This window comes from Hyla sarda, chromosome 4, assembly GCF_029499605.1.
Source record: "Hyla sarda isolate aHylSar1 chromosome 4, aHylSar1.hap1, whole genome shotgun sequence".
Lineage (NCBI taxonomy): Eukaryota > Metazoa > Chordata > Amphibia > Anura > Hylidae > Hyla > Hyla sarda.
In genome coordinates this window covers 127,054,404-127,298,196 of record NC_079192.1, presented here as the reverse complement: position 1 = coordinate 127,298,196, position 243,793 = coordinate 127,054,404, and the positions used below count along the sequence as shown (strand labels likewise).

The following is a 243,793-nucleotide window of genomic DNA, read 5'->3' as shown; positions in this document are numbered from 1 at the left end:
CCCATAAGACAGAGGAAAAGGACTTCCTTATACCAGTCCGAGACGGGGGCGAAGGATCTTTCCATCACCTGGGGATCACAGTCCTCGCTGCCATGAGAAGGAAATGAGCTTACTAAATCAGGAATAGGCAACTTTCAGCACTGCAGATGTTTTGGACTACATCTCCCATGATGCTCTTACAGCCAAAATGCTGCAAAAGCATGATGGGAAATGTAGTCCATAACATCAGCAGTGCCGAAGGTTGCCTATGCCTGTACTAGATACTGTTAGGATGGACAGGAGGAGGACCTTGAGATCGCTAGGATAGGATACACCAGAGATAGAAGCGATATGTAACACTACAACTGTCTAAAAGTTAAGAAGGTAAGGGCATGACCACCACACATGGGACATGGTACCCCCTGCACAGGTTTGGTATGGTCAGGTACATTCTATGAAGGGCAGCTGTTATGCCCCCTCCCGTAGACAGGAATGGTGGGGGCGTGATGTGATGTCATGAGGGGGGCATGGCGTTGCATCACGTCTCCAGTCCCGAAAACTTCTGGTTTCCGACCCTGGGATGCAGCTCCGCACGTAATGCGGGTGCTTCAGGGAGATCCCAGCGGCAGGCCCCCGCGATCAGACATCTTCTCCCCTATCCTTTGGATAGGGTATAAAATGTCTAAAGCTGGAATACCCCTTTAAACTTACTTTCCATTTTGTACTTTATTTTGGCAGTTATGGGATTAGAGAAGTGAGAATTCCTTAATTGTTTTCACTCAGTTTGTCCTTTTTAATAATTACACTATCTTGACAGACAATGTATTCGGTAATAAGTCATAATGGAAAGTACTGTATCCTCACCTCTTCAGCCAGGCTCTATACATACCAAAAGGTGTATAGCTAAAAATCCATTGGCTGACTACAGACTATTCTAAAATGTAGCCGCCAGCCTACCATCAGAGAAGCAATGTAACAGAAGAAATGTGCTGTGAACATTTAGGTACATTAGTCCTGGAAACATTTCTACCAAAATATTATCTGGATTTGCCAAGTTGGCAGAACTCTTAAAAATGAGGCAAAGCATAGAGGCAAAGATATGTGTCCATTGCAAAGACAAGCCAGAAAGTACGACAAGTTTTTAACACAACTTTATTGCTTCAACACAGGAGTGCTGCAATTCGAACAAGAAGCCATTTTTTACGGTTACAATAGGACATTAGTGCAGTATGTTTATTTTTAGCAGAATACTGTACCATATGCAACAAAGAACAATGAGATACAATGAACAGACAAGTGGTTATAACCATTCAAGGAGTTCAGAAACAGAAATCTCTAAGTCTTTTAAAGGTATACATCAGTTCAGTAAGCTTTCACACAGGAATTTCTTAAAATAAATGGCTTTAATGTGGAACAGGCAATCTCTCTATTGTCTGCCCCAGACCTAGTATACAATATATGAAAAAGTCCTACAATTATAGAAACATGTGGCAAAAGAGAGTCTAAATTACAGCTATATTCACCTGTTTAATCCCTGCCACAACATCCAGCACTATCTTTCTGGTCCTTCGCTGCAGTGATAAGGCACCCACATACCCATGTCAGCACTGCATCCAAACACTGGTTTCAGTGGTCTTATGCTGTATAACATTGAGGCCAGTGATTTGCTGCATTGTTGATGTGAGGATACGAGCACGTCATTGCTACAAATGTGTAAACAAAGATGGCTAGAAGGATCAGAGGTGGCGCTAGATACGGTGAAGATTAAATTGGTGCATATAGGTTATTTTATTATACAATCCCAGTTGTAAAATTTTAAAATAAGCTGGACAACCCCTTTAAACAACTTTATCCGTAAAGGTCCAGCTTAAGAAGAAACAAAGATGGAGTAATATCAAGATTCAAGACACAAAGTACCATGACTTTATGAAAATCATCACAGAATTATGGACTAAAACAAAACACGGCTGCCTTCTTCCAAAAGAACAAAGATCACACATCCAAAAGTTGTGTTTTGGTATTGCAGCAGAGCCACATTCAAAACCAGACACAAAGGACAGGTGCAGCGCTATTTTTGGCAGAAAACTGCCATGTTTTATAATTCTGTAGATCTCAAAAAAGTTCTATAGCTTTATGTTGACAAAGCGTAATTGTAAGGGTATGTTCAAATAAACAAAATTGATGTGGTTCTTCATGCAGAAACTGTGCCGTTTCCACTTCTAAAACCCTGCTCCCACTGACTTCATTGACATATCATTTGTCCACACAGGTAAAGGGGTACTCCGCCCCCTGATGGACATATCACTTGTCCACGCATTTAAAGGGGTACTTCACCCCTAGATGGACGTATCACTTGTCCACGCTGTTAAAGGGGTACTCCACCCCTAGACATCTTACCCCCTATCCAAAGAATAGAGGATAAGATGTCTGATCACGGGGGGGTCCCACTGCTGGGGACCCCCCGCAATCTCGGCTGCAGCACCCCAGACATCCAGTGCACAGAGTAAACTTCTCTTCTTGCCGGATGAACGGCGATGCGGGGCGGAGGCTTGCGATGTCACGTCCATGCCTCCTCAATGCAAGTCTATGGGAGGGGGCGTGACGGCTGTCATGCTCCCTCCCATAGACTTGCATTGAGGGGGCCTGGCCGTGACGTCACAAGCCTCTGGCGCTGCACCAGACGCTCTAAACGAACGTCGGGTGCAGCAGGGAGATCGCAGGGGACTCCTGCGATCAGACATCTTATCCCCTGTCCTTTCGATAGGGAATAAGATGTCTAGGGGCGGAGTAGTCCTTTAAACTGTGAAGCTAATAATGAAGTCAATGGGAGCTTTAGGGCTGGCCTTGCCATGCTGCTGGTAGGTTTTGCCACGTGACCCCACCCTTATTTTCTGCATGCAAATCTGCAGCAGAACAGTCTTCATTAACAATTTGGCTTATGCAGGTTGAATGTATATACATTACAATGCAAGATGGTGCTCTGTCCTCATTGTGTCAGACAGCTCAGTTTGTAGCCCTCTCTGACCTCTCCTGATGCCTAATCTAATATAAAAGATAAAATAAGATACAAATAAATCTACTGTACATCAAATGGGATTTGAGCTTACATTTGTATTCAGGACAGGTTAGAAAAGGGACTGAATCATCGGAGAGAAGTTTGATGGAATGTGCACAGAATTGCATCCAGCAGCTTGCATTGATGTTTATAGGTACATCTATACTGCAGAAGTCAAAGGGTAGCAACAAACTTCCAATTCTTTATTTGATAATGCACATGCATTGCAATAAAAATGGTTCCAAATATGTCCATAGCCTTTAAAACACATAACTATTGCTGCTGTCTCCAAGTCGATCGCTCTAATCAACCCTGAAACATTTCAATAGCTTCAACAAGTGTGAACAATAGTACTTCATGATGGGTATTTGGCCTCTAAATGTAACCCATAGATCTTTTAATTCCACAATATCTTCAGGATTTCTGCTTGCTGTCGGGGAATAAAACATTTGTAAGTAGCATAATTGTGATATACAATGAAGCTTTATTTGCACAATTCTGGACAACTTGCTGATAGAGAAAGACATTTTTGAAAAAGACATTTAAGAAAGATAAAATGTGGCTCCTCATTCTTTTTAAATTGACAGTAAGTATATGACTAAACCATATTTATGTTAAGATACAATAAAACATTAAGCCCATGGTTTGTGTTTTTTCTTCTATAGAAGGACATGGCTAAAAGAATCGCTTTCATTTTATTTTCTGATTAACATTGTGTCAAAAAATTACAATCAATGATATTAGGCTGATATTCTGGCACAAGTATACTTTCTTTTATACAGTGCTGGACATTATCTTATTACTAGAGTTTATATATATATATATATATATATATATATATATATATATATATATATGTAGCCTAAACTTAAAGAGGTACTCCAGAGATTTTTTTTTTAAGTAAACTGGTAACAGAAAGTTAAACATATTTGAAATTACTTCTATTTAAAAATCTTAATCCTTTCAGTACTTATCAGCTGCTGTATGCTCCAGAGGAAGTTGAGTTGTTCTATTCTGTCTGACCACAGTGCTCTCTGCTGACACCTCTGTCCATGCCAAGAACGGTCCAGAGCAGGAGCAAATCCCCATAACAAACCTATTCTGCGCTGAACAGTTCCTGACATGGACAGAGGTGTCAGCAGAGAGCACTGTGGTCAGACAGAAAATAAATTTAAAAAGAAAAGAACTTCCTGTGGCGCATACAGGAGGTGAAGGATTATGACTTTTAAATAGAATTAATACACAAATATGTTTTACTTTCTGGCATCAGTTGATTGTAAAAAAAATATTTTCCACCAGAGTACCCCTTCAAATAGTGGCAAGGAACTTTGTCACCCTACAAGGCATTGACTAAGTCCTAAAGCACTGGATGGATTGTTCCATATCAGATAGGATAAGAATTTCCCTTATATCTTTGAATTAATGTTTTTGTACATAAAAAGTATTTGTTAACAAACAATTGATGTTACAGGGGAAACGGGACAAAATGGAGGTGCAAGATGTATTCCCTTGTTTCTTAAATTGTATTCATCCTTTCAAATAAATAAGGAGGCCTATGTGTACGGTCACAGTAGGAGAGAAATGAGCACAGAAAACCCATGTAGCGCATAACTTACAGACTGCAACAAAACAACAATCATAAAGATGATCACAACATAAAGTGACAATTAACACCAAACACATCCACAAATAAATCTACAATGTGTACAAAGCCCAAGCGTACAGCATCTGTATATATAACACCCACTGATCACAAACATAGAGGATTAAAGCAGACACCAACTTCCTGTATTCAGCACAGTGGTAACACCGTTCAAACAGTATGGAGAAATACATTGGACAACTGTTTGTACATAAATGTTTATATGTATATATATATAATATAGATTTATTCATTTAAATTGTAACAGATTATTCTAAAAATAGCATTTTTCTCTTCACTTCTGATACAATAAACCTTTTTCCAACTCCAATTAGGGCTTCCGGTTTTATTAACAGTTTATATTATTACTTGCCTTTGTTAATTATTTGTTATTTATGTATTTTATATTTTTTTTATTTTTTATTTTTTACAATAAATTACCAGTAATATATATATATATATATATATATATATTTAACAATGTAACTAGAAAATTCAAGAAACTTTAAAATACGTTAGAAAAATGTACCTGTATACAACCTAATTTCAGTACATCAAAACCGGTAGCCATAATCTGTGGTCAAGTATAACAGCACAGGATGCATTCTAGTAAATCAGTCCATTATCTTGTATAGAGCTACAGACTTTTATTCTATTAATTACGGTTCCAGATTACACTCCACTTTTCCTTAAGTTTAAATAATTATTTTTACTAGCAATACTTGAGAAAATAGAAAATGATTTGTATTATTCTCTTTTGGCACCTAAACTTTTGTTTGATAAGTGGACTGTGAATCATACAAAAGAAACCGTTCTAGCTCAGTAGTGATTTTCAAGTATTTTTCAGGACTAAAATGCACCCTGTAAAGTCAAATCAATATACAAAATATAAAGCCATATCTGTTCTAGCTGCTTTTAGTATAAATCTCATAGTGCTCAAAATCTGGACACTTGGCAGTATATTCTACACACAATCTACCAAAATAGGTAGAATAAATTCAGCCATTGGATATAGGTCCTAACACATACATTCAAAAATAGTTTTGAGTTAACACCTCTCTGGCACAATCGGTCATACAACAAGAGCGTAGACTGCAAATGGTATATGACGTAAAAGCTCAGTTCAGACACTTTTTCAAATCAAAGCAATTAATCCTTTAAGGTATAGACCCCAAATGAATTGCAACATGAAAGTGTCGTATCGTTCTGTTGAGTGTTCCCAAGTAGAGACTCGGTGTTGTATTTAACATTACCACAATCCTTTAAAGAATGAAGTTTCTGAAAATGTTCTCAAAATTCAGTAGTTTTAAAACAGTTATCCATATCCACGTCAATCATCATGTATTACTCTTAGTTTTAAGTTATTCTTCAATGCTGGTGAGATATGGACGTAATATCGTAACCAGTATTGCTTGGACATATAAGTCAATATGTGGAGAACACTAATGAAAATAGATGCATATAAAAATAAATGTCAATAAATAAATGGATTATAATCATTCACTACAAAGGTATTTAAGAAGTCTTCTTCACAAAACATCTTCTCATGTACCCGCTTGGAAGTATGAGCATCCTGAAGGTGATGCCCAAATTGTAGATGAGTGGCTCCTCAGTATGGCAAAGTATTGTTTCACAATCATGTGATTTTTATAGGCGAGTTAAACTGCTGTCATAAAGTTTTTACAAATGTTAAAGCTGAGCAAAGGTCCAGACTGTTCACTGAAAGTAACTATGGTTAAAGAAGTTTCAGCTACATTAAATTGCAAACATTTGCAATATAGAGCAGATTCCATCCAAATGAAGATGTCGCTAGCAGTCCATATGTATGGAATTTAACATGTTCAGTTGAAGTCTGAACAAACCAGCACTGGTAAATCAGTGGTTGAAGGCTCATTTTTTCCCAGTATCTCAAAGCTAAAAGCCATCAGAATTTTACTCACAGTAAAAAAATAATTCTCTAGCAGCTTATAAATATATCAATCATTTCTCTATAGTAAAACAGCTAATGCTGATCTACAAGGGATACTGGCACTCAAGAACATCAAGAACAGTAAGATCTGTTCAAAATGCTGATCCAATGAAAAACAATTATTATTATGATATATATATTTTTTTAAGTCAGTTATTTTTTCATGGATTGGAAATTGTCTCTACTGTTTCCTCCATATTGGAACTAATAAATCCAATTAAAGCACTCTGTTTTTTGCCCATATAATTATTCTCACCACCAGTATTCCTGTAGTGTAATCTGTTTCATTCCAGCTCAGCTGCATTCATGCATTTATTACTGGAGCTGTGTCATGTAACTGCCAGTCTGACAACCACTGCATGCATCCATGTGTAGAAAGGATGTCAGTCTCTGTGAACCGGCTTCCTGTGAACTACATGATTATATCACCACTCATCTGATCCCTCGAGGCAGTTCAGACACAACCCCACCTTTCTTGTTCATCTCTATGACCCTTTTATAAGTAGACTGCTGCTGAAGATCCTATATCTGCCCTAAGAGACATGAAGTCAATAAAGTAATTAGCTGCAGAGTTATACAACTCCCCTAAATGCACTGCTTGCCTATTCTGTGTGCAGATTCTCCAGTGTGTCCTGTGTGATGTAGCCTAACACTGCTCTCCTGTGTAGAGCTGAAACCCCTTATAAGGAGACAGACTGCAGCTGTATCACAAATGACAATATATAGAGTGAAAATGTGTAAAGAAGATCAATGTCACTGATCTATCATTTACTGCACTTAGATATACCGGTATCTCAAAGCAGACCACGTATAGTAATGAGACTCCACTCCCTCTTCCTATGCAAAGTCAGAGGCATCATAAAAAATGTATGCTACTTTAGAAAACTATATCAATAGCAAAATAGGAATTAAGATGGCAGACAACCCATGCATGCTACATTAACTGAAATAGGTATAGACAAGGCATGCACAAGAATGACTACATAATTCTCCAATAATAGTCTGTGCTACATTACATGAGCAAAAAAAAAAAACAAAAAAAAAAACCTGGAGTGCTTCTTTAATCTTTTCTAAAGTGAGGTTTCCTGCCCATATATAGAAAGTTCTGTTAATAGTTGCTCATTTAGCGCTGACTGCTGAAGCATCTGATCATCAGAGTCCGTGTTACATGTGGTAGATGTTGTCTTCTTTGTAAGATCTTCACTTGGAAGCAAGTCTTCGCCTGGTGGTTCTGTTTCCAAATGAGCCTCATCTTCCACGCATGGCTGTGATGCTGCTGGCAGAAAACATGGAGGCAGTGGTGACAGACCCAATGAGTCATTATTTGGGGGATCTTCCGCTGGAGGTGAGGTATTACATATCTCCTGACTGCTGGCTGTGTCATCATTCTGTGTCTGCTGGGGCTGAAACATATCAAAATTCAATTTTTTTTCCTGTTCTTCAGTCAGCATCTTTTCATTAAAGGTGAAACGTGCTGAAAGGTCTATAGTGGTTGGAGATGAAGGTCCGGCACTTGACACAGTGCTGGATGGACCGCTGCTATCTGTTAATGACAATACAAGGTATTATTCATTAACTAAAACATTGACATATTAGAAAACCTGAAACTCATAACTGTATTATACTAATCATAAAAAGTTTACTATTTAAATGTGAAATGTACAGACACATGAACACATCAATTGTAGCAAAATAGGTTGTTAGGGAATAACCAGGCTTTACTGCTTTCCACAAAGAAATATAAAATATAATGACCACACCTGGGACATCCATAACACAAAATACAGAGTTCAAAACTACAGTATCCACAATGGAATTCTCTAGCTCACCAAAAAACTAAAAGCATAGCAATGTGCTAATTTTCCATTACTGCTACAAACACGCAATGTAAAGGAGTATACTAAACCAAGAAAACTTTGTATTATATGATTCAAGATATTATTAAACATGTTTGCCATTTTGTGCAAAAAAGTTTGCAGGGCTTGGTATCAGGGGTGCAAAATCTGGATGAGGACAGCTAACACTTCCACCTGTAATAACGTCAACGCACATCCGGCTGACAGTGTTCCCAGCCTCGAGCAGTAGCATATGGGAAAACAAGGTGTAGCGCTCGAATCTGAAAAAGCAGGAAACTTTTACTGCGACATGTTCAGTAACACACTGACAGGATACAAACACCAACGCATTTCAGATCAAACTTGATCCTTAAAGCGTTCCCGTCAGATCCAACAAAAAAATATATATTTGTAATATATATATATGTATCAGTACCTAATCCTGACCATGTACATTTCATTTTTTATGTGTCTATCACCTTTATTTTTTGTATCACACTATTAATTTAGCTCACTAGTCTGAATTCCTCTCAAAGGGAGGGGGCGTGGCCTCACTGTGCAGGTCTCCGCCCCTCCCTCAGTATTTTGTCTGCTCACATCTCCCCTAGCATTAGCAAAACTACAACTCCCAGCTTGTCCTCACTGACAGTAGCGGGACACAAGCTGACAGTGAGAGGATTTTTTCCTCCAGATGTGATCCCTGCACTCACAGCTGTCAATCAAGGAAGTGGGTCCATGACATAGCTGATGACGCATGGACACAGCAGGACTAGTATGTGTCCAAGCAGGCAGTTGTTTGACTGGCTTTTTTAGTATGAAATACTGAACATTTTCTAATGAAAGCAATTGCAAAACCTATTAAGTTTTGCATGCTTTACAACATATCAAAAGTTTTTGTATCTGACAGTGCCCATTTAATCATGGCTAATGACACACAATAAAACAAATATATATATATATATATATATATATATATAGTATCAAAAAGTCACGTGGAAGTGAAATCACAAATGCTTAAAATCAATGTGGAAAAAATACTCACAAAACATGGAAAACTGAACTGAGCACACTGTTACAATATTTATTATATATTTATTAAATAGGGAGTCATTTGGATCTTTGTTTTAGATACCCGAATATATATAATATGTGATTATGTTCAATATGCGCATAGGATTATATATAGGTTTTTCTGGTCTCTGTCTGTATATATTATAACAGTGTGCTCAATCCAGTTTTCCATGTTTTGTGAGTATTTTTTCCCACATTGCTTTTAAGCATTTTTGTGTTATCACTTGCACGTGAATTTTTGATACTATATATATATATATATATATATATATAAATATATATATATATAAATAAATATATATATATAGTGTTTGTTTTATTGTGTGTCATTAGCCATGATTACCTCGTCCAGGATAAAGGGAGTACAGGTACGCCCTTGTGTCCTAGTACTTAAGGACCGAGGGCTTACCTGTACGCCCTGGTCCCATTACTGGGATTTAAATAATTCTCACGGGCGGAGAACATTTCAAACCCGGAGGGTCCCGGTTGCTATAAGCAGCCAGGACCCACGGTTAATAGGTAGGCACCGACGATTGGACCAATGCCAGGCATTAACCCTTTAGACACCGCAATAAAAGTTGATAGTGGTGTCTAAAGTGTGGGGTTAACAGTGCCGGTAGCTCAGGGATGCTGATCGGGACATCCGCGGTGAAATCGTGTGTCCCGATAGGATGAGTGGATGGCGGGAGGGCCCTTACCTGCCTCCTTGCCGTCCAATCAGTCCTCTGCTGCTACCAGCCAGCCATGCAGCCTAGAGTAGCAGAGCACCAATAACACTGATCAATGCTATGCTATGGCATATCTGTATACAATCTTCAGATTGCATGGTATAGCCCCCTATGGGGAAAAAAAAAAAGTGTAAAAAAAATCATTAATAAAAGTGAATTAACCCCTTCCCTAATAAAAGTTTGAATCATCCCCCTTTTACCATTACCATTTAAAAAAAATAAAAAATAATGTAATAAAAAATAAGCAATTATATGTGGTACTGCCATGTGCATCAATGGCCGATTAAAATATAAGGTTAGTTAAACCACACAGTTGATGGCGTACATATAAAAAAAATACCAAAACGGTGCATTTTTGATCAGTTCATATACCATAAAAAAACTAATAAAGAGAGATCAAAAAGTCCCATGAAAATAAAAGTGGTACTGAAAAACTACAGATCACTGGCAAAAAAATATTGCCTCGTATGCGCAAAAATAAAAAAGTTATAGGGGTCAGAAGATGACAATTTTAAACATACTAATTTTGGTGCATGTAGTTATAATTTTTAAAGGTAGTAAAATAAAATCTAAATAAATTAGGTATCCTTGTGACTGTATGGACCTACAGAATAAAGATAAGGTGTCATTTTTACAGAAAATTGTACTGTGTAGAAATGGAAGCCCCCAAAAGTTACAAAATGGCTTTTTTTTCAATTTCCCCTTACAAATATATATTTTTTGGTTTTGCCGTAGATTTTGTTATTAAATGATTGATGTCATTACAAAGTACAACTGCTGATGCAAAAAACAAGTCCTAAAATGGGTCTGCAAATTTGAAAGCATTTTGAATTTTAGAAGGGGAGGAGGAAAAAACGAAAATGCAAAAATGAAAATTGGCCGGCTCAAAAGGATAAAGGATAAGAGGTCTGATCGCTGGGGTCCCGCCGCTCTGGACCCCTGCGATCTCGGCTGCGGCACCCCAGACATCCGGTGCACGGAGGACTAGCGATGCGAGGCGGAGGCTCGTGACATCGCGGCCGTGACCCGCTCGTGATATCATGGCCCTACCCCCTCAATGCAAGCCTATGAGAGGGGGCGTGACCGTCATGTCACGAGTGCAGGGGGGAGACAGCGGCAGGACCCCCGCAATCAGACATCTTATCCCCTATCCTTTGGGCGGAGTACCCCTTTTAAGGCTAAAATGGGCTTAGTTCTTAAGGTGTTAAGGATCAAGTTTGATCCGAAACACATTGGTGTTTGTATCCTGTCAGTGTGTTCCTGAACATGTTGCAATAAAAGTTTTCTGCTTTTTTCACATTCAAGCGCGATACCTTGTTTTCCTGGATATTAGGGGTGGGCTTACAGTGGTCCATCAGATTTAATTTATGGCAGAAAATAGCTAATTGGAGCTGGAATAGATTTCCAAGGAAATTTGACAGCCCTGTATCCAGGGCTGTGGAGTCGGAGTCAGAGTCGGATGAAATTTTTGGTACCTGGAGTCGGAGTCGGCAAACAATGCACCGACTCCGACTAAATTTAGATTGGAATAAAAAAAAAAAAAAAGCAAGTTTAAATGTCCCAATTCACAAAAAGTTATAATTAATGAATTCTCTACTATAAGAATAAAGATCAACGCATGCAGTGCCTCACGTAACCGCAAAACGAACACGTTAAGTGACTGTGAAGAAGGATGCTTTTCATGTGCTTTACTATTTGGCACACAACGCACAATTAGTAGCGGCAATACTTATACTTTCCATAGTGTTGAGTCCTGCTGTTACAGGGAACCCATGGGTAACCTAGCCTCTCACTGATAAGGGATTAAGGAAATATGTTTTTTGCAGGACTAGAGACACTTGCATAAGTGTAGGGAATGGAGGGTCAATAGTTCAAGACTGAAGCTGTAAACCATTGGAAAAACTGCTGCCATTCAGCTAAGGCTATAAAAACTTGTAAACTCGATTGTTAGCTTAAAGGGGTACTCTGCCCCTAGACATCAAGAGGAGCGGAGCCGTGATATAGTGATGCTCCGGCCCCTGTATCGCCCGTCATTACGCACAGAGCTAACTCGCTCTGTGCAGTAATGATAGCGCGGTGCCGCATCGGCGATTCCGGGGGTCCCCTTTGGAAAGGGGATAAGATGTCAGATCGCCGGGGTCCCGCTGCTGGGGAACCCCCGGGATCGCCGCTGCGGCACCGCGGGCTCATTACTGCACAGAGCGAGCGAGTAATGACGGGCGATACAGGGGCCGGAACATCGTTACATCACGGCTCCGCCCCTCATGATGTCACGGCCCGCCCCCTCAATACAAGTCTATGGGAAGGGGTGTGGGGGTCGTCACGCCCCCTGCCATAGACTTGCATTAAGGGGGTGGGCCGTGATGTCACGAGGGGCGGAGTCATGATGTAACGCTGCTCCATCCCCTGTATAGCCCATCATTACGCACAGAGCGAACTCTCTCTGTGTAGTAATGAAAGCGCGGTGCCGCAGTGGCGATCCCGGGGGTCCCCAGCAGCAGGACCCCGGCGATCTGACATCTTATCCCCTATCCTTTGGATAGGGGATAAGATGTCTAGGGGCGGAGTACCCCTTTAAACTTGACTATGGGATTCTACTAGGGAAATCATGTTTTATAATAAATGCCCCTTCCTGGATCCTCCCACTGCCCTATCTTCAGCAGCAGATCAGCACACAAACTGTTCAATACATTAGACTGTTGGCTTCCCAGCCAGTAGTCCTGTGGTAATGACATGTATGTTGCCTTTCTTTCCTTCAAGGAATGTATAAAATACATTCACATATTAATACAGAGGAGTCGGGGAGTTGGAGTTGGAAGCACAGAAAACTCCGGAGTCGGAGTTGGAACATTTATCTACCGACTCCACAGCCCTGCCTGTATCATGCTAAGAGATGCAGACATGGGATAGTATAAATATGAAATAAATTATACAGCCTACCTAATGGCTGTTTGCAAAGTTATAAAATTGTGTTTTCCTTGTCATAGAGGCGATTCTGGGTTGCAGAATGCATGCTTGACATTTAAGCTCTGAGCATGACAGAGCTGAGAATTCCCTTTAACCCCTTAATGACTCAGGACATATATTTAGGTCCTGTGCCGGCTCCCACGAAATAATGCGGGGTCACGTGGTGACCGCGCGTCATATCGGGTCGGTCCCGGCGGCTAAAGGTTGCCGGGACCCGTGGCTAATACCGGACATCACCGATCCCGGTGATGTCTGGTATTAACCCTTTAGACATGGAGATCAACTTTGATCGCTGCATCTAAAGTGAAAGTAAAAGCATCCCCAGCAACTCAGTTGGGCTGATCGCGGTGAAACTGCAGTGTCCCGATCAGCTGTACGGACACAGGGAAGGTCCCTACATGCCTCCTCGTTGTCCGATCGCCGAATGACTGCTCCGTGCCTGAGATCCAGGCAGGAGCAATCGAGGGCCGAAAACACTGATCAATGCTATTTTATGGTATAGCATTGATCAGTGCATGCAATCAATGTACTGCATGTTATAGTCCCCTATGGGGGCTATAACAGTGCAAAAAAAAAAATTTAAGATTTTTTTTTTTTTATGCATTCATTTTCTTGTTAACTTTCTAGAAGTAAGACAAAATCAAACCTAGATAAGTAGGATATCATTTTAATCTTCTGAACCTACAGAATAAAGTGAAGGTGTCATTTTTATCGATAAATGCACTGCGTAGAAACAAAAGCCCCCAGAAGTTACAAAATGGCTTTTTTTCTTCAATTTTGTCGCACAAATTTTTTTTGTGGTTTTGCCGTAGATTGTTGGTTAAAATGACTGATGTCATTACAAAGTAAAATTGGTGGCGCCAAAAAAAAAAAGCCATCATATGAGTTTGTAGGTCAAAATTGAAAGAGTTATGATTTTTAAAGGGTGAGGAGGAAAAAACTAAAGTGCAAAAATTGAAAAACCCTGAGTCCTTAAGGGGTTAAAGGCATGCAGACTGCCAAATATCCACCAAAAGAATTAAGAGGTAGATATAATACTAAAGTACTCAGTAAATAGATTAAAGACACTTGCCCAGATTTGCTTTATCTGTTAACTTCTTAGGCAGTTAAAACCAACTATAAATTAGCTTAAATTGTGCAAGAATATTGGCTCATGGTGTTGCATCTAAAGCAATATACTTTTGTCAAAGCCACACCTTCTTTTACATAAGCCGCACTCCATTGTCAGCCACAGCTTGAAAAATACATTGTTAAATAGTGTTCACAGCTTGTAGCCAATGTTTTGGTGCAAATTGTGCCTGAACTCAAATGTATTTTTATGTATTCATTATTATTATTCATTATTCTTGACAGTGAAGAATAATGAATATGCATAAGATGTACGGGCATAGTACGGCATACAGGATGGAGGCAGGGGAGTTTGGAAAGTCGACTTTCCACTTCCGTTGCGCACTAAACAGAATTACCATTCTAGCAATGGGGCCATATCTTCACAATGCAAGGACCAATTTTAGTTAAGTGATTCCTTATTTTATTCCTGTTCATCCGCAGTATAACCCAGTAAATTGGAAGCCTGTCAGTTTTCCTCTAGGTTGATTAAGAATGATAGAAATTAGAATTTGTTTTACTTTATATAAGCATTAAACGGGTACTCCGCCCCTAGACATCTTATCTCCTATCCAAAGGGGACCCCCACAATCTCTCCTGCAGCACCCCTGTCTTTCAGCTGCACACAGCAAGGATCGCTCTGTGGCAGATGACGGGTGGTGCAGGGGACGAAGTGTCCCCTAAATGCGAGTCTATGGGAGGGGGCGTGGCGGACGTCACGCCCCCTCCCATAGACTTGCATTCAGGAGGCAGAGCATGGCATCATGAGGGGGCAAAGCCGTGCAGCTGAATGACAGGGGTGCTGCAGGAGAGATCCCAGTGGCGGGACCACTGCTATCAGACATCTTATCCCCTATCCTTTGGATAGAAGATAAGATGTCTAGGGGCGGAGTACCCCTTTAATGTAGTTAAAAGGGCAGGAGGGGTTCATCGGTAACAGAGTCTTTTTAATATGTCTGCTTCAGCAGGGTTGTTTTAACAAAACAATGACCTAGATTTACCAAAAGATTGACTGCTTAAAGTGTACCTGTCATCAACAAAAACTTTATATAATGTAGAAAATACCATTATATGGGTTTAAAAATATGTATATTTTTGTCCCTGCAGCTATTGCCTGTATGTCTCTATGAGGAGTTCAAATACAGTAAGTGCAGGTGGACAAGCAGGGCTCCGCGCACCCAGGACAAGCAGGGCTCCGCGCACCCAGGACAAGCAGGGCTCCGCGCACCCAGGACAAGCAGGGCTCCGCGCACCCAGGACAAGCAGGGCTCCGCGCACCCAGGACAAGCAGGGCTCCGCGCACCCAGGACAAGCAGGGCTTCGCGCACCCAGGACAAGCAGGGCTCCGCACACCCAGGACAAGCAGGGCCCCGCACACTCAGGACAAGCAGGGCTCCGCACACTCAGGACAAGCAGGGCTCCGCACACTCAGGACAAGCAGGGCTCCGCACACTCAAGACAAGCAGGGCTCCGTACACTCAGGACAAGCAGGGCTCCGTACACCGATGACAAGCAGGGCTCCGTACACCGAGGACAAGCAGGGCTCTGTACACCGAGGACAAGCAGGGCTCTGTACACCGAGGACAAGCAGGGCTCTGTGCCCTGAAGACAAGCAGGGCTCTGTTCTAAATGATATAAAAAGTTTTTGTTGACAACAGGTACACTTTAAACTGAAAAAAGACAATATAAGGATGTGGCAAATTTATCACAGTGGCTTATGGAGTTTCAAAAATTTGGCATCGCCTTTGTCTAGGTTTAACACCTTAAGGACCAAGGACGTACCGGTACGTCCTTGGTCCTGCTCTTCTGATATAACGCGGGGTTACACAGTAACCCCGCGTCATATCACGGCGGGCCCGGCGTCATAGTGAAGCCGGGACCCGCCTCTAATAGCGCGCAGCGCCGATCGCGGCGCCGCGCGCTATTAACCCTTTAGCCGCGCGCTCAGAGCTGAGCCGCGCGGCTAAAAGTGAAAGTGAAAGTTCCCGACCAGCTCAGTCGAGCTGTTCGGGATAGCCGCGGCTTATCGCGGCATCCCGAACAGCTGACAGGACAGCGGGAGGGCCCCTTCCTGCCTCCTCGCTGTCCAATCGCCGAATGACTGCTCAGTGCCTGAGATCCAGACATGAGCAGTCATGCGGCAGAATCGTTGATCACTGGTTTCTTATGAGAAACCAGTGATCAGCATAGAAGATCAGTGTGTGCAGTGTTATAGGTCCCTATGGGAGCTATAACACTGCAAAAAAAAAGTGAATAAAGATCATTTAACTCCTCCCCTATTAAAAGTTTGAATCACCCCCCTTTTCCAATAAAAAAAAAAAAACAGTGTAAATAAAAATAAAAATAAACATATGTGGTATCACCGCGTGCGGAAATGTCCGAATTATAAAAATATATCATTAATTAAACCGCTCGGTCAATGGCGTGCGCGCAAAAAAATTCCAAAGTCCAAAATAGTGCATTTTTGGTCACTTTTTATATCATTTAAAAATGATCAATAAGTCCTATCAATGCAAAAATGGTACCGTTAAAAACTTCAGATCACGGCGCAAAAAATTAGCCATCATACCGCCCCATACACGGAAAAATAAAAAAGTTATAGGGGTCAGAAGATGACAATTTTAAACGTATTCATTTTCCTGCATGTAGTTATGATTTTTTCCAGAAGTCCGACAAAATCAAACCTATATAAGTAGGGTATCATTTTAATCGTATGGACCTACAGAATACATATCAGGTGTCATTTTTACCGAAAAATGTACTACGTAGAAACGGAAGCCCCCAAAAGTTACAAAACAGCGTTTTTTTTTCAATTTTGTCGCACAATGATTTTTTTTCCCGCTTCACCATAGATTTTTGGGCAAAATGAATCACGTCATTACAAAGTAGAATTGGTGGCGCAAAAAATAAGCCATCATATGGATTTTTAGGTGTAAATTTGAAAGAGTTATGATTTTTTAAAGGCAAGGAGCAAAAAACGAAAATGCAAAAACGGAAAAAACCCCGGTCCTTAAGGGGTTAATTTTAGACATGTTTAACTTTTATGCTAATGTCACATTGGCTTAAAAAAATATCTGACACATTTTGGTGCCACACCCCTTTATAGTAAAGCCATTGGTAAGCTATGTCCTCTTGCTAAGTGAAGCACAAAGAGTGTCTAAAACATATAAGAAATGTGTTCAAAATGGAGATTGTGACCCACTGTGCAAAATTTTGATGCAGTGTACATCAAAGCTGAGGAAAATACACATTGATAAATTTGCCCCAATATTGTAACAATATATTTTATTGGAACTGCCATTTAGATAAAAAAAATACAACCAGATTAGTCGAACAGCATTACTACAGTAGACCAAACAATGATAAAAATGTAATTAAATGTAATAGCGGGCATCAGTGTGATAGCTGATGTCGGCTATTAGAGGTGAGGTCCTGGTTGCTGATTGCTCCTGTACTTGACATAAATGTACATCATGGTGCACTAAGTACCAGGGCACCATAACTTACATTTACAACACGTGTCCTCTATTGGTTGAAAACAAAAAGGTGTGCATAGCTTCCGATAGTATTTCTAGAAGCATTACATATAGATTCAAACATCTAAATAATCTTTATACAGTAACATATACACAAAAAGAACTTACACCAAGGAGGCCGCTCTGAGCGGTGCCGTAAAGGAAGTGATGAAGAAGAGAGAATTCTGTGAGGCAGATAAACATCTCCTGCTGGATGGCGGTTCATGGAGTCACATCCCGCTGGTGGAACAAAGGAACAAATGGAAGAGATTACCCAACTGTGACAGAGATACTACTATAGGTAGATATTATTTAAAGGGGAACTCCGGAGGAAAGACATTTTTTTTAAATCAATTGGTGCCAGAAAGTTAAACAGATTTGTAAATTACTTCTATTTAAAAATCTAAATCCTTCCAGCACTTATCAGCTGCTATATGCTACAGAGGAAGTTTTACATTGGAGTACCCCTTTAAGGTCAAGATACCAGTCAAAGTGTTGACTATGTAAGACATCTTAGTTGACATCTGTGTTTTGCTGCTATCTGTATGTAAAAAAAATGTATGAATTTTGATGAACTTTTGCACATTATCATCAGTTCAGTGCTTAATGTAACCCTTTCTTGTTTTGCAGCTGCTGTTTCTCACTTTTGCTCACATAGCACCTTGCAAAGCCAGTACATCAGTAACCCTTTCTGCCCCGACATGCCATCTTTAGTAGTGTATTGTGTACATCATCCCCATCCCAGTTCAGCCTATCCGGTGCATGTTCACCAGAATTATGCCAAAGCATAGCAGAGAGGAGTAGGTGTCAAACTACAGGTATGCCTTAAAGGTGAAATCTAGGGTCCCCCTTACTGATGCTCATTTGACTCAACAAATGGGAAGGAGTTAACAGATAGTCTCCTCTTCTTAACTGTGGTTTACATAATTTCAACATGTTCAGTCTTCATGGTTACAGCAGCCATTCTTATAAAATGATATAGAGCAGCACGAGCCCCTCATACATGTCAATCAAACAACATAAGACTCACTGTGTAGCTTTGGCTACTTACTACCATACAGCGTAGCTACAGTAAGTGATTATAGCTGTGCCCTACTAGGGCATAGCTAAAAAACTGTCCCAACAGTTGAAGTGGTAGTAAGATTTAAACTGTAATTTTGCCTCAAGGCTGCTTTCAGAGAGCCATAGTACAGGTGGCTATTTGTGCACGTATTATGAGTGCAACACCCATACCTGTTGTTCATTAGAGCTGGAGTTAGTGCAACACAGGCTACTATAGTGCTCACACATATAGTACCTCACATACAGTCATGGCTGTAAATGTTGGCACCCCTGAATTTTTTTTTAATAGAAAATGAAGTATTTCTCACAGAAAAGGCTTGCAGTAACACATGTTTTGCTATATACAATATTATTCCCTTTAGTGTGCATTGGAACTAAACCAGTAAAGGGAGGAAAAAAAGCTAATTGGACATAATGTCACACCAAACTCCAAAAATGGTCTAGACAAAATTATTGGCACCCTTTCAAAATTGGGGAAAAATAAGATTGTTTCAAGCATGTGATGCTCCTTTAAACTAACCTGGGGCAAGCAACAGGTGTGGGCAATATAAAAAAAATCCCACCTGAAAGCAGATTAAAAGGAGAGAAGTTCACTTAGTCTTTGCATTGTGTGTCTGTGTGTTCCACACTCAGCATGGACAACAGAAAGAGGAGAAGAGAACTGTCTGAGGCCTTGAGAACCATAATTGTGGAAAAATATCAACAATCTCAAGGCTACAAATCAATCTCCAGAGATCTAGATTTGCCTTTGTCCACAGTGCGCAATATTATCAAGAAGTTTGCAACCCATGGCACTGTAGCGAATCTCCCTGGGCGTGGACGGAAGAGAAAAATTGATGAAAGGTGTCAACGCAGGATAGTCAGGATGGTGGATAAGCAGCCCCAAACAAGTTCCAAAGATATTCAAGCTGTCCTGAAGGCTCTGGGAGCATCAGTGTCAGCGCGAACAATACGTCGACATTTAAATGAAATGAAAGGCTATGGCACGGGACCAAAGAGGACTCCACTGCTCACAAAGAGACATAAAAAAGCAAGACTACATTTTGCCAAAATGAACTTGAGTAAGCCAAAATCCTTCTGGGAAAACGTCTTTTGGACAGATGAAACCAAGATAGAGCTTTTTGGTAAAGCACATCATTTTACCGTTTACTGAAAACGGAATGAGGCCTACAAAGAAAAGAACACAGTACCTACAGTGAAATATGGTAGAGGTTCAATGATGTTTTGGGGTTGTTTTGCTGCCTCTGGCACTGGGTGCCTTGAATATGTGCAAGGCATCATGAAATCTGAGGATTACCAATGGATTTTGGGTTGCACTGTACAGCCCAGTGTTAGAAAGCTGGATTTGCGTCCGAGATCTTGGGTCTTCCAGCAGAACAATGACCCCAAACATACTTCAAAAAGCACCCAGAAATGGACGGCAACCAATAGTTATGAAGTGGCCAGCAATGAGTCCAGATCTAAATCCCATTGAACACCTGTGGAGAGATCTTAAAATTGCTATTGGGAAAAGGCGCCGTTCCAATAAGAGAGACCTGGAGCAGTTTGCAAAGGAAAAGTGGTCCAACATTCCGGCTGAGAGGTGTAAGAAGCTTATTGATGGTTATAGGAAGTGACTGATTTCAGTTATTTTTTCCAAAGGGTGTGCAACCAAATATTAAGTTATGGGCGTGGATAATTTTGTCCAGCCCATTTTTGGAGTTTGGTGTGACACTATGTCCAATTAGCTTTTTTCCCTCCCATTTCTGGTTTAGCTCCAATATACACAAAGGGAATAAACATGTGTATAGCAAACATGTGTTACTGCAATCCATTTCTGTAAGAAATACTTCCTTTTCTAGAAAAATTTCAGGGGTGCCAACATTTACGGCCATGACTGTATATTATGGCTGTCTAAAAGCAGCCTAAGGCAGACACAGGTGTAACCGTGCAGAATTTATCTTTTGTGATCACTGATTGAGTGAAATGGACCTGATGAAGATAGTTGAGTGCTGTCTTTATTAGGCCCATAGAGTTCAATGTAATGCACATGGCTGTCAGCTACTCAATTCAAATGGGGGAGGGGTCGGGGAGGACCCCTGTTCTTGTGACTCATAGGGTTCCCAGCTAATGGACCAACACTGATAAGGTAGTAACTGTCATTGATAGGAAACCCTTGAAAATACAATATCGAATGCACTCACCTATAGGACACTGTGTAATTATATGAATATACTTAAAGGGGTTTCCCAACTCCCAGCTCAGTGTGCTTGAAAACATTAAAAAAAATACTTTCTCAAAAACGCTGCTGCTCTCGCAGAGCTGGTCTTGTTGCACAGCACTTGCTGTGTTTGAGGTCAGTGTGTGCATTGCCTGCTCATCCTATCAGCAGCTAAGGCTGGCAGTGAACCTGCTGACCCCAAAACACAGCAAGCACTGCCCAATGGGACTAGCTCCAGAGGAAAGGCATCGGGGGAAGCGTGGAAAGCAAATATGTGTTTTGTTTTTTAAGGTCTTCAAGCACACTGAGCCAATTTCAGAATGCTCATTGAAACCGGATATAAGTACAATAATAATTAATAAATGTAATATACCTGTTGATCCTCTTGAATGAGTCTCAGCAAACTTTTTACATATGCCTGTTAAGAACTCGCTGACTTGTTTAAGAGACAATGCGTTGTGAAGAGTCTCCAGTGGGTAGATGGTAGGAACCATGGAACATCCTTCAAATCCTGTAATAAAAACAAAACAACTATAAATGTTAACATATCTACATATTAATAAAATAGGACATAAAATCATTAGACTTCACACAATCAAAGACCTCTGCCAACTACAATTGTATATACTTTGTATGCAGAGTTTGGGCAGAACAATGCTAGGAAACCTAGGTATATTGCACACTGTCACATCCTCTTTTGCTTTTTGAACTAGAAGAAATACTCAGTGACTTCTAGCAAACAGGGCGTACATCATAATAGGGCTTGTAAATTATTTTAATCTTTCATAAGGCCATTGCTTTCTACTGTACAGCAAATGATACAACTAGGTACCCTATATCTTTCTTAATATCACATTCTCTCCACTACTCCTGTATAGATGAAACTCTTAAAGCACTTATTATAATCATGAAGGAATATGCTTGAATTCTACAGTGTGGATGGGAGAAAATGGAATTAGCAATGGTGGAACGTTCAAGGTTTACATTCTAATCTACCTGTTCCAATCTACCTGTTAATCTTTTTTTGTTATAAATAAGGAGTTATAAGAGGTAGTTCTCTACTCTTTGATAATGTGTCTATGTTGTTGGTAGTTTCTCAACAAAACTGTCATTGTAAAACCAACATACACAGATGACTTTTGAGGGCTTCTTTTATATTAGGAAATATTTTACCAGTTCTACAAATGTGAATGCATAGTAAAGATTTCAAAGGATAGGGGATAAGATGTCTGATCGCGGTGGTCCCGCCGCTGAGGACCCCACAATCTTACATTCGGCACCCACCGAAGCCACGCTATCCTCTCGACAACGCTGTTGTTACAGCTAAACATGTCGAGGGTGGCTGTACAGTTGTTATTTTAAACTGCACACCACAACAGTGTTTATATTGGTGTACTGCAGCACCATCTATTCTTTACCTATATGGGTAAGAGGCCCATGCTGTTATATTTGGTATGGTCGCATTACACTGTTGTGGTACTGATTTTAATACCACATTTGGGGATCATTATAATTTTTTAAGAGTATCAATAAAAGTTATATTTTAGGGGGTGATCTTGAAGAGGGGAGTTTAGTGACTCCGGGCTTTGGCCCTGGAGTTTGTAGTTTAGCCGCTGAAGACCTCCGCAATCTGTCATTCAGCACCCACCTTTGCAAGCTCTCTTCAGCACTGGAGGCTCAGAGTGTGCAGCGTGACGACCACGGGGCCGGGTTATGGTGACATCATGACTCCGCCCCCCGTATGAAGTCACACCCCACCCCCTCAATGCAAGTCTATGGGAGGGTGCATTGAGGGGGCAGGGCGTGGATAGGGGATAAGATGTATTAGGGCCGTAGTACTCCTTTAAGATTTTTCAAGTTTGAACAGACATACAGAGAAATAACAATAACCCCTTCCCTACCTCACTCTCCAAAACCCGCTCAACAGGAAAAGGAAAAAATCAATAGACAACCAATAATAAGTAGAAAGGCACATAATATAAACATACAACGAATCAGCCCTACTCTACTCCACCCAGTCCATAGGAAGGAGACTTTAAAAGAAGTCCTGTACCTGGAAACGGAAAAGTCCGCAGCTGAGAGATTCTCCCGCCCCCAACAGCAGTTCAGTTTTACTTAGAGAAAGGGTAAACAGCATACCTTATGACTGTGAGCCTTCCATGTGGTAACAGAGCCAGAACTGAGTAATAAGATTCATTGCCAAAGACTATTAGGACTTACACCTCAGGTTCAACTAGCTCCTCTCTACAACCAATAATAATAAGATACAGCATTTAAACATAAGAGGTAGCTGCATGTCATAGACCCTGCATATAGTATCACATTCCTCTTGCCAAAAAAAAAGCAGAGGACAATCCCAGTCAATATGCAGTAGAGTAGCATCAATTTGCCCACACCTAGGACACAAGGAATCAGAGTGCAAGTCAGGTCTATGCAGTAAGATCGGGGTTCTATAAACTCTATGGGGCAGGGCCACCCTCAGAAAGGGACAGCCTACCCCACTTAATTTAGACATTTAAAAAAGGCTGGCAGGCCATTAATCAGACAGGGTCCTGGTACCCCAGAATTTGTCTAACGTGGGGTCTAGAAAATTCCCCACATATCAGTACTGGGGCGTCATGAAAAAGCAGAGATAAAGATATGGTGCAGGACTGATCTATCAAAATAAGAGGTCAGTGAGACACTTCATAGCATACACAAACAAAGCAACCCTCCGGGTCAATTGAGGAGCTGCAGGGCATAAAAGGAATAGAATTATGAACTAAGAGGCTAACTCCCCTAGAATGAGAGGAGAACGTGGAGTAATAGAAGTGACCAACCCAAGCTCCGTGAACAAAGTGTTGTGACTAAGAAGGTGCAATTCTGTAAGGCACAGAATAGCAGGTTGGAACTGTCTCAGTTTCCTAGCCCATGGACATTCCAGACAATAACATAGCATTGAGACTATACATATCCCATAAGAGCAGGAAAGAAATGGAGGAGATCTGGGTGGTATACACAGGAACCACAGAAGTGCAAACTTAAGGAATTATTCTAGTGTTATAGAGTCGGGAAGTACCTGACAAAGAAAGCCAAAATAAAAAAACACATACAAAACATCCCGTCATTCTGGTGACCAATAGGGGAACTACCTCACTCAACAGGACGGGTCAACATGGTCCCGGTAGTAAAGAATTTTCATAAGAAATGTACGCAGGGGGCTATGCGAAGGAAGCAGAATGGGCACTCGGTGAGCCTGCTCCACAGCAAACAGCGAGGTAATAGTCTTTTTTACCAAAGATTTTGAGGATCCAGGGTGGTTGGCCCCTCGACTTTATCCAGAACGTCAACTATGCGTAAATTGTTCTGCCGAAGGCAGTTTTCAAGATAATCTTGTTTCAGCCCAACATCCTTCAACTTACATTGATGTTGCTGCACCTCTCTCTGTAGGGGTGTCATGATATCCTCCAAATCCACAATTCTCTCTTCCAGGGCAGAAGTACGCTTGGAAAGCTTAAGGTCCTTATGAAGAATGTTAAAGTCCTCACTAATGCCCCAACAACTGAATGGAAAGCCCAGGCTCACTGCTTTAAGAACATCAGATAATGTTGTCTCAGGAGAAGTCTCTTCAATGAAGATAGTAGCGAGGAGAGGGAAGCAGCAAGCTCTTGCAATCGAGGCCCATCCATCTCTTCAGAGGTGGAGAGCAAAGAGGGCAGGGAAGCAGCATTGGGCATGGACTCAGAACCACTCTCATAAGCAGGATCCACACCATTATTCCTTGCATATATGTTCAGTTTAGCCGCTATGTCCTTTTGGTAATCTGTGGACAACAAATCACCGGCTGTGACTATGCCCGATCCATTGGCTGGGAATCCTCATCGCTCTTCTTATCCAGCCCCATTAGTCCCTTTCCCCGCACTTGTTGGTCTGGGTACCTCTGCCACCCATGATAAGGAACAGAGAGATCTGCAAATGCACACTGCAAGAGGAGTATATGGAACAACATTCACTTTAAAAAGCACGCTGCAGGAGGAGTATACAGAACAATGGTGACTTATAGAATCATATGGTAGAAGTAGCAAGCAGAGCAATGGGCACTAGCAGGTGTACTCTGCAGCAGGGGTACTCAAGAGATATGTGCACTGTATATGGGTGCCTAAATGTAATGTGCACCACAACTCCCAGCCAGCCCCCCAAGGAGGAGCAGCACACTCATCCCCAGGAAGATGCAGCAGTCCAGCAGATAGGAGCCTTGGGAAGAGAGAGGAGAGCCAAGCACACAGGTCCATGTATCAGCTGTATCGGCAGAGAGAAAGCTAAAGCAGTATGACAACTCAGAGCCCCAGCCTGACAGCCTCTGATATACCAGCATGCAGGAAAAGGAGAGCATAGAGGCTGACTCACGTGGCATGCCCCGTGTGTTATAGCAGAGAGCAGGAGGAAGCCGGGGAGAGGAGAGTCTAGAGAATGCTCAGTACTGGGGACACAGCCAAGGACCGGAGGAGTGGTTGAGGACTGGAGAACAGCATCCCGAGAGAAGGTCAGATCTCACAGAGAGCTGCTCTACATGGCTCCAGGACAGGCAGGATGATGGGAAAGATGGCAGTGCTCCTTTCCTCTGGCACAGGTAGCTGCTAGGCAGAGAGGGCGATTCCCCAGGTAAATCCGATCAATATCAGTCCCAAAATTATTCTGAGTAGGCAGGGAGTCAAAAAAGCCCACTGAGTAGCTAGAAGCAGGCAGGATGGCAGAGCTGTGAGCAGGATAACATGCAGGAGTTGAGGAGGTAACTCCGGTACATCTGCTCAGGCTGTCATGCAGACCACTGCCTTATACACAGCACATTGATCTTTAACTTGCTGTATATTCAATATCCCACATTTTACAAGAATTAACTTTTTGACTCTTGAAGAGGCACTGTAGTGTAGAACTATTTATTCCCTATGCGTAGGATAGGGGATAAGTGCCTGAACAAGGGGGTTGGGGCCGGAGAGTTGGACCACTGGCAACCCCCGGAGTCTCCAGCCTGGCGCCCGGCTCTCCCCATAAACAAAGCTGTGTTGAATGCAGTACGAAGCATAGGTCTACATGCCTTTCCATTCATTTCTATAGGGCAGCCGGAAATACAGCTCCAACTCTTCCATAGAGATATATGAAGGGGCATGTTGACCACAAATTTGTGCGGGGGTCGACAGTCTCCTTTAACGGAGCTGAGATCGCTCCATGCATGGCACATGGCGAACTGGGAGCCGGGCAGGAAGTAACAGGGGCTCTCAGCGGTCGGATCTCCCACAATCAGATCCTTGTCTCCTATCCTTTGGATAGGGGATAAATTGTCCTAAACCACAGTACTCCTTTAAGTTCTACCATCAGTTGAGGAGCACTGTGAAGGGATGGGGCCATCTTTATCATGGCAAAACATCAGACAGTTAAGTACTTAGGGATACCTTTTGGCCCCTGTAAAGATGTATGATCATTTAAGATCAGTAAAATAAATGTCCACATTAAGAGAGGTTTACTGCTTAGTAAGGTTTGAAAGCCCCATAGTGAATAAATGGAGCATGGTGCACTCTGTTTATGCTGGGGCACATGTCACCTAAGTTCTTGTGATCGGTGAGAGTCCCAGCTGTTAGACCACAGATCTACTAGTTATTTCCTATCCTATGGATTGATTGTGGAATAACCTCTTTTAGTAATAGCCACTTTCAAACCTCTAGCCATGTTAGTGATTTAGGATTAACATGTACACCAGGAAAATGCATACTCCTACATATCAACAGAAATTCCAGTAGGTCAACAGAGGCCGAAATCTATAAAGTGCAAAAAGTTTACAATGGGATAACATACTAAAATCGACTACTTCAGAGAAAAGTATACAATAAAAATAAATGTATACTGTGTGATATACAATTTTTTTTCCCAATAAAGACCTTTTGGGTTACATACTCTACTGTATGCCTGTAAAACACTCTGCACAGCATACAGTATTATAAGGTAAAATCCCTTGGAAAAAAACATGAAGGATTTCTGAGGTGGAGAGGTGCACTACATGCTGGGCAGGAAAATTGCTCAGGCAACCAATGCACACCATCATCCTATTCTACTTATTTGGACTCTTGCACAGTACTCACTGGGCATCAGACAATTGCTTCAGCAACTGTCCTATCCAGCATGCAGCCTCTCTATTCCCAGTTTCAGATTGGGCAGGAGAGTACACCTTGATAACCACTTTCATTAATAATAATTTAGAGGGTTACGACGGTGGAATTTTTTTTTTTTTAAATCAACTGGTGCCAGAAAGTTAAACAGATTTGTAAATTACTTCTATTTTAGTACTTCCTTTCAGTACTTATCAGCTGCTGTATGCTATACAGGAAGTTATTTTCTTTTTTGAGTCTGAAAACAGTGTTCTCTGCTGAGGAACTGCCCAGAGCAGGAGAACTGTCAGGAACTGTCCAAAGCAGGAGAGGTTTGCTATGGGGATTTGCTCCTACTGTGGACAGTTCCTGACATGGACAGAGGTGTCAGCAGAGAGCACTGTGGTCAGACAAAAAATAAATTCCTCTGGAGCCTACAGCAGCTGATAAGTACTAGATGGATTACGATTTTTAAATAGAAGTCATTTACAAATCTTTTTAACTTTCTCGGTTGATTTATAAAAAAATTTTTTTTCCACCGGAGCAATAAGTATTTGAATTGTGTAAAGTCCCAATCAAAAGCCAATGGTTAGTGACAATATTTCTCAGAAAAGAGAGTTGTTAGATACTCTTTTAATCTTTGCTGATAGTTTAGTTTACAATAACACTAAAAGCTGATAAATTATTAATAAAATAAACCCAGGCTGGATTTGCTTGAATTATTTTTACTTTAGCAGGGTGTAAAACAGTTATATATTATGTATTGAACAGGCCTTTGGACACCATGGGGGACATTTATCATTGTAGGTGTAAGTGAACTATTTTTCTACACCATTTTTTGTGTGCTGGTAATGTGTAGGAGCACCAAATTTATTAAATGGTCGCAGAGCATTTGATAAATTTTGTGTAGGCCACATTTTCAGAAATTTTACTCTTCACATACACCAAAAAGCTAAGCTAAGTCTGGGCTGGTGTCGTTTTAGAGACTTTTCAGTGGCTTTGTGCCTTTTTTGCACCTTTTCACAAAAAGGCGCATTTCATAAAACCCTTCCATATCATGTGTATTGCCAAAATCAGTGGATTGCAATGCAAAATCAGCAGAAATGAGTAAACCAACAGGGGCAAAAAAGCGCAAATAAACCCTGCTAGCGCCTTTTTTTTGCGCCATTTCTAGACACAAAAACCAGTCTAAAGACAATGATAAATGTTGGCCCATAAGCATAAAGTGTGTCTGTAGTAGGTGTTCTTACGAACTGCAGAGGGCATCCATACAAAAAAAAATATTAAAAGGATTAAAAGAATGTAAAAGCTGTAAAATGCACCAAGGTGTAGTTTCCATATTAAAGGGGTACACTGGTGGAATTTTTTTTTTTACAATTAACTGGTGCCAGAAAGTTAAACAGATTTGTAAATTACTTCTATTAAAAAAATCTTAATCCTTTCTGTACTTATGAACTGCTTTATGCTCCATAGGAAGTTCATTTGTTTTTGAATTTCTTTTCAGTCTGAGCTGTGCTCTCTGCTGACACCTCTGTCCATGTCAGGAACTGTCTAGAGCAGGATAGGTTTGCTATGGGGATTTGCTCCTGCTCTGGAGAGTTCCTGACACGGACAGAGGTGTCGGCAGAGAGCACTGTAGTCAGACAGAAATTAACAACTCAACTTCCTCTGGAGTATACAGCAGCTGATAAGTACTGGAAAGGTTAATATTTTTTTTAAACAGAAGTAATTTTCAAATCTGTTTAACTTTCTGGCAAAAATATAATAATAATAATAATAATAATAAAAAAAAATAATAATAATAATTATATAAAATATTTTCCACCGGAGTACCCCTTTAAGCATTTCAACAAGATTGGTCAATGGTTGGAGTGGAAATGAGCAACACAAATTGACCAATGTTGTTTATATGTAACTTGCTACCAGTTTGTCTAAAAGTAGTTCCTAAAAATATGCTTAAAGGGTTTTTCTAAGAAAACAAAACTGGTGGCTAATGTTTAGGATAGTCCATGAATATCAGAATAAATCGTCTGCAAGAAGGGGCTAGGCTCGCTTGGGATAGTTCAGCTGCTTTTTCTTTGTCAATACTTCTGGATACCATACACTTTACCAATTCTAATCTTGGAAATCACCTTTTACACAATTCTCTTTTACGCAATTAGTTTAGGAGCAGTTTTGAATGTATTTTCTTTAGCTAAAAGTCGATCCAAAAAAAGGAGAAATAAGTCTGCCTCAGTCTTCGCTAAAGAATAAAGCAAATAAACGGCTTACTGTGATACTAAGGAGCATTTCCTACAACCGCGGGAAAAAAAAAACCTTGAGTTTCGTTGCACTCTTTTTTCCAGAGGTAGTGGTACGCAGCTATATACCTAATACCTAGTAACCACTACTGGTACGTATGAATTTAATGGATACAAATGGAGTTGGGCAATGGCATGATGTGAATGCAGTTGACACAGTGCCATTCTGTCATCTGAGGCAGAATGGAAGCTACAGATAGTAATAAAAAGCTATAGCTTCTTAAAAGGGCCTGTCATATAGTTTGCCTCATCTATTCAGAAAAAAAGAACTGTTTGGGTCTAGGCCAGTAAAGAAGAGGCTATTCATGTACAATTGATCTCTAATGAAATGAATGGGAGCTACAGAAGCTATGATTTTATATCAGACAGGAGGCCTCGCATTATATTGCATTTCCTTCTTTACTGCATATGCTTTGCAGCAAAAAGAGTAAAATGTTTTTTCATACATTTAAAGAAAAACTTTTAGATACACAGGTATGTGAAATATAGATCTCATATATATTCTTAAAGGGGTATTCCAGGCCAAAACTTTTTTTTATATATCAACTGGCTGCGGAATGTTAAACAGATTTGTAAATTACTTCTATTAAAAAATCTTAATCCTTCCAATAGTTATTAGCTTCTGAAGTTGAGTTGCTGTTTTCTGTCTAACTGCTTTCTGATGACTCACGTCCCAGGAGCTGTGCAGTTCCTTTGGGGATATTTTCCCATCATGCACAGCTCCCGGGACGTGACATCATCATTGAGCAGTTAGACAGAAAACTTCAGAAGCTAATAACTATTGGAAGGATTAATATTTTTTAATAGAAGTAATTTACATATCTGTTTAACTTTCCAGAGCCAGTTGATATATATATATAAAAAAAAAAGTTTTTGCCTGGAATACCCCTTTAATCTTATTTATACACATATATTCTCCTCTTATATAGTTTGTCTTATGTTTTTACTGTTTTATACTCCATACAATTCTTTTTCACACTCATCTTTTCCCCCTTTCACAAGGTTTTCCATTATATATATATATATATAACATCACACACATACATTTTCAATTATATATATATATATATATATATATATATATATACCCGTTCTTTCTCCTCTTATCCCTGTTACCACCGATATTTCCTCCTCTTCTGTGCTCCGTCTCACACCGCTAGCACCGCTATTGCTGTGATGCAGCAATCTTTTCCCCTTCCTTTCGTGTGTCACGTGACTTAGTTGGTCCCCACCCTTCTCTCACTTGCTCCGTCAGTCAGCGCTACCTCTAACTATTGGTCCTCTGTATTCTGACTAAAAAACTCTATTACATGGTTTTCTACTGCCCCCTAGTGTCCTTTTAAGGACACAGCAGTATATACTAGAATATATTTCTGTGTTTTAGCCTTCAGTGGAATATTTTTTTCCTCATAACTCCCTCACATAATGGAAGGGAAGTCCTTACCCTATATATATATATATATATATATATATATATATATATATATATATATATATATATATATACACTTCATGTATTGATATATTTTACTTAGTTATAATTTATATGAATTTATTCCATATATTGACTTAATTTATTCTAATACTATTTACATATTTAAATCTATACATTAATTTTTATTAATATACTTAAACATTCTATATAAATTATATTATATACATATTTACAATATCTGTTACATACAAAATGTTCAGTGAACAAACTAGGTCTTCAGATGCTAATTTTATTACTGGTGATCAAATCCAAGACCTGGTTGATCAATCAGTGGCCAGATTGGTCAAGTCGGCAGCATCATCAGCTATGGTCTCCATGCAGGAGATAATTGCCAAGTCGGTTGCCCAGACTATTACGCAATTTTCTTCCCAACAGGCGCATAAATCTCAGAGTCACTCCAAAAAGAGGCCATATAATAGAGACAACCCTATTTCTAAACATAATGTTTTGGGTCAAGACAATTTGAAAACGTGCCTCCATCATGCAGTCACCATTCAGATGCCCATATATTGCATCTCCGACCTTCTACCCATGAGGAGGAAATAGATATACGGGGTGAAAAAGCCTCAAAACTTTCTAAGCCTAACTCTTGATGAATTTTCTGCAGATGACTCTGATGAATACTCTGATTTCTCAGAAGTAGATGACCCTTCCTATAATCCAATGGAATCGAAAGGAAGTGATACCAATTTTGAAGAAACCAATGTTTCTGACTCGGCTGTCCTTGACAGCCTAGGGATGTGCTTCTTTGACCCATCCCATATACAAACACCCCAGGTCGGGTGAATGGGCCCCAAACCCTGAGGTTGAGAGATTAAAAAAAGGCCTTGATAGAAAGGCTAGAAATAAGATAAGGGCAGAATGCCCATGGCCTACGCTCTCCCTCAATGCCGCTCAGACACCAGAAGTGGACCCTGTTTTGTTGAAATACATACAAAAGCCTGGCAAAAACCCCAAAAAGGGTACTGACCACAGCTTCAAAGCCTGCCAAGACAAATGTTTAGACCTTTTAGGTCCACTGTCTAAAGGGTGGGCACACAGAGCCATGTGCCTATTCGGCAATGTTAACCAAGCTTTTTGTACAGAAAGACGTTGCTCCATACTCATGAAGCCTGACCCTCAGCTGACCCATTTGGCAACTTCTGAACCATCAACCCCAAATGAAGGGTTTTTGTTTGGAGAGAGTTTCATAAAGGAAATCTCTAAGTATGTTGGCTTATTAGATAAGGTTCAAACATCTTTAAAAAAGGTCTTTTCTAATAAGATTTTTGGACGGGCTGGGAAAAGCCAGGGTTGTTTTCCCAGCCGGGCCCCACAATAAAGAAACCAATATAGAGGCCCCCAACAACAACAGGACAGGATGCCCTTGGAGGGCAAGAGGTCAGAGAGGCACACCAAGATCCAGACCACCAGGTAAGTCAACTCATTTTTTTACACCTTTCAGTGGGAGGAAGACTCCTTCATTTTCCACTGAATTGGGAAATAATATCTTCTATTTTTTAATAGAAGTCATTTACAAATCTGTTTAACTTTCTGGCACCAGTTGATTAAAAAAAAAAAAAAAGTTTTCCATAGGAGTACCCCTTTAAACTCACCTGGGGCAATATTTAAATCACACTTGAAAGCAGATAAAAAGGAGGGAAGTTCACTCAGTCTTTGCATTGTGTGTCTGTGTGTAGCACACTACGAATGGACAGCAGAGAGAGGAGAAGAGAACTGTCTGAGGACTTGAGAACCAAAATTGTGGAAAAATATCAACAATCTCAAGGTTACAAGTCCATCTCCAGAGATCTAGATTTGCCTTTGTCCACAGTGCGCAACATTATCAAGAAGTTTGCAACCCATGGCACTGTAGGTAATCTCCCTGGGCGTGGACGGAAGAGAAAATTTGATGAAAGGTGTCAATGCAGGATAGCTTGGATGGGTGGATAAGCAGCCCCAAACAAGTTCCAAAGAAATTCAAGCTGTCCTGCAGGCTCAGGGAGCATCAGTGTCAGCGCGAACTGTCCGTCAACATTTAAATGAAATGAAAAGCTATTGCATGAGACCCAGGAGAACCCCGCTGCTGACACAGAGAAAGAAAAAATAAATTTGCCAAAATGAACTTGAGTAAGCCAAAATCCTTCTGGGAAAACGTCTTGTGGACAGAGGAGACCAAAAGAGCTTTTTAGTAAAGCACATCATTCTACTGTTTACTGAAAATGGAATGAGACCTAGAAAGAAAAGAACACAGTACCTACAGTGAAATATGGTGGAGGTTCAATGATGTTTTGGGGTTGTTTTTCTGCCTCTGGGTGCCTTAAATGTGTGCAAGGCATCATGAAATCTGAGGATTACCAATGGATTTTGGGTCGCACCATACAGCCCAGTGTCTGAAAGCTGGGTTTGCAGCAGGACAATGACCCCAAACATACTTCAAAAAGCACCCAGAAATGGATGACAACAAAGTTCCGGAGAGTTCTGAAGTGGCCATTATGTCCAATTTGCTTTTTTTTCCTTCCTTTTTTGGTTTAGTTTCAATACACACAAAGGGAATAAACGTGTATAGCAAAACGTGTTACTGCAATCCTTTTCTGTGAGAAATACTTCCATTTTCTAGAAAAATTTCAGGGGTGCCAACATTCACGCCATGACTGTATATATTTAATATTAACTTGTTTTTATGGTATTATTAACTTTAAACTTGCAATATAATGCAAGGTCTCCTGTCTGATATAAAATTGGAGATTTTCCTGTCCTTGGTGACAGAAAATATAGGTTTTATGAAAGACAGGAGGCGAGCCCATCCCTTATCCATCCAATCCATCCAATCTTATTTTTCTTTTTCAGCATACTAATTATTTTGGGATGTTATTCATCTTCGTCAGTTTCATCAGGATCAGAAGGTTTCCTATTCTTCGGTGACCTGTTCTTCTCTTCATTCACCTTCAGTTTGATGGAAATTCTCCTCATCGTTGCTACCAGTTTTTCCAGTTTAATATCTATTTAAGATGGTTTCCACAAAACACCAGCTTGTCAGTTTATGTCGATACTTTTATTCTTGTTATTGTTATTATGATATATTGTCATCTTGTTATACTACACAAAGAAAGAAGATTATAACAGTTATTCAGGACCTATTACCACCTGGGCTTCTCTCTCATTGGCTATTGTTATACACAGCATGTTTGGTTGTCACTATACCTGTATAACTATGTATCTAAAAGTTTTTCTTTCAATGTATGATTTTTTTTATTTTTATTATTTTTGCTGCTAAGCATGTGCAGTAAAGAAGGAAATTCAATATGATGCTTGCCTCCTGTCTATCATAAAATCTATATTTTCCATCACCAAGGATAGGAAAATCTTCAATTTTAACTGCACTTTTGGGAACTCAAAAGTGCAACCTGCTCTTTCATTGGCAAAAACTGACTAAGGCTGGGTTCACACTACGTTTTGTCCCATACGGGAGCGCATACGGCAGGGGGGAGCTAAAAGCTCGCGCTCCCGTATGTGACTGTATGCGCTCCCGTATGTCATTCATTTCAATGAGCCGACCGGAGTGAAACGTTCGGTCCGGTCGGCTCATTTTTGCGCCGTATGCGCTTTTACAACCGGACCTAAAACTGTGGTCAACCACGGTTTTAGGTCCGGTTGTAAAAGCGCATACGGCGCAAAAATGAGCCGACCGGACCGAACGTTTCACTCCGGTCGGCTCATTGAAATGAATGACATACGGGAGCGCATACGGTAACATACGGGAGCGCGAGCTTTTAGCTCCCCCCTGCCGTATGCGCTCCCGTATGGGACAAAACGTAGTGTGGACCCAGCCTAAGGCTGGGTTCACACTACGATTTGACCACACGGTCACCGGCATACCATGAATTTAGGTCTGGTTGCAAAACGGATACGGGGCAAAAAATGAGCCGACAGCAGTATGATAAATAAATGATATCGGGCCGGGTCCTATGATTCACCACGATTTGACCATACGGTCACCGGTGACCATATGGTCAAATCGTAGTGTGAACCCAGCCTAAAACTGGCACATTGTTCTCTATCAGTTGGACTCCCCAAACCACTTTTGTGAGGAAAAGCTATTTTAAAGGGGTTATCCACCATAAGGTGATTTTAGTATGTACCTGGCAGACAGTAATAGACATGCTTAGGAAGGATCTGTGCTTGTCTTGGGGCATGAGTCATGAGATTACCATAACACTGTGGCTAGCTGGCTAGCTTTTTGTGAACTTGTATTTCCTGTTTGACTTTTCATTTTCTGACTACAAATCCCATAATTCCATTTTCCTCCCTCCCACACATCAGCCACCCCACCCATTGAAACATAAATGAGCCGCATCCATTCAAAGACCTGTGGTTTTCAATCAGGGTGCCTACAGCTGTTGCATTAGTTGCAGATTGATCTCTCTCCCACCAAGAGATACCTCCACCCATTGAAGCAGACAGGCTCCCTGTCATCAGCTGACTAGTGAGTCAGGTCTCGGCCGCATTGCAACCTGGGAAAAATCTGAGACAACAGTCATTTTGTATGCTGGTAAAAATAAATATTTGGGTTAAAATCACTGAAGAATTGTGAGAAAACCGTCACACACAGGTACAGACACTATATTATGAACTACACTAATTTTACAGCCGCTGTAGCATAGTCAAATAAAAAAAAAATCCTGGAATACCCCTTTAAGTTTTTATTCTATAAACCTCCCATTATTAATAACAACCCATTTGTAAACTACCGAACTGATTTACTCTTAAATTTCACACCTGATTATCCAACTGGACACAACTTACTTTCTACAATAAACTGCAAGCTCTATAACCAACAAAGCACGACAGAACAGTGATTACTTTTTTTTTATATATATACAGGTTAAGAAAATATCATATATTATGCAAAACTATCGAGGAAATTAAGGTATGTTCATACACAACAGATTTGATGCAGAAAACTATTTGACTGAAAATCAGTTCCATGCATATGAATAGAGTTGCAAGAATATAAAAAGTTACAGAAATGTCTGTTTCAAATTTGTCATGTGTGACTTATATTACACCAAAAGTTTGTGCTACGCCCTGCTGCAGCATAGACTGGGACTGACCTCAATCCCATGAGCAATATCAAGAAGGAGAAGGTGTCCAGTGCGGATTCTTGGATAAAACTTCAGCTTTATTGTAAACCATTGGGCATGATAGGATATACCTGTGCAACGGACATCCCTGTGCTCCCTATCATGTCAGTTGGTTTACAATAAAGCTGAAGTTTTATCCAAGAGTCAGTGATGGACACCTTCTCTTTCGTGACTTATAATAATTTGAATACTGACAGTAAAAAATATGAAAGAATGATCAGATTCCACTAGTACTTCATTTAGAGTTATTTTTGGTTTGCATTTGTAGCTGTGTACATGTGTGAAATCACTACTATAAGCTTAGTTTACGTGACATCCAATGATAGTGGCCAATATAGTTGCAGTTGACCAGTACAACAAATAATCTGATGATTTACTTCTTGATTGGTCGCACTTGGACAACTGGTTGACTCTATTGGGGGCTCACTGTATTTTAGTTTACACTTGTATTTCACATTTATGTTGTTAAATGTAAAAGATATGCTAGTCTCAATATCTTATTAAAAACACACCAACCAAGCAAAACTTTCAAGTCCATACTTGGAACTTGAGAAGTATAAATTTGACTCAATGCAACACAAAAATGCACAATAAGCAAACCACTGAAAGAGAACACTGGGGTGATAAAGGCAAGTTAATGACCAGACAGACATTTATATGGTTGCTTTGTGGTAGGGGCATCTCAATATTTCTCAGCACACTTTGCATTCCATAAAGCAGGCAGAGGAACTGTCTCTGCCCCCATAGCTGAAAGCACAGCAGAAAGCGTGCAGTACCGTAGAGGCACTCCAAATCGTCCTGGCCCGATATCAGCCAGTTCTTGAAGAGACGAAGATGGTAGTAGCATTGGTGCAGGTGGTGGGCCATGGCCCCATCCAGACAGATGTTCCGAGACTGAGGGTAGTCAGAGGAAAAGCGACGCAGCAGCTGGGCGACCTCGTGGTCTTCCAGGCATTCTAGAGGAAAGTGGCCCACAACAAGCGACAAGGAAAAAGAGAAGCGTGAGGATGGCAAGATGGAAAGAAGGGTAAAAAAGAAAAGCAAAATAAAACACATGACGAGGTTTCTGGAAATGAGTAAAACCTTTAGATGGAGGATTCTTGCATTCCATGCTAACAAAAAAAAAAAATATTCATAACTAATGCCACTTATTGAGAGACCTACATTTAACTGGCCTTTTCTAGATATTGTGTGTCATGCATATTATATAGTAGGAAAGCAAAAGCTGTAAAGCAAATCTATTACATTCATAGCAGTAAATCATTATGTAACTATTAAGTAGTAGCTTCTCATTAGTTAACTATACCTATAGGCAGAGATGTGATCCAAATAATGTACACAACAATCTATAGAAGCAAATTTGCCTGTACTCATTTTCTATGTAAATGTAACAGAAAAAATATGACTACATTTTGTTTTGTTTCTTTTAATATAGCTTCATTCATACTTCAAAAGAAACATAAAAAAATGCTTTCAAGGTTTATTTAACTCAAGATCACAAAGTGTTACCGTATATAACCACAAACACTTATTTTATTAACATGAAGTTAAGAAGCTACAATAATTGTATGGATAAGGTATTCTGTGGTTTGCAATTAAGTGAAGCAGTTCGTAACTACATATCTGTAGTCAATGGCAGACACATACAACTGTATAGGCAGAAAGTTTTACGTCTGAAGCATATGATCAGTGGAATTCTTTCAATGTGTGTGTTAAATATTCAGTTACAACTTCATATGAACAGAACCTAAACTGTGGTATTTGGCTCATGGGTGTCAAAAAAATAAATAAATAAATAAAAAGTATGGCTGGATAAAAGTCCTATGCCATAAAAAATAACTCCAGCGCTGCTTTCCCCCTTGTTCTGCAAAGTTCACATGGAGAGACACTCACTGCACATGCTGGATGTTCGGGTTGCTGAGGCTACTGTCTAATGCAGTGAGTTCCTGAGCCCTATTATTTAAAAAGGGGCTCCTAAACGGAATGCCCTTGGATTTGCATGGCTTCCTCAGCAACATGCCCACCCACATGTGCAGGGTCTCCTCATGTTAAACTTTGCAGAATGGATGGGAAAGCAATGCTAGAGTAACTCTTTAAATTAATTCCCTAAAAAAATGCAAGCCATGCTCCATTAGCTTTGGTTTGCATATATACAATAATTAACTCAAATGACGGATTCTATGCTGCGGATTTTAATTATTTGTTTAGACAGATTTTTTTTCTAATATATTTGAACACACACAACATAAATTCAGCAGCTCATACGCTATGTGCCAACCTACCCTAACTGTGCAGTACATGGGTGTGTGAGTTTGCTGTGAAGCACAGCAATATTTTATATACAGTCATGGCCATAAATGTTGGCACCCCTGAAATTTTTCCAAAAATGAAGTATTTTTTTTACAGAAAAGGATTGCAGTAACACATGTTTTGCTATACATATGTTTATTTCCTTTGTGGGAACTGGAACTAAACAAAAAAAGGGAGGAAAAAAAGCAAATTGGACATAATGTCACACCAAACTCCAAAAATGGTCTGGACATAATTATTGGCACCCTTAACTTAATATTTGGTTGCACACCCTTTGGAAAAAATTACTGAAATCAGTCGCTTTGTATAACCATCAATAAGCTTCTTACACCTCTCAGACGGAATGTTGGACCACTCCTCCTTTGCAATCTGCTCCAGGTCTCTTATTGGAAGGGTGCCTTTTCCCAACTGTTGAAGATCTCTCCACAGGTGTTCAATGGGATTTAGGTCTGGACTCATTGCTGGCCACTTCAGAACTCTCCGGCGCTTTGTTGCCATCCATTTCTGTGTGCTTTTTGACGTATGTTTGGGGTCATTGTCCTGCTGGAAGACCCAAGATCTCGGACGCAAACCCAGCTTTCTGACACTAGGCTGTACAGTGCGACCCGAAATCCATTGGTAATCCTCAGATTTCATGATGCCTTGCACACATTCAAGGCAACAAGTGCCAGAGTCAGCTAAACAACCCCAAAACATAATTGAACCCCACCTTATTTCACTTTAGGTACTGTGTTCTTTTCTTTGCAGGCTTTATTCCGTTTTCGGTAAACAGTAGAATGATGTGCTTTACCAAAAAGCTCTATCTTGGTCTCATCTGTCCACAAGACGTTTTAGCATAAGGATTTTGGCTTTTTCATTTTGGCGAAATGTAGTCTTGCTTTTTTATGTCACTGTAGCTACAGTGCCATGGGTTGCAAACTTCTTGATAATGTTGCGCACTGTGGACAAAGACACATCTAGATCTCTGGAGATGGAATTGAGAACCAAAATTGTGGAAAAATATCAACAATCTCAAGGTTACAAGTCCTCAGACAGTTCTCTTCTCTTTCTGTTGTCCATGCTTAGTGTGGCACACACAGACACACAGTGCAAATACTAAGTGAACTTCTCCCATTTTAATCTGCTTTCAGGTGTGATTTTTATATTGCCAAACCTCTTACTTGCCCCAGGTGAGTTTAAAGGATCATCACATGCTTGAAACAATCTTATTTTTCCACAATTTTGAAAGGGTGCCAATCATTTTGTGCAGCCCCTTTTTGGAGTTTGGTGTGACATTATGTCTAATTTGCTTTTTTTCCTCCTTTTTTGATTTAGTTCCAATACACACAAAGGGAATAATTATGTGTATAGCAAAACATGTGTTACTGCAATCCTTTTCTGTGAGAAATACTAAATTTTCTTGAAAAACTTCAGGGGTGCCAACATTTATGGCCATGAGTGTACCTTAGGTTTCAAAACTGTCTCAAAACAGAATGGTATGAAACTATTTTTCTCTGAGCCAGTATAGATACAGGACCTTGGGTTCATGGGCAAAGACATACAAAGGTGTCAGCTATTTCCAAAAAATACAGAGTGCTCCTTCCCTGGTAAAGTGTGATACTGTAATATACTTCACAAATATTTACAAATCTCAAGTCAGCTCTAAAAGCAGTGCTAACTGTGCAGGCCATGTTTATTACTGTAAGACTCAAGTAAAAAAAAATTCATATCTATTCTAAATCTGGTCCTGTTTAAAATGTAAGGTCGCCAGTAAAATGTGTACCACATACTTCACATCAGAGGCAACCATTTGCAATAACCTATAAACTACTTTGAAGGAATATATGATCCCACTTCACTGGACCAGTAACCATTAGCGTTCTCATCAGCTTTGTTGAATAATGGTGGTTATACACTTTAGATTTATCCAAACATATTTAAATACATGCACGACTAGTTTGGACATGCATGCAGGTATATACAGATAAAGAATCCCCAATGTGGTAAACGATCCATCAGCAAAATTAATCAAATTTCCAGAAAAAACACGTTAGCGGATCGAAAATTACGGTAATTTTATTGATGCAAAAAAAGCATGAAAAATAGACAGCATGTTAAAATCAGAACAATAGTAAACAGATAATGTCTGCAGTGGACAAGAACTACAAGCGGTGGCTCAAAAATCGCATAGTACAATGGTATATTATATATATAGGAAGTCACGCTATGATCCCCACATAGGTCATATATCAAGACCAAAATGTAAATACAAGTGCTTGAAAAAAACTTACTAGAAAAAAAGTACGAAAAATTCTACCATAAATATGCAGGAACATATCCCCAGTGGGAGAGTAACATACGTAGCCACACGCTGAACCCAAAGTTTTGCTCACTGCTTCATCTGGGGCATGCACGCCCCGGATGAAGCAGTGAGCGAAACGTCGGGTTAAGCGAGTGGCTAGGTATGTTACCTTCCCACTGGGAATATATTCCTGCATATTTATGGTGGAATTTTTCGTACTTTTTTTACGAGTAATTTTGTTAAAGCACTTGTATTTACATTTTGGTCTTGATATATGACCTGTGTGGGGATCATAACATGACTTCCTATATATATAAAATATACCATTGTACTGTGCGATTTTTGAGCCACCGCTTGCAGTTCTTGTCCACTGCAGACATTATTTCTGTTTACTATTGTTCTGATTTTAACATGCTGTCTAGTTTTATGCCTTTTTTGCACTAAGAAAATAAAATATATTTTGATCCGCAGTTTTTTCTGGTAATTTCATGCATGTAGGTAGTTATCAATGAGGAGAAGGAAAGAAAGCATTGGACACGTGCTAACATGCCAGATCCTCTTTCCCTAAACTTCTGCCTTAGAAGGAGAGCCAAGGTACTATACATCATAATACATAGTCAGATAGTGTTAATTAATTTAATTGGCTTTCATCTAACTTGTATATCCACCTTAAAATCTGACCACTAAATTATTATCATTGGGGTCAGGTGATTAAATGATAACTCTACTGTACTGTTGGATCCCCAGATGAGGTCACACAGCAGCACTACAAAATATGCACAATGAAGAGGCTCTGTTTGCATCTCCCTTGTGACTCTCTGGTTTTGAGAATCCATCACTCCCCGGAGACGGTTATAATCTATGGCACAGACCACAGGAAAGTTTTTCAAAATAAAAAACTATATTTTAAAACAAGCATGTTATTTTCGTTCCTTGGACCTAAAGGGGTAATGCGGTGGAAAACAAATTTTTCAAATTAACTGGTGCAGGAAAGTTAACCAGATTTGTAAATTACCTCTATTTAAACAACTAAATCCTTTCCATCAGCTGCTGTATACTACAGAGGAAGTTGTATAGTTATTTTCTGTCTGACCACAGTGCTCTCTGCTGACACTGATGTCCATGTCAGGAACTGTCCAAAGTAGAAGCAAATCCCCACAGCAAACTTATCCTACTCTGGACAGTTCCTGAAAGGGACAGAGGTGTCAGCAGAGAGCACTGTGGTCAGACTGGAAAGAACTTCACAAAATTTCTCCGGAGCATACAGCAGCTGATAAGTACCGGAAGGATTACGATTTTAAATAGAAGTAATTTTAAAATCTGTTTAACTTTCTGGAACCAGTTGATTTGAAAACATTTGTTTTCCACTGGAGAACCCCTTTAAAACATCACAGTCATGTGAACAAACTTTTGACACATTACATGGATATGTCAAAATTTAGATCAGTTGGGTCTTCGTGCAGAGACCCCTTCCGATCGTTAGATGTAGCTTCATTCCCTGGATCAGCTCTCACTCCATCTCGTTGCAGGAGACTGGCTTCACAGACATATAATGGTGCCCATCCCCTGCCATTGCCCATTTGCCTCTTGACAAAGCCACTTGGTGGCGAAACGTTGAGGGGGGCAGTGTTATGGTTTTATCTGCTATGTACCCTAACAATCAGTAGTTCTGGGATACAAAAATACAATGTATCTCCTACGAATTAAAGAAAATGATGGAGCTAGTCGAGCCCAATAAGCCTTAATTCAGCCATTAGTTAGGAGCACATAGTGTTTTTAAATGTGTGATTTTTTCCTTCTTTTTTCACTATTATAATTTTGGACCCGCAAATTAAAGTCCTGTACATAGTAAATTTTTGGTTGGGACCCTCAGGGCCTTTATTGGATTGCCTTCGGCAATCTATCAGTGATTATTATCATCCCCTGCATTTAGCACCATGCTAAGGAGTGATGTGCGCTTTCGCATGTTTCTTCTGGCTCTATCTGACAATTGGAGGGGGTCTCAGCACTAAGACCCTGACCTATCTAAACTTTTAACATATCTGGGCAAAATGTCAAAAGTTTATTTAAATGACAGTAACACTTTAAACCTAATAAAACTTAATTCAAATATATGAAACATTCCCGTTAAATAAAATATCTAAAATAATTATACAGAGATACAATCTACCAATTGCTATTGACACACAAGTTAGTTAGGATTAAAAGACAAATATAAAGCACAAAATGAACTTCATAAAACGTGTGAAGCTAAAACGCTGAATTCAGCATTACACTCATACCCTAAAGTTTCAGATCAATGCTCAAAACGTGTATGGGAGTTACCCAAGTTAACAAACTTGCAGTATGTAATCCAATCCATGTCTTTCATTTCTACAAGAATGGAAACCAGTTACAATGGGGGAGATTCATCGACACGTGTGCAGAGGCAAAGTTGCCCAGTTGCCCATAGCAACCAATCAGCTTTCTTCTTACTTTTTTAACAAGGCCTCTGCAAAATGAAAGAAGCAAGCTGTTGCTATGGGCAACTTTGCCTCTGCACAGGTTTTGATAAATCTCCCCCATTGTTTTTGCAATTGCTCTACATAATTTCACTTACTGTAGATTGACTGTCCATTATTCATTGCAACAAGCAAGTATATTGGAATAATGGGTCAGACCGTGTTGAAGGTGTTCATCAAATTTGTCTATTTTTTACACACATTGGGGGAGATTTATCAAAACCTGTACAGAGGAAGAGGGGTGCAGTTCTCAATAGCAACCAATCAGATCGCTTTATTCATTTTCAAAAAGGTCTCTGAAAAATGAAAGAAGCAATCTGACTGGTTGCTATGGGCAACTGCTCAACTGTTACTTTCACAGGTTTTGATAAATATCCCTCATTGCCCTTCTTTTTTTAATTAATTCTTTTTTAAAGAAATTTGCAAAAAGTGCATCCCCAGTGATATATTTAAAATCCTATAACATACAAATTACAATTCAAGTGTCAAATCTTCAATTAAAATCATGAACGCACTTACTCTTAGGGAGCATCATTCACTTGCAAGCAACACACTCAATTTACTTTAGTGTATAGCAAAGAAAAACCTTGAGTCACTGCAGCCCCTTCACGTCTTCCCTACAACAGTCCAGCTTTGCAGTTTGAGAAGGGGGAGTCCAAAGGAAGGGTAGGAAAGAATTGAAAGAGTAAGGGTATGTTCACACTACGTATTTAGCGCGAAATTCTGCACACTGAATTGCACGTCGGAATTCCGTGGTGTGAACTCTCAACATTAATGTGAATAGAACTTCCGCGGACCTGTTTACACTGCAGAATTTCAGTGGCAGACAATTCCACTGCTGAAATTGATCCGCGCAAAGAAAGAAAATGTCAAGTCTGCGAGCACTGCATAGCCCTCAATGGTGACGGCGCAGAGCCGAAGTATTTTGGCGGCGGCAGCCAGATGGAATTTCCGCTCGCGGAATTCTGCGAGCGGATATTCCGTTCCAAATCTGTAGTCTGGACAGACCCTAAAGATGTCCATACACCTTCAATAGCTGTCGAATGAAAGTTTTCTTGGCTGAACATTTGGCAGCCAAGAACACACTATGTACCCAGTCTAATTTGGTTGTTTTGCTTGAAGAAGTAGTTAGTGTGTACCAATCAAAGAGGTAGGTATAAAGAGACTCCTGAAAACACATTTGCATAATCTTTCATGTTTTGTGTATGTACCAATAAGCCCACTTCAAAGGAGCACAAAAGGTATGTAGGTGGATACAGCTGAGCATGACTGGGTGTACTTCATTGACCCACGTTGGTATCATTCTAGTTACTATAGTTTCCATCCCACACACTTCCCTTCCACACAAATGTGACCTAACGTGACACAAGTCTCCTTGAGTCTATTTGTCTAAGCTTAACCGCATGTCTGTGACCAAAATAAATATTGTAAAATGTATTATCTATTACTCTACAGAGATTTTAAAAAAGACAACAACCATTAAAACGTTACTGTTTTTGGTTTTAACATTGTTTTAGAAGTTTCCCTTTCATTCAGCCAACACAAAATAAAGCAATGGCAGAATACAGGGTGTTATTGTACAGCTAAGGCACAGTTTCTGTGGGGTGGTAGTGTACCACAGTCACTAATTATGCAGCAAAACCATACATATTTTTACCACAGTTTTGCAATGTAGTTATGCCAAATATTGGGCAAAATACCATTGCACAAAGGAATATTAAGGAGCAGCAGCACTTCATAATTTGCTGCTACACCTTCTATAAGTTGTGGGGATGCAGCATTTAAACCTCCACAAGTCCATCAAGTTCAACCTAAAACCGTACTGTGTTGATCCAGTAGAAGGCAAAAAAAAAACAAAAAACCATGAGGCTGATGCCAATTGCCCCATGACAAAGGAAAAATTCCGTCCTGACCCCAATATGGCGATCAGAATAAATCCCTGGATCAATGTTCTATCCCTATAAAGCTAGTATCCATAACCTATAATATTATTACTCTCTAGAAAAACATGAACTTGTTTATTGAGTCAGACATCACAACATCATGTGGCAGAGAGCTCCGTAGTCTCACTGCTCTTAGAGTAAAGAATCTTTATCTGTGATGATGGTGAAGCCTTCTTTCCTCTAGATGTAGAGGATGCCACCTTGTCATGGTTACCAGCCTAGGTATAGAAAGATCACTAGAAAGATCTATGTACTGTCCATTTATATACATGTACACTGTGTTGAGATCGCCTCTAAGAAGTCTTTTCTCTAACCTCAAGCTTGATAACCTGTCTTGGTCCTGTAATCCTCCCATATAATCAATTATCCTTGTCGCCCTCCTCTGCACCCTCTCCAGTTTAGCCATGTCCTTTTTATATACAGGTGCCCAGAATTGGACACCATACTCCATATGTGGTCTGACTAATGATTTATACAGAGGAAAAACTATGTCCTTGTCGTGTGCCTCTATGCCTCTCTTGATACATCCCATGACTTCATTAGCCTTGGCAGCCGCTGCCTGGCACTGATCCCTAAAGTAGAGTTTACGGTCCACCTGTACCCCCTCGTCTTTTTCGGTAGAAGCACATAATTGTACATGTTGTTTAAACGGTCCAAGTGCATCACCTTACTTTTATCCACATTAAACTTAATTTGCCATGTTTATGCCCCAGCCTCCAGCTTCCCCAGATCCCTCTGTAATATTATGTTATAATCCTCTGGTGTAATCACCCTGCCCAGTTTGGTGTCATCTACAAATATGGAAATTCTACTCTGCAATCCCTCTAGAAGGTCATTAATAGACATATTGAAAAGAAGTGGACCAAGTACTGACCCCTGTGGTACCCAACTACTAACTATTACCCAACCAGAATAAGTTCCATTGATACTCACCCTCTGTTTCCTGTCACTGAGCCAGTTGCTAACCCATTTACATATATTCTCCCCTAGTCCCAGCATCCACAATTTTTTGTGCTACCCTTTTGTGTGGCACAGTATCAAATGCCTTAAAAGAGTCCAGATATATAACATCCAGAGCTTCACCCAGATCCAATCTATAACTGACCTCCTCATAGAAGCTGATCTGATTAGTCTGACAGGATCGATCCTGCATGAACTCATGTTGGTGCTGTGTCAGAAGGTTATTTTCATAAAGAGATTCCAGAATAGCCTCTCTCGGAAAACCCTCAAAAATCTTACCCACAACAGATGTTAAACTTACAGGTCTATAGTTCCTTTACTGTTATGGTTAGTCAAATTAATTTTCTCCTATTTCTAGCCTTTTTATTTCCATAGGGTATATGTCATTCACAATATTTATTTAGAATGTTCTTAAAAAAAAGTGTCCCATTTAGCTTGTGTACTTTTACTACTGAGGGCATGGTCCCAATCTATGTCACTGAAGTCCCCTCTTAGTTGCCAAAAATTGGCCTTCCTGTAGTTTAATGTTTTTGTAGCCCAACTTGTATACATCCTCTTATAGAATAAATGAAAACATATTATGTTGTGGGTCACTATTACCAAGATGACCTCCTAACTCTACCTCAGATACTTTGTCTGGCCTATTGGTAAGTATAAGGTCCAGAAGCTCCCCACTTCTTGTTGGGTCATTGTTTACCCCTTCAACTTGGCATTTATAAAATTTGGGATCTAACCAGAAATTACAGTGCCTTAATTTAAGATACCCTTCATAACTGATGTTTGCTATGCATTATACTATATCTTAGCAAATTCCACCCATAGTGTACTGAGACTGGTGGTCTTAAAAGGGTATTCTGGGCTTAACTAGCTTTTAACTATCCTGTCCATTATTAATAATTATGCTAGTTTTACATTTACTTGCTATACGGCTCTGCCGTGGATTGTCTACTTTTTCCTCTTTATATGGTCCCCCCAGGTTTAGAGTTTCCATTCAGGTCTTGATGACATTCGTCTCAAGCCTATTTCACAATCCATGGCGGCTCAAGGTGGCAGTTGGTGTCAGGGGGCTTGGCTATTTCTTGTATTTCCTCTCAAGCCAGCCACCTGATGACATTTGTGGTCCATCTGTACATCCTGACGTGACGGCATCCCGTGATCTCGGCAATCTGCAGAATGTGGGAACGCAGGCACAAAAAGATGTACAGATGGACTGCAAACGTCATAAGGGGGCTGGCTTGTGAGGAAATACAGTAAATAGCCAAGCCCCCTGACACCAGCTGACACCTCGAGCCGCAAAGGATTGTAAAATAGGCTTGAGACGAACATACAAGTATACCCAATTTATGTAGATTTAATTTTATTGTACTACTTTAAAAAAATATTAACTACATGCACCAAAATTAGTATGTTTAAACTTGACCCCTATAACATCTTTATTTTTCCGCATACGGGGCTATAGGAGGGCTCATTTTTTGAGCTGTAGACTGTAGTTTTTATCGGTACCATTTTAGTTTTGATGGGACTTTTTGATTGCTTTTTATAAATTCTTTTATGGTATATGAAGTGACCAAAAATGCACAATTTTGGACTTTGGTATATTTTACATGAACGACATCGACCGTGCGGTTTAGCTAACCTTATATTTTAATAGATCGGACATTTATGTACGCAGCAGTACAACATATGATTATTTTTATTTTATTATTTCATTTCAAAAAATGGAAATTGGGGGGGGGGGGGGGGGTTTCAAACTTTTATTAGAAAGGGGTTAATTCACTTTTTTTAATTTTTTTTAGCACAATTTTTTTTCCAGCTCCCATAGGGGGCTATAACATGCAATCTTTTGATATTGATAGCATAGCATTGATCAGTGTTATCGGTGCTCTGCTGCTCCAGCCTGCAGAGCTTGGCTGGGGACATCAGGGCACCGATCGGACAGCAAGGAGGCCGGTAAAGGCCCTCCCGCCATCCTCTCAGCTGATTGGGACATAGCGATTTCACCGCGATGGTCTCAATCAGCTCCGCTGAGCTGCAGGGATACTTTTACTTTCAACTTTGATCGCGGCGTCTAAAGGGTTAATGCCGGGCATCAGCCTGATTGACTGTGCCCGGCATTACCCCTGGGTCCTGGCTGCTTATAGCAGTCAGGACCCATGATATTTGAAGCATGTTACTGCCAATAGTTTTGAAATAAGATGTTCAAAAAGCTAAGATTATGTTCACTAACTTTAAACTATACTGTGTATTACACAGGAGGCATGGTTGTTTATTACATTTCATTTTAATTTGTTTTATCATATTCTTGATTTGTTTTTACATATTCTTATGATATGGCTCTAAACGTGAGAAAACTAGACCTCTATGGTGACTTCTGTTTACATGCGAGTGGCGGTGAAACTGCAGCAACTCTCTATAGGGAAAAATGTGTACATGAATCACAAAAAAATAAACATGCTCAGGAACCTTGTGATGACTGCATGCTACTTTTTTTAAATTCATATTGGAACACCGAGGTCACATACGATGATATTAATACAGCAACTTTACTAAAACTTGCCTGTTGCTAAATTTTGCTTTTAGAGGCTTAATGCAAGTATAGACAAATGATACGAAGGGCAAAACCATTAACAAAAGGTAAATTAAATTGGTATATTAGTAGCAGGGCTAGATTAAGGTTAAAATAGAGCGTACTGCACAAATGCGTAGTGCAAAAACACCATACATCTAAATGCAAAATGGCAATTTCTGTGCATGTACTGGACACAAATGTTCACTAGTTTCATTAAAGTTTTTTAAAAATTTTATTATTAGAAAAAATAAATCTGTCAGTATTTTTTAGTGCCAATTCAACCCAATATACATAACTGTAAGTGAACTAGAAAAGGTATAAGCAATATATACGTATTACCTTAAATATGATGCAGTTACTCCTTATAGTGAAATTGGATTATCTTAGGTCATAAAATTAGATTGTTAACCAGTAATGAAACACAAAATGCTAAAGGATGACCACGGAATTCACTTAATGCTAAAAACTGGGGAAATACCACAGTAATATGCTTAGCAAGATTTTCCTTAACTGTACCTTCTCTTAATTGGTAACCAACTTTTTACTGAGGGATTAGTTTACATGCTGTTCATAGACTTACATTGAGGGGGCGGGGCGTGACGTCACACATGGGCGGAGTCGTGACGTTAAGATACTCCGGCCCTGTGGTTGTCACGCTTCACACTAGGACCCAGCGCATCTAAGGCTGGGTTCACATATATACGGCATAGGTGAACTCAGCCTGGATCTCTATGCAAATAATGCCATAACTGATGACAACTGTGAACTGTCCAATTCAAATTAATGGGATCAGTTCTAGCATCAGTTTCCCTCTGGTGCACGCCGTAGGGAAACTATGCTGGATGCCTGATATATGTGAACCCATCCTTACTGATTAAGCTTCTGTAGTCTGCTTCTACTAGGGTGAATTCTGGACATGTGCAGGATTAGAGGTTACAGCACTACTGTGCCTGTATGGCAACCTGTTTTATCTAAAGCTCCTGTTATAGCTGGAACTCTGCCTTTTTTATTTTATTTTTTTACCGTTTAAGGACTCTGGGTTACCCTATGCCTCTTTAAACAATGCGTCAGTAATTTGCTGTAGCATTACATGTTCATGCCTGGTAGGACAAGGAAGTACAGAGGCTGGCAGATGACTCAGGAAGCATTGCAACCAAAGTGGCACAGGTTCAGTAAGGTATTTCCCATGTTATATCATTATGACTTTTTAATTTTTTTTTTATTTTTTTTAAGTGACCATGAAACCCCTTTAGAGGAGACAGACCCTAAAAAGTTATTTTAAAAGGACTGATCAAAAGCTGACCTATATTTAGGCAAGTTCCCAGCCTGGAATTCAGCTACGGCTATAAAAACTTGTAAACTCTGATTGTTAGCTTAAACTTCATGACTACATGACTATGGGATTCTACTAGAGAAATCATATTTTAAAATAAATGCCCCTTCCTGGATCCTCCCACTGCCCTATCTTCAGCAGCAGATCAGCACACAAAAAGGAGAAGGCAGCAGCTTCTGCCCAACTACCTCTCTCTGCTAGAAAAGTTTAGAAGAACTTGGTGGAACAGCTTCTTGGATTCAACTGCAAATGTTTATAAATACATTTGCATATTAATACAGAGGAGTCTGAGTCAGGGAGTCGGAAGTACAAAAAACTGCCCTGGTGCAAATCATCAATTTAGGCCTCAAATGTACATAGTGCGCTGTCACTCCTCAGCCTTTTTGTGTGCCCGCAGAGCATTTTACGCCCACATATGGGTATTTCGGTAAAAAAAAGTATGGGGCAACACCATGGTGCATGTTAGTGTAAATTTAAAAAAAAAATTTTACACTAACAGGTTGGGGGTAGCTCCCAACTTTACCTTTTCATACGGGGTAAAAGGAAAAAAAGCCCCCCATACTCCAGAGTATGGAAATATCCAATATGTGGCCCTAAACTGTTGCTCCGAAGTGAGAGAACACCATGCGCATTTGAGGCCTAAATTCGGGACTTGCATAGGGGTGGACTCAGATGCAAGTGTTACAATTGCCTCAGGTTCCAAAAATATTCTATGCCAGTGATTCCCAAACAGGGTGCCTCCAGCTGTTGCTAAACTCCCAGAATGCCTGGACAGTCAGTGGCTGTCCGGCAATGCTGGGGGGAGTTGTTTTTTAACAGCTGGAGGCTCTGTTTTGGAAACACTGCCGTACGATACGTTTTTCATTTTTATTGGGGGGAAAGGAGGGACAGTGTACGTGTGTGTATATGTAGTGTTTTACCCTTTATTTTGTGTAGTGTAGTATTTTAAGAGTACATTCATATGGACGGGGGTTTACGGTGAGTTTCCCACTAGGAGTCTGAGCTGTGGCGGAAAATTTGCCGCGGCTCAAACTTGAAGCAGGAAACTCACTGTAAACCCCCGCCTGTGTGAATGTACCCTGTACATTCACATGGGGGGGGGGGGAATCTCCAGCTGTTGCAAAACTACAACTCCCAGCATGCACTGACAGACCGTGCATGCTGGGAGTTGTAGTTTTGCAACAGCTGGAGGCACACTTGTTGAAAAACCTTGAGTTAGGTTCTGTTACCTAACTCTGTATTTTCCAACCAGTGTGCCTCCAGCTGTTGCAAAACTACAACTCCCAGCATGTACTGATCGCCAAAGGGAATGCTGGGAGTTGTAGTTATGCAACAGCTGGAGGCACACAACTACAACTCCCAGCATGCCGAGACAGACGTTTGCTGTTCGTACATGCTGGGAGTTGTAGTTACGCAACATTTGGAGGACCACAGTTTAGAGACCACAGCACAATGATCTCCAAACTGTGGTCCTCCAGATGTTGCAAAACTACAAATCCCAACATTACCAGACAGCAAAATGCTGTATGGGCATGCTGGGAGTTGTAGTTTTGCAAGATCTAGGGGCCACAGTTTGGAGACCACTGTATAGTGTTCTCTATACTGTAGCCCTCTAGATGTTGCAAAACTACAAATCCCAGCATGCCCACACAGAAGTTTGCAGTCTGGGCATGCTGGGATTTGTAGTTTTGCAACATCTGGAGGGCTACAGTTTAGAGACCACTCTATAGTGGTCTCCAAACTGTGTCCCTCCAAATGTTGCTAGGCAACAACTAACCACTCAGTTGCAGGATCGCCCGCCGCCGATCAACCCCCGCTCTGGGTAAGGGACCTCCGGCGCCACTTCCAGCACAGTTCCCCCACTCTGCCTGGACTACCGTGGGAAGGCAGAGCGGGGGAACCGAACTTTAACCCCCAGCCTCCAATATGCTATTGGTCGGTCGCTTCTGACCAACCAATAGCAGGGACAGGAGGGGCGGCACCCCTGACACCTCACTCCTATCCCTTCAGAGGGATTGGGGCTGTCTTGGACCACCCTGATCCCCCTTATTTTCCGTGTCACCCGCGACCTGTAAGATCCGGAATCCCCGAAGATTCAGACCGGCGATTGGGCATGCCAGTTACATGCTTTAGTAGAATAGAGTCTAACGTGATATAGGAGACTTTTCTTGAAGTCTTACAATTCTGATAGCTTTGAAAAATCTCTTAATCAAGTCTTAGTAAAGACCCAATCAGAAAGAGAATTATTGGGAGAAAAAGCACTTTAAAAGGTGCCAAAATTTTTTCCCAGCAATTGTTTTGACTAGCAGAGCCTGCTAGTCCCATTAGAACCTAGGACTGTTTCTACACCATGAAAAGAAAAAAAAATCACGTTTCACTGGATTAGATCTGTAGAGTTGCCAACAGATTGTCATTATGTACTCTAGTAAGACACTTCAGACTGAATACATCTACGATGGAGACATGACCTGGAAAATACTGGAGGTTGCCGAGTCCTAATTTTCCCCCCTCTTATTCTGTTTGCATTATTTTGCTTATTCCTTCATATGCTGCCTGAGGAGAATAGGGAATGTTCAGCCTTCCCCATTTTGAAAGAATCACAATTCATTATAAAATTATTGCACAACAGTCAGACTGTTTTAGGGTAGGGTTACACACAGCGCATCTACAGCATTTTTTGACAGTGCAGAATGCTCTGCCGGCAGTCACAGAGCGAATGCAGAGCAAGCTCCCTGCTGTGGCTGGGTAGCTTTGTGTGTTAGGCAGTTACGAGCGGACACACAGAACTACAGGGAGCTCGCTCTGCAGATGCTCGGTGACTGCCGGCAGCGCAGAGTGTGTGTCTGCTAATCAGGGTATTTACTAACTGATTCAGGCTTGGTTCACATTACTTTTAAGCAATATGGGACCGTATACGGTTGGGGGAACGAAAACCGGGTGCTCCCGTATGCCAGTCGTATCCGGCCCCTATGTAATGCATTTCAATGAGCTGACCAGAGTGAAACGCCGACTCCGGTCGGCTCATTTTTGACCCGTATGCGGTTTTCCCACCGGACCTAAAACCGCAGCGTCCGGTTTTCGCTCCCCTCAGCTGTATACGGTCCTGTATTGCTTAAAACGTAATGTGAACCCAGCCTCACTAAGATTGATACAATCTTTTTTCTTTTTACTTTAGTCCAAGCTGGGAAGAGGCAAGATATTAAACCTTCATGTGCTGTCTTTATACTCACAAGGAAATGTTTTGTAGGAGAATAAATTTAAGCAGGACCAAACAAAAGGACAATGCCACAAAACGTAAAAAGAAGAAAACAAGAAACACAGATGTAAAATTGTTAAAAATAAAAAAAACCTGAGAAAATAAAATATTGAAATTAATGCAATCTGAAAAGAAACCCTGAAAAAGAAGAAAAAAAAATTTAAAGTGACTAACTAGTCGGATTATCTAAAGCAACTAACATTTCTTAGATTTCCCTAAATAAAAGAAATAAGTTCTGGATGCTTTAGAAAAAAAATGCATGGTTTAGTTTTTGCTATTAATTTACATCTGGGCGTTCTTATAATACAATGAATAAACTATTAGCTAGGCAAGTTGTTGTCAAGGAATGTTTTCAAGTTTGTAAGGATTTACGGTATCTCCTTTTTCTTAAGCAAACTAAAGGAAAAACATTTTGTTACTTTCAAGCTTGAAGAGGTCATCCTATAATGAGACAACTAGGGCTGATGGATGTAACAGAGGGATTTCAATAGTTGAAAGCAGAGAGATGCTCACAAAGAACCATCCCTAAGGGGTCCCTGAGGTGGCATGAACTGATTGCTTGACATAACAATATCTTCCTGAGAAAGCCCAGGAAGTATAATGTCTCAAATATGTAGATTTACTTAAGACCGCAGTTTATTATGACCGCCTAAATATAAATCTACAAACATAACAACACCCCCGGAAGAAGCAAGTGATGCGAAACGCGTATCAGGTGGGTGTTCTCTTGGTCTGTACAGAGTTACTGATTCTGTAAAGTACTCTTTCTTTTTAGCATGAGGTTATTTTGTTCTCATATGTAATGCTCTTTATTAGGTGCGCTATAGATACTGGTATGATGCAAATGGGCTTTGGCTCTTGGGAAGTGCCTTTTATATAACACATTGACCCCAAGGGTGAAACTTGCATGGGTGTATGATTTGGCAATCTTCTATGTAATCTATGACTATTTCATAGTGTCAGTATACCATATGGTGTCTTAATACATGTATACAAATTAAAGGTATTCTTCAGAAATAGAAAAAAACAGAGCAAGGGTTTTCCAAAAACAGCCTCAGGGTATGTCCACACTATAGAGTGTGAACGGAATATCTGCTCGCAGAATTACGCGAGCGGAGATTCAGCCTGGCAGCCGGTGGTGGCGGTAGTGCCATTGATGGCTATGCAGTACTCGCGAACTTCCGCACAAAGAATTAACATGTTCTTTCTTTGCGCGGAACAATTTCAGCTGCGGAATTGTCCGCCGCTGAAATTCCGCAGTGTGAACGGGTCTTGCGGAGACCCATTTATGCTTATGTTAAATTCATACCGTGGAATTCCATGGGAATTCCGTAGTGGGAACATACTCTCAGGCTGTGTGGTATTAACACTAGGCTCCATTTACTCCAATGGAACGGAGCTGTAATAGCACACACAACCTAAAGACAAGTGTTGTGCTGTTTTTCTAATTCTGGATGACAAATTTAAGTTATATTGTTGCTCATCGTTTACATACCTTTTGCAATGAGCACTTTCTGTATTTTTTACTTTCTCATAAGCCTTTTTGCACATTGTTTTGGCAAGTATGGTATAATGAATTATTTTTATGTTTAATGAGATCTGTTATTTTAACACCTAATCATATTAATTTTGTAATATGATATTTTTATGTACCATCTCATCCTCTCACCTATTTTTTTTATGTGTTTGATACTATCCCATTTATATGTTTTTTTATGTGTATTACATTTAGTTTCTCCCGTGGTTTCTAAAGTTAAAACATTTATAATTTTGGAACTGACAGAACTATTAGACAAAAGACACATGTGCAGTCCATCGAGGTTTGTGCTGCTTGAAAACCCTTTTATAGTCATGTAAATCATCTTTTATATGTAACACTACATAGTATTTATCTCCTTTTAATGGTATAAAAGAAAAATATTTTAATATAATTCACACTGCAATTATTACTTTTATAAATATTATTTTAACAAATGTATTTCAGCGTTGCAAATTATACTAACTTGCTATACTAACAGCTTCCAAAGAGCAGTGGGTATTCAACACGCTATAAGCAAAAAATGTAAACTATTAGATCTACTAGTTTACTATAGTGCAAATATTTATGTTAGTTATAAAAGTTGCCCTAAGGAAACGTTCGCAAATGAGCTATGTTAAGAACAGATTTTTTTTATATACAGGGTATGTTTTTGTGTAACTTTTTTTTTGTTCATTTTTTTCCGTTATCGTTAAGCTAACTGTGAATTCAAATAATGGTACTGTACATGTAGGGGTATATTCAGATTTGATACATGCACTATGTTCCTGTATATTGCTACGTACCTGAAGGTAGCCACTAGTGATGCTCAGGTATGCATTAGTATAGATATATATACTGTTCTGCTGGAATGCCAATGTATACAACGTACATAGAGCATTTAACAAATGTGAATGTAGCCTAAAACCTCTAAAATAAAACAGAAACGAGAAAACAATCCAAAGCATTGTTTTGAATTTTACAATGGTGGTTTCCTTTATCATGAGCTATACTTGAGAATAGAGAAATTATTAGATTTAGTTAAAAATACTGAAACAGCTCACTACTGGACAAAAGTGGTAGATAAGCATGAGGAAATATGACACGACAAAAGAAAATTAATGTACTTGAAGAAAAAAATGATGAAAAAAGGAAAGGAAGAGTCCACATCACAATATCAACACGAACAAGACTTGCTGGATGGCAAACGGACAGAAAAAAAAAACGGAAAAATAAAAATGGGGTTAATAGTGTGAGGCAACACTTCAAATCAAGAAAGCAAACGTACCATTAGTCGGATGCTTTGCAAACGACACAGAAAATCGTTTAACAGCTGGCATAGACAACAGTTCTGAGGAAAAAAAAAACAACAAGCATCGGCATTAACATTCTGATCTTGGCCACTAAGACAGGCACATACATACACCAACAGGATCCTGGGACAACATACTGCAAGCATAACTTATGTTAAAGGCCAAACTTCATCCATATGCTTTGACATTTTACTGAAAGCCACATGCATAAGAAAAGCAAAAGTATTTAATGGGTAAGTTTATGAGGCTAGATTACGCTCAGAATAGTTGCCATGTGCCATAAACGAACAAAATATCCATAGTATGTACTTAGTACACAAAATTATAACCAACAAGTGAAGAAGAGGAGCAGGACTGAGGACCAATGGAAAGGAATAATGTTTCCAATACTTTGTTTATAGAGGATAGTTCACATTGGCCCTGATTTACTAATGTGAATTCAAACCGATATCGTCGTGTTGTGCTCCACAAATTGTCTGCGCCAGAATTTTTGTAGTGCAATTTACCAAAATAGACCTATTTACTATTGAATTCACACAAAATCTTGTTAATAAATGGCTGAAAATTCCCACCAAGAAAAAGCTGGTAAGAATATTCTGTTTATATTAAAGCGCAACTGTCATGAGGTTTGGGGCATATAATCTAACCACAGTCTGTGTATGATGTGCAGAATATGTATCCAGCCTTACTTGTATTGTTCTCATTCCAGCTGTTATTATCCCAAAAAACGGTTTTACTTGCAGCCACCAATAGGCGTGGATAGGCGTGGTCTGGGGTTCACCATGCCCCGCGCCCGCCACGCCTATACACCAGAGCTGGGACCATTGTGTAATTGACACAGGTCCAAGCGCATGCACCTCTTAGCTTTCTTATGTGAGCACCGTCCAACATTATTTTACAGCACTGTCTGAGACCTCCATGCGCCCGGCCAATACTAGAGACAGAGAGAGAACGAGCTCTCTGCCTCTTGTGAATGCAGAAGCACCCAGTGCTGTTATTCTAAAAAAGTATACAATATTATATATATATATATATATATATATATATGTATGTATAACAGTGTCAGTTCATCTCCTCTTCTTTCCTCTGTACAGGAGATGCACTGGGTGCTTTTGCACTCACTAAGAGGCAGAGTTTGTTCACTCTCTGCCTCTAGTATTGCCCAGGTACATGGAGGCGTCACTCTGTAAAGTAATGTCAGTCGGTGCTCACATAAGAAAGCTAAGGGGCACATGCGCTGGGAGCTGTGTGTCAATCACAAAGTGGTCCTAGTGCTGGTGTACAGGGGATAGGCGTTGGCGGCCATGGGGCATGGTGAACCCCAGGCCACGCCTATCCGACTGTCAGTGACTGCATGTAAAAACGTTGTTCGGGATAATAAAAGCTGGAATAAGAATGATACAAGCAAGGCTGGATACATATTCTACACATCATACACAGACTGTGGTTAGATAATATGCCCTAAACCTCATGACAGTTGCGCTTTAAAGGGGTACTTCGGTGGAAAACTTTTATTTTTTTTTAAATCAACTGGTGCCAGAAAGTTAAACAGATTTGTAAATTACTTCTATTAAAAAATCTTAATCCTTCCTGTACTTATTAGCTGCTGAATACTACAGTGGAAATTCTTTTCCGTTTGAAACACAGAGCTGTCTGCTGACATCATGAGCACAGTGCTCTCTGCTGACATCTCTGTCCATTTTAGGAACTGTCCAGAACAGCATATGTTTGCTATGGGGATTTCCTTTTACTCTGGACAGTTCCTAATATGGACAGAGATGTCAGCAGAGAGCACTGTGCTCATGATGTCAGCAGACAGCTCTGTGTTTCAAACGGAAAAGAATTTCCACTGTAGTATTCAGCAGCTAATAAGTACAGGAAGGATTAAGATTTTTTAATAGAAGTAATTTACAAATCTGTTTAACTTTCTGGTACCAGTTGATTAAAAAAAAAAAAAAAAAAAAAAAAAAAAAAAGTTTTCACCAGAGTACTCCTTTAACCCCTTCCCGACCTATGACATACCTGTACGTCATGGGTGGCAAGGTGTTCCCGACCCATGACATACAGGTACGTCATGGACATTACTGCCGCTACTCGCGGCACCCCGCAGCGCTCGGAAAGATGGTGGCTATCACTGATAGCCAGCCATCTTACCGTGCGACCACGGGGGGTTTCGTCCCCCACCCCCCCCAGCGATCGCTGCTATCAGCTGGTCAAATCTGACTAGCTGATAGCAGCGTTTCGCTATCAGAATACTTAGCAGCGCGGTGTGTGAGTCCCGATCATGGGGATCAGGACACACACCGCTCTGCTAAGTGTCCCTGACCCGTCCCCCGGTGTCACTTACCCGTCCGAGCGGTGTCCCGAGCGGTCCCGGCATCCTCCGTGCGGTCCCGGCGTCCTCCATGCGGTCCCGGCTGCGCTGCGTCCCGGAGGTGAGTTTCCGGCAGCAGTGCAGCATCTTCATTGGCAGCAGTGAGATCGCCGTAAAGCGATCTCACTGCTGCCTCTGAGAGTTTCAAAACTGCAACTCCCAGCATGCCCAGACAGCCTTTGGCTTTCTGGGCATGCTGGGAGTTGTAGTTTTGCAACATCTGGAGGTCCACAGTTTGGAGACCACTGTGTAATGGTCTCCAATCTGTGCTCTTCCAGATGTTGCAAAACTACAAATCTCAGCATGCTCAGTCTGTCCAGGCATGCTGGGAGTTGTAGTTCTCTAACATCTTGAAGAGCACAGATTGGAGACCATTATACAGTGGTCTCCAAACTGTGGACCTCCAGATGTTGCAAAACTACAACTCCCAGCATGCCCAGACTGCCCAAGCATGCTGGAAGTTGTAGTTCGGCAACATCTGATCCTTCAGATATTGCCGAACTACAACTTCCAGCATGCCTTGGCAGTCTGGGCATGCTGGGAGTTGTAGTTTTGCAACATTTGGAGGCACACTAGTTGGGAAACATTGTCCGTTTCCTACCTCAGTGCCTCCAGCTGTTGCAATTGTTGCAAAACTATAACTCCCAGCATGCACTGACAGACCATGCATGCTGGGAGTTGTAGTTTTGCAACAGCTGGAGGCACACTGGTTTGGAAACACTAAGTTTGGTTGCAAAACACTTGAAAGTTTATTACTTAACTTAGTGTTTCCAAACCAGTGTTCCTCCAGCTGTTGCAAAACTACAACTCCCAGCATGCACGGACAGCCAAAGGGCATGCTCGGAGTTTGCAACAGCTGGATGTTTGCCCCCTCCCCCCAATGTGAATGTACAGGGTGCACTCACATCGGCGGAGGTTTACAGTGAGTGCTGCAAGTTTGAGATGGCGCAAATTTTGCGCTGCAGCTCAAATTTCCAGCGGCAAACTGGCTGTGAACCTCTGCCCATGTGACTGTACCCTAAAAACACTACACTAACACTAACCTAAAATAAAAAGTAAAAAACACTACATATACACATACCCCTACACAGCCCCCCTCCCCCCAAAAAATGAAAAACGTCTGGTACGCTACTGTTTCCAAAACGGAGCCTCCAGCTGTTGCAAAATAATAACTCCCAGTATTGCCGGACAGCCATTGACTGTCCAGGCATGCTGGGAGTTTTGCAACAGCTGGAGGCACCCTGTTTGGGAATCACTGGCGTAGAATACCCCTATGTCCACCCCTATGCAAATCCCTAATTCAGGCCTCAAATGCGCATGGCGCTCTCTCACTTTGGAGCCCTGTCGTATTTCAGGGCAACAGTTTTGGGACACATATGGGGTATCGCCGTACTCGGGAGAAATTGCCTTACACATTTTGGGGGGCTTTTTCTTCTTTAACCCCTTATGAAAAGGTGAAGTTGGGGTCTACACCAGCATGTTAGTGTAAAAAAATAAATTTTTTACACTGACATGCTGGTGTTGCCCTATACTTTTCATTTTCACAAGAGGTAAAAGGGAAAAAAGACCCTCTAAATTTGTAATGCAATTTCTCCTGAGTACGGAGATACCCCATATGTGGGCACAAAGTGCTCTGGGGGCGCACAACAAGGCCCAGAAGGGAGAGTGCACCATGTACATTTGAGGCGATTGGCACAGGGGTGGCTGATTGTTACAGCAGTTCTGACAAACGCAAAACAATAAATATCCATATGTGACCCCATTTTGGAAACTACACCCCTCACGGAATGTAATAAGGGGTGCAGTGAGCATTTACACCCCACTGGTGTATGACAGATTTTTGGAACAGTGGTCTGTGAAAATGAAAAATAAAATTTTTGATTTGCACAGTCCACCGTTTCAAATATCTGTCAAACGCCAGTGGGGTGTAAATGCTCACTGCACCCCTTATTACATTCCATGAGGGGTATAGTTTCCAAAATGGGGTCACATGTGGGGGGGTCCACTGTTCTGGCACCATAGGGGCTTCCTAAATGGGACATGCCCCCCAAAAACCCTTTCAGAAAAACTCACTCTCCAAAATCCCATTGTCGCTCCTTCCCTTCTGAGCCCTCTACTGCGCCCACCGAACATTTTACATACGCATATGAGGTATTTCCTTACTCGAGAGAAATTGGGTTACAAATTTTAGGGTGATTTCTCTCCTTTTACCCCTTGTAAAAATTCAAAAATTGGATCTACAAGAAAATGCGAGTGTAAAAAATGAAGATTTAGAATTTTCTCCTTCACTTTGCTGCTATTCCTGTGAAACACCTAAAGGGTTAAAACACTTACTGAATGTCATTTTGAATACTTTGGGGGGTGCAGTTTTTATAATGGGGTCATTTATGGGGTATTTCTAATATGAAGATCCTTAAAATCCACTTCCAACCTGAACTGGGCCCTGAAAAATTACGATTTTGAAAATCTTGAGAAAAATTGGAAAATTGCTGCGGAACTTTGAAGCCCTCTGATGTCTTCCAAAAGTAAAAACTTGTCAATTTTTTAATGCAAACACAAAGTAGACATATTGTATATGTGAATCAATATGTAATTTATTTGGAATATCCATTTTCCTTTCAAGCAGAGACTTTCAAAGTTAGAAAAATGCTAAATTTTCAAAATTTTCATGAAATTTTTAGATTTTTTACCAAGAAAGGATACAAATATCAGTGAAATTTTACCGATAAAATAAAGTAGAATATGTCACGAAAAAACAATCTCGGAACCAGAATGATAAGTAAAAGCATTCCAAAGTTATTAATGTTTAAAGTGACAGTGGTCAGATTTTCAAAAAATGCCCAGGTCATGAAGGTGAAAATGGGCTGGGTCATGAAGGGGTTAAGCATTAAAGAGGTACTCTGGGGAACTAAATCCGTAGCCCATCCTTTCCCTCTCACCAAGCTATGTATTTGTCTAAATATCATTCATTAGCTGTGTACAGCAGTTTCCCTCTTTCAGCTGTCATTTACAGCAGGAAATTAGAGAAAATGTTAATTCTCAAATCCACCTAGTCTTGGTGTAAACCCCTCACTGAGATTAGCCTCCAACATTCAGGACAAAATCACCTAATTTCTGTTTGGTCTAGAGCTCTGGCTGTACACACCTCTCCTACCCCTCCCTGTTTGAGAGCTTATGAGCAGTGAGAGAAAAGCAGTGAAGATTCTTAGTCACAACTGAGCACATGGCTGCTGTTTTTCTGCTTAATATCTATTCACTGATGTCTGGTATTCAAAGCACAGCATGATTTATTGCTGGATGAAGGATCGTCTGAAAGAAAATACATGTACAGTGTGTGTGAGCTGCAGAGTAAGCATGTACACAGATAGTGAAAGCAGTTGGCTGGCAGCCATTACACAGAGCTGCACTGACTTCTGGAGTTGTAGTCTGTGCTACAAACAAGGAAAAAGTATTTAGGAGACACCAGGGGCCAAAGGAGCTTCCAAAACCACATAGATAACTACGGGGGACACAGAATCTGTATTGTGGTGGCTTTGGGGAATTTTTTTTCTTTACTTCCCTGGAGTACCCCTTTAATTTCTAAACACAATTTATATTGAACATTATTATAAAAAAAATATTTCTATCATGCGGTGTTCCCCCTTATCCTATGAACGCCTTTCTAAATGTTCTGTATTAGACATGTAGGCTAGTCTGCAGAAGATTCCTTACTGTGGTGAGCAGGCTGTGTCAGAATCTGCTGTGACTTTTCTGCTTGCGCAAGAAGGCAATTATTTTATTGACCATGTTTTTAGCTGCAGCTTGAGCTCTAACACGGCTCAGTAAACAGCAGGACACCTTGCTCATTTTATATACAAGATGCATTGTTCTTCACCATGTGTCACTTTTTGTTCAACTATATTTTTATTCCTTATTCAGTTATACAAGTATTCACAACTTACAATACTCAAGAATTAATATATCAGAGGTGCTCATATGTTAAACAACTTTGCAGAAGTAAAAAAAGGAAAACTACAACAGGTGATCTCAACAAGTCAGTTTGAGAAAAAATAAACTTAAATATCAGTGTTATCTAAAGTAACAACACATATACTGGAATGTACCCAGACTGTCTAAAAGTGCTGTATATACAAATAAGAAATATGGCCCTTCATGAGTGTAATGTTTTTTTTTTTTTTTTTTAATTAAACCTCATATATAAACTTAAGATATCAAAGGGAAAGTCACTTGGTGCAGTGCTGCTACACTACAACATCAAAGGGCATCAAAGCATAAGAAAATGCTGCCAAATAAACAATTTTTATAGAACACTTCTGCTTTACACTGTGTATGCCCGTATGCTACAGGGTAAGAAGGCTCGTGGGATAACCTCTTTAAGCTAATGGACTTTAAAACAAATAGCATGCTGGTTAATTTGTTCCTTGTTATTCCAAGGGAAATAGGTCCGGTGCATGGCTAGGAATTTTTTTTTTTATCTTAAAAGGGGTACTCCTCTGCTCTGGAGCCGGCGCAGGGAGCTCATGACGTCATAGCCCCGCCCCCTCAATGCAAGTCTATGGGAGGGGGCGTTTGTTCCAAACGTTGAGCAGCGGAGTACCCCTTTAAGCTTATCTCCTAGCTTTGCAAAGGACCATCACAGATCTGTATATGCACTACCATGGCCAGACATCGAAAGAGGCAGCATAAGCCACCTAAGATCTCCTTTCAACTATAGGGATCAAAGGGGTACTCCGGTGGAAATTTTTTTTTCAAATTAACTGGTGCCAGAAAGTTCAACAGATTTATAAATTACTTCTATCTAAAAATCTTAACTCTTCCAGTACTTATCAGCTGCTGAATGCTCCAGTGAAAGTTATTTTCTTTTTCAATTTCTTTCCAGTCTGACCACAGTGCTCTCTGCTGACACCTCTGTCTATGTCAGGAACTGTCCAGTGCAGGAGTAAATCCCCATAGCAAACCTCTCCTGCTCTGGACAGTTCCTGGCATGGACAGAGGTGTCAGAAGAGGGTACAGTGGTCAGACTGAAAAAGAAATTCAAAAGAAAAGAACTTCCTATGGAGCATACAGCCGCTGATAAGTACTGGAAGGGTTAAGATTTTTAAATAGAAGTAATTTACAAATCTGCTTAACTTTCTGGCGCCAGTAGCTTAAAAAAAAAAAAAAAAAAAAAAAAAAAAAAGGGGTACTCCACTGGAAAACATTTTTTTGTAAATCAGCTGAAAGTGCAAGTTTAACAGATTTGTTAATTACTTCTATTAAAAAATATTAATTCTTCCAGTACTTATTAGCTGCTGCATGTTCCACAGGACGTTTTTTTCTATTTGAATTTCCTTTCTGTCTGACCACAGTGCTCTCTGTTGACATCTCTGTCCATGCCAGGAACTGTTCAGAACAGGATATGTTTGCTATGGGGATTTGCTCCTGCACTGGACAGTTCCTAAAATGCACGGAGGTGTCAGCAGAGAGCACTGTGGTGAGACAGAAAGGACATTTAAAAAGAAAAGAACTTCCTGTGTAGCATACAGCAGTAATTTACAAATCTGTTAAACTTTCTGACACCAATTAGTTTAACCCCTTAAAGGGTAGCTCCCACCATCCTATTTTTTTTTTGCTAGCCCGTTTCCCCTCCCCCCCCCCCGCCGCTACGCACTAGCCCGTTCTCTCCTCCTCCCCCCTCGCCCCGCATACACCGTTCCCTCATTACACTTGCAGTTACTGCAGAGTCCAGCAGCGGGCGTGCAGGGACAGCGGCGGCAATGAGGCGGCGGCGATGTGCGGGAGGAGTGGCCTTCCAGCCAGTGGCCAGGGAGCCAATGCGCTCGCTCCCGCCTGTCTGATTGACAGACAGGAAGCGAGTGCAGCCTAACTGAAAAAGGACTGATTGCCACTCCAAAATCAGTCCTTTTTCAGTGGCCGGTTTTTAAATGTAAATTAAACCTTTTTAACTGAAAAAAAAAATAATAAAAGTATATTAGAGATATGTTGTAGTACATAAGTACTACAACATATAAAAAAATAAAGTTGGTGACAGTGCCCATTTAAGGACCCAGCCATTTTACACCTTAGGACCTGGCCATTTTTTAACATCTGACCACTGTCATTTTAAACATTAATAACTCTGGAATGCTTTTAGTTATCATTCTGATTCCGAGACAGTTTTTTCGTGACATATTCTACTTTAACATAGTGGTAAAATTTTGTGGTAACTTACATCCTTTCTTGGTGAAAAATCCCAAAATTTTATGAAAAATTTGAAAATTTTGCATTTTTCTAACTTTGAAGCTCTCTGCTTGTAAGGAAAATGGATATTCCCAATAATTTTTTTTAATTTACATATACAATATGTCCACTTTATGTTTGCGTCATAAAATTGACGTGTTTTTACTTTTGGAAGACACCAGAGGGCTTCAAAGTTCAGCATCAATTTTCCAGTTTTTCACAAAATTTCCAAACTCACTATTTTTCAGGGACCAGTTCAGGTTTGAAGTGGATTTGAAGGGTCTTCATATTAGAAATACCCCACAAATGACCCCATTATAAAAACTGCACCACCCAAAGTATTCAAAATGACATTCAGTCAGCGTTTTAACCCTTTAGGTGTTTCACAGGAATAGCAGCAAAGCGAAGGAGAAAATTCACAATCTTCTTTTTTTACACTCGCATGTTCTTGTAGACCCAATTTTTGAATTATTGCAAGGGAGAAAATTTTTACTTATATTTTTAGCCCAATTTCTCTCGAGTAAGCACATACCTCATATGTCTATGTAAAGTGTTCGGCGGGCGCAGTAGAGGGCTCAGAAGCGAAGGAACGACAAATGGATTTTGGAGAGTACGTTTTTCTGAAATGGTTTTTGGGGGGCATGTTGCATTTAGGAAGCCCCTATGGTGCCAGAACAGCAAAAAAAAAAAAAAAACACATGCCATACCATTTTGGAAACTAGACCCCTTGAGGAACGTAACAAGGAATAAAGTGAGCCTTAATACCCCACGGGTGTTTCATGACTTTTGCATATGTAAAAAAAAATAAAAAAAATGTCACTAAAATATATGTTTCCCCCAAATTTCACATTTTTGCAAGGGTTAATAGCAGAAAAAAAAAAAAAATTGTAACCCCATCTCTTCTGAGTATGGAGGTACCCTATAAGTTGACCTGAAGTGCGCTACGGGCGAACTACAATGCTCAGAAGAGAAGGAGTCATATTTGGCTTTTTGAGAGCAAATTTTGTTCGGGGGCATGTCGCATTTAGGAAGCCCCTATGGTGCCAGGACAGCAAAAAAAAAAAAACCCACATGGCATACCATTTTGGAAACTACACCCCTTGAGGAATGTAACAAGGGGTACAGTGAGCATTTACCCCCCACTGGTGTCTGTCAGATCTTTGGAACAGTGGGCTGTACAAAATTTTTAATTTGCACAGCCCACTGTTCCAAAGATCTGTCAGACACCAGTGGGGTGTAAATTCTCACTGCACCCCTCATTACATTCCGTGAGGGGTGTAGTTTCCGAAATGGGGTCACGTGTTTTTTTTTTTTTTTTTTGCGTTTGTCAAAACCGCTGTAACAATCAGCCACCCCTGTGCAAATGACCTCAAATGTACATGGTGCACTCTCCCATCTGGGCCTTGTTGTGCGCCCGCAGAGCACTTTGCGCCCACATATGGGGTATCTCCGTAGTCGGGAGAAATTGCATTACAAATTTTGGGAGGCTTTTTTCCCTTTTACCTCTTGTTAAAATGAAAAGTATAGGGCAACACCAGCATGTTAGTGTAAAAATTTTTAAATTTTTTTTTAAACTAACATGCTGGTGTGGACCCCAACTTCACCTTTTCATAAGGGGTCAAAGGAGAAAAAGCCCCCCAAAATTTGTTAGGCAATTTCTACCGAGTACGGCGATACCCCATATGTGCCCCTAAACTGTTGCCTTGAAATACAACAGGGCTCCGAAGTGAGAGTGCCATGCACATTTGAGGCCTGAATTAGGGATTTACATAGGGGTGGACATAGGGGTATTCTACGCCAGTGATTCCCAAACAGGGTGCCTCCAGCTGTTGCAAAACTCCCAGCATGCTTGGACAGTCAACGGCTGTCCGGCAATACTGGGAGTTGTTGTTTTGCAACAGCTGGAGGCTCCGTTTTGGAAACAGTGGCGTACCAGACGTTTTTCATTTTTATTGGGGAGGGGGGCTGTGTAGGGGTATGTGTATATGTAGTGTTTTTTACTTTTTATTTTATTTTGTGTTAGTGTAGTGTAGTGTTTTTAGGGTACAGTCACATAGGCGGGGATTACAGAGAGTTTCCCGCTGCGAGTTTGAGCTGCATCGCAAACTTGCAGCCTGATAATCACTGTAAGCCCCCTGCCCATGTGAATGTACCCTGTACATTCACAGGGGGGGCTCCAGCTGTTGCAAAACTACAACTCCCAGCATGCACAGTCTATCAGTGCATGCTGGTAGTTATAGTTTTGCAACAGCTGGAGGCACACGGGTCGGGAAACACTGAGTTAGGAAACAGACAATGTTTCCCAACCAGTGTGCCTCCAGTTGTTGCAAAACCACAACTCCCAAACATTCTCAGGCATGCTGGAAGTAGTAGTTCGGCAACATCTTTAGAGCCAGATGTTGCCGAACTACAACTCCCAGCATGCTTGGAGTTGTAGTTTTGCAACATCTGGAGGACTACAGTTTGCAGACCACTAATACAGTGGTTCCCAATCTGTGCCCTTCCAGATGTTGCAAAACTACAACTCCCAGTATGCCAAAACTGTCCAGGCATGCTGGGAGTTGTAGTTCTGCAACATCTGAAGGGCCAGATGTTACAGAACTACAATTTCCAGCATGCCTCGACAGTAAGGGCATGCTGAGGATGTGTAGTTTTGCAACATCTGGAAGGGCACAGTGGTCCCAAAACTGCGGATCTCCAGATGTTGCAAAACTGCAACTCTCAGCATCCCCGGACGCCAAGGGCTGTCTGGGCATGCTGGGAGTTGTAGTGTAAAGGGACCAGATGGAGCAGTCCAGATCGCTTTACGGCGGTCTGGACTGCTGCAGAGGTCCCGCGCCGCCGCTGAAGTTCCACTCACCTGTCGCCACCGCCAGGATCCGGGTCTTCAGGGAAGAGGTAAGTACCGGGGCCTGTCCCCCGCCGCGTCCTCCGGTCTTCCTCACGTTCTCTCCAGACTTCCAGGGGCCGGGCAGGGCGGGAGGAAGTAACCCCCCCCTGCGATTGGTCGGTTAGCTAACCGAGGAATCGCAGGGGATAGGAGGAGGTGGCAGGCTTGCCACCTCACTCCTATACTCCAGCATGGTCCTGGCTGTCTGTGACAACCGGGATCATGCAAAATTACCGGGCGGTCGGGTCCCAGAGACCCGATCAGCCTGGTAATGCCGCAGATCGCAGGGGTGATTTCCCTCGCGATTTGCGACAATCGCCCACATGGGGGGCAGACATGGCCCCCCTCTGCGTTTGCCCTGGAAGCCTGTTGAAGCATTTCAGCAGGCATCCGCTTCCGCTCTCTGCCCGGCGCGCGGCAGGGACCGGAAAACACCATGACGTACTCATACGTCGTGGGTCCTTAAGGGGTTAAAAACATTTTTTTTTCCAGTGGAATGCCCCTTTAAAGCATTATTTAGGCTCCACATGGGAACTGGAGATTGCAAAACGCTGAGAGAAATAGGTCAGAGACATCCAGCTTTCAGACTTCACCTGCTCCAATACAGCACATCTAAGTTAGAATTATAGTGGTCCATACAGCAAAAAATTATAGGCTGGTATGCACCAGTAAGGGAAAAAGATGGGAGCAGCAATATCAGGGCACCAAGTGAACGGCGGGAGGTAAGCACAGGTTTTTGTTTTATATGCCGACAGCCTGGGAATGATGCTTAAAAAAAGTTCTACAATAGTGTACTCCTTTAACCCCTTAAGGACGCAGCCCTTATTCACCTTAAGGACTGAGCCCTTTTTTGCAATTCTGATCACCGTCGCTTTACGAATTAATAACGCGAAAACGCTTTTACCGAATATTCGGATTCTGAGATTGTTTTTCGTGACATATTCTACTTTATTTTGGTGGTAAATTTCCGGCGTTACTTGCATCCTTTTTTGGTGAAAAATCACAAAATTTCATGAAAATTTAGAAAATGTTGCATTTTTCTAACTTTGAAGCTCTCTACTTGTAAGGAAAATGGATATTCCCAATAATTTTTTTAAATTCACAAATACAATATGTCCACTTTATGTTGGCATCATAAAATGGACATATTTTTGCTTTTTGAAAAAATTTGAGGGCTTCAAAGTAGAGCAGCAATTTTCAAAAATGTCATGAAAATTGCTAAATCTGAAGGGACAGATGTTACAGAACTACAACTCCCAGCATGCCTGGGCAGTCCAGGCATGCTGAGAGTTGTAGTTTGGCAATATCTGGAGGGCTAGCGTTTGGGCACCACTGTAACAGTGGTCTCCAAACTGTGACCCTCCAGATGTTGCAAAACTACAACTCCCAGCATGTCCAGACAGCCTTTGGCTGTCTGGGCATGCTGGGAGTTGCAATTTGGCCTTCCTAGTGGTTGCCACAGTAAAGATCACTTTACTTTCCCCCTCCCCCCCCTCCACCGTAGTTTCCCTACCTGAGCCAGGATCCAGCAGTTTCCAGCGAAGATCGGGGGGTCCCCAGGCATCTTCTCCTCCAGGTACCGGCCTCCATCTTCTGTCCATGTTCCCCACGACATCCGGGGTGGGCAGAACGGGGGGGTTGCCATGGCAACCCACTGTCCTGCTCTGCCATTGGTCAGAATCAGTTCTGACCAATGGCAGGGGATAGGAGGAGATCGCAGCACTGCGACCTCACTCCTAGCCCCCAGGATGATCGGGGCTGTCCCTTACAGCTCCGTTCATTGCTATTTTCCGGGTGATCGGGTCACCAGAGACCCGATCAGCCCGGAATAGCAGAAAATCGCATGTCTGAATAGACATGCAATTTTCTGCGATCGGCGACATGAGGGGAGGAGGTCTCAGGACCCCCCCTGTGCGATGTGCCGGGATGCCTGCTGAATGATTTCAGCAGGCATTCCGGTCCGGTCCCCAACCGGCTAGCGGCGGGGACCGAAATTCCCACGGGCGTATGCATACGCCCCACGTCCTTAAGGACTCTGGATGAAGGGCGTATGCATACGCCCAGCATCCTGAACAGGTTAATACAATTAGTAGTAGTAGTAGTAGTAGTAGTAGAAGGCCAAAACTGATTTAGGCACATACTAGCATGATTTAAACTGGACTATTCCTTCAGAATTTCGTGAGTGGGTTCTCATTACTTTATAATCTCATGTCTTGTGACACTTTTCTGATGCATACTTTCAAGTACCATCTTATGATCACAACTTTGGACCCAAACACAAACCAGAATTAAACCGTTTCTTGACTGCTGACTACTTAACATAGTTCCTTTTCCATTAGACAAATTGTATGCTTATCACATCCCATCTGGATTAAGCTTGACAAGTTTTAAAATGATTTCATGTAGTTTTGGTTGGGTCAGGGTCTACTGATATTTGTTATAGTATGGACAGATTCCAAGTGTTACTACTACATTTACAGATGCATTTGGAAGCTTTTAAAACCCTCTTACTTTTTTTTTTTTTTTTTTTTACATTTTGTTATGTAGCGGCCTTGTGCTTTAAAAAACAAAAAGGAAGGGTCCTGGTAGTCAGTTGAACTGCTCTAAAGAGACCTGAATTGGCTTCCACTGACAGTCGTCATTAAACCTGAGAGTATGAGAGGATCTGCAGAGAAAAATACCAAAAAAATACCCAAATCCAGGTGCGGCATCATACCCAAGAAGGATGGAGGCTGTAATCGCAAAGGTGCTTTAACTAAGTAATGTGTAAAGGGTCTGAATACTTACCGTATTTTTCATCGTATAAGACGCACTTTTTCTTCCCCAAAACTGGGGGGAAAAGTTGATGCGTCTTATACGGCGAATACACACACCTATCGCGGCGGTCCCTGCGGCCATCAACGGCCGGGACCCGCGGCTAATACAGGACATCACCGATCGCGGTGATGCCCTGTATTAACCCTTCAGATGCGGCGATCAAAGCTGAACGCCGCGTCTGAAGGGAAAGTGACACTATCCGGCTGCTCAGTTGGGCTGTTCGGGACCGCCGCGGTGAAATCGCGGCGTCCCGAACAGCTTACAGGACACCGGGAGGGACCTTACCTGCCTCCTCGGTGTCTGCTCTGTGCCGGGATCCCCTGCATGGCCGGCGCTCTCCTTCGACATCATCACGTCGTCGCGCACGCTGTCATCCAATAGGAGCGGCGTGCGTAGCGACGTGATGACGGCGACGGAGAACGTGGATCCCGGGGAAAAAGACGTCCGGAGCGTCGGGGACACCACAGGGACGCGGCGACAGCGAAGGAGCGACATCCAGGGCAGCGGTGATGGGTCCGGAGCGGCGGGGACACGTGAGTATTACCTCCTATCCAGTGCTCTTCAACCTGCGGACCTCCAGATGTTGTAAAACTACAACTCCCAGCATGCCCAGACAGCCGTTGGAAGTTGTAGTTTTGCAACATCTGGAGGTCCGCAGGTTGAAGATCACTGTTGGGTTCAGAATCTTTTTTTTTCTAGATTTTGCACCTTTAAAATTGGGTGCGTCTTATATGCCGGTGCGTCCTATAGGGCGAAAAATACGGTATGTCAAAGCAATACAGTAGAATCTCACAATAGAGGACACTCACGGGGAATAAAAATGTGTCCGCTATTGAGAAATGTTCCCTATTGGGAAAAAAGGCTAAAAAAATCTTCCTAAATGAACGAATACTAAAATTACCTTAAAAAAAAAAAAAAAAAAAAAACACACAATAAAAAGCAATATTACAGGAGAATCTCACAATGCCATAGCACAGGGGGTGGGGTTCAAGGAAAAATGATGTGGCACAGGGGGGTAATAAAGGGGGAGATGATTTGGCACAGGGAAGGAGGGAGGTGAAAGATGTAGCCGGCGGACGTACAGAAGTAGGAGACCACTGTTTACCCAGCAGTCTTCTGCATCTGTGTTGGGGCTGCTGCAGGGGGTTTCAGCGGGGACCATGTATTGGTGTATTGGCTGTACCCCCCCCCCCCCCCGGACGAAAGCCCTGTGTACAAGGTAGGCCCGGCACATGCGCCTGGTTGACAACTATTGGGAGTTTATTGTTACCTATTGTCCCCTATAGGGAGTGTTTTGTCCCCTAATGGGAGAGTTTTGTCCCCTTTTGTTCTCTATCAGGAGTGTTTTGTTCCCTATTGGGAGTGTTTTGTCCTCTATTGTACCCTATTGGATGTGTCCGCATCTGCTATTGGGAATTTCCCCTATACGGAGGATATAAATACATTTAGTCTAATGGGACTCTGCCGGGGAATTAAAACTGCCCGCTATTGGGTGGTGTCCCCTATTGGGAGGTGTCCTCTAAGGGAGATTTTCCTGTATATGTTAGTTTTCAAACAAGATTTCAAACATTCTGATGTCACATTTTTATTATGGGGTAGTGTGTGCAGAATGAAGGGGGAAAACCTTGGAAATTTTTTTTATTTTAGAACAAGGCCACAACATAACAAAAGGTGAAAGAAAAAGTGAAAGGGCCTGAAAACTTTCAGTGGAGAGTGAATCTGGGCTATTTATTCAATTCAATACCCTTTACAACTTCCTATACGTATGCTACTTCTGTTGCAAATCCCCAAATATTGGTCTGTGTGCAAAGATGTATCATGACGTGATGTATGTTTATATTTTTTGTATCTTCCAGACCCATTTATATTTTAAATTTGCCAATATTCTTATGTGTAAACAAAAATAATAAATATAACAAAAATGGAATGTACAAGATTTTTTTTACTTCTCAGTCACTCATATAGTAGGCATATGTTCTAATGGATAGCTTGTTTACTCCAAGAAAACCCTGGCAATACCACTGGTAACTGTTTTTAGCAGGACAGGTATTTATCAATCTCTATGTACACTATAATCTAAACACATATGACCGCGTAAAACTGTAGTAGAAACCCTGAAGAGTACTTGTAGCTGTACGAAGAAAACTAGAAAGTACATACAAACCAGAGTCATGCCAATATACAGAAGTTCTCATGTATTGTATGATTACATACATATCAACTCATTTATCCAAGTTATCCAAAGATCAAACAAATATCTATGGTAAAGAATAGCAAATTAAACTGGCAACTATCTATCTGTGCTTGTCACTTTACACAGCAATTCTGCTTAAAAGCTCTGGTTCGAATTTAAAGGGGTACTCCAGCCCTAATACATTTTATTTCCTATCCAAAGAATAGGGGATAAGATGTATGATCATAAGGGTCCCGCCGCTGGGAACCCCCGCAATCTGTCATTCCGCACTAACCTTTGTGAGCTCTCCGCAACGCTGGAGGCTCCGAGTGTAAAGTGTGACGACCACGGTGCCGGAGTATCGTGACGCCATGACTCTGCCCCCCGTGTGACGTCATGCCCTGCCCCCTCAATGCCCTGCCCCGTCAATGGGAGGGGGTTTGAGGGGGCAGAGTCATGACGTCACGATACTCCGGCCGCGTGGTCGTCACACTTCACACTCGGAGCCTCCGGCGCTGCGGAGAGCTCACAAAGGTGGGTGCGGAATGACAGATTGCAGGAGTCCCCATCAGCGAGACCCCCGCGATCATACATCTTATCCCCTATTCTTTGGATAGGGGATAAGATGTATTAGGTAGGTGCGGAAAGATTTATTAGGTGGGTGCGGAATGACAGGTTGCGGGGGTCCCCCCTTTAAATCAAGCTTGAAAAAAACACTTCAAAATCAGCACCATAAACAACAAGCAAATTACACACTAATTTTTGAGGTGGTTATTTAGAGCAGTTTTGTTTTTAAAAACATAACCTAAAAGAAAAACTGCTCTAATTTTAGCACCAATCACTACTGTGCAGACCTAAACAGGTACACAGTCGCAAGGCATGGTATACCCTATCCAAACGATAGGGGAAAACATGTCTGATCACGGGGGTCTGGGTGCTTGGGACCCCCTGCGAACTCTGCAGCAGCACCACAGTCATCCGAATTATGGAGTGAACTCTGCTCCATGCCGAATGACTGGTGAACATAGCCACTGCGCTGTGTACTAGCAGTCACGCCCCTCTCATAGACTGGAATGGAGGGGGCCTGGCATGACGTCCCGATCACAGAAGCCCCAGGCTTTTGTGACCGTAATGCCGCAACACCGGCCTGGGGATGGCGGAGGGTCCCTGCAGCCGGACCCCTGCGATCAGAACTGTTGTCCCCTATCCTTTGGTACCCTTTAACGCATTTGCACTTAATGGTGAAAATTAAAGGTTGTCTTTATTCCGTAGGTCAATAAGTTTACAAACATACCCAATTTAGGCTGGGTTCACATCACGTTTTGTCCCATACGGGACTGCATACGGCAGGGGGAGCTGAAAACTTGCGCTCCCGTATGTCTTCGTATGCGGTCCCGTATGTAATTCATTTCAATGAGCTGACCGGAGTGAAACGTGGACTCCGGCCGGCTCATTTTTGCCCCATATGCGGTTTTCCCACCGCACCTAAAATCGTGGTCGACTACAATTTTAGGTCCGGTGGAAAACCCTGCTTGCGCCTTTTTTGCGCCTTTTCTAGACACAAAAAACAGCCTAAAGACAATGATAAATGTCGGCCAATATATTAATAGTTTGGATAATTCCTCACAAGGAAATCCTTAATATTTTAATTTTTTTGCTTACATGTTTTCTATTTGGAAAATGGTAATAGACGGGTGATTTCAATTTGGATTAGGGCAGGGGCTTATTTATATTTTTTTAAACATTTTTTATGATTAAGGACATATTTTTAAAGTCCCCCTTACAGGCAATCTTGTAACTGCTAAGGCTGGGTTTCATCTCTGTTGCTCATCTATATTCTAGAAATGAGCAACAGAGATGAAAAAACAAGGTAACGGATCTCATTTATGTCAATGGGCTTTTTTTCATCTCCAATGTACTCTTCGTCCATTGCATTAAATTTACTTTATTTTTGAGCAGAGAAAAGACGTACATGCAGCATTTTTTATTCCATCATAAATAATGGATGTAGTAATTTAACATCGAAGTCTATGGGTGATGCAGATAACTCTGTTAGACTCCGTTATTTATTTCAGTAATGTCATCAGTTATTGCTACTGAGCATGCTCAGGAAAAAAAATAAAAACTGGTAAAAAATAACGGACATAAACGGATGTTTTCACAGATAATAACATATGTTAAGAAACCATTATTTTATAAGTTTTACAAAAGCAAAAAACTGACGAGAGGCTGGAAATGGGACCAAGAAAAAAAAAAAAAGGAGAAAAGTACTCACATCTACATCATAAATGTGCTGTGATGACACGTACATTATTTCATGTGATGCTACTGCCAATTACATGCAGGTAACAGAGTTATGTGATATTTCCACATTGCTTCCAACATGGGACACTAGAGAAAAGAGTGGTAAATGGAGTAATTTTTTTTCTAATTTTAGAAAGTTTTAGTCTATAGAAATTTTTTTTAACCTACCAAATTTTTTTTTATTTGTACATGTTGGTTATCGAATTGTGCCAATGGTGTTACTAACATGCAAACATGATGCCCATGTCAACACTAAATAACCGATTAACCTCATCTATCCACAGAGAAGCTAGATCATATTCCTAATAGGCTATACATGTTTGCCCAACCGCCCACTACTTAGTATTATATTGTAGTCATAAAGCTGGATGTAGTCAATCACACTCGTAGACATTTCAAACCTTTACAGCTTTTGGGTCTATAAAAGTGTAAATAACGGCTAAACTCACTAAAAAAAGAGCAAGCAGCTAGTGTATCACTACTCTATACCAGTCTCTAACCTTGATAGCACATACACAGATTATGGCCACGTGAGTCATAATCACTGGCAATGCTATTAAGAAACTTAAAAAAAAAACTTTTCAATCATCATTCTAATACATAGTAAAAACAGATTTTATTTAAAAGACTATTAAAGGGGTTATCCACCATAAGGAGATTTTAGTACTTACTTACCTGCCAGGCAGTAATGGACATGCTTAGGAAGGATCTGCGCTTGTCTTGGGGTAAATGGCTATGTTGTGAGATTACCATAAGGGTATGTTCACACTGGTTAAGGTGTGGGCGGAATGGTCGCTTAAAAAATCCGCTCAAAAAACACCTTTTTTTTCTATGCAGGGTGCCTACAGCTGTGGCAAAATGATCTCTCTCCACTCAGCGGTCGCTTCACCATTGAAGCAGAAGGACTCCCTGTCATCACCTGACTAGTGATATCACATCTCAACGCACTGCAACCTGGGTAAACCAGAGACCTGAGTAATTTATGTTAAATTTATTTATTTATTTATGCTGTTAAAAATAAATATTGGGATGAAAATCACAGAAGAATTGTGAGAAAACCGTCACACACAGATACACACACTATATAACAAAAATGTTTTTAATCCTGTAATACCCCTTTGAAGATAAATTTAATTACTGTGTATCAGTTACACAGCAGAACATAGTCAACTCAAGACCTAGCCTGAATGTAAACAACACTGAAACAGCCAGGGCTACTGTGCAAAATGTACATTCACTTTTAGCTATAGCATAAAAGGTTGTAAACAAGAAACATGCATATTTTTAAAAACTGATGAACACCATGTATGATATGTATGTTCTCCCCACATTTATGCCCTTTAGTGCAGAGTGCTCAGAATTCCAGAGAACACTATTAGATCATATGTCTTACATCATGGGCACAGCCCAATTCATTGTGTAGGTATGGTACAACAAAACAGGATGGTAACCTCCATTTGGAAGAGGACTGATGGGAAGGTATACATTATCGGCACTACAGATAAACCTCCCTGTTCATCTGGCATATCATCTCTATCTTCCCTAAAAAACCTCAACCAAATACATAAGGGCGTGTTCACATCGCATGTGCACCCAGAAAAAAAAAAAGGTAATTCAGAACTACATAGTGTATTTGCCCTTTATAAATACCATTAAAATGATAGAAAAATTATCAGAGGGCATTACGGTAAATATAATCACTATGCTAGGCTTGTGCATTGATACCAAAAATATAACCTTATTACTATTTTCAAATATTAGGCAGTTTCTATTTCTGAAAAGTGACTTCTAAGCTTTTTAACATTCATTGAGCAACGTCATTGTTATAACCAGGATACATGTGGTCCATAATCATGTAGATACATTCACTTTCAGTGCTGCTAAGAATGTCAGAGAGGGATATGAGAGAATGGTGAAATACAGAAAGTGCAATACATGTCACTGATCGTAAATGTAACCCAAAAATACAACAAACTAACAGATTTAGAGATGTGTTTTTTTTTTTTTCCTTTTTACCTGATGCAGAATATTTTCATTACTTTTCACTATGAGAAGTCTAGCAGGGTTGTAAACATATATCTAGGTATGCAAATCCATTATATTCAGTTGTGCAGGAAACAAATATAAAGAGTCTTTAGGAAAGCATGCATTGTCCACGAGTAGGAGGCAAAATAGTGTCACAAAACATGTTCTCCTCTGTAACAGAGATTGTTATAAAAGGTAAGAGTCTTTTTTTTTTTTTTTTTTTTTTAGCAGTGGGCCCATTACAATGTCCAGGTGCCTACTACTAATGTATTTGTGTAGACATAACCAACAACAAAAAGTCTTAAAATATGCAACATATAAGGATTAACTAAAAACAGTATTATAAGAGAAAATAAAAAACTACATCCGCAACAATTAAAGTCAAATATATATTTTCTTCATGGCGTTACTAAAGCTGTATATTGCTTAAACATTGCCCTGTTGACTTTTCTTATGTACTATTTATTTGCAATAATGTGCTAGTTGTCTACACTCCAATGCATGGGAATCTTTTTTGGATATTGTTTTAACAGTCAAATTCAGAACGAGGTATGGGTGCACTCACTGGCACCTAAACATGCACATCATCTTTTGAAAGGGAAAAACTGAAGAAATAGATAGCCAAAATTAAATCTGGGTAGCAAATGTAGTGTCCAAAACAACAGAGTTCCAAAATTAAAAGCAAGACGATTTTTGCACATAACTATCTATGTTGAACCCATCAACAATAGCAGTAAAATCCCACCTTAAGTCAGCATTATTACAGAGCACTTAATCATAGTGACATACGCCAGAATTTGATACATGCAACGTTCCCCCTTTCCAGGGCCGACAAACAGAGTTAGGATACAGAGTGCATCTGGTTTAGAATACACGTACCGTCTTTGTATGTCAGGCTGGCAGCGGCGCTGATTTTTTTGCGGTAGCTGCGTGCGTAGTCCTGCAGATTTGGAGCGCTGGAGGAGCCTCCCAGCACTGTGGTGCTGAACAGACCAGTGCACTGTGATCCTGGAAAGGTTGGGATTGTGGATTAGTATTCACACAGATCTAGGACATGCCATTAAATATCAGTCAACCTTGTTAATGGTAGTCATCTTCCCATATGTAGCAGATTTGAACTTTATCTGAAAATATTGAAACGCCATTGTTATACAATGATTTAGTACACATCCACTGGTAAATCACGACAAACACCAAGATCACAAAATACAAGAGCAGATATATGATACATATACAACTGAGAAAACAATATCCAAGTCTAATAAGACACTGAAAGAAGGGCCGAAAACACCTCAACGTTTCATGGAAAAGGGTTACTGTGTTTACTGTTTGTAGTAAATCCTATATAAGAAAATGTACATTATAAGATGTTTAATGTCTACAGGGAATTTCAACTCATAATCACATTTATTAAAGGCTATACAATTGTATTTCCTATTATTTTCTAGGTATTACATATGCTTTAAGGTAACTAGAGCACATACCATTGTTAGTTGTGTCAATAGCCATGATGACTTTTCTATATTTAAAGGGGTATTCCAGGCCAAAACTTTTTTTTAATATATCAACTGGCTCCGGAAAGTTAAACAGATTTGTAAATTACTTCTATTAAAAAATCTTAATCCTTCCAATAGTTATTAGCTTCTGAAGTTGAGTTGTTGTTTTCTGTCTAACTGCTTTCTTATGACTCACGTCCCGGGAGCTGTCCAGCTCCTATGGGGATATTCTCCCATCATGCACAGCTCCCGGGACGTGACATCATCATTGAGCAGTTAGACAGAAAACTTCAGAAGCTAATAACTATTGGAAGGATTAAGATTTTTTAATAGAAGTAATTTACAAATCTGTTTAACTTTCCGAAGCCAGTTGATATATATAAAAAAAGGTTTTGCCTGGAATACCCCTTTAACAACATCTATTTGTAACTTCTACTTCTAAAAGCATTTGCTTTGCTTCCAGAAAAAGTGTCAAGCATAGGCAGTCTCTGGTATTGCATCTTAATCATAGTCAAGTTAATGGAGTAGAACTACAATACCAGACAGAGCCTATGGACAGATCATGTCACATTGTTTCTGGAAGAAAAACAAGATTATGCTTTTCTAATCTTGAACAACCCTTTTGGAGTTCCTAAATGTGGTACAAGCCTTACCAAAGCTTTTCCAAACCTTCCCGTCAATGTAATTATAATATCAACTCTGCTACATCTGTATCATGGTTTAGCTGACGCAGTATTCTTATACATTTTAGGCATTTCTACAGGGTATCAGTAGATACAGCACTCGTGTATGCAGGCTGTTGTAATTAGGGCAATGTCTATGAGAGGAATCATGGAAACTTTAGTCCTTTACATCAGTAATCCTGCTCGCAGCAAGCCCTGGCAGCATTAAAACAAAGGTTTGGCAAAAAGCTTGGCAAGATAATGAAAATGAAAAATAACTTTATGTGGAATCACTTGGTGAACATCCAGACACATATAGGCAACTTTTTCTGTATTTTTTAATATGCTCAGTTAGCCTCTTTAATGATTGATGCTATATTTCTAAAATAGACTATCAATTTGTGATGGGTAAAGATATAAAACTGCTGAGACCTCCACAGATCCCTTCAGATTTTACCAGACTCCGTCCATGTAATGTGTCTGGTGTCACAAGAGTAAATGGGATTAAAGGGGTACTCTGGCGCTTAGACATCTTATCCCCTATCCAAAGGATAGGGGATAAGATGCCTGATCGCGGGGGTCCCGCCGCTGGGGACCCCCGTGATCTTGCACGCAGCACCCCAGTTAAAATCAGTCCCCAAAGCATGTTCACTCCGGGTCTGATTACTGGAAACCATGGGGACGGAGCATGGGGACATCACGCCTCCGCCCCCGTGTGATGTCATGCTCCGCCCCTCAATGAAAGCCTATGGGAGGGGGCGTATTTCCCAACCAGGGTGCTGTCTGCTAGTGCAAAACTATAACTCCCAGCATGCCCGGACAGCCGAAGGCTGTCCGGGCATGCTGGGAGTTGTAGTTTTGCAACAGCTAATGGCACCCTGGTTGGGAAATACTGTTTTACTTAAAGTGGTACTTAAAGGGGTACAGCTGTCACGCCCCCTCCCATAGGCTTGCATTGAGGGGCGGAGCGTGACGTCACACGGGGGCGGAGGCGTGACGTCGCACACCGCCGGCCCCGTGGTCGCCGGTTATCAGACACGGAGCGAACATGCTCCGGGGACTAATTTTAAACTGGGGTGCTGCGTGCAAGATCACGGGGGTCCCCAGCGGTAGGACCCCCGCGATCAGGCATCTTATCCACTATCATTTGGATAGGGGATAATATGTCTAAGCACCGGAGTACCCCTTTAAGCTACACCTAAGCTGCAGTGGAGGTGTGTTATGGGAGTTATGAGCTGTACCTACTTTTATTAGTTTTAAGGTTCTATTTTCTAACTGCATAGTTATAAATCACAATATGGCGCTTGCTTCCTGCTAAAATCGAAACTAGCTAGTGGCCTTGAAGGTACTGAAGCCTGAATGTACTGGTTTGCTGAGCAGGCAATAAAGTTCTTGACCAATGAGCTGAAAGCATTACCCGCTTATCAGTTATGATGTAACTGCTTACTTGCTTTGATAAAAGCTGCTGACTGCCTTAGCTGGGGGGGATTCTTCACTTGACTTTCTCTTTGTAAGGATCGCCCATACATTGATGTATGTAATAAACATATTACCTTGGCGATATCAGGAGTTGACTGATCTCTGGAGAAGAGTTTTCCTGTCAAGGTGTCTAAAGAAAAAGCTAAAAAGTTTGTGGCACTGAACTAAGCAATGTGGCCCCTTTATTCAGGGTGCCAGTGGGTGGACCTGCACCAATAAAATACAGATGGCATATTGAGCAACACATAATCAATCCTTATATGTACAGAACCCTTTTCTGGGTATAAATTGTGAGTAGTTTGGTGGGGATTTGTTGCAGATTTACATTGCAGATTTTTGGAAAAAATCTATGACTAAAAATCCACAAAATTGTGGACCTGATGTGGATTTTGACATCCCCAATGTAGGCAATGGAAAGTCAGTTTTCACAGAAATACTGTAGAAACTTTTTCTCATACACTTTGAGGATCCTAAAAATGCATGACTTTCAACACAGGAATTCTGCTGCATAAAATCTGCAGCATTCACACTACAGAAGAGGACAACAGGAATATTATGACAAGGAATGTTGATAAAATGACTGTAAACTGGGCCTACACAGTGAAATTAAAGGCATTATCCAGTGGAGAAAAACATGGCTTTCTTCCAAAAACAGTGCCACATCCGTTCACAGGTTATGTGTGGCACTGAAGCTCTGCCCAATTCCCTTAAATAAAATAAAATAAAAAAACACAATGCAAACAGATAATAGGAGATGAAAACTAGGTATGAACAGATTTAATTACAAAATTCACAGGAAAAAGTTAAGTATGGTATTTTGAATATGAAATGCGTTGAGTTTAAAAAACAAACAAAAAAAAACCCAGAAAGACAGAAAACACAGTGGATTCTGGTCATTTTCCGGTAAAGGATAAATATAACATTACAATAAGCGTACGATCATGATTCACTACTTGTCTACAATGTCAGACGCAGGACACATTCAATCAGCTAATACTGCCTAAAAGCATGTGCAAATGTACAAAATATGGAGATAAAAATGCCTACTTGGCCCTTGATTCTATCTACACACATTTAAACAAAAAGATTTAAAAAAAAATTGTGCAACAAACAAACCAACTCCAATAAAAAAAAATAAAAAAAAGCAATGAGGCCACACACATAATATAGCCAAGACAATATGATAAGCCACTGTTAATATTAATAAAATGGGGGACACTAGTAAACCTAGAAACAGAAAGTAACAATACTTCTATACCATTAGATTAAATGGAATGACATAATACTGATGATTACCAGAACGGGATACAGACTGTGGAAGAACAAACAGAAAATGCAAAGCTGCTTCATAGTAAGCAAAAATGCAGGCTTAGCAGCGAGCGGTTATTTCCACTTCACTTGGAGATTTAGTCAGGTTTTAACACATATTTCATATTAAAGGGGTTCTCCACTACTTTATCTGCAGGATTAGGGATAAATGTCTGATCGAGGGGGCAGACCTCTGGACCCCCCCCCCTGCGGTTTTCTCAACGGGGCCTGTGGTCTCCCTGTCTATGGAGCGGCATGTCGGCAAGCATTTCATACACTATGTATGGAAGTGGCGGAGATACACGAGCGTTGTATTTGCTTCATGCACAGGGAAAGACTGGTCCCCATTCTGGAGATCACAGAGAGGAGTCCCAGAGGTCGGATGCCCCCGTGATCAGACAATTTATCACTTATCCTGCAGATAGGGAATACGTTTTTAAGTAGTGGAGTAAGTCTTTAAGTTATGAAGGTATACAACCGGTAAGCTAAGAAACTAACCATAGGCAAAAGCAGTTTCTGTAACTCCTAACCAATTTAGTAAAGTATGTCAACTTTTTTTTTCTAGCATTTTCATTTTTTTTTTTTTTTTTATTATTTAATAGCTTTTAGTATTGCTTTAGGATGTATTTTTAGGAAATACTTACCCTGAATATGATGGTGCCATAAGAATAAAGGATATAATAACTAAACTGCTATAAAATGTGTTACAACCGTACTTCAATTTGTGAATCTGTCTGGAGTTGTAGAAGTTGTGACACTTTTTACTACAGTATAAGAATGTATCTATACACCAAAGATTGCTTTTAGCCAGTAAGTGAAGTGCTGTACAGGATCAAAAAGGATCAAGACATGGGCAAAAGCAAGGGTTAAAGGAGTACTCCAATGGAAAACATTATACATTTTTTTTTTAAATCAACTGGTACCAGAAAGTAAAACAGATTTGTAAATTACTTCTATTAAAAAATAGTTACTGTTCCAGTACTTATTAGCTGCTATATACTACAGAGGAAATTCTATTTCTTTTTTGTGTTGTCCACAGTGCTCTCTGCTGACACCTGATCAGAGCAGGAGAAAATCACCATAGAAAACTCATGCTGCTCTGGACAGTTCCTGACACGGACAGAGGTGTCAGCAGAGAGAACTGTGGACAAGACAAAAAAGAAATTCAAAAAGAAAAGAATTTCCTCTGTAACATACAGCTGCTAATAAGTACTGAAAGTATTAAGATTTTTAAATAGAAGTAATGTACAAATCTATTTAACTTTCTGGCACCAGTTCATTTAAAAAAAAAAATAAATAAAAAAAAAAAATAAAGTTTTCCACTGGAGTACCCCTTTAAAGGAAAACACCAGAAATCAAGTCAGTATAATGAAGTACAACACATATCTAGCCAAATAGGTATCTCAAGACTGAATCACTTTACGTCCTGATTTGAAAGATTTTTTTCATAACTACTACAACTACAAACTACAATTTCCAGCATAAAAGGCTGTCCGGGTAGAGCTGGAGGCACACCCTTTGGAATACACTGGTATATCATATACAACAAAACAAAGTAAAGAACTTACCAGGATGGTGGTGATGAACAAAACCTTAAATTCACGCATTAGAACATATTTCTTTCTGGAAGCGCCAATTTGAAGAACCCATTCCCTAATTTTCACTCCTTTTTTTAAAATAATTCCTGATATTGTAAATATGTAATTCTAACTCTTTAGACAAAATAAATCTCTATTACTAAGTTCTTTATAAGATATAGTTACTGCTTATATAATAGTACATGTGCTAAAATCAATCTTCAAGTAGTAAGAAACCTCATTCTTCCTACTGTAGACAAAAATACTGTCAGCAGAAGATTTATCAAGCTGTATTAGGCTATTTTCAACTGTGGTACTTCCGCAAGGCTTGCTGAATGGAATTGCGGAATTCCGGTGGAATATCTGTGTTCTCAGTACACAGAATTATGCTGAAATTTAAGCCCCATTGACTTCAATAGGATTCAATTTTGCAGAATGTGGAAAAATGAATTTCTGTCTGAATGGGACTGCGGAATCCCATTGAAACCAAAAGGCAGTAAATTTCAGCAGAATTCTGTAACAACCAATCACAGCGCAAATTTCATGTCTCATATTGATCTGTTAAAATAAAAGCTGAATTTTGATTGATTGGGCAATAAAGAGAGTCTTATGATAAGTTAGGCCCCTTTTACACTACATAATTACTCCGTTTTCGAAGTTCTGTCAGAAAATCGCAGTTACAAAATCCTATACGGCTGTTAGAAAATCCCATTATAGTCTATGGGATTTTTCTAATAGCCGTTTTAACCAGTTATAGCCAGTTATTTTGTGACGGAAGATGGTAACGGGAGAAATAGTTAATGAACAATTTCTCCCGTTACTATCTTTGGTCACAAAATAACAGCTGTTATTAATAACAGACTATAACGGGTTAAAACGGCTATTAGAAAAATCCCATAGATTATAATGGGATTTTCTAACGGCCGTATAGGATTTTATAACTGCCGTTTTACTGCCGATTTTCTGATGGAACTTCGAAAACGGAGCAATTATGTAGTGTGAAAGGGGCTTTAGAAATATCGCCCCACAGAGTTCTCAAAGAAATTAAGTTCAATGGCTGGCATTTATCATTGTGTTTACCCCTTTTTTTTCATCTATATTTGGCGCTATCTTGGCTTAAGTGTCCTTTTTTGGGCATTATTTGCGCCTTTTGGTTTACACATTTCTGCTGATTTTGAGTTGCAATCCACTGATTTTGGCAATACGCATGACATGGAAGGGTTTTATGAACTGCAACGTTTTGTGAAAAGGCGCAAAAAGCCGCAAAACCGCCAAAAACCTACACCAGCCCAGACTTAGCTTAGCTTTTGGTGTATGTGAAGAGAGAAATTTCAGAAAATGTGACCTGCACAAAATGTATCAAATGCTCTGCGACCATTTAATAAATCTGGTGCTCCTACACATCACCAGCATACAAAATAAAGGTGTAGAAAATGCCTCACTTACACTACAATGATAAATGCCCCCCAATATGTTTATATCCTCCCAACATACTAGTCATGACATATTACACAAATCTCGTCTTTGTCAGAGTGAATACTACTCTATATAATAAACTACTAAGAGATGATGATATTATTTATGACAACATGTAAAGTTGCAGGCGAACTACCCACAAGTTAGTGATAACATTAAAACTCAAGTCCAGTACTTAAACATTTTTATTCCACCTTATCTTCTTTTTTAGGACAAAAGAAAAGACAAAAAGTCAACATACCTAAACCACTCTGCTTCATGTCTGACGGCTGCCTGGCATATGAAGTGAAGAGACGGTACCCACCAGATTTAGAGGAGGTCTCTGACAGCACCTGTGGGTCAGAGATAATGATAGCAGAGGCTTTATACCAGATAGTTGTAACATTCACCTCAGAAAATACAACAGTGTTGCCAGGAACAGGTATACAACAAAAACAAGCAAGTTAACACCACAGCAAATGTGTTTTCAGAAGTAAACATTAGGAAAGGAAAACATATAAATATGGCATGGCATTAGGGATGAGAAGAATAAGCAGGCAAACAAGTTCTACACAAAGTGCAGGATAGACTGACCACAGCAGCGGGGATGATCTTGAGCTGAGGCGGTGAAGTCTGGAGTCTCAGTATTCAGAGGAATAACACAACTAAGGAATGTCTTAGTCTTCGCGCACTTTACATTAATAGTTAAACCGCATTAGCTTTGATGGAGATATCTAGGACAAATGGATCTTCTGTGTCTGCCATAAATAGCACCATGGGTTGTATGTAGTATTGCAGGTAAGTCAAATACATATAAAAGAGCATAAATTAGTGCTAGGCGGTATACCGGTTCATACCGAATACTGAAATTGTTGTCCTGCACAATATGAATTTTTCCCATACCGCAATACCGGTTGGGCCCCTCCGCGCCCCCCCCCCCCCCCCCCGAATGAATTCTGAGCCGCAGCACGCTGTCCCCACATCGGGGAACTAATCATATGTGACCGGCGGGCACTGTTCTGCTTCTTTCCCCCACCAATGTATTATCAGCCCAGCGCTGCGCTGTCCCCTACATCGGGGAACTAATCATATGTGACCCGCGGGCGCTGTTCTGCTTCTTTCCCCCACCAATGAATTATCAGCCTAGCGCAGCGCTGTTCCCCACATCGGGGAACTAATCATATGTCCCCTGTGAGCGCTGCTTTCCTTGTCCTCCTGTGAGTTGCGGGCTGCCGGCGCTGGAAGTCTGTACTGTACTACGTAATCCTTGTGCCTGGGCTGCAAAAATAAACAAAAACTTTTACTCACCTTCCTACGTTCTCCCGTTGCGCCGGTAAAAGCCTCACGCTGGCGATGGAAACGCCACTGAGCCGTCAGCCTATCAGCGATGCTGCAGCGATGTCCTGCCTCGGCCAGTGATAGGCTGAGCGCACTGTCATGTAAGGAGCCGGCCGGGTGATTAGTTCTCCGATGTGGGCGACAGCGCAGCATTGGGCTGATACACCGGGGGGGGGGGGGGAGGGGACGGTGTCTGGGTGGTTTAAGAAGCAGTGCCCACGGGTCACATGATGGGGGGGGGTGGGTGTTAGAGGAGCAGCGCCCACGTGTCACATGATTGGGGGGGGAGGGTAAATACCATTAAATACCGTGGAACTTACAAAAATACCATGATACACTTTTGGTCGTACCGCCCAGCTCTAGTATAAATTACAGTACCAACACAGCCCAGGGGCACACATGGTGTGATTTCTGGAAACAAAATATCTCTCTCATTCTAATTCCTGACAAACCATTTAAAGGGGTACTCCGCTGCTCAGTGTTTGGAACAAACTGTTCCGAATGCTGGAGCCGGCGAGCTTGTGACATTATAGCCCTGCCCCCTCAAAGTCATGCCCCACCCCCTCAATGCAGTCTATGGGAGGGGGCATGACAGCTGTCGCGCCCCCTCCCATAGACGTGTATTGAGGGGCGGGGCATGATGTCATGAAGGGGCGGGGCTATGAAGTCACAAGCTCCCTGCACTGGTTCCAGCATTCAAAACTGTTTTTTTTCCAAATGCTGAGCAGCGAAGTACCCCTTTAAGATTTGAATTATGGTGAATGTGTAGTACTGTAGTTCTACTATCATGATGGATATGTGCAAAAGTCCAAATTTAGAACAGTGTTTTTAAAAAACACACACACACAATAAAAGGCACTAAGTCTCTGTTATGCTCTTCCCAACACTGAAGTCACATAATATTATCAAAAAGAATATGAGCATATAAGGTTCAACTAAAGTGAAAATTTAACATAACAGTAAAACTAGTACAGGAGGACAAGGTGGAAAAGTCATGATAAAATATAATTTTGTAAGTCACACATTATAAACAGAATTGTAAATTACTTCTATTTAAAAATCTTAATCCTTCCAGTACTTATCAGCTGCTAAATTATCCTAAGGAAGTTCTTTTCTTTTTGAATTTCCTTTATGTCTGACCACAGTGCTCTCTGCTGACACCTCTGTCCATCTTAGGAACTGTCCAGAGTAGGAGAAAATCTCCATAGCAAACCTCTACTTTTCTGGACAGTTCCTGAGATGGACAGAGGTGTCATCAGAGAGCACTGTGGTCAGACAGAAAGGAAATTCAAAAAGAAAAGAACTTCCTGTGGATCATACAGCAGCGCATAAGTACTAGAAGGGTTAAGATTTTTTAATAGAAGTAATTTACAAATCTGTTTAACTTTCTGGCACCAGTTGATTTAAAAATAAAAATAAATGTTTTCCAGTGGAGTACCCCTTTATGGCCCCTCGGCACTCAGAATAAGAGAGCACCAAAGACCAGGAGCAGCATTACCAGAGGCAGTGGGGGAGTGCAGAAGGTATGTAGAGACTTGTATTTTTTCACAACGGACAGCCTAGGCATCTTTGTAAAAGTAAAAAAAAGAAAACCTCCTGCTGGAAATCCCCTTTGATCCTGCAAGATTGTGAAGATATATCTGTGTGAGCATATCCTTCAACTCAATGGATTAATGAATAATTCAATGGTGGATGACCAATAATCAGCTCAATATTTGGCAAAATCTTCTTTATACTAATCACTTTTACCTGTGAGGTAAAATTGTACATAAAAAGTAAATAAATAAATAAATAATAAAAAACATTTAATTCCCATCTTCTAATGACTTTGTGGGAGATTCATCAAGACCTGTGCAGAGGAAAAAACTGTCCAGTTGCCCATAGCAACCAATGATTGCTTTTATTTTTCAGAGGCATTTTCAAAAATGAAAGAAGCAATCTAGTTGCTATGGGTAACTGGTTGACTTTTCCTCTCCACAAATTTTTGATGAATCTCCCCCAATATTCTTCATTCCATGCCACTTCTGCAGGCACATCCAGGTGAATAAGGAAACAGAGATAAATTCTAAAAAAAAAAAATTACATTTTCATGTTTTTCTGGAGTTGTCATTTGGGCCATTTACAATCCTGTTCATGCTGAACTCATCCCATGTTTTTTCTTACAAAGTTGTGACCAGGAGTTGATTTACTACACCTTTAAAGTGAAACCGACAGCTTGTTTTAAAAAGAAGGGTTACTTACATTTATTGGTAAAATTCTTGCTGCGCTCCCTCCGTATATATCTTCTTTCCTATTGTGCAGCTCTGCTCAATGGAGGAGGGGAGACCCGGCTCGCAGAGCTCCCCTGCCTCCTTAATATTCCCTGCCCGGCCAGATTATGCAAATGACTGAGTGCTCTGCTCTCTGAGTTAAAAATCTTAATCCTCCCAGTATCCAGCATCAGTTACTGTATGCGCCAAAGAAAGTTGTGTAGTTCTTTCTAGTCTGACCACAGTGCTGACACCTCTGTCCATGTCAAGAACTGTCAAGAGTAGGAGCAATCCCCACAGCAAGCTTCTTCTCCGGACAGTTCCTGACACGGACAGAGGTGGCAGCAAAGAGCACTGTGGTCAGACTGGAAAGAACTACCCAACTTCCTCTGTAGTATACAGCAGCTGACAAATACTGGAAGGCTTAAGATTTTGAGGACTCTATTTACCCACTGTATTGTGGAAAACTACAATTTCGAAGAAGTCAAATATAATTAAATTTAGTAGTGGAAACATAAGAAGTCATTTCTTTTAAAAAGCAACATCTAAAATGTATGTTGTGCATTTAAGTAAGCTTCTATCCTTACTATCAATAATGTTATATATATATATATATATATATATATATATATATGCATTATTGTGAGTCAATAACTACAAACACTTGCAATACTGGCCCCATGGAGCAAGAGTAAATCCTTTAGTGTTTAAGAGTTAGAACGTTCTAAGGGGTAATTCAGCTAGGTTTTCATTTTATTCAAGTTCTGAATAAAATTCCTCTATTCCTTGTCCATGGTTTAAAACATAAAGGTGTACTGGTGTGTTAAACAACCTGCCTCTATTTGACTATGTCCACAGTGCTGCAGTGTAAGCTCCCCCTCCCTATAACTACTCAGCAATAGCTAGTAGGGATGTCCCAATACAGATATTGGTTTCAATATAAGGACCAACGCTGAACATTTGCACAGGTACTTGTACTTGGGAAAATTTCCCCAATACCTAATCTGATACCTGCCGGGATTTTGGACTTGTTGATTAAAAAGTGGCCGGCTTGGACCGCTGTCCAAGTCGCCCACTCTTTAATCTGCTCGCTAGCTGCAGGACACTTATCCCAGAACCCTCGGCCAGTTGGATCTCCTGATGCAGGTAGCAACTTCAGTCCTCAGGAGTGGCGCCTGACCTCTGCCCTGGCGCAGGAGGTGTGACATCATACACCTGCACCAGAGGAGAGGACAAAGGATCCCGTAGCAGTCTGACTCTCACCGATCAGCATGTTATCCCCTATCCTACAGATAGGCAGGTAATCTCTCTGTCCCACCCTCCACATACTAAAATAACACATACCTACAGATTCTCCTGTAGAGAATATATGCCAGAAGACTGGGAAAGCTGGGTGACAGGTAGTACACAGTGCCCTGTGGGAAGTCAAAAAGTTTAAATAAAATAATAAAAAGTGTTTTTTTTTTCTATATATATAAAAAAGCCCTTCCCCTAATGAAAACTGAGAACACCCCATTTTTCCCCCATTTAAAAAAAAAAAAAAAAAAAAACGTAACATGACATTTAATAAAAAGTATTGGTAAGTGGTATAGGCGAGTACTTAAAAATAAATAAATAAATATTATATATATATATATATATATATATATATATATATATATATATATATAGGTACTCGTATTTTGTCTTCAAAAAAAAAATGGTATCGGGACATCCTTAGTAGCTAGTATAACCCCTTCATTGCTGGTGCTGTTTCTTACAGTTTTCCTCACATTTTCCACACACCATCTATAATACGATACTGTGGAAATCATCACCCAGCACAATGCCTGCCAGTTTATTGCACTATATATTGGTAATGATACGTGTCAAGCAGGCTAGGCAACTAAAGATGGAAGTGCATGTGTGTGTACTACTGGCAAACAACTAAGCCCTGGAGTGGAGAGAATGCCAATTTGTTGTGCAGCATGGAGGGGATTCTCAGGGGCTCCATAACAGCAGTGGAGACCAAAAATTATTTTGTCACCATATCAAAGAGTTAATCTAACAAAACTAGGCAGGATTTTAAAACCCTTATGAACAAGAGGTATGATTTAAAACTGTCATGAGAGGGATACAAATGAAAGCAGACATAAATAAGCATTGTAAATCTCCCTAATAGATCTTGGCTAAAGTACATGTAAGGCAAGACAATAGGGGCAATGCAACCCTATTATAAATGGTAAAAATTACAATTAATAACAATAAAACCTTTATGGCAACTCATCAGATTTCACTTAGCAAGCTAAAGGCGAAATTGATAGCCTTACTGCATTGCATTGGCACCAGTCTGCATAAACCTTCTTGAGTTTTATTGATCCAAGAGTTAAAAAAATAAATAAATAAAAGTATTCATATCATTAGTGCACTCTGAAGCGCCTCTGACCTATAATAGTGTAACAAGACTCCTTCTCTATTACTATAATATGTATGAAACTTTGCATCATAAATAGAAGGGTAAAGGTGATGCACTGGGTATTCAAAATGTATTAAAAGGTATTTCTCCAATCTTTGACATGTATCTATCTATTCAAAACATTTCTGACAAGTCTTAGAGACATGTTAAACATTTTGATTGGTCAGGGTCTAAGTGCGCAAACCACGACCAATTGTTAGAAAAGGCGGCAAGAAAAGTGCAGCTAGGAGAGACAATGCCATAGACTTACATTGTTTTCTCAGAATGCTCTTCCCTCAGCTAGTGACAGTGGCCATTAAAAGATTATGTGCACAAGTTTTAACTTTAGTATTAAAGGGGTACTCCAGTGGAAAACAATTATTTTAAAATCAACTGGTGCCAGAAAGGTAAACAGATTTGTAAATTACTTCTATTTAAAAATCATAATCCTTCCAGTACTTATAAGTTCTTTTTGAATTTCTTTCCAGTCTGACCACAGTGCTCTCTGCTGACACCTCTGTCCATGTCAGGAACTGTCCAGAGAATAGGTTTGCTATGGGGATTTGCTCCTGCTCTGGACAGTTCCTAAAACGGACAGAGGTGTCAGCAGAGAGCACTGTGGTCAGACATAAAAGAACTTCCTCTGGAGCATACAGCAGCAAAGTAATTTACAAATCTGTTTAACCTTCTGGCACCAGTTGATTTAAAAAAAATTTTTTTCACTGGAGTACCCCTATCATAATCACTTACTAATGTAATGTCTGTAGCGGAGATACCTCTGCAAGCCAGTCTCACTTTACATGATTGTGCTTCTGGTGTTTATCACCTGCTTTCGTGACATCGGTGACTATTAACTCTGACTCTCTTTCCTTTTCCCTCTCTCTGTAGTAAGCATGCCACATATTACAAGACTGCAAAAGTAGAAGAAAAGATGCACTTGATGAACCTTGGAGGCGCCCCTGCATACATCACATGTGTACCTGCTGATTTTCTCTAATAAAAAAACATTGAATTGGACCAGTGAGTGCGACAGTGTATTTTTTCTTCTACTTTTGCAATATTATATTGCCTGACTTTATATGCATGTCAGCACCACAGGCGGACAAAACAGGTGTTCCACATACACATCCATGCCTGATTTATGCAAAGAGTAGTGATTACTTATCTTGAAGTGCCATACACCTACTTGATTTGTTGTGTCTCACATATTACAAGCCTCTTACATCCACTGCTCCCTGGCTCTTCTTCCTCCCTTCTTGTCTCTGGAGGGATCTTGTTTAACATGTTGGCCAGTAGATAATACAGTAAGAATGGGCAACAGAATAACAAAGCAGAAAGGAAGTATTTACAGCACTACCTTACCCCTTGTAATAAAAGAGCTTGCCCGCAGTTCTAAATAGAGGTAGGGTGAAGCGGAACTATGGGAAATGTAGTAGTTAACACTCATAATTCCACCCACACAAAGCCGAGGCAGCTGTACAGAGGTGGGCAAGATAATGGAAAAGAAAAATGGCTACTGGCATCATCTGATAAGCCTTCAGGCATATATACAGGTAATTTTCTGTAAATGTTTCCTGAATAGATAACAGCCGTAACCACAAAACTACTTGATTACTATTAACAATACTGCACATAAAAGGGGTTTTCCGGGATCTAAATCAATATATAAAAACATTCTGCTACATAGCAGATGCCTATGCACCTTTTCCAGAGGTGAGGCTAAAACCTATAGGAAATGTATCTCACCCAAGTAGGGGGGGGAGGGGGGGGGGGATTCCTGGCAGAAAAAACTGAGCTGAGCGGTCTGTTGCACAACAGACATCAGGGGATCATATTGATTGGGAGGGTTCTGTCTGGTGTTCCATCCACTGTTTTGCAAGATTTGAGCGGAAAAAAAACCCTTATCTGCAGCATTTTTCTCCACACATGTGAATGAGGCATTAAAAACATTCAATGCAGGGTTCAAAAAGGTGCTAAAGTAATAGTCTGTAGTTAAAGTAAGCCATCACTTCTTGAGCCATTGTCCTGCAGGGTCGACTGAAAGAAGACAAATTCGCTGACATGCTGGCAATGAGGCTACCTTTCCTTTCAGTGGGATGGTCACTCGCCACGACGTTGGAATCCTAGACTCTCCTAGACCTTATCTCAGAAAGGCAGGGTATCGAGCAGGAGATCGAGGTGGATCCCAGCAGTCGGACCCCCGCAATCAGACACTTATCCCCTATCCTGTGGATATAGGATAAGTTGTTTTTTTCGCCAGTCAACCCCTTTAAGTTTTAGTTGTGGTTAATGAGAGGTTGATAATTATTGAACTATAGGATAAAGTATATTTATGAAATAAACAGAGTGTACACATATTAGAATATATATTTCTAAAACGTTACTGTCTCTTATAACTGCACAATGTGTCATTTATACTTTTATAAATCTTTTTTTTTTTTTTATTCTGTAAAATTTACATACTAGAACCTGCACAGGAAAGCTACAGCTTAGCAAGAGTCCATAGTTACTATTTAAAACCTCTCTTCTTTAGAAAGTCCTGTTTTCCAAAGCTACGAACAATACCACAATACCAAAGTCCTTTCTTGGGCATGTTTCCTGTGCAACTGAAATGAACAGTATTGAAATGCGTTACTGCAATTCACAGGGCAGCTACATCACCACAGTGATGGGATGTTAGCTCACAGAACTTTTACATCTGATCAATCATATGATAAATTGTTTTGTACAAGTTGTTTTAAGGATTCATTACACCAAACCAATGTGTACAATATTTTCACTGTGCACTCCCATCTAAAACATAATAAAATGTTACTTAGCTTTTCAATGACTAGTTCACTAAAGATACTAAGTGCTGACATTGTACACATAGCTGCTCTTTTAAATAAGAATAAATCCCTCCAATATGGATTGCAAAGAAGAACATCAAAAAGGTAACAGTCAAATTATATTGACTGCAGACACATCTTAGGAGAGATGAATACTTGATGACAAACACAAATCAATACAGAACACACAAGATATTCTTTGCAATGCTGGAAAGAAAAAAAAAATCAAAGCTTATAGACTAATAGGGAACAAAGGAATCTCTATAAGCAGTAAATGCTTAGATTCCCTACCATTTTCTACATGTGCCGTACCACAGTGCACAATTAAACTAAATCACAAAGAAATAGCAAATATTGATATTTTAGGGTTTGTGTCAACCTATCCTGCCCTTTGGTTTAAATATAACCTTCCACAGGAACTAAAAGTAATTTGCAAATTTCTACCATGTTCACATTTTAAGTGATTTCTCTTTAGCTCTATACTGCAAACCATTTATCCCGTGTATAGTACAAAGCACCTATTACTACCTTCAGTTTATGCCTGAGATACTCAATTGAAACAAGCAAAAGAAAAAAAAAAGAGAATCCAGCAACTAAGAGAAAGTGGTAAATTCAGGAATACAGGTAGCGGGATTTGGGTGCTTGATGAACTAAATGTAAAAACAAAAAAGAACACCTGTCGCCATGATGTCAGGTTAGTGATGGACATGGCTCTGGACTGTAGAGTGATGGAACATGGGGAATGATAGGACTCTCCCGATCTTCTCCTCCGACGCCCTTTTTGGTACATGAACTCCAAATTCCCTGTGTTTTTGGTATTCATCACCTGAAATCAAATCCGGGGACAGGAAGGTTTCAGCCCAATTACAGCTGACTAAAGCAATATGAAGGTTAAGCTTCCCCACTACTGTAGGGTCACATTATAAGATCCATCACATTAGAAAGAAATAGCAACTAGTCTTATCACCAGTGGTATAGAAGTCATAAACACAATATATAGTCATTTCTGTAAATAACAGATACTATTCACACATCATAAGGTTAAAGAAACCGTCAAAACATACATTGTAATCTGAGCAATACTAACCCTCATGTTGAAGCACAAAAAGTATCCTTTCTAGGAAAGCAAATTGGCTTTAAAAGGATTTTGGACACAATTGTGAACTGCAAAGCCTTAACCCATGGCTAGGTCTATAATGTATGACATCCCTATTCCAGAGCTACCTAAAGGGGTATCCAAAACCTAACTCCAATTGAAATTATGGGTGCAACGTAGAATGCTTCAATATTAAAGGGGTACACCAGCATCTAACAACTTATGCCCTATCCACAGGAAAGGGGATAAGTGTCTGTGCATGGTGATCTCCAGAACGGTGCCCCAAAATATCCTTCCTGTAAGGTACAAAGCTCATTCTCCCACAGACAATGCATGGAGTACCAGAAAACCCAGCTCTTCAGGCAGGGAGAATATTTAAGGCACTGTTCTGGAGAATGCAGGGGAGGGGGGTACCAGAAGTCAGACCCCATGCGATCAAACATTTAGAATCTATTCTATGGATAGGCGAGATGTTAAATGCTGAAGTGCCCCTTTAACAGTTTTCAGCAGTTTCCCACATAATCATTCACCACTTACTGGTCCTAAAATGTGATATCAGCTCATTGCCTTGGGTTAAGACCTGTAGCTTTGCTTAGTTTCAGCCTAGTGGACAAGTATGCTCAGTTCCAGCACTACAAGTTTTAAAGTGATTTATTTGTCTATGGAACTGGGAAATGGGGGAGCCCAGAACTGGGAAATAAAGTGAGAGACTCGGTCATGAAGACAATGTGAAGTGCACAAGAGACTCACTCTTCAGTAGCTAGGGGAATAAAGAGGGAAAAGAATAGCCTGGATTAGATGTCAGCAATTTCTGATGGGAACTGAAGTCTGTTGAACACATTGGCCTGTGCTTGTTGCCGTGAGAAGGAGCACATAGGGAGCAACAGTGTGACAAAAAAGGTAACTGTAGGTATTTAGGATTACACACTGTTGCTTTGTGTGTAATAACCATGCAGCCTGCTTTTAAGTTATTTTGTCCCAAATCCTGAATACCCCTTTATCTACAGCTCTGATAAAGCTGTGCATACAAAAATGTACTCATAAGTCAACGAGGGAATGTGAGAAAAACTTTAACGTCAATGATGACAAAAATGTTAACAATGCAATCAGAAGACCCCGGCATGGGCACCCAGCCTTGTCTATAGCACTGCCTTACCATCTGTCCCTCCACCTGCATCCTGCCCAGTCTCTTATTTCCTCCAGTATTGGGCACTTTCTTAGTTTTGTCATTTTTCCTATTTATGCATACTTCTATTACTTTACTGTGAGGGTTCTGGGGATCATTTAAGTACTTGTTTGTCCCACCAGGTATAGATCTTTTCTTGCATCTTGCACAACAGCAATTGTCTTGAATCAGCACTATACACACAATGAGGGAGATTTATCAAAACCTGTGCAGAGGAAAAGTTGTCCACAGCAACCAATCAGATCACTTCTTTCATTTTTCACAGGCCTTCCTTAAAATGAAAGGAGCAATGTGATTGGTTGCCATGGGCAACTGAGGAAGTTTCCCTCTGCACAGGTTTTCATAAATCTCCCCCTATATTGTTTCATTCAAGCTACCGGTGGAGCTGGTTTATATTTGATCATTTTTATCTTAGGTGGGTGCCCACTCAATGGTGCGCATTTTATCCCCCTCTAGTAGCAGAGTTGCTCAACCAAGGTTTGGACTTTTCTAATTGTTTTTAATTGTTTGTCCTAGATGATATGTAATTATTTGTACAATAAAGATATCTTTATTGTACAAATAATTACATATCATCTAGGAAAAACAATTAAAAACAATTTTAAAAAGTCCAAACCTTGGTTGAGCAAGGTGATATTATCTCTTGTCATTTGCATGTGCTTATTACATATGAGGTGTTGCTTTTTTCTCTTTAAAAAAAAATTTAACCAAGCACAACAAAATAGTATAAAAAGCAAAATATTAAAATCCATAATTTTACTTTAAACTATCAAACATGTTTGATCCAATGTTTTCTCGCAATACATATATTCTGCACACAGCTGGAATGAAAGCTCTATCTCATACAGGCAGAGTAATTCCACATGTATTATTAATAGCTGGCTGAACAAATTCTGTTTGTGCTGCATAATAATTACTAACTCAACACAACAAAATTCACATTTCTGTCACATAAGCAACAGAACAGTCAGGGAAGGTATTCTTCTTATAACATACGATCAATACACCTCCTCTGAAGAATACTGGAGTCTTACACATTAAGAACAAATCAATAAATACGGAATAATCAGATGCCTACAAGAACAGTGTTCTCTCCTGCAAATACTATTTACAATATGTACGCATGTATACGAAGGATAGGCAGCAATCCAGAAGAGCCTTAATGAATAATGTAGACTTATTAGTCCAAATGTGCCACATTTCTGTGTACTTAGCTGAGGCATTTTTCAATCCACAGTATTGTGGATAGGAACGTGGCACATTTTCCACTGAATATCTTTTGGAGTGCTGCCTATTTTTGTATACATAGGTTTGGAGGAAGTGTGGCACCTAAGCCCTTTTTCTACTGTTTTTGTTAGGTGTAGCTCCTTTCATAAATTATACATGTAGACATATGTGTACACAGTTTTAACACAAAGCATGTACAACGAAGAAGAAAAAATTATTAGCATTTAGCAAAATAACTCATGGACAATGAAATAACTCCTAGACAAAAAAAAACTTAAAGACAATAAGAAATATACAGATAATGAAGATGCATGAGACCAGAGGTGAAATTACATTATTAGTAAACAGTCATGTCTACAATAGTATCTGCAAAAAAACAAATAGATAAATACTTAAAAACAACCCATCTGAGAAATGAATATATTGTACCTGTTCCATTTACAACATTGTCATAGCCTTTACTATAAAATGATGTCTGAGAACGGTTCCAGAAACAAGTTTTAAAGCAAAATTCATATTGAGACAATACATGGTTAGCCATATTTTATGAGGTTGCACAGCTACCACTGCAAAGTAAAAAAAAAAAAAAAGTGTGTGCCAAAGTCATTTTACTCAAAATCCCTTCAGGGGTGGGACAGCATAATTTCACACATATTTTGCACAACAGACACATATCTGCAACTTTTCTGCACCAAATTTGTAATGAAATGATGCACCTCTGTTTAGAAGCCTGGATGACTGTCTGTTATCAGGCTTACATTTTAAAGGGAATCTGTCAGCTCTATTTGCAGCTACGTAAGAGCTTCAGACACTGATGGATAGCTGATAGGGTATAAAACTAAACTGTACCATTCATGGAGCAGATGGTGGTCACCAAACTTATAAAATCATAATTTTATTTCTTAGCCAAGTGTCAAGGAAGTGGAGGTGATCTGCTTAAGGGTCACAGACTGGCACACCTCCTCATTTAGCCTCATGGTCTAATTCCTCCTTGATTGTAATAAGTGCCCTATAAATCAGTTAAAGGGGTACTCCGGTGGTCAACATGTTTTTCCATTTTTGACTTACCCTATTTGTTTTGTTTCATTTCTATTCTTGTTGTTTACCCTACTCTATTTCCGTTCTTTGTTGTCTTTTTATCCCCCACTTTGTTTTCCTATCTTTGCTTCTATTTCCTGCTTCTTGCTCTGCTGAAAACTACAAATCCCTGCATGCCACATGCCTTGCTGGTTTGGGGCGGCTCCTTTTTTTTTTTTTTGTTTGTTTGTTCCGCCGTTTACCCATCCTACTATTTTCCCGGGTCAGCCCCCTTATACACAGCACAGCCTTGGTTGGGATACACTCTCATACACACACACAAACGGGACTACAACTCCCAGCATGTCTCATTCAGGGTTCTTCAGTCTGTGGTATAACACCAGCATGCTACCTCTGTAGTCTCCTGGGGGTTGTAGTTCATCACACCTCTGTAGGGCATACACCAGTGTTTCCCAACCAGGGTGCCTCCAGGTGTTGCAAAACTACAACTTCCAGCATGCCCTGACAGCCTTTGGGCATGCTAGGAGTTGCAGTTTTGCAACAGCTGGAGGCACACTGGTTGGTAAACACTGGTGTAACATGATGTGTATGCTGAATAGGCTAGAACAGTGTTTCCCAACCAGTGTACCTCCAGCTGTTGCTAATCTACAACTCCCAGCAAGCCCAAAGTCTGTCAGAGCATGCTGGGAGTTGTAGTTTTGCAACAGCTGGAGGCACACTGGTTTGTAAACACTAGCATACACACACACACACACACACAACAGGGACTACAACTCCCAGCATGTGTCATTCAGGAGTCCCCCCCCCCCCCTCCCGCTTCACATATAGGGGGAGATTTATCAAAACCTGTGCAGAGGAAAACTTGCCCAGTTGCCCATAGCAACCAATCAGCTTGCTGCTTTCATTTTTATGAAGGCCTGTAAAAAATGAAAGAAGCAATCTGATTGGTTGCTATGGGCAACTGGGCAAGTTTTCCTCTGCACAGGTTTTGATAAATCTCCCCCATAGAGATCATTCCCAGTATGAGATTTATTCCCCTGCAGTCCATACATCCCCAGCCCGTGCACCTTCTCATCCTCCCCTTCAGATAACACTTCTCTTCTCTGTGCAGACCTACGTCCTTAGAATACAGAGCAGGGGGTAGGGGAGGTGAGGAGCTGTGTACTCAGCTGGATGAGATGAGGGGGCGTGGCTTATTCCTCTCATGCAGACAGAGAGAAAAAAAAAAAGCTGTGACATCTTGTCCACAACAGACTTAGAACTGTGGACAACAGGAAAAGAAAACCCTCAGAACTACAGAACTTCCTGCCCAACAAACAGGTAAGAAAAACACATACATGCTGCCAAAACATATAACACATGTATGCTGCAAAAAAAAAAAAAAAAAAAAAAACTTACAAAGAAGATGCCATATAGTCAAAAAAAAATTACCACCGGAGTACCCCTTTAAGGAGGGTCTGGGAGGTAAAGGTGAGTGAGAAATCATGCCAGGCTGTGGCACTTGAGCAGCTTGTCACCACCATCTTGCCACTTGGCTGAGAAATAAAGTGGCTAATCTATAATTTTCATAACCACTATTAGCTCCAGAAAAGGTACCATTTTTTAACCCTAACATCTATCCAATAGTGTCTGAAGCTCCTCTTGAAGGTCAGTCAGTGTCCCCAGTAATGAATATTGTCATGGAGGAGACAAAGGTCAAACTCAACACACAGACAGTGAAGATGTTAAATGGACACCAAACCTTTGAAAATAAATATATATAAAATATACATATATAAAATATACATATATATATATATATACACACACACACATACATATATGTGTGTGTGTAAATAGCAGATCAGCACTCCAGGAATAAGTGAAAAAAGAAGTGGATTAATTCAGCCCATGTCAGCAGCAATGTTTCAATTCATCAGTAGAATCTTTTCCAAAAAGATTCTACTGATGAATTGAAACTTTGCTGCTGACATGGGCTAAATAAATCCACTTGTTTTTCCTTGCTGGAGTGCTGCGCTGCTATTTACTTACTTAATGTGGTCGGGTTTGGATCGCTGGCGCCCATTGTTTCCTTGTTAGATTTCAAGCAGTGCTGCTATACGTTTTGTTTCTATATAAAGTTTATTACAGATTTACAGTTTTCCAGGCTCCTGGGAGAATAAGAAATCTGACTGGTTGTGCTATAAAATTAGAATTAATGAGTTATCAATTCATAGCTAGGCATATCTGGCATTCTGCAGGCTGGTAAAGCTGGGTAACAACCTTTGTGGGGCTATGATGGAAAACATGTTATATATAAAATATTCACAATGCTGCTCAAATACATTTTGTGTACCAGTCATATACTGGGTAAGGGGCAAAATAGTCGTGGTCACCACTGTAGCTCCAGTATCCATATTCAGGGTTCTGAGAAAACTGGGTGACAATTTGGTTTAACTATATGAGGCATGGAGCATTAATCATCACATAAAGCAGATTTGTCAGCAACTAAACAGGGGCAGACATGATTCCTTGGCACACTAACTTGATTTTCTTGAGTCTCTTAAACCTTTTCCATCTGCAAGATATAAGCCTTTTTTAACATGTAAATAAGACATACATGCCCAGCCATTAAACAGACCATCTCCCATTATTCACCATCGCCATACACACTGTCATCAAAGGGGAGTAGGGATATGCAAGCAGGCAAGGAGGTGGTAAAAAGGGGAGATGGGTTGGCTAACCCTGGGGTTTTGCTGTGCAGAGGAATGTCCCATGGCCACTTGAGCTTCATTTACATATTACCAAAAAGGCTAATAGCTCAGAGCTGGAGATCCGACAAGCCTTAAATGTTTTTTTTTTAGACGCAGGATAAGTGATAAATGTGTGATCACCGGAAGTCCAACCGCCAAGACCCCTACCAATCATGAGAAAGGTGGTCCCTGGGCCCCCTGTATAGATGAAGATTTGGAGACCACTGTCCTCATAATTGGTGGCTGTCCAAGTGATCGGACCCCCTTCCAAGCAAAATGGGAAAAAAAACAATCACGATTAAACCAGCAATGATCACATTGAGAAAAAATTAGCAAGTCAACCAATTGCTGATTAAAATATTTAAATCAAATATCCCCAATAATCCTATTTGTTTTCATTTCATAGTGAGTGGAGACTGAAGATGATGTCCCAGACAAAATTACAGTAAAACCTGTCATTGACACTTCGAAGCCAATGGTGTTTTTTAAGGGATTAAAGAAGCAGTCACTCTGTTGACCTAAACACAGATTAGGGTGACACGTAACAAATACGCTGCAAATTTCGTGCTGCAGATAATCTGAAACATGCAGCATATTTCACTACAGGTAGATGCACAGGGCTTCTCTGCCCCAGCCCTGTGTGCGCAATAAGGTTTAGAGGAAGGACCACGTGCCAGTCCCGTAGCGGGGCTTGGCCTGTGCGCCACAGTCCCATAGGGGGGCTTGGCATGTGCACCACAGTCACGTAGGAGGTCTGGGGAAATCTCAATATCAATACAAAAATACCATTTTCTACATTAAGATACCAGCTATTGCTGTAATGTATTCTTTCACAAACACAGTTAGCCATTTTTTACAGTACAAACATAAGTATCTAATAGTTGTTAAGAGTGTTACCTCCATTGACCCAGTTTTTCTATTTCTGATAAGGGGCGATTTCCTGTGAATGCTGATTGGCTCTGTCATCAGTATGGACCTGTCCACCTCATCTGTACTTTTAGCCTTGGACAAATCTTCTATACTCCCTTGATCTGTCTTTCTGTCTTCATTCTAGGACAAAGAGAAACACACAGCTCCTAATAATGGGCTTTGGTATCTTATTTAGGCAAATACCTTCATTACACAATGACATACACCAAACTCAAGGCCTACCTGTTGATCGAGAAGTAGGCCAAACACAACACTCTGGTCAATTGTCAAAACTGACTCTGGTCAATTATTAAAAAAAAAAAAAAAAAAATTATATATATATATATATATATATATACATACATATAATGGCTGTAATACTGGGGGCTTTAAGCAGTGGAACTTGCAAATTGTGATTTGGGGAAAATTTGCTGCTGTATCCAGAAGCAAGGATTCTTGTTGATCCTTGGACTTACTGCTCTACTACAGTAGTGAGCAATGATGCATACAGTAAAGTATGCATTGCTGCTCACTACATTCACTAGAACAGGTGTTTTCACATTCGGACCCTGCCAATGTACAGTGAGCAGTGATGTATACAGTACTGTATGCATGGCCCTGCTCCTGGATGAAATCTGCAGTGCAGAAATTGATGCTGATACACAGCATACCCGCAACAATCTGTGCAAAACACCTGCAAAGTCAAAACAAAAGCTAATAGAGATGAGCGAATTTTTGAAAAATTTGATTCGGCCGAATTTTCTGAAAAAACTTGGTTTGGTCCGAATTTATTCCCGGTGAATCGCTATTAAAATCTGCTATTTCTGGGCTACAGAGAGCCTCAATAGGGGTGTAAAACTCTTTGCCTTGTCGTAACATGCATAGGGAGTGTGCTGTGTTAGTGAAAGAACACTGTCATTCAGTATAACATGCAGATTACAAGCTTTGCTATTAGAAACACTGCCGCAGAGAGACCAGATGTGGCAGCAGGGTCGGGAGACCATATGGCGTCACAATTGAAGACATTAAAGATATTTTTTAATGTCATTTTTATTTAATTTCATCTTAATTTATTTTTAAATTCTTTTTTGAGGACCCATTCTGGTGAGCATCGAGCTGGCGGTCCGCCGCGAGGTGAGCTACCACCTGTTCCAGCTCCTGCCTCTCAGCGTGCCCTGACTGTGAAACTGCAGATGTTTCCTTTAATCAGTTATGGTTCATTGTTATTGCTCCAACTCGTTTCATTTGATTCTTGTGGTAATTCCACAGGTAATATATGACGACAACCATAGGGCCTCAGTCTTGAAAAGATTACATAGATTTTTTTTTTTATTTAAATTGAAGATTTTGAATAGATTCATAAGTTTAATGTCCCAGGTGCCCGAAGCGTTTACTTTGAACTAATACTGTATGACCACAAAACCCAATATAACAAGGAGTCACATGGTGGTACAATGACAGAGCCTAGAAGTAGCAGCAGCCCGGCGAGACCACAGGGCCTCAACATTGAAAAGATTAAAGATTAAAGATATTTTGTAAAATTTAAATTGAAGATTTTATATAGATTAAACTTTTAAAAGTTTAATTTAACGTGCCAACAGCATGAGAAGACCATATTGTGGCACAATAACACAGCCTGGAGGTGGCAGCAGCATGAGAAGTCCATAATGTGGCAGAATGACACAGCCTGGAATTGGCGGCAGCAAGAAGAGACCATATAATAGCAGAATGACCCAGCCTGGAGTTGGCAACAGCCTGACGAGACCATAGGGCCTCACAATTGAAAAGATTAAAGATTTTTTTTTAATCTTATTTAAATTGAAGATTTCAAATAGATGAACCTAAAAAGTTTCATTTTATGTGCCAGCAGCATGAGGAGACCACATGGCCACAGTGTGTCTGGGTCCTCTGCCTCGTCTTCCTCATTACCCTGTAGCTCCACAGCCTGCTCCTCCTCTCCTGTCAGATGACTATAAAAAAACACTAATTTCGCAAAACCTTGCCTGTGCTCCATTGTCCCCCTCCTCCTCCAGTTCAGCCCCCACAGGGCTCATGTGGCCTCGAGATTTAGCTGCCACATCTCCAGTGCCCTGACCAGCCATAGTCTCAAAGACGTGCTGTAGGAAATGAAGCAGTGGAATGACGCCGTTCATCCCCTAATGCTGGCGACTGACTCATAATTTGGCTTCCTCAGAGGGCCTGAACAAACGGCAGGTGTCACTGGTTGACATTGAAGTTACACAGGGGAGTCCCCCTATCCGCTTGGATCATCAAGAAATTGGTGATGGCTTTTCTCTGTTCGTATAGTCGGTCCAACATATGGAGGGTGGAATTCCAACGTGTGGAAACGTCACAGATCAAACTATGTTGGGGGGATGCCGTTCTGGCGCTGCAGCTCATGGAGGGTGTGCTTTGCGGTGTACGAGTGGCTGGAGTGCATGCAAAGTTTCCTGGCCATTGTTAGGATGTCTTGCAGATGGGGGGGAACACTTCAGGAACCGCTTGTCAACAAGGGTGCCATGCAGGATCAGAATAGTAGCTGAGGCAGGTAGGCAGAAGAAAACAGTCTCTTTTGTTAAAGTGTTGGCGTGCACAAGTATTGAGCATATATGCATTACATAAAACTTAACTTTTAATTCTTAGGATAAAATATATGGACCCAACAATGTTTTGAAATCTAACAAAAGGAAAGGTGTGCAGAAAACACCATGTGCCACCTACACCAAGTATTGATGTGGTGCAAAGACCTCTAAAAGGTGGAAGGGAACAACGTATTGTTCACTGTAGCAGGTGGGGGTAAAAACTTCGCCTGTAAGGCCCTACTCTCGCCCTATTAATTCCCTTTTCAGCAAGTGTTACTCGCCCTAAAAAGAGCGTCCCCACACAGGAACCTCTCCCTGGCCAAGAAGGGAATTAATAGTGCGAGAGTAGGGCCTTACAGGGGAAGTTGTTCCCTTCCACCTTTTAGAGGTCTTTGCATCGCATCAATACTTGGTGGTGTAGGTGGTACATAGCATTTTTTGCACACCTTTCCTTTTGTTAGATTACAAAAAAAATTGGGTCCATATATTTTATCCTAAGAAAAGTTACATTTTAGTTTATGTTTTGCAGTATCCATGGCAGCAGAATGAAAGAACCTGAAGGTGGTAGCATCAGCATGAGGAGACCATATGGCGGCACACTGACAGAGCCTAGAGGTGGCAGCAGCAGCATGAGGAGACCATATGGCAGCACAATGAGAGAGCCTGGAGGTGGCAGCATCAGCATGAGGAGACCATATGGCGGCACAATGATAGAGCCTGGAGGTGGCAGCATCAGCATGAGGAGACCATATGGCAGCACAAAGAAAGCCTGGAGGTAGACGCATCAGCATGAGGAGATCATATGGCAGCATAATGATAGAGCCTAGAGGTGGCAGCATCAGCATGAGGAGACCATATGGCGGTACACTGATAGAACCTGGAGGTTGCAGCATTAGCATGAGAAGACCATATGGCGGCACAATGACAGAGCATGGAGGTGGCAGCATCAGCATGAGGAAACCATATGGCGACAGAGTGACAGAGCCTGGAGATGGCAGCAGCAGCATGAGGGCCATGGTAACTGAGGGTTGAGTCTGAGGAACCCACCGACTGTTGACTGGGCTTGTCGGATGTCACTTGGGATGAAGTGAATGATCGAGTGAACCAATCAATCATGGCTGCTGCGTTGCTGGTCGAGACACAACTGCTAGCTGACACCGGAAGCTCAGACCTCCCGCTGCAACTCCTGCTACCACACGCCCCTACCCTGCTTCGACCTCTGCCTGCACCTGATGAATTTAGGCCTCTGCCACTCCTCTGTGCACATCCTGGCACGTCTCTGCCATACTTATACACCAGCTGAGTGCGTAAATGTTACACTTATGAGAGGAGGACAATGCACTCCACTACGCTTAAAAAACTGTATGAGACAAAAGAAATAAGTGTGTAGCTTTGTCTGGCCTTTCCCAGTAACTAGGCTCAAATTTGTTTAACAGGAAAAATTTAAAGGACACCATGTAGGTAAATATAAAGGACACCATGTACGTATAGTTTACACTTATGAGAGGAGGCGGACTAGACGCTCCTCTACAAACTGTATAAGGCTACAGAAACAAGTGAGGAGCTTTGGCTGGCGTTTCACAGTAAATAGGCCCAAATTAGTTTTACAGGAAAAAAAAACGTACACCACGTAGGTGTACATACTGTTTACACTTATGAGAGGTGGACAATATGCTCCGCTTAAAATTGTATTAGGCTACAAAAACAAGTGTGTAGCTTTGACTGGCCTATCACAGTAATTAGGCCCAAATTAGTTAAACAGGAAAATATATAAAGGACACCACGTAGGTGTACGTACAGTTTACACTTATGAGAGGGGGACTATGCACGCCACTACAAACTACATTAGGCTACAATAAAAAGTGTGTAGCTTTGGCTGCCTTTCAAAGTACCTTGGCCCAAATTAGTTTTACAGGAAAAAAAAAAACATACACCACCCAAAAAACTTTTTAACAAAAGTTGGTGAAGGGTAGATTAATAATCACAAGAGCTGGAAAATAGGATTATGCTGTATTTCAGTAAACTAGAATTTTCTGTATATTACCTATCTTTTAAAGAAAACTGACAGCTGGGTCAACCACAGGGTTATAGGGCGGGTGAACCAGATAAAAACAAGGTAAAACTTACCCAAATCCATGGTCCGGTTTGGGATATAGACCAGTTATTAACCGGCATTTCTAATATGTTAATAGCCAGCTGTGCACAATGGAGATGGGACCCAACATACCCAGCCTCATTGCCGGGTCCTGGCCCAATGTGCACAATTATGTCTCATTTTAATCCGGTTCACTATAACCCAGTGCATTAGGCTTAGTGCGGGGGAACCGGCTGTCAGGTTTGCTTTAACTTAAATAACAAGACAGTCTTACTTCTGATGATGCTGGCCGAAATCCAAATCCCAGGGGAGCATTTTCATCTTCCTCACAGCCCTTCACTCCTGGACTGAAATGAAGCTCAACGTGAAATCGTTCTTCTGAAGAGGGATCCTGGAAAAACAAATACAGGAAATGAATAGAATACATTAAAAGAGGACCTGGGGTCATTTCTAAAAACCCATGGCCCAGATTTGTCAAACTGTGTGAGAGAAAAAATAGAGAGATTTTCCCACAACAACCAATCACAGCTTAGCTTTCATTTTACCAGAGCTCATTAACTGAGTTGTGATTGGTTGCTATGGGAAAATCTCTGTTTTTTCTCTCACACAGTTTGATAAATCTTGGCCCATATGTAGTCATATGTATAGATTCTCTAGGGGAGGGGTGATCAGGTGTGTGCTTAGCCCCACTAAGGAATCTATACATACCACTACATAATGTTTTTAGAAATAATCACAGGTCCTCTTTAATTAAATCTAAGCAGTATTTAAACCCATACAGTGAAAACTTTGTTACAAATCTAAATTTAAATTGTCAATGTGCAGAATTAATAACTGAAGGTAAAATGTCAATATTTTTGGGAAGGATTTATCAAAACTATTTATCAAAAAGTATCATACAGAAACTTTCATTTTTCGCACAGCTCTGGAAAAATAAGAGCTGGAATCTGTTAACTTGTTATTGGAACTAAATCCTCTACATGTATATGAACAATTGGAACAAAAAACTGATAGTGATACAAACAGTTTTGAATTCAAATTTAAATGAGGTGCAATGTCCTATCTACACATTGTAAATATAATAAACACACGTATGAAGAAAAATTAGAGAGCAGATGGTTTTAATTCAACTTGAAGTAAATGTATCAGCAATTTTTTCTTGATTAGAGATAGACACTAAAAAAAATTATTTTTTCTAATCAGTTTCTATATTCTGTTAACTTAAATAAGTCTGTTATTTTGGGGTGAACCATCTTGCCTGAGCTGTTTTTATTAGCATTCAGAGATATGCTTTATAGCAGGACTCATTGACCTAGGCAACAATAGAGAGGAGATGTTCCACTGACATGAATGGTGTGTAGACAAAGATATGCAAGATCATAATCTTTACAATTTAAGGCAGAGAAGCCAAAATGGAAACCACATAACATTCATACAAAAAGAAAAGAGCATTCATATAGAACTGACCTAAGAACACCACCAACAAATTGTATACTGCAGCTGTATATCCAACACAGTATGCAAAAATTACTAGTATTTTTTAGCATCAAGCCTACCTTGTTGTTGTCTTCATACAACATAATGACAATTTGTGTCATGTAGTTTAGCTCTGAGACAGCACTTATATAGTCCATTGCTCTTTTCCACTGCTGATCTTTCGACTCCTAGAAGAAAAAAAAAACAATTTGGCTAGTAAGACCAATTACGTTTTGTATTTCAATAGCTGTATCCCTTTACAACCTGCCATAACTAACAATAAGAATACAGGTGGCCTGCCTTAAATGTTGAGATATCAAAACACGGTAGAAAATCTATTTGCTGCCAAGTACAAAAAAATGTGAAAGGTCCCATAATTTATAAACGTTAAAGAGACCTTTTTCTATGCCAGACTGGTTTAACACATATCTTCATATGATAGTGGTGTGGCTATCCAAAAATGTGCACAATGCATCCATGGACTTTAAAACATTAAAGTTAGTAGGAAAGATTTAATACTACAGGCACGCTATAAGAACGGTGTGCCAGTCTCTAGCCAACAGCAGTGAGCACTATAAGCAGGGACATGGTGTGGAGGTGTAAACAATGTTTGAGTGTACAGTTCTAATGGCAGTCTACCAACTTTAATGCACAGATATATAATAATGATAATAATAAAAATATAAATAATTATAACATTATGGCATGTCAGCTTATTGCCCTGGCATAAAATTTTTTTGAATCTTGCATTGCTGTATACAATTTCCTTGTATTATAGAGAGGTGTTTGCCACAACATGTTAAAGGGGTACTCCGGTGCTTACACATCTTATCCGCCCCTCAATGCAAGCCTACGGGAGGGGGCGTGATAGCTATCACGCCCCCTCCCGTAGGCTTGCATTGAGGGGCGGAGCGTGACGTCACACGCCGCCGACCCTGTGGTCGACCTTAATCAGACCCGGAGCGAACACGATCAGGGGACGGATTACTAACGGGGAGCCGCGTGCATGATCGCGGCCGTCCCAAACTGTGGGACTCCCGCGATCAGGCATCTTATCCCCTATCCTTTGGATAGGGGATAAGATGTGTAAGCACTGGAGTACCCCTTTAATAAAACTGAAATAAATAAATAAAAAACACAATTGCTATGCTATGCACTTACATCCAAGAGCCCTCCATAACGAAAAATGCTTAGCAAAGAGTGCACATGGCTTTCACTGGTGAAGTAAAGCCGCGTTCTCACATGACGCCCTGGAGAAAGGACTCCTCTTGAATAGCTAAACAAAGAATACAAAATTAAAACTGCAACGTGACCAAATACATTTTATAAACCACTGAAGCATTGTAGATTTCTATCAAGGTTATCCATAAGGAGATTTTTATGCTTACCGTAAAATCTCTTTCTCGAAGGATCCATTGGGGGACACAGACCATGGGTATATGCTGCTTTCTCTAGGAGGCTTGATACTATGGCAACAAAAAAAGGTTGGCTCCTCCCAGCAGGATATACCCGCCTCCAGGCACCTGAGCTAACCAGTTTTAGTCCCAGAGCAATAGAAGAAGACAGACAGGTCAAGAGAAAAACCAGAGCAACCAGAAAAAAAGGTAACATAACACACCCTCGGACAGATAACTGAAATAGGAACACCAGAAAAAAGGGGTGGGAGCTGTGTCCCCCAATGGATCCTTCGAGAAAGAGATTTTACGGTAAGCATAAAAATCTCCTTTTCTCTATCGGCTCCATTGGGGACACAGACCATGGGACGTACCAAAGCAGTCCCTTGGGTGGGCAAGGAAATCAGTCAGGTGGACGGCTGGACCACGGCCGTCTGCAACACCTTACGGTCCAGACTAGCATCAGCTGATGCAAAGGTTTGAATCTGGTAGATCCCATGCTCCCTGGGATGAGTAGGGGCCGGACAAAAGGACGGCAGGACTATGTCCCCATTGTCCGGCCCCTTCTCATCCCAGGGAGCATTTGCTCAACCACCTTAGGTAAAAAGGATGGATCTGGACGGAAAACAACTTGTCCTGGTGTACAACCAGGAAGGGAGAGCGGCAGGAGAGAGCTGCCAGCACTGACACCCTCCTAATAGAGGTAATAGCAATAAGGAAGCCACCTTCCAGGAAAGGAGGCGAAGAGGAATATCCCTAAGAGGTTCAAAAGGAGCACCTTGCAGGGCACCTAAGACTAAGTTAAAGTCCCAAGGGGAGAAGGGGACCGATAAGGAGGGCAGCGTGTGCCACTCCCTGAAGAAGGTCTGGACATGAGAATTGGATGCCAGAGGAAGTTGAAAAAGAATGGAGAGGGCCGAAACTTGATCCTTAAGGGAGCTGAGAGCCAACCCTTGTTCCAGCCCCGACTGCAAAAAGGAAAGGAGTTGGGGAAAGGAAAACACGACCGGAGAAAAAGGCTGAGATTCACACTAACGAAAAAAAAAACGCCAGGTACGGTGGTAAATCTTTGCAGAGGAGAGCTTGCGAGCCCTGAGCATGGTGCGAATCACTTGGGAAGAGAAACCTCGGGTCCTTAGAACCGCGGTCTCAACCGCCACGCCGTCAAAAGCAGAGACGGTAAATTGGGGTGGCACAGGGGACCTTGAGATAGGAGGTCTGGATGAGGGGGAAGGCACAGCGGTATGACGTTCAGGAGCCTGACCGTGTCTACGTACCACGCCCTTCGGGGACAGTCTGGGCCACGAGAATGGCGGGAACGCCCTTTGCTGATCGTTTCCTCAGGCCCCTGAGGAATGAGAGGAAACAGATAAGGTAGGGCAAAGCCCGACCAAGAGATCACCAGGGCATCCACGGCCAGAGCCAAGGGGTCCCAGGTCTTTACACAATAAGAGAAACTTTTTGGTTGTGGCGGGACACGTAGAGGTCCACGACTGGAGTGCCCCAGAGGTTGCAGATCTCTGCAAACACCTCCGGATGCAGGGACCACTCGCCTGGGTCGGCTGAGGATCGGCTGAGAAAGTCCACTTCCCAGTTGAGTACGCCCGGAATGAGAATCGCTGAGATGGCCGGAACTCTGAGTTCCGCCCAGAGGAGAATTTCCAAATGAAGCAAGCAAAGATAGAATTGCCCTAGTTCCAACATGTTGATGGGGATAAGGGATTCTGGGGGTGACCAAAGGCCCTGGACCGTCCGATCCTTAAAAACACCTCCCCAGCCCGACAGGCTGGCATCCGTCGTGACAACCTGCCAGATGAGGGGCAGGAAGGAGCGCCCCTGAAGAGGCAGGGGGAAAGAAACCACCACAAAAGGGACTGACAAGACTGACGAGATAGAACGATTTTGCGGTCTAGAGACAATGGAGACCTGTCCCACCGGGAGAAAATCGCCAGCTGAAGAGGTTGGTAATGAAACTAGGCGAATGGCACGTCCTTCACGGCCGCCACCATCCGACCCAGGACTTCCATGCAAAGGCGAATGGAAACTGGTGCAGGGTACCGAAGTAGTCGGACTCCTGACAAGAGGGTCAGCCGATTGTCCGGCGGGAGTCGAAAGCGGGCAGAGGCCGTGTCGAACTGGAGCCCCAGGAAAAACTAGAGACTGGGTAGGAGAGAGGTTGGACTTGTCTTGATTGACCATCCAACCGAAGAGAGACAAGACCTGGAGATTGAGACCAAGACTCTCCAGACTCTGAGCCCTGATAGGAGCTGTGATCAGGAGGTCACCCAAGTAAGGAATCACTGAGACACCTTTTGTCCGTAAAAGGGCTATCACAAGCACCAGGACCTTGGTAAGAACCCGCGGAGCAGTGGCCAGACCGAAGGGGAGAGCCACAAATTGAAAATGGCCTTCCGGAACTGCAAGCGGAGGTACCGCTGATGACCGGGAATATTGGAATGTGGAGTTAGGCATCCTTGATGTCCACCGAGGAAAGAAACTCCCCTTGATCCATGGACACCACCACCAAACTGAGAGGCTCCATTCGGAAATGGAGGAGTAGAAGATGCTGGTTGAGATGCTCGAGATCCAAGATTGGGTGAACAGAAACGCCCTTCTTGGGGCCCACAAAGAGGTTGGAGTAAAAACCTTGAAAACGTTCCACGGAAGGAACCGTGACAATTACTCCCTGGGAGAAAAGGGGTCCGGAGTGCGCCCCGAACTGCCTTAGTATCAAAAGTCCGAAAGGACCAGAAGGAAGAGTACTTCAGACGGGAAGTAGTGCTGCGAGCCTAATTCTGAGGTAACTATTCCCGCCGTCGCTTCTGAGATTATCTCAACTAGGCGCTTACCAATGAATTCACCGCATCCGGCATATCCGTGCGGTCCTCTGAGTCGGCCATATCCGTGAGAGCTGAAAACCTTGGGTGCCGGTCGGGCACGATGAAAGGAGACTTCTGGAGCCACGTCCGAAGTTCCTGGGTCCTTTAGAAGGAAGGTGTCTCTTATGGCCGAAACCAATGAGTTCACCACATCCGGCATATCCGTGCGGTCCTCTGAGTCGGAGGCCGAATCAGAAACCTCATCCACAAGTTCTCCAGGTGAATGGGAACAAGGTGAGGCAGCCCTAGAAGAGGTCAGGCACGATGAAAGAAACTTCTGGAGCCATGTCCGAAGTTCCTGGGTCCTCTAGATGGAAGGTGTCTCTTATGGCCGAAACCAATGAGTGCACCATGTCCGACATATCCGTGCGGTCCTCTGAATCAGAGGCCGAATCGGAATTTAATCCACAAGTTCTCCATGTGAGGCGGCCCTGAAAAGGGAGAGACTGACCTGGTACGCAGTCTGGAGAGCCAGAGCGGCGACCATAGAAGTGTCCTCTAGGGGAGCGACGGGTGTTGGGGTGACGCTTGTGAGGGGAGCGCCTGTGCCTGCCAGAAGAATCGCGGGAGGAGTCAGACGAAACACCCCTATGATGCTTGAGAGAGCGTCAGTATAGGGGGAGAGCGGGTCCCTCTGGAGAGCCGGTGTAGGGAGGACCTCCCCAAGTCAGTCACCACAGAACAGTAGACCTGAGACTGGATGGATGGCCAAACCCACAGGGTCTGAAGGGCATCCTGAGTAGAAATAACAGGGGGGTCTGGGGGAGCAGTGGTGCAGGCTGATTCAGCAGAACCAGACATGTACGAGTTACAGTCCTTACATGTGTAGTAAGTAATATAGTAAAATGAAAATGTCTCACCCAAGTCTGAGTCCCCTTGACATCCAAGCAGATGCTGCGAGGAGAACTCAGGTGAGCTGATAAAAAAAACTGGACCAATGACAAGAGGGGGGCGGCTAAACCACAGGGCGCTGCTGATTGGCCCTAAAAATCCCCTGCAGCGCGCGCTGATTAGACCATTTTCACGGTCAGAGAGCTCTGGCAGCCGGTGGGCGGAGCTAAACTGCACATTGCCGAAGCCGAATACATGCGGCCAGCGTATTGTATTGGCGCCCGCTCCCAAGCTCACATGCGATTCGCATATGCGAATAACGGGGGAAGGGAGTGGGTGAAGATATCGGCGGCAGTCTCTGCTGCCGAGGGAGAAGGCAGCGCTATACGTGGCCGGGCCGAAGACGCGCCCGCATAAAAAGTGAAAGTGCCGCCGCGGCTGAGAGTCGGCAGTCGCGCGGCACATGTATACAGTAAAACACACACAGTTATGCACCACTATCCCCAAGCCTAATAAAGCATCAAATAGAAGAAAGAAAAAGCCGGGATCTGTTGGCACGTGCCGTAATAATGTTCAGGAATCCAGTAAGGATCTAAGTTCTTTTTATTGCCAGATTTTAGACGCGTTTCGAGGTTACATCCTCTTTCTCAATAAAACATAGGCTTCTAACATCTTTTTCTAAAAACCACCTGTATGTTAAAGATGTTAGAAGCCTATGTTTTATTGAGAAAGAGGTTGTAACCTCGAAACGAGTCTAAAATCTGGCAATAAAAAAAATTTAGATCCTTACTGGATTCCTGAACATTATTACGGCACGCGCCAACAGATCCCGGCTTTTTCTTTCTTCTATCTGATGTCCTAGATCAGCAAGGGATACCCCTTCTGATTCCCGGGAGGCAGCTCCGTAAAAACACTGACAAGTGCTTCATGGCGGTTGTGTCTGGCACACAACCCCACAAGGTGAGCGGACAGCCACAGTGGTACTTATCCACATTTATTTTAATTAATGTTATGAACATACTACTCTTAGAGGAAGCTCTGCTCTCTCCCTTTTTTCATACCCAGCTTGCAAGCCTAACAAAGCAAGAGACCCCCTGCAGTGAAAAAGGGAGGGAACAAAGTCCCTCCAGCCCAAGCCCCCCAAGTCATAATATACCAGAGTGGGCCAAAAACTAGGGGTCTCCAGAGGTTGAAAGCCCGCTAGAAACAATAAAAAGGAGTGCCCCGTCCTCTAAAATGTGGCCCCAGTAATTGAAAACTCCAGGTAGAGGGGCTAAGGGGGGGGGGGGGTAAACATACTCACCTAGCACCATACTCACCTGAAGATGTCTTCATCCAAACTTATGGATGCCTGCATCACGTCATGCTGCTACAGACCAGGACGAGCAGGGAATATAGGGGGACCTGGACCCAACGGTACTACCCCCAAGTGCTGGCCGTTGGCGGGAAGGGTTAACGGTATTTGTATCTTATGCACCTTAGCCGCATATGGGGGAACAGGTAGCGCCATGCTCCTGAACCCCCACCTGAAAACAGTGAAAAATAAAATGAATGAAAGAAACTAAACAGTCCCTATCTATAAAACAAAATCCTAGGACACTAAGCTAAAACTGATTAGCTCAGGTGCCTGGAGGCAGGTATATCCTGCTGGGAGGAGCCGACCTTTTTTGTTGCCATAGTGTCAAGCCTCCTAGAGACAGCAGCATATACCCATAGCCTGTGTCCCCCAATGGAGCCGATAGAGAAAATAAATGTTCACCCGATACATGGAGTAAAGATCAGATCATGACAGATTGAACCAGGGACAGAAATGCATTAAGGATTATGATACATCATTGTAAAAATGTCTCCCGCACTCTGGAATGAATATTCCTAATGCATTACCCTATCTCTCTCCACTAAAATTTTTTAGAAGCAACCTAAAAGCCTAGCTCTTCCAAAAAGTGTAAAATGTAATAAAGGAATAACTGAACACCTAGAAAACAATGCATCAATTTTTTTTCCATGTTCAGCTCGTCTAATATCATACTGATATACCCTTTTTTGCCAGTTAAACAACAAACACACTAACCAAGAAACTAACACAAGCAGCCTTGATTCTATTCATGTATACTACAAAAACATATAATAAAAAAAAATGTATCCCAGCTTCCTTACAGTTAACAAATATTTCTTTTTTACATAGCACAGGCTATAAACAAACTGAAGTGGGTGGCAAAAAATAGATATGAATGAGATAATAAAGTACTAGACTTATATAAGATTTTTAAAGGGGTTGTCTGGAGAAAAGTGTTTTGTTTTGTTTTCTAAAAACATGGCTGGGTTGTCAGCGTAAACAAAAAAAAAAGCAAACTATGCTTTCCTTTCTTGGTTCCCATAGCCTCCGGTATAACAGCTTCTGGTCTCCAGAGAACTTCACTTCCTGGTGCTGGGGGCTAATATATCACTCTGCCTGTGACTGACAGCAATAGATACAATTCTCCTCCAAATAAAAGCAAGGTAAAATCATGTTTAATTAATGTTTAATTACCCACAATGCAATGCATTTCGCCGGAGTTCCGCTTCTGCCTGAAGAAGCGGAACTCCCGCGAAACGCGTTGCATTGTGGGTAATTAAACACCCTGAATTTTATCCTGGTCTCAGCTCTTGATTTTACCTTGCTTTTATTTGGAGGAGAATTGTATCTATTGTTGAGCATTGAAGCTTGGAGAGGCTGCAGAGACCTTTGGTCTCATCACCTTTCATCACGTCTATACATTGTTGTACTTGGATTGAGTACAACTACATCTGGTAAGCACAGCTCACATTGTGCGGTTATGCCCTTTATCTGACGATAATACACTACGGAGCGCATCCTTCTGTTTTTTTTGTCTTTATGTGACTGACAGCGGCCGTAGTGACTCCTAGCACCAAGAAGCTAAATTATATGGGAGCAGTGATACCGGAAGCTACAGGGACTGAGGCAGGTAAAGGTATAGGGGTTTTTATTTTTTAGTTTAAGCAGGCAGCCTGCCCATATCTAAAAAATATATATATATATTTATTTATTTTTTTGTCCAACCTTTGTGACGGTAGACTACCACTATAGGTTGCAAAGCACTTATACAACCATTCACAGAGAGTTGAAAAATGATATCATTATGATGTAACTCACAGTGGGTGAAGTTTATTTACAGACTCATCCTCATGAGTTCTCTGCAAGTCCAGCAAGATTTTGTTAATAAGCGGAAGACAATATCCAAATGCGATCTCCAGTTTTTCCTCTTTGTTGATCCCATATTCCTACAGAGAAAGAACAGAGCATGACTTAAATTGGCAAAATTAGTGTATTAAATATAAAGGAAACCGTTGTTCCAGTGTTTCAATAGGTGAGGACACTATGCAGAAGTTTGGACTCAAGTATTGAATATGTGGTGTGCTATAAATAGCCACATAACCCTTTTACAATACGTTTAATGTAATGTAGCATCTACACTTTTTTACTGTTAAGAGACAGACATTGAAATATGTTTTGTTTTTCTAATCTGTTTATTTTCTCAATGTCATTGTTCATTACATTTTTTGTACATTATTATAGGATCAGCCATCTGGCTTGACTTGTTTTGACAGCATTTAGAGTTATGCTTTACAGCAACCCCAAGTGGACATAGGAAACAATAGACTGAAGCTGCCCCATTGAGTGGAAAATATGTTTGGGAGTACTCTATCACCTTTGCTACATTTACAGCGCTGCGTTCCTTGATCACTGCATCTCCAGAAGCGGTGATTGGAACGGGATGAGTGATATCTATCAGCAGCCATCCTGGCATATCGCCCAGGGGGATCCTGAGACCCCCCCCTTGTCGTCGATCGCCGTGATTTGCCAATTACTTCTGACTGGTGAATCACAGCTTTTCTGGGCTGATCGGGGTCAAAGGCTGTTTGGGCATGCTGGGAGTTGTAGTTTTGCAACATCTGGAGGGCTACAGTTTGAAGACCACTGTATAGTGGTCTCCAAACTGTGCACTTCCAGATGCTGCAAAACTACAACTCCCAGCATGCCAAGACTGTCCAGGCATGCTGAGCATTGTAGTTCGGCAACATCTTCGGCATTCCGGGCATGCTGGAAGTTGTAGTTTTGCAATAACTGGAGGCACACTGGTTAGGAAACATCGTCTGTTTCCTAACTCAGTGTTTCCCAAACCGTGTGCCTCCAGCTATTGCAAAACCACAATTCCCACTATGCACTGACAGACCATGCATGCTGGGAGTTGTAGTTTTGCAACAGCTGGAGGTACATTGGTGCGGAAACACTGCAGCAGTCTGCTACCTAACTTAGTGATTCCCAACCAATGTGCCTCCAGCTGTTGCATAACTACAACTCCCAGCATGCACGATCTGTCAGCGCATTCTGGGAGTTGTAGTTTTGCAACAGTTGAAGGTTAGCGGCAGCCCCCCCCCCCCCATGTTTACGTTTGAGCTGCAGCAAATTTTCTGCCTCAACCCCTCACACTAGAATTGATAAAGATAATAAAATTGATGTATTTAGGGGCCATGGCAAGGATAATTATAGATGGTAGGAAATCGAGAGGTTTCAAGTTGTTTAGAGGAACAAGACAAAGTTGTCCCCTCTCTCCCCTGATATTTGCAATGGTCATGGACCCTTTGGCTAGTATTATTAGAGATGACACATTGATAATGGGATTTGGAGAAGGGAAGAGAGGGGACAAAATTACATTGTATGCAGATGATATTCTGATGTTCTTGGAGGACCCCAAAAGATCTTTATCAAGAGTAATGGAAATAATAAGTAGATATGGTAGTTTTCCTGGAATAATGAATAATTGGTCAAAGTCAGTCATTAGGCCGTTAGGAGAAGAAGATATAGGACAGACAATTGGAATAAAAGTGATTAAAAAAAAAGGAGAAAAGTTTAAATATTTGGGGATATACCTGTCAAAAGAGATAGGGAATTATCAGCAGATACATACCATAAAATTATGCAAATATATGGAGTGATTTAAACCTATCTAAAGCAGAACGAATAACTCTGATTAAATCAGTAATGTTGCCAAAGATCTTGTATTTATTTGGATCAGACCCTTCTTGGTGTGAGACTAAATTGTTCAGGAAAATTATCTCAATATTTAACTCATTAATTTGGGGCAGGAAAAGGGTAAGAATCAAGTTGGAGTACCTATGTCAGATTAAGGGTAAGGGTGGAATAGCGTTTCCGGATATATTTAGGTACTTTCTGGCGGGGCAGATTTATTTTTTGATTGAGTTGAAGAAATTTGCCTTTTTTGAATTCTTGCTGAGGAATTTTTGGATATTTTCCAATTGTTGGAGTCCGGGAAGTTGGAGGAGATGAAATGGAGGAAAATCATAATGGTTAAAAATCTGGTTAAAAGATGGGGGATGTTTAGGAAAGAGATGAATGTAAAAGGTGTATTGGATGTGGCACCGGTGTTGAGTAATAGAAATATATCAGAGATTAATAAATTGGAGAAAAGTAAATTGTTTAAAAATAAAGGTTGTGTTAGAATAAAAGATGTCTGGGAAAAAGGTAAATTCAAGGAATGGATAATATTGAAAGAAGAATTCAACTTAAAAGGAGGGCGGTTGGTTGGAATATAATAGTATAAGAGGAACCTTCATGGAGTTTATTAGTAAAGGGGGAAATATACAGGTGATGTATCCGGATATTTTGAATAAAATTATGAGTGGTAATATAACAAATAAACATTTCATATGTTTATACAGCTATAGCTAAGTTACATAAGAACAAATTAGTACATAGAAGCACCTAACAATGGCAAGAGGAGAATGGTGACATAGAAGAGGAAGGGTGGGACGTAATAATGAATAATATTAATTATGTATCACCCAATATGAATCAAAAGATAATACAATTTAATATTGTGTATAGACTTTATTATACGCCTTTTTATTTTTTAAGAGAAAATAGGATTAAGGAAGGATAGCAGATGTAATAGGTGTAAAAAAGAAAAAGCAGGACATTTACATATATTTTGGAGTTGTCCTGCGATTGTTGACTATTGGAAAGTAATATTTAGTAAAATTGGAGAAATAACAGGTGTAAATATGGAGTTTTCCCCTAGGATGGCAATTTTGGGAGATGATACGGGGTTATGCCCGTCTTTTGATTGTTAAAAATTGGATATCCCCTACTTGTTTCAGTAGCATCGAATGGTATAATAATATGCAGAGAATGGAAGGATAAATTATGGGGGGGGGAGTTGAGGAGAGAGAGTTATAGAAATTTTTTTTTTTTTTTTATTGATGTGAAGGGATGGGGATTTAGTGGGCTGCAGGGTTAAGATTATTGTTTAAAAGTATAAATATAGGGGAGGAATTAGGTAAAACTTTTGATGGAATGTCACTGGTTCTGGCCTCCTAACTCCCTGCCTCCTATGTTGATTATTGTTTGTAGGAAGGGGGGGAGGGTAATGGGGTAGGGCAGGGGTCTGCAACCTTTAAGACAAAAAGAGCCACTTAGACCAGTTTCCGAAGAAAAGAAAAAAAAACTGCGAGCCGCAAAACCCCCCTCCCCTCTGATGCCCTGGTTGGGATACACTGGCATACACACACAAAAGGGACTACAACTCCCAGCATGTGTCATTTAGGAGTCTTCAGTCTGTGGTTTAACACCAGCATGCTGCCTCTGTAGTCTACTGGGAGTTATAGTTCACCAACACCTCTATTGTATCTTAGTAGTCTCCTGGGAGTTGTAGTTCACCAACACCTCTATTGTATCTTAGTAGTCTCCTGGGAGTTGTAGTTCACCAACACGTCTATTGTATCTTAGTAGTCTCCTGGGTTGTTGTTGTTCACCAATACCTCTATTGTATCTTAGTAGTCTCCTGGGGGTTTTAGTTCACCAACATATCTATTGTATCTGAGTAGTCTCCTGGGAGTTGTAGTTTACCAACACCTCTATTGTATCTTAGTAGTCTCCTGGGAGTTGTAGTTCACCAACACGTCTATTGTATCTTAGTAGTTTCCTGGCAGTTGTTGTTCACCAATACCTCTATTGTATCTTAGTAGTCTCCTGGGGGTTTTAGTTCACCAACATATCTATTGTATCTGAGTAGTCTCCTGGGAGTTGTAGTTTACCAACACCTCTATTGTATCTTAGTAGTCTCCTGGGAGTTGTAGTTCACCAACACCTCTATTGTATCTTAGTATTCTCCTGGGAGTTGTAGTTCACCAACACCTATATTGTATCTTAGTAGTCTCCTGGGAGTTGTAGTTCACCAACACCTCTATTGTATCTTAGTATTTTCCTGGCAGTTGTAGTTCACCAACACCTCTATTGTATCTTAGTAGTCTCCTGGGGGTTTTAGTTCACCAACACCTCTATTGTATCTGAGTAGTCTCCTGGGATTTGTAGTTCACCAACACCTCTATTATATCAGTAATCTCCTGGAAGTTGCAGTTCATACACCAGTGTTTCCCAACCAGGGTGCCTCCAGATGTTGCAAAACTACTACTACCAGCATTCCCTGGTTGGGAAACACTGGCATACACACACATAAGAGGGACTACAACTCCCAGCATGTGTCATTCAGCAGTCCCCTTCACCCCATCATTCCCAGTATGATATTTATTCCCCTGCAGTCTTTACATCCCCAGCCTGTGTAATATGTCTCCTCACACATAGAAATCTTCCCCAGCCCCTGCAGTGCAGTATGTCTCCTCTCCCCTCACCCGCTCTGTGTTTCCCCTGTGCAAACATGAAACCTTCCCGTGAAAAATTAGGTCCTGTGTGTACAGAGCTAGGGGAGGGGAGGAGCTTTTCCCCCGTGAAAACATGAAACCTCCCTGTGAAAAATGAGGTCCTGTGTGTACAGAGAGGGGGGGGGGAGGAGCTGTGTCCGTCCCCACTCTCCCACTGTCTCCTTGTATTATGCAGAGCTGCGCTCCTCCCCGCTGTAGCTTCGGAAAACTTGCCCCTCCCTTTTTCACCTCACACCGGAGCCGCGGCGAAGGTGTAAAAGAGCCACATTGCCGACCCCTGGGGTAGGGGATACTGGTGTAAAGACGTAGTTGCATATGGACTATGTTTTTGAGATTTTTGTAAATTTGTAAATTAAATAAAGATAAAAAAAGTTCAGCTTTGAACTTAAAGCAATAAAAAAAAAAACAATCTGAAAAAAGAATGATCCTGCTCTTTCAACACATAAATTAACAATAAAAACATGGACACTAACCTGTGGGATTATGATATCTGCCAACCATTTGGAGAGTTTAAAGAGTTCATCAGTCCCTTCCAGGTTGAGTGAGCTGTTGTGTTGAACATCATACTTGACACAATCATATATATCAGGAATCTTGCTGATATCATAACGCCCATTTTTCATGCGAAAATCTCTCTCCAGCTTGGTCCATCGTTGTAACATCAACTCCAAAGTCTCACTATGATATAACTGTAGATCTAGGGACAATGAGGTAATACAAAAACATGATGTGGCTGACTGTCCTGCCAAATCTTACACACAAATCCAACAAAGCTCCAACTTTTATTTTATTTTTTAAACATGGAACACTTCATGAGTTCCACTTCTGACCCTGATGGATCTCTGCTCTCCCTCTCACTCTTCTTCGTGTAAAAGAAGATCTTAGAGGAGAACAGTTTAAGTGTAAATAAGCCCATGGCCAGATTAGGCTAGTCATCTGAATTTCAGGCTTATCTATGCCCCAGGGCTGCAATGCCTCTCTCTGCTGATACCTAAAGGAAATAAAAGTAGGTGGAGCTTCTCACAGGGCAATGGAAAGCAAAGTATAGGTAAACGAAACATACAAGGGTGACCGCTCACCTTTTTGGGTTGTGTAAACAGACACAACCGGTTTGTAGGTATAGTAATAGATGGTGCCGACTTCCAGGGATTGGCGTCAGCCCTTGCAAGCTGAGGAATACACAGGATATACCTGTATTTTCGGTGCAGTCCATCAAGCAAGGACTGTGGGTGGACTGTGCCGAAAATCCAGGTATTTTCTCCTTTCTGTGTATCCTGTCTCCCCACTGATGTCATGGTATCTCCGGTGTGTGATAGACACACGCTGCTCCTGTACATGCGCCATTCACAAGAAGGGTCTACAGGTTGATTGAAGTCTCACTGCACAAAAGTCACATGTACAGGAGCCATGTGTGTCAAACACACACACACACACACACACACACACAGGGGATGCTGTGACAACAGAGGAGAGAGAAGTTATGGCACCAGGCCATAGTTGAACCCAGGTCCCACCTCTTTGACTGTCCCTGACAGATGAAGTTTTTTATTTTTTTTTCCGTAGTAAAATAAAGCAAGGAAATCTTAAAGGAATGAAATGCTTGGAATATACAGCAGGAGAAATAAGAATTGAACATGTCCGCATTTTTCTCACTAATTATATTTCCAACGGTGCTATTGGCATGTACTTTTTCCCAGATGTTGATAACAACCCAAGTACCGTATTTATCGGGGTATACCACGCACCGGCCTATAACACGCACCCTCATTTTACCAAGGATATTTGGGTAAAAAAAGGTTTTTACCCAAATATCCATGGTAAAATGAGGGTGCGTGTGTGCGCGTGTATACCCCGATATACCCCCAGGAAAGGCAGGGGGAGAGAGGCCGTCGCTGCCCGCTTCTCTCCCCCTGCCTTTCCTGGGGTCTAGAGCCCTGCTGACGGCCCTTCTCACCCCCTTCTCACTCCGGCGTGCGTCCCCTGCGTCATTGCTATGCACGGCGCGGCGCACTGACGTCATGCGCTGCGCCGTGCAGCGCATAGCAACGACGCCGGGGACGCACGCCGGAGGCCTACAGCAGCGCGGACCCGACCCAGGTAATTATGCCACCGGGGATGGGGGGAGGCAACGGGGCAGCGGCGCCGGCAATGGGTGCCGCTGCCCCTTCTCTCCCCCTGGCTGTCGGCGCCGCTTCTCTCCCCCTGGGTATCGGCGCCGGCAATGGGGCGCCGGCACCGATTGTCAGGGGGACAGAACGGGCAGCGGCGCCGATAGCCAGGGGGAGAGAAGGGCCGGCAGCAGCGCTCTAGACCCCAGGAAAGGCAGGGGGAGAGAAGCGGGCAGCAATGTCCTCTCTCCCCCTGCCTTTCCTGGGGCTGTATCGGCGTATAACACGCACATGGACTTTAGGTTAAAAAAAAAACAACAACAAAAACAAAGAAACTCACAAATAAGTTATGTGTAATGACACAGGGAAAAAGTATTGAACACATGAAGGGAGGTGCAAAAAGACATGGAAAGCTAAGGCATGGAAAGCCAAGACATGTGCTGAAATCTGTCAGTAATAAAAAGCAATCCAACCCCTTGTCAGTGCAAATTAATATCAGCTGGTTCAGTCCCAACTGATGGCATACAAAAAGGTCTCATTGCCAAGGTGTCACACAAGACACATCTTATGATGTGTAAAAGCAGAGAGCTGTCTCAAGACCTTTGCAACCCAATTGTTGCAAAACATAACAATTGTGTAGGTTACGTGTGTTCATCTAAGCTTCTGAATGTTCCATTTAAAACAGTAAGGACCCTAATATAGGAAAGAAAAAGATCAGACAATCATTTCACCATAAATTTGCCTCGGCTAGGTGCTCCTTGCAAGATTTCTGACAGAGGATTAAAAAAAGAATAATCACAAAAGTTGGCCAAGAGCCAAGGACCATTTGTGGAGAGCTTCAAAAAGACCAGGAATTAACAGCTACTGTGGTCTCAAAGAAAAGTGTAAGTAATGCACCCAGCAGTCATGGCCTGTATGCACTCTCACCACACAAGACTCCATTGCTGAATAAAAATCATGTTGAAGCTTGTTTGAAGCTTGGTGCTTGTTTGAAGTTGGCTGTACAACATTTGGAAAATCCAGTGAAATACTGGGAGAATATAGTGTGGTCAGATGAGAGCAAAACGGAACAGTTGTGTTGCCATAATACACACCATGTTTGGAGGAGAAACTACACTGCATATCACCCTAAAATCACAGTATGACCAGTGAAGTATGGAGGTGGGAAAATCATGGTGTAGGGCTGCTTTTCAGCAAATTGTACTGGTAAATTTGACATAATTGAAGGTAGGATAAATGGGCAAATTTACCAAGACATTTGTGACAACAATCTGCTGCTATCTACCAGGATGATGAAGATAAAACAAGGGTGGACATTTCAGCAAGACAATGATCCCAAACACGCACCGAAGGAAACTTTCAAATGGTTTCAAAGAAAGAAAATAAAGCTGCTAGAATGGCCCAGCCAATCACTTGACTTAAATCCCATTGAAAATCTATGCAAAGAACTGAAGATCATGATTCATACAAGAGGCCCACAGAACCTTTAAAATTTGTTTGTGTAGAAGAATGGGCCAAAATCCCACCAGAGCAATGTATTCCACTAGTTTCTCCAAACAGGAGGTGTCTTAAAGCTGTAATTACCAACAAAAATGTTTGTACAAAGTATTAAATAAATATCAGTAAGTATGTTCAATACTTTTTCCTTGTGTCATATCACATTATTACACAACTTAATTTCTAAACTTATTTGTTATATATCGATTACTTGGGTGTTACCAACATCTGGTGAAAATTTCATGTCAACAGCATCTTTGGAAATAATATTTAGTGAGAAAAATGGTGGCGAGTTCAATAATTATTTCACTCCCTGTAGATGTTCATACCTTTTCACACTGGTTTACCAACTAATTTCATGTAACAGATGCACTTTAAGGGTAGGGTCACACTGGGAGGATACACAGTGTATTTGACGCAGCGAGAAATCTGCCGAGCAGCAGGAAATATGCTGTGTATGCCCTAGGAGCAGACACCGGGCTTTCCCTGCCGCAGCCCTGCATCTGCAATAAGGTTCGGGAGCAGGTTGCGCGTCACAGTTATGCCGGTGCGTGCAGCCGGCCTCCAAACCTTATTGCAGACACAGGGCTGTAGCAGGGAAAGCCTTTTCCGCTGCTCGGCAGACTTCTCTTAGTGTCAAATATGCAAGGTATCTGCCCAGTGAGACCCTACCTTAAAAAGTGTTTTCATATACAATATACTCAACAAATATTATTATTAAATAGACACTATAGCTTGTAACTCCCAGCCAAGAAACCTGGGAATTACTGACAAATAAAACTGGATATGTGCAGTGTACAATTATACAGCTCTTTATAGTATGGCAAAAACCCCAGCAGCTCACCTGCTGATTTAGGATCTTCCAAACGTTGATGGATCTGAGATGTCAGACTCTCAATGAGTGCAAATACCTCATCACATGTCTTCACGGGATTCTTTATGGACTCCATAGAATTAAGCAGAGAACTGCTATTTGTAGGGGCTAGCTATAGAAATTTAAATAGAAAAACCTAAGCATTTATGCACTTACAGGTACAGAGAAAATGTCTCTTGCCTCACATTTATTGCCTAAACTGAAATTGAGGCGGCTATATTCTAGAAACAGGGCGCACAATGAAATGAGATGTGGACTTGCTCTTTTAAGTACTTTCTGTAGCAGGTGTTGCTTAAAAGGGATTGTATGATATCCAAGAGACTGGGGCAGGGGTGCAACACCAGATACAGCCTATAGACAACAGTGCTAAATGATTACATCTTACCTAGTGGCTGTCAATATCCAGTATCTATGAAGTTCAACTGGTGAAAATCATGATGCTAACAAGATAAGGAAAGAGCTCTCAGCAGAACAACTCAATTCAGCATTCTATTTAATCACTGCCACAGTGGGCATAAAATAATGCATATGAAATAAATTTGTATCTAAATGTAGCTAGAGTATACTTTATTATTACTTTTATTATTATTTATATAGTGATAACACAGTCTGCACTATCTAATTCTTTGTGCCTTGCGATAAAGGAATACATTAGCAAAATGGCATACCAACGTAGAATGGGGCAAAAAAGTATTTGGTCAGACACCAGTTGTGCAAGTTCTCCCACTTAAAAAGATGAGAGGACTGTAATTTTCATCATAGGTATACTTCAACTGAGAGACATAGGTATACTTCAACATGAGAGACATAATAAGAAAAATCCATAAAATCACACTGTCTGATTTTTAAACAATTTATTTGCAAATTATGGTGGAAAATAAGTTTTTGGTCACCTACAAACAAGCAAGATTTCTGGCTCTCACAGACCTGTAACTTCTTCTTTAAGAGTCTCCTCTGTCCTCCACTCGTTACCTGTATTAATGGCACCTGTTTGAACTTGTTATCAGTATAAAAGACACCTGTCCACAACCTCAAACAGTCACACTCCAAACTCCCCTATGGCCAAGACCAAAGAGCTGTCTGTCAAAGGACACCAGAAACAAAAAATTGTAGACCTGCACAAGGCAGGGGAGACTGAATCTGCAATAGGCAAGTAGCTTGGTGTGAAGAAATCAATGGTTGGAGCAATTATTAGAGAATGGAACACATACAAGATCACTGATAATCTCCCTCGATCTGGGGCTCCACGCAAGATCTCACCCCGTGGTGTCAAAATGATCACAAGAACAGTGAGCAAAAATCCTAGAACCACACAGGGGGACCTAGTGAATGACCTGCAAAGCTGGGACCAAAGTAACAAAGGCTACCAACAGTAATACACTACACTGCCAGGGACTAAAATCATGCAATGCCAGACGTGTCCCCCTGCTTAAGCCAGTACATGTCCGGGCCTGTCTAAAGTTTGCTCGAGAGCATTTGTATGATCCAGAAGAGTATTGGGAGAATGTCATATGGTCAGATGAAACCAAAGTAGAACTTTTTGGTAAAAACTCAACTTGTTGTGTGTGGAGGAGAAAGAAGGCTGAGTTGCATGATGATGATGCTTTGGGGCTGTTTTTCTGCTAAGGGACCAGGACTGATCCTTGTAAAGGAAAGAATGAATGGGGCCATGTATGATGAGATTTTGAGTGAAAACCTCCTTCCATCAGCAAGGGCATTGAAGATGAAACATGGCTGGGTCTTTCATAATAATAATTTGCAAATAAATTCTTTAAAAATCAGACAATCTGATTTTATGGATTTTTTTCATAAATTCATCATTATGTCTCTCATAGTTGAGGTATACCTATGATGAAAATTACAGGTCTCTCTTTTTAAGTGGGAGAACTAGCACAATTAGTGGCTGACTAAATACTTTTTTGCCCCACTGTAAATAAATACTCAGAAAGGCAAGGTCTCCATTGGTTTCAGCTAGTAACTACATTTGGGTCATTTTTCAAGCATATCCAAGTTTTGGCTCAGACTCAAAAGTGAACAGATACGTCAGCACACATTTTTTTGCCAACATACTCATGCCTCAGAAAGCACAAATGTGATGTGAAAACACTCTTAGGGCTGGTTCACATCACGTTTTCCGTCATACGGGAGCGCATACGGCAGGGGGAAGCTAAAACCTCGCGATCCCTTATGCTTTCGTATGCGCTCCCGTATGTAATTCATTTCAATGAGCCGACCGCAGTGAAATGTTTGGTCCTGCGCTTTTACAACTGGACCTAAAACCGTGGTTGACCACGATTTCAGGTTCGGGGGAAAAGCGCATACGGAGCAAAAATGAGCCGACCGGACCGAACGTTTCACTCCAGCCGGCTCATTGAAATGAATTACATACGGGAGCACATAGAAAAGCATACGGGAGCGCGAGGTTTCAGCTCCCCCCTGCCGTATGTGCTTCCGTATGGGAGAAAACGTGATGTGAACCAGCCCTTAGACACACATACACTACTATGAGAAGACAATATGTATTTGGAGGGTAAGTACATGGGGAAAAAAACAACAACAGCATAAAAAGAAGATAAAATATGCTGGCGGTCCCTGGGTTGGATTTTAATCTTGAACCCCCAAAACTACCTTCTCATGGTCCTCCTCAGTGAAATCTGCATCCCTCTGCATGATCTCATGGAGACGCGCCTTCACTTTTTGTTGGCAGCTGCTTAAGGAATCACTGTCACTGTCTAGGAGTCCGTTCATGTTTGCGCTTTTCACCATTTGAACCAAAATGGGTGTAAGCTCACCTTCTAACGCCAGAAGACCCTATAAACAATTTTATTATGTCAGTAGGCCCACTTTCATTCAACGAACTGTATGTTCACAAAGAAATTGGTTCAGAGTATTGCACAGTAAGTAGTGACAAAAATAAAATGCCAAATAGAACACAGCAATAATAAAACCTTTCCATGAATTCTTACAGTCTAGACACCACACAGCCTGTCTTGAGAATAGAAATAAATTGTGAAACACTAATAATGTACAATTTACTATGAAATTACCTGGGAATTATTCATAATCTGAATATGAAGGACTTATTCATTTTCAAATTCTTGCTTTTGCTTGCAAATTTAACATGTACTTGGGTGTCAGGAGTAATATAACTTTTCTTATCGTCCTAGTTTTTTGGCCGCTAACCTATGCACGCTCCCGACGGGGGCGCAGCATAGATGAGCTAAGGGCGGAAGTTGTATTCCCCCCACCAGCAAGCATCAGTGACGTTGCGCCTGCTGGGGAAGTCTGCCTGGTAAGTGAGCACACTACCAGGCAGACAAAAATATATTTCTAAGGGGGTAAAAACATTTTTAAAGGCAGGGATGGGGTAAGGGATAGATGGGCAATAGGCAGGGATAGAATTATTATTTTTTTTACATGGTGGGAGCTACTGTTAAATATCTTCTCCACCTAATATCCAGAAAAACATGTCTGATATTAATCACCCTCTTCTGGCAATGTGCAATAAAGGGTCCAGCATTCTTACATCTTCATTCTATCTCTATTTTCCTGTGGCCCCCACTACAGCTCCTATAGATGATGTTACCCTGTTTTATCTCCTTCCTGAGCAGTATATCTCCAAAGTTATATATATCTAAGCTGATCTGCCGTTTAGTGGTCAAAGTAAATTTTTATCCTAAACTCCACACATGGCTAGGATATTCTGTTGTCACCCAATGCATGTAAGATCTACCATCACATAGGCCCTTCCTTCTCACTATAGAAGATACCTCTTTCAGCAATGAATATGTTTTTCAACAACACTATAATACATAGAGCATTGCAAACTTCTGAAATGTGAATGTATTCTTAGTAAGGACCCTCAAGTCGTATATCCAAGAAAACAGGCAAACAAAGACAGATGTACAAGATACATTGTTCAGGAATTATTTAAAGGGGTACTCCGGGTAACCAAAACGTATCCATTATCCACAGGAGAGGGGAATAAGTGTTTGATCAAAGGGGATCCAACCACTGGGGACTGCAATCTCTGAAACATGGCCTGGCTACTCATCCTCAGAAGTGCGAGTATGACAACCTGCTTAGCCAATCCTGTCGCAGGGGTCCTGAGCGGGCCGTCACTCCCACATGTCCCTGAGGACATGGGCCACTCTGCTCTAAAGATGGGTGCATAGCTGAGCCCTGTTGCAGAGATCCTGTAAAATTAATGCCTTTTCCCATTTGTCAAATAAAAAAATAAAATTTCAAAACATAAATAAACATAATTGATACCGCTGCATGCAGAAAGGTCAATACTATGAAAAAAAATAATATCAATTCCAGATGTGCCACTTTTTGATCAGCTTGCATCCTGAAAATATGGAATAAAAAGAAATTCCAAAAGTCCTAGTGTGATCATTATGGCTTAACATCAGGCGTTAATCTTAAACTCAAAACAGATTGTTGTTGTGAAGCTTTTTAGGTTCTTATCAAACAGGCTTATTACTTCACATAGTTCTAACTTGTGTCTAACTTTTTTCCAGATTTAGAACAAAGTCTATATTTCCCATTAGGGCCTTTGCCTAGGTCAGCAGTGTTGGGGGGCAGCACTTCAGTGCTTTAACTATAAATGCTTTTTATGTAGCTGCTACTATGCTGTGGCCTAAAGTATATAAAATCTATTGTGGCTGAATCCACATTGGTCAAGTCTGCAGAGAAATGTTATCTGCAGATTTGCGGTGGCAGTACACTCATTGGTTGGTTGTTGTGGTTTTGTAATTGATTTAACCACTTTCTGTGTTTAAGGGGGGATCCACAGTGAATCTGCAACATAGCATAACAAGCATGTATATCAGCATGTAACATATGGTTTTTGCTGCGTATTTGTGACAGAACTGCCTGAAAAAATTCCAAAGCACGTGGAATCAGGCGAGTGACTAAGGCAGCATGAGCTATAAATACAGCCCTGCTCTCTGACAGTTCTATTAGCTACTGACTCAGGTATGCCAGTCTCCAAAAGTAGTATAGGAGTGACCTTCTCACCCAGGCTCTTCAGTCACTCCTAAATACAGACCCAAACACCACAAAGACGCAGCATCACTTGTCACAAATAATAATGAAGAACTGCATTTAAAAACATCATAATAATAAAAAAAAATCTGTACAACTCTTTAGAATTCTACCTTGGCAAAAGCAGCAGCAGTCATTTGTACCCGTCCTTCATCAGATGCATATATCTTGAGGTCATGGCGGTAGGTACTGTGTAACCGTAGCAACCCGCAGCCTGGAAATCCTGCATAATCTCCTGTAACATATCACGAAAGTCAGAACTATGGCCAAGTGACCAAATAATAAACATAGACTTAAAGGGGTTGTCCCAAAAATATAAGACATCTACTACCCACAAGACAGATGATAAGATACCCATATACCCCTGCTATGTCCCCCATTCTTGTGATTCGTGGGGTCCCAGTAGTCAGACACCCACCCATTAGATATTTATCACCTGTCCTTGGGATAACACCTTGAAGAAAAATAGATTGTTCACATTGTTTGACAGAGTGAAGTGAAGAGCACCCCAACTTTATGCCAAAAGAACTTTTTAATATACTACAGGTTTCAATTTTCCACCGTTTTCAAAATGTTTATTGTCAATACATGAAAACAATTCTCCAGGACAGGCCTAGTGCTGCACTCAGATTGGTAACTCTGTAAATACATTACATAAATCTTGTCTTTATTCATAATTATAGTCCAAAGATACATTTATAATAATATAAGCTTTGCTAGTGGGTGAGCATGAAGACGTGATTATTGATCTTAGAACCAACCAACAAAATTATATGTAACTTCTATACATGCATGTTTAATCTGTGAATCTGAATTAAAAAGTTTACATATGCCTGCAGGAGATCCCGGGGATCCCAGAGGTCAGATCCCCTGATACTTATCCCCTATCCTGTGAATAGAGGATAAGAAATTATGTACAGAATTTCCCCTTTAATGATAGAGACCATATAGCTCAAGTGCAGGAACACTTATCCCCTATCCTTAAACTTAGGGAATAAGTGTCTGATCGTAGGTGGTCCAACTGCTGGGACCCCCCACAATTTCCTGAACAAAACCCCGGAAGTCCCCAGGATTGAGGCTTGTTAACCCTCGCACAAAGCGATCCTCCATGAATCTCTATGAGAGAGCTGGAAATACAGTGTTTGGGTATCTTCGGCGTGTCAGCCAACCCTTTGTGCAGGGGTCTACACGCTCTCTTCCTGGGGAGTGTGCAGAGGTGACATGCAGGAGATCGCGGAGGGACCTTTGGATAGGAGAGTAGTTTTCCTGCACTGGAGTACTCCTTTAAACTGTTGGTGAGTTGACCAACAGTTGCATTTGTATAGTACTGAATTAGTAAACATATTCATTATTATAGCTTTCTACTTAACAAGCAATGTTATATTCCATAGTTAACAAGCAAAGGAAAGGAAAGGAAAAATTCACAAAAATCACAAACATGTCAAAGGTCACTATAGTTGAAAGGATCAAAAATTCAGACTAAGTTTACATTGCCGTTCACCCCTTTTGAGGATTCCTTTAAAGAGATATCTTCTATGTTTTTTTGGCGTTTTAACTTTTGGCCACTAGGGGTCTCCCTAGGAGTTCCTTTTTTTGGGGATTTTGGACTCACGCCGGCCTGGCGGCTGAGTCCGAAATCTCATACTCAGCGCAGCTCCCGCCTGTCAATCAGACAGGTGGGAGCCAGCGCTGTGTGCGCATCCCTGCCAGGCGCGCTCCTGACTCTGCAGGCCAGCGTCGTCGTCAGACTCCTCTCGCTGACAAGGAGCGCCGATGCGTGCTGGCCCAGAGTCAGTTGAGCGCAGCTCTTCAAGAGAGAAGAATACAGGAAGAAGGGCAGAAGCGGCCCCGCAAGGCTTCAGATGACGTTGCGCCTGCTGGGCCCCGCCCACTTCCTCCCTTCTCAGACGCTCCTATCTCTGAGCTACCGAAGATTAACATAAAAAGGAATTTTTAGGTGGTTTAGAATTAAAATATACGCTAGGATAGAAAGAGTTAGAAACAGGGAAAGATGGGGAGGGGGATTAGGGAAAGTTTAGTTGATAATAGGTACTCTTTAAGGCTTCCATAATTTTTCACGGCAAGAATACCAAAGCAAGCAGTTCTGATTCTTACATCAAATCAAGGGAAACATTGTTGGAACCACAATGGACCCAAGTCTATAGGGTCCTTCATGTTTTATTTGGAGTCGTTGTATGCCTTTATTTTTATTTTTTTTTAAATAAATCAGCTAAGGACAATCCCTTATAAATCACAACCAAATAAATATTTTTTCATTGGGAGGTCAATAGTGTGTAAATGGTTTGCTAAAATATTATATTTCCTATAGCAACTGGACAGTTTTACACTTTTCTGAGGTTAACGTTGCATGTTTTTAAATGGGGATATGGCAAACAGGGAATGTTCTTTCTGACCCAAGCATGGATCACCGAAATGTATTATGAGGAGTTCTAACAAACTTTTGCTTTGTATTCTCCATAGTGTTAGAGAGTATTTATTTCTACAAGAATTTTATACATGGGAGCTGCAATTCTTCAGGATATAAATGTATACTGATCCAATATTTCCTATTGCATGCTTTCAATTGACTCACAGGACTTCTCAGCATTACCAATCCAATTTGATATGCAATAAAACAATCGAGTTAAGAGGGGAAAGGTAAATATCAGTAAACTACTTTATAAATTAGTTGTACACTGTTTAGTTTTTAGAAGGGATGTGCAAATCACATCGTCACTCATTTTTCTTACCAAAGTCTATAGGGGAACTACAGCCCAAAGCCTTGATGTTACCATTTACTAGAATGATAGGTTGAAAAAACATAAAGCACAAAAAGGATTACGAAAGGATGAACTTAAGTAACTAATGGATATTACTAATTTCACTAGGGCTACAGAAACATAATGAAAGGTATGCTAGAGAATAAACTATTAAACCTACAATGAAAGTTGCTGAATAAAGAAATGATAAAGATTTATAGTTATTAGTATGATGGAAGAAGAAGGAAAGTAAAGTTACAATAGAAAGGCTTGGGCACATGAGCACTTTTTAGGCTAGCAACCTTTCTGCAGTGCGATACTGTGATTACACTGGCCTAATATGGACATATTGTTGCATCTGTATTATGGCTGCTAGTCCCAGCCCGACTATAGGTCAGATGAGCCCCACTGACAGCTTGCATAAAAGACCAAGAGATAGAAAGAAACTGGCGGCTAAAACAATGTGTCCATAATATGCCAGTGTGAACCCAGCAAAAATGGTAAAACACTGAAGAGGTTTTTTATCAATACTATTTATATGTATGTATTAAGATATGATTAGATGGGTGTAGCTTGAATAAGATAAGATTTTCTAGCAGAGGCTTATAATAATTTATTTTTACTGAACACAAGTAATAAGACCAATATCTGAAGGGAACCTGTTCGGTTAAGTTAGGCTGACCTTGCTGTTTTCAGAGGTCTGTCTCTTATGCCAAAATTTACAGCAGATTACTGGGACTTACATTCAGAAGCACACAACACGCAGCCAGCGCTGCCAGAGAAGAGTCACAGTTAATCAATAGGTGTCCCTGCCCCTGTCCACTTACTCATGATTGACATATTTCTACAGCAGCAGCCCAGGACTATTTGTAAAGATGTTCACCCGTACTATAACCCAGTATATTAGGTTTAGTGTGGGTGAAAAGGGTATCAGACATGTCTGGTACATTACAATTAAAGTAGAATAAAACAGTATAAATAACACAGTCCCATCTGTAATAAGGCATTTTACATACCATGCCAGTGGGATATTTCATTTTTACACAGTGATATGCCTAATTTCACTAGGGTTACAGGGAGAAATAATGAAAGGTATACTAGATAATATATAAAGGTATACTAGAAAATAAACAATTAATTCTACAGTGACAAAATGCTGGAGCAAAATGGAAAAAAATTGAATTATGAGTAAGATGGAAGAAGAAGAAGAGGAAAGTAACGTTCCATATCAGCATTATTGAAAGACTGCTAAACAGTGCTGTAGTCTATGACAGGTTGGCTATGCCAATCTTCAAGTTTTGTAATTTATTTATTTCTCCAGTGTCAACAAAGTAAACCTGTCTAGAAGAAATGGTGCATGTGTACCAGTGAGCAATCTCACTGATCTCTCTTAAAGGGGTCATCCACCATAAGGTGATTTTAGTACTTACCTGCCAGATAGTAATGGACATGCTTAGGAAGGATCTGCACTTGTCTTGGGGCTAAAGGGCTATGTCATGAGATTACCATAACACTGTGGCTAGCTGTTTGTGAACTAATATTTCCTGTTTGACTTTTCTTTTTTTGACGACAAATCCCACAATTCCATCTTCCTCCCTCCCATACATCAGCCACCCCACCCATTGAAACATAAATGAGCTGCAGTGTGGTTTTCAATCAGGGTGCCTCCAGCTGTTGCATTAGTTGCAGATTGATCTCTCTCCCACCAAGCGATCACTCCACCCACTGGAGCAGACAGGCTCCCTGTCATCAGCTGACTAGTGAGTCAGGTCTCAGCCACATTGCAAGCTAGGAAAAATCTGAGACAGCAGTCATTTTGTATGCTGGTAAAATTACATATTGGAGTGAAAATCACAGAAGAATTGTGAGAAAACCATCACACAGAGGTACAGACACTATATTATGAACTACACTAACTTTACAGCCCCTGTAGCATAGTCAAATAAAAAAAATTCCTGGAATATCCCTTTAAGCTAGGTTTACATTTTTGTTCGCATCCAATCCGTTAAGGGTCCGTTCGGCTTTTTGTTTTCTTGAGCCGAACGAAGTCTGAAATGGGTTGGATGCAGACGGCTACTGCCAGGTCCTAACGGTCCCCATTCATCTCCACGGGGTCAGTCGGTGATCCGGTAATTTTACAGGAGTTTAACAGAGAAAAAAAAAATAGTGCTTGCACCATTTTTTTCTTGCCTAAACTTGACAGAACTGCTGACTGAGCTCCACACAATGGAACCTGACAGCAGTGTGAACGAGCCCTTAGAAAGTAATCTGGATAAGATATATCAGTCAATATCTACAAGTTGGCTTCTGCATAGTGAAGTGTACTGAATAAAGCCTAAAAAGTTCTAATGTATGCCCATTTCTGAATAGGATGAGAGGGAATAAAAAGAAGCAACTGAGAAAATGGTTAAGTATTGTACTTTTAAAAGAGGTATGACAATGAATTTCACTTTCTAAAATACATTGTTTGTTCTTGTTTCCTTCTTCCCTATTTCAGTGATATAAATATAATTTACATTACTGCTTTTTTTCTGTGGCTATAATGGTGGCTTCAACACAATGACGCTGAATGGACATGATGTGGTGTAAGGGCCACTCCTAGGACTGGTAATGTAACTGGATGTCCATGAGGAGTTTGTAAATTGAAGTTAACTTAACAAATCCAAAGCAAGCAGCAATGTAAAACAATATTTACGTCACTAATTGCGTTATGGGATCATGCAAAAGGTGTGAAAAATGTATATTAGAAAAAGTTATTCTGAATTTAGATCAACTTCACTTCACTTATTAAAGAACAAAAAAAAAAAATGTTCCCTTGAAAGGAAGGCTGTCAGCCGGTTCACCCACACTAAAACTGAGGTCCTGAGATATGTCCCCCAGAAGATCCTTTGCTGAATTCAGTGAATAATGTGCAGGGGGTGGGGCTTCGCCGGCTCAATTTACATATCCATTGTCTTCTTTAGGATGTGAAGTCACAGACAATGAATATGTAAATTGAGGCGGTAAAGCCCAGTCCCCTGCACGCCATTCACTGAATTCAGCAGAGGATCTTCTGGGGGACATATCTCTGGACCTAGTGGACATATTTGAGTAAGTGACCCCCCCCGGGAACTCCTGTTCCCACTTACTATAACCCAGTGTATTGGGTTTATTGTGGATGAACAGGCTGACAGTTTTTCTTTAAGTGATAAAACAGCATCAGGAAAAAGGCAGAATATGGAAGAGAAAAAGAACATACCTTGTCCTCCAGGATACATACACCTAAATGCCCGCCCAAGCTCTTCTGCTTGGACTCGGCCAGCTGGAGTAAGTTCACCACCCCATTTTAAAACTAGCAACAGGGAAGGGGAATCCTTGCGGGCTTCTGTGTAGACAAATAAGAGCCAATTCAGCTATGCAGCAAATACACACAACTTCTTGTTATAAAGCAGGAATACCCCTTTAATAAGTGTTTTTCTACTTTGGAAGTCCATAGGATCCAGCAATAGCCTAGGCAAGTACAGAAACCAAGAATACGAAAAAGGGGAATATATACTGAACAAATGCACTAACATAAAATCTGACAAATAATGGTCCTGATTTACTATTGTAAATTTAAGCTGTATTGTCAGGATTTGGGCCAGAATTTTTGCGCATTGCACAACAAATTGTGTGTGCGCCAGAATTTGCGCCACAAAATTTAAAGACCCGACCAACTCTCCATTTTACGCAGAAAACCCTTAAAAAAAAGGGGCGTGGCTGCCAAAAAGGGTGCATGTCCTCGAAATTTTCAAAAAATCCCAACATAGTTACTTAGGCTTCCAATGAAAACGTGGTGGATTTCAGCTGAGAAAAACCTGACAGATCAGAACATTTGTAAAAAAAAAAAATAGCAAAATGTAGGGAAAAGTGCAAAACGTAGGGAAACCTTAGTAAATACCATAGAAAAATACTTGTAGGGAATTAAAACCCACAAAGAAAACTACACCCCACTGTTGGTAAATCAGGGCCGATGTGTTTACAGTCTTACCTTCATCCTCACTGCATGTCTTTGGATGTCCATGAGGTAAATAAGTCAGCTGTACCTTTCTGTTAATGCCAGAAAAATGTCCATACCTAGAAAACAAAAATTAAATAAAGGGCATCCTGCGAAATAAATACAGCTTATATGACAAATAATTCTGTATAAGTCCTCTATATACGTAACCATGTATTGGTATTAAGGACAATTATTTGTTGTTGTTTAAATTTATACTTGGAGGTGTGTACACTCCATATGCAATGCACCTTGAACACTTCCTAGGCAGCTTTAAGGTGCACATGTGAGGCCATGCACCTATATCAGCCAACAGGTGGGGCTTGTAGTCTGCCTCCCTCCTCCCATTGTATGTGTGCCAGCCACACTGGAGGTTACCTGGGAGGAGGCTGTGAGTCGGACCTAATGCTTTTGTAATTGCCCACTGGCCCCTGGTTTTGCTTATCATGCACAGGTAGGTTAGCGTTAGGTCCCGCGCCACTTGAGAAACCTTGGTGTTGATGTGCGGGCTCTGGTGTGTCCTTCATATAAGAATATACTGGCTAATGTCTCAATTTTAACATCAGTGTTGAGGGACAGCCAATGTCATTGTATACATCTACCACAGTAGTGCACCCATATTCCTGTATTGTATTCTAATTGTTACACATCCACACCATCTATCTGGTGTAGGATCCTATTGTGGCACTTGTAGTCTGCTGCAGGCATCCTCCATTGTATGCATTTTTATGCTGGGGATCGCCCCTGAAAATTCACAATCTTCATTTTTTACACTCGCATGTTCTTGTAGACCCAATTTTTTAATTTTTACAAGGGGTAAAAGGAGAAAATTTATACTTATATTTGTAGCCCAATTTCTCTCGAGTAAGCACATACCTCAAATGTCTATGTAAAGTGTTCGGCGGGCGCAGTAGAGGGCTCAGAGCGAAGGAGCGACAAGGGGATTTTGGAGAGTACGTTTTTCTGAAATGGTTTTTGGGGGCATGTTGCATTTAGGAAGCCCCTATGGTGCCAGAACAGCAAAAAAAAAAAAAACACATGGCATACCATTTTGGAAACTAGACCCCTTGAGGAACGTAACAAGGAATAAAGTGAGCCTTAATACCCCACAAGGGTTTCATGACTTTTGCATATGTAAAAAAAATTTCACTACAATGTGTTTCCCCCCAAATTTCACATTTTTGCAAGGGTTAATAGCAGAAAACACCCCCCAAAATTTGTAACCCCATCTCTTCTGAGTATGGAGGTACCCCATAAGTTGACCTGAAGTGCACTACGGGTGAACTACAATGCTCAGAAGAGAAGGAGTCATATTTGGCTTTTTGAGAGCAAATTTTGCTCGGGGGGCATGTCGCATTTAGGAAGCCCCTATGGTGCCAGGACAGCAACATAACCCCATCATGGCAGACCATTTTGGAAACTAGACCCCTTGAGGAACGTAGCAAGGGGTACAGTGAGCATTTATACCCCACTGGTGTCTGTCAGATCTTTGGAACAGTGGGTGGACACAAAACTGTTCGTTTTGCAACAGCTGGAGGCTCCATTTTGGAAACAGTGGCGTACCAGACGTTTTTAAAATAAAATAAAAAGTAAAAAACACTACATATACACATACCCCCTGTATGTGTATATGTAGTGTTTTTTACTTTTTATTTTATTTTGTGTTAGTGTAGTGTAGTGTTTTAGGGTACAGTCACAAGGCCAGGGGATTACAGAGAGTTTCCCGCTGCGAGTTTGAGCTGCCGCGCAAAATTTGCTGCATCGCAAACTTGCAGCCTGATACTCACTGTAAGCCCCCTGCCCATGTGAATGTACCCTGTACATTCACAGGGGGGGAGGGGGGGGGAACCTCCAGCTGTTGCAAAACTACAACTCCCAGCATGCACAGTCTTTCAGTGCATGCTGGTAGTTATAGTTTTGCAACAGCTGGAGGCACACGGGTTGGGAAACAATGAGTTAGGAAACCCGTGTGCCTCCAGTTGTTGCAAAACCACTACTCCCAAACATTCTCAGGCATGCTGGAAGTAGTAGTTCGGCAACATCTTTAGAGCCAGATATTGCCGAACTACAACTCCCAGCATGCTTGGAGTTGTAGTTTTGCAACATCTGGAGGACTACAGTTTGCAGACCACTAATACAGTGGTTCCCAATCTGTGCCCTTCCAGATGTTGCAAAACTACAACTCCCAGTATGCCAAAACTGTCCAGGCATGTTGGGAGTTGTAGTTCTGCAACATCTGAAGGGCCAGATGTTACAGAACTACAACTCCCAGCATGCCTGGACAGTAAGGGCATGCTGAGGATGTGTAGTTTTGCAACATCTGGAAGGGGACAGTGGTCTCCAAACTGTGGACATCCAGATGTTGCAAAACTGCAACTCCCAGCATGCCCAGATGCCAAGGGCTGTCAGATGGAGCAGTCCAGATCGCTTTACGGCGGTCTGGACTGCTGCAAAGGTCCCTCAACGCCGCCGAAGATCAACTCACCTGTCGCTGCCGGGATCCGGGTGTTCAGGGATGAGGTAAGTACCGGGGCCGGGCCCCAACACTACCCCGTCCCCCGCTGCGTCCTCCGGTCTTCCTCCCGTTCTCTCCGGACTTCCATGGGCCGGGCAGGCGGGAGGAAGTAACCAGCATGGTCCTGGCTGTCTGTGACAACCGGGATCATGCAAAATTAACAGGCGGTCGGGTCCCAGAGACCTGATCAGCTCGGTATCCACGCAGATCGCAGGGGCGATTTCCCTCGCGATTTGCGATGATCGCCGAAATGGGGGGCCTACATGGCCCCCCTTGGCGTTTGCCCTGGATGCCTGCTGAACCTTTTTAATAGGCATCCGCTTCCGATCTCTGCCCGGCACGCGGCAGGGACCGGAAAACGCCAGGACGTCCGGTGACGTCCTGGGTCCTTAAAGGGTTAAACATGCAGGGAACAGTAAGTACCAGTAAGGGGAGCTATATGCAAACATGATTTATACACGCAACTAACAACTCACCAGATGGATGGAGATGTCCCCCTCCCTACCCTATCCTGTGGAACACTTGTTTAAGCTCAGAAAAATAATTTAAATATGTACTGTTTCAATATTATACATTTTAGCCTTGTTAACTGGCAGCTGTGCGACATAACTAGAGCCCTTTACTTCTTTTTTAAGCTGATAACTGTAAGGGTATGTTCTCACTGAGGAATTGGTGAGGAATTTTTTTTTTTCGTGGAATTCACGCAGATTTCCATGCGGAATATAGGAGGAAACAGTTTTTTTTTTGCTGGACGACAAGCACCAATTAGAATTTTTTTTTTTCAAATTCTGCGCAGAAACACATTTGGTACAAAACATTTTTTTACATTGGGGTCTATGAAGTGACAGAATTCCGCGTCCGATTTTCGCATGCAGTAATTCCTCAGTGTGGACTAAGGAGCGGAATTCAATTCAAATCAATGGGATTTGGCACTACTGAATGAATTGGAGAGGAATAAGCGAGCGAAATTACTCATGGAAATTCCTCTCCAATTCCTCAGTATATAAATCTTCCTATATATTTTCATATCTTTACTTTAGATAAGTGGTGGTGAGATTTCATGACTCTAAAGAAGAAGAAATAAATCATGTCAATAAATTCACATAAGCAACAGGGATGGGCCAGTTGGAAGAACTAGTGTGTTTTTGTTTGGTATTGACACATCCCTATCTTCAGAGCTGCAGAACGTGGAAGAAGATTTTTGGTGCAGCTAGTTTATCCAGTTCTTTTGACCTTTTCTATTTATTACATAGTACTTGAAGAAAATGATGAGCCAGCAGGGAAGAGCCTCACCTGAAATTTCTAGTACCAATCCTGCTGCCTCAAGGTTGTACCCTGCAGATCAAGAGCCTTCAAGTTGCTGCTAACGTAACTAAAAGGGGTTTAATACCTTTCTCAGTAGAAAGTGGTCAGTTTTTTTTGTGGTCATCAGTTTCTTAAAAGTCAATAAAATAGTGAGTGCCAGAAATCTGTATTATGGATACTAAGGGTACGTTTACACATGCATATTTTGCTGCAGATTTGCTGCAAATAATCTGAAGCAGAAAGTGTGAACGTACCCCAAAGGTGGAAAGTGCCATGTGATGCTGACCAACCAGAAGATGCAGACCTCATGAACAGCAGAGTATTTGGCCATGTTTCCCTTAATTCATGCATTTCGTGCATTATACAGAAACACTGCCCATATATTGATTACATTCCAAACAGTTAATGCCCCACACATGAATTTGTATCGGAGTGATGCTCACGGAGGAAAGAAAATCCTGTCCATCATCTGCAAGCAGTGCAAATGTAAGACAGTACAGCCACCTAGAGGTCTTGGACTCTGTATATAACTTACATTTCCAGGACAGTTTTTAGCTGCTCCAGTTTAGATTTCCTCTCCTCGATCTCACAATCATTATGGGTTCCAAGTTCTGCTAGCAGCAGTCTTGCTATATCAAGCACTTCCTGTTTGAAATAAATTAAAACAGTGTTTCAGAATTCATATTAATACCAGAGTTGTCAATATTATTCTGAAAATATTTTAGAAAAAATATTCTTGCTTTGTATGCAGATTACCATTACAAATGTTTCCATGCTTTAGTCCCATATAAAAAAAAAGGGATAATTCAAAACCAACAGGACATCTCAACTGACCATGCACCCTAATAAACAAAAGCCCCTGAAGTTTCCAGGTCCCCCATCTTAGAGTACTGCTATATGACCAGGTCCCCCATCTTAGAGTATTGCTACATGAATCAACAGTCACATGTGCTGTAGCGGGGTCTCAATCCAGCCTGACCACACATTATCAAAATTTCAACGGACACTGCCTATTTTATAAAGCGGCATATACAGTAAGGGTGCGTTCACACCATGGTTTGTCAATACGGGTACCAGATTCGGCTGGGGGGAGTAAAAACTGGGCGCTCCCGTACGGACCCAGCCCCTCTTCTCATTAATTTAAATGAACCACAGAGTATACTACGGTTTTAGGTCCGGTCACATAACTGGATAAAAGGGGCAAAAATTAACAGACCGGAGTCACTATCAGACTCCGGTCGGCTCATACAAATGAGGGTGATGCGGGCCGGGTCCGGCTATGGTATGGGAGCGCTCGATTTTCACTCGCCCCAGTCGGATCCGGTCCCCATATTGACAAATCGTGGTGTGAACGCACTTTCATTTAGATCACTGTGCAAGTGTACGGTATCAGAGGATCACCTTTCTAGCACAGAAAAGTTAAATATAGAAAAATAGATGTTTGTGGTTATGAAACAAAAAAGTATGTACAGCACCCAATAGACAGACCTGTAGGGACTCTAGGGAAGACAGCATTTTGAGATCTTATATAGACAGGGCTGTGTCTTTTCTAATCATATCCAACCCAATGAATTTACCATAGGGGACTCCAATCAAGGTGTAGAAACATCTCAGACATGATCAAGAGAAATAGGAGGCCCAGAGATAAATTTCAAGTCATAGGAAAGGGTCTGAATACTTATGTCCATGAGAAAAATTTTGGGGAAAAAACAAAAAGGTTCTGGAAACCTCTTGAATGCAATATAAATATTAGTGAGAGGCTTTGCCAAGTCTTCAGTACAGAGAAGAGATTCCAGGCCAGTCAAAGAGAGAAAATCTTCAAAGAGCCAGGTGGGAGGCAGGTGATACGTGTCATTTAGAGAGGAAATGGTGATAAATACTTGATTTACATTTCCCTGATTCTAATTCCTTTAACCCCTTAAGGACGCAGGACGTAAATGTACGTCCTGGTGAGGTGGTACTTAACGCACCAGGACGTACATTTACGTCCTGTGCATAACCGCGGGCATCGGAGCGATGCCCGTGTCATGCGCGGCTGATCCCGGCTGCTGATCGAAGCCAGGGACCCGCCGGCAATGGCCGACGCCCGCGATCTCGCGGGCGTCCGCCATTAACCCCTCAGGTGCCGGGATCAATACAGATCCCGGCATCTGCGGCAGTGCGCGATTTAAATGAACGATCGGATCGCCCGCAGCGCTGCTGCGGGGATCCGATCATTCAGAACGCCGGACGGAGGTCCCCTCTCCTTCCTCCGTCCGGCTCCCGGCGTCTCCTGCTCTGGTCTGTGATCGAGCAGACCAGAGCAGGAGATGACCGATAATACTGATCTGTTCTATGTCCTATACATAGAACAGATCAGTATTAGCAATCATGGTATTGCTATGAATAGTCCCCTATGGGGACTATTCAAGTGTAAAAAAAAATTTAAAAAAATGTAAAAGTAAAAGTAAAAAAAAGTAAAAAAAAAGTGAAAAATCCCCTCCCCCAATAAAAAAGTAAAACGTCTGTTTTTTCCTATTTTACCCCCAAAAAGCGTAAAAAACATTTTTTATAGACATATTTGGTATCGCCGCGTGCGTAAATGTCCGAACTATTAAAATAAAATGTTAATGATCCCGTACGGTGAACGACGTGAACGAAAAAAAAATAAAAGTCCAAAATTCCTACTTTTTTAATACATTTTATTTTAAAAAAAATTATAAAAAATGTATTAAACGTTTTTTATATGCAAATGTGGTATCAAAAAAAAGTACAGATCATGGCGCAAAAAATGAGCCCCCATACAGCCGCTTATACGGAAAAATAAAAAAGTTAGAGGTCATCAAAATAAAGGGATTATAAACGTACTAATTTGGTTAAAAAGTTTGTGATTTTTTTTAAGCGCAACAATAATATAAAAGTATATAATAATGGGTATCATTTTAATCGTATTGACCCTCAGAATAAAGAACACGTCATTTTTACCATAAATTGTACGGCGTGAAAACAAAACCTTCCAAAATTAGCAAAATTGCGTTTTTCGTTTTAATTTCCCCACAAAAATAGTGTTTTTTGGTTGTGCCATACATTTTATGATATAATGAGTGATGTCATTACAAAGGACAACTGGTCACGCAAAAAACAAGCCCTCATACTAGTCTGTGGATGAAAATATAAAAGAGTTATGATTTTTAGAAGGAGAGGAGGAAAAAATGAAAACGTAAAAATTAAATTGTCTGAGTCCTTAAGGCCAAAATGGGCTGAGTCCTTAAGGGGTTAATACTTAAAGGGGTACTCCGCCCATAGACAGCCTGCAGCACCCGGTGTTCGTTTAGAGATTCGGGTGCAGCACCGGATGCTTGTGACGTTAAGGCCACGCTCCCTCAATGCTATCCTTTGGATAGAGGATAAGATGTCTAGGGGCAGAGTAACCTTAGAAACACATTCATTCTAAGAGGAGTGTTAGGAGAGGAGAGGTGTCATCTAATTTCTTAAGAGCTGCAACCCATGCCAATGCCACAGTGCCTATTTGAAATAGGGGAGTATCTTTGGGCATCTTGTAATGAAAGATTACATTGGCAAGGCCTTCATGGGACCCCACCAGGGCCCCATAAAGAGCACTGCTAAAATCTGCATCCAGTTACGTGGAGGCATAGACAAGCTTTAAGGCCAGGAAATAACTATGGAGAAAGAGCATCAAGGCCAACACACTCCTAAGAAGCCTGGAGGGTAACTAGGCTAAATATTGGGTGTGTACACTTCCAATAAAAGAAAAGCAAAATAGCGTTGAGATGGCGAAAAAAGGAGAGACACATAGGGTTGGGGCAGTTGTAAAAAGAATAAAGGAAATTATGGAGACATATCATCTTGAAAACATTGATATGGCCTAAAAGGAAAAGCAAGGAACAGAATTTGAGTTTTGGGTGTATGAGGTAAACTGATCCCAAGAGACAGGATCTCCTTTAAAGATATGGTCCTTTATTTTCATACATCGATGTATAGGAGATGCTTACATGAAGTCTGAAGCAGGAGAACGCACAAGGTTAAAGCATGTGAGCAACTTTTATAAAAGCCAGTAGGCAGGTTACATAGTAACTGAAAACTTGGGTGATGCTGTCTTTATTTGTCTGCTCCCCCTTACAGCAATACCTTCAAGGTCGCTAGCTAGTTTCGGATTAACAGGGTGTGTACAGGATGTAAGCGCCATCTTGGGATTAAAGCAGGGACAAATCTAATACCATTTTTATAACAGGGCACAGATCTGATCTATCGGCTCCCCAGGTACTTATATTGTGTCACGCAAGAGAAAGGAACCGGATGGAGAAGAGCACCTGGGTAATCGAATAATATGGACTTGGACCAATAAACCTGAAACCCCGAACAGGCATCAAACCTGTCTATTAAGTCATGAAAAGGGAGGGGCTGTCATCTGCAATTTATATGAGAATGTTATCCGCTTATCGGGAACTTTTTTCAATTACTGACCCACCAAGTGATACTAAAGACTAAAGGGGTACTTCACTGCTCAGTGTTTGGAACAAACTGTTCTAAAAGCTGGAGCTGGCGCCGGGAGCTCGTGACGTCATAGCCCCGTCCCCTCATGACATCACTTTGTCTTCGTGGTCCCTTTCTGTGTCCCTCCTCTCCTTCTCCCCCCCCCCCCCCCACCTGGTCTTCGTGGTCCCTTTCTGTGTCCCTCCTCTCCTTCTCTCCCCCCCCCCCCCCCACCTTGCTTTTTATGTTTGCAGCCCTTTGGGCGCTTTAACCAATTATTTTGTTATCTGGGGAAGAGCCCTCGTGGGCTTCTATGGCCAATGGACTGATCATACTGTCTTGGCACTGAGGTATTGGATGCTTTTGCTTGTGTTTATATACCCTTTTTGTCCCGCCATAGCTGCCTTTTGTTAGCCTGGTATCAGTGTTTTGTTAGCCAAGTGTTGGGTCTACCCCTCCATGCTGTTATTTGTGTATTTCTATATTTTGATTTGTATTTTGAAAAACTCTTTAATAAAAATTACAGTTTAAAAATAGTCATGACTGTTGCAGTGCATTACTAGCTGCAGGGGTCGGTGCTTGACTGATTGGACATTTAAAACATGGGTCAGTGCTTATCTGTTGTTTTGGAATAAAAGCAGGTATTGTTAGATTTTTTTTTTCTACAGCTGGAAACCCCCCCTTTTTTTTTTTTTAAATCAGATGAATTTATTGATTTAGCAAAATACAAAAAAGATAAAAGAAAAATGTAAAATTATTTCTATAAGCATTATCTCATGTGTATATGCTTATAAATAGTTACGGGCTATAAATTCGAATGTTTATGTTTTGGGGTTTTTATCGTACCTGTAGTTGCTCGGGTTTCTTTAGTTTGAGCTTTCCTGTTTTGTAACCATCATAATGTTCAAATAACTCAAAGAACCTGAGAGAAAAGAAAGACATGAAATAATAACATTCCAGATAGAACCGCTTATGCTGCTAGTGAGTGTTCCCTGGACATAAAAAGCTACTTAGCTGCTGCCTACATAGTTTCTTCAACAATCGTCAAATACCAATGTCCTGAGGTACTAGATGTTATTGCTACAAGTATACTGAAAGGAAAGCCATCATTTGCAAGCTAAGTAGAAGTAGCAATTTTGTCATTACCTAGCATGCCGAACCTCCATTTTCATCTTTTGCTTTGGTGTCCGATCCCCATGCCGAATTATTGCAATTACACATCGCAATTCCATCCTAAATTATTGCAGAAATTAAAGATTAAGTACATACACACAGAGTATATACATAAACAGTATGTGAGGGTTTTAATAGCTGCAAACCAAACAAAAAGCAGTAAATCCTATATACTATTTTAGCCATAAGCCATTATCCACTATTTTCAGACTTCCCAAACAGGCCACTATATAGAGCAGAAACAATCAATCATTTTCCTGAAATCTCTGTACATGACAGATTCAGTCTGCCAACAACTTATTGCTTAAACCTCCTTTCCCATACACATGCATTGCTTGACTCAATAGGGAAAGGAAAATAACAAGCTGCTGCCAGACACTTATTTCCCTTAGGAGCAAAAGGTTTGGACATGTTGAAATCCAAGTGCCTGTTGGGTGAGAGTTGCGATCCGCCCATAGGCATTATATGGTCAGCTGGCCCTGCTGAGATAAGCAGGATCAGATGACATTCATCTAGTGTATGGTCAGCTTTACTCATAGTAAAGATAAGAGCCATTTTTTGTGAAAATAGTGCCATTCAATCCTAGCTTATTGTATTCTAATTGAAAAGAACCAAAGACTGGTATAATGCTACTTACATTGTGCCAGATGTTGTGGGTACAATAGGTATATCCTCTGCCTCTGTTGGAATGGACCAGGGAATGTGGAACTGTGGGGCAAGTTCCCTCATTATTATATTCCTAAAATAAAGCACAAGAACAGGATGAGCCAATGCAGATTTTATAGTCCATACATTCTCCCCATTTCTGGGTATGCCAAGATATACATTTACGGGAATCTCTGTATTACCCATAATATACTATATTTTACATACATAATGTGGTGGTGTATTTAAAAAATAAAAAAAAAATCATCTGATTGCTTCTTTAATTTTTTAGAGGCCTTTTAAATTTTTTTTTTTTAAAGCAACCTGATTGGTTGCTATGGGCAACTGGTCAACTTTTCCTCTGCACAAGTTTTGATAAATCTCCCTCTAATAGACTATTCCCCTAAGGAATAGCAGGATCAGGTAGGCGCTGAATGCTAACATGTGTCGGCGAACCTGCCAAATTAGGGGGGGGGGGGGGGGGGGAACAGGCAACCATCTAATGCAACGTTCTCCAACCATTGTGTCACTAATATAAAACTACAACTCCCATAAGCCAGAAGCTGTCCGGACATGCTTGGAGTTGTAGTTTTGCAACAGCTTGAGACACACTGGTTGGGAAACACTGATCTAATGTGTATGGGGACTTGGCCAGATGATGTCTGGGAAAATAAAGATCAGGTATGTTGAATTTCACCTGCCTGATCCTAAGGTCTTGGGGGAAGAGAAGCTACCGCCAGATGAGTCTTACTTTGGTCTATAAACATACACTGCACCGCAGAGAAGGAATGGGGTAAATTAACTTCTATAATTCTATAACTTCAAAACCCTGGGTCTCACAGAGAGGCTGACTCCCTCTATTTTTGAACCTCCCTACTAACATATATTGTAAAACATCACATTTAATAATATGCATTAAAATTGGTTCCACAAATCGATAAACCTTGCTCTGATTCGAGAGTCATGATAATAGGCGTCTGCAGTACGCAAGAAAAGGGACTGGGATACTGATGATTAAAATATTAACCCTTCTCCTTCCTTACATGTTTCATGGCAAGTCATCAGGGGTGTCGAGGCAAGTGCTTTGGCTTAGCCCCCTTGTTTCCATTCTAACCATATGAATGGTCGTAGATCGGGAGAGACAGCTCTTAGCCAAACAAGTGTTAAGCTGAACGCTATCCTATGTGTATGTCTATCTTTAGGATTCACATAGGCACTAGTATTGTAAAATGTAATTTTCACCAATTTCTCTGTGATTAGCCCTTTGGATGACTGTGTGCAGTGCAAATGACATGTACGGGGTATAGACCAGACCCAGAGTTTTGAAGCACACCGTCTGTAAAATGGTCCTGACAAGAGTGTTATGTTTAGCACTGTAAACAACGTAAGCTAAACAGCAGTAGTCAGCAACATTCTCTTCTTTTTTTACTTCAGACACTTTTCTATGCCAAAGTATAGCAATTACTTCATAAAGGTTATTCTATTCGATATCGGCCCATAAAAGCAGAAAACTAGAAACATACCCCAGTATTTTGGCACAGTCATCATAGTATTTCATAGAGTTCTTCACAAAACTGAAACCATTGACATCACAAACAAAAGAGTGCCCATTGGCTCTCAGTAAGTCAAAGCCGCAGACAGTTTGCTGAAAAGAAAATATATTTAGATATTGAAATTACCCACAAACAAAAGCTCTTATATTTAGATCTGAAAGAATCAACAGGCCAGACAAGTGCAAATCTGGCCATTGATATGGTATCCTACGCACCTCTGCTTTTTATAAAATGGAGACACTCATTCCTTCATGAGCTACCTACCAACCTTCAAATCTGGTGTAATAGGTACGGAAACCAAACATACTTAAAAGGGGTACTCCTGTGGAAAACTTTATTTATTTATTTTTTTTATCAACTGGTGCCAGAAAGTTAAACAGATTTGTAAATTAATTCTGTAAAAAAAATAAAAATAAAAAATCTTAATCCTTCCAGTAGTTATTAGCTGCTGAATACTACAGAGGAAATGGTTTTCTTTTTGGAACACAGTGCTCTCTGCTGACATCATGACCACAGTGCTCTCTGCTGACATCTCTGTCCATTTTAGGAACTGTCCAGAGCAGCATATGTTTGTTATGGGGATTTTCTCCTACTCTGGACAGTTCCTAAAATGGACAGAGGTGTCAGCAGAGAGCACTGTGGTCGTGATGTCAGCAGAAAGCTCTGTGTTCCAAAAAGAAAAGAATTTCCTCTGTAGTATTCAGCAGCTAATAAAGTACTGGAAGGATTCAGATTTTTTTAATAGAAGTAATTTACAAATATGTTTAACATTCTGGCAGCAGTTGATTAAAAAAAATAATAATAATAAAAAGTTTTCCACCAGAGTACCCCTTTAACCAAGAAGGAGCATTCCAGCGAGCCAAACACATACGGTGCATGGGCTCCGGACATACACTGCAGGTATGCCCAGGTAATCTAATACTTGTGTCTGCTGATACAGAAACATGTTATCAATGATGTAGGAGGCTCAAAGTGCTGGGCTTTTAATTCACACTCTAAACTGTAGCTCACATAATAAGAATGAAATAGTAATAAAAGTTTGAGTTTTAATTTTTCAGTGAGGGTTAAAAGTGGGCATTTTACCTAGGCTAATACAGGCTTGTTTGCATCACAAATAGGCTCCGGACAGGGGAACAAATCTTGCTGCATTGCACAATATATTAAAGCGGGATCTAAACAACTCATGCATGTTGTCATTAGTTATGGCATCAGTTGCGGAGAGTTTAGGCTGAATATACTTGGTCAAATGTTGGACATATGTGAAGCCAGGGTATGTTCACACTGAGGAATTGGAGAGGAATTTACTCAAGTAATTCCGCTCGCTTATTCCTCTCCAATTCAGTCAGCAGTGAAAAACACAATAGAGTTTAAAGGAGTACTCCGGTGAAAACCTTTTTTCTTTTAAATCAACTGGTGGCAGAAAGTTAAACCTATTTGTAAATTACTTCTATTAAAAAATCTTAATCCTTCCTGCACTTATTAGCTGCTGAATACTACAGAGGAAATTCTTTTCTTTTTGGAATGCTCTCTGATGACATCACGACCACAGTTCTCTCTGCTGACGTTATTATAATAATAACGCTTTATTTATTGTTGTCCTTAGTGGGATTTGAACCCAAGTCCCCAGCACTGCAAGGCAGCAGTGCTATCCACTGAGCCACCATGCTGCCCTTAGCATACATCTGCTATGCATGGTTGCTAAAATGGACAGAGATATCAGCAGAGAGCACTGTGCTTGTGATGTCATCAGTGTTCCAAAAAGAAAGGAATTTCCACTGTAGCAGTCAGCAGCTAATAAGTACAAGAAAGATAAGGATTTTTTAATAGAAGTAATTTACAAATATGTTTAACTTTCTGCCACCAGTTGATTTAAAAGAAAAAAGGTTTTCACAGGAGTACCCCTTTAACTGTATTTCTCCTCCTCAGTTCACACTGAGGAATTTCCGCAAGCAGAATTCCAACGCTGAATTCCGTTCCGCACGAAGAATAAACATATTCTTTCTTCATGCGGAATCCGCGTCTTTGTCCCATAGAAATCAATAAAAAAAAATTTCAGCCCAATGCCGTTCCATGCGGAATTTGCAAAAAAAAAAAGGGAAATTCAAAGTTGTGGTTGTCGTCTAGCAAAAAAAAAAAGTTTCCTCCTATATTTCCGCGTGGAATTCCGCATCAATTTCGCGCAAATTCGCTGCGGAAAAAACAAAAATTCCACAGCAGTATTTATAAGCGAGAATTCCTCCCCAATTCCTTAGTGTGAACATACCCTTAGAAGTCAGATGTGTAGATTGGAGGGCCATGAAGCAAAATCTCCACAAGGGCACCAATATTTACCTTATGTCATTTAAAGCACTAACGCCCTCTTATGGTGATGGCCATTTGGGCTCCCTCTCGGGCATCAGGGCCAGGATCAACTACATCCTCAGCACCCCCTATAGTAACTCTAACACAAGGGCCCAGATTTATCAATTTGTCTGGTTTTTGTCTCAAAATAGCAACCAATCACCGCTCAGCTTTCAATTTATCAAAGCAGTGAGATAAAAATCGTAAATACACAACAGCGTAATTGACTACATTTTTGAATACACCAAATGCATACTGTAAGGAAAACATTAAAACAGGGACAAAATGCAGTGTAAACTCTAAGGGGGAATGTATTGTTGCACAGGTTTTTGCGCAATGCAAAACCAGCTAAATAAGTGGGGGTTTCCCAGTCTCTTGGTACGCGGACATTTCCCTTATTGTTCCCCAAGAACCTCTGAGTTTTTTTTGTGTCCAGTATTGCATGTTGTCTTCTGCCCTGTAACCCTATTTTTCATGTATCTATGTGCCAAACTACAGTTAAAACCAGAAGTTTACATACACTATATAAAAAGACACATTTTTCTCACGATATGACATGAAATCAGAATAAACTTGATCTGTTTTAGGTCAATTAGGATTACCAAAATTATTTATATTTGCCAAAAGGCAGAATAATGAGAGAGAATTTTTTAAGGCATTTTTATTACTTTTTTTTATTACTTTCTGCAAAGTAAAAGGTTTACATATACTAGTATTAGTATGCCTTTAAACAATTTGGGGCAGCCCATTTGATGAGGTCATGTCTTTGGAAGCTTCTGATTAGGATGATTATTTGGAACATCTGAGTTAGAGACGCACCTGTGGATGTATTTTAATGCACAACAGAAACACACTGCTTCTGTGTGTAACATCATGGGAAAGCCTAAAGAAATCAGCCAAGATATCAGGAAGAGAACTGTAGACTTGCACAAGTCTGGATCATCCTTGGGTGCAATTTTAAGATACCTGCAGGTGCCTCGTTCATCTGTACAAACAATTATGTGCAAGTACAAACAAGATAGGGATGTCCAGCCATCATAAGGAGACGGGTTCTGTGTCTCAGAGATGAACGTTCTTTGCATATCAACCCAAGAACAAAAGCAAAAGACCTTGAGAAGATGTTGGCAGAAGCTGGTAAGATTGTGCCATTATCCACAGTGAAAAAAAAACTGTATCAACATGGGCTGAAAGGCCACTCTGCCAGGAAGAAGCCATTACTCCAAAAGAAACATATAAAAGCCAGATTAATGTGTGCAAATGCACACAGTAACAAAGACCTACATTTTTGGAGGCATGTCCTAAGGTCTGACAGAACTAAAATTTAACTGTTTGGCCATCATGACCATTGTTACATTTGGAAGAAAAAGGGAGAAAGCTTAAAAGCCTAAGAACACCATCCCAACTGTAAAAACACAGGGGTGCAAGCATCATGTTGTGGGGTTGGTTTGCTGCAGGAGGGACTGGTGCAACTCACAAAATAGATGGTATCAAGAGAAAAGAAGATTATGTGGCAATACTGAAGCAACATCTCAAAACATCAGCCAGGAAGTTAAAGCTTGGGCGGAAATGGGTCTTCCAAATGGACAATAATCCGAAGCATACTGCCAAACTGGTTACAAAGTGGCTTAACCTCTTCAGGACATAGGGCGTATGGATACGCCCTGAATCCCGAGTCCTTAAGGATCGAGGGCGTATCCATACGCCCGTGGGAATTCCGGCCCCCACCGCTAGCCGGTTGGGGACCGGAGCCGGATGCCTGCTGAAATCGTTCAGCAGGCATCCCGGCATATCGCCCAGGGGGGTCATTATGCCCCCCCATGTCGGCGATCGCCGCAGATCGCTGGACAATTCAGTCCAGCGATCTGCGGCCATTCCGGGTCAATCGGGTCTCCGGTGACCCGGAATTACTGGCTGTTCGGGGCCGTCTCTGACGGCCCCGAACAGCCAGGGCCTGCAGGGGTGAGGTGGCACTGGTGCCACCTCACGATCGCCCTGATTCGTCGGCCGGATTACCGGCCGACCAATCAGGGCGCCTGCTGCGGGTGTCACTCCCGCACCCGCTCCGCCCCTCTTCCAGAGGACGTGAGCGGGTGCGGGAAGACGACCCCCGGTGCTGGGGACCCCGATCCCCAGCGCCCCTGTTGGGATCGGGGCCCCAGGAGCAGCTGCGGCGGCGGGACTGACCTGCAGCGTCTGGATCGTTGGAGGTGAGTGACAGCCTCCTGCTGTTGCTTAGCAACAGCTCCCAGCATGCAAAAAGGGCATGCTGGGAGCTGTAGTTATGCAACAGCAGGAGGCAGACCACCACAACTCCCAGCATTCCCTTATGGGCATGCTGGGACTTATGGTTTTGCAACAGCTGGAGGCACATTCTTTCTATGGAAAAGTGTACCTTCAGCTGTTGTATAACTACAACTCCCAGCTTGCACAAACAGCTAAAGTGCATGCTGGGAGTTGTAGTGGTACATCTGCTGGTTGCATAACTACAACTCCCAGCATGCCCGTTGGCTGTCGGTGACTGCTGAGAGTTGTAGTTTTGCAACAGCTGAAGGCACACTGGTTGTGAAACTCAGAGTTTTTTTTTACCTAACTCAGTGTTTCACGACCGGTGTGCCTCCAGCTGTTGCAAACTACAACTCTCAGCAGTCACCGTACACCATGCACCGTACATGCTGGGAGTTGTAGTTTTGCAACAGCTGGAGGCACACTGGTTGTGAAACACTGAGTTAGGTCACAAACTCAGTGATACATAACCAGTGTGCCTACAGTTGTTGCAAAACTGCAACTCTCAGCAGTCACCGACAGCCAACGGGCATGCTGGGAGTTGTAGTTATGCAACAGCTGGATGTCCCCCCCCCCCCCCAATGTGAACGTACAGGGTACACTCACATGGGCGGAGGCTTACAGTAAGTATCGGGCTGCAAATTTGAGCTGCCGCAAACTTTCTGCTGCAGCTCAAATTGTCAGCGAGAAACTACTGTGAACCCCCCGCCCGTGCGACTGTACCCTAAAAACACTGCACTACACTACCACAAAAAATAAAATAAAAAGTAAAAAACACTACATATACACATACCCCTACACAGCCCCCCTCCCCTCCCCAATAAAAATGAAAAACGTCTGGTACACCACTGTTTCCAGAACGGAGCCTCCAGCTGTTGCAAAACAACTCCCAGTATTGTCGGACAGCCGTTGACTGTCCAGGCATGCTGGGAGTTTTGCAACAGCTGGAGGCACCCTGTTTCGGAATCACTGGCGTAGAATACCCCTATGTCCACCCCTATGCAATCCCTAATTTAGGCCTCAAATGCGCATGGCGCTCTCTCACTTTGGAGCCCTGTCGTATTTCAAGGCAACAGTTTAGGGCCACATATGGGGTATCGCCGTACTCGGGAGAAATTGTGTTACAAATTTTGGGGGGTATTTTCTGCTTTTACCCTTTTTAAAAATGTTAAATTTTTGGGAAAACAAGCATTTTAGGTAAAAAAAAAAAAATTTTTTTTACATATGCAAAAGTCGTGAAACACCTGTGGGGTATAAAGGTTCACTTAACCCCTTGTTACGTTCCCCGAGGGGTCTAGTTTCCAAAATGGTATGCCATGTGGGTTTTTTTTGCTATCCTGGCACCATAGAGGCTTCCTAAATGCGGCATGCCCCCAGAGCAAAATTTGCGTTCAAAAAGCCAAATGTGACTCCTTCTCTTCTGAGACCTGTAGTGCGCCAGCAGAGCACTTTTCACCCCCATATGGGGTGTTTTCTGAATCGGGAGAAATTGGGCTTCAAATTTTTAGGGGTATTTTCTGCTATTACCCTTTTTAAAAATAAAATTTTTTGGGGAAAACAAGCATTTTAGGTAAAATTTTTTATTTATTTTTTACATTTGCAAAAGTCGTGAAACACCTGTGGGGTATTAAGGTTCACTTTATCCCATGTTACATTCCCCGAGGGGTCTAGTTTCCAAAATGGTATGCCATGTGGGTTTTTTTTGCTGTTCTGGCACCATAAGGGCTTCCTAAAGGTAACATGCCCCCCAAAAACCATTTCAGAAAAACGTACTCTCCAAAATCCCCTTGTCGCTCCTTCCCTTCTGAGCCCTCTACTGCGCCCGCCGAACACTTTACATAGACATATGAGGTATGTGCTTACTCGAGAGAAATTGGGCTACAAATACAAGTAAAAATTTTGTCCTTTTACCCCTTGTAAAAATTCAAAAATTGGGTCTACAAGAACATGTGAGTGTAAAAAATGAAGATTGTGAATTTTCTCCTTCACTTTGCTGCTATTCGTGTGAAACACCTAAAGGGTTAAAACGCTGACTGAATGTCATTTTGAATACTTTGGGGGGTGTAGTTTTTATAATGGGGTCATTTATGGGGTATTTCTAATATGAAGACCCTTCAAATCCACTTCAAACCTGAACTGGTCCCTGAAAAATACTGAGTTTGAAAATTTTGTGAAAAATCGGAAAATTGCTGCTGACCGTTGAAGCCCTCTGGTGTCTTCCAAAAGTAAAAACTCATCAATTTTATGATGCAAATATAAAGTAGACATATTGTATATGTGAACCAAAAAAAAATGTATTCGTAATATCCATTTTCCTTACAAGCAGAAAGCTTCAAAGTTAGAAAAATGCTAAATTTTCAAATTTTTCATCAAATTTACGGATTTTTCACCAAAAAAGGATGCAAGTATCGACAAAAATTTACCACTATGTTAAAGTAGAATATGTCACGAAAAAACAATCTCGGAATCAGAATGATAACTAAAAGCATTCCAGAGTTATTAATGTTTAAAGTGACAGTGGTCAGATGTGCAAAAAACGCTCCGGTCCTTAAGGCCAAAATGGGCTCCGTCCTGAAGGGGTTAAAGGGGTATTCCAGGCCAAAACTTTTTTTTATATATCAACTGGCTCCAGAAAGTTAAACAGATTTGTAAATTACTTCTATTAAAAAATCTTAATCCTTCCAATAGTTATTAGCTTCTGAATTTGAGTTGTTGTTTTCTGTCTAACTACTCTCTGATATTGGGATATTATGGGGATATTCTCCCATCATGCACAGCTCCCGGGACGTGACATCATCATTGAGCAGTTAGATGGAAAACTTCAGAAGCTAATAACTATTGGAAGGATTAAGATTTTTTTAATAGAAGTAATTACACAAATCTGTCTTTCCGGAGCCAGTTGATATATATAAAAAAAGTTTTGGCCTGGAATACCCCTCTAAGGATAACAAAGTCAATGTTTTGAAGTGGCCATCACAAACCCCCGATCTCAATCCTATTGAAAATTTATGGGCAAAGCTGAAAAGGAAGATGCGAGCAAGGCGACCTACAAACATGGCTCAGTTACACCAGTTCTGTCAGAAGGAATGGGCCAATTCCTTTTGTGAGAAGTTTGTGGAAGGATATCCAAAATGATTGACCCAAGTCATACAGTTTAAGGGCAATGCTGCCAAATAGTAATAAAATGTATGTAAACTTTTGACTTTGCAGAAAGTAATACAAACGCCAATAAAAATTCTCTCATTCTGGCATTTGGCAAATATTAATATTTTGGTATTCCTAATTGACCGAAAATGGGTAAGGATTATTCTGATTTTCTGTCAGATAGTGAGAAAAACAGGCATACGTGTCTTTTTATATAGTGTATGTAAACTTCTGGTTTCAACTGTACCTAAGTTTTTACCCTTTGCTATTTGATATCTGGGGCGCTAACTATTTTTGCCAAGCTTCTGTTTATTTTGAAGGCACATATGGACTTGGACTTCCGGTGGCTGTTGGACCGGTTATGGGGTGCTGCTGTTTCTTTTTCAGAAAAATGACAAAGCCAGTGCTGACAACACAAAAACAGCACAAAGTTAAATGATAATTTCGGCACAAGCCAGTTCACAAAATAAAAAAAGCACTGTCCATTTAATTTGCAGACGCATGATCTATTTGTACCCAGGACTGTATCTATAACAAGGGGTCATCCTCTACATTTCTTTACACTAAGAGCAGTGAGACTGTGGAACTCTCTGCCTGAGGAGGTGGTCATGGTGAACTCTGTAAAAGAATTTAAAAGGGATCTGGATGCATTTTTGGAGAATAATAACATCGCTGTTTATGTATACTAGATTTATAGGGACAGAACGTTGATCCAGGGATTTATTCTGACTGCCATATTTGAAGTCGGGAAGGAATTTTTACCTCTAGTATGAGGGTTTTTTGCCTTCCTCTGGATCAACTCAGTAGGGACTCATTTAGGGTTATAGGTTGAACTTGATAGACTCTGGACTTTTTTCAACCTTTTGAACTATGTTACTATGTCAGTTGATAAATCCCCCCCCCAAAAAGAGTTTAATTCTGATCTTTAAAACCACCATAATTGATAGAAAAAATAACTTAAATTATTGCAATTACCTTAAAGGCCAAGCAGACTTTACGGGCAACCAGCTTTTCCATGGCAGTCAACATAACTGGATATCGGATCTCCTTCCCCTCACTATCACGCTCCACTTTCCCATCCAAAGCTGGAGATTTGCGGGCCTCTGCATGAGCATAATCTGGACCAACTGTATATACCTAAATGACATTTAACATTAGTAATCTGTAAGTCTTCATCACTGCCAGATAAACAAAAATCAAGGGAGATGGATTACGTTTTACCTTAACATCAGTTCCATCAGTTGGCATGAATTCTTCATAAATATAAGATCCAGTCTTTCTAACACTGCTTTCTGGAGAGTAAACACTGCTGCGGCTGCCAATCTGCAATAACAAACAATGGAAAACCCACACAAAATATTACAGATTGAGCAATATGTAATGAAACAATATAAAAGAATTGCATAAAGTGTATTTTTGAAAATACTATGGGGGAGATTTATCAAAACCTGTCCAGAGGAAAAGTTGCTGAGTTGCCCATAGCAACCAATCAGATCACTTCTTTCATTTTGCAGAGGCCTTGTTAAAATGAAAGAAGCGATCTGATTGGTTTCTATGGACAACTAAGCAACTTTTCCTCTGGACAGGTTTTGATAAATCTACCCTTATGTACTCTATGTAAATACAACAGAATTTTACTACTTTTATGTCATAAAATTATTTTACAGCTATTACAGTGCTCTACATCGTTATCATCGTTTCATCCTTACCATCTTTCCCAATTGACTTTGAGAAGTACTCTCTTTTTTTCTCTAGTCATACAATGCCATTTGTTTTTTTTTCAGTGCATCTCCATCTATGTGATTCATTACTCTAACTCGGTCATGTGATCACCAGTCTGACTCTCTCTAAATCTTCCAGTGTCAGTACCGAGTTTGACTTCCTGTCTACTACAAGATTACATCATCGCCTACCAGATGCCTTCTACTGGGTCACAGGCCCCTCCCCTCCCTGATTTGTATACGCCTGCTATATCTATGGAATCAGTGCAGCATAGTGGCTAAGTGGATAGCCCTGTTGCCTTACAGGGCTTAGTGGGGTCCACGGTTTAAATCCCACTAAGGACAACATCTGCAAAGGAGATGCACTTCACATACACTTCAGAATCATACTGGTAGATGAAATTAGGAGGGGAGCCTTAAAGGGGACAGCGAAGGATTTGAGCAATGTAAAGGCGCTGGGGAATATTGTGTTGCTATATAATAAATTATTACTATTATAAAGTGCTTATACCCTGTGTTTTTTCAGTTTGTGCCATCAATTTTGGCTGTTTTGCTGTGTTATTTTGAAAATTAGCCAAAACGCAGTAACAATGTATGAAAATTGCTTTAAAAATTCAACATGTCAACAGAGCATAAAAACTTCAAATCTTCATAAGACACCTTAGTTGTAGGTCAAAACACTTCCTCATTGCAATATTTATCTAAATAAACACACTGTGAATAAGAAAACACAAAACTACATGTAGTGTGAACTGATACCAACCCAGGTATGAGTCTAATCCAGTGTTTCCCAACTAGGGTGCCTCCAGCTGTGGCCAAACTACAACTCCCAGCATGCCCCGACAGCCAAAGGCTGGGAGTTGTAGTTTGGCCACAGCTGGAGGCACCCTAGTTGAGAAACACAGGTCTAATGAGTTGACCTGGGTGATCTCCAGCACTGGCAGCCTAATAGGCTACTAGGTGCAAAGATGAAACTCCCCACCCAAAGCCAGAGGATTCATGAGAAATGTAGGCAGCATTAAACAACCAGTTCAGTGAAGGATTTATATTCAAGATGGAGCTTATCTCATGCATGAAACACCAGCAAAAAGAGGTAAACAGAAGATATATACAGGAACCTCTAATTATTCTTTAATAATAGGGTATGCAGGGGGGCGTGGTCTGCATGGCTGCCTGAGTGGACTTTGTTTGCAGTGAGCTCCTGCCATCCTGCTCTTCTATCCTGCTGTATCCCATCCATCCTGCTGAACTAAGGGTGCTATCCCCCTCTATTTACCCCCCTGCATGTTGGGGCACCTATTGGTGGTGATATTTGGAGCTGTGCCGGACTTTGTGGGTGTGCTGTTCGCCCTGTGTATGGTAGGCCTTACAGCCCCGTCTTCGCCTGACCGCTGCCTGCCCGGATTGCTGCCTACAGCCCTGCACCGGAGCGCTGCTCCTGAAGACCTGCGCTGGAGGGCTGCTCCTGAAGACTTGTGCGGCCGTTGGTGGTGGAGATCCCCTCACCTGTCTGGGACACTGCTGAGTGGAGCATCGGGCTGGCTATTGCGGCCTCCTCTGTTCGTCTGTCATCTTGGGACTCATGATCCTTGGCCTTGCTTTCCATCCCTGCTGCTAGCGGAGCCGTCTCCGGCAGAGGCAACAGCCCGGAGTATCTGCGCTACTGTGGGACTGCCAGCGGGTGCTAACGCGTTCCTGTCTTGCGGACCCGGAGCGGTGATGGAGGTGAGGCTGTGCTACTGCTGTGGTGTCGGCGCCATTTTAGAGCTCTGGGCTGCCTATCTGTACCCTGGGGGAGCCTGCTAAAAGGGAGAGCCTGCCTGAAGTGTGCCTAATTGGGGGTAAAGTTGGGCAATACAGTCTCAGGGTACCCCTTGCAGTGGTGGGGTGTTTGACATGTGCTGGACGTTTCAATATACCCCTGGTGACCCCCTGCTATTGCTCTCACTCCCACATCTGAGGACCTGCTAGTTCTTTGTCTCCTCATTGTTGGGGATTCATTATCTCATCTCCCCTGTCTGCCACAGGACATTGCTCTCCTAAAAGCTAAAGCTGATGGAAAACAGGCTACGCAGAAATAACGTGCGTATTGTGGGACTCCCAGAAAAATGTGAGGGGCAGTATCCCACAGAATATATGGAAACCTGGCTCAAAGATATGTTTGGGGCTGACAATTTGACCCCTCTCTTTGATGTGGTGCGTGCCCTACAAGACCCTTCCCGCCCAGGGGTCCACCCCGGTCAATGCTTGTGAAACTCCTACACTATCGGGATCAGGACTTGGTTCTATGGCTCACCAGGGAGAAACAGCCCATCAATGTGGACGGCCATGTTATTTTCTTTTCCCTGACTACTCAGCGGAGGTGCAGAAGAAGCGTGCCTCGTTTACTGATGTCAAGAAACGGCTGCGTGCATTGGAGGTCCAGTACTCTGTTATACACGGCTAGACTTCATGTGGTGGCTATGGGCACTACCCACTTCTTCGAGGGGGTGGATGTGGCCATCCGCTGGTTGGACGCTCACAAGTCTCAGGTTAAGCCAGAGGGCACGTAGGGGCTCTCCGGGTCCAGCCCCAGACTGAACTGTTCCTTTAGCTTATGCTGCTTACTACCAGATAGACTGTTCTTTTCTATGGTTAACATGCAATTTTTTCATAGGATGGGACACATTGTTTGCATTAGGTACTGTTCTACTGCTTATTACACAGTGGACTGCTGTTCCTGATTCTAATATTGCCACGCTATTTTTACTGGGTACTGATAGTGATATTCTTTCTTGTACGGAGGGTTTACTGGTCGTTATTTTGTGGGGGGTATTTCTTTTGACTGATTTCTTGAGTGATGTGTAATTCACTGTTTCACTGCAGGAATTATCTTACCACTTACTCGCTATGTGTGGTTGGTTGACTGAATTCTTGCTGTATGTTCTCACTCTGGTCTGTACCTATGTTTTTCCATTCTGTGTTGTGGGAAGGATGTTTCTTTATGTTCTGGAGAGTGATGCTGACTGGCGTGAACATATTGGAGCCCCCTGGTACCGCATGCCACAATGTTTTGTGTGGATGAGTTTTTTTGTTTCTGGTTTTGGGATGTTTGTCTAGTTCGTTTTCAGTCTCTCCCTCCCTTCCGGCACGTTGCTTGTCTTTCTTAACTGTGAGTGTGTTTGCTGGTCTCATCTAGGGCCCTATAGTCCCTTGTATTAATTCCTATCCTTCCCTGTATGATGTCGGTGTTTAATGTTAGGCTGGAATGTCCGGGGACTTGGAGAGGTTACTAAATGCTATACCATATTTAATTCGGTGAGGCAGTTCCAACCTGCTATACTATGTCTGAGACCCATTTGACGGCAGAAACTACTGCAGTCCTCCATAGAGCATGGACTGGCTATTCTTATCATTCTATCATATCATTCTTATCATTCTACATGCTTTTCTCATGCTAGGGGAGTTAGTATTTTAGTTCACAAATCTATTCCCTTTAAGGCGGTCTCAGATGGATTATTTATATGCTTGGTTTGTGAAGTGTCTCACCGACTACTCATCCTTGTGTGTGTGTCTACATCCCTCCTCCGTACAGTAGTGCTGTATTACAGCGTATCTTATCTATAGTGTCTGGGTTTCCTGTGGCTCCTCTCCTTTGTGGGGATGTTAATCAAGTGTTGGACGCTTCTTTAGATAAATTTGGGGGACTCCGAGCCCCCCCTCCCTCTAGGCTTACTGGCCTGGCTAGAATGTTGGGTGAGGTTGACTTATGTTTGTTTGTATGTTTGTTACTTTATTTTTGTGTTTATACAAAAAAGCTTCAATTAAAATTATCTGATTTAAAATAAATAAATAAATAAATAAATAAAAAATATAAGTAAATAGGGTATGCAGAAAAGAAAATCCCAGAATGCTTCTTTACATGGAAAAAGAGGGAGATTTATCAAGGGATTTAAGCAGCTTTTTTTGCTTACAAAAGTCGCACGTGCGCCTAAGCAATTTTTCTGTGACTTTTGTGGGTAAGCCAAAAATACCCATCTGCCCTACCTAAGCAAATTTCAGGTTTTACTTTGGAGTGGTCATGGATTTATCATTGCGAAAGTCGCATATAAGTAAATAAAAGTCGCAAACCCCCTTCAAAAAGTCACAAGTGTAAGCAAGGTCAGACCTGGCTTACAAACTTGCCTATTACAGCATTTTCAAAAAGTCGCATCAAAAGTCACACATGACACTTTTTGTGCGACTTTTTTCACAGCTCCGGTCCCCGGCACCCACTCACATCATCCACCGGCCTAAAAGGTGTTGGGACTATAATTCACAGCATGTCCTCACTGTAAGGGCATGCTGGGAGTGGTAGTACTGCAATAGCTAGCAGGTGAGTGGTAGATGTGGGCGGTTGGTCGGGGCATTAAGCTGTGCAAAAAGTCGCAGGTGAGACTTTTTGTGCGACTTTTTATACTTTCATTTTCACAGGCACGGTGGGACGAGCAGGTAGGAGATGACGAGGAGGGTGACAAGCTTGTCACCCGCTCGCACATCTCCCACCCACGCAACACTACTACAACTACCAGCATGTCCTTACTGTAAGGACATGCTGGGAATTGTAGTTGTGCAGCACGGGGGGGGGGGGGGGGGGGGGGGGAGTGTGTTAGATGGGTGGGCAGATGACAAGCTTGTCACCCGCCCACGCCGCATGACTACAACTCCCAGCATATCCTTACTGTAAGGGCATGCTGGGAGTTGTAGTCATGCAGTGGGGGCAGGTGACAAGCTTGTCACCTGTTTGCACATCTCCCCCCAGTCCTGCTGCATGACTACAACTCTCATTATGGCCATACTGTAAGGGCATGCTGGGAGTTGTAGTCATGCGGTGCGGTGCGGGCGAGAAATGTGTGGGTGGGTTACAATAAATGTACTAACCTATTTTGCTTTTATTTTTTTCTTTCTCGTATCAGATCCATGTATCCTGTGGACTAAGACAATGACCAGTGTTTTTTTTTTTGTTTGTTTTTTATGTTAATAAAATGGGCTTGTGAGGGAGTGTTTTTTTGGAATAAAAGTTTTTTAAACATTTTTTTTTAATTTATTTTACAAGCTTGGTAGTGGAAGCTGTCTTATAGACAGAATCCATTACTAAGCCAAGGCAAAGCGTCAGCACCAAAAACAGCTAGCGCCAACCCCCGATTATTACCCCAATACCCAACGCCACAGGGGTGTCGGGAAGAGCCAATACCAACAGGGCCGGAGCATCAAATATGGCGCTCCTTGGCCTAGGCGGTAACAGGCTGGCGTTATTTAGGCTGGGGAGGGCCAGTAACAATGGTCCTAACCCACCCAGGGAAGGTCAGGCTGTTGCTGCTTGGTTGGTATTTGGCTGAGAATGAAAATATGGGGAAACCTATGCGGTTTTTTTCCCATAATTAAAATAATAAAAGAAAAACGCATAGAGTTCCCTGTATTTTTATTCTCAGCCAAATACCAACCAAACAGCGACAGCCTAACGTTACCAGGGTGGGCGAGGACCATTGTTACTGGCCCTCCCCAGCCTAAATAACGCCAGCCTGTTACCGCCTAGGCGCGCCATTTTTGATGCTCCAGGCCTGCCGTACCGGCTGTTCCTGACACCCCTGTGGCGGTGGGTACCGGGGTAATAATCAGGGGTTAGCGCTAGATGTTTTTGGGGCTAATGCTAAGCCCCCGCTTCCACTACCAAGCCTGCAAAGCAGAGCTGGGCGGTATGATCAAAAATGTGTACCACAGTATTTTTGTAAGTTATGGCGGTTCCACGGTATTTTCCACCCCCCCCCCCATCATGTGACCCGTGGGCGAAGCATTGTGCTGTCCCCCACATCAGACAACTATCATGTTACCCGAAAGCGCTGCTCTCCTCATCCTCCTGTGAGTTGCGGGCCGCCGGCTTTGGAACTCTTTACTGGAGGCCGATACCAGAGCAACGGGGGAACGTAGGAAGGGGATTTAAAGTTTATTTTGTTTATTTTTGCAGCCCGGGCACAGATGGTTAAAAAAATATGTAATAAACACACATGCACTAAGAAAATGGTATTGCAAAGTGATTTTATTGGTTTTTGCTTATGTGAGCCAAATTTATCAAACCCCCCCCCCATGTGACAGTATGATAAATGTGTCACACATAAGCAAAAACCAAATCAAAAAAAAAAAAAATGCCTACAGAACTCGCTCACCAAAGCAAACAATGATAAATGTCCCCCACAAACTTTATGTGCTAATGATGTGCCCTGCCAAATGTATTTTTTTTTTAACCCCTTAAGGCCCCAGCACATTTATACCTTAAGGACCCAGCCATTTGTGAACATCTGACCACTGTCACTTTAAGCATTAATAACTCTGGGATGCTTTTACTTTTCATTCTGATTCTCAGATTGTTTTTTCGTGACATATTCTACTTTATGTTAGTGGTAAAATTTTGTCGACACTTGCATCATTTCTTGGTGAAAAATTCTACAATTTTATGAAAAAATTGAAAATGTTGCATTTTTTTTTACTTTGAAGCTCTCTGCTTATAAGGAAAATGGATATTCTAAATAAATGATATATCGATTCACATATACAGTATGTCTACTTTATGTTGGCATCATAAAATTGACATGTTTTTACTTTTGGAAGACATCAGAGGGCTTCAAAATTCAGCAGCAATTTTTAAATTTTTCACAAAATTTTCAAAATCGGAATTTTTCAGGGACCAGTTCAGTTTTGAAGTGGATTTGAAGGGCCTTCATATTAGAAATACCCCACAAATGACCCAATTATAAAAACTGCACCCCTCAAAGTACCCAATTTCTCTCGAGTAAGGAAATACCTCATATGTGGATGTCAAGTGTTCAGCGGGCGCAGTAGAGGGCTCAGAAGACAAGGAGCGACAATGGGATTTTGAGAGTGAATTTTGCTGAAATGGTTTTTGGGGGGCATGTCACATTTAGAAAGCCCCTATGGTGCCAGAACAGCAGAAAACCCCACATGGCATACCATTTTGGAAACTACATCCCACAAGGCACATAACAAGGGGTCCAGTTAGCCTTAACACCCCACAGGTGTTTGACGACTTTTCGTTAAAATCGGATGTGTAAATGAAAAAAAAAATTTCACTAAAGTGCAGTTTTTTCCCCAAATTTACCATTTTTACAAAGGGTAATGGGAGAAAATGCCCCCCAAAATTTGTAAACCCATCTCTTCTGAGTATTGAAATACCCCATGTTAGGCCGTAAAATGCTCTGCGGGCGAACTACAATGCTCAGAACAGAAGGAGTCACATTTGGCTTTTTGAAAGCAAATTTAGCTGAAATTGTTTTTGGGGGGCATGTCGCATTTAGGAAGCCCTTGTGGTGCCAGAACAGCAAAAAATACCCACATGGCATACTATTCTGGAAACTACACCCCATAAGGAATGTAACAAGGGGTACAGTGAGCCTTAACAGGTGTTTGACGACTTTTTGTTAAAGTTGGATGTGTAAATGAAAGACATTTTTTTTTTTTACTAAAATGCTGTTTTTTCCCCAAATTTTACATTTTTACAAGGGGTAATAGGAGAAAATGACCCCAAAAATTTGAATCCCCATTTCTTCTGAGTATGGAAATACCCCATGTGTGGACATCAAGTGCTCTGCTGGCGAACTACAATGCTCAGAAGAGGAGGAGCGCCATTGAGCTTTTGGAAAGAGAATTCATTTTGGAATGGTAGTCAGGGGCCATGTGCTTTTACAAAGCCCCCCGTGGTGCCAGAACAGTGGACCCCCCACATGTGACCCCATTTTGGAAACTACACCCCTCACAGAATTTAATAAGGGGTGCAGTGAGTATTTACACCCCACTGGCATTTGACAGATCTTTGGAACAGTGGGCTGTGCAAATGAAAAATAAAATTTTTCTTTTTCACAGACCACTGTTCCAAAAATCTGTCAGACACCTGTGGGGCATAAATGCTCACTGTACCCCTTATTTCATTATGTGAGGGGTGTAGTTTCCAAAATGGGGTCACATGTGGGGGGGTCCATTGTTCTGGCACTATGGGGGCTTTGTAAACACACGTGGCCTTCAATTCCGGACACATTTTCTCTTCAAAATCCCAATGGCGCTCCTTCTCTTCTGAGCATTGTAGTTCGCCCGCAGAGCACTTTACATCCACATATGAGGTATTTTCTTACTCAGAAGAAATGGGGTTACAAATTTTGAGGGGGCTTTTTTCCTATTTTCCCTTGTGAAAATGAAAAATTTAGGGTAACACCAGCATTTTAGTGAAAAAATGTTTTGTTTTTTTTTTCATTTTCCCATCCAACTTTAATGAAAACGCCTGTGGGGTGTTAAGGCTCACTATACCCCTTGTCACGTTCCGTGAGGGGTGTAGTTTCCAAAATGGGGTCACATGTGGGTATTTATTTTTTTGCGTTTATGTCAGAACCGCTGTAAAATCAGCCACCCCTGTGCAAATCACCAATTTAGGCCTCAAATGTACATAGTGCGCTCTCACTCCTGAGCCTTGTTGTGCGCCCGCAGAGCATTTTACGCCCACATATGGGGTATTTCCCCATAGAGTTACAAATTTTGTGGGTCTTTTTTTCCTTTTACCGCTTGTGAAAATAAAAAGTATGGGGCAACACCAGCATGTTAGTGTAAAGATTTTTATTTTTTTTTTAACACTAACAGGCTGGTGTAGCCCCCAACTTTTCCTTTTCATAAGGGGTAAAAGGAGAAAAAGCCCCCCAAAATGTGTAGTGCAATTTCTCCAGAGTACGGAAATACCCCATATTTGGCCATATACTGTTTCCTTGAGATACGACAGGGCTCCGAAGTGAGAGAGCGCCATGCGCATTTGAGGAATAAATTAGGGATTGCATAGGGGTGGACATTGGGAATCACTGGCGTAGAATACCCCTAACAGGGTGCCTCCAGCTGTTGCTAAACTCCCAGCATGCCTGGACAGTTAGTGGCTGTCCAGAAATGCTGGGAGTTGTTGTTTTGCAACAGCTGGAGGCCGGGTTTTGGAAACACTGCCGTACAATACGTTTTTCATTTTTATTGGGGGGGGGGGGCAGGGGGGACAGTGTAAGGGGGTGTTTATGTAGTGTTTCACCCTTTATTATGTTAGTGTAGTGTTTTTAGGGTACATTCGCACTGGTGTGTTACAGTGAGTTTCCCGCTAGGATTTTGCGCTGCGGCGAAAAATTTACCGCAGCCAAGCTTGAAGCAGGAAACACATGGGGGGGGGGGGCAAACATCCAGCTGTTTCAAAACTACTACTCCCAGCATGTACTGACAGACCGTGCATGCTGGGAGTTGTACTTTTGCAACAGCTGGAGGCACACTGGTTGGAAAATACTGAGTTAGGTAACAGAACCTGTGTGCCTCCAGCTGTTGCAAAACTACAACTCCCAGCATGTACTGATCACCGAAGGGCATGCTGGGAGATGTAGTTATGCAACAGCTGGAGGTATGCAATTACAACTCCCAGCATGCCGAGACAGCTGTTTGCTGTTTGGGCATGCTGGGATTTGCAGTTTTGCAACATCTGGAGGGCTACAGTTTATAGACCACTGCAGTGATCTCCAAACTGTGGCCCTCCAGATGTTGCAAAACTACAAATCGCAGCATGCCCAGACAGCAAACAGCTGTTTGGGCATGCTAGGAGTTGTAGTTTTGCAAGATCTGTAGGGATACAGCTTAGAGACCAATGTATAGTGGTCTCAAACTGTAGCCCTCCAGCTGTTGCAAATTTACATATTCCAGCACGCCCAAACAACTGTCTGGGCATGCTGGGAGTTGTAGTTTTGCAACATCTGGAGGGTCACAGTTTAGAGACCACTGTATAGAGTGGTCCTCCAAACTGTAGCCCTCCAGATGTTGCCAGCTTCCGTAGAATCAAGGGAGCCGTCCTCTTCTGCCGCACGACATTGGCGCCCACCGATCACCGTCGCCCGCTGCCTCCGGATGGGTAAGTGGATCTTCTGCCGTTGGTCCTCTTCAGTTTCCACATTCTGTCCCGCCAATTGTGGATGGGCAGAACGGGGAAAACGATAGTTAACCCCCCCCCCCCCCCCCCCGCCCCTGATCTGCTATTGGTCGTCGCTTCTGATGACCAATAGCAGGGATAGGAGGGGTGGCACCCCTGTCACCTCACTCCTATCCCTTCAGGGGGATCGTAGGTGTCTTAGACAACTGCGATCCCCCTTATATTCCGGGTCACCGGGTCAACATTGATCCGTATGACCTGGAATAGCCGCAAATCGCAAGTGTGAATTCACTTGTGATTTGTGCCGATCGCCGACATGGCGGGGGTCTGATGACCCTCCTGGGCATTTGCGCAGGGTGCCTGATGATCGATATCAGCGTGCGGTGGGACCGAAATTCCCACGGGTGTATGGATACTTCCTGGGTTCTTAAGTACCAGGAAGTACCAGGAAGCCAGGGCGTATCCAGGGTTAATATAAGTGACTTAACTTTCCTGTAAACTAAAACAGGCAAAACATCCTAGTGGAAGTGGGGAATAATAAACACTATCAACAAGAGTTGTTGTTGTTGTCTTCTTTGCCCAAAACAGCCAGTCACACCACAACTTTAATTTCATATAGTGCTCTTGAAATAAATATATATATATATATATATATATATATATATATATATATATATTGTGCAGTGATAGGTTGCTAACAGTTTTTCTTTTAGGGTATGTTTAGGAGAAAGTGAATATGTTGCAGACTTTATGCTATGTTCAGTTACTTATTTTCATGCTCCGTGTAAACATATCCAAAGTGGTACATTCACATGGGCAGATTTTCTGCAGCCTGAAGTCAATGGGTAGCAATGAAATCTGATGCATAAATTCTGCCGCAACTAAACCTGCAGAGGAACCCTAGGGATATGGACACAGGAGTGGGTTACAAGCGTGTTTCTCACTGCTGAGCCAGTGTGGGTAACTTTCCCATGTGAACACACCCTTAGACAGTCTTTCTATTGTCAATATTTCCACACATCCACGGGCAAAATACTTGCACAGTACTATTCAGTGCTATTTACACAATATAAAAAGATCTGTGCATAATTATTTGTTTTAAGGATGCTCTGAAAGGAAAATTTTGCACCAATTTGGATGATGAATTGGCAGCAATTTGGTGTCCAAATCAGTACCTTTTTGGTATGAAAACTGCATTTCACTGACTTTAATGGGAAATTGCTTTCACTTTGCACACAACACAATAATTCATGCACTGTTTTCAAAACACTGACACTGTTTTTAGTGTATACTGTATAATAAAGGATGTGTCACCTTTCAGACAGAGCAATTCAACAAAGATTAAAGGGGGTTGTCCAGAGAAAGACAATGTATCATCTATCCACAGGACGGGGATAACTGTGGGAGGTCTGACTGCTGGGACCTTCAGCGATCTGCTGAACTGGACCCCAACTCTCTGAAAGGTGAGCGTGTTGTAGACATTCATTTCTATCGGAGCACAAAAGGTGCCCGAGTACAGTACTTGAGTCTCGTCCGTGCTCCTATAAAGAATGAATGGAGCACGTGCTGCTCCAAGAAAGTCGGGGTCCCATTAAGGAGATCAGACACTGTGGATAGTGGAGAAGTTGTCTTTCACTGGACAATCCCTTTAAGCTGTATTCCTCCCACTGACAGATATGCACATGTAATCTGCTTCTAAATAATCTAATCTAAATTATTTAATCTAATTTAAAATAATTTATAATTAAAGTCAATTTCAAATGCAGGCTGAAAAATAAGAATGGATTTCAGATGCAGACAAAATATGGATTTTTAAGGCAGAATTTGCAGCTGCTTCCATGTGAACATGCCCTTATACATTTGGTAACCTCTATAACAAATCTCTTCATTATGATCAATTCACGTAGATGCAAGGCGTGCTAGACAAGATATACTGTATAAGCACTGCATTATTTGTATAGTTTTTTATTGACTGAATGGACGCAGATACTCAATCAGAAACTGTAAGTTATTAAAATAAAAAGTATATTAATAAGTTGTAATATAAACTTTCAGAAATAATTAAAAACATGCTTTATAAATACAAAATGTGGCTTTATAGTGCATCGTCATTAGTATACATGGTTGACATTGGGCCTAGAGATGAGCAAACTTACAGTAAATTTGATTCGTCACGAACTTCTCGGCTTGGCAGTTGATGACATTTCCTGCATAAATTAGTTCAGCTTTCAGGTGCTCCGGTGGGCTGGAAAAGGTGTATACAGTCCTAGAAGACTCTTTCCTAGGAATGTATCCACCTTTTCCAGCCCACCGGAGCACCTGAAAGCTGAACTAATTTACGCAGGATAAGTCATCAACTGCCGAGCCAAGAAGTTTGTGACGAATCGAATTTACTGTAAGTTCGCTCATCTCTAATTGGGCCTATATGTCTCTGCTAATGGATGAGGCCTTGCACATACATATGACACAATGGTACTGTTTCAAGCAATAACGAGAAGTAGAAAGTGTTGATGGTGCAGGTGAGTGTTTCCCAACCAGGGTGCCTCCAGCTGTTGCAAAACTACAACTCACAGCACGCCGTTGGCTGTCCGGGCATGCTGGGAGTTGTAGTTTTGCAACAGCTGGAGGAACCCTGGTTGGGAAATACTGGTGCAGGTAAATGCAAAAGTGGGAGCTGGAGTTGTTCCAGTATTTTACTGTACAGTATGCATTTTTATTGGAAAAATGTCATGTAGGAAACTAAAGTATCTGAAGCTTTTACATTCGAAACACCATACCTTCCTGAAGAGCCTCTGGCTGCCACCTCCAGCTGATGTTGGGTAATAGATATATACATTGTGATCTTCAGCACTAACTGGCTTCTCTACAAAGGGCTTAGGAAAGATCTCTCCATTCACTTCTACCTGGTCTTCACCTTCTACTAGGTTACACTCTGTGGACAAAACTTCATATCAGTATTTATTTCTTTAAAGTGGGAGACTGGTGCACAGTCCATTCACTGCAAAGTCCCTTCTCCCATGCAGCATCGTACACCGAGTGCATACCCCATTGCAAAATATGGAGAGGGGGTCTGAACCTGCTACTTTTTTCTGCCAATTTTCTAATAAAAATAGTGGAAAATCTTGATAAATTAGTTGCAAGTAATGAAATTCTAAAGCTGTCCACTAAGTATACAGTGTCTTAAACTGGCATATAGAGTTCACCCCAAACATACAATGCCGTGTAAAATTATTCACTACTTGGTGCTTTTCTGGGTTTGTTCTATCGTAACCTGAAATTTAAGGAGTTATTCCTACAATTTATAGGATAAAGCATATCTAGTTAATTGGTGGGATCCAACCTAGGGGACCCATCGAAGATATTTGTAAGTCCCATAGAGAATGAATGAAGAACTAACAACACAAGGGACAATTTTCCTCCATTTGTGTCAGAGCAGGACCTGCCCTCTTAGCCAATCAGCAGTGACCAGTTTTGACCTGTGATTGGCTGAACAGACAGGTCCTGCTCAGATGCAACTATAAGCAGGGAGCAGCAAATGACCGGAAGTTGCTAAAGTATAAGCTGCAGGGGACCAGGTTGGAAAAGTGTCTATTTTAAAATTTTTAGCAACCTATAAACATTTTTTAAACACTGGAATACCTCTGTATTGTGGATAAGTATAAATCCCCCTAAAGGTCAGTACATTGCAGAGCCATTTTTCGCTTAACTTACAGTTGCAAGTCTCTTGGGGTATGTCTCTAGTAGCTTCGCAAACCTAGACACTGGGATTTTGCCTATTTATTCAGGAAATACTGTTTAAACACCATCAAACAATCTACAAGTAAAGCCACAGACTCTCAACTGGAATGAGGTTGGGGCTTTGACTAGGCTTTTCCAAGACATTCCAATGTTTCCACTTGCAGGTGGCCCACAGAGCTTAAAAGTCCAGGTGGTCCACAATTGGCATTGCAAGGAGTCTGCAGTGGCATGGAGATCAAACCACTGCAGCAGAGAAGAACGTTTATTACTGTCCCTGTCCAATTGCTGTATACACAACACTTAGTGAGCCTGAAGAGCTTCTTGGTCTTCATGTTGCTTGCCAAGTGGTGTTGCAGACCCAGGCATTTTAGAACAGGTGCATTTATACTGACATCATATGACACATGTACACATAAGGGCCTTATTCAACTAATTTTTTGACTTCTCAAGTATTTGGTTGACCAATTATCGAGGAGTTTCATAACAAAAGGGGTGAATATAGTTTTAAGTTTCTTTATTTATTTTTCATTTTTTTCTAAACCAGGTATTTTTTTCCTTATTACTAATAATTTTGACTATTTTGTCAGGTCCATCCATAAAATTAAAATATGGTTTAAAGCAAAAATAACGGTAAACACACCATGTGAATACTTTTAATATATTTTTCAATGGATCTACACCTGAAATTTGTAAAAAAAAAAAAAAAAAAAAAAAAAAAAAAAAAAAAAAAGGATAAAAACACAGGCATACTTCTAAGAATTATAAAGAATAAGAATAAAGACATGTCAGACCAGTTAAAGGAAAACTGTCAGCCAGTTCACTACACTAAACCCAATATATTGGGTGAACTGAAATCCATAAAATTCTCTCCCGCTAAAGTTCAGTTTGTCCTTTCTGCAGTAGCGCTTTGAAGGCGGTCCCCCGGCGTCCATATCTCTTTGCCTCCCGCCTCCGTGGTTTGCATATTAATTTTCTTCAACTCCACGTCCTAGTGATGTGGAGTCACATGCCCCCTGAGCCCAGCGCTCCGTCTGCAGAGCGCGTGCGCCTGAAGTTTTTACGCAGCTCTCATGTCCTGATAACGTGAGAGCTTTGCATCCGGAGAACGTTCTGCACAGTGTAACTGCGCATGCGCCAGGCCCTCGCTACAGAAGTCGGGAGTAGCTAGGGCCTGACGCATGTGCAGTTACTGCGCAGAGTACTCTCCAGACGCACAGCTGCGTAACTACTTCATGCACATGCGCTCTGCAGACAGAGCACTGCGCTTCGGGGGCATGTGACTCAACGTCACTAGGACGTAGAGTTGAAGAAAATGAATATGTAAACCACCAGGGCGGGCTTAGGCCCCTTCCTCCGGGACCCAAAGAAATATGGACGCTGGGGGACCGGGGGACCGCCTTCAAAGCGCTACTGCAGAGAGGAAAAACTGAACTTAAGCGGGAGAGAACTCAGCGGCCAGGGCACACACTAAAGTAAGTGAATGTTTTATGGACTCCAGTTCACCCACACTATCACCCAATATATTGGGTTTAGTGTGGGTGAACTGGCTGACCGTTTTCCTTTAAAGAATACAAATGGAAACTGTTTAGAAGTCAGTTTACAATACAGTGATATGTGTATCACTAATGCCAGAGTTTAATGTGTTCACAAAACACAAGAGCAACAAAAACAATCACATTGCCTTCAGAGACAGCTTGGCCAGGTTCAGGGCAATGGGATTCCGCTGTACAGTGGACACTGTAGAGTTTTTGCAGTGGACTTTCAGCCCACGAAAATCCCCTCGAAACACTTAACATTGACTGATTCAGTCGGTGCTGGCCGCACAAATTTTGTCCTGCTGGAAATTACAAAAGTGTGAACCCGGACCTAGACTTCAGAAAGGCAAATTTGGCAGCTGCCATACAAGTGATGTGAAACTCACCATCTGGTTTGTCAGGATCCCTGTTAAGTACTGCATAACGTGGAAGATCTATTCCCTCCTGCTGCAAAATGCGATATACTTCCCTCCTACAGAAAAAAACATAAAAAACTAAAATGAGAAGAACAAAACTCTACAGAGAAATTGAAGTTGAGAGAATGGGGCTGGCTTAGTAATGAATTGATCCAAACAGTCCCTTAAACCCTTAGTGACTAAGTCACAGTTTTTTTTTTCTCCAAGTTTTAGTAGTTTGGCACAATAGAAACACTTCATTAAAAAAAGTTGTCACATTTAAAGACCAAAGACTTGCTGGTTGAAGAGGGGCTTGTGTCTAGTGGAAAAACTTATCATTTTTACTGGTATTATTTTCAGGTATATACATTTTTGTTCCCTTTTTCTGGAAAGACAAGCAAAATACTGCAATTTTCACATTTTGTTTTTAATTTTTTTTATTTTACAGCCTTCACCATGTGGGATAAATAATTATGAATTTTTATAGTTCTGGTTTGGCAATACCAAATGTGTATAGGTTTAAAAAAAATATATATTAAATTAAGATTGATTTTTATGGGGAATGTATGCATTTTTATTTGTGTGTGTGTGTGTGTGTGTGTGTGAGTGGTGGGCTAGTACTCCTCTGTGCTCTCTCCTGTCTGATAGGACTCCTCTGTGCTCTCTCATGTCTGATAGTACTCCTCTGTGCTTTCTCTCCTGTCTGATAGGACTTCTCTGTGCTCTCTCTCCTGTCTGATAGGACTCCTCTGTGCTCTCTCTCCTGTCTGATAGTACTCCTCTGTGCTTTCTCTACTGTCTGATAGTACTCCTCTGTGCTTTCTCTCCTGTCTGATAGGACTCCTCTGTGCTCTCTCCTGTCTGATAGGACTCCTCTGTGCTTTCTCTCCTGTCTGATAGCACTCCTCTGTGCTCTCTCTCCTGTCTGATAGCACTCCTCTGTGCTCTCTCTCCTGTCTGATAGCACTCCTCTGTGCTCTCTCTCCTGTCTGATAGTACTCCTCTCTGCGCTCTCTCCTGTCTGATAGCACTCCTCTGTGTTCTCTCCTGTCGGATAACACTCCTCTGTGCTCTCTCTCCTGTCTGATAGCACTCCTCTGTGCTCTCTCCTGTCTGATAGCACTCCTCTGTGCTCTCTCCTGTCTGATAGGACAGGAGAGAGAGCACAGAGGAGTCCTATGAGACACAGAGGAGTGCAAGCCTACCCTCACCTACTGGACTTTGTCCACGCCTGTACTTTAGCTTGGACAAAGCCATAATTTTATAAGCGATGATTTGGATAAACAGGAAATAAAATTTTCTAATGAAGTATATTAGAAAAACTATTGTTTTGGCGAGATGTACAACATATAAAAAGTGCCCATTTAAAGGTGCACATAAAACAATAGAAAAAAGCGTGATTAACAAGGGCAACAACCTACCTGTCCTGGATGAAATACTGCATATCTAAGTCGTTGATCAAGACTGGATTGCGAAGTTTAGAATAAGCAACAGCTTTATCTAGTGGAAATCCTAAGACAAAATGACATTGCTAGTTACATCGCTGCATCACAGTTCAATTAGCATGCCAATCTTATTAAAGTGATTCTGACACCTGGTTCACTCAAATTAAACCTAATACACAAGGTTATAGTGTGTGTATGAACCTGAGTAAAATGATGTATTACTCATTCCGATCCGTGGTCTCATTGTAGACTTCGAGCCTCAGTTGATAATATGTTCCTTTACACAAAGGTGGTGGGTGGTGGCTCTCTGAGCTTCCATGCCTCCGTTCTCTCTGCTGCCATATGCCTGCCCATCTTTAATATGCATATCCTCTTCAGAGCAGTCTCGTCCTAATGACATGAGAGCCTATGTCCTATTCTCTGAAGAGGATATGCATATATAAAAGATGGGCGGGCATATGGCAGCAGAGATGGAGGCAGAAAGCTCGGAGAGACGGATCCCGCCTCCTTTGAGCAAAGGAGCATATTATCAATGGAGGCTCTAACTCTACAACAGGACCACAGATTGTAGTGAGTAATACATCATTTTACTCAGGTTCACATGCACTATAACCCCTGTATTGGGTTTAGTACGGGTAAACCGGCTATCAGTTTACCTTTAGAAGCCTCAACTGGTCTTTGTAGTTATTATTATTTCCAACAAGCAGAGGGTGTGCCATTTATTATATTAACTGTGAATCAACCACATATATACATATACAGAGAAGAGTATCCAAGAATAGCATGGAAGCTAAGTGATTAGTATTCTTGTCTTGCAAAGCTGTGGTCCAAAGTTTAAATCCGACCAAGGCAACATATGCAAGTGTCCCTAGGTTTTTTTTTTTGTGGGTTTCCTTAGGGCACTTCAGTTTCCCCCAAAGACATATTGATATATTGTTTTCAAATTTAGATTATGGGGACAGGAATGAATGTGACGATAAGGATGAGCAAAGTACAGTGATGCAGAATATGCAGGCATTATATGAATACAATAACAAAGCATGTCCCATGTTCAGTTACAAACTTGTTTACATGGTACCAAAGAAACCCTTTAAAAATAATTGGCTATTATCACTATTTTGATCATTGTATGTTGCTTCTTCTGAGAAGTTCTGGCACGTTGGCTATTTCCAGTAAAATCCTCTAGTGTGCGAATACATGCCAGCAAAACCCCAGCCCTAAAAAAACAGGGGCAAGCCCTAGTTCACAGGCGGTCACTAGATACCCCTTATTAGATGTACTGTGTCCAATTTAACTGATTAGCAGACAGGATGTACTTAATTATTAAAATGTATTTTGTTTTGAAGCTCAACAGGAGCACGAGCTGTCAAGAGCGGTGACACCAGAGCGTACAGAGTACCACCGGGGAGTTACCTTTGGAGTGAAAAGAGATGAGGCAGTCACAGATGGGCCATTTCTCCACAGGTTCATTCAGGATAATGTCTTCAGACATGATAACCACAGTGATGTAGTCAAATTTGCACAGACGCTCCAAAATCTGTGTCATGGGCTTTGACTTGGACTTTTTCGTCATGGCACAAATTCCCACCACAATCTGGCGCTCCGGAGGCTGCATTTAATGGACAGATATATTACAATATATATAACAGTGTATGCAACTAAAGAGTGCTACAATACATGAAAGACAAGAGTGTACTTTTAGTTTTTTTTTTTTTTTTTTTTTTAGACACTCACAAAGTTATTTATCAAAACCTAGGTAGAAAATGAATGTTGCAGTTGTCCATAGCAACCAGATTAAAAATGGCCTTTGAAAAAAAAAATTTGAAGCAATCTGATTGGTTGCTATGGGCAACTGCACCACTTTTCCTCTACACAGGTCTTCCCCTCTTTGTCTCACTTGATAAAAGAATGTGGTGTACTGGAAAGTGGGCATGGCTTCCTTAAAAAGGGTGTGGTTTAATTTTAACATTATACACCTAAAATTTACCAAAATATTGATATTTTCTAAAAAATTCAATTAGTATGACCTCTTTTTTTGTACTGCCCAGCACTGTACTGAAACCAACTACTGACAAGAAAAAAAATAGTCTATGTATTAAGCCCATACACCTCCAGCTAGTAGTGGAACATGTAGATATTACCTGAAGTGACAAGCATTCTTTATCTTGCAGGACATGCCAAAAGTCCAGTGTGGAAGCAAGGGTGCATGACATCTTAGATTTAATAAAGTGTCTGGTATCTCCCGAGATTCCTGGGAACTCCCTTTACCCCTTAGATATGCTACACATTCACTAGATCTCTGAATAGACAGGTAGCCAACACTTCATTGCTTGTAGTTTTTTCCCCATTTCGAAATGGTAAACCAGGGGCCAGAGTCCAATACTTCTGCTTAATCTATCTGTTTGTTATCTAACATGCCAGGAAAATTAACACATAGCACATATCTAACCTAGAAAGTAAGTTACATTACTTTTCAATTTAGATTTATTATACAAGCTTTGTGTGCTAAACTTGTAGAAGGAAAGCAATAAGAGAAGAAAATGGATGGGATTTGTGATGGATGGGATAGGCAAAAAAAAAATTCCACAGGTCACACATTACAGCTTGGTCGCAATTATATTTAACACAACAAGAATTAGTTTGTTCGCCAAAATATTCATGACTCTATGAGCAACTTAAAGTGTACATGTGGTATAGAAAGGTTGCCAGTGGGCGGTGGTGCACGTGGAGGTAGGCACATGTAGAAAAAATAAGGTCCCAGCACTTACACATTTCAGCAAACACCTTCCCTTCCTCAGCTGTTTGCGAAAACACGTCCTGTGTACTCACATGTGCGAAACTTCAATACATTTTTCTAGCAGAACCTGTTGACCTTGCCTTGTTCCTGGATTATGGTCCTGTCTCACCCTTAAAGGACATCTGCAGCAAAAGACAACTTATCCCCTATCCACAGGATAAGTGACTGATCGCGGGGGGTCTGACCGCTGGGACCCCCGCGATCTCCCAACTGGGGCCCCCGCATTGCCACTCTATGTGAGCGGTTAATGCGCGTAGCATCGACCTCGGAGAGGTCGACGATACGCCCCCTCCACATACAGTTCTATGAGAGAGGCGGGGAGGAATGAATGCTGCCTCCCCGCCTCTTCCATAGAACTACATGGAGGAGGCGTGTCATCCGCAACGTCATGCTGTGGCCGGCACACCGAGGCTCTCCAGTGTAGGTGATCACGGGGGGACCCAGCGGTCGGACCCCCCCCCCCCCACGATCAAACACTTATCCCCTATGCAGAGGATAAGTGGTCTTTTGCAGCAGATGTCCTTTAAGTGGCATGGTGCTCATCATTGCTGCCCTATCAAAGAGACCAAGAATGTAGAGATATAGTAGATGAATCCATACAGTGCTTAGGTTGCTTCTATTTGCAGTGTGTAGAGATCCTCTAGGGTCCTATGTAGCCTAACACAGCTTTCCTGTGTGAAACCCCCTCAAAAGGAGACAGACTGAAGCTGTATCTCATGATACATTATAGTGTTAGGGGACACAAAACAAAGACCATAATGGGAAATGTATACTACTAGTGGAAAAGCCATAAAAGAGGGAAAATAGGAATCAATATGGCAAATAATCCATCTGTCACATCAACTAAAAATAGTTTACACAAGACATACACAAGAGCATTTACTTTAGGTCTGTGGTGCCCCACACACTGGCCCCAGGACCAGACAACAAGTAAGGAGAACAGTGCCAGAAAAGTGATGCTGCAAAAAGCTAAAAATTACTTTTAATGGCACTTGCACTGTATCTAAGTGACTGGTATCCAGTCATGGGGGAATAGCTATAGCTCCTCCAGCCATGTTCGCTACACCCTCTTCCGGCTTATTAGCAAGGTAATTTTTACAATGCTAAAGGAGCTATCCAATTTTTTTTGCCCAGGCAGTCTGCTATAAAGAAACAAAACTATACATACCTTCCACTTCCCTGTTGCCTCCAGTAACACTGCTTACAGTCTCTGATCCTCCCCTCTTTTAGGTGCTGGGTCCAGATGTGTCAAGTGCCGCTTAGTCAATTAATGGCTAAAGCAGTGACCCTCCTCAGCCAGTGGTTGGTTGAGTAGCAATTGACATGGTCAGCCTATCCTGTCCTCAGCCATGCTCCTCTTCCTAGTTCTGAGGCTCAATACGTCAGAGTGCAACTCAGCCAATTGGCTGAGTGGCAATTGACATATTGGGCCCAAGCACCAGATGAGAATCGGCGATTGGGAGCACCAGACAAGCGAGAAAGGTATGTATGGCTTTGTTTTTGTTTTTTTATAGGGAAGAAAAAACATTCAGCTGGATAACCCCTTTAAGAAGACACTTATGTAATTTTGGACCTATGGGCCTACATATTGTGCAATTTTGACAAATTATGCAACTATGCAACAATGCATAAAACTAGTATAGAATCCCCCATCTCCGGGAAGATGTAACAGCATAAAAAACCAAAGCCTAAATTTAGTCTAGGAACTGTGAAAATCCAATACATGAGCTTCTCAAGCAAGCCTAAAGCCATCTTCATATTATTGAGAATATTGTGTTTGTTGAATATAAACAGGAATTGGACATTCATTGACCCCCAACACAAGTACTTTTATACATTTTGGCACCAGCAGTAATAATAACACAAGCTTTGGCATGCTTCTGGTAAAAAAAAAAACATGTCTCTATTTTTTTCAGATTTTAACTGTTGCCTGCATACAGCATATAAAACAGATCATTGTAAAATAATATACCTCAGCATAATCTTATTCCTCTTCATATAGTAAAAATATATGTTAAAGGACAACTGTCATCCCATTAACCCACCCTAAACCCAATACACTGGGTTATAGTGCGGGTGAACAGGAGACCAATGTGGGGTCTCTGACTAATATATCTACCTTTAGTCTGGCGCCCGGTCCCACTGAAGGTCCGCTTCTTTCTTCGCGAATTGCACACTGGAGGAGGGCCCGCCGGGAGAATTTGAATATTCATTAATGCTGGTCACGTGACCAGTGCTACATAAATATTCAAATTCACCCAGCAGGCCCGCCTCCTTTGCCCATTTCGCCGAAGAAAGGAGCTGACATTCAGCGGGACCTGGCTCCAAACTAAAGGTAGATATATTAGTCAGAGACCCCACATCGGTCTCCTGTTCACCTGCACTGTAACCCAGTTTGGGTGGGTGAATGGGATGACTTTTTTCCTTTCAAATATCTCAGCTTCTCTGGGGAAATGTTACTACCATTTGCAAGCATGAACCCCTTGCAGTCTTGCTTTTAAGAACCATTGGGTAAATTATAGATGACTTCATGCTTTCGACAATACATTACCTTGCAGCCGTTGCTATCCCAGACCCTGTAAACTACTTTCCCAAAATACAGTGCTGTACTACAAAAACCATCACTTTTGGTAAAATTATATGTTGAAAAAAAAAAAGTGCAAAGAAAAAAATAAGACATTAAAAAAAGACACTTCCAAAGAAGAATCATTGCTGGGTTAAACACACTGCAAACTGGTTTACAAAATTGAAGTAAGATTTTCCTTACCGTCTCTTCCTCATCTTCATCTTCCTCTTCTTCATAGAAATCGATCTCGTCTGGATTCATGTTTGATTCCAGGAAGTCTGTCTCATCATCTCGGGCACCGACAAAAAATCTGGGTGTCGAGCTGTCGCCCTCGCAGGGTGGGGTCAGGGATGACATCACAAACTAGTGGGCCTAACATCACGCTCTGGAACCATCACGTAAAAATAGGACAGATCTTGTGAAAAGATGGGGTCAGTTCTAAGGCCTCCAGCTTCAGGACATAGGGTTTAGAAGCAGGGAAAGGATGCATGAGTGGTAAAGGGATACCCAAGGGTTTCTAACTATGTGAAAAAGCACAAGTTTTAGCATGCTCTATATGGCTGGTGGATACATACATTTTATTGGTCAGAAAGCCAGATTAGAAATGCTTATGTCATCTGTTCCTAGAATCAAAGTGCATGAGTACCAATGGGGGAAGGTTAGAGTCCTATGTGTGATTTCTGCCAGACATCAATCTTCCAGAACACTGCACCTAGAACATACACAACAGCATTTCACTCAGTCTGGTATTTGTCAATATTAGGTATACAAGACAAATATTTACTCATCAATAGACAACACAATGCAAGGAACTGGAGGAGAACCTACTATGTGTATACAGAAATAAAAGAGTCAAACTTACTCTAGGATAAATGTCTCAAACACGTCAGCAATAAGTGTTATCCTTAGAGGTGAAGAACTGATAATATTGTTCTCTGTCCTTCCAGCAGGGCTAACTAAAAACAGCCTGTTCGGCCAAGAGCGAGCTGAACTGATCACTGGTAAACAGCAGTTCTCCTCCGCGCTGCACATGCACCCAAAGAGAACAGAAGTTAGAGGTGAGTTAAAGTTCTGCATTCTCAATAACCTATGGCTCGCAGTGCTCAGTGCTCCACCCCGCTAGACAGCTGTCTCAGCACTTCAGAGGAAGAAGCAAGGCTCAGAAGTGACAGTACAGACAGCCCTGTCCAACAGTACTGACAAATGAGGGGGGCTATAAGGGGTGGGACAAGCCTTCTTGAGGCCATCGGTGCTGATACAACAATTTATGTCTTTATGCCCAACATTAAACACTTTATATACAGCTGTGTTGCATTATAAGTCACAATGTGCCCCACAGGTTGCACAGAGAATGTTACACACAACTGTGCTCTCTTGTATGAAGTGACATACAGCCAACAATCTGTAAAGAGAGAGAGGATGGTGGTACAGGGAATAATGAAAGGGAAGGGCGACATAGTCTTTTTATTATTCTAATGCATCTTCAATGGAAAATAAATCTACTTTAGATTAGGGCTGGGCAGTATACCGGTTCATACCGAATACGGAAATTTTTGGGCTGCACAATATGAATTTTCCCCATACCGCTATACCGGTTTGGCCCCTCCCCCTTGGGAATGAATTATCAGCGCAGCGCTGTCCCCACATCGGGGAACGAATCATACGTGACCCGCCAGCGCTGTTCTACTCCCCCCACCAACTCATGTGACCTGCCAGCGCTGTTCTGCTCCCCCCCCCCCCCCCCCAATTAATTATCAGCCCAGCGGGATACTACTCACATGTCACCCACAAGCACTGCCCTCCTCCTCTTTGTTGGGGGCCGCCGGCGCTGGAACTCACTGTACGCCAGTGGTCTCCAACCTGCGAACCTTCCGATGTTGCAAAACTACAACTCCCAGCATGCCCGGACAGCCAACGGGACAGCCAACTCCCAGCATGCCCGGACAGCCCGGGCTGCAAAAGATAAAGAAGCCGGCTCCTTACATGACAGTGGGCTCAGCCTATTACTGGCCGGGACATCGTTCCGGACGGTGATAGGCTGACAGCTGTCCGACGTTCCAGTCCCCAGCGTAAGGCCGACGTAGGTAAGTTAAAGTTTATTTTCTGTATCTTTTGCAGCCCGGGCATAGGGATACAGCAGTGGTCTCAAACCTGCGGACCTCCAGCTGTTGCAAAACTACAACTCCCAGCATGCCCGGACAGCCAACGGCTGTCCGAGCATGCTGTGAGTTGTAGTTTTGCAACATCTGGGGGTCCGCAGGTTGGAGACCACTGGCGTACAGCGAGTTCCAGCGCTGGCGGCCCCCAACAAAGAGGAGGAGGGCAGTGCTTGAAGGTGACATGTGAGTAGTACCCCGCTGGGCTGATCATTAATTGGGGGGGGGGGACAGAACAGCACTGACGGGTAACATGATTTGGGGGGGGGGGAGCAGAAGAGCGTTCGCTGGTCACATGATTTGGGGTGGGGGTGAAAGAAATACCGTTATATACCGTGGAACCACCATAATTTACAAAAATACTGTGATACACATATTTGGTCATACCGCCCAGCTCTACTTTAGATGTAATCAATCATAGTAACAGACTAATAACAAACCAAATGTAATCTGATCTTGCAGTCATCACCCTTTCATCTGCCTGTACTTGTTAGGCTGCATCCACACCACGTTTTTGCAATACAGTTCCCATATACATTTTCAATTTGAAAATCGTACAGAACTGTAATGAAAGCCGTATGCATTGACTTTCCATTGAAAACCGTATGCCAAAAGATGCATCAGGTTGTGTCCGTTTTGCATCTTGTATGGCTTTATCAGTTTTTTTTTAAATGTATACTTTTTTTACATGGGGTCAATGGGAACGTACAGAACTGTATGTGCGTACGGTTCCATCCGGTTTTCACCATACGGTTTTTGACTTTGCACAGTTTTTTTCTTGGAATTTCAAACAAGCAAGTGAAACTTTATTCATTCTTAAAAAACAGATGCAACCGGACATCATTTTTCAAACCATATACAGATTTAATTTTGTACAAACGTTTTCATACAGTTTAGTCCGGTTTTGAGGAATCCGTTTTTTTTATCAAAAACCTGATATGTTTTGCAAAAACGTGGTGTGAACCGAGCCTTACAAACATAAGAAAAGGGATGGCCCAAAATAAGACAGATAAAGACCCAGAATATGACCCATATGATTTTTTATTCAGATTATTGGAAAGTTAGTTTATTTTTCATTTACAATATATCCTATTTAACAGGGTTATCCAACACTACAAAAGTTCTTGTTTAATAAGCACAGGTTAGTATAAAAAAGGGCAACCCCATTAGCAGGAAAACATAGGTGTAAATAAACCCATGGTTAGATTGAGCTACTCACTAGAATTCTGGACATGCCTTTTTTATTTCAATAAGTTCTTTCCATGGGTGAGATATAAGAATTTATGTTAATTTGCAAATAAGGCTCAAGTGCCCAGTGGGCGTTCTCCAGCATGGGAAGAGCCCAGGTAAGGCCAGCCCATCTCCTCTATATCATGGCCCTCTTGCATCCGCCTACCCTGTATGCCATCAGAAAACATAGATAATGGCTCTTAATGTGATTGGGAGCACCTCCTGGGCACTTGAGCCTAATTTGCATATTATTGAAAATCAGAATCAGGATGACTAGTCCTGTCTAGCCATGGGCCTATTTACACCCGTTTCCTGCTGACAGGTCCGCTTTGAGTCACTTTATTCATGTAGCTTTATTATATATAGAGTGCATTATAATACTGACAATATACTGCAGTCACTTGTAGATTATAATCAGACATGGCATATGTACACTGAGGTATACCATTAAGCCAGTATGCCAACATATCCCCCAAATGTAGCCCTGTAAGTAGCTATGAATTTAGCCTTAATTTAAAGGGGTACTCAACTGGATTTTTTTTATTTTATTTTTTTTTTTTTAAATCAACTGGTGCCAGAAAGTTAAACAGATTTGTAAATTACTTCTATTAAAAATTCTTAATCCTTCCAGTACTTATCAGCTACTATTTGATCCACAGGAAGTTCTTTTCCTTTTGCATTTCCTTTCTGTCTGACCAGAGTGCTCTCTGCTGACACCTCTGTCCATTTTAGTAACTGTCCAGAGTAGGAGCAAATCCCCATCCAAAACCTATAAAAAGAAAAGAACTTCCTGTGGATCATACAGCATCTGATAAGTACAGGAAGGATTAAGATTTTTTAGAAGTAATTTACAAATCTGTTTGAACTTTCTGGCACTAGTTGATTTAAAAAAAATTAAAAAAAAATTATATACATATACATATATACACACACACACACACATATTATATATATATGTTCCAGTGGAGTACCCCTTCAAGGTCACATGCCAATTGTGTGATAGTTACTAATAAAGTTCTCATGCAAAGTCACGTTACAGTTTCAATTTGAGCAGTGTCCAACAAAGTATTGCCCAATACTGCACCAGCCTTCACACAGGAGTGTGCATCTAAGGGCTCATTCACATTGCCATTGTGCTCTGGTAGATGGAGCTCAGTCAGCTAGTCTGTCGGAAAGACCCAGTGGTGTCAGTTGAGCTTTGACACGTTTTTTTTGCGCAAAAAATAAAAAGAAGAGCTGAATGGACCCAGAACAGGATGAAGCACAACAGCAATGTGAACTTAGCCTTATGTCAGACTGGCCAAACAGAGTACCAGTTGATCCTTCAGTCCAGCAGATGACCATCACTATTTTATTAGGAGCCAATGACTTGCCGGTAGAGACACTATTTATAAACTAATAAACAAATAAATGGTTCGAACAGTGTCTCTTAACCAGTGTGCCCCCAGCTGTTGCAAAACTACAACTCCCAGCATGCCCGGAAAGCCAAAGGCTGTCTGGGCATGCTGGGAGTTGTAGTTTTGCAACAGCTGGAGGCACACTGGATTAAAATATAGTCACAATCCAGGAGGTAACTAAAACAGGACAGGTATTTGTTCTCTACAGATTGACGAATAGTATTTCTGGTATAGGAAAAAACAAAAAGTGTACCAGTGAATCTGCTTTTTCACATTACTACTGGATGGAGGAAAGCAAAATTCTCCTAACACAGCTGCACAAGATAAGTACACAGCAGCTCCAGCAGGGAGTACAGACACATACAGTGCACGCAATCTAAGCAAACCACAGCCTGTTCTCTTAGTCCACACAATGTAAGCAGTCCCCTGGACGCCAGACAAGAACACCGAAAGTTTAGAGCTCTTAAAAGCAAGTGAAGAAACTGTGCAGATCTGGAACACAATGTACAGCAATAAGATTTCATGACTACTTCCTTCTCATATTTGTCTCTATGATTCAGATGACAGTGCAGGTTACTGTCCCTGGAAAGAATTCAGAAAAAGGAGAGGAGCCCACTGTCTATAAGGTGCATTGTGCCAGATGATGGGCATGTCGACAAGTCTGTATTTTACAAACCTAGTACACAGAGATCCGGCAAGTGTTTGTTTCCCATCCAAAGAACTGCACAAAGCTCCAATTCTTCTTATAGGTCACTCCATCACCATTCTGTGTGCACAGCAACCACCCTTTAAAAGGAAAACTGTCACTAAACTCCCCCCGCACTGACCAGAGGTACTGGCTGGTAGTGCAGGGGACGCTGATCAATATGCTGCCTACCATGCCCGGATCCGTCCAGCCATTCGCCCGTTATCTTCATTATACTGGATATGCAAATGATCTAACTGGCACGGGCGGGGTTACAAGACCCAATCTGGCATTGTGACGACATTTCGCCGCTCGTCCGCAGTACCGCCTGGCTTATGAATATTCATGCCCTCCTTCCGCCTCTCCTCCTCGCTCTGTATGTGACTTCACTGCGCTGAGACCGCTTCCGGGTGAACACAGGAAGCGGCACAAGCGCAGTGGAGTCCTCTACAGAGCGAGCAGGAGAGGGAGGGCATGAATATTCATAAGCTTGACGGTACTGCAGACGAGCAGCGCTGACTTCACAGTGCTAGATGGAGGCATGTAACCCTGCCCGTGCCAGTTAGAAGATCATTTACATATCAGGAATAATGAAGATAACGGGCGAACGGCTGGACAGATCCGGCCATGGTAGGCACCATATTGATCAGCGTCCCCCGCACTACCAGCCAGTACCTCTGGTTAGTGCGGGGGGAGTTTAGTGACAGTTCTCCTTTAAAGAAGTAGGCCAAGGAAAGGGGAAAGTTTTGGCCGCAGTTTGGATGATAGGAAGGAACAGATTACGTCAGAGTTGTCTGTTATCCTAGAAGGAGGACGCTGTATAATATTCAATTTAGCAGCTGGCCACCTACAATACAGGCTGATGCCAAATAAAAAGTTTTATATGTGAGAGGGAGGAAAAGGGGTGTCAGCAGGGTGATGTGCTGCCACAGGTGCTGGCATCATTCTCTTTTGCAGCAATACATTATATTAAGTTTGGCTGTCCGGGCCAAATCTTATTGAGGATGTCATCCCAACTACAAGGCTCTCTGTCATTATGAAAAACTTTTTATATTTGTTAGTACTACTGATAAGATGACTTTTTTTAACCCCTTAAGGACGCAGGGCGTACGGGTACGCCCCTGTTCCTGAGTCCTTAAGGACTGAGCGCGTACCTGCACCCGCTAACAGGGTTTAAACCGTTCTCACAAGCGGAGAACGGGTTAAACCCCGCGGGTCCCGATTGCGACCGGCATTAACCTTTTAGATGCCGCGTGTCGTCTAAACTGAAAGTAAAGCTATCCCGGCAGCTCAGCGGAGCTGATCGGAACTATCACAACTGAATCACGATGTCCAGATCAGCTTACTGGACGACGGGAGGGTCCTCACCTGCCTCCTCGTCGTCCGATCGGCGATCTACTGCTCCATGCCTGTGCAGCAGGCTAGAGCAGCAGAGCGCCGGTAACACTGATCAATGCTATGCTATGACATAGCATTGAACAGTGTATTCATGGTATAATAAATAAATAAATAAATAAAAATAAATAAAGTAAAAAGTGGTAACAAAATAAGAGAATAAATGTGAATAAGCCCCCCCCCCCAATAAAAATGTAAATCACCCCCCCCCCCCTTTCCTATTTTTTAAAAAAAATAATGTAATTTAAAAAAATCATATGTGGTACCGCCGCGTGCGTAAATGTCCGAACTATCAAAATATAAGGTTAGCTAACCTGCAAGGTCGATGGCATACATGTAAAAAAAATACCAAAATTGAGAATTTTTGGTCACTTCATATACCATAAAAATATTAATGAAAAGCGATCAAAAAGTCCCATCAAAACAAAAATGGTACCGATAAACACTACAGACCACGGTGCAACAATAAGCCCCATATAGCCCCATACGTGAAAAAATAAAAGGGGTCAGAAGAGGACAGTTTTAAACATACCGTACTAATTTTGGTGCATGTAGTTATTTTTTAAATTAGTAAAATAAATAAAACCTACATGAATTGGGTATCCCTGTAACCGTATGGACCTACAGAATAAAGTGTCATTTTTGCCGAAAAGTGCACTGTGCACTGTGCCCCAAAAATTAGCAAAATGGCATTTTTTCTTTTTATTTCACGCCACAAATGTATTTTTTTTCGCCGCAAATTATGTTAAAAAATAAGCAATGTCATTACAAAGTACAATTGGTAACGCATAAGAACAAGCCCTTATATGGCTCTGTAGGTGCAAAATTTAACGCGTTATGATTTTAGAAGATGAGGAGGAAAAAACGAAAGTGCAAAAACAAAGATTGTTTTGAGTCCTTAAGGAGTTAAATGTACATTTATTTATTTATTTAAAAAGAAAAAAGTAAATTTTACTAAAAAATTAAAATAGCCGCCACTAGGGGTCATCTATCTTTTGCAGACAGACTACTCTGTATTTTGCAGCATACTGGATACCAGCCGTAAAGTGTGTTGGTATCCAGTATAGGAGATCACCATTGCAACAATGCAGCCTTCAGCTGTTCCTAAACTACAACTCCTATGATGGGAGTTGTAGTTTTACAACAGCTGGGAATACAATCTTTGTAAAACTGTTTTAGAGCTGTGTATTCTCCAGATGTGTGCCTCCAGCTCTAGCAAAACTACAAAGGATGTGTGGGCATCCTGGGAGTTGTAGTTTTGCAACAGCTAAAGGCAACACTGCTCTAACACAGTGTTTTATAAACACTGCAGCTCCAGCTGTTGCAAAACTACAACTCCCAGCATACTGGAACAGCCAAAGCTTGTTCTCTGACTCCTGAATGACAAAAGAAGCTGATCAGACATTCAGGAGACTATGAAAGCTGAATGACACACATAGTGACAGCTATGTTGATTAGCATCCAGCTTTATTAGGAACAGATAGAAAATGTATGCATAAAAACTACTGTGCAGTGATTTCCAGACTGCCAGGTGCTCCCAGACTCAGAGCAGATGAGTCATCACAGTGAGGGAGACAGATGGACACGCCTCCTCCACAAGGCAAGAATACACAGCAAGTAAGCAAGATATAAATGCTATTTGTTAGGGATGTATATGTACATGATCAGTATTAGGTACTGAGTAACAGATCACTTTTTTTTTCTTTTTGGCAATATGACAGGTACGCTTTAATGCAAGAGGGAGGTCAAAATGTTCAGCATAGCAGTACTGTGTAAATATATTCTAATACTTTATTTCAATGCTTCCCAACCTGTGTGCCTCCAGCTGTTAAAAAACTACAACTCCCAACATGCCCAGATAGCCTTGTAGTTTTGCAACAGCTGGAGGCATACTGGTTGTTCTATTTACTGCAGATATGGTCACAACCCAAAGCAGTAATACTTAAACAGGGTATACCGGTTTTAGCAAGTAATTTACCACAGTAGGGTTATAGGTTGGACTTAAAGGGGTACTCCGGTGGAAAACATTTTTTTTTTTTTTTTTTAAACTAGGGCCAGAAAGTTAAACAGATTTGTAAATTTACTTCTATTAAATCTTCATCCTCCCAGTACTTATTAGCAGCTGTATGCTACAGAGAAAATTCTATGATTTTTGAATTTCTTTTTTTGTCTTGTCCACAGTGCTCTCTGCTGACACCTATGTCTGTGTCAGGAACTGTCCAGAGCAGCATAGGTTTGCTATGGGGATTTTCTCCATTGTAAAAATTCTAAAATTGGGTCTACAAGAACATGCAAGTGTAAAAAATTAAGATTATGAATTTTCTCCTTCACTTTGCTGCTATTCCTGTGAAACACCTAAAGGGTTAAAACGCTGACTGAATGTCATTTTTAATACTTTGGGGGGGCAGTTTTTATAATGGGGTCATTTGTGGGGTATTTCTAATATGAAGACCCTTCAAATCCACTTCAAACCTGAACTGGTCCCGAAAAATAGTGAGTTTGAAAATTTTGTGAAAAATTTTAAAATTGCTGCTGAACTTTGAAGCCCTCTGGTGTCTTCCAAAAGTAAAAACTTGTAAATTTTATGATGCAAACATAAAGTAGACATATTGTATAAGTGAATAAAAAAAAAAAAATATTTGGAATATCCATTTTCCTTACAAGCAGAGAGTTTCAAATTTAGAAAAATGCAAAATTTTCAATTTTTTCATCAAATTTTTGAATTTTTCACTAAGAAACTATGCAAGTATCGACAAAATTTTACCAATAACATAAAGTAGAATATGTCACGAAAAAACAATCTCGTAATCAGAATGATAGGTAAAAGCATCCCAGAGTTATTAATGTTTAAAGTCACAGTGGTCAGATGTTCAAAAAACGCTCTGGTCCTAAGGTGTAAAATGGCCTGGTCCTTAAGGGATTAATGGACGCTTGTTAACCTTGTCAACTATGCGACTATCTATCATTTCTCTAAAAAAAAAAAAAAAAAAAATCTGTTCTGGTAATTAATTAGGGGAATTTAGAACAATAGCAGTCCATGGACTACTGAGCAGCTCTCTGTGATGGGGGTGGGTCCTGAACAGCAGTCCTCAGGGTCAGTCTTCTTGAAACATTCCATTAAAATATTGCTAAAGCACCAACATTAAAGGCAACACAGAATCAATAGAATGTAGTCAGATTATTAAGTGGAAAGCAAAATAAGACATAAGCCTTGAAGCATTGTATGAGAAAAGAAACCTTAAAGAAAAAAAGTAAGAAAAAATAATAAGCAAAGAAGAGCAAGGCCTCCAAAACTCTAAATGACTTTTCGATTGGATGGTTGTGACCAGGGGTGATCACTATCACTGGGTACATGTCTTGGATATTTGACCAGTGCCCCAGGCAACTGCCAGATTAAAAGGGGTACTCCAGTGGAAAACATTTTTTTTTTCATGCCAACTGACTCCAGAAAGTTAAACACATTTGTAAATTACTTCCATTCAAAAATCTCAATCCTTCCAGCACTTATCAGCTGCTGTATACTACAGACTGTTGTATAGTTCTTTTATAGTGTTCTCTGCTGACACATCTGTCCATATCAGGAACTGTCCAGGGTAGGGGCAAACCCCCATAGCATACCTCTCCTGCTCTGAATTGTAGACAGCAAAGAGTCTTATAAATATATCTTTTTTTTTAGACAAGACAAGTGGAATGCAGAAAGATCTTAAATGGAAATCATTGCCCTTTCAAGACAAAGGTAAAAGATAAATGGGTTAACTATTATACCAGTGAGAGCAAAACAACTGCTGAGAAGGCAGGGGATAGGCAGGAGCTAACCAGTCATTTAGCTGTTTACCACATACACTGAGCTATTATGTTTTTATCTGGCAAATCATTATTTTATTGATATGAAAAGTTTATAAATTGCTGTTTACATTGGCAACAGCAGCGGTTCCCTCATTGTTATATAAAATGGTAAGTTGCTGTTCACACTGAAGGTACCACATGAATTGGTGACAGATTATTAAAAGATGCCATTGCCTCCCCTAGGCAGAAACATTCTTGATTAGATTGAAGTTAGCTGAGTATTCAGGAAAGAAGAGACCGGGCTATAGAGTGAGCTGTCTGACAGATTTAGCACAAAGGCAGCCTGAAGTGGATTGTAATACATGTAAGCTGCTGGGAACAAACTGTACAACATTTTTCATTAAAACCAATAGAAAAAATGTTTCCTACAGTACATACAATGCAAATGATAAAATGTAGGCAGTGTGCCTGGCCTTTAAGCAATGTTTTCCTGTTACATTTGTGCATCTTCTGGCACAGGGTGGTACCAGTCCTCACATAAAGAGTCAAGTCCCATGTAAATAAAATGCTGCATGCTACAGCCACAGATACAGATGTACTTCTATAGCGGATTAGCATCGCAGTATAACACCACCCACCATAGTGCAAGTATTGTTGCTATGCTATGGTTTGGAGCTGCTTCTAGACGGTGTATTCTAGCTGTATCTGGCAGGAAATTGGCAGCTTATAATGTGTCTATGATGCCATCCAGTGCCCTTCTAATCGGGTAATATAGAAATGCTATGAAGAAGTTTAGTGCCACCTCTGGGTGTGTAAAAAGCATCAAGTCCCTGCCAGAAGAATGCAACTCAGCTGTCCCTTTCCTTACAGCAATCTCATCTACCATTACATCTCCTATTTCCATTCTAACCTCATAAGCTACATCTATTTTAGCCTTCTAAACTTCAGCTTATGTTGTTAAAGGGGTACTCCGGCCCTAAGACATCTTATCCCAAGGATAGGGGATAAGATGCCGGATCACAGGGGTCCCGCCGCTGGGGACCCACGCAATCTTTCATGTAGCACCCCGCTATCATCAGCCTCTGGAGCAGACATCGCTCCGGGTCTGATGAATCACGATCACGGGGCCGGAGTATCGTGATGCCACGGCTATGCCCCGTGTGACGTCACACTCCGCCTCTGCAAGGCTTTGGGAGGAAAAAGTTCAGCACATTCATAGGTCCCCACTTAGCTGAAGTAGTCTATTCACTTAGGCTTTCCCTATATAAGTATGTATGGACGCGCCCATTGGACTCTGAATTTAAAGTTAGGGTAGGGTCATACATGCCATATATTGCTGCATATTTTCTGCAGTTGGTTTTGCTACTCATTAACCTCAATAGAAGGAAAATACACAGCAGCAAATATGCAGCAAAATATGGCGCGTGTGACATATTTGATGTGCAGGATTTAAAGTTGCAGATTTGAAGCCGTGATCAGTCATTTAGGTTACATTGAACTCTGCACCTCAAATTCTGTGCGTCAAATATGCGCAGGATACTGTACATGTTGGTGCAAAAAGTTCCTTATAATGATTTTTGTCCCAGCAATCAGCTCAGCTCTTCCTGCTGTCTGCAGGCTATCCACAGATCAGACAGCAAAGATCAGTGACGTGGAGTCGCTGGTCACGTGAGCGTGTTCACCGACTGATTGCTCACGTGACCAATGACAATTAATATGCAAATTGAGTCGACTGGGCCTGCCTCCAGTGCGCAATTCAAGTGATATACTAGCGGACCTTTGCTGGGACATATCTCCGGATCTCATATCTCTGACGTATTTATATAGTCAGTGACCCCTTATCGGATTCTTGTTTACACACACTATAACTCAGTGTTTTGGATTTTGTGTGGGTGAACATGATGACTGTTTTTCTTTAACCCCTCTCCGGTGGAAAACTTTTTTTTTGTTAACCCCTTAATGGGGTACTCCGGTGAAAACCTTTTTTCTTTTAAATCAACTGGTGCCAGAAAGTTAAACATATTTGTAAATTACTTCTATTAAAAAATCTTAACCCTTCCAGTACTGATTAGCTGCTGAATGCTACAGAGGAAATTCCTTTCTTTTTGGAACACTGATGACATCACGAGCAAAGTGCTCTCTGCTGACATCTCTGTCCATTTTAGCAACCATGCATAGCAGGTGTATGCTAAGGGCAGCATGGTGGCTCAGTGGTTAGCACTGCTGCCTTGCAGTGCTGGGGCCTTGGGTTCAAATCCCACTAAGGACAGCAATAAATAAAGAGTTATTATAATAACGTCAGCAGAGAGAACTGTGCTTGTGATGTCATCAGAGAGCATTCCAAAAAGAAAAGAATTTCCTCTGTAGTATTCAGCAGCTAATAAGTACAGGAAGGATTAAGATTTTTTAATAGAAGAAATCTACAAATATGTTTATCTTTCTGCCACCAGTTGATTTAAAAGAAAAAAAGGTTTTCACCGGAGTACCCCTTTAAGTACTCCCTTTATTTTGGCATCAAGTTGACATGTTTTACTTTTGGAAGACATCAGAGGGCTTCAAAGTTCAGCAGCAATTTTCCAATTTTTCACAACATTTTCAAAATCAGAATTTTTCAGGGACCAGTTCAGTTTTGAAGTGGATTTGAGGGGCCTTCATATTAGAAATACCCCATTATAAAAACTGCACCCCTCAAAGTATTAAAAATGACATACAGTAAGAGTGTTAACCCTTTAGGTGTTTCACAGGAATAGCAGCAAAGTGAAGGAGAAAAATCTAAATCTTCATTTTTTACACTCGCATGTTCTTGTAGACCCAGTTTTTTAATTTTTACAAGGGGTAAAAGGAGAGAAATCACCCTAAAATTTGTAACCCAATTTCTCTTGAGTAAGGAAATATCTTATATGTGTATGTCAAGTGCTCTGTGGGTGCACTAGAGGGCTCAGAAGAGAGTTTTTCTGAAATGGTTTTTGGGGGGCATGTCACATTTAGGAAGCCCGTATGGTGCCAAAACAGCAAAAAAAAAAAAAAATGGCATACATGGCATACTATTTTGGAAACTAAACCCCTCAAGGAATGTAACAAGGGGTCCAGTGAGCCTTAAAGGGGTACTCCGGTGCTTACACATCTTATCCCCTATCCAAAGGATAGGGGATAAGATGCCTGATTGCGGGAGTCCCGCAGCTGGGGATGCCCGGGATCATGCACGCGCCCCCCCCCCCCGATTGCAATCAGTCCCCGGAGTGTGTTCATTCCGGGTCCGATTACGGTCGTCCGCACGGCCGGCGGCGTGTGACGTCACGCCTCCGCCCCCGTGTGACGTCACACTCCGCCCCTCAATGCAAGCTTACGGAAGGGGGCGTGATAGCATTCATGCCCCCTCCCGTAGGCTTGCATTGAGCGGCGGAGCGTGACGTCACACGGGGGCAGAGGCGTGACGTCACACACCGCCGGCCCTGCGGTCGCCGGTAATCAGACCCGGAGCGAACACGCTCCAGGGACTGATTACAAACGGGGTGCCCCGTGCATGATCCCAGGCGTCCCCAGCTGCGGGACTCCCGCGATCAGGCATCTTATCCCCTATCCTTTGGATAGGGGATAAGATGTGTAAGCACCGGAGTACCCCTTTAACACCCCACAGGTGTTTCACGACTTTTCGTTAAAGTTGGATGTGCACATGAAAAAAAACATTTTTTTTACAATAATATGCTGTTTTTTCCCCAAATTTTACATTTTTACAAGGGGTAATAGGAGAAAATGCCCCCTAAAATTTGTAACCTCATTTCTTCTGAGTATGGAAATACCCCATGTGTGGATGTCAAGTGCTCTGCTGGCGAACTACCATGCTCAGAAGAGAAGGAGCGCCATTGAGCTTTTGGAAAGAGAATTTGGTTGGAATAGAAGTTGGGGGCCATGAGCATTTACAAAGCCCCCCGTGGTGCCAGAACAGTGGACCCCTCCACTTGTGACCCCATTTTGGAAACTACACCCCTCACAGAATTTAATAAGGGGTGCAGTGAGCATTTACACCCCACTGGCATTTGAAGATCTTTGGAACAGTGGGCTGTGCAAATGAAAAATTACTTTTTTCATTTTCACGGACCACTGTTCCAAAAAATCTGTGACACCTGTGGGGCGTAAATGCTCACTGTACCCCTTATTACATTACGTGAGGAGTGTAGTTTCCAAAATCTGGCACTATGGGGACTTTGTAAACACACGTGGCTTTCAACTCCTTACAAATTTTCTCTTCAAAATCCCAATAGCGCTCCTTCTCTTCTGAGCATTGTAGTTCGCCCGCAGAACACTTTACATCCACATATGGGGTTTGTTTTTACTCAGAAGAAATGGGGTTACAAATTTTGGGGGGGCTTTTTTTTTTCCTATTCTCCCTTGTGAAAATGAAATATTTAGGGTAACACCAGCATTTAAGTAAAACTAATTTTTTTTTTCATTTTCCCATCCACTCGTCAAACACCTGTGGCTCACTATACCCCTTGTTACCTTCCGTGAGGGGTGTAGTTTACAAAATGGTGGGTATTTATTTTTTTCAGTTTATGTGAGAACCGTTGTAAAATCAGCCACCCCGTGCAAATCACCAATTTAGGCTTCAAATGTACATAGTGTGCTCTCACTCCTGAGCCTTGTTGTGCACCCACTGAGCATTTTATGCCCACATATGGGGTATTTCCGTACTCATGAGAAATTGCGTTACAAATTTTGGTGGTCTTTTTTTCCATTTACCTCTTGTGAAAATAAAAAGTATGGGGCAACACCAGCATGTTAGTGTAAACATTTTTATTTTTTTACACTAACAGGCTGGTGTAGACACCAACTTTTCCTTTTCATAAGGGGGAAAGGGAGAAAAAGCCCCCCAAAATTTGTAGTGCAATTTCTCCCAAGTATGGAGATATGTGGCTCTAAACTGTTTCCTTGAAATACGACAGGGCTCTGAAGAGAAAGAGCGCCATGCGCATTTGAGGACTAAATTAGGGATTGCATAGGGGTGGACATAGGGGTATTCTATGCCAGTGATTCCCAAACAGGGTGCCTCCACATGTTGCTTAACTCCCAGCATGCCTGGACAGTCAGTGGCTGACCGGAAATGCTGGGAGTTATTGTTTTGCAACAGCTGGAGGCTCAGTTTTGGAAACACTGCCGTACGATACGTTTTTTTTTTTTTATTGGAGGGGGGGCAGTGTGGTTGGGGGGGGGGCAGTGTAAGGGGGTGTATATGTAGTGTCTTACCCTTTATTTTGTGTTAGTGTAGTGTAGTGTTTTTAGGGTACATTCACATGGGCGGGGGTTTACGGTGAGTTTCCTGCTCTGAGTTTGTGCCGCGGCAGAAAATTTGCCGCAGCTCAAGCTTGAAGCAGGAAACTCAGTGTTAACCCACCCGTGTGAATGTACCCTGTACATTCACATGGGGGGGGGGGGCAATCCTCCAGCTGTTGCAAAACTACAACTCTCAGCATGCACAGACAGACCGTGCATGCTGAGAGTTATACTTTTGCAACAGCTGGAGGCACACTGGTTGGAAAACCTTCAGTTATGTTCCAACCAGTGTGACTCCAGCTGTTGCTCCAGTGTGACTTCCAGCATGTACTGATTGCCGAAGGGCATGCTGGGAGATGTAGTTATACAACAGCTGGAGGTCCGCACCTACAACTCCCAGCATGGTGAGACAGCCTTTTTCTGTTTTTGCATGCTGGGATTTGTAGTTTTGCAAGATTTAGAGGGCCACGGATTAGAAACCACTGCACAGTGATCTCCAAAGTGCACCCCACTAAATCTTGCAAAACTACAAATCGCAGCATGCCCAAACGGCTGTCTGGGCATGCTGGGAGTTGTAGTTTTGCAACATCTGGTGGGCTACTGTTTAGAGACCACTAGAGAATGGTCTCCAAACTGTAGCCTTCCAGATGTTGCTAGGCAACTACTCACCGGCTTCCGTAGTCTGTACGAGGAGCCACACGAGGGAGCAGCATGTCATCGCCGCCAACCGCCACCGATCGCAGGTACGGGACCTCCACCACCGCCACCGGTCATGCTACAGTTCCCCCGTTCTGCCCGGATTACCGTTGGAGGGCAGAACGTGGGAACCAAACATTAAACCCTCCGCCCCCGATCTGCTATTGGTCGGTCGCTTCTGATCGACCAATAGCAGGGATAGGAGGGGTGGCCACCTCACTCTTATCCCTTCAGGGGGAGAGGGGGTGTCTTGAACACCGCCAATTCCCTTATTTTCCGGGTCACCGGAAACCCGCATGACACGGAATCGCCGAAAATCACCGGTCTGAATTGACCGGCGATCGCCGACATGGTGAGGGGTCTCAGGACTCCCCTCGGCGATGAGCCGGGTTGCCTGCTGAATGATTTCAGCAGGTATCCCTTTCCGGTCCCCGATCGGCTAGCGGCGAGGAACGGAATTTCCAAGGGCGTACCCATACCTTAAGGACTCAGGATGCATACGCCCTGCGTCCTGAAGAGATTAAATCAACTGGTGCCAGAAAGTTAAACAGATTTGTAAATTACTTCTATTAAAAAAATCTTAATCCCTACAGTACTTATTAACTGCTGAATACTACAGAGGAAATTATTTTCTTTTTGGAACACAGAGCTCTCTGCTGTAGTATTCAGCAGCTAATAAGTAATGGAAGGATTAAGATTTTTTAATAGACCTAATTTACAAATCTGTTTAATTTTCTGGCACCAGTTGATTAAAAAAAAAAAAAAAAAGAAAAAAAAGGTTTCCACCCGAGTATCCCTTTAACCCCTTAACCCCTTAAGGACCGGGGGTTTTTCCGTTTTTGCATTTTCGTTTTTTGCTCCTTGCCTTAAAAAAATCATAACTCTCAATTTTGCACCTAAAAATCCATATGATGGCTTATTTTTTGCGCCACCAATTCTACTTTGTAATGACGTCAGTCATTTTGCCCAAAAATCTACGGTGAAACGAAAAAAAAAATCATTGTGCGACAAAATTGAAAAAAAAAACGCCGTTTTGTAACTTTTGGGGGCTTCCGTTTCTACGTAGTACATTTTTCGGTAAAAATGACACCTTATCTTTATTCTGTAGGTCCATACGATTAAAATGATACCCTACTTATATAGGTTTGATTTTGTCGTACTTCTGGAAAAAATCATAACTACATGCAGGAAAATTAATACGTTTAAAATTGTCATCTTCTGACCCCTTTAACTTTTTTATTTTTCCGTGTATGGGGCGGTATGAGGGCTCATTTTTTGCGCCGTGATCTGAAGTTTTTAACGGTACCATTTTTACATTGATAGGACTTATTGATCGCTTTTTATTCATTTTTAAATTATATAAAAAGTGACCAAAAATGCACTATTTTGGACTTTGGAATTTGTTTGCGCGCACGCCATTGACCGAGCGGTTTAATTAATGATATATTTTTATAATTCGGACATTTCCGCACGCGGTGATACCATATATGTTTATTTTTATTTACACTGTGTTTTTTTTTTTTTTTTTGGAAAAGGGGGTGATTCAAACTTTTAATAGGGGAGGAGTTAAATGATTTTTATTCACTTTTTTTTCACTTTTTTTTTTGCAGTGTTATAGGTCCCATAGGGACCTATAACACTGCACACACTGATCTCCTATGCTGATCACTGGTTTCTCATAAGAAACCAGTGATCAACGATTCTGCTGCATGACTGCTCATGCCTGGATCTCCGGCACTGAGCAGTCATTCGGCGATCGGACAGCGAGGAGGCAGGTAGGGGCCCTCTCTTCACCCGGAACGCCCCCGGACACTACAGGAAGGATGGATGGCCCGGACCACCCCCATTACGGGTAAGTTTAATTTTTTTATTGACTCGGAGGGTGGGGGAGGGGCCCGACCGGTATAGCGGTATGGGCAAAGATCCATACCGGTATACTGCCCAGCATCACGGTGGGTCAGGGGTGCGGTGCGGCGGGTCGGGGTGGTGGCGGTCGCGGTGCGGTGGGGGCAGTGCGGTGGGCGGGGCATTAACTGCTTATCGGCAAGATAATTGCCGATACCGATAATGCCCAAAATCGTAATTATCTGCCGATAATATCGGCCATACCGATAATCGGTCGACCACTACCGTGTAACCCCACGTTATATCGGGAGAGCAGGACCAAGGACGTACCGGTACGTCCTTGGTCCTTAAGGGGTTAAGGACTCAGGGTTTTTCCGTTTTTGCACTTTCGTTTTTTCCTCCTTACCTTTTAAAAAGCATAACCCTTTCAATTTTCCACCTAAAAATCCATATTATGGCTTATTTTTTGCGTCACCAATTCTACTTTCCAGTGACAGTCACAACATCACGGCGAAACGGAAAAAAAAATCATTGTGCGACAAAATCGAAGAAAAAAACGTCATTTTGTAACTTTTGGGGGCTTCTGTTTCTACGCAGTGCATATTTTGGTAAAAATGACACCTTATTATTCTGTAGGTCCATACGGTTAAAATGATACCCTACTTATATAGGTTTGATTTTGTCGCACTTCTGGAAAAAATCATAACTACATGCAGGAAAATTTATACGTTTAAAAATGTCATCTTCTGACGCCTATAACTTTTTTATTTTCCCACGTACAGGGCGGTATGAGGACTCATTTTTTGCGCCGTGATCCGAAGTTTTTATCGGTATGATTTTTGTTTTGATCTGACTTTTTGATCACTTTTTATTCATTTTTTAATGGTATAAAAAGTGACCAAAATACGCTCTTTTGGACTTTGGAATTTTTTTGCGCGTACGCCATTGACCATGAGGTTAATTAACGATATATTTTTATAGTTCGACATTTACGCACGCGGCGATACCACACGTTTATTTACACTGTTTTATTTTATTTTTTTATGAGAAAAGGGGGTGATTAAAACTTTTATTAGGGAAGGGGTTAAATGACCTTTATTAACACTTTTTTTTTAAATTTTTTTTTTTTTTTTGCAGTGTTATAGGTCCCATAGGGACCTATAACACTGCACACACTGATCTCCTATGCTGATCACTGGCGTGTATTAACACGCCTGTGATCAGTGTTATCGGCGCTTGACTGCTCCTGCCTGGATCTCGGGCACGGAGCAGTCATTCGTCGATCGTACACCGAGGAGGCAGGTAAGGGCCCTCCCGGTGTCCTGTAAGCTAATCAGGACGCCGCAATTTCATCGCGGCGGTCCCGAACAGCCCAACTGACTAGCCGGGATACTTTCACTTTCGCTTTAGATGCGGAAGTCAGCTTTGACCGCCGCTTCTAAAGGGTTAATACCGCACATTGCCGCGATCGGCGATGTGTGGTATTAGCCGCGGGTCCCGGCCGTTGATGAGCGCCGGGACTGACGCGATGTCATGCTTCATATCGCGGGAGGTGGCGCAGGACGTAAATATACGTCCTGCGTCGTGAAGGGGTTAACCCTAAGGACTCAGCCCATTTGGGCCTTAAGGACTCAGATAATTTTATTTTTACGTTTTCGTTTTTTCCTCCTCGCCTTCAAAAAATCATAACTATTTTATATTTTCATCCACAGACTAGTATGAGGGCTTTTTTTTTTTTTTTTGTGCGACCAGTTGTCCGTTGTAATGCCATCACTCACTTTACCATAAAATGTATGGCGCAACCAAAAAAAATACTATTTGTGTGTGGAAATTAAACAGAAAACCACAATCTTGCAAATTTTGGAAGGTTTTGTTTTCACGCCGTACAATTTACGGTAAAAATGACACTTATTCTTAATTCTTGAGTCAATACGATTAAAATTATACCCATGATAACTAGGGATCGACCGATTATCGGTATGGCCGATATTATCTTGCCGATAAGCCGATAATGCCCCGCACCGCCCCCCACCGCACCGCGACCGCCACCCCCCCGACCCACCGCACCGCGTCGCACCCCCCACCGGTATACCGGATTTTTGCCCATACCACTATACCCTCCCCCACCCTCAGAGTCAATAAAAAAAATTAACTTACCCGTAATGGGGGTGGTCCGGGTCATCCATCCTTCCTTCCTGTAGTGTCCAGGGGCGTTCCGGGTTAAGAGTGAACCGGTCCGGGCTGTCCTTCTTCTCCGGCGGTTATCTTCTCCACTCCGGGCAGGCTCCGGCCTAGTACGCTGCTTCGACGCCTCTACGCCGTGACGTCAGGTGCGTCGCTGCGCACGGTCGTCACTGCGCAGCGGCGTCTATGCAGCGTACTAGGCCGGAGCCTGCCCGGAGTGGAGAAGATGACCGCCGGAGAAGAAGGACAGCCCGGACCGGTTCACTCTTCACCCGGAACGCCCCCGGACACTACATGAACGATGGATGGATGGCCCGGAGCACCCTGACAGGTAGGGGGAGAGAAGTGGGTGGCGGCGGCGGCCTATGGCCCTGCAAGAGCCACTGCAGATCATTGATTTAAAGCGCCCGCTTTAAATCAATGATCTGCAGCGGTGTCGCAGGGGGTTAAATAGCCGATAACTTATACCGGAATATCGGTATAAGTTATTGGCTATCGGCCCTAACCTCCACCGATTATCGGTATCTGCCCTAAAAAAAACGATATCGGTCGATCCCTAATGATAACATACTTTTCTATTACTGTTGCGCTTAAAAAAAAATCCAAACTTTTTGACCAAATTAGTACATTTAAAATCCCCCTATTTTGAAGACCTATAACTTTTTCATTTTTCCGTATAAGTGGTGGTATGAGGGCTAATTTTTTGCGCCATGATCTGTACTTTTTATTGATACCATATTTGCTTATATAAAACTTTTAATACATTTATCAATTTTTGGGGGAATAAAATGTTATAAAAAAAAAAGCAATTTTGGACTTTTTTTTTTTTTTACGTTAACGCCATTCCCTGTACAGTATCATTAACATTATATTTTAATAGTTCAGATATTTACGTACACGGCGATACCAAATTTTTTTTTATACTCTTTTTGAGGTGAAATAGGGAAAATGGGACAATTTACGTTTTTATTAGGGGAGGGGTTTTTCACTTTTTTTTTATTTATTTATTTTTTACACTTTAATAGTCCCCATAGGGGACTATTTATAGCAGTCATTGGATTGCTAATACTGTTCAGTGCTATGCATAGGACATAGCACTGATCAGTGTTATCGGTCATCTTCTGCTCTGGTTTGCTCGATCTCAGACCAGAGCAGAAGACCCATGGAAAGCAGCGGAGGCAGGTGAGGGGACCTCCGTCTGCCGTTCTGGATGATCGGATCGCCGCACCGTGATCTGGTGCATATTTATGGGGTGAAATAGAAAAAAAAAAGTTTTTGGGGTTTCAGTTTCTACACAGCGCAATTTCCGGTAAAAATGACACCTCATCTTTAATCTGTAGGTCCATACGATCACAAAGATATCCAATTTATGTAGGTTTTATTTTATTTTACTACTTTAAAAAAAATTATAACTACATGCACGAAAATTAGTATGTTTCAAATTGTGATCTTCTGACCCCTATAACCTTTTATTTTTCCGCATACGGGGCTATATGAGGGCTCATTTTTTGTGCTGTGGTCTGTAGTGTTTATCAGTGCTATTTTTGTTTTGATGGGATTTTTTGATTGCTTTTTTTAAAATATTTTTATGGTACATGAAGTGACCAAAAATTTTTTCTTTTTTTTCGTGTACGCTATTGACTGTGTGGTTTAACTAGCCTTATATTTTAATAGTTCGGACATTTTACACACGCGGCAATACCACATATGATTATTTTTATCTTTTATTACATTATTTTATTTTTAAAATGGGAAAAGGGTGATTTGAACTTTTATTAGGGAAGGGGTTAATTCACTTTTATTAACTTTTTTTTTCATTTTTTTTAGCTGCATATACTGATGAGTGATATAGCAAAGCACTGATCAGTGTAACCAGCGATCCGCTGCTCTAGCCTGCTGCGCAAGCTAGAAGCAGCAGAACGCTGAACGGACGACAAAGAGGCAGGTGAGGACCCTCTTGTCGTTCAGTAAGCTGATCCGGACATCGCGATTATGTCGCGATTGTCCCAATTAGCTCCGCTGAGCTGCCGGGACACTTTCACTTTCTTTTTAGACGCCGTGATCAGCTTTGATCATGGCCTCAAAAGGGTTAATGCTGGGCATCGGCCTGATCGCCTGTGACCGGCATTAGCCGTGGGTCCCGGCTGCCCGTAGCAACCTGGACCCACGGGGTTTAACCTGTTCTCCGCTGGTGAGAATGGTTTAAACCCTGTTAACGGGACCAGGGTGTACAGGTACGCCCTTGGTCCTTAAGTACCAGGGTTAGAGGGTGTTCCTGTACGCCCTTGGTCCTGGATGGGTTAATTGCTTGTTAACACAAATAGCTAGTCAGTCAATCACAAAGCCGAAAATGTGCGGAATGTCCGATCTGGCGGACGCTAGGACTGCTAAGAAATGTTAAATCTCATAGACGGCAATGCATTTCTGAGCAGAATACGCAGAAAGAATAGACAAGTGTTTTCTTTCTGCAGACACCGAAATTGGGATTTGCAGAAACATACGGCAGAAATTCCACCACGTGCACAGTATCCCATTGAAATCAACAAGACTCTCCTGCAGCAAATGTTTGTACAGAAATCTTTTGGCAGAATTCTGTGAGGGCTGCCTTGCCATCAATAGTGATAGCGCAGGTCCACACGGTCTTTGTGTTGCGACACTTGCTGCACTGAGAATCTCTGCATGGAATTTGTCCGGTCGGAAATTCTTAGTGTAAACACACACTAAATCACACTAGTAAAAATATTTTAAAGGTTTCCCCAGGATCAAAAAATGGATGCAAACAATCAAAAAAAATAAAAAAAACATAAACATGAACAGTAACAGCCGGAAAACCTTAAAGGGGTTTTTATACTACCTGGATGCATCACTACAGGATTGATGATAAATGTGTGAACACTTGGAATCCTTCAACTTGGACAGAGCTCTCCAAGTGCCCCTTGTGAATGAGAAGGTAGTGCGATTGCCAGGCTACCTCTCCATTTAAAAGAGATTGCAGAATACGATCTTTATCAGTCCAACAACAGTGAATGAAGCAGTGACCACAAAAGTGCACTGCTTCTCCATTCACAAGGCACACTCGGCACATTTGTGTGCATACGCTGTTTGTGAGAGTCAAAAGCGTGGCAGTCTGCATTTTTTAATCCCCCCCCAAAAAAACACACACACAACAACAGTACAGTGGTCCCTCAACATACAATGGTAATCCGTTCCAAATGGACCATCGTTTGTTGAAACCATCGTATGTTGAGGGATCCGTGCAATGTAAAGTATAGGACAGTGGTCTACAACCTGCGGACCTCCAGATGTTGCAAAACTACAACACCCAGCATGCCCGGACAGCCGTTGGCTGTCCGGACATGCTGGGTGTTGTAGTTTTGCAACATCTGGAGGTCCGCAGGTTGAAGACCACTGGTATTGGAGGTTATACTCATGTGTCCCCGCCACTCCGGACCGTCACCGCTGCCCTGGATGTCGCCTTCCATCGCTGTCGCTGCGTCCCTGGGGTGTCCCAGACGCTCCAGCAAGACCACTGCTTCCCCGGCATCCTCGCTCTCCGTCGCCATCACATCGCTACGCACGTCGCTCCTATTGGATGACGGGACGGCGTGCGCAGCGACGTGCGCAGCGACGTGATGACGACGATGGAGAGTGCCAACGATGCAGGGGATCCCGAAGAGGACGCGCCGGAGCCCCGAGGACAGGTAAGTGATCGTCAGCGGACCACATGGTGCACCGTAAACAGCTATCCGGTGGCAGCTGAAGCAGTCTGCGCTGCCGGATAGCCGTTTATGCGCTGGCCCCGACATACAAAAGCATCGTATGTTGATGCTGCCTTCAACATGTGATGGCCTCTGAGAGTGATTGTATGCTGAAATGATCGTATGTCGGGGCCATCGTAGGTCGGGGGGGTCACTGTATATGGGGGAGATTTATCAAAACCAGTGCAGAGGAAAAGTTGCCCGTAGCAACCAATCAGATCGCTTCTTTCATTTTTAACAAGGCCTCTGAAAAATGAAAGAAGCAACCTGATTGTGCCCAGACGAAATAACAGAACAAAAAAAGAAAAGCTTCCGCTCACCTCTTTTTGTAGTATAGGCACCCGTCTCGGCCGCAGCACTTAGTGGAGCTGCAGATGCGACGTCGCATGCCGCAGCCATGGTGATTGGCTGAGCAGCAATAGTGACAGCAGCTCCTAAAAGTGCTGTGGCAGCGGGGACCTGGCACCAATATAGGAGGGAGTGAGGGCGGTGAGTAGAAGCTTTTTTTTTCTTATGCAGTTTGGGCACATAGGTTAAATAAAAGTGTTTCACTGAACAACCCCTTTAGGGTGTATTCACAGGTACATGATCCTGCGCATATTTGATGCACATGATTTGAAGCTGCAGAATTCAATAATGTAAAATAAATGACTGAACACAGCTTCAAATCCTGGACAGGATACTGTATGAGTGAATAGACCCTTAATGTAAAGAGTCTGCTTCAGTGCTCAAACCTATTCTCCCCCTCCCCAAAATATAGAAACAACCTATCCTCCCCTCCCCAAAATATAGAAACAACCTATCCTCCCCTCCCCAAAATATAGAAACAACCTATCCTCCCCTCCCCAAAATATAGAAACAACCTATCCTCCCCTCCCCCAAGGTATCGGTAAAAGTGCATGTAGGCTTGGTATATGCAAAGCCTCAGTTTTTCTATGCCAGATTAATACTGCTAAATATCACCTAATGTCTCCATTCATTGACTGCAAGCAGAGATCCTTAAGAATTGAAACTCAAAGTCTGTTATAGAAATTTACAAGGTATAGAAGCGGAAACCCCAAATGACTAGTTTTGTTTGTTACGTCTACATGAAAAACCCATCAGAACTACCACACAGGGAAGCTCACTAGCGCCACAGATGTCAGTGTGGCGACAATGGGAGCGACCGACCAGCAGTAGCACCCAGTCAGCCAGCAGGGGAGGCTCCAGCTGTAAATACACATAGCACAGCTTGTTTATAAGGACTGTCACTGACTGTATTACACGTATTCACACTCCACACGGTATAACCGGGGACTCCAGCCCTGCCCCCCGCGGACATTATAAGCCGACCGCCTGTACTGTAATCATTATTGTCATTTACCCCTGCAATTGCCTCGATTCACTAACCTGCCTCCTCCGCCTGGAGCAGCCTAACCCGACTATGAGACGGACAAGCGTGCACAGCCAATAGAAAGCGACCTTCTCTCACCATCTACCAATGAGAGGCAAGGAGAGGCATAACAAGGAAGCCAGCGAGTTTGGCTGCGACGTGCGCCCAAAGGAGTCCTCGGCAACCCCAGATTACCACTAGCGACCTGTAGCTGATGCAGCAGTGCGCATGCCCGGATAGGATGACGCCTCGGACTCAGTGCTGTGACAGCTCTACCGGAGGCCAATGAGAGTGAATCAACGAGGCGTAGCTGTAAGGGGCGCAACCGGGCCATGAAATCACGTGAGAAGACAGAAATAGATAGAGATGTATGGTCTAGATATAATAGCTAGAGATATATGAGATCGACTGTAGATAAAGATGTATAAGGATGATTGGGTCAATATGAAGACGCAATATGAAGATAACAGAGATAGATCAGATAGTTAGTTAGATAATATATAACATTGTTTCCCAACAAGTATGCTTCCTGTTGTTGCAAAACTACAACTCCCAGCATGCGCGGATAGCCTTGGCTGGGAGTTGTAGTTTTATAACAGCTGGAAGCATACTTGTTGGGAAATACTCATATATAGAGATACGTGGGGTATATATGTAGATAGTAGATGGAATATACACGAACTAACAGCCAAAGGCATGCTGTGAGGCAGAGATTTTCAACAGCTGGAGGCACACTAGTGTGGAAACAATAATACAAGTATATCGAGATACATTTATTATATCTCTATATATTTCCTATGACGACATAGACGGCAATGCTTTTCTGAGGAGATTCTGCTGACAGAATGAACATGTAAAGACAGTATAGTATGAGGACAGGTCCTCTCTCCTATATAAGGACAGTATAATATGAGGACAGGTCCTCTCTCCTATGTAAGGACAGTATAGTATGGGGACAGGTCCTCTCTCCTATGTAAGGACAGTATAGTATGAGGACAGGTCCTCTCTCCTATGTAAGGACAGTATAGTATGAGGACAGGTCCTCTCTCCTATGTAAGGACAGTATAGTATGGGGACAGGTCCTCTCTCCTATATAAGGACAGTATAATATGAGGACAGGTCCTCTCTCCTATGTAAGGACAGTATAGTATGAGGACAGGTCCTCTCTCCTATGTAAGGACAGTATAGTATGGGGACAGGTCCTCTCTCCTATGTAAGGACAGTATAGTATGAGGACAGGTCCTCTCTCCTATGTAAGGACAGTATAGTATGAGGACAGGTCATCTCTCCTATATAAGGACAGTATAGTATGAGGACAGGTCCTCTCTCCTATGTAAGGACAGTATAGTATGAGGACAGGTCCTCTCTCCTATGTAAGGACAGTATAGTATGAGGACAGGTCCTCTCTCCTATGTAAGGACAGTATAGTATGAGGACAGGTCCTCTCTCCTATGTAAGGACAGTATAGTATGAGGACAGGTCCTCTCTCCTATATAAGGACAGTATAGTATGAGGACAGGTCCTCTCTCCTATGTAAGGACAGTATAGTATGAGGACAGGTCCTCTCTCCTATGTAAGGACAGTATAGTATGAGGACAGGTCCTCTCTCCTATGTAAGGACAGTATAGTATGAGGACAGGTCCTCTCTCCTATGTAAGGACAGTATAGTATGAGGACAGGTCCTCTCTCCTATGTAAGGGCAGTATAGTATGAGGACAGGTCCTCTCTCCTATGTAAGGACAGTATAATATGAGGACAGGTCCTCTCTCCTATGTAAGGACAGTATAGTATGAGGACAGGTCCTCTCTCCTATGTAAAGACAGTATAGTATGAGGACAGGTCCTCTCTCCTATGTAAGGACAGTATAGTATGAGGACAGGTCCTCTCTCCTATGTAAGGACAGTATAGTATGAGGACAGGTCCTCTCTCCTATGTAAGGACAGTATAGTATGAGGACAGGTCCTCTCTCCTATGTAAGGACAGTATAGTATGAGGACAGGTCCTCTCTCCTATGTAAGGACAGTATAGTATGAGGACAGGTCCTCTCTCATATGTAAGGACAGTACAGTATGAGGACAGGTCCTCTCTCCTATGTAAGGACAGTATAGTATGAGGACAGGTCCTCTCTCCTATATAAGGACAGTATAGTATGAGGACAGGTCCTCTCTCCTATGTAAGGACAGTATAGTATGAGGACAGGTCCTCTCTTCTATGTAAGGACAGTATAGTATGAGGACAGGTCCTCTCTTCTATGTAAGGACAGTATAGTATGAGGACAGGTCCTCTCTCCTATGTAAGGACAGTATAGTATGAGGACAGGTCCTCTCTCCTATGTAAGGACAGTATAGTATGAGGACAGGTCCAATCTCCTATGTAAGGACAGTATAGTATGAGGACAGGTCCTCTCTCCTATGTAAGGACAGTATAGTATGAGAACAGGTCCTCTCTCCTATATAAGGACAGTATAGTATGAGGACAGGTCCTCTCTCCTATATAAGGACAGTATAGTATGAGGACAGGTCCTCTCTCCTATGTAAGGACAGTATAGTATGAGGACAGGTCCTCTCTCCTTTGTAAGGACAGTATAGTATGAGGACAGGTCCCCTCTCCTATATAAGGACAGTATAGGATGAGGACAGTTCCTCTCTCCTGTGTAAGGACAGTATGGTATGAGGACAGGTCCTCTCTCCTATGTAAGGACAGTATAGTATGAGGACAGGTCCTCTCTCCTATGTAAGGACAGTATAGTATGAGGACAGGTCCTCTCTCCTATGTAAGGACAGTATAGTATGAGGACAGGTCCTCTCTCCTATATAAGGACAGTATAGGATGAGGACAGTTCCTCTCTCCTGTGTAAGGACAGTATGGTATGAGGACAGGTCCTCTCTCCTATGTAAGGACAGTATAGTATGAGGACAGGTCCTCTCTCCTATGTAAGGACAGTATAGTATGAGGACAGGTCCTCTCTCCTATATAAGGACAGTATAGTATAAGGACAGGTCCTCTCTCCTATGTAAGGACAGTATAGTATGGGGACAGGTCCTCTCTCCTATATAAGGACAGTATAATATGAGGACAGGTCCTCTCTCCTATATAAGGACAGTATAGTATGAGGACAGGTCCTCTCTCCTATGTAAGGACAGTATGGTATGAGGACAGGTCCTCTCTCCTATGTAAGGACAGTATAGTATGAGGACAGGTCCTCTCTCCTATGTAAGGACAGTATAGTATGAGGACAGGTCCTCTCTCCTATATAAGGACAGTATAGTATGAGGACAGGTCCTCTCTCCTATATAAGGACAGTATGGTATGAGGACAGGTCCTCTCTCCTATGTAAGGACAGTATAGTATGAGGACAGGTCCTCTCTCCTATGTAAGGACAGTATAGTATGAGGACAGGTCCTCTCTTTTATGTAAGGACAGTATAGTATGAGGACAGGTCCGCTCTCCTATGTAAGGACAGTATAGTATGAGGACAGGTCCGCTCTCCTATGTAAGGACAGTATAGTATGAGGACAGGTCCCCTCTCCTATATAAGGACAGTATAGTGTGAGGACAGGTAAAGAAAGAAGGGGTCCCGGCACTCATGTTTTTTGCGAATCTTATCGATTTATTCAGGCAGTTAGCATAGCATACTTTACAGACAGTACGCGTTGCGGCTCAGCAGCTTTTTCCAGTAGTGTGAGTAAGGAGGAACAATCGTGTACTTAATATTTGTTAATACTTGAGCAATTCCTGCCGAAGAATCTTGCAGAACAATGATTCACTTTCCCCTCTGTAAAAAATCTGTACAACTTTTTTAGTAGATACGGGAGACTTTCTAAAAGTGATATCGGAAGTGACAAATATAACAGTTGATACAATGCTAGTCACCATCGATGTTGTTAGTCTTTATACTGCCATTGAACATGATAGAGGTCACGAGGCAACTAAATGGATTTTAAATCATAGCGAATACTGTGATATACCAAAAAAAATACCAAGTATGATTCAACACACTGGTGTTACTATACCCAGTTGGTTGCAACACAAAGGGTCGTACAAGTGTGGCCATAACAAATGCACATGTTGCTGTATTATGCTTAACAGCAAGGAATTTAAGTCCACAAGTAATGGAGAAACATTTCAAATGGAAAGATACATTAACTGCAATACTACTTTTGTAGTTTATTGTATCACGTGTCGGGAGTGTAACATCCAGTATGTGGGGTGTACGACGGGTGCCCTCAAAGTGAGAGTTCGGAGGCATCTGTCGGACATCCCACATTTTAACTCCCGTCACATATCCATGGTCAGTAGACATTGTGCAGAATATCATGCAGGCTCCTTTCAGAGCCTATATGTCCAAGGCATTGAGAGGGTCACAGACCCGATACGAGGAGGGGATCATAGGAGGAAGCTTTTGGACCGAGAGGTCTATTGGATCCTCAAATTGGGTACTAGATTCCCGGCAGGTATGAACAGGAGGCAAGACACCATGTTATATTATTAGCCCCAGATAGGGTGTGGTGAGATTGTTGTGCCTTATTGCCTCCTGTTCACACTTGTCTCCTCCTAATAGTGTCAGTTAGCATTATACGGACCTCTTTTAGTTACAGGGTTTTCACTGGACTCAACAGTGCAAGACAGATATCTATATGTGTGCACTATCCATACTGAATTATTTTAGGTATGCATTTATTTGTCCATATTAAACATGCCCAGTGATTACCCCTAAGTTGACTATGTATAGTGGTTCCGATGATTACTCTGCACCTCATACAATATAAACATGATTTTTGCATTAGATTTCTATAGCTCTGGTCTGGTGCATGAGTATTATCATCGGATACTTTTCTCCAACATTGCTGTGAGAACGGCTCTCTCATTACTCACTAATATATGTGAGTATGATTTGAGACTCGTTCACACACACAAGTTTTTACTATATGTATATACCCCCCTTTTTCTTCTTTTGCCATTTTTTATTTTATACACATATTATTGGTTATGATATTTATTAATTTATGTTGGTATATCCACTTTATTATTTTTTATGGTGGGGGTATGATTAATATGTTTATAATTTTACTTGTTTTTCATTTAACTGTGCACTTATTATCATGTATATTTCACAGCAGATATTTCGCATCTGTATTTTCTTGATGATTATTTGTGTATTCATCACATTAACTTTTGTATTCAGTTTATTGGTGCGAGTTTTTCAATGTGAATTGTACAGTTAATCTGTGTCTGTATGGGAGGGGAGTGGCTCCACCCACACCACTCAGGTGTTTTCACCTGGTGGGGGGTGGGGCCCCTGTCCCCTTTATAGACCAGAAGGATCTTAATCTTACTTTGTACGACTAAGGCGAGAGAGTTTGCCGAAACGCGTCTCCTGTGAGCCACGTTTTGTGTCCGTGTGTTTATATGCAATAAACAGCTTCCTTGCGTTGGACCTGCAGTGCTGGATTCTTCTTTGCATTTAAGCCTGCTTCTGTACGTGTAGTCTACATGGTTCCATGCACTGAGACGGGGAGCGGTGAGCTGGACATCAGTGGAGTGTGTAGTAAAAAAGCTGGTATCTTTTTAATTAAGGGTGTTATTGTTTTCTCTAACAGGATCGGAAAAAGATTATCAATATATCATCAGAAGAGTTGGATATGACATGTAAATTCCAGATTGTTGACAATATGCTCATTTTCAAATACCCCCATGAAAAGGTTAGCGTAAGCTGGGGCCACTTTGGACCCCATAGCGGTCCCTTTCCGTTGATGATAAATCTCACCGTTATATAGAAAATAATTATTCTCCAAAATGAACTTTAGTCCTTTTAGTATGAACTCTCTGTGCAGCTGTGTGATTTCTGGGTCCGCTTCAAGAAATTCTTTGACGCACCTTAGCCCAATGTCATGGCTAATATTGGTGTATAAGGATGTCATGTCGCATGTGATAAAGAATATTCCTGGTTCCCACTTCACGGACAATAACACGTTCAAGAAACAAGCCAAAATTCTGTCCACCCTGTTTAAAGAGAAGAACTACCCTGAGCCCATCATAAGGGATGCATATAAAAAAGTAGAATGTAAAAGCCAGAAGGAATATCTAAAATCAGACAAAACTGCTAGTGGGGTGACCGACACCACTGTGAGGCAAAAACGTCACCACCTATTGTAATTCTGCCACATAAATTAAAAAGATTTTGGGCAGGCACTGGCATATATTGTGAAACGATGATCTACTCTGCAAGATGCTACCTAATGCACCATAGGTCACGTTCAGACGGGCACCAACACTGAAGAATATTCTCGACCCAAGCGTCATTAACCCCTTAAAGGGGTTCTCCAGTGCTTTGACATATTATCCCCTATCCAAAGGATAGGGGATAAGATGCCTGATCGCGGGAGTCCCGCCGCTGGGGACCCCCTTGATCTTGCAGGCGGCACCCCGTTTGTAATCAGTCCCTGGAGCGTGTTCGCTCCGGGTCTAATTACCGGCGACCACAGGGCCGGCGGCGTGTGACGTGACGTGGCGTTTGACAGCTTTTGACCCCTCCTGTAGGCTTGCATTGAGGGGCGGAGCGTGACGTCACACGCCGTCGGCCCTGTAGTCGCCGGTAATCAGACCTGGAGCGAACACGCTCCGGGGACTGATTACAAATGGGGTGCCGCGTGCAAGATCACGGGGGTCCCCAGCGGCGGGACTCCCGCGATCAGGCATCTTATCCTATATCCTTTGGATAGGGGATAAGATGTTTAAGCATCGGAGAACCCCTTTAAGGACCAGGCCAATTTTCACTGTAGGACCAGAGCATTTTTTGCACATCTGACCACTGTCACTTTAAGCATTAATAACTCTGGGATGCTTTTACCTTTCATTCTGATTCCGAGATTTTTTTTTCGTGACATATTCTACTTTATGTTAGTGGTAATTTTTTGTCGATACTTGCATCATTTCATGGTGAAAAATTCCAAAATTTGATGAAAAAAATGAAAATTTCGCATTTTTTTTTAACTTTGAAGCTCTCTGGTTGTAAGGAAAACAGACAATTCCAAATAAAGGATATATTGATTTACATATACAATATGTCTACTTTGTGTTTGCATCATAAAGTTGCCATGTTTTTACTTTTGGAAGACATCAGAGGGCTTCAAAGTATATAGCAGACATTTTCCAATTTTTCACAAAATTTTCAAAAGCAGAATTTTTCAGGGACCAGCTCAGTTTGAAGTGGATTTGAAGGGCCTTCATATTAGAAATACCCCACAAATGACCCCATTATAAAAACTGCACCCTCCCCCCCCCCCCCCCAAAGTATTCAAAATGGCATTCAGTAAGTGTGTTAACCCTTTAGGTGTTTCACAGGAATAGCAGCAAAGTGAAGGAGAAAATTCAAAATCTTCATTTTTTACACTTGCATGTTCTTGTAGACCCAGTTTTTGAATTTTTACAAGGGGTAAAAGGAGAGAAATCTTCCTAAAATTTGTAACCCAATTTCTCTCGAGTAAGGAAATACCTCATATGTGTATGTAAAGTGTTCGGCGGGCACAGTAGAGGGCTCAGAAGGGAAGGAGCGACAATGGGATTTTGGAGATTGAGTTTTTCTGAAATGGGTTTAGGGGGCATGTCCCATTTAGGAAGCCCCTATGGTGCCAGGACAGCAAAAAAAAAATGGCCTACTATTTGGGAACCTGCACCCCTCAAGGAACGTAACAAGGGGTCCGCTGAGCCTTAACACCCCACAGGTGTTTGATGACGTTTCGTTAAATTTGGATGTGTAAATGATTTTTTTTTTTTTCACTAAAATGCTGGTTTTCCACTAAATATTAAATTTTTACAAGCGGTAATAGGAGAAAATGCCCCCCAAAATTTGTAACCCCATCTCTTCTGAGTATGGAAATACCCCATGTGTGGGCGTCAAGTGCACTGCGGGCGCACTACAATGCTCAGAAGAGAAGGAGTCACATTTGGATTATGGAAAGCAAATTTTCCTGAAATGGTTTTTGGGGGGCATGTCCCATTTAGGAAGCCCCTATGGTGCCAGAACAGCAAAAAAAGAAAAAAAAGCACATGGCCTACTATTTTGGAAACTACACCCCTCAAGGAACGTAACAAGGGGTCTGCTGAGCCTTAACACCCTACAGGTGTTTGACGACTTTGGATATGTAAATGATTATTATTATTATTATTTTTTATTAAAATGCTGGTTTTTCCCCAAATTTTACATTTTTACAAGGGGTAATAGGAGAAAATGCCCCCCAAACTTTGTAACCCCATCTCTTCTGGGTATGGAAATTAGGGATCGACTGATTATCGGTTTAGCCGATATTATCGGCTGATAATCACGATTTTGGGCATTATGGGCATAGGCAATTATCTTGCCGATAAGCCGATAATGCCCCACCCCCACCGCGTCCGACCCCCCCCCCTCCAGACCCACCGCACCGCGTCGCACCCCCCACCGCACCGCCCTGGCCCCATTGCCTCCCCCATCCCCGGTTTTATAATTACCTATTCCCGGGCCCACTCTACTTCTGGCTCCTGCTGCGTCCTGCGTTATGCTGTGCACAATGACGAGTGACGTACGTGACGTGACGTCACAGTCAGTGCACACAGTGACAGCTCAGGTGGACACCACCGGAGCCAGATGTAAGTGGACCCCGGGCCCAGGTAATTATAAAATCGGGGATGGGGGGAGGCAATGAGGCTGGGGCGTTGTGGTGGGGGGTGTGGCGGTTGGGGGGGCGGTGCGGTGCAGCAGGTTGGGGGGGGCGGTCGCGGTGCAGTGGGTCGGGGGTGCGGCGGTGGGGGGAGCGGTGGCGGCGATAGGACTCGGGACCCCCGGACAGGCAGGGGGAGAGAAGCGGGTGGAGGCGGCGGTCTATGGCACCACAAAAGCCACTGCAGTGCATTGATTTAAAGCGCCCGCTTTAAATCAATGATCTGCAGTGGTGTCGCAGGCAGATAAATAGCCGATAAGTTATACCGGAATATCGGTAAAAGTTATCGGCTATCGGCCCTAACCTCCACCAATTATCGGTATCGGCCCTAAAAAGTCATGTCTGGGCGTAAACAGCTTGCACACTGGTCTAAGAGGAGCAGGTCGCATTCAGGGGCCTTGAGCTTCTGCGTTGCGGCCTATGGAGCCAGAACAGTAGGACCCCCCCTCAAGGGGCATTACATGGTGAAAATAACTGGGGTACACTAAGTAACTAAAATGGGGTACAGTGGTACATAAAATTATAAAACAGGTTATTTTCCCAGAATGATGACCCAGAGCATAGCCAAAACAAAAAAATATGCCTACCCCAAACCATATGCTCTGAATCATCATTCTGGGAATGTGATGTGTGTGGCCGTCCCTAACCTCAAATGCGCACCCCGCTCAGGTGGAGAGAGAGCACTGCACATTTGAGGCAACAAAAAAAAGTCCCTGATGATAGTGACTCAGTGACCCATGACCCAGAGAAAAAAATACCCCCAGAGGTCTTATCATTTTTTTTTCTTTTTTTAGATGAGTTTTTTGGGCAATTTAGTGGTTTTATGGGGTTAAAATTTGGAATGTACTCTGGACTTGGTACATTGGGGTCAAATTATGCCAAATTTTTATGAAAAGGGAAAATTTAGTTCTGCATGGAAGTGTGATACTCCCTGAAGCAGTTTTTAATGCAGAGGCCCGGATGATCGGGGCAAGTGTCACATTGAGTAGTGGTATCCTTCCGAATCCCAGTTCTGTTACACACACACGCATTTTTTCTGGGATCGTCCCTTCTTTCCAGTGTGGGGGACTTCACCTGGAAAGTGTTGGCCTGGGACGATCCTGGCACCTATAACTCCAGTTTCTTGGGAAGTCCGGCCTGCTCTTTCCCGGTCACCAAAGATCAGGACCTTTAGGACTACTTATTGGAACTGGAGGAATGTCCCTGTGTTGCCAGCGTACTGGGACAGTACAAAAGAGTTGTACATGGCAACCTGTACCAAGTAGACCGCAACTTTCTTGTACCATACCCGTGTTTTCCGCATGGCCATGTATGGCTTGAGGACTTGATCAGAAAGATCAACTCCCCCCATATAGCGATTGTAGTCCAGAATACAATCGAGCTTGAGGACCTGTGTGGTACCTCACACAGGGACGGGTGAGCTGCCGTTACCATGAATAGTGGTCAGCATAAGGACATCCCTCTTGTCCTTATACCTGACCAGCAACAGGTTTTCATGGGTAAGGGCACGGGACTCACCCTTGGGCATAGGTGTCTGTATCAAATTTAGAAGGAGGCCTCTCTGGTTTTTCTGCACGGTCCCACAAGCGAACGTGGATCTGGTGGCAAGGGATGTGAACAGAGGGATGCTGGTATAAAAGTTGTCCACGTACACGTGGTAACCCTTATCCAGCGAAGGGTGCACAAGCTCCCAAACGATTTTCCTGCTAACACCCAGAGTGGGGGAACAATCTGGGGGTTCGATACGGGAATCTCGTCCCTCATACACTCTAAACTTGTAAGTGTATTCGGAGGTACTCTCACAAAGTTTATAGAGCTTCACGCCATACCGCGTCCGCTTCGAGGGAAAATATACTGGCGGAAGATGAGTCTTCCCTTAAAACTGATAAGAGACTCATCAACCAAGAGGTCCCTGAGGGGTACGTAGGCCTCCAAAAATTTGGCCCCAAAGTGATCGATGACCGGCCTCACTTTGTAAAGCCGGACATAGGTGGGATTACCTCGGGGTGGACATGCCTCATTATCTGCATAATGGAGGCATTTCCAAATGGCCTCAAACCGCCTCCGTGAAATCACCATACTGTAAAGCGGGGTCTTGTATAGGATGTCCCCGCTCCAGTATTGCCTGACACTTGGCTTTTTGACCATGCCCATAAGCAGCAAGGGGCCCCAAAATGTCCTAATTTCTGCTGCATCAATGGCGTACCATTCATTGGGCCTGGCCTAAACAGAATCCGGGTGGTGGGCGATGAACTGCTGGGCGTACAGATTTGTCTGCTCTACCATGTGATTGACAAAACTGTCACTGAAAAAATGTACTGAAATAGTCAATTTCAGTGAATCCAGAATTGTCAATCCGGATTCCGGAGTCGCCAACAAACTCCGGAATCCGTGGCTGATAAGCCTCTGGGGGTCTCCAGACAGGTTCACCAGAAGGGGGCTCCGGTAAACTTGTCTGGGGGGTCGGACTCCTAGTACCAGCGGCATTGTCGCTCGTACTAGTGCCGGCCTCTGGGCCACTTTCATGGGGGGTTGGTGGCCCCTCCTTGCGGCATCTCCACCGCCGTACAGGTGACTCATCATCAGTACTAGATGATGAGGAGGACGATGAAGAACACAGGAATGTAGGATCTTCATCGTCCTCACTGACAGATTCGGAGTCGGAGGCAAGAAAAGCGTATGCCTCCAATGCCTGGCGAGCCATCTCCTTTTTTCTGGGGTGGGGTGGGTGTGTTGGGTGTTGAGTATGTAGTGTGTGTGATTGGTGTAACTGTATGGAGGGGGGAAAAAGCGCTGCGGCCCAAAAAAATAAAATGGGGGGGCCAAATGCAGCACGCTGAACCCCTAATAGGGCCCGGGTCACACAAAAAAAATTGTGGCGGACCCTTTAGGTCCTATTAGGGTGTCGGGGGGGGGGGGGGGGATTTAAATATTTTCTTTATTACACTTTTTTTTTTTTACTTTACTTTAACCCTACCTGTCCCTGGGCTGTATTCTCTCCCTGCTCTAACAAGGGTCTTCTTCTGTGAGGGTCCCTGGCTCCTTCTCGCAGCTCTGCCCGCTGAATGAACTCAGGGGGCAAGCAGAGCCGCGAGAAGGGGCCGTTAACCCCTCCCCTGCCGGCTGCTATTGGCCGGACGATCATCCGGCCAATAGCAGCGATCCTGGGGGGCGGGGGGTGACGAAATTGCCACCTCCCCATAGATACAGTGGGTGATAGGGGGTGTATCCTATACCCTCGATCGCCATGTATCTCCGGGTCAGCTGGTCACACGTGACCCCCATCACCGGAATAGCCGAAAATCGCAAGTGTGAATTCACTTGCGATTTTCGGCGGTCGCCTACATGGGGAGGTCTGATGACCCCCCCGGGCATTGGCGCGGGGTGCCTGCTGATCGCGCGACGGGGACCGAAATTCCCACGGGTGTACAGGTACGCCCTTGGTCCTGAAGTACCAGGGAGCAAAGGCGTAACTGTACGCCCTTGGTCCTTAAGGGGTTAGCCAACACAAAATTCTCACTACCCACTCCACATTACATCCCGGATCCTTCAAATGCAATCATGCAAGATGTATGTGCTGTAAAGAAATCAGGAATGGAAGTAGTGAATTCAGCTCTAACAGCATCGGTGAGAAGTACAATCTAAAATACAGGCTTACATGCCAATCTTCTTTTGTCATTTATCTACTAGACTGCATTTGCGGTTTACAATATGTGGGACAGACTATACAGCCACTAAGAAACAGCCTTAACAAACACAGACAGAACATTAGAAATAATTTCATGCTCCACAGTGTGTCCACGCACTGCGCCTCCTCGCATCCAGGAGGTGAAAACCTCATCTCGGTGATGCCCATCGACCACATACCCAGTAATCAAGCAAATCGAATTGAAAAAGAAGGAAGTCTTCTGGATGTCCTGAGTCCCCCTCCCCCTCCAGTCTCTAATCTACACATAACCCGTCACCTAACAAACTCTAAACAAGGGTCCTTCTGTCCAATCCATACTCAAGATAATAATTGTATCTTGTGGGTCACACATTAACTCCATATAATCACACATTATTTACATTAACTCTTTTCCCCCTATTGTGGTCAGCACATACCCCATGTCCATGGATCGCTCTGTGCCCATACATTCTCTTTGATACACATCACCAAGCTTAATGAATCCCATTAATCTGATAAAACATCGCCAAGTAACTCTAACCAAGAATGTTCACCTAATGTGTCAGAACTCAGCCTGCGCTCCTGACAGCAAAGTTTGAAAGGATCGCCGGATACATCACACACATGTCAACGTAGCCCTGCGGGACTGCTTGTTATATCGCACCCCTGTCATCACAGGCTGACAGGATCGTGTCAGCACACCAGAATCAAGCTATAACCACCCGTTGTCCGGACAGCCTAACACCGTGATTGTTGCCCGATAAGGCTGTGCAGCGTGGCAATGCTGTGCAGTCTTACTACTGTTTATTAACCAGCCTCACTATGAGTTTCATTCATTCTGATGCTGACAGCATGTGCCGCCAGCGCGGGTACTAGCGCTGCAAAAATGGTTACATCACGTTATATTTTATGATTTACATCATTTATGTGTTGCTTTTAAGCTTGTGGTTTTTATATTAACCATTTATATTTGATGTTCCTTGTTGTTTTAATGATTACATTATTTTATGTAACATATGGGCCTTTTAAACCATGTATTTTACAATGTTTGACATTATGCCTGATGAAGAGCCCAGCACGGGCTCGAAACTTATGTTGCAATAAACCAATTTTTGTGGATTGCTGCATTGCATCTTTTCTGGGAGATAGTATGAGGACAGGTCCTCTCTCCTATGTAAGGACAGTATAGTATGAGGACAGGTCCTCTCTCCTATGTAAGGACAGTATAGTATGAGGACAGGTCCTCTCTCCTATATAAGGACAGTATAGTATGAGGACAGGTCCTCTCTCCTATGTAAGGACAGTATAGTATGAGGACAGGTCCTCTCTCCTATGTAAGGACAGTATAGTATGAGGACAGGTCCTCTCTCCTATGTAAAGACAGTATAGTATGAGGGCAGGTCCTCTCTCCTATGTAAGGACAGTATAATATGAGGACAGGTCCTCTCTCCTATGTAAGGACAGTATAGTATGAGGACAGGTCCTCTCTCCTATGTAAGGACAGTATAGTATGATGACAGGTCCTCTCTCCTATGTAAGGACAGTATAGTATGAGGACAGGTCCTCTCTCCTATGTAAGGACAGTATAGTATGAGGACAGGTCCTCTCTCCTATGTAAGGACAGTATAGTATGAGGACAGGTCCTCTCTCCTATGTAAGGACAGTATAGTATGAGGACAGGTCCTCTCTCCTATGTAAGGACAGTATAGTATGAGGACAGGTCCTCTCTCCTATGTAAGGACAGTATAGTATGAGGACAGGTCCTCTCTCCTATGTAAGGACAGTATAGTATGAGGACAGGTCCTCTCTCCTATGTAAGGACAGTATAGTATGAGGACAGGTCCTCTCTCCTATGTAAGGACAGTATAGTATGAGGACAGTTCCTCTCTCCTATGTAAGGACAATATAATGTGAGGACAGTTCCTCTCTCCTATGTAAGGACAGTATAGTATGGGAACAGGTCCTCTCTCCTATTTAAGGACAGTATAGTATGGGAACAGGTCCACTCTTCTATGTAAAGGCAGCATTTTTCAAAAGGATAATGCTTGTCCACATACAGCAAGAGTTTCCCACAAATGTCTTTGCCAGATTGCAGCATTTGGTAGGCTGTCCCATTCATCAGATTTATCAAGCATTTATGGCAAGCAGGCTTTAGCAACCTATGAGTGTGCAGGATCTACAGGCTCTGCTGTAACATCTATGTGCAAATATGCCACAGGATGACCTACGAAACCTTTATGCCTCCATGCCCAACCGGATCTCATCTTGTATCCAGGCTAGAGGTGCCCCAACTTATCCTTTTTCTCTAATATTGTAATCACTTACTTTAAATCTGTGAATAAAATAAATGTAAGTTTCATTTGATTTCAACAACTCCTTAGTGATTTTTTTTTTTTGTAATGTACAGTCCCTGTAAAAACTAGCCAATAGTTCAACCAGTAGATGGCGCTTGTACTTTCTGAATATTATTAGATTTTCTCTATTAGATATTCTCTAGTTCTCTATTAGTCTTGAAGGAGATCTCCAGCACTCAGTGAGGATTAATTTCCATGGGAGCACCGAAAAGACCCGAGTACAGCTCTTGGCCATCATCTGCGCTACCATAGAAATGAATGGAGCAAGTGCCGTCTACGAGTAGACGACACTCGCTCCTTCCCGGCTCATTCCCACTATGAAATCTTTGCCTTGAGATAGTTTGGAGATTCCATCTGTAGCAGTCTCTGCTAATAGAATAAACATGTTTATTCTTTTGGTGGGTTTTGGGATACAAACTTTTTAAATGGTGCAACAGAATCCCATCAAAAACAATAAGAGGCTGCTGCGGTGGATTTTCCACAGCAGAACTCTGGAGCAAATTTCCATTAAAAAATTAATTCACCTGCACACACACTCTTAAATGAGTTATTCATGATTAGAAAAACATAGCTGCTTTCTTACAGAAATTGCACCACTCTTGTCCTCAGGTTGTGTGTGGTATTGCAACTCAATTCCACTAAAGTGAATGGAGCTAAGTTGTAATACCACACATAACCTGAGGACAGGTGTGGTGCTGTTTTTGGAAGAATGAAGCTGTGTTTTTCTATTCCTGGATATCCCATTTAAGCCTCTGGACACCATCTGACCTTTAGCCAAAATATTTTAAAGATTTTACAACCTCTAGATGTACATTTGAAGTTAACATTAATTTTAACACTTGTTTCACCCATCTACTCTATCAGGATCCCTGACCAATTGTTATCTAGGGCAGTATGGGTGAAAGGGGTACTCAGCCCCTAGACATATTATTCCCTATCCAAAGGACAGGAGTATTTCGGTGTTATAAACACATATTCATAATGGTGGCTACTGGCTTCTTTGTTCATGATGTCACGCCACGCCCCCTACAGTCATGTCTATGGGAGAGGGCATGACTGCTGTGGAGCAGAAGTACAGTACAATGTGAGGCTACCGAAAGTAGCCGACACTCACTGCTCTGAAGTGAGCGCAACTCCTGCGCTTGCTTCAAAGCCACTTAAGGATTCAGGCCCTATAGGTACGCCCTTGGTCCTTAAGTACCATGATGCAAGGGCATACCTGTACGCCCTTCATCCATAATAGGTTCATTCGGCCCAGACTACCATGACAAGGTCTTGTTACCAGTGGGGTACCTCAGGGATTTGAATGGGGACCCATTTTGTTTAATATCTTTATCAGTGATATTGCAGAAGGTCTCAAGGGTGAGGTTTTCATTAGTCCTTTTGCTGATGACACAAAGATTTGTAACAGAGTTGATGTTCCCAGTGGGATACAAATGGAAAAGGATTTAGGTAAACTAGAGAAATGGTCAGAACTTTGGCACCTAAACTTTGGCAACTTGGGCATAAAAACTCAAGAGCAGAGTATAGAATATTTGAAATGGTCTTTACCTCAGTATCTGAGGAAAGAGATTTAGGGGGTGATGTATCGTGAGTCATCAGGCACGGAGCAAACTTTATTCCGTGCAGCAGATGACTGTGGGTGCTACAGGAGAGATTTCGGGGGTTCGCGGCAGGACTCCCACGATCAGACATCTTATCCCCTATCCAAAGGGGACCCAGGGTGTAATTTTACGCCCCAGCGCCCTGGTACTTAAGGACCCAGGGCGTAAACTTACGCCCTGGCGTTTTCCGGTGCCTGCCACGCACCGGGCAGAGATCGGAAGTGGATGCCTGCTGAAATCCTTCAGCAGGCATCCAGGGCAAACGCCGAGGGGGGGGCATGCAAATCGCGAGGGAAATCGCCCCTGCGATCTGCGGCGATACCAGGCTAATCGGGTCTCTGGGACCCGACCGCCCGGTAATTTTGCATGATCCCGGTTGTCACAGACAGCCAGGACCATGCTAAAGTATAGGAGCGAGGTGGCAAGCCTGCCACCTCCTCCTATCCCCTGCGATCCGTCAGTTAGTTTACCGACCAATCGCGGGGGGGTTACTTCCTCCCGCCCTGCCCGGCCCCTAAATGTCCGGAGAGGACGGGAGGAAGACCGGAGGACGCGGCGGGGGACGGGGAAGTGCTGGGGACCGGCCCCGGTACTTACCTCATCCCTGAAGACCCGGATCCCGGCGATGAAGACGGCGGCGACAGGTGAGTTCCTCTTCAGCCGCGGTCGGGCCCTTTACAGCAATGCACGTCGCCGTAAAGCGACATGCATTGCTGTAATGGGACCCTGTATATTACAACTCCCAGCATGCCCAGACAGCCCTTGGCGTCTGAGCATGCTGGGAGTTGCAGTTTTGCAACATCTGGAGGTCCACAGTTTGGAGACCACTGTGCCCTTCCAGATGTTGCAAAACTACGCAAATTTTTTTTTTACGTATTCAAAAGTCGTGAAACCCCTATGGGGTATTAAGGCTCAATTTATTCCTTGTTACTTTCCTCAAGGGGTCTAGTTTCCAAAATGGTATGCCATGTGGGGGGGTTTTTGCTGTCCTTGCACCATAGGGGCTTCCTAAATGCAACATGCCCCCGAGCAAAATTTGCTCTCAAAAAGCCAAATATGACTCCTTCTCTTCTTAGCATTGTAGTTCGCCCGTAGTGCACTTCAGGTCAACTTATGGGGTACCTCCATACTCAGAAGAGATGGGGTTACAAATTTTGGGGGGTATTTTCTGCTATTAACCCTTGCAAAAATGTGAAATTTGGGGGGAAACACACATTTTAGTGAAATTTTTATTTTATTTTTTTACATATGCAAAAGTCGTGAAACACCTGTGGGGTATTAAGGCTCACTTTATTCCTTGTTACGTTCCTCAAGGGGTCTAGTTTCCAAAATAGTATGCCATGTGTTTTTTTTTTGCTGTTCTGGCACCATAGGGGCTTCCTAAATGCAACATGCCCCCCCCAAAACCATTTCATAAAAACGTACTCTCCAAAATCCCCTTGCTGCTTCTTCGCTTCTGAGCCCTCTACTGCGCCCGCCGGACACTTTACATAGACATATGAGGTATGTGCTTACTCGAGAGAAATTGGGCTACAAATGTAACTATACATTTTCTCCTTTTACCCCTTGTAAAAATTCAAAAATTTGGTCTACAAGAACATGCGAGTGTAAAAATGAAGATTGTGAATTCTCTCCTTCACTTTGCTGCTATTCCTGTGAAACACCTAAAGGGTTAAAACGCTGACTGAATGTCATTTTCTATACTTTGGGGGTGCAGTTTTTATAATGGGGTCATTTGTGGGGTATTTCTAAGATGAAGACCATTCAAATCCACTTCAAACCTGAACTGGTTCCTGAAAAATTGTGATTTTGGAAATTTTGTGAAAAATTGGAAAATTGCTGCTGAACTTTGAAGCCCTCTGGTGTCTTCCAAAAGTAAAAACATGTTAATTTTATGATGCAAACATAAAGTGGACACATTGTATATGTGAATAAAAAAATTTTTTTTTTTGAATATCCATTTTCCTTACAAGCAGAGAGCTTCAAAGTTAGAAAAAATGCAAAAATTTCAAATTTTTCATCAAATTTTGGGATTTTTCACCAAGAAAGGATGCAAGTTACCACAAAATTTTACCACTATGTTAAAGTAGAATATGTCACGAAGAAACAATCTCGGAATCAGAATGATAACTAAAAGCATTCCAGAGTTATTCATGTTTAAAGTGACAGTGGTCAGATGTGCAAAAAATGGCCGGGTCCTAAGGTGTAAAATGGCTGGGTCCTTAAAGGGGTAGTCCAGTGGTGAAAAACTTATCCCCTATCCTAAGGATAGGGGATAAGTTTGAGATCGCGGGGGGTCCGACCGCTGGGTTCCCCTGCGATCTCTCTGTACGGGGCCCCGGCTCTCCGCCGAGATAGCGGATGTCGACCCCCGCACAAAGCGGCGGCCGACACGCCCCCTCAATACATCTCTATGGCAGAGCCGGAGATTGCCGAAGGCAGCGCTTCGGCTCTGCCATAGAGTTGTATTGAGGGGGCGTGTCGGCCGCCGCCTCGTGCGGAGGTCGACACGCCCCCTTCCCGCCGGCTGTCGGGGCTCCATACAGGAGATCTCGGGGGGCCCCAACGGTCGGACCCCCCGCGATCTGCAACTTATCCCCTATCCTTAGGATAGGGGATAAGTTGCTCACCACTGAATCACCACTGGACTACTCCTTTAAGGGGTTAAAGATAAGCAGACAATATCACAGAACAGCAGGAAATTCTAGCAGAATGCTTGGGTGTATAGGGAGATGTATTAGCAGTAAAAAGAGGGAAGTACTCATGATGCTGTACAGGACACTGGTGGACCTCTCTTGGAGTATTGTTCACAGTACTAAAGACCATGGCCCAGATTTATCAAACTGTGTGAGAGAAAAAGTGGAGTGATTTTCCCACAGCAACCAATCCCAGCTCAGCTTTCACTTTACCAGAGCTCTTTAGCTGAGCTGTGATTGGCTGCTGTGGAAAAATCCCTCCATTTTTTCTCTCTCACAGTTTGATAAATCTGGGCCCATATCTCCAGAAAAATATAGATACATTGGAGAGAGTTCAGAGAAGAGCTACTAAACTAGTACATGAATTACAGGATATAACTTATCAAGAAAGGTTAAAGGACATATATAGCTGTGAAAGAAGCTTTAAAATACCTAAAGGGAATCAACACAGTAAAGGAGTCGAGTATGTTTAAAAAGAAGAAATAAAAACTACCACAAGAGGACATAGTTTTATATAAGAGAGACAAAGCTGTATGCAGTAATAACAGGAAGTAATACTTTACTGAGAGAGTAGTGGATGCATGGAACAGCTTTCATGTAGAAGTGGTAGCTGCAAATGCAGTGAAGGACTTTAAGCATGCATGGGATAGGCATAAGGCTATCCTTTATATAAGATAGGGCCAAGGACCAGGGGCGGACAAACCACATGTGCAGCAGGTTCAACTGCACAAGGGCCCAGCAAGTAAGGGGGCCCACCGCCAGTGGCATAGCTATAGAGGTGTCTGTACGCTGGGCCCAGGCCTTGAGAGGGAGGCCCCCCCCCCCCCCCCCCCCCGTTAGTGTAACTGTCGCTTTCAGAGCAGAGGGGCTGGTGGGAGTAGATGTGCCCCCCCCCCCCGCACAGGCAGGAAGTCAGCTCCAAGCCCTCTGACCTGTCCCTGCATCAGGCATGCTGGGAGTTGTAGTCTTGCAACAGCTGGAGACACACTGGTTGGAAAACACTGTGATATAAAGATAGATAGGTAGACTGGGCATAGATCAGTGTTTCCCTACCATGGTGCCTCCAGCTGTTGCAAAACTACAGTCCAGACATGCTGGGAGTTGTAGGTTTGCAACAGCTGGAGACACCCTGGTTGGAAAACACTGATCTATGTCCTATCTATCTATCTCATATCTATCTATTTATCTATCCCATATCTATCTATCCCATATCTATCTATCTCATATCTATTGATCTATCTACCTAAATTATAGGAGCAGGGGGTTAATGGAAGCAGGGGGGGGTTGTAATGAAAGCAGGGGGAGGGTTAATGGAAATGGGTGTGTGTGTGTGTATGTGTGTGTAATGGAAGAGCAGGGGGAGAGAATGAAAGAGGGGCAGGATGGGGTGAATGGAACGAGCAGGGGGGGTTAATGGAAGCGCAGTGGGGGGGAATGGAAACGCAGGGGGGGGGGGAAGGAGGGGCAGGATGGGGTGAATGGAAGGAGCAGGAGGGGTTAATGGGTGCAGGGGGGTAGTGGAAGCATGGGGGTGAATGGAAGGAGGGGCAGGATGGGGAGAATGGAAGGAGCAGGGGGTAATGGAAGTAATGGAAGTGGGGGTGAATGGAAGCAAGGGGAGGTGAATGGAAGCAGGGGCAGGAGGGGTGAATGGAAGAAAGAGCAGGGGGGGTCAATGGAAGCATGAGGGGGGGTAATTGAAGTGGAGGGTGAATGGAAGTAGGGGCAGGATGAGGTGAATGCAAGGAGCAGGGGGTTAATGGAAGCAGGGGGGTAATGAGAGGGAGGGTTAATAGCAGTGGGGGGGGGGTGCTGAACAATAGACATATGGGGGGGCAGGCACATTCTTTGCACAGGGGCCCTCTGCTGTCTGTGTCCGCCCCTGCCAGGGACTATTGATAGGATTCAGATTATTGGGCAGACTAGATGGGCCAAATGTTTTTTTATCTTCTGACACATTCTATGTTTCTATGACAACTTTATGCCCACCTTTGAGCCTCCTACACAGTAATAATGCTCCTTTTATTCTCCCATAAGGTAATCATTCCCAACTTGGTGCCTTTCTCCAGTGTGATAATGTTATTTTTGCCTTCTTGAACCTAAAAATGCTCTTTGTCCCCTTTAAATAATAATACTCCTCTTTGTGCTGCCGCAATATAACATTTTGCACCACCATGCTTATACTCAAAACTTATACTCACTTTACCCAAATCTCATGACAAGCAGATTGTCTGAGGCTCTCCTGGACAGTGAGGTCAGTGACCCTGTTTCAAAGGCATACCACCCTCTTCGTCAGGGAGCTGACGAAAAGGGCAGTATGCCTTTGAAACGCGTAGTACATTAATGAACTAAATTTTTTTATTTTCACTAGCACTGTCTGCTTTTGTGCCACCTTAGGGTAACCCCTAACTCCCACTACAGCAGGAGCACCATCCGAGGACATCTTTTTATTATTTTGTTGCTCCCGTGATCCTCTGATCACCAGAGGAACTGCCGTGAGTTCATCTCGTTCTAGTCTTTAACACAGCTTTAGTACTCCGGGTGCAGATAGGATGTCGGGCTGATCCTGCATATCTGTGCACACACCAGAGGATATGTTGATTCCCTTTCTGGTGTTGTGCTCATAGCACAACAACCCCAGGTGAGTGGTTTAGTCCACTTTTCTGTTACAATTGCAACATATTGGGCCTCATTTACTAAGAGTGTCGGGTTTTTACTAGTGGGAAAAGTTGTTTCAGACTTGCAAGATTCCTCTCTATTTACAATTGGGAAAAGTTGGGAACATTTTCTGACCAGCTTTTTCTAGGTCGATATTTCCAGCCATTTACCCACAGGATTTTCTGTGAATTCCATAGTAAATCGGTCGGGTTGTGAAACCACGCCCCCTTTTGATTGGTTACACCCCTTTTGTGACAAACCACGCCCCCTTTTCGGGTTTGTCTGATTTTTCAGGCGCACACTGGCGCAGACATGTCTCAGACATGTCTCAGGCAAAATAACCAGGCAAAAACTGGTCGGTTTAAGCTTAGTAAATGAGGCCCATTATCTGAAAGCTGCACTTACAGTGCCATGTTCAGCACTACTGCAAAAAAGAATTATCCAAACATTGTACCTCCAACTATTCCAAAACTACAAGTCCCAGCATTACAGGACCGGCAAAGGATGAAACACATGAATGACATAGGAAACAACTACTTTTAGCAGTAAACCTTTGCACTAAATTAGGAAAATGTAAGTGATGCACTCACTCAGCACAAATGGTAAAAAAAAACTGAGAAAAAAGGGTTACAGAGCAGGGCTTCCAGGCTTCCTAGAGCAGTGAGTCAGCAGAGTGAGGGAAGGGAAAGAGTCATTAAGTGCAGGCAATAGAGGAACACACCCCTCCCTTTGGGAAGAAGAGAAAGGTAGTGAGCAGCTGTCATATGCTATTTTTTAGGGAAATATTGGTGATAGATACATAAAAATTACATGTACCTGATCAGGATTAGGTACTGAGTAACATATCCCTTTTTTATTATTATTTTTTTTTTTTTGTGTGGGCGATCTGACAGTACCTGACAGTATCTGACAGCTTTAATGCCAATAAAAAAGAAGGCTCAGGTAAATGTAACTTGAAACAAGAACATCCAATGTTAAAATGTTAAAACCCATCCGTCCAGAGGCTTTAGTGGTAAAAGGGAACATTATAAGTGACAACTTGTCAAAAGGTAAGGGGGGGAGAATATGCTTTTCAAGCAGGATGGGTCCATCACTATCTCAAAATAAACTGTCTATGTGATCATGCATCGGACCAAAGGAAAGGAGTTACATCTCAATCTGAATTGTGGATATAATCTCTTGTTAGCCATAAAAAGTGGAAAAAACACACAAACAATTAATTTTAATGCATCAATAAATAGAATGCTGACTTTAATAAATAAAATAATAAAAAAAATAGTTTGTGTATGTGCACAAATATATGTGTACTGAATATATGCATGTGTAGTAAAAGTGTAATGGGTCCAGATTACAGATGCACCGATATATCAGTTGGCAAAATGTTTCGGCCTAAAATGCTGTTAACCCCTTAAGGACTCAGGGTTTTTCCGTTTTTGCACTTTCGTTTTTTCCTCCTTACCTTTTAAAAATCATAACCCTTTCAATTTTCCACCTAAAAATCCATATTATGGCTTATTTTTTGCGTCGCCAATTCTACTTTGCAGTGACATTAGTCATTTTACCCAAAAATGCACGGCGAAACGGAAAATAAAATCATTGTGCGACAAAATCGAAAAAAAAGCCATTTTGTAACTTTTGGGGGCTTCCGTTTCTACGCAGTGCATATTTCGGTAAAAATTACACCTTATCATTATTCTCTAGGTCCATACGGTTAAAATAATACCCTACTTATATAGGTTTGATTTTGTCGCACTTCTGGAAAAAATCATAACTACATGCAGGAAAATTTATACGTTTAAAAATGTCATCTTCTGACCCCTATAACTTTTTTATTTTTCCACGTACGGGACGGTATGAGGACTCATTTTTTGCGCCGTGATCTGAAGTTTTTATCGGTATGATTTTTGTTTTGATCGGACTTTTTGATCCCTTTTTATTCATTTTTTAATGTTATAAAAAGTGACCAAAATACGCTTTTTTGGACTTTGGAATTTTTTTGCGCGTACGCCATTGACCGTACGGCTTAATTAATGATATATTTTTATAGTTCAGACATTTACGCACGCGGCGATACCACATATGTTTATTTATTTTTTTACACCGTTTTATTTTTTTTATGGGAAAAGGGGGGTGATTCAAACTTTTATTAGGGAAGGGGTTAAATGACCTTTATTAACCCTTTTTTTTAAACTTTTTTTGTGTAGTGTTATAGGTCCCATAGGGACCTATAACACTGCACACACTGATCTCTCATCCTGATCACAGGCGTGTATTAACACGCCTGTGATCAGCATTATCGGTGCTTGACTGCTCCTGCCTGGATCTCAGGCACGGAGCAGTCATTCGTCGATCGGACACCGAGGAGGCAGGTAAGAGCCCTCCCGGTGTCCGATCAGCTGTTCTGGACGCCACGATTTCACCGCGGCGGTCCCGAACAGCCCGACTGAGCAGCCGGGATACTTTCAGTTTCACTTTAGAAGCGGCGGTCAGCTTTGACCGCAGCTTCTAAAGGGTTAATACCGCACATCGCCGCGATCGGCGATGTGTGGTATTAGCCCCGGGTCCCGGCCGTTGATTAGCGCCGGGACTGACGCAATATGATGCGGGATCGCGGCGCGATCCCGCTTCATATCGCGGGAGCCGGCGCAGGACGTAAATATACTTCCTGCGTCGTTAAGGGGTTAAAGGGGTGTATTTTTTTTTTTTTTATCAACTGGTTCCAGAAAGTTGAACAAATTTGTAAATTGCTTCTATTAAAAAATCTTAATCCTTCCAGTACTTATCAGCTGCTATATGCTCCTCTGTCTGTGTCAGGAACTGTCCAGAATAGGAAAAAATCCCCATAGCAAACCTCTCCTGCTCTGGACAGTTCCTGACATAGACAGAGATGTCAGTAGAGAGCACTGTGGTCAGACTGAAAAAAAAAATAACTCCACTTCCTCTGGAGCATTCAGCAGCTGATAAGTACTGGAAGGATTGAGATTTTTTAATAGAAGTAATTTACAAATCTGTTTAACTTTCTGGCACCAGTTGATAAAAAAAAAAAAAAATTATAGTTTTCCACCGGAGTACCCCTTTAAGTTTATAGATCCACTGTCAAGTCCCCTTCTCGTATGCCCTGAATGATCTTCTCAACCCCACAACACATTTCCCTTGTGTCTTACCTCCATGGTGTGTCCTGAAGAATAAGCCACAGACATCAAGGTCTGTTTGCTTCAGAAGTCCCTTTGAGCTAATACAACAGTGGAAATTTGCTTCAGATTGACACAAAAGATATTTAGTTCTTTCTTTAATATTTTAAATCCAAGAAATTCCACATAGACATGTTTTAAGATGTAGGCGTTATAACGCCAGAGCCTCGCGTCAGATCTTAACATGGCTACGGTATCTACCTGGCATTACATTACATATTGAAATATGTCTATGTGGAATTCCTTTAAACTAAAGTATAACTCACAGACTAGTGTCAGTGTGTTGTTTATATGGCCATATGCATTTCACTGCCTTTGTGTACGCTCTATGTTGTGATTAATGAATGCAGCTACTCTGTCAGATAGAGCTCAGAGCATTGGGGCGGTTGAGCATTTGTAAAGAGCTTATATCAAGTAGTGTGCGGTAACAGGTGTAATAGTGGATTGCATTTTCTATCAAGATAACTTACACATTTTTTACCAAAATGTCCTATGGGGATCTTGGTAAAATTAATGAAAAGAATGAAGAGGGAAGTCAGCTCCTTGTGTGAAGGGGAGCTGGGTTGTGGTGGTGTTAAAGGGGTAATCCAACAAATGTATTTTCTATGTGCCCATGCTGTGTTTTGAGGTGGTCTCTGTCACAGTTTACTTTGCAGAACTGCGGACAATATGTCACATTACCGCTCAGTCAATCACTTAGGAGGCAAAAAAGCAGGTTTCAGAGGTTGGTGGAAGACAGACGCCAGACGAGGGAAGCGCCGAGGACGTGCAGATTCCCTTTCTTGTCTCAGTTCCTCACGTCGCTCAGAGAAGCGAATATCGATCCAGGATGCCAATTGTATGAGTTCATTCACGGAGGCTGGCCATTCCCAGGCAGCGAGGACATCTTTAATTTGACTCGATAAACCTCTCTTAAAAGTAGCGCAGAGGGCGTCTTTATTCCAGGACAACTCCGATGCTAAGGTTCGGAACTGGATGGCATACTCGCCAACAATGGAGTTGCCCTGGGAGAGACTTAGCAGAGCCGACTCGGCAGAGGAAGCACGGGCAGGTTCCTCGAAGACTGTACGAAATTCTGTCAGGATTGCCTGGAGATTTGAAGTGATGACATCACTGCGATCCCATAGCGGAGTTGCCCAGGCCAAGGCCTTTCCAGACAGGAGACTGATGACAAAAGCCACCTTTGCACGTTCTGTGGAGAACTGGTCCGCCATTAGCTCCAGGTACATGGAGCACTGTGTCATGAAGCCTCGACAGGACTTGGGATCCCCCTCATATTTTTCATAAAGAGACAAGCGGAGTCTGGTTCCGGAGGAGACTGCAGCAGCGGGAGGTTGTACTGGAGCAGGAGGAGGAGGCTATGGCAGTGGCGGTTGCTGCTGAGCGGTTAACAACTGCTGCATCATGGCGGATAGCTGGTTAAGCTGCTGTGCCTGCTGGACCAATTGCTGGGACTGGAGCGCCATGATAGATGCAAGATCCAATTTGTCAGGCAGAGGAACCCCAGTTGGATCTATGGACGGATCTTGCTGTCACGTACCTGGATGCAGAAGTCACGGAGCTGGTAGTGGATCCTCTACCTGTGTGTATCGAGGAGCGAAGTCTAAGGTGCCGCTGGTCTTCACCAGAGCCCGCCGCAAGGCAGGATGGATTTGCTGTGGCAGGCGGCACCCAGGTCGCTACCCCCGATACGGCTCGACCACACAGGTACTGGGCAAGGGGAGGTACAGGAGGATGAGACAGAGGTGTAGTCAACGTAGCAGAAGGTCAAGGCAGGCGGCAAAGGTTTGTAGTCAAAAACGTAGCAAGGAAGTCTGGTAACACGGATAGGCAAAACAGGCAATGGGAACGCTTTCTCTTAGGCAATTAGCACTGAAGATCCTAAGGGACGGGGGCGCACGCGCCGAGGCTGAGACGGAGCAGCAGCAGCAGGAGTGGACTTAGTTAAGTGCAGGGATTTATAATATAGTGTTCAGGTGCACTTACTAATTATGGGCACACTGGCCCTTTAAATTTCAAAGCACCGACGCGTGCGCACCCTAAGGGATGGGGGCGCGCGCGCCGAGGCTGAGATGGAGTAGCAGCAGCAGGAGTGGACTTAGTTAAGTGACGGGCCGGAATTCCCATGCGGGCTCATCCCACAATGCGAATCCCGGCCCCGCCAGTGAGCATGGACACGGGGCTACCGCGCTCACGGCCGGTGAGTGGGGACACGGGGCTACTGCGCTCACGGCCAGTGAGTGGGGACACCGGGCTACTGCGCTCACAGCCGGTGCTAACCGCCGGAGCGCAGTATGTAACACTTATAAAATGGGTATTCCCATCTGGGCTATTCATGGCATATTAAAAGGATATGCCATTAATGTCTAATATATGCAGCTCCCATCTCTGGAACTTGCATCCATCTTGAGATAGAGAGGCCTGCTTGAGAATTCCAGAGGTGGTCAAGAAGCCAAAAACAGGGAAATAGGATGTTTTTCACAGTACTTCAGAAGTTATGGATACAACATAGCTCATGGTTTAGCTCATTAACAACAATGGGGGTCACACAAATTGCATTAGACAGGTGGCTTGGGAGTTCCCAATTACCCCTACAAACAGGCTGGAGGGAGCTGGTGGCCCTCTGTCCTGAGATAGGTGAGTATTCTATAGGTGGGGGGACATAAATGTTCAAATGGGAATATCCCTTTAAAGCTGTAACATACTAAAAGCCTTATTGCAGCCTCAGCCTTTCAGTATATGTGTCTACTGTTTTATACTACAATTGTAACCTATACCATCCAACCCTTTACGCATACCTCCTTTGGTAGACTGTTGAATTGTACTTATAGCTTTAGGTTTCAGCTCTGTTTGTGATACTGTAATTTACTTACAGTTGTTTTAGGTGCTATGTTAGTATCTGAGCTTCCATTCTAGTGTGATCACAGTAAAGTATATTCACATTGGCAGATTTGGTAGAGACATTTCTGCAACTGAAAATTACCGTAGTTCTATTAATCAAAATGATGTTGTTTAATTGGAAGTAGAATCCTACATACTCAGACAGATAAGACAGAAAATCTACCATGAATGAATATATCATTGGTGTGATAGACTGCCAGCTGGAGTATGCAAATAAGGCTATCTACACACATATTAATGCATAAAATATCAAGAACCAAAGTCCCTCACTTTCTATTAAATGCCAGGTTTAAAAATCTAAATAATAATAGTCTTCATCACCAAAAATGCATGTGGATTCACAGGACAGACTTCTAGTAGAGCTACTGCAAACGTTTTGGCCGACATCTGCAGCTTGTGATCCTCTATATTCTTTTCAAGACATTAGAACATCATTCATTTTTCTGTAGTATAATATTGTTTAGAAGAATACATTTTTAAAGGGAACCTTTTATCAGATATTACCCTGTATATCCATTGGCAACAGGTCATATAGGTTAAAGGGGTACTCTGGAGAAAACCTTTTTTTTTTTTTTTTAATCAACTGGTGCCAGAACGTTAAACAGATTTGTAAATTACTTCTATTTCAAAATCTTAACCCTTCCAGTACTTCAGCTGCTGTATGCTCCACAGGAAGTTCTTTTCTTTTTAATTTTTTTTTTTGTCTGACCACAGTGCTCTATGCTGACACCTCTGTCTGTCACAGGAACTGTCCAGAGCAAAAGCAAATCCCCATAGCAAACCTCTCCTGCTCTGAACAGTTCCTGAGGCAGACAGAGGTGTCAGCAGAAAGCACTATGGTCAGACTGGAAAGAAATTTAACTTCCTGTGGAGCAATACAGCAGCTGATAAGTACTGGAAGGATTAAGATTTTTAAATAGAAATAATTTACAAATCTGTTTACCTTTCTGTCACCAGTTTATTTAAAACATTTTTTTTTCACCGGAGTACCCCGTTAAAATGATCTGCTTACCATGTCCCCATGTCCTTAGGGTTGGCAGCAATAGTGACAACAATAGGTTTGAAAATTGTCCCAAGTTGTATACAAATTAGCTCTAACTAGTCCCCAGGGTGGTGCACCATCCTCAGGTAGATGCTGTGCTGTGGGCTGTAATAACGCCTACTCAAGAGAGATTGACAGCCTGGGCTCCTCCAACATCACCACAAGATGATTTTACCCTATGTCACCAATGGTTATACTGTATAAGGTGAAATCTGCTAAAACATTTCTTGTGTGACAGAGGACCGATATCTCATGCCCAAAATTGCAACATTGTGCTTCACTTCATACACATAACCATACAGTAAAATGCATTGAGACCAATACAAATAACAGTTCCTTGGATTCTGCTGTGCTCTGCAAAATCTCTACTAGGAAACTGACAGTAAATAATTGCAGAATCTTCCCGGTCACACACTCATTTTGGCCTTAAGGTATGGTCCATTTTTGCGTTTTTTTCCCCTCCTCACCTTCATAGCTCTTGTTTTATGTGCGATCAGTTGTACTTATTGACTCTGTGACTGGCATCCCTCAGCATCTAAAGGGAAAATGGTGGGCATCAGCCTGGTTGCTGATATTCGTCATTAGCGGTGAGTCACATAGTCAGAATACACTGTATAACGTGAATGAACATTCTGGTTTGCAAAATACCAGGCCGCCAGGACTTATATTTATGTCCAGTGTTGTTTGGAGTAGCCATATAAGTCCTGTGATGCAGATGCAAAATCATAGTATGTTGCAGTATCTTGTAATACCTTTTTTATTGGACTAACAGTATTTTGTAGAGACAAACGTAGGGGAGCAGGGAAGGCACTTTGTCTTGACATGGGTAAGAACAACAACATTTAGTTAATTGCTAGTCATGTACAATATAAAGAATATACTTTATTACAATTCACACATAATTAATTGTCGCAGATATGTGATAGCCTGGGGGGGGGTGTAGGGTATGGGGAGTGTAGCTGTGCGGGTATCAAAGAGTGCTTGTTAATCCTTGCTATTCGTGACGCCAGGGTGAGGGCTCCTCAATAAAGCTTTTCCTACTGCCGCCCTTCCCAGGAACGATAGGGAGGTAGATGATAATAGGTTTGAGGTAGATAATAATGGATTGTCCACAACCGGAAAGCTTCTGTAAACAGCATTAACTTTTACTGAAGATTTTCTGTACACTTCAATAACACAACAGTCTCTTATAACAACAGCTTCCTTTGGAGATTGACAATGGTTGGGACTTTAGCATTAAGAGTCTTTAGTCTATTGCGCTGTTCCGCTGGATTTAGGGGAATTAGTTGCGGTCCAGTAGTCACGCTAGCATTAGCAGGAATTTAGATTTGAACTCCCGATATTGGTTCTGCTGAGGCCATAGGTTTTGAGGCCTAGAGTGTCTTTGAAAGTTGCGTAGCACACCGTCCTGTTAGTCCGGCATCCACGAGAGCAGCAACCCAAGAGAGCGATAATTGGACGCAGCTCCCTTATATGGGCAGGGGCTGGACAAACGCTAATTGGTCCAAACGGATGTCAATCACCATTACAGAGATTTGTGGGTAACACGTGACCCAAGGACCTCCTAAGGTCCTGCAACATACCATAGAGGACACTAGCATGGTATTCATTTTTATTTTATTTATATATTTTAGCTGATGCGTTTGTTACATAAATATTTTTGTAAAAAAAAAATCAATAAAACCGTATCCAATACATCAGATGTTTTTTTTTATTAGCCCCTTACTTCACACCGAATAACAGTATTGAATTTCATCCTGCCACTAATTTTGATATAGCAGAAACATTATGGGGCAAATAGCTCTCCTCTCAGAGAACCAGGAAATTCTTATGAAATGCTATTTGCATGGCTTCCCTGTGCCATGCTGTATGGAGTTTCATGAAATGAATCCCTGAGTCATTCACTTACAGGGTAGCCATGCAAATAGCATTTGTGTTAAAGTTTTCTTACCTTAACTGAATAGTTATTTGGAGGAATTTGCCAGAGAGTGCTTCTGAAAATCTTTTGGCCTTTATATTGGGATTATGGTACATATGCGATAATCCAGCACCAATCAGGTTTAAGTGATGCCAGTTTGAGTGAATTTACCTGTATGTTTGTTTCTGTATTTATGACTTTCCATGCATGGTAATGTATGTTGTGAAAGGGCTGTGGTCGTCATGCCCCCTCCCATAGATATGAATGGAGAGTGTATGGCGTGACAGCACCCCAGCGTTCTAACATAAATGGTCTCGGGGGGGGGGGGAGTATCCCATTAAAGGGGTAGTTCAGTGGAAAACAATTTTTAAAAAAATCAACTGGTACCAGAAAGTTAATCAGATTTGTAAATTACTTATATTTAAAAATCTTAACCCTTCCAGTACTTATCAGCTGCTGTGTGCTCCACAGGAAGTTCTTTTCTTTTTGAATTTATATTCTGTCTGACCACAGTGCTCTCTGTGCTGACACATCTGACACATCTGTCTATGTCAGGAACTGTCAAGAACAGGAGATGTTTGCTATGGGGATTTGTTTCTGCTCTGGACAATTCCTGACATGGACAGAGGTGTCAGCACAGAGCACTGTGGTCAAACAGAAAAGAAATGTAGAAAGAAAAGAACTTCCTCTGTACTATACAGCACCTGATAATTACTGGAGTGACTAGGAATTTTGAATAGAAGTAATTTATAAATCTGTTTAACTTTCTGGCACCAGTTAATTAAAAAATAATATTTTCCACCGGAGTAACCCTTTAAGGTTGTTTTATTTTCTTTCCTTTGTTAAAGCTGCTGCATTTGTTGATATGAGTTAGAGGCCTGTGGTTCTTACAAAAGGAGAGCGGATGGAAAAAACCTGAACTGGAGTTATTCACACCACAATTGCACTGGCTACTTTCAGGGATTTTGCTCCCTTACATCTGTGGCATCAGGGTGTGAGATGCAGGGTAGATGTTATTAACCCCTTCTTGTTGTGATGCCAGGGCGTGGTTTAGCCTTAACCACCCGAAGGTAATACCACTGGCCCTGGGCTAGGTACGGGGGCAATGAAAACACCAACGCCAAGTTACGGACAAATGGTAGCTTTACTGAGGGTAGACAGATGACACAGTCTATGCAGTAAAGCCAATATCCCGAGGAGGTGACCACTCACACAGGGGACCTTGCAGGCTTGCTGGGACTTGCAGTAGTTAGACAGACTTTGGTGCAGGCCACGGTGACTATAAGGTGGACTTGACTTGACTGTTGTGATGACTGACAATTAGATGACTTTGGCTTACTTGCAATTGACAGGTGGCTGCAGACTTTAGGCTTGAGGCCTCCAATGCTCTGGACACACACACTGAGACGACTTGACTGCACTGGACCTCAGGAACTAAGAAGACATATTGCAGCCCCTCCCCTGGTTATATAGGATGGTGTGCAAGGAGCCCATAGGTAACTTGGGGTGTCACCTGGTCACTAGTGCCTCCAGGGTAACAATCGCATTGTAACGACGAGCACTCCGGGTCCCTGTCCCTCCCCGGAGCGCTTGCAGCGTTCTTCTGCCTGCAGCGCTCCGGGCAGTCCCACTGTGCGGGAGCGCTGCTTTGGTGTCCTCGGCGGGGATGCGATCCGCGTGGCGGGACGTGCCCGCTGTGGGTCGCATCCCGATCCTCTCACCCTCCCTGTCCTTCTTCGGCTCCGTCCCGGCGCGTGCGGCCTCGCTCTCTAGGGCACGCGCGCGCCGGCTCTATGAAATTTAAAGGGCCAGTGCATTACTAATTGGTGCCTGGCCCAATCAGTGTAATTACCACCAAACACTACATAAACCCACTTCCCCTTCCTGTCCTCACCGGATCTTGTTTCCCTAGTGCCCTGAGAAAGCGTTTTTGTGTGTATCCCTAGCCTGTGTATCCAGACCCTTGCCGTTGCCCCTGACTATGAACCTTGCTGCCTTCCTTGACCTTCTGCTACATCTGACCTCGCCTTGCCTTGTCCTTGTGTACCGCGCCTGTCTCAGCTGTCAGTGAGGTTGAGTCGTTATCGGGTGGAACAACCTGGGGGTTACCTGCCGCAGCAAGTCCATCCCGCTTTGCGGCGGTGTGGTAGGCCTCTGGGGTAGTGGTAGTGTAGTCACGGTTTTCCTTTTAGTATATCAGGGGTTAAGGTTAACCCTATTGTTCGTGACGCCAGGCTGAGGGCTAGTATGCTGAGGTAATTTTTTCCGGCCTATCGCTGCCCTTCCCAGTAACGATAGGTGCATGCGAATAATGACTGAAGGTCCACAAGGTAGTTGAACTTTAACTTGGATAAACTTTACTTAATGGCTTGCGGTACATCCAATGAACAGCAACAGTCTCATTCAAAAAGTCTCTATACACTTCAGTGACTAACAGTTGTTGCGGACCTTGACTTTGGATATAAGTCTCTGAATTTAGGGTTGCGAAGATCCGTCCAGATTTAGGGGATAGATAAGGTCCGGTGATCTTGCAGAGTGCTTAGGGATTGATACACTCACAGTTTTGTAATAATCAGCCGTCGCTGCAAGGCTCGGGCCTAACTCACTGATGACAGCAGTGCAGATCCTTCTCTCACAACAGCCCACGAGGAAAGAGATGTTGCTTGCTTGGCTGCACAGGGCAGGGGCAGGGCCGTTTTGATTGGTCCGAATAACTGTCACTCACCATTACAAGGAATGATGGGTGCAATACGTCATAGGGACCTCCAAAGGTCCTTAAGCAAAAACCAGAGTTTACCTGATCACGTGACCCGCAGGTCCTGCTACGCTACGTACAGGTAATTAACCAATTATATACATTTGTACAATTATATTTATATAAATCCTGAATAAACTGTTAAATTACTAATACTTAGATGAGAGGTGACAAGGGGCGGCCTAGATAAGAAGGACCCCGACGTCCTAGAGACTCTGGCTATGGGGACCTATATACAGGTACTGTATAGGATGCGGTACCGGGACACCACAGCGGGCTCTGGTGAAAACCAGTAACCTCTTAGATTCCGTTCCCCTGGTACGGCCCACGCCATCGCCTCACTGACACAGAGGATCCACTCACGTGTCCACCCCGCATACCAGTCCGGACCCTGACAGTATATCCGGCCATGGATCCCGCTGAGGTGCCGCTGTCTAGTCTCGCTGACCTCACCTCCGTGGTCGCCCAGCAATCCCAGCAGATCGCCCAACAAGGACAACAGCTGTCTCAGTTGACTGCCATGCTACAGCAGCTTCTGCCTCCACAGCAGCAACCATCTCCACCGCCAGCTCCAGCATCTCCTCCACAGCGAGCTGCTGCTTCCACATCCAGAGTCCACCTGTCTCTACCTGACAAGTTTGCTGGGGATTCTAAGCTGTGCCGTGGGTTCCTGACCCAGTGTTCGCTGCACCTGGAGATCATGTCGGACCAGTTTCCCACAGAACGGTCTAAGGTGGCATTCATGCTCAGTCTACTATCTGGGAAGGCCTTGTCCTGGGCCACACACCGCTTTGGGACCGCAACGATCCTGCCACTGCTACCATTCAGTCCTTCATCACCGAAGTACGCAGTGTCTTTGAGGAACCTGCCCGTGCATCTTCCTCTGAAACAGCCTTGCTTAACCTCATCCGGACCAAAGGAAACAGTTCCGCACACTGGCCTCTGAGATGGCCTGGAATAATGTGGCTCTCTGCACGACCTTTAAGAAATGTTTATCCAGCCACATCCATCAAGGATTGTCTGGCCGCATAAGAGATACCCTCCTCCCTGACTGAACTCATCCATATGGCTACCCGCATTGATATGCGCTACATCGAAAGACGCTAGGAGCTTTGTCAGGAAAAAGATCTTGTTTGCACCAGGCGTAATTCGCGCCTGGCTCCTCTCTTTCAGCATCCATTGCAACCTGTTACTGTGCCTTCCGCCGAGGAGGCCATGCAAGGGGAGCGGTCACGCCTGACCCAACAAGAGAGGACTCGCCGTAGGAACGAGAACTTGTCCCTGTACTGTGCGAGCTCCGAACATTTCTTAAAGGACTGTCCTCTTCGTCCTCCGCGTCAGGGAAACGCACGCACCTAGTGAACATGGGAGAGGCGTTACTAGGTGTGAATTCCTCCTCTCCACGTCTGACTATACCAGTACGGATTTCCGAGACCACTAAGTTATCCTTCTCTGCTGAGGCCTTTCTGGACTCTGGTTCTACGGGAAATTTCATTGAAGCCTCATTGGTCAATAAATTCAACATTCCGGTGACCCGTCTCCACAAACCATTCTACAATTCCTCCGTTAATGGTCAAAATCGGGACTATACCGTACGCTATCGCACTCAACCCTTGCGCATGGGTATTGGTGTCCTCCATCACGAGGACATAGAATTTTTGGTACTTCCTAACTGTACCTCGGAAGTCTTACTTGGCCTGCCGTGGCTGCAGCGCCACACACCTACCCTAGATTGGTCCTCTGGGGACATTAAAAGTTGGGGTCCTTCTTGTCACAAGTGATGCCTGAAGTCTCTACCCATCTGTCAAGTTTCTGTCACTTCACCTCTGCCAGGATTACCTAAGGCCTACCAGGACTTCTCCAATGTGTTCAGTAAAAAGCAAGCAGAAGTCTTACCACCACACAGACCCTTTGACTGTCCTATTGACTTGCTCCCTGGTACTACTCCACCCCGTGGCAGAATTTTCCCTCTTTCCGCTCCAGAAACGCAGGCCATGTCTGAATATATACGAGAAAAACCTTGAGAAGGGTTTTATCAGAAAATCTTCATATCCTGCAGGAGCAGGCTTCTTTTTCGTCGCCAAAAAGGACGGATCCCTATGGCCTTGCATTGATTACCGGGGTCTTAACAAAATTACAGTAAAAAAACATTATCCTCTGCCTCTCATCTCAGAACTATTTGATCGCCTGCAGGGAGTAAAGATTTTTACCAAACTCGATCTCAGGGGTGCCTATAATCTCATCCGTATTAGAGAAGGTGACGAATGGAAAACCGCGTTCAATACTAGAGATGGTCACTTTGAATATCTTGTCATGCCCTTTGGACTTTGCAACGCCCCTGCAGTCTTTCAGGCCTTTTTCAATGAGATTTTTTGGGACATGCTGTATTCCTGTGTGGTAGTCTATCTTGATGATATCCTCATATTTTCCTCCAACCATGTCCGTCAAGTGCTCCAGCGTCTACGCAAAAAACATCTTAATGCCAAAATTGAAAAATGCCTCTTTGAGCGTAGCAGTCTACCCTTCCTGGGATACATAGTGTCTGGTCAGGGCCTTCAAATGGACCCTGACAAGCTATCTGCGGTTTTAAAATGGCCACGCCCAACTGGTCTACGAGCTATCCAACGCTTTCTCGGATTTGCTAATTATTACTGTTAATTTATTCTCCACTTTTCCACCATCGTTGCTCCTATTGTAGCGTTAACCAAGAAAAATGCTAATCCAAAATCCTGGCCGCCGCAGGCAGAGGAAGCCTTCAACCACCTCAAGACCGCCTTTGCCTCTGCTCCTGTACTGTCCAGGCCTGATCCGTTGAAGCCCTTTATCCTCGAAGTTAATGCCTCATTTGTCAGAGCTGGTGCTATCTTAATTAAAAAAAAAAACATCAGGAAAGACCCTCACCTGTGTTTTTTTCTCTAAAACTTTTTCTCCTGCAGAGAAAAATTACTCGATTGGTGACCGAGAACTCTTGGCCATCAAGTTGGCACTTGAGGAGTGGAGACATCTCTTGGAAGGATCCGTTCACCCCATCATCATCTATACGGACCATAAAAACTTTTCCTTTCTTCAATCTGCACAGCGATTGAATCCACGCCAAGCTAGATGGTAGTTGTTTTTTGCTCATTTCAATTTTGAAATACATTTTCGTCCTGCCGACAAAAATGTCAGGGCTGATGCTCTATCACGTTCCACCGATGTCTCTGAATCTGAAACTCTTCCTCTACACATTATTCCTCCTGAGTGCCTTATTTCCTCTGCTCCTACCACCCTTGTGCAAATCCCTCCTGGAAAGACCTTCGTACCTCCACGCCTTCGGCTCAAAATCCTTAAATGGGGTCACTCATCTCATTTGGCCGGACATGCTGATGTCAAGAAGTCTGTGCAGTTAATTTCCAGACACTATTGGTGGTCTTCCCTGGAGAAGGACGTGACTGATTTCATTCAGCTTGTACTGTTTGTGCCCGTGACAAAACCCCACGCCAGAAACCTGCAGGTCTTCTTCCTCTGCCTGTGCCTGAACAGCCATGGTCCCATATAGCCATGGACTTCATTACTGACCTTCCATTTTCTTACGGCAACAGTCATTTGGGTGGTCGTTGATCGTTTTTCTAAGATAGCTAATTTTGTCCCTCTGCCAGGACTGCCCACTGTGCCTCAATTGGCGAAACAATTTTTCCTTC

The 243,793-nt window shown here is 42.2% G+C and overlaps 1 protein-coding gene and 2 long non-coding RNA genes across 14 annotated transcripts; 2 read left to right on the top strand and 1 right to left on the bottom strand.

Moving 5' to 3' along the window:
- Positions 1-828: 828 nt before the first annotated feature.
- PPIP5K1 (diphosphoinositol pentakisphosphate kinase 1) lies at positions 829-206,956 on the bottom strand. 11 transcript variants are annotated; one of them, XM_056572093.1, is made up of 33 exons: positions 181,716-181,851; positions 181,429-181,565; positions 181,055-181,304; positions 176,904-177,099; positions 175,467-175,557; positions 174,037-174,122; positions 171,155-171,309; positions 157,917-158,018; positions 157,671-157,832; positions 148,899-149,020; positions 147,368-147,469; positions 146,704-146,790; positions 146,404-146,479; positions 141,620-141,729; positions 137,259-137,344; positions 136,488-136,613; positions 130,604-130,725; positions 128,070-128,252; positions 125,412-125,553; positions 121,436-121,659; positions 116,377-116,504; positions 109,280-109,394; positions 108,199-108,306; positions 106,917-107,033; positions 101,954-102,106; positions 94,454-94,603; positions 85,191-85,281; positions 77,831-77,959; positions 56,125-56,187; positions 36,944-37,123; positions 21,504-21,641; positions 17,998-18,108; positions 829-8,188 (listed from the first exon to the last, which is right to left on the bottom strand). In XM_056572093.1, the coding sequence occupies exons 3-33, from the start codon at positions 181,208-181,210 to the stop codon at positions 7,716-7,718; spliced, it is 4,284 nt and encodes a 1,427-aa protein (XP_056428068.1). In that variant the 5' UTR covers positions 181,211-181,304; positions 181,429-181,565; positions 181,716-181,851; the 3' UTR covers positions 829-7,715. The 11 variants fall into 11 exon arrangements, with proteins under 11 accessions (XP_056428068.1, XP_056428067.1, XP_056428070.1 ...); XM_056572092.1 differs by lacking the exon at positions 181,716-181,851 and adding an exon at positions 206,646-206,956 and having other exon boundaries at positions 830-8,188; positions 181,055-181,565; XM_056572095.1 differs by lacking the exon at positions 36,944-37,123 and having other exon boundaries at positions 831-8,188; positions 181,055-181,565.
- LOC130368443 (uncharacterized) lies at positions 18,049-53,434 on the top strand. The gene is made up of 5 exons (XR_008892469.1): positions 18,049-18,169; positions 18,499-18,686; positions 35,908-35,953; positions 49,763-49,908; positions 53,240-53,434. It is a non-coding gene; the product is annotated as an uncharacterized LOC130368443 (long non-coding RNA).
- LOC130368441 (uncharacterized) lies at positions 74,835-91,997 on the top strand. 2 transcript variants are annotated; one of them, XR_008892467.1, is made up of 3 exons: positions 74,835-74,967; positions 75,764-75,884; positions 91,838-91,997. It is a non-coding gene; the product is annotated as an uncharacterized LOC130368441 (long non-coding RNA). The 2 variants fall into 2 exon arrangements; XR_008892466.1 differs by having other exon boundaries at positions 75,764-75,901.
- Positions 206,957-243,793: the final 36,837 nt, after the last annotated feature.

Excerpts from the sequence above, each read along its gene's own strand:
- PPIP5K1 (XM_056572092.1), bottom strand. The coding sequence starts at position 181,210 with ATGTCATCCCTGACCCCACCCTGCGAGGGCGACAGCTCGACACCCAGA. Across the intron at positions 137,345-141,619 it reads CTAAAAACTGTCCTGGAAAT|GTATGGACATTTTTCTGGCA; the intron begins GTAAGTTATATA and ends TTTGTTTTCTAG. Across the intron at positions 56,188-77,830 it reads CAGCCTGACATACAAAGACG|AACTGTTGTCTATGCCAGCT; the intron begins GTACGTGTATTC and ends TTTTTTCCTCAG.